Genomic DNA, 288,358 nt, shown 5'->3' on the forward strand with positions numbered 1-288,358 from the left:
AAACAAAATTTAATAATTAAGAGGTAGGGTGATGAAATTTGAACTGAAAACTTGTAAACAGTCATGTGATGCGATCAAGCAAAATCAGTCGGAACTCGGAAATATTGATTTTGAGATATAGCCAAACTAAGGAAATATTCCCGTTTGTTTCCTTTTTTTTTGGAAACCCTTTAATTGCTCATATCTTTGGAACTGGTTGTTCAATTTCAATGGGGTTTTCTGCAAATTGCAGCTTTGTAAATACTTTTTACGGAAACTGAAATTTAATATTTCCGAGTTCCGACTGATTTTGCTTGATCGCACCACATATGTATCGCTTGTCCCTGCATGTGTTAAATAGGAGTGGGTATAGTAAATTGTTATTGGGCTATTCCAGATGTATTCCGCACCCACCCTATGGAAGACACTTAAAAAAAATACAATTCCAGCTGGAATTGAGATGTGTCTAGAATTCCAGCAGTCATTTTTAGCAAAGATTCCGGCTGGAGGGTATGGAAGACATTGAGATTAGGTGAAACTCCGGCTGCTAAAATAAAGCGAAAAAAACAAGAGTGGGGATTGTGAAAGGCCATGATGTGCCTATGGAAGACATTCACATTTCTTAATATTCCGGCTGGAAAATGGTCAAAAATGCTCCAATTCCAACAGAATCTTCACTTATGATCACCATCTCGATTAACCTATGAATGACATTTACTTGAATTCTGGCTGGAAACAAAAAATGTTCCAATTCCAGCTGGAACCCTATGGAATTAAGACATTTACGTGAATTCCGGCTGGCCATATTAAACATATTACCACAATTTCGGCAGTGTCTTCCATGGGGTTTTCCTGACATGTGAATTCCGGCTGTCAATTTAGCCCCGAATTCCGGAAGTGTCTTCCATAGGGAGGGGGGGGGTGCGGAATACATCGGGAATAGCCCATTGGGTGCTTGTCATGCTAATATGGATAGCTCTCTATTTGGTAGAAACTGCCTGGTCTGCAGTACAATGTATGTGCGTCAAAATTATATTTTATCTTATATTCTATTACAGAATTGTAGTTCTTGCCATTTTGTGTACCCTATTTTTGATACCTTTGTAGTAGATTGGTTTATGTTCACGGTTTGGTTTGTGTTCACGGTTCTCTTATTTTGAAAATATTATATACATGTATATGTTTATTTTAAGTTTATAGTTATAGGTTTAACATTAAGTTTTTCCTTATTTTGAAAATAGTATACCGTAAAAATTCACCTGATGGTGCATATGTGACACGATCAAGGGAAATGAGTCGGATGTCGCTAATATTGATTTTGAGATATTGCCAAAGAAAGCGTTAAAATTCTTTTGTTTTATATTGTTTTCAGCGATTGATAAATTGACGTAACTTCACAAAGAAAAGTCGTATCAACATGGGGTTTTCAGTTTCTGAAAGCTCTAAATGTCCTCTTTAGAAACCTGTGTAAAACTCATTTTCGACCAGGGCCGACATGTGACTCATTCCCCTTGATCATGTCACATATGTGACCGTTCCGACAAAACCAGGAACACTCAGTCCCAAGGTCAAATACCATGAAAAAAAGAATTCCAAAATTTGATTTTTTAATTTTTTATGGGAATGTCATCTTTAAAGGCCTATAACTCAAAAACATGCCTGGGGTCTTGTTCCGGGTTTTGCTGGAGCTGGTCACATATGGGCTCCATTGACATAACTGATATATTAAACTGGCAGTTATGTTCATATCAGTTTAATAGTTTGAAATTTGAAATTATTAAGTATGTTCAGAGTTTTGAGCACCAAATAAAGTAGGGTTTTTCTTTTTAGGATGTGTTTATGAAAATGTGTGAGCGAAGACAATCATTTGCCAAAAGATATGATTGTTGAAGTCTGTCCATTGAAAGAAATGGATAAAGATTGGACAGAAATACAGAGGATATAAGACCAAGAAATTAACATACTAAAAAAAGGGGGTAACTTTGGCATCTTTTGCTGCAGGGGTGTGAGAGTTCAGATTAAAATCTGAATTCAGATTTTTTGATCTTGATTTTTATCTATTTTCTGCACTTCCTCTGTACAAAAGTATAGGAGCTTTCCAAATTTCAGACTTTTTCAGATTTTTTCAGATTTTTTTATCTGTGGTCACTCACACCCCTGTTGCTGGTCACTTTTTAATGGTCTGTATACAACAAAACTTGGGTATATCTACTGTCTTCTTAAGGGAGTGAAGATCATATCTGGAATAGCCCAATGTTTCATGTAGGGCTATTCCATTTAAAATCTACACTCCCCCTGATTTTGGAAATATCTGCCACCACAGGGGGAGTATGAATTTCAAATGGAATTAACATATTAGCAGTTCCAGTTGAAACTCACCCTCCCTCAGGGGAAGATTTGGGTTGAATGTTTCACAGAGGGTGTATGAAATTCAAATGGAGCTGCCTAATGTGCTCATTCAATTGAAATCCATACTCCCCTGTGGAAGATTTTGGAAATATCTTCCACAGGGGGGGTATGTTTTTTTAAATGGAATAGCCCAAATTTGGTTTCATTTCAATCATGTACTTGAAACTTAATTACAATATTTTAGAAAGTGTGTACTTTGACAACCTTGTTATGAATAGGTATTGATGCTCAGGCAACCAAAACTGTGCAAAACTGTGTGTAACTTTAATATTAGGCCAAAAAAAAAAAGGGTTCGTCTCAAAGCTTGCGCGCGCGTTTGTAAAATCCCACGATTTGACAAAAAACAAATGCAGAATTTTTTTTTATTTCAAAAAAATTTTTTTATAGTTTTTTCCAGAAAAAAATCGGCAAAATACCATGAAAAAAGTCGGGAATAAAAAAAAAAAAAATTGCATTTCGCATTTGTTTTTAAATTTCTCGTGAGCTTTGAGACAAACCAGTATGCAAATTCAAATTTCTCAGGTCATTGTGTTGCATTATTTAGGCATACAGGGTGTTTCGGAGGAAATATACAGCGATTTCCCAAAAATTCATGATACTGGTGTTTGTAATACTTGCATGATACTGATTAATTGTTATTTTCTTGACAACTTGGTATATTCTGTTTGCATGATCACATACACAAATAGCCCTTAATGGTAAAAGACGATATTCTCTTCCCTGGTAGTTGACAAAAATATATACATAAACATTAATAGAGTAATGATTTTTTATTCAACTGCAGGCAGCATAATATATTAATGAAATGTATACATGTGAAAACATAGTGTTAATAAATATGGTATCGTCTTCCAATATGTGATTGTTTTAAGTTTCATTATTTAGCGTTTGGTAACAGTGAATTTGAAATAATTAGGTTTTAGTATACAGCTAATCAAGGATTTCACCAGTTGGTATGTCCCTCCATAACAAAAAGGTCACCTTTCTTGGGAAAATGTCGTAAAAAATGTTTCAAAGTAGGTCCAAATAAAATTAAAAATTAAGAAAGGGGCCATTAAGGGATCGATCTGGAATGAGCGTTTTAACCGTTTCGACAGTATGTTTTGTGGGACATGAGAGCACATCTGACATATCGAATTGCATTCTGAATACGCAGAATGTCTTTCTGATATAAATTAAGTTTCATTTTTTTGAAATTCACGATATAATACAAATTTTATGACAAATTATTAAAATTTGATATTTTTCACATTTTTGATAACAGTCCTCGAAGTAAATTTTATAAATCTAATGATATATTCTTAAGGTGTAGGCTATGTAGCTGGGAGGAAAAGCCGGCGATCAATTGAAAATTTCGACCTTTCATATTGAAGATATGGATTTTTTTCCCAAAAGACCTAATTTATTTTCGTGTTTTGGGGAAAAAATCCATATCTTCAATACGAAAGGTCAAAATTTTCAATTGATCGTCGGCTTTTCATCCTACATACACTTCAAGTATAAATCATCAGATTTATAAAGTACTGTTAAATATCAAAAATATCATTTTTTAATGATTTGCCATTAAATGTGTATTACATTGCGAATTTCAAAAAATCACAAAATTGTTTGATATCAGAAGGACATTCTTCGTATTCAGAATGCAATTCGATATGTCTGATGTGCTCTAATGTCCCAAAATAAATACTGTCCAAACGTTCATACCCAATCCCTTAAGCAGTTCAAATTGGCCCGAAAACATCGATTTTTAAGGGGTTAAGTCTGTACCCTGTAGGCCTATTATGTTACAAGGTTTAGGCCTACTTTTTGTATTTATTATTTTATTGAGATAGTGGGTACCCAACAAAAACACGAATGTTTTGAAAACATTTTGTAAGCGTATTTTAGACACGTTTTTGTTTTATTCAACATGTTTTAATAATATTTAAATATCGGGTTATATAAAGGTCCATGAAACGTTTTATATGAAAAAAAGCGCTACTGAATAATGTCAAAATGTTATTGTATAATATTTTTGGCAAACATTTTTGTAAAACTATTTTGTAAAATGTTTTTGGAACGTTCTTAGAACGTTTTACAAAATGTATACCCTTTAAATAACCCGACAGTAAAACGTTTTTCATAAAACGTTTTGTGTCTGAGGCATCAGTCTAGTAAGAAGAAAGAAACACCATAAGTAATAGCACCCACACATTGATTACATTTGTACATGATTATGCAGTTTATTCATTAAAGACAAATATGTATAACATTATATACAAATATCATTTTTTGATAATTAATGACTTCAAACAAAGAGGCATTAAAGACGTGAAAATACGATGATGCAAGCACTTATATTAAACATTACGTGTGGCAATGTCGTAAAAACTTCAAAGCAGAAAGACACATGAAAAAAATTACTGGTCAATCTTTCACCTGTTTTATCCAATCAATAGGTGAAAGATTAGGATCACGTATAAAGCCCTATATACAACCAGTGATTTTGTGTTTTTCACGGGCCTTTTCTGCCGCGATTTTTAAGGCACTGTCCACGGAATGAACTCATTGTCCGTTGTTCTCAACAATTTCCTTGGTTTTTCTTGTACGTCCTATCCAAATCGTGGGAACATGTCCATTGCAATTCATCCTAATTGTCAACATGAGACGGATAAGATAGCCAGGCAAAAATGAGACACGAGTCAAGCCAAAATGAGAGAGTCCGGCATTTGGTTGCAACCTCGTCAAATACACACTTAAAACTACGGGGTCAAAAAATGACCCAAACGGGGTCATTTTTGACCCCAGCATAGTTATCAACTAAACACCATACCACTAACGGGGTCATTTTGACCCCATTGGTCGGGGACATTGCAATGACTACGTATTTGGGTCAAATAGTAACCCCATTGGGGTCAAAATATTACCACATTTCGGGGTCAAATGAAATGACCCTTCAAAAGGTTGCCTTATTGGGTTACTTAATGACCTCATTTCGGGGTCAAATGAAATGACCCATTTGAAAGGGTTGTTTTATAGGGTTACTCAATAACCACATTTAGGGGTTGTTTAGTAGGCCTATGGTCATGCTGGTCCCACCAGGACATAAGTGTGTTTCTGCACAGAGAAAGCATTACATAAACAGCAAACTGCAAAATGCATCTGTGTATCACACTCACACACAGTCAGTCATCGCCTATGACAGTTCACGTATTATAAGCTTACATGATATAAGCTTAACAACTGCAGCCAAGACACCAGCCACGACAGCATGAAATTGGAATGAATCTGCGTGCATAGACAAGGGTCTATGCATCCTTACAGTCTCACTTTTCAACTAACTTTTCATATTCCATCATGCAGACAAGCACACACGACAATCCGCTGAGCTGCACAATCAGAACAAATATGGCGCTGATGTGACCACGTGAGCCGATGCACACCGTGTGTGCAAATAGTTCGAAATGCAAGTCATTATAAAGTTGACAAATTGGGTAACTTCGGTCAAAAAATGAGTTTTATTTATTAATCAACAAACATTAATTGCAGCTCATGTTTAAACTCATTTATGAATTGAGATTTTCAAAGCGGAAGATTGAAACTGATATCAATGCGCGACGGTATCGGCAAAATGACCACTAAGTTTTTGACCACGTTCGTCGTGGCTAAAATGACCTCGTGAATGTGGTCAAATTAAAACAGTACAACCGCCTTGACGGGTCAAAACAACCCCAAACGTGGTCAATTCAAAATGACCACGGAAAATATAACCCCGTAGTTTTTAGTGTGTAGGGGAAAGTGGGGTAATGCCGGACTGTGGGGAATCCCGGACACGTCGATTGCAGCTAAACGGAGAAGGGTGGCACTATTATACTACCTTAGGGTATTAGCTACCTCAAGGTGTACCTCACGTGTACTACTACCAGCGCTTTGGGTCTCGTCTTTCTTTGTGAAAATTACGAAAAAACAGAAATTGTCATTTTTTTTTTTTTTTCTGAACAGTGATTTATTAGCTGGGTGACAGTTAAAGCGACAAGGGACACAGATTAAGTATGGCTGAAAATTATGTTTGATACTTGATTGTTAGCTGGATGTATGAGTTCTGGTATCTTAAAAATGGATTAGTAGAACAAGCACTGAAAAAATAAATCGAGACCGTGAGGGGTAATCCCGGACACACATGCGTCTCTATACAGATGGGGTAGGCCTAATGCCGGACACTTGTTATTTCGAAAATATAGACGACAACAACAACAGCCCCCATAGTTGCATGCTTGAGGTAACAGAAGTACCTAATAGGCCTACATTCAGGGGATTATCATCCTACTCCACTTTCCCTCTTAGCAACAATCATGTGTCCGGGATTACCCCGTGTCCGGCATTACCCCGTCATTTTTTTTCATTCTGTTTTTTAATTATAACTTATTAACTATAGATGTTGAGTTATTAAAAACTGGTTACTAGTTAGAACATTACTCCTACTTTGCATTGATATGATTTTCACTGATGAACTTTATTTAATCTTGCACCTGTGTAGCCTTAACGAAAGGTGCCCGGGATTACCCCACTTTCCCCTAGTCCCAGTCTGAGACAAAAATCGTCTCAGGTCCCAGTACACAAATGGCTAGGTAAGGGCCTTTTTTTGCATTCACTCTGCCAGATAACTGCTAAATCAGTGACCGCTCACCCCGAGAAAATATTTGGGGCTATCGTATGAGGCCCCCAGTAGGCCTACCAGGAATTGCTCTCGAGGTAACAGAAATATACAATCCTAGTACAACCGGGAAATTTCGGTCTTTGCCCCCGAAATTTATTTTAACTTGCTTTTGAATTTAACAGTAGAAATAATAGAAAAAATGATATATTTAATGATAAAACAAAAACGGGATATTCAATTTCAAATCTGCCATACCCCTGTTGAAGGGCAATTCCGTTTGAAATCCACACTCCCCCTGTGGAAGATTTAAGAAATGTCTTCCAAAGAGGGAGTGTGTACGTGTTTCAAACATATTGGTCAGTAAACTTCAATTTGAAATACTCCCTCCTGTTGTGAAGGCATTATACAGGGGGACCAGTATGGGATTCAATATAATTAACCCTAGCCAATTCCATTTGAAAAAACATACTCCCTCTGTGGAAGTCTTTACTTAAATCTTTCACAATGACAGGGGTAGCGTGGATTTCAAATGGAATTGCCCTTCAACAGGGAGTTGTATTGGCAACCTTCTTCAAATATCACCAAAATATCAAATTTCGGAAAAATGCCCCAAAATTTAATACAAACATGAACCTTCCAAAATAAACGCACATTTGCACTTGGTGACCCGGTCATTACCTGGCGCTGTGATTTGGGATTCCTCGTCGCTTTCTCTCTCTCTAGTTACCAGTACTTTGCCCTTACCCCAGCCCTTAAATTAGAGTCCGAAGTTTATCGTTTTCTAAAATACATTTTCCGTGTTGTGATCCGTGTTTGTAAATCCATGTTTTATGAATAAAGCTTAAAATGTATAAACAATGATTATGAATGATATTAATGTTACAATAAAGTGTTCAATATCGCGATCAATATGCTCTGATTGCAATATTCTCACGATAATAAGCCGACTGTTACAATGTTTGGCTGGATAGGGGGTTCATGCCTTGGTAATATACCTTTATTTCGAAATTATTAAACAGATTTTTATAATAAAATTGACACACACAAACAACTCAAGATTGTTTATAACATTCATTTCTCTTATCTTTTAACTATTTTTGTCACGTCATACAAAAATGTCAGTTTCCGTGTTGTACTTCCGATTCCGTGATTTTTTCCGTTTTCCGTAAAACGGCAAAAATTATCGTTAAGAATCATAATCAGTGTCAAGAATATCCATGCTGCACCGTATAAAAATGAAATTAAATCGTTGTAATCGAATTGCCTGGTCAAAACAGGAAATCAAACTATTCATGAGAATAGCAGCCAATCTATGATCAGTTATTGACAGCACCTACGTCAGCTACCAACAGGAAGCAGCCGACGTCAAAGGTCAAAGCTGGTCATTCAATTTGAGAAAGTGCTGTGTTACAGCACGAAACGTCATGAGGTATGTTAACATCACCTTTATTTGGATTTGTTTGAGAACATTTTAATATAAAGCAGCCAATCTTACTTTACCCGTAATTAATAAACGACATGACATGATAAGTTTTGATAACTGCTCACGAGTATAAAAAGAGCATCCGGAAAAACATGAAACAATAACATACCGTAAAAACTCGATAGCATAATGTGCTTACTATCGAGCGCTTTTGAAAACATGAAATTGTACCAAAGTCCGGCGCTTTTTTTCCAACTGAGCTAATGGGGTTGAGACAGACATGTGCAGGTTTACTTCTCGAATATAGCTATGTGCCAATGGTGTAGGCCTATTGATGAATTGCTCAAAACCCTTTACACTTTTGTGGATGGGGCTCTTTATGTTTGCATATTTTAAAAGCGCTCGATAGTAAGCACATATGCTAACTATCGAGTTTTTACGGTAATTGCAGATAGCTAGGGCTTTACTGTATTTTGATATGGAAAGTACTGACAGTTAATTAGTCAGTTCCCAATTGCAGTATTAACGATTCAGTAGCTTGAGACCTAATAGAAGGTATAGTTTCGGAATCGGTCGGAACCTACACTCTTAGAAAAAGTTCCAATTAGAACCAAAACCGGTTCTATAGCTGTCCTTTTTGTAGAACCTTAAATAGTTCTATAAATAACCAAATAGGTTCTGCCATGTTCAGATAGGTATGAAAAAGGTTCGGTAAAGGCCAGAAAGAACTATTTTGGGGTTCTTTCAGTTTCTTAGAACCCACTGAACATGCTGAACCGGAGCGAACCCCAACGTTCCGGCATATAGAACCCCTAAAATCTTGTTTCTACAACTTGTATAAAGTAAATTTTCCGGGATCAAACTGCTGGTAGCCTAATTAACCAAAAATCGTATTGTGCTAACTACTTTAAAATAAAACAGGACAGAAATATATTATTCTGGAAAAATGAAAGTACAGTTCCCTGATATAATTATAGTTCTTTAAAAGCGCAATCAGTTCGTGAATAACACTTTTTAGCGTTTTGGTACCGTACACATTTGGGGTGACATTATTAGTATGATTAATTATAAAAACATACCGAAAAAAGTCTATATAAGGCCAAAAAAAAAACAAGTTTGTTTCCTGTAGCGCGAATTTCGTTTTTGATGGCTTATTTTGCGCATTTGAATTTTCACCTATACAAAGAAAATAAACCCCCCAAAAACCGGGAAAATAGCAACAACAAAAAATAATAATAAAATAATATAAAACACTACTGGAGTAAACATTTACACATTACACAACAAACGAACATAGTAAAAACTACTGCAGGTGCTAATGAAGAAATATGATTTTTTTTTGTGTCGGAGAGACCCGCTGTAAATTTCCATTCCAATTTGCAGTGAAAAGTGTATTTTTTATCCATTTCAAGACATGGATAAAAAAACAACACGTATTTCGCATTTGACTTTTTAGACCAGCTACAGGAAACAAACATTTTTGTTGGCCTAATCACGCCATTTTCTACAGGAATTTATGTATATATTTCCAAATAGGCTATAATATACCTTTGGTAAAGATACCACACCATCAAAATAGGCAAAATATAAAGCTCTGATATACAGCAATAACATATCAACTAAACCCAATTAACGTTACTGGTCCCTGAATTAATTTGCAAATATCTAACTCATCATTATTTATGGGGAATTCACTTTTGGACAAAAAATCTCGCGTTCGTTTTATCGCCATTTTGCTCTAAAAATGTCGCGTTTCCCTTTTCCGTCAAATTTCAACAGGAATTTAAAATTTTGTTTTCCCCTTTTTTCTACAAACACATTCGGGCCACAGTTTTTCGAAAAAAAAGGTGCTCCTCCTAAATTCCCCTGCTGTATAATATTGACCGATCCCTTATGCCTACTTGGAATATATACTGTGATTGACGGGTTACAATTATTGTATAGGGATAAAGAAGATTTTTACTTTACAGATGATGATAATGTATCACATAGAGAATGAACGAATTAGAAAATAAACAATTATTTACAGGAAAATATACAATTACGTAGAATTTCTTAGCACTTACAGTTACTTAATTTTACATAAATAAATAAAATATATATTTTTCAACGTACATACAAATTACAAACGGCAATTATATCTACATTTATTACAAATAGCATTGTTCAAAATAGTAAACATATTTCAAAATCATTTGCGATAATCCTAAATAACAAAGAGTCAAGGATATAATAGGCTAAGTTTGCATTGACCATGGAATTAAGTAGCGCGCCTGCTGAATTTATAGTCGATCGCTTTTGCAGAAAAACAATCGCGCGCATGCTCAGTATATGCAAAAGTAAAGTTGTGTGCGAGTCGCTTTTCTGCAAACCTATCGACAATAGATTCTTTTAGCTGGACAAGTCTTGTTGGTCTTCTGAACAAACAAAATCAATGTATTATATCAATGATTATTTCCCCCCGCTATAATTGATCAAGAATGGTATCCATTAAATCTGAGAGGCGAAAACTAAAGAGGCGTATTCAGCATTTGCCCAATTATTCGGAAAATTTGTAAAAATCATCCCAAGTAAGTTTTTGCACCTTTGACAGTAGCAATATAACATAGCTGTTTACTAAGTCGAAAGCTATGTATTAAAGACAAAATAAGACTTGAAATTGTAATATCTCTACTTGAAGTAGAGAAATTAGCTACAGGTATTTGAATGGGCCTTCAATTTTGTCAATTGCTGTTTTTGCCAAATTTGTAATAAATGACATGTTATTTTAATGACTTATCCTTTACTTTTAAGCAACTTGTAATTTTTTGTACACTTTCGTTGGGATCACCGAATCAGTCCGAATGGGCTTTTTAAAGCTTTGTGATATCGAAAATAAAATTGGATGGGTTAATTTACTACTACTGTGGATTTTGATAATTAAAATTTACTCGTACTTGAGATTTCTGGCAGTGTTAAATAGAAGCTAATAGAAATCTGACAATTGTTTCAAAGGCAGGCAATTTGATTTAAGTGAAGCAATGGGTGTCTTTACTTTTTAAAATAATAATAATAACAGGCCGGTAGCCGAGGAATTGCATTGGCTGCGACCCCCCCCCCCCTTAAAAAGAAATGGGCATGTTTTTCTATGGACTGTGTTGAAATTACAAAGAAATAATTGCCCAGAAAAGTTCCATTTTAAGGGGGGTTAAGTCCACTTTATGCCTATAGCAAATTATTTTGGAAAAAGTCCACAATTCGGAAATTTTGTACTCCACCAAATATCTATAAAAATAAAAAAAAAAAAAAAAAAGAGAAGAAAAAATCAATAAATAAAATCAAATAAAAATTAACATTAAAAAAAAATTAATAAATTAAAAAGTAAAAAAAAATAATAAAAAATAAAAAAAAATAGATAAATAAATAAATAAATAAATAAATAAATAAATAAATAAATAAATAAATAAATAAATAAATAAATAAATTGATTAACTAATAAATTAAATCAATAAAGAAAGTGCTCAACGACACCCCTTGCTCCACCTCTGACGTATTATGTTGGCATATAATGCCGTATAGAAATAAACAATATACGTGTTTCCTCTTTGGCATATAGAAGAAATGAATCATACAAAACATGTCAAAACTGTATAAAATAATATAATAAACATTTGATACGTGTATATTAATATCGTGTAAGCATAATATATTTATGAATGGGCAAAATTCTCAATATGGCTAGTAGGCCCTATATATATATATACAATAAGAAAGTTCACGATTAGTTGGTCCTGCAACGTCACATTGTGACATCTAAATTATGAGCACCCTGAACTCGGTAAAACTACATTACCATGATTACTTGCTCAATTGCACATCTTGTGTAGGCCTACCCGTTCCATTTCGTTATATTTTTATTTGAATAAATATGACCTTAATTTCCCCCACAGGAGTGGTGTAGATTTCTTTATGACATTGGAGGGATGGGGTTGGAATTTTTTTAAAAAGTTTATTGAAGTCAGCACCTTTTGACGACAGAATAAGTTACTGGTAGGCCTACCAATGTTCGCGAAGCGCGGGAAAATTTTGCGATATTGAAGTAAAAGTGGTGAAATATGCGTGCGAAGCGCGCTAAAATGCACTTTTTAAGCTAAAATGACCAAATGGAGGGAGGGTAGATGATTGTATGGACCATCCCCCTATCAAAATATTGGGGGGATTTATCCCCCATCGTCCGGGATCTACGCCTATGACAGGGGGTGCATATTTCAAATGGAGTCACCTATTTTGGTATCCCCTATTTGAAATTCACACTTCCCTGTGCATGTCTTCCATAGGTTGCGTTTATTATGCATACCGCAATCCTACTTAGTAAAATAAATACTGATTACGTCATTTAGCGTCATTCAGCAGTTGGAATTACAAAAAATGTATCATGCTTGTATCCCAAAAATATTTTTGAAATTGTACCATAATGGTATTTTCCCCAAAATGTGAATTCCCATTTAAATTCTAGCCTGGGAATTTCCAAATTTTAAGGTAAGCAATGACGTGTCTTCTTTAGCGGGTGCAGTTAATTTCCTGAATAGCCCATTCATGAATGTGCCAGAATATTGAGATATTCCACGACACTTACGGTCAAGTTTTTCACAAAAATTGATGAAGTCAAATCATTGATTTGACTTCATCGATTTTGTAATGTTTGTTCAAGTGTAGATTAATAAAATACTTAGTTTTGCTAATACTATTAATCACTGGTGATTAGTTATATCACTCTTATTTGTTTTAGCACCACCCTTAAGCCAACCACTTTGTACGCCAAGTTGAGAATATTGCCCTTTTCAAATAAATAAAAAGCACACTTTATACGGCCCCAGGTACCGGTGGTTTTTGCTTCTCGCTATTGAAACTGCTGCTAAAACAACACCTGTTCTTTCTCCTGCCAGGCGCGAATTTAATATCATCGGCTACCAGGTCTATCGTGCTGGTATACACGTTGCTCACTGTATCGTCTTCTTTCTTCTGTAACTCCCTGAATAATAGAGAAAAAAAAATGTGACGTGTCATGTCAAAAACAGACACTTTTGGGCACGTTGTCAAGTTTGAGGTTTTACATATCTTAAATATAGAGATATACTGCTCCACAACGCCGTTTTCCCCAATGACATCGGACATTCCTAAGCAAAGATATTGAGTTCATAAGTTATGGTATTATAAAATTGGAAATTGAGATATCGGCCTTTATAATATTATTGACAATGTTGCGAGTAGGAATTACCTTGAAAAATGTCTCAAAAAATACAAGATGCCAGTTATATTCCGGTCTGAAACTATCAGACAATATTTTAAACATTAATAACATCACAAATTCGCAACAAACCCAAATTTGTCCCAAAATAACCCCCGGGCAGATTTATTGCTATTTCGCTATTTACGATCCTGCCCAAAAGTGTCTCCTTTCGACATGACACGTCACAAATGTTGATAAAAAATATCACTATAAGATCTATATCTTTGTAGTTATCGCATAGTGGCGAATATCGTCCAGCTATAAACCGTACGCGTCACTTTGTATTATTCCAACTACAGAGGGAGACATAATCAGACATTGCCGATTTATTACAGTGAAAAAACATTTTTTTGCGAGTAGGAATTACCTTGAAAAATGTCTCAAAAATACAAGATGCCAGTTATATTCCGGTCTGAAACTATCAGACAGTATTTTAAACATTAATAACATCACAAATTCGCAACAAACCCAAATTTGTCCCAAAATAACCCCCGGGCAGATTTATTGCTATTTCTCTATTTACGATCCTGCCCAAAAGTGTCTCCTTTCGACATGACACGTGACATGATATAAAAAATATCACTATAAGATCTATATCTTTGTAGTTATCGCATAGTGGCGAATATCGTCCAGCTATAAACCGTACGCGTCACTTTGTATTATTCCAACTACAGAGGGAGACATAATCAGACATTGCCGATTTATTACAGTGAAAAAACATTTTTTTTGCATTGGTCTCGCTCAGCGAATCACGTAAAGCGCTTCACGTGTTAGCTAGTATAGGGAGTCGAAGGTTTACGGTAGGTTGTTAATCGGCTTTATGTTGAAACCACAAATACGACTTTTTTTTTATTGCCGCTATTTTATCTATAGACCACTGCGGAGTGCTGGAACACCAGACAAAGTTAACGGCTATCATTGAAAAAAACAAAACAAACACAAGATAATATAATATAGCAACGTAGTGATTAAAAAGGAATGGCGCCCCCTTTATTTCTATTTCATGCACTTCGTACACGGCATGTAAACTTTCATCAACATAAAAGACTTTCTAAGAACGTATAGATTTACGTAATAATAGTTTTACTCTGTTAACACAATGTTTATAGCAATTCAACGTTTTTGAAAAATAAAACATTGGTACGTAAACAAGTTCATCAGGATTGTCAATAGAATTCATTTTGTAAAATTTCGTGTGAACAAATCCAATCGACTATAAAGTAAAATTGTGTTAAACATACCTACAATATTCGTTTCGTGCTACATCATTTTATCCAATAATCAATTGGATTTGTTCGCACATTTTACAAATGATAAAACATGGGTATTTTATTTAATGTTAATAAGGCCGTATAAAATTAATGTTTTGGTTCTCGTCTAGAGGATTTTCATGAATTGATGAGGGAGGGAGGTGTTTTTTTTGTTTTTGTTTTTTTTAATGTAAAATTAGCATTGTCAGTAGTTTTCGGTCTTCTCCAACAGTGCTCGAGGAGGAAACGATGAGGCCTTTTTTTTTTTTCAAATGTGAGATTCTGAGGATAAACCCCTAGAGTACCACAAAAAGACTTGGAAGTGATGCTTGTTCTCTAATAAACTTATTTATATGTATGAAGATTTCATAAATCATTCCAAAGTCTAAAAAATTGAAAAATCTATAAAAAAAAAAAAAAATCTGACAAATCCCAGAAATTGAGGAGGGAGGGGACGAGAACCAAAATATTAATTTTACACGGCCTAAGTAACACTCTTTTACCTCGCCAATTTCCCAAAGGCCTCGAAGATATTTGATCCACTTTTAGCACTAGCTTCGATGAATAACGCATAATGCTCCTAAAATATGAGAAAAATTTGAAATAAATGATTCAAATTATTACAATACACCATTTTGGAATTAATTCCTCAGAGCCTTTGCAAATGAAATCGAGAATACGTCGATGCGCACACCGTTACTGCAATTTAAGGGTGGTCTTAACCCTGGAATTATGGACACTTACGGGCTTCATAACTGCTAAATTATTAGTCTAAAGAATATAAAAGTATACATTTTTAGACTGGAAATGACTTGCTGAATTCATCTGTGAGGTCCAATTTGGGCCAAAATGCTCATTTTGGAGAAAATCCCAAAAACGGGTTTTTGGCCCAAATTTTTCGTGCAACGTAACAAAAAAATTGTTAATTATTAATTTTTAAAAACTAGATAAAAATATCTAGGACCGTTTTTTCATTTTTTTAAATTTTGACCAACTTCACCAAAAATATTTGAAATTTTTTTTTATTAATTATTAAAAACTAGATAAAAGTATCTAAGGACCGTTTTTTTATTTTTTTCAATTTTGACCAACTTTGAGAAATTTGCACCAAAAATGGTCAAAAAATGCAAAATTGTCAAAAAAATCATAAAAAAGCCTGATTTTCGCCCAAATTTCAAATATTTTTGGTGAAGTTGGTCAAAATTTAAAAAATGAAAAAACGGTCCTAGATATTTTTATCTAGTTTTTAAAAATTAATAAAAATTAATAAAAAATTTTGGCCTAAATTGGACCTCACAGATGAATTCATCAAGTCATTTCCATTCTAAAAATGTATACTTTTATATTCTTTAAACTAATAATTTAGCAGTTATGAGGCCCGAAAGTTTTCATAATTCCAGGGTTAAGACCAACCTTAAAGTGCGAAGTAACGATGTGCGCATTGACGAAGACGTACTTTGCAAAGAATTCTGGGTATTACCGCAAGTGAATTAGAATTGACCTTTTCGGTAAATCCCATTTAGACCCAAGATGTCGTCATTTGGCGTCAATGCGCAGTAACAATGTCCGCTAAACGATGTGCGCATCGGCGAATTTTGAGCATATATCAAATTGACAATAACTGTTAATTTTGTTTCACCCTATAGGCATTACATTACTACGTTATAGACCCATTTTAATACATTTTAACCAATTAGTCGTAACATCTCTGGTCCTCAAAGAAATTCTTATCTGTCCATGAGATAATCCCTTTAGGCATAATCCCTTTAGGCCTAAATCAGATGACCTTGTAGTCCTACGCACTGAACAAGAGTACAGTGCGTAGGAGACCCTGACAGACCCTTACCAGCCCCCTCCTGGACGCGAGAAACTGGAACCAGTTCCAGTCCAGCTTTCCAGAAACTGACCTTCCTCTGAGGTAATTAGTTGTCAAATACTGACAGTTCATAAGAGGTTTCATACTAACGAGTTAAATGGTTGAACTAATTATTACCACGCCCTTCAGCTAACACGTTGGTGAAATATGATAAAATGTTTAAGGAGTCTGTTAGCGTAATAGAATTGCAAAGATATTTGCCATGGTTACCTGTGCAAGCCTGAGTGCTGACTGTCGTGGTACCTGCCTGTCACTGATCAAATCATCTTTGTTACCCACCAACATGATTGTAGATTGGTCGTCTACCTCCTAAGAAGAAATCAAACAACAATACTGTGCTTAACAAAGCCCCCAAATTAAGCTGGATATTCTGTCATCTGGGGTACAACTTATCATGCTGTTAATTCCATATAAGATCCTCTCACACTATATGATTCTAAACAGGGATCAGAGTCAGAGTCGTTGCCCTGAGTTGAACATTTTCCTCAAAGTATATATCTCCAAAATACTATATTAATTTCTGTCTCTTTTGTTTGTGCCCTATTCCACATTCGCCCTCTCTGTTTTTCTCTCTCCCATTTTTCTTCATATTATATATCGTTTTCTTATTTAACATACCAGAAACCTATTACTTTAGGGAATTCTATGAAAATCATAGGATTTTTCTTTGTTCTTCTTTCTGGACGGGCCACCAGGGGGCTATTCCAGTTGAAATCCATGCAACCTCTATGGGACACATGACCATAATCTTCTACACAGGGGGTGTAGATTTCAAATGGAGTCACCCATTTAGCTGTGTAGAAGATTAAGGGACTGTATGGTTTTCAACTGGATTGTTTGATCATTTATTAAATTATTTATAATGTTCAACTATAGACGAATCCAACGAGCCAAGTCATGGTCAGGATTTGGTCGGCCATCTTTGGGTAGCCGCTAGCACCAACCTGGTATTTTGAGCGCCCCATTGTGCAAATAAAAGCCGCCTAACACCTAGAGAAGATGCAAGGACGAGGAGGGTTAATAGAATAATATATACAATAGAGATAATTCCGCAGGTAATCCCGTCGCATCTATTCATACATAGTCCTTTTGTTCGCAAGTTCATCCATTTGTAGCGTTTGATATGGTGTAGTTAATCCGATTATTATGTCACTTCAACAGCGAATAGACCATGTAGAAGCTGTGTGTGTTTTGCCGAAGGGAATTATAGGGCCTATTGTGCTGTAAACTTTAATCATTCTTTTGTCTACCTGTGTTTTCGCGGAAGGTGTAAAACGGGTAATGGAATGCAGTTTAAAATTTCCGCCAAGGCCGAATCATTTCACATTTTGGGTGCATTGTAGCCGACGGCTACCCAACTAAAGGCTGCTAGTCAGGTGTAGGAATGCGTGGATTTGGATTCGTCTATAGATCTGGACAATACGAACAACTATCATACTAATACATGTATTTTTAGTTATTTGTAAGATAGATTTTAGTTTCTTTATCAACTTATTCATCTTTTTCTGCTTTTTTTATGGTAATTTTTATTCCAGAAACTGTTGAGGCGCTATTTACATTTATTTTAGCCAAATGTTATTCCTTACATTTCATGATAAAAAGTATTTTGAAAATTTCCTTGCTATTTGTTACTATTGTTCTGATGTTATAATGTCATCATAACAGTGTCTACCCCTTTGTAATGATGAAAACGCAATTTAAGATAAATAGCGCCACCATTGTTCACCTGTTCTTAAAAATGACGTGATTTTACACGCCATCAAACAATGGAGTAACCCGATGTTACGAAATCTTCATAAAGCCTGTGCATGTTTGTGGGAATGACTTACCCTTATGCTAGCAATCCATTCTTTGACGCTAAGGAATGACTTCTCACATGACAAATCATATAATAAGAGAACACCGTCGGCTTTCCTGAAGTAAGCGTGTGGAATGCTACGAAACCTGAATGAACACAATCATTTTGGACATAAAAATAGACGTTTAGACAAAACATTATAAATTGTGTAGAAAAGATTTTGAACATCAAATGAGATTTGAGACAAACTTTCAAATTAAAGGACACTCCAAACTTTTTATTGGATGTAGATTATTCGATGAACAAATCTACGTTGTTTAACCTATTCCCATTGTTTAAGTTCTAACGAATGATTAATGACGTAAAATCGATAATATATTTCTACCAGATATTCTACGTAACATATTTTACGTAGAATACTCGAGTTTTGGGGTTGGGCCTAAGCCCCAAGAAGGAAGAAATTACCCGCAGAAATTACAACCTCGTATCTTTTTGTATAAGAATAGAAGTTATAACACTTCAATAGACACACCATTATAACTACGTCGAAAAGATTTTGAATATGAGAGATCAGATTTGAGACAAACTATTAAATTAACGGACCCTGCAGACTATTGGATGTAGATTATTTCATGTAACATATCTACGTTATTTTTTATCTATTCCTATTCTATTTCCAGTAATGTTTAAGTTCTAACGAATGTTTAATGACGTAAATCGAATTATATTTCTACCAGATATTCTACATAACATGCATAACATAACATACGTCGAATACTCGGGAGTCTGTGGCGGCGTATAAGCACTATAGGGTTAGGCCTAAGCACAAAGACGGAAGAAATTACAATCTCGTATATTACTACACTGTTAAAATGCTGTTTAAAAGTTAAAACAAAAATTTAGACTGGTGAACTGAACAACCTGTTGCCTACAATATTTAAAAAGGTTTGTAAGATGAAAGTAATTTAAATTAAACTTCAACACTACTTTTTTTTTATCGCTTACCGGGAGCGCTTTCGAGGAACTTCCTCGTCGTCAGCCGATGTTGTTTAAGAGTTTAAGTTTAATTATTGTTAAACAACTCCTGTTTGGTTCACAGGGTTGTTTAAGCTTTTAAACAGCGTTTAAACAGTGTATGTACGTTTTATATGTATGTCGCATATATTCACATATTTAGACTTGTGTCATTATCACACCGACACGTACCTTTCTTGACCGGCTGTATCCCAGATCTGAAGCGACACCACGTTGTTATCGATCACTAATGATTTCATATGAAATCCGATTTCTGAAAAAAGGGGAAAACATGAAATGAAATAATCATGTGCACCAAGTGGGTCTGATTCGTTATGTACCCTGATACTACGAAATGAGTATAAAGTCGCAAGTTTGTAGTTTCGAGACGCCCTGGCTACTGCATTGGTGTTTGTTTCACACGCACCTGTTCAAGCCAGTAGCATGTCTATTATGTCCTTTGTGAATGGCACAGTGGGCCATTCACGAAGGACATACTGCTGGCGTGTACATGTGCGCGGCAAACAAAGAACATCAATTCGGTATGTCTTGAAACTACCAACCTGCGACTTTACGCTCATTTCGTGGTATTATATTTTGCTATACACCAGTGAAATAATCCGGAGTTGTGCTACATGTATGAGTGACAAACAACATTAATGTTACTCTTTGTTGTACCTCTGGTCGAACGAATTCGGTAAGCTAAAAGGAGGTAATTAAAATGCATTTACGGGAGTCGATGCGTTAATTTATTTTGTATCTCACAACATTTATCACATTTTCTTGATTTGTTTTAAATCAAAATGACCTTACCTAATAGGGGATTAGGAATACTAGTTCTTATTTTTAAACTCCTCCTAATATAATATTTAAATTAACAAATTTATATTATACAAAAAAAAGTTGTATAAAGTTTAAACAAAATTAAAAGTTTCAAATTTTCCTGAATTTCAGCCTTATACTAAGTTTCAAAGTTGTGGCGTTTTCTGTTAGATTATAGGAATATTGAGTTTATTGACATCGCTCGCGATCAGGTCCACGACCCTTAATGCTCTGCGTGCTAGCCATAGGCTTTAACATAAAAAGTCCCAAGTTTTGAGATATTTTCTCAAAATATCAAGAGCTATCTAAAGAACCACTGAACCAATACTAAGCTTGTTTGTACTCATTTTAATGCATTTTTCATGCTGATTCCAAATATGGTAATGAAAAATTACAATTCTGAAATTTTTGAAATTTTGATTTTTTTTTTTTTTTTAAATTTTTTTTTTTAATTTGTCGTCTGCAGTCGACACCCGCGTAGAGAGAGTTAAATCAGTCCTGACACGTATCAAGCTTCAATTCAGAAAGTCAATTCTAAACTTAATTATTTTCGCCCTTGGTTCTTTTCTCGTGCCTTATTCACCGGCCGTCATTTGGTTTCCAATATCCCCGAGGTAGTGAGCTTACCGATTGTAACCTGTGTGTTGAATGTAAAGGTATTATGACAAAATCTTTGGATGAAACTTGTTTTGCCGACTCCTGAATCACCACACATTACGATCTTAAAGCACCTGTCTGGCGTTCGAAGCTGTAAAAACTGAAAAATAAAAAGATAGCAATAATTATTAGATGGTTTAGCAACGTTAATTGTAATGTTATTACGTATAACTTATACATCACCTGATGCAGAATGCATGTTTGTTTGTTTTTTGTTTGTTGTTTTGTCATGCAGCTGAAATTATCGGGGGAGATAACGCTGACGAACCTTTAAACAGGTCAAAGTGACCTGTAGGTCGCCATAGATAGCGAGTCGGGACAATTTTACAGAATAGTCAAGTGCTGCCTACATTATGACGTTACCAGAATTGCCATAATCATGCTAATCGGAACCGACTGTTACGAGGTCTTTATCCTAATGACATCTGCTCCGTATTTTCCAGATGACCCACGGGAAGAGCGGATTTGATTTGATATTCTTTTATCCTGTGGAGATTTTGAACCAGGGACCTCTTGCCCCAAAGGCAAAGACCTTACACAGTGTGCTGCCACTAGCTAGTTCTTTATACAACTTATTTATAAAAAGAATATTATAATTTTGGATGCACATCAGAACTGCGAGGATAGGTTTACCAAAAATCCAATCACTACCACATGCTTGAGGCTACATGTTTCACAGTTGCAACTTTGGTTCATCCAATTCACAGATTGGTCTGTCTTATTGTCCAGGTGTCTTGTCTTATACACGGCAAAAATAGCAAACACTTAATAAACACTTTAACACGTTAATGGCTAAAGCTTGCACAGTGAAGGCCGCGGAAGTGTTAATTTATTAACACTAAAACGCGTGAAAAATATAAAGATGTTATTATCGTAATTCTTATTGTCACATTAAATACACCCGTCCCCTGTTGCACATTTGATCTAGCCTAGTTATTCTACCCATTTATCAAATTTCCTGAACCTGGATATCGATGAAGCTATATCCCATGTATAACTGGCGTGTGTCATTGTATTTATGCGCCAGAATAGTCTGCAACAGGCCCCTAGGCTTAATAGTCTGACTTGTAAGTAATGATGTAATTCAGTAGTCAGAACGTGGCAGTATATGGCACACTTTAAATCAATATAAAATGACAGGTCTCCTTACCAGTTGCTACATGCTCCGGCATCGACCGCTTGTTATTTGTAATTTTAACATGATATTTTCTTATTTATGAATTATGTATTGAAATATTTATTTTGATCTTCTTTGTGATATTTGACTAGAGCTTTATCGTATTTAACGCCATTTAAGAAATTTACACTGAATATTGTAATGTAGGGCCTATAGGCTACTAAATTACATTATACAAATATATACTGCCATGAGAGGTTCTGGTTAAAACTATGGGCCCGAGGTGAGATCAATAGTACTACACTCTTGTTCCGGCAGTTAACAGTCGCCAAGTATAAGAAGAAAAGTTTAAGATTTTTAAACAATTAATGTTCAAAGGCGTGATTTTGCGCTTAATCTGCAAAGTTTAACGTATGTTAAAAGAGCGTATAAAGGTGGTTATTTTTTGTTACGTTAAAAGGCGTTAAACTGTGTAATGTTTAGTGGAATTGTACTTTACCTGTTTAACGATACATCTCGCGCCACGGAATTTTAACCAATTATTGTTTAAAATGACAAAAGCAAATGGCGGCCACGAGTGAATGCTGGTCGTGCTGCTTATGGTATCCTGAAACTTCGTTCAAATAGGTAGGTTTGAGTCAATCAGGTTGCACCAAACTCGAGATTCGTTTGATAAGTTATGCATAGACATCATTGAGGATGGATATTGATGCGTTCATTTGCTAGATTTAACAACGTCATTGGGATTGACATTCTAGCGTACTGTACTGTACTGTTCTACGTGCACGGTACATGTATATCACCAATGTGTGTACCGCGATGTTCAGTTTTGGGCATACGCACAATAGCTTACAATGTAGACGAGATGCATTGAAGTATCGGTATGCTGGATACCGTATCGAGTGTGTGAATTTATTAGCGTTGATGTATTGTATTTTAGCATTGTATCGTAATGCATGCGAGAGAGAAAGGCTATAGATTTTAATTTTTTACTCGGATACATTGCCCGGATACATAGCGGGTTGAACTGATAAAAAATCAATACTTTATGCATGAAATTGTATTTTGAACGAATCTCACAGTTGACCAAGATCTGATGACTTCAAATCTATCATGAATTATGTTTCAGTATAAAATTAAAAAAAAAAGAAAGAAAGAAAGTCCCAATCATAATTAAATCCAATACAACCATTGATTAAGCAGTTGTATTTCTTAAACAATCCTTAGATAAAATAGAACATATAAATCATTATCTGTTTAGAGTTATTAAGCAAATATTGATTAAAAGACCTTAAACAACCTAGTTGGTTAAGCACTTAAACTTGAAGCTGGTTAAAGTGCTATATGCATTTATTGGTTAAAAGTTTTAACCAACTATTGATTTGAGCCTTAAACAACAAGAAAATTAAGGGCCCTTAACCAATATTTCGACGAGAGGACCACGTAACTAACACGAGTTTAAGATTGATTAAGATTGTTTAAGACTTTTTTAATTGGCGAAATAAGAGTGTATTTTCCTGAGGGGCGCAGCCCCGAAGGAAAATAGTATTAATTGATCTCAACGAGGGACCATAGTTTTAACCAGAACTTCGAATAAAGGCAGTATATATTTGTTTTATATACTTCATTAATATGTTCTTTGTTCATTGATTTGTTAAAAGAAAATTATTTGACGTTTTGACTCTCCCGCTTCTATCCTGAGTGAACAGCACGGCTAATTTAAGCACAACCTACCCTTCAAAAAATCGAATAGCCTAAAATCGGGCTAACCAATTACAGCAGCGCGAAATGACGCTATGGCAGTTTCGCGTGCGTGAACTGTTCCGTCGCATCGAATGCGCGCACGCGGAAGGCATGGTCAAAGTACTATTTACGGCTTGGAGGTACTATTTACGGCTCATCCGGGACATTGAAAATACTATTTACGGCTTAGAGGTACTATTTACGGATAGGAGTACTGATGGTAGAACTATTTTTGGTCATGTGATCCACTTTTAACCAATCAATGAACAAGAATATATTAATGAAGTATATAATACCTTATGTTGATAGCATTATTTTATACTGAGTGAGACTTTTAGGAAATCAACGCAACACATTTCAATCATTTTGCTTTCAATATTACCAGGTAATATAACACAATAATGAAGCTAACAAAATAGTTTACTATTTCCCTGCACCTGATTCCTTGTTGCCAAAGCAAATGCGCTAGCAATGTAGATTTACCGCAGCCCGGATCTACATGCAGAGTAACCTTTTATGGATGACCAAAAACAAACCTGATCTTATCCAAGGTAAAAATCTAAATATCTGTTTATAGCTTTCAATTTTTACACTTTACAATACTTTCATTTCGGGAAATTAGTTTCTTGTGTTTGTTTTCCACATTTTCAAAGTGATATTTAACTTTTTTTTAAATCCCAGTCTGCAATTTACCTATAGGTATCAGCCCATTTATGCTAAAACGTGTTTTCGCATCATTAAATCATGTAAGCAAAACATTATGATGTGGCTGGCCAATGATTTGACCAAAATTGCACATATGAGGCCCACTTGTTACATGTGAGGTTTTTACATTTGACCTTTGGAATTACATAAAAGTTTTTCCCGCCCAGCATAACAAAAAGTGGAAATTTCCGTAATTTTGGGTTTTTACTGGAGGGAAACAGGGGGGACAAGAGTTCTGACTGGGGGTCATTCCCCCCCCCCCCCGGTGCCGCCACTGACTAGCACATACATACCTGCATCTGTTGATCACATTCGCAATCACTATAACTACTGACTCGACTCATCTGCATAACACCGACCCTGCGAGATTCCACCGGGTAGTTGTCCTCCACCATAGATTCGTATTTTTCTCTGTGGATAATACAAGGAAACCAGATTTAGAAATTATCTTTGGATTTTCTAATTATTTGTACCAATTAATATTTAAATTAAATATAGCTTTATATGACAATATAAGGGTTGAGTACTTTACTGTTGTGACGATAATTCATTTGCATAATTGAATATGGATCATTGTGTCTTAAGCCATGAAACCCGGATTCTCCACCACGTATTATGAAGCTAAATTGGGGAATTAGTCCAAGGGAAAAGCAGAGCAAGGTACTGGATTTGGAGTCCCATCAATGAGCGGGAAAGGGATTGAATAACACGAAATGAACCAAATGACATAGAAATACGTTTAAAGCGCCAGGTAAAAATCTGGAAAATATCACGCCGTTAAGGCACAACGATACATATTCAATTATGCAAATGTATTATTCTGTCGGTCCGTGCCACGTCACTTCCGGTTGATGATGCGACTCACGGTCGAGTGAAAACAAGTCCCTGATTCGATTTTTGTTGATGATTTCTGTCATTGGTGTTATGTAAATTTCGATCGCAAATTGTCAGTGGAATCAAACAACCGTTTCTTAGTCTTCAGAGTGGAAGAAAATTACTTGATTTACCGTTTATATACTGACAAACTTAAAATTAAATTCCATGGTCGAGTGTTGTTTTTTCCGAAATTGAATGTCACTCCAACAACATCGCTATGTAGCCTCCTTCACAGCCGGTTTCTGTTGTTCATAACAAACCGTGAGCCACATGCAGTTTGGGCCCAAGACTAGAGATAGCCCGGATGTTGGACCGACAGAATTGTCACAAGTTTATATAGGCTACTGACTGTTTCTCTGTTATTCTTCTGTGATTTGTCTACCACCTTGATCACCGACTTTTACAAAACTGGTATTGTTGTCACGATTCAAGTGAAAAAAAATTGTCAGCTTCGGTAAAATGGTTTAACTTTTTGATATCACTTCTGGGGGATTTGGAATCTGTGGCTCTCGAACATCTGTGCCTACATTTGTGTTAGTGGTTTACTAGTTTGCTTACGTCAAGTTGGTATACCTTGCTTATTCTTTTCAGTTATACATGCACAACTTTTTAATATTACCAATAATACTTCAAAGTTTGGATTACAAACTTTATGGTATTCTTCAATTCTCTTTATCCAAAGAATTGAAACAAATATGTTCACTTCCCCGGGGGGGTACTCAGTACAAATGACCATACGGGGACGTGCCGCAAACATGGGTAGCATTTTCAGCCTTCTGGTATATCAATGACCCCTTTTTCAAAGCCTATTTTGGTAAAAATAGCCCAATTTTTCCATAATCTAGCCAAAATTTTCCCAAAATTTTGGGAAAATTAGTAAAAACTAAGACAATTTTGGGTAAATTCGGCCGAAAATTTTGACTTTTGGTATATCAATGGGTTCAAATTTCTTGAAAAATTGGTATATTTATGGGTCTACTTCCAAAATCTCAGCGGCACGTCCCTACCAAAACCAAACTTGAGTACCCCCCGGGTTCACTTCATTGTTTTGAAGGCACCTTTGATGGTCACTGGCGACACAAAAGAAGACAATTTGATAATTACCTGAGTTTTTCTAGTTGTAATTCTAAGCTGTGACGATCCTTTGTTTTGCGTTCCTGTTCTCGCATAACCTCTGCATACTCTCTGTACAAGTGCGTTGAGAATTGAGCAACATAGTAAAACAATATAACGCTAGCTCCAGAGCAATTCTTAAAGCGACATTCAGAGATATTTTGAACAAAATTATTTTTACATGACATAGGTCAAACAATTCTTTCTGGAAGTGTCTAGTGACCTATCATAGCGCCATTTGCGAACTTCGACTTCTTTGCTTGCACACGCAGAGTCAGTCCGTGTACTCCCTGGGGACTAATGAAATCCCCAATAAACTGACGAGTGTGCGTTCGGCAATGCCATATCTCTGAATATCGCTTTAATATATTAGCTGAGCTTATTTTTATTTATATAATATTTTTAGAATATAATATATTCCTATTTTCAGTCAATGTCCACTTTATTGGTCTTTCTGAGTGACAGAAAACGGTTAAATTGTAATTAAAGCTATATCATATAAAAGCTATTTCCAAATTAACTACTGCATTTTAAAAACAATTTGGAAAGTTTATTTAATCGTATAGTAAAATGCTCAATAATCGTGGTTGTTTCAGTCATGTTTTACTACTTAAGCTGCAAGTTCCTGTATATGGTCATCTCTTTTATTTTCGTCACTCTAGCGATATTATTCAGTTCTTGCAGTTCAAGAGCACATTTGACTTAACAATAGAACTGTTCAAAATTTTATGTAAAACAAAAAAAAAAAACCTTTTGATTAATGCTGCATTCTGAATTCTGATACGTTTTTAAAAATTTTAATGTCAAAAATAAGCACAAGTAAGACGACAATCACAATATTGCAAAATAATTACATAATTGAACTGAAAAATTACGCCTTAGAGCTGAGTGGACCTTTGCGGGTGTTGCATCCATGATCTGAGAAATGGTGCAAATGGCATACAATGTAGTAAAATAAACCTAATGATTAAATGGTACTTAAATTAATAATGGAATAAAGAATATATCGGCCGGGAGAATAGAGAATAGAAGAAAAGATGGGAAATAGTTGGTAGAAAGAAGAAAGCAACATAAAGCAAGCACAAGGGCAAAGCGTACATGCATATGAAAGCTATTGTAATCTAAAAATGTTTGTTTAAACTCTACTGCTTAAGAACATGCTGTTCCCGTGAAGCTTCAGTCGTGACTACACTCTTAAAAAATACGGGGTCAAATATGCACAGACTAAAAATAAATTGACCCCGTTTCATTGCAAACAACCACTTTTTAAAGTCAAATTTGACCCCGCACGAGGCCGAAAAAACCCTCCAAAGGTGGTTGTTTACAATAAAACCGGATCAATTTATTTTTTAGCACAACCCTAGAACCACCGCACGTGTCAAATTGTTTAGAGTTTGGACAGTGCGTGGTAAGTTTCTTATTAATGTCCCAATTAATGTATTCTAAAATAATATGTTCTGATTTTCATTAATTCTGATAGAGGAAAATGTAGACAACTTTGCAATCAATGTAGTTTTACCGGATTCTGGATTTACGCGCAGATTCAGTTTTACCACTCAAAATGCTCAATAAAGCCAATATAGGGGTTATAGTATTGCATACATTCGATATACTGGATATTCTGTAATCTGGAGTACAACGTTATGTTGACTATTGAGATATTCTGATTATAACGCCAACGCTAACGTCTACGCGTACGCCAATTGAATCAATTAAAAATCGCTCTACTTTTACTGATTATCAAATGAATCAGTTCAAAGTCACTTCAGTTTATTTTCAGTTTATTTTAACCATAAAATTATTTTTGAAATCAACACAAAGTAGAACGATTTTGAATTGTTTCAATTAGCGTACACATTTAAGTTAGCGTTGGCGTAGAAATCGAAATCTCTCCAATATTTTCCGGTATACGGACGGATATTCTAAAGTAGGGCTGTCTACAAAATCACATGTTTATTTACATGTTCTGCTTTACACATTGGCGACGATGTATAAATTTAAACAACTTTGCAACCAATGCAGTTTTACCGGAACCCGGGTTCACCTGCACTTTCACAAGTGCTTGAGTGTGGCGGCCTCGAAGCTGCGTTTGCTATTTCCTTTGTTTGTTTGTTTGTTTGTTTGTTTGTGCTTTTGTTTGTTTAGCTGCTTGCTATAGCTTGCGGATTATTGATTCTTTCAAGCCATAGATTGTAACCAAAGTATTCGCCGTAGAAGTGACGTAAAAGCGGTATTGTATTAATCTATGATTGCAGACATAGGCCTACACAGGTGATGAGTGCAACCTGCTTGTAGTGCAGGGCGATATATTCAAAAATTGTTTTAACCTATTGCTATGGTAGTTAATCCTGTTATATCATCACTTCTACGGCGAATACTATTTATATTATAAAAACTTTTAATGTCAGCAGCAAAACATGCGGCGAACATAAATGCATCAGCTAAAACATGCAAACGGCGTTCGTACTAAGAGTTATAGTTGCATGCATGCACTTGCAATAAGGTATACTTTCTCGATAAATACCTATATTTTTTATGTTTTTATACTATTCTATTAAACTAATAAATCTAAAGAATAGCATTATATTCATGCGTTATATCGCAACTATCTATCAAAAGCACATTTTTCTAATGAACAGCTTAAGGATATGATATATTTTTTTAAATGTGTGTACCGTTCAAATTGTTTAATGATTAACTCACAAAATATACATCCTGCTTTTTAAAATCTATCCTTCATACAAAACATTTCAAACGTTACTTTTTGGTTCTTTCCTATGCTTTAAATTTCTTTTTTTGTTCTATTTTGTTCATTTTATAATATGACTTAATACGAGCTTTGAGACATATGATGCATTATTTGGCCAACTTCCATTTGCTAATCATGCAACAACCATTAACCATTCAACAGGTGCGCCGTCGGATCAAATGGTTGTCGAGCTTTCGTTATGTGTGATAGTTAGAGAATAAAGGTATTGGATTTAGCCCCTGGAGTGCATCTATCGTCTCATATAACACGGGCGACATCATTATTTTAAGTAAAACAACGAGGCAAAGCCGAGTTGTTTTACGCCAAAAATAATGATGTCGCCCGTGTTATATGAGACGATAGATGCACGACAGCGGCTAAAAACAATACCTTTATTCTCATTCTTAAACACTTCAATTCAAATAGAAATATCATAAGTATATTACAAATTTTAATCAAATTAAATCCTACATTTTATAAGGAACTACCTAGGGCTTAAAATCGATCAGTCCCGTTGTTGCTATGCGACTCCCGATTGGTTCAAATAGCGAGCACGCGTATCGCGTTGATGCACACCCGCTGACCCGTGTGATATCGTGTCATATCACACGGGTAAGAACCAATGGGATTGCAGGAACGTTCTCAAGTGTTTAAGAATGTGACTCTGACTTCATTAGGACTGAGTCACACCTGTTGAAAGCTCGACATCTTTTTAATCCGAAGGCGGACATGTGAAACCTTGATGGTTTACGGAGTCTCTACTGATCAACATTAGCTCCGTCTTTGGATACCAGCGTGGATCCATTTTAGTCATTTTAGTGATTTATCTTAGTGATATATGCCCTATATGGTGTGAAATTGTAAACTATAGTATATATGACTAATTGGGCTTAAACCTGGCTTCGAGAAATTGGCCCTTAGAGACAAATAAGGACAAAAATGCATTATTATGGACAAAACTGTTCATATACTTTTCAACTACATTTATACCCGCATGCGAAGCATGGACGGGTATATTGTTATCCTGTGGTTATACCCGCATGCGAAGCATGGACGGGTATATTGTTATCCTGTGGTTTCTTCTCCTTCTTCTTCTCCTCCATCAAACACATCATTCTGTCAAGGCTAGCGCTAAAACTACAAAGGCCCTGGGGCCCATGTGTGGTACACTTATGGGCCCTACCCCGTAAAAGTGCCTTTTGCCCATCTTGGCCCCAGAGGTCAAAGGTCACGGGCCCCAGGGGCCCAAATGTGAAAATACAAAGCACGCCGTTTCTCATCAAATGAAGCAGCCTCAGGGCCCTGAGTTGGTACACTGATAGCCCTTGGGGCACTCTATATTTACAAATATACAAGAGCCCCATATGTTATATATTATGGGCCCCAGGGGCCCAAATGTTACAATATGGTGCAACAGATTGACAAGCCTAGCTCTAAAAGTACAAGATCACTAGGGCTCATACATGGCATATGTATGGGCCCTAAGTTGTAGATGTGCCTTTTGCCCGTTTTGGCCCCAGATGTACAAGGCTAGGGGCACCAGGGGCCAAAATGTTAAAACAAAGGGCCGGCCGTTTCTCTGCAAATAAAGTAGCTACATATGGTTCAGATTTGGTACACAGATAGGTCTTTAGTATTATATTGTCAAATGTATGTATAACCCCCATATGTCACATAATATGGGCCCCAGGGCCCTAAACACTAAAACATAGGGCCGGCCGTTACTTAGTGAATAAAGCAGCTACAGTGCCCAGCTTGAGTCTACTGAGAGCTCCTGAGAATTATACTTCAATATAATTATGTTCATGAGCCTCATAAGTCAAATACTATGGGCGTCAGGGCTCCAAATGTTAAAGGGCCGGTCGTTTCTCATCAATTATTATACCCGCATGCAGCGCATGCAGGGTATCTTCCCATTTTGTGGTTTCTTCTCCATCTCCTTCTCCTTATACCCGCATGCGAAGCATGGACGGGTATATTCCCATTCTGTGGTTTCTTCTCCATCTCCTTCTCCTCCTTATACCCGCATGCAATAGCATGCAGGGTATCTTCCCATCCTGTGGTTTCTTCTCCATCTCCTCCTTCTCCTCCTCCTTCTCCTCCCATCAAACACATCATTCTGTCAAGGCTAGCGCTAAAACTACAAGGGCCCCAGGACCCATATGTGGTACACTTATGGGCCCTACCCCGTAGATGTGCCTTTTGCCCATCTTGGCCCCAGAGGTCAAAGGTCACGGGCCCCAGGGGCCCAAATGTAAAAACACAAACCATGCCGTTTCTCATCAGATGAAGCAGCCTCAGGGCCGTGAGTTGGTACACTGATAGCCCCAGGGGTACTCTATAAATACAAGTATACATGAGCCCCATATGTTATATATTATGGGCCCCAGGGCCCCAAATGTTAAAAATATGGGGCAACAGATTGACAAGCCTAGCTCTAAAGCTACAAGGGCACTAGGGCTCATCTGTTGCACATGTATAAGCCCTAAATTGTAGATGTGCCTTTTGCCCATTTTGGCCCCAGATGTACAAGGCTAGAGGCCCCAGGGGCCCAAATGTTAAAACAAAGGGCCGGCCGTTTCTCAGCAAATAAAGTAGCTACAGGGCTCAGATTTGGTACACAGATAGGTTTTCAGTATTATATTGTCATATGTACATATGTACCCCATATGTCACATAATATGGGCCCCTGGGCCCCAAACGCTAAAACATAAGGCCGGTCGTTACTCTGTAAATAAAGCAGCTTTAGGGCTCAGAGTTAGTACACAGATTGCACATGAAATCACATTGCTATATGTACATGTGAGCCTCATATATTACATTATATGGGCCCCAGGGCCCCAAACGCTAAAACATAGGGCCGGCCGTTACTCTGTAAATAAAGCAGCTTTAGGGCTCAGAGTTAGTACACAGATTGCACCTGAAAATCACATTGTTATATGTACATGTGAGCCCCATATATTACATTATATGGGCCCCAGGGCCCAAAACGCTAAAACATAGGGCCGGCCGTTACTCAGTAAATAAAGCAGCTACAGTGCCCAGCTTGAGCCTACTGATAGCACTAGAGAATTAAACTTCAACATATGTCCATGGGCCTCATAAGTCAAATATTATGGGCCCCATGGCCCCAAATGTTAAAACAAAGGGCCGGCCGTTTCTCATCAAATAAAGCAGAATTTGTACACAGTAGCACCTGAGAATTATATTGTTATTAACACGCACATACCCCCACCCTACACACGTAGGACTAAACAGACATATCCGTATTATAATTATTAATATAATAATTGGAAATACCAGCGTGAAGCCTTAAGGCTGTTCCAGTTAAATTACATACCCATTGGCTGTTCCATTTAATTTACATACTCCCTCTGAAATGGTCCCAAAATAGGCTGTTCCGTTTAATTTACATACTCCCTCTGAAATGGCTGTTCCATTTAATTTACATACTCCCTCTGGAATAGTTTTCCCTAATCATATTGTATAGCCTCACTGTGAATAAGAGAGACTGACAACGGCAATCTATGGAGAGACAACGCCCCTGGGAGGGGACTTTTTACAAGTTCTTTATTTGCACGAGGGTGCAGCAAATAAGGACTGTAAGTTTGGGTACACCGATAACATGCGGGTATAGCCGTATTTGTGTACAAATATATAGCCTTCTAGTTCTCCTTCTCCTCCTATCAAACACATCATTCTGTCAAGCATAGCGCTAAAACTACAAGGGCCCCAGAGCCCGTATGTGACACACTTATGGACCCTACCCAGTAGATGTGCCTTTTGCCCATCTCGGCCCCAGAGGTCAAAGGTCACGGGCCCCAGGGGCCCAAATGTAAAAACACAAACCATGCCGTTTCTCATCAGATGAAGCAGCCTCAGGGCCGTGAGTTGGTACACTGATAGCCCCAGGGGTACTCTATAAATACAAGTATACATGAGCCCCATATGTTATATATTATGGGCCCCAGGGGCCCAAATGTTAAAATATGGTGCAACAGATTGACAAGCCTATCTCTAAAAGTACAAGATCACTAGGGCTCATATGTGGCATATGTATGGGCCCTAAGTTGTAGATGTGCCTTTTGCCCATTTTGGCCCCAAATATACAAGGCTGGGGGCCCCAGGGATCCAAACGTTAAAAGAAAGGGCCGGCCGTTTCTCAACAAATAAAGTAGCTACAGGGTTCAGATTTGGTACACAGATAGGTCTTTAGTATTATATTGTCATATGTATATATAATCCCCATATGTCACATAATATGGGCCCCAGGGCCCCAAACGCTAAAACATAGGGCCGGTCGTTACTCAGTAAATAAAGCAGCTACAATGCCCAGCTTGAGTCTACTGATAGCACTTGAGAATCATACTTCAACATATGTACATGAGCCCCATAAGTCATATATATTGGGCCCCAGGGCCCCAAATGTTAAAACAAAGGGCCGGCCGTTTCTCATCATATAAAGCAGCTTTATGGCTCAGAGTTGGTACACAGTTTGCACCTGAGAACTATATTGTTATATGTACATATGAGCCCCATATATCACATAATATTGGCCCCAGGGCCCCAAACGCTCAAACATAGGGCCGGCCGTTACTCAGTAAATAAAGTAGCTACAGTGGCCAGCTTGAGTCTACTGATAGCACTATGAAATTATACTTCAACATAATTATGTACATGTGCCTCATAAGTCAAATATTATGGGCCCCAGGGCCCCAAATGTTAAAACAAAGGGCCGACCGTTTCTCATCAAAGAAAGCAGCTTCCGGGCTCAGAATTTGTACACAGATAGCACCTGAGAATTATATTGTTACTAACACCCACACACCCATCCACCCCACACACGGAGGACTAAACAGACAGATCGTATTATATCATAATTGGAAATACCATCGTGATGCGTTAAGGCTGTTCCAGTTAAATTACATACCCATTGGCTGTTCCATTTAATTTACATACTCCCTCTGAAATGGCTGTTCCATTTAATTTACATACTCCCTCTGAAATGGCCCCCAAAAAGGCTGTTCCGTTTAATTTACATACTCCCTCTGAAATTGCCGTTCTATTTAATTTACATACTCCATCTGGAATAGTTTCCCCTGAATCATATTGCATAGCCTCACTGTGAGTAAGAGAGACTGACAACAGTATCCTATGGAGAATAAGAGAGACGACTCCCCTGGGAGGGAACTTTTTACAATTTATTTATTTTAAGTGCTACGACAGTGCAACCTGCATTCAATTAAAGCTTGTGACTTGTACTTTCACTTTTTACACATTTTCTGCCCAATTGGACGACTTTTTACAATTTGCTTATTTTAAGTCCTCAGCAAATAAGGACTGTAAGTTTGGGTACACCGATAACATGCGGGTATAGCCGTATTTGTGTACAAATATATAGCCTTCTAGTTATACCCGCATGCGAAGCATGAACGGGTATATTGTTATCCTTTGGTTTCTTCTCCTTCTTCTTCTCCTCCTCCTTCTCCATCAAACACATCATTCTGTCAAGGCTAGCGCTAAAACTACAAAGGCCCTGTGGCCCATATGTGGTACACTTATGGGCCCTACCCTGTAGAAGTGCCTTTTGCCCATCTTAGCCCCAGAGGTCCAAGGTCACGGGCCCCAGGGGCCCAAATGTGAAAATACAAAGCACACCGTTTCTCATCAAATGAAGCAGCCTCAGGGCCCTCAGTTGGTACACTGATAGCCCTAGGGGCACTCTATATTTACAAATATACAAGAGCCCCATATGTTATATATTATGGGCCCCAGGGGCCCAAATGTTACAATATGGTGCAACAGATTGTCAAGCCTAGCTCTAAAAGTACAAGATCACTAGGGCTCATACATGGCATATGTATGGGCCCTAAGTTGTAGATGTGCCTTTTGCCAATTTTGGTCCCAGATGTACAAGGCTGGGGGCCCCAGGGGCCCACATGTTAAAACAAAGGGCCGGCCGTTTCTCAGCAAATAAAGTAGCTACAGGGTTCAGATTTGGTACACAGGTAGGTCTTTAGTATTATATTGTCGTATGTGTGTATAACCCCCATACGTCACATAATATGGGCCCCAAGGCCCCAAACGCTAAAACATATGGCCGGCCGTTACTCAGTAAATAAAGCAGCTACAATGCTCAGCTTGAGTTTACTGATAGCACTTGAGAATTATACTTCAACATTATGTACATGAGCCTCATAAGTAAAAAAATATGGGCCCCAGGGCCCCACATGTATTAAAACAAAGGGCCGGCCGTTTCTCATCAATTAAAGCAGCTTTAGGGCTCAGAGTTTGTACACAGATTGCACCTGAGAATTACATTGTTATATGTACATATGAGCCCCATATACCACATAATATGGGCCCCAGGGCCCCAAATGCTAAAACATAGGGCCAGCCATTACTCAGTAAATAAAGCAGCTACATGGTTCAGATTTGGTACACAGATAGGTCTTTAGTATTATAACGTTATATGTACATATAATCCCCATATGTCACATAATATGGGCCCCAGGGCCCCAAACGCTAAAACATAGGGCCGGCCGTTACTCAGTAAATAAAGCAGCTACAATACCCAGCTTGAGTCTACTGATAGCACTTGAGAATCATACTTTAACATATGTACATGAGCCACATAAGTCATATATATTGGGCCCCAGGGCCCCAAATGTTAAAACAAAAGGCCGGCCGTTTCTCATCAAAGAAAGCAGCTTCCGTACTCAGAATATGTACACAGATAGCACCTGAGAAGTATATTGTTACTAACACCCACACACCCATCCACCTCACACACGTAGGACTAAACAGACAGATCGTATTATCATAATTGGAAATACCAGCGTGAAGCGTTAAGGCTGTTCCAGTTAAATTACATACCCATTGGCTGTTCCATTTAATTTACATACTCCCTCTGAAATGGCCCCCAAAAGGCTGTTCCGTATAATTTACATACTCCCTCTGAAATGGCTGTTCCATTTAATTTACATACTCCCTCTGGAATAGTTTCCCCTGAATCAAATTGCATAGCCTCACTGTGAGTAAGAGAGACTATTACCAATTGGCTGTTCCATTTAATTTACATACTCCCTCTGAAATGTCCCCAAAAAAGGCTGTTCCGTTTAATTTACATACTCCCTCTGAAATGGCTGTTCCATCTAATTTACATACTCCCTCTGGAAAAGGGGCCTTTTTACAAGTTCTTTAGGTTAAGTGCTACGATAGTGCAACCTACATTCAATTAAAGCTTGTGACTTGGACTTTCACTTTTTACACATTTTCTGCCCAATTGGGCGACTTTTTACAATTTCTTTATTTTAAGTCCTCAGCAAATAAGGACTGTAAGTTTGGGTAGACCGATAACATGCGGGTATAGCCGTATTTGTGTACAAATATATAGCCTTCTAGTTTCTTCTCCTCCTTCTCCTCCTCCTTCTCCTTCTCCATCAAACACATCATTCTGTCAAGGCTAGCGCTAAAACTACAAAGGCCCTGGGGCCCATATGTGGTACAATTATGGGCCCTCCCCCGTAGAAGTGCCTTTTGCCCATCTTGGCCCCAGAGGTCAAAGGTCACGGGCCCCAGGGGCCCAAATGTGAAAATACAAAGCACGCCGTTTCTCATCAAATGAAGCAGCCTCAGGGCCATGAGTTGGTACACTGATAGCCCTAGGGGCACTCTATATTTACAAATATACAAGAGCCCCATATGTTATATATTATGGGCCCCAGGGGCCCAAATGTTACAATATGGTGCAACATATTGACAAGCCTAGCTCTAAAAGTACAAGATCACTAGGGCTCATACATGGCATATGTAATGGCCCTAAGTTGTAGATGTGCCTTTTGCCCGTTTTAGCCCCAGATGTACAAGGCTAGGGGCCCCAGGGGCCAAAATGTTAAAACAAAGGGCCGGCCGTTTCTCAGCAAATAAAGTAGCTACAGGGTTCAGATTTGGTACACAGATAGGTCTTTAGTATTATATTGTCATATGTATATATAATCCCCATATGTCACATAATATGGGCCCCAGGGCCCCAAACGCTAAAACATAGGGCCGGTCGTTACTCAGTAAATAAAGCAGCTACAATGCCCAGCTTGAGTCTACTGATAGCACTTGAGAATCATACTTCAACATATGTACATGAGCCCCATAAGTCATATATATTGGGCCCCAGGGCCCCAAATGTTAAAACAAAGGGCCGGCCGTTTCTCATTATATAAAGCAGCTTTATGGCTCAGAGTTGGTACACAGTTTGCACCTGAGAACTACATTGTTATATGTACATATGAGCCCCATATATCACATAATATTGGCCCCAGGGCCCCAAACGCTAAAACATAGGGCCGGCCGTTACTCAGTAAATAAAGTAGCTACAGTGGCCAGCTTGAGTCTACTGATAGCACTAGGAAATTATACTTCAACATAATTATGTACATGGGCCTCATAAGTCAAATATTATGGGCCCCAGGGCCCCAAATGTTAAAACAAAGGGCGGGCCGTTTCTCATCAAATAAGGCAGCTTCCGGGCTCAGAATTTATACACAGATAGCACCTGAGAATTATATTGTTACTAACACCCACACACCCATCCACCCCACACACGGTGGACTAAACAGACAGATCGTATGATATCATAATTGGAAATACCAGCGTGATGCGTTAAGGCTGTTCAGTTAAATTACATACCCATTGGCTGTTCCATTTAATTTACATACTCCCTCTGAAATGGCCCCAAAAAGGCTGTTCCGTTTAATTTACATACTCCCTCTGAAATGGCTGTTCCATTTAATTTACATACTCCCTCTGGAATAGTTTCCCCTGAATCATACTGCATAGCCTCACTGTGAGTAAGAGAGACTGACAACAGCACCCTATGGAGAATAAGAGAGACGACTCCCCTGGGATTGGGAACTTTTTACAATATATTTATTTTAAGTGCTGCGACAGTGCAACCTACATTCAATTAAAGCTTGTGACTTGGACTTTCACTTTTTACACATACAATTTCTTTATTTTAAGGCCTCAGCAAATAAGGACTGTAAGTTTGGGTACACCGATAACATGCGGGTATAGCCGTATTTGTGTACAAATATATAGCCTTCTAGTTTCAAATTGAAATCATTTATCCTTTGTGCTGCTCATAAAATAGTGCTATTGTTTTAATGCTAACCTACTAATGATTAGTCTCTATACTAACAATTATTAGTCATTTGCCCTAGGCCTGCTGCAATGGGCTATTCCAGTTGAAATCCATACACCCCTTTAGGGAAGACATGACCTTAATCTCCCACACAAGGGGGTGTAGATTTCAAATGGAGTCACCCATTCAGGTAACCCCAATTTGAAATTCACACTCCCTGTATGGAAGATCAAGGTCGTGTCTTCCATAGGGGGTGTGTGTTTTTCAACTGGAACAGCCCTATAGAAGAGGAAGATAAGATAAGATATGTTTGGCCGATACCTTCTCTTCACATACCTCTCGATGAATTCTCGTTCTCGTTCGGTCTCTTCTTGTAATGAAAGGCATAATTGCTGTGTCTCGTTGAGGCCGGCTAATGACTGGTCCAGACGAAGCCGTAATTGGGAGTTTTCCTTTGAGGATAAGGAGATAAAACGAAATTAAATTAGACATCAGCATCATTCGAATATATCATGACAGAGTTCTGTTACATCAATATATTTGTGCATTTATTGAATGACATTTGAATATCCTGGGTATGAGGACGCATATGGGACATATACTTTACAAATTGAGGTCAACTTTTGAGTGGGAGGACATGTGGGAGGTCACAAGAGCAATTTATTCACCCACGGTTGTTTGATGCATGGGATCATTTGTTAATGTTTCTAACAAAGCATCTCACTCTAGACCTTTACAATTCTAACAGCTATCGTACTAATACACACATAAACATAGCCACTTGAAAGTTAGATTTTCCTTTTTTTTAATCAAAGTTTTTATCTTTTCTGCCTTTTTTTTGGAAATTATTATTCTATAAACTGTATATTTGTGTGAAAATTGAGGGCGCTATTTACATATATTTTAAATTTAATTTAGCTCAATAATATGAGTTATTTCTTTCATTTCATGATAAATATTAGTTTGAAAATGCATGTTCTTGCTATATGTTACTCATTTTATGATGTTTTAATGCCACTATACAAGTGTCTACCTCTTGTAACGATGCAAACAAGATTTAAGATAAATACCGTCATCAGTATTCAACTTTGCTTAAATTAATAGGCCTACAGTTCTACATGCCATCAAAGAACCGCGCCTGGTATGTTTTCGCCACACCTTTATTTGAAAAACAAAAATCACTCGTTAATGGGAAAACATAGCGGTAACTGTGGCTGTTCTTTTTGGGTTTCAGCCCTAACAACTGAAGGAATATGGTCTGCATATAGCCCCCTAAGTTGAATTTATTTTGACGATATAGCTTTATAAATGATTTTGGTTTTGGTAAAGTAATGCAATCCCCAAATTATCCTTATACGTGTCTCCATTAAAATGGGGATTTATGTACCATTTTATTTCTATGACCCTGAAGCCTTAGGCCTCAGCCCTGCCGAGCTTGCGGCCTTGATGTTTTTTTTCTTAATACTGGGCACCCCAACTATCAGGGCTTAAAAACTTCAGGACCGCAAGCCCGGCGGGGCTGACATATCAAAAGGTTTGGCTGACACAGCGATTCTCTTATAAACGCATCTATGCACAGTTTCCACCTCGAGTACACCTGAGCACACAAATTTGTCCAAGCACAGTTAGCCTATGTCTTGTCTATACACATTCTGTCTTTACACTACACGGTTGAGTGCATAGCATCATAAGAGCTGTGTGAACTTCTAGCTGGTGACAAGTGCAAAATACGGCATCTGTGATTGTTTTTCTTTCAAAACCCCAAAAAAACTATTTTCGCCTGTTTTTTCATACGGTTGTAAAGTCAATGAACAATGTCTTTGCTTAGAAATCTTTCCATAGCGAGGACTTGCGGAGTTCTAACGGAGTTACAATATATAATAGCCCCGCAGGGCAAGAAAGCAAGGAGAATGCGTAACTTTAACGTTATAGACAGCCCGAAACCTATTACATACTTAGAGACAGCCCGTCATTTTATTTTTACGTTCTGATCCAAGCAAATACAAAAACGTTTTTAAAACGTTTTAAACAAGTTATATTTTGGCTTTTGGTTTAGATAAAAACGTTTTAATAACATTAATGTCGGGTTATATAAAGGTTATAAAATGTTTTAAAACATTTTTTATGAAAACACATTACAACAATATTTTTAAAATGTTTTCAAAATGTTATTGTAAACTATTTTTGCAAATATTTTTTGCCAAATATTTTGTCAATACTTAAATAACATCCATTGTTAAAATAATTTGCAGTAGGTTATCAAAAATGTTTTTAATGGTATGAAAACCCCGAGATGAAAACGTTTTATGCCCTTTATCATACCATTTATATAACCCGACATTTAAACATTTTCTGACAACCTTTTATAACCTTTTACGAATGATGTCGAAAACGTTTTGTGTTTGTTGGGATTTCTAGTGTGTCAGAACACAGGACATATACTTAAGTATATGTAACAAGACTCGCTTAAGGTGTGGGAGCTCGGGCTATATAATTATTCCCAAGTAGCCTGTACTATCACGGTTCAATTATAATGGACTTACCTTGGCCAAGCCTTCGTTTTCAGTAACTATGTTTGCTTCATGTCTGCTTAACTCCAAAACCATCTGTTCTAACTGTAATAACAATAATAATAATAATAATAATAATAATAATAATAATAATAATAATAATAATAATAATAATAATAACACTAAAAATAATAATAATAATAACACTATTAATAATAATAAATAAATAATAACTAATGATTAAACTTAATTATGCGTTCAATTAACGTTGACAAAATGTTTTATGGCAAAATGTATTGTTCCTTTAAAAGTCAGGAAAGACAAAAACATTGTATACATTCAAATCTACTAACATGATTTACAACTAAAATCGCATAATTCTTTGCGATTGGATGTCATCTGACGTCATGCCGATGCATGTGCATATTTGACCGCCTTGAAGTGCGCAGTAACGATTTGCGCATCGGTGTGACGACATCTCGGGTAACCTGGGTTCGAACTCCAAAAATTACGGGATTTACCGAAAAAAGCAACATTTCTAAAGAAACAACTAATTTTACAAAGTAATTTTTATTCAATTTCACAAACATTGGCTGTCCATAAACAGGTTCAGCGATCTATTTCAAACAACCGGTTCCTGATATATTGGGAAGCTTATTTTAAAAATTAACCAAACTATCAAATATCATAATTATTATTCCAATTTAAAATTATAAAGCCAAAAAAACTGAGACGTCAGGCCATAATATTATGACGTTTTCAAAAAACTCTGTGTTTAAGCTGAGACGAATATAACTAAAGAGATAGTCGTAGCAATGCACTTTTACCATTGTCCACTGTGAACCATGTCTTACGTGGCATCATTATACAAATACATCAATCAATTTCTTAAAATAAATTGTCACACTTTACATATTATATTGTGCAAGCACTAAAAGAACATGTCATGCACAAGCATTCAATTCTTAATTTGAAAAAAAAAATCACGCATGTACATGACTGTACTGAGCATGTTCTTTGAGTGAGCATGGTGATTGCACAAAAGAAAGTGCGACAATTTAATTTAAGAAATTGATTGATGTATTTGTATAATGATGCCACGTAAGACATGATTCACAGTGGTCAATAGTAAAACTGCATTGCTTCCTATCTCTTTAGTTATAGACGAATCCAACGAGCCAAGTCATGGTCAGGATTTGGTCGGCCATCACGGGTCCCCGTATGCACCACACTGGTGTAGTGACTGCCCAATTGGGCGGATTAAAGCCGCTTAAAAATCGATGTTAGATTCTTTTGTGTTGTAAACTGTCATCATACTTTTGTCTACGTGTAACACGAGTGATAGAATGCAGTTTAAAATACCCTCCAAGGCCGCATTATTTCACATTTTATGTGAGATTAAGCCGACGGGGACCCAACTTTGGCAGCCATTAAGGTATAGGAATGCGTGAATTTGGATTCATCTATATTCGTCTCAGGTTTAAGATGCCTGCGCCCATAATAGTACGAAATTAATTTCTTTCCGAACTTAGTACAAAATAAAAGCAACTGACGTGAAGGAGGTGGGCTGAAGGTCAACAACGCCTTTAAGGTTAAGTATTTCCGCTGTTTCTTATACTTTTCTTCTTCTATAATCATGATAATTATACCTATAGTAACAATTCTTTATATATATCGGACTAAAAAAGTACTCATTTACGTTTAAAATAGGCACAACCTTGTGGAATATTCGCTACTAATAACCAATTTGTCATTTTGATATACGTATAATATATAATTACCACTTTCAATGACCGTTCTAGGATAAATCAGTAATAAATTGACATTTTCTTGGTCACGTACTCGTCCCGCAGAGGATGATTTAAAGTAGCCCCATCATGCACTGCAAACGTGTTATCACTATCGTGTTTCAACTGCCACTTTACTTTTCAAATCCCATTGAATTCTGTGCAAAAGATGTTGTTTAAGAATTGTGCGTGTGTCATTATTACTTGGTCGATTTCAGGACAAAAGTGATGTATGCATAAAGGATAATTCACACCTTCTGTAGGTAACATAAAATGTGAAATCGACTAGCATTTTGAATGCGTTTTTATTGTAAATATATCAGTCCAAATTCAAATTTAACCATGCCCGTCAATGCAATGTGCGAGCAGTGGTGTCATGTTCACTCACACAGCTGTGCTAACCGCAAGTCAACACAGTGGCGTGGTGGGAAGTGCTTTTAAGCACTTCCCACCACGATTTAAAAATCATCCTCTGCTCGTCCCGATATGAAAACAATTTTGATTACCAAAACTTTAATCTTTGAGTTATTTCGTAGAAATGCTATACCTTATAAGCTAATGGATTATTTATAGCAAGAGCTGTTGTTGTTGTTGTTGAAAGAGTATTGCCCTTTTGGAATGAAATTGGATCCTAATTTCAAGTCTTCAATGCATGGTCAACAACGGATAATATACGCTGTTTGATTCGAGTCAAAATAATTTCCTTGATTTCTGCATGGGAAAACAATTTTATTTACCAGCGTTTGTTGGTAACTGTCAAAAGTAGACACTCGTGGGCAGAATAAGAAACGAGATGTTTCAAAAAGTGTTAAACGACATCATGGGTTTTACAATCACCGTTTCATTTGGGAAATACAACTTTCCCAAGCTCTGTGACTGAATCTTGAATCTGGGTTGCCTAAAACTGGATAATGGCCTTTTGAATTTCTCAATGCATCCATATAAATGCACTGCGTGCTGGAAGTAGGTTTGAACATAAACAGTCCCAAGTTTTGAGATAATTTATCAAAATATTAAGACGTATCGTACGAACCACTGAACCAATACTAGGCTTGTTTGTACTCATTTTAATGCATTTTCATGCTGATACCAAATGATCATGAAAAGTTACAATTCTGAATTTTTTAAATTTCGTTTTGAGAGTTATATATTTTTGCATTCTCTCTCTCTCTCTCTCTCTGTCAGGTGGCGCTGTGTAGCGCTGCTGTGGTCTTCACAAGAGTACGCCATCTCACTCGATCCGATGCCAAGTGTGTTGCACCTTGCATTCCCTGGTTAGAAACCAGCTTCACGTCATTAGTCCAAGATGTTGGTGGACGTCCTCTTCCTCGTTTGCCTTCCATGGCCCCTTGCAAAATCTGTTTTTCTACACCTCCATGTTTCCTGACAATATGGCCAAAGTACTTCAGCTTTCTCTCCATTATGCCGCTTCTGATGGTTAGACTTGTACCAATCTTGTCAAGGATCCAGGAATTTGTTCTCCTGTCTTTCCATGTCACTCGTAGAAGCCTCCTGTAACACCACATCTCAAAAGCATCTACTCTTTTCCTATCATTCTTGGTCATAGCCCAAGACTCGCATCCATAAGTGGCAATGGAAAACACAGTTGCACGAAGTAGGCGTACCTTGAGGTCAATGGATAGGCCTCTGCTTTTCCATATGCTTGACATGCCCTGCACAGTTGTCCTTGCAATAGCCAGTCTTCTCTTAATTTCAGTTGTGCTGTCACCACTATTGTTAATCATTGAACCCAGATATTCAAATTGCTTCACCTCCTCAATCTGCTGTCCATCTATCACAAACTCATCACTTTTTCTCTCTCTGTCTACAACCATTATTTTTGTCTTCTTTGTGTTCAGGAGAAGGTGTTTTTCTTCACTGGCCTCTTTGAATGCGCTTCAAAAGATCAATCAGCTCTACTCTGCTGCTACAAATAAGAGTGGTATCATCGGCGTACCTCAGGTTAGTAATTCTTGTACCGCCAAACTTCACTCCACCTTCAAACCCCTCCAAAGCTGTTCTCATTATGTCTTCAGAGTAGATGTTAAATAGGTTTGGTGATATCACACAGCCCTGTCGTAAGCCTCTTCCAATCTTGAACCAATCTGTGTCTCCGCTTCTTGTTCTGACTGCCGATTCTTGGTCTTCATATAAGCAGCTGATCAGATCCACAAGATGACTTGGAAACCCCATCTTTTTCATAGTTTTCCACATCTGAGGGTGGCTAACACAGTCAAAAGCTTTACTGTAATCTATGAAGCACATGTAAAGAGGAGGTCTATGCTCTCTGCATTTCTCAATCACATTCCTGATATTGACAATTTGGTCCCTAGTACCCATTCCTTCACGAAATCCTGCCTGCTCATCAGATATGTCCTGCTCCATTTTGTTCTTCATTCTCTTGATGATGATCTTCAGAAGCACTTTACTTGCATGACAAATCAGGCTGATGGTCCGGTGATTGGCACACTCTTTCAAATTTCCTTCTTTGGCAGTGGAATAAATACTGCCCTGCACCAGTCTCTCGGCCATTTCTTCTTTTTCCAGATGATACCACATAGACGCCACATTAGGTCTATCCTTCTTTCCCAGTTGCCTTCCACAACTCAGAAGCTACATTATCAATGCCAGGTGACTTAGCATTTTTCATTTGTTCCATGGCAAGCTCAACTTGCATTCAAATTTAGCAAAATCGAAAATGAAACGCGTGATATTTCAACCATCCAAACATTACGTTACATGTCCATCCCTTTATACCATTTCAGTTTTATACGGACTATAACCGTCACGATTTGACAGCTGTAGTTGCCCAACGAATATTCATGTGTGATTATCAGTTTAGCGTACCAGTTGCTCATAATTACAGCCATGGGAAATATGACTCAATGGTGAATCCGTTAATTAGGCTATAGATGATGATTTTCAGTCCAGCTTTCCAGTAAGTGACCTTCGCCTGAGGGAAAGCTTAAATGTTGATAGTTCGTGACAAGTGTCATGCTGGAAGCATTGCGATATTGGTGAAATATACCAAATTGTTTAAGGGTCGGTAACGTATGGAACAGATGTATTTAGTTGATCTGGCTCGTACCTTTCATGCTTGACAATAGTAGAAATTAGAATACCAAAATATAAGCCACGACCCGCTTTAGAAAATCTAACTAATCTAAAGTGGCCGGCATATAATGTTATTTAATCCGTCAAAGCATCATACTCGCTTTTATTAAGAAAGAGTTCGACAAACAAAAATTAAACAAAAACATGTGTAAGCTCAATAGAAACATAGTGCTCTTGGGAATTGAAAGTGACAACAAATTTTGATCAAAATAATCAATTTACCTTTATCATTTAATCAATCACATAATACTTAATTAGCATATGAAACGGTTCGACTATAACACGATTCTCTTATAAATGCATCTACACACAGTTTCCACCTCGATGCACCCGAGTACACAGAAATTTCCAGCACAGCGACTCTAGTCTCCACGCAGTCTGTGCTATACTACACGGTTGAGTGCATGGCATCATAAGAGCTGTGTGAGATACAGTGGAAAATAGACATCTGTGATTGGTTTTTGCCAAAACCGCAAGTGTTCCCTTTATCCAATCAGAACATTTTTCATATCGAACGAAAGCTAACACTTCCCCTAAAACCACTTTTTTACATTAGGTCAACAGATAACGCAATTCAATATTATAGCAAGGCGAATGTAGTAAATCTTTTGAAAACTACCTATCCAAGCACAACTTTTGACCAAAATGTAGGTTTTAAAAGTCAAAACCTCAAGTATCCCTTTAAATATTTTTTCAACATTTATGTCATTAAATGAAAGAGCACATGTATATTGGTCACATACTAGCTACATTAGGATGAGCAATGGCCAATTCTCTTTAAATTGCAAATCTTTCGCCTGTTTTGTCATACGGTTATAAATTCAATGAACTATGACTTTGCTAAAGAGCGTTTACCAATTGATATGCTACATGTTTTTGCCCTGTCGTCAACAACTTTTGATAATATAAAATGTCACTCATCAATGTCTATCATAATATAAAATTAGACGTTTCAAAGGTTAGCGATTTACCTAATCCTATATGGAAATCTTATTTAATTCCTCTTCTTTAAAAGAGGAAAGTAAAAATCACACCTACACACACATGTTATACAAAACCCTAGCTTTTTACACTATTTTGATTTTAAACAATTAAGGTAGATATATAACAACTATTATGTGGGGAGGACAGTGGAGAGACATGCAATGATTAAAACAGGAAAGCAACGTCACGCCCTGAGGAGGTTTTACACCCAGAAAGGTGAAAATAATAACCTTGTCATTTCCGTAATAATAAAAGAAGAGAAACTTGTTATTTTTCACGGTTTAAAGCCGTAATCTATGATTTCGATTACACAATGTTTATTTGCTGACAAATATTATGAAATCATATAAGTAACAACTGTCAGGAAATGATATTTTCTACAAAAGCAACGAATTTGGCTGATTACAATATCAGATGTCTAAACATTACAAATATATGTTCCATATGTATGTATTGTTTGAAAACAATTTAATAACCAAATTCAGTTTCTACCAATATTATTTTCATACAAAACTTAGGGGGAACTTGCGAGCCCTGTACACTGAGAAAACAGTGCTTTACAATACTTTTCTAAACACTTTGCCTTCTCTTTTCTAAACACGTTTAGCGGCTAAACATTATTTGTCAAATTTCTGAACATTGGTCAGTGATGGTATTCAATTTCTGAACATCTGTTATCCATATTCTAAACTTAAGGGCTGGGGTATGAACGTTTGGACAGTATTTATTGTGGGACATTAGAGCACATCAGACATATCGAATTGCATTCTGAATACGAAGAATGTCATTCTGATATCAAATAATTTTGATTTTTGAAATTCGCAATTTAATACACATTTTATGGCAAATCATTAAAATTGATATTTTTGATATTTAACAGTACTTGAAGTAAACTTTATAAATCTGATGATTTATACTTAAAGTGTATGTAGGTGGGATGAAAAGCCGACGATCAATTGAAATTTTGACCTTTCGTATTGAAGATATGGATTTTTTTCCCAAAACACCAAAAAAATTAGGTCTTTTGGGGAAAAAATCCATATCTTCAATATGAAAGGTCAAAATTTTCAATTGACCGTCGGCTTTTCCTCCTGCTACATACACTTTAAGAATATGTCATTAGATTCATATAATTTACTTCGAGGACTGTTATATATCAAAAATTTGAAAAATATCAAAGTTTTATAATTTGTCATAAAATTTGTATTATATTGTAATTTTCAAAAAATGAAAATTATTTGATATCAGAAAGACATGCTTCGTATTCAGAATGCAATTCGATAGGTCTGAGGTGCTCTCATGTCCCACAAAAAATACTGTCGAAAAGCAATAAACGCTCATTTTAGATCCCTTAACGTTTCTAAACACATTCTTGCCTTCATTGTCTAAACAGTGTTTTTGCAGTGTATCGGTTCTCTAGAAGACCAGTTGTATAGTGGTGTGACTTTTATCACTTAAAGAGGGATCCCTGCCAAAGCAGTTCTTCTGTCTTCTGGGGTGAACCAAACCTGCCTGGTGATCAAATAAATCCGATGACAAGGTTAACTCTGAATTATTTGTCAGGTGCTAATTAATGCAATTACATTAAAACATCAATTAGCACCTGTCAAATTAAGAGATAACTTTGTCGCAGATTAATTTGATAACCCAGAAGAACTGCTCTGCTCTGGCGTGGCTTTCTCTATATATGAATTATTCGATTTGAAGTCCACAATTCCCCAATGAAAGATTTTGCAGATTCCACAGAGGGAGTATCTCTTTCATATAGAATAGACAATTGGGCAACTTCTATTTGAAATACTCACCCCAGTTGTGGAAGATTCCATATACAGGGGGAGTAATGAATTTCAAAACAATTAACCATAGCCAATTCCATTTGAAAAACATAATCCCTCTGTGGAAGACCTTTCTTTAATATTTCACAGGGGGATAACAGATTTCAAATACAATAGCCAATGGACACCCACCTGTTGATTTTGCACTGTTTTCTCGTAGGCTTTTTTGTCCAGGTTTTCCACAGATCGCTCCAACTGAAAATGAATAAAATAAGCTAGGATGAGTTCACATGTTTTTGCAAGTATGCAACTCTACAGGGTGTCCCTGAAAGAACTGTATCGTCGGAACTTACTTGTTTGGGTATTAATTAAATAAGGTGTGGTTGGGGAACCCGGTTGGGGAATAAATCAGATATCACATACTTTTGACATTTTGACAATGAACCACACCAGTCTTGAAATGTAAGATTTTTACGAAACTCCCTCATTTTCAAACCTTTCCACGGATTCAAATATCAATCGATGATCTGTATTTGGAGTGCTAATCACTGCGCATCATTAGCGCATGAGGTGTCTATTGTCATAGATAGATATTTGACTCCGTGGAAACGATTGAAAATGAGGTAATAACATTCTTGTTTTACCAAAATAGAGCGGTCAATTGTCAAAATTTAAAAAGTATGTGATAGCTGATATATTCCTAGCCCCATCGGTTATTTATTTATGTTTGGTTTATTCGTTAAAGTGAAAAAAAAAAATGTCAGTTTCCGACGATACAGTTCTTTCAAGGACACCCTGTAGCAATATATACATTCACCTATGGAACTAATATCAATATACGATATGCGACTTATGCAATATTCTTAAAAATTATGTAAACCATTCACTGGAAAATAGAATTTGACAGACGTTATTACATTTAAACATGATATAAACTATTAAGGTTTTATGCTATAGGCAGTTTTATTCACTGATATTTATTTTGTTCTATCAACCATTGCTTTCATTCGGTTATTTAGAATTATATTAGTTCTGACGGCTTGATAATTATGTGATTGTGTATTTTTCTTCCGGGTACGTTTTGTTTGACACAACTTCTTTTTATAATGAAATAATAATTATGTTCTTATTTATTTATTACCTTTTATAAACTTTTCATAATTTCACTGATGTCTTTTAATTTCAACATCAATTAAATAAATTTATATTATCATGATTATTGATATGTCTTGATATGGTTGATCGATTGATGGATCGATCGATCGTATATTCATTGTTTTATTTTGTGGTAATACAATTAACACACGCTACATATAATTTTACAATAATCATGTAGTACATTTGTTTGATCGATTAAAAATAGACAAAATAAATGAAAAGGAAACTCATATAATTTTCCATTATTTTAATTCAAAATTATTGTCAATTTCGCTAATTCTGGAAAATGTTCGCAAATTTGCCAAAATTAACACATGAAAGAATATTAACTTTCTCCTGATTTTTGGAAAAAAACGTGGAAAAAACATTACATCTTTAAATAAGTTTTCTGTAAATTGCAACACAAAGCTATACAAATAAGTCTAAGCATGCGCCCAAAGCTAGCAGGTCATACATCCATTTCTACTAACAACCCCACCCCGATTTATTCTCACCTCTCTCTTTTTATGAGCCAACTCTTTGATTTCCACGTCTTTCATTTCTAACCAACGATCAAGTTCTTCCTGCATCTCAGCCTCGTACTAGAACAAAAAATACAATAATAAATTAAATGACTAATTAAATGACTATAATTCTTTATTAAAAATCTGATTTTCGATAAATAATTAGTCATTTAATTAGTCATTCAATTAGTAATCAATTAGTTATGCACGTATATGACTAATTAAATCTCGATAAATCGTGAAGTCATAAATTCGCCTTTAGTCATGCAATTTCTTATTCTTTACATTGATTGAATATTATAAGTCATGAAAATATGTTGAAATGATGCAAATTAATGTGAAATGATATTACTGTTCTTTTAGAATTATAAATACACAATTTCAGCATTATTTTCTTTGAATTAAAAAAAATATTGTATGACTAATTTTAGTTAGTCGAAAATAAAAACGAATTAGACCCTTTTTTTGACTAACTTAAGTTTAACAGTGTTCCTTTACAGGGATTTGGACGTATTGTAAAGAACAGGGTATTCCTGGAAGGTCCTACTGTTTTCTGAAATGTAAGGCCATAATATTTTCATAAAACATGGAACATAGGGCGACTAAAATATGCCTACCCACCCTCTCTTGCGGAAGGCACTAGACGTGTCATGGCAAACACACACCACCAATAAAGAACTGTATGGGAAACTGTTGCCAATCTTAGAGAAACTCAGGATTAGAAGGTTAAAGTTTGAGGGTCACTGTGCAAGGAGCCAGGGGCAAGAAGCGAAGTAAAAGCAGCTTCAAGTGTTCTCATATGACAGCTCAAATACGGAAAGCGAGCAAGAGGCCCACCTAAGAAGGATTACATCAAGAAGATACAAGACTAACAGAACTAGACATCAAAAACTGTATGCTAGATAAAGCAGTTTGGAGAGCCATTACGGGAGTCCAACTAGAAGAATTGACCTATGCAATCAAGCAAGCCAATAAACAACCCACCCTTCTTTTGAGTCGTTCTCTTTCTTGTGTTAACAGGTTTTCCATTTCTTCGTATAGTTTTCGGATCTCGTCTGTGTGGATGCCATTTTTCCTGTGTCATCAGAATAAAAAAAATTAAAAATTAATGTTACTACAAGAAACGTATAAAAAAACGTATAATAGACGCACAAATTTGTTCTCTAAATCCAATGAAAAGTTTGATGCTTTGTAGTATTGACAAGTCCTTTTAGGTCCTTTTTAAAGCTCTATACCCAGGTGCTAAGTGTATTTCAGAACATTAGCGTATTAGTTAGTAACACGAGACGCAGCTTTTAATTTTCTCGTCTATAGGATGACCAGCAGAGTATAAATTCTGTCTTCACAAGTAAAAAAACAGCAACTGCTTTGATAATTACCAGCCTATAATGTGTTTTACTTTAAGGGTATACTTTACAACAGTATATCTATGGAGTGCTTTGGCTTCAGGTCAGTAACTCAATTATTTTCAACTGTTGCGATTTGGTAGTTCACAGCATCCTGCGAATGTTAGTGAGCTTTGGCAAAAATTGCATTGATCATTTCATAGCGAGCATGAAGAAGGATGAAAATATCACATAGGATACTTTTGTAGGTCCTGTGGTTCTTGAGTTATGTTGTAAAGAGTGCTAATACAACAACACTTTTGTAAAACGTACATGACTCATTAACAACAATAATTCAAACAAGTTGACTTCTGCAAAACATCTGGGTGTTATTTTTCAATAAAATATTGATTTAGACAATGAATATCGATCTTTTCGGCTGGCTTGACCGACAATACTTTCAACCCTTAAAGGAAATCTGTACCATAAACTAATCAATGGCTAATATAGTTATATACCCCTAAATTAAACATACCAGACGGTCTATATGAATTTCGGAATATTCCTAACAAAGAAAAAACACTTTTAATCCTTCGTTTCTGCGATTCATGGAAGCCGCCATGATAGCTGCTTGCGAATCCTTTCTGCCACAAGCGGTAGTGTAACCTTTCACACAGACCCGCTGCGAGCGTGTGTTGCTATGGCATTCGCGACCCCACAGCGAATTTTGGTTTTTAGTGCTGTTTTTACTTTTCGTTCTCAAAAGACATTGTTGATCATAAATATTACTTAAAATACATTTTTTATGTTCTTCTGTAGTTTTATGGGTAAAAATTGTCACGTTTTCTTTTGAACGAATGTTGAATCTGAACTTTGGTAGTATTCGCTTCGTGTCACCAAAGTTCACGAGAGACGAGGCTGGTGGCACGGATTTCGCTGGTTTCAAAATCGGGGTACCGTTACAGCGTAATAAAATACATCGGGTATCAATATGGCCGCCACCATGGATTACAAACTGATCGCTGATTGTCGTAAGGAATTAAGTATTTCTCCTTTATTTGGACGTATATAAGCTTGGGACTTTTACTGTTTGTCGTTTTTATTATTACTGCAACTATATAGCCATTGATTAGTTTATGGTACAGATTTCCTTTAAGCAACGCGGATCTCAAGCAGAAACTTGGGGAAATTCTTATCTTGAGGATCCCAATCCTATATATAACTTTGTCCCTAAATTTATCCCCAATAAATTGGATTTTGCGATTTTCCGAGTGACCCCCGAGTGGTCCCCGTGTGCTACTGCCGTGTGAACAAGCCATTTTGCGAAGCTCGAGTGTTCGTCTTAAACTATAACCATATAGGTTGTACATTATATGCGTCCCAAGTCAAAATGCTGTAAATACTATGTGATTTCTTTACAGATAATACATGTCCACTTGGGAGGGTAAGTGCATGGTGTTAATGAATATAGCCAAGAGAAATAGAGGCCAGATAAAAGCCTCTAACTTACGGCAGTACGATAAGAAAAGGCTTGGTGTCGTTTTGCCTTAAAGGGGGGTAACCCTATCGGTTTAGGATATGGATTCTCTTCAAACTTACATACAATGTCAAATATTGTCCCCTTTATCAATCTATGTGAGAAAACGGGAACAATTTCAGCATAAATGTGAATAATTAGCATATTAGCAAGCCAATACACTGGTACGCGTGAATTGCATTCTGGTCAGGCATCCCGAAACAACGGCCGAGCGCATGTCCCGGTGGAAACAGGAAGTGTTCGCCTTGGCACTGCAAACCGGCTCGCCCCTGTACACTTTTATACCCTCTATTCATACTGATTAATCTTAAAAAACATTACATATCACTGCGCTCATTATCATTCTTGACAAGATAGCCCATGCTGTATTTACTTCGCTTAATTATTTCTTTATTTTTAGCTATATGATGCACATTTTAACATATTTATGATTTTTCTTTGTTTTATTTTTTAACTAATTTTTTTAATGGGGGGGAGGTGCTCTCATAATTTTTTTCATATTCCTCGTATCATGCTTGACAATATAGGTCATGTTTCCTTATTTATTTCGCCTCTTATGTATTTCTTTATTTTTGTTTTTTGTTTTATATCATTATAGCGCCATCTATAGTTTGACATTAGGGGGCCTATTTGTGATGTATTTTTGCGGACGAATTGGTACTGGGGTGAAGTCTTCCGAATCTATTCCGATTTCATTCTATGACTACCCAAAACTCCCGTGTCGTGTAAAATGCGAACAACTGGTAACCTGTAAAAACCGCTGTGTTTCATGATTTCTCCGGAAATACATCGACTTGGAGCGTCAAATTTCAGGATAGTAATGAGAAAAATAGTATATATTATGTGATACCAAAACCTCATCAACAATGAAAAAAATCGGGGGGATGATGCTGTCGATCGGGTTACGGACCTTTAATTGAGTTTGAAAATGATTTTCAAGGAAAGAGAAGTGGGTCATCGGCATTGGGCTATTCTAGTTGAAATCCATACGCCCTCTATGGAAGACATACACGTGCCTCAATCTCCTTCACAGGGAGTGAGAATTTCAAATGGAGTTACCTGAATGGGTGACTCCATTTGAAATCTACACTCACTGGGTGCTAAGATTTTGGTATAAAATGGTATAAAATTCTATAGCCATGCATAAAAAAGGTGCAATTTTTGTTGTATGCAAATTATAATTTTTTCTCTACCTCGTTTTTTCTCCTTTTATTGTTATGTTGTTGGGGAGGTAGGCTACATGTACTTTTAGAGATAATGTTCCAATTTTGTCCAGGTATACCCATTGTTTTTGTATACATCTACCAGACTATTAGTATTAAAGGTTCATGTGCTGCATTGCGTTATTGCACTATGAATAGGTAATGTCATCGCACTTTTTGTAAAGTGGACAATATCCACGGAGATGTAATTTGGCGCCAGATCTTCCGGATCTAATGATACTGTTTTGAGAATTCGCAAAACAAAGCAATAAAAGATAGAGCAATTAACATCACATTTACGTCACGTAATAATATTCTTCCTTGTGGCGCCATACTGGACACTTGAAGGTAAGCACTAGAGGCTAGCGAGATGGTCATTTAGGTATGGACTTAAGGTGGTACTATACCCCTTGATAAATTTTTGATTATTTTAGCATTTTTCTCAAAAAATAATAACACACTGGTAACAAAAGCTCTGTATATAGTATAGGGGCAAGGAATCCAGTTACTACACTGGAATGTCAGTGACTCAAGACAAGCGGTACGTTATATATGATAAGAAAAGAGGTACCGCTAGAATGTACCTCATTTCTTTACATAATGAACCACTTGACTTGAAGCACTGAAATTTCAGTGAAGTAATTGGATTCCTTGCCCCTATAATATACACAATATACATAACTTTTGTTACCAGTGTGTAGTTATCTTTTGAGAAAAATGCAAAATCAGTCACAAGATTTATCAGGGGTGTAGTACCACCTTAAATTGTTAAAAATTGGTACTTTTTTCCATGATGGTATTGAATGCTCGTGTTTAGAGAGGAAACTTGAGACTGAATACGTAAAAGGATGAGGGGAGATATTCCCGTCAGATATTCCCAAAGGGTCTGCTTATATCCTTCAGTTAATTTGGTCACGATGCGACCCACGTGAATTGATTTCAAGTCCTGTCAAACTCAAACTGCAATTATAGACGTGCGAGAATGCCACAAAATTTAATACTTTTGATTAGTTTTTTCGCTTTCTTGATTAGTCAAAATGTCAAGCAATAAAACTATAATGGGTTTTATTTGCAAATGAAAGTCATTTATTTAGTTGGGATCTACTTGTGGTCAACATAACGCGCTGACACCAAAGACGATTACATTAAGAATGAATTAGATACAGAGATCTGTAAAGAGAGAGATACTCACAAAACACAAAACGTTAGACAGAAAACGTTAAATTGTCAGGTTGTAAAAAGGGTATGAAAAAAACGTTTTAAGTAAAAAACACTTGATGCAAAACATTGTAAACAGAATATTAATTAATATGACAATATATTTTGCAAAAAAATTTGTCCAAAATATTTAAAAATAACGTTTTAAAAACGTTTTCATGACCTTAATATAAACCGTCATTTAAATGTTACTAAAACGTTTTGGAAAAACGTTTTAAGAATATTTTTGTGTTTGCTGGGTAGACGCTGAGACCTACGCTCTTGTCTCTGTTCAATACGTTCCAATGTAAAACAAATACCACCATTAACAATGTTTAAAACGACAACAAACAAACAAATAATAACAATAAGGGAAAGAAGAAGTAGAAAAGGAAGAAGAGGAAGATGAAGAACGAGAAGAAGAAGAGGAGGGGAGGAAGAAGTGGAAGCGGAGGAAAGAAGAGAAATAAGTAGAAGAAGAAGAAGGAGAAGAAGAAGAAGAAAATGCAATGTTGTCGGAGAAAATTCTGAAGAAATTCTGAAATAATTTGCTGGGATCATTTCTCTATTATATAATCACGAAAATGAAACTGTATTTTAATATAAGAGACTAGAGGAATTAATTATAGGATACCCGAAAGGCTGCACACGTTGACACCTTTCAAATATTATTTAATTATATATTATGTCTTGTTCAAATGAGATTGATGCTCTGGAGATCGAGACGACCGCCTCCACAGCCTCTCTTAATCCCTGAAGACAAGCTGCGGACTCTGTAAAGTGTCTGAACCAAAAGTTTGATTATTTGCTTAATATATTCTAAGGCAATTGTAATATACGTGCATTCTGCCGCTTACTTTCCAACTGTATGAATTTTTCATCCTAATTATAAACTTGGCTCAAAAAGAATAATTTTTCACAAGGTCATATCTTAAAATCCTGTCCATAAAAATGATGCAAAATTGCACACAATATTACTTCAATACTCTACTCAAAACACTGGCCAGTAACCAAACAAAGTGAATTTCAGGGGGTCAGAGTCGACAAATTTGGCGCAAAATGTCCGCAAAAAGTGGAAATGTACTTAAAAATTGGGGTTTTGCCTCAAAAGTGGATTTGGGAAACCGGGGGGGCGGAATGCCCTTGTCTCCTTAGCGCCGCCACTGCGCTTGCGGCGCAACCCGAATGAGCATTGATTTCACAACCAAACTTGAAGCGAACTAATGTCTTTTACGTTATATTCAATTACCCTTCAGGTGTACAATGATGCATTACGTATTTACCCTTTAATTGATTGATTGATTGATTGACTGATTGACTGATTGACTGACTGACCGACTGACTGACTGACTGACTGACTGACTGACTGACTGACTGATTGATTGATTGATTGATTGATTGATTGATGGTTGACTATCCTATACATCTTTTATATTTCTTCATTTACTTATCAAGTACTTACGTTTTGACTACTGAATCGCATTTGTTGCTTTGATGTTCAATCTCAAGGACGGCTTTCGATAAGAAATTCTGGAATGTGATGAGAAGTTCTGGTTCATCATGTCTTAGCTTCTGCCATAGTACATGTAACTCGTCCTGCCTGTGGTTGAAACATACAAAGAACAATATACACTGTAATGAGATCATCATAATCAAAAGCTTTTTTCAAAGCAAGTACAAATTAAAAAAATGGCTTCATATAATAATAATATGTGACACACAAATTATGATTTTTGGTGTTTCCATCTTAAAAACCAAAATGTTGATATGACTTGACAGTTTCGTAGGACATACGTCTTAAGTAATTGGTCTTCTCTGCAATATTATAATACAGCTCCATCCCGTGTTCCCAGTATTGTGTTACCAAACAGAGACGATAATGGGATACCAATCACTATGAAGACGACAATGACTTACAAAACTGTCGGGTTTGTGTCAATATTGTGATTTTGTTGTAAGATAAAAGCTTCAAATATGATTCTCTACCAACCTGATGAATCTCTTCACGAATACAAACTATGATTCGCGCTTTTGTTGAGCTCAGTACAAATCATGATTGACTAGTAGTAGCACATACAATGGAAAGAAAGAGCGCTTGTCAAATACAATGCAAAACATACGACAAGATGTTTATGTGCATGACTTATAAGTTTAGAATTAGTTAAGCAAAATACATCAAAGTCAAAAATTATACTTATTTGCGTTTTCCTAGTTGCATTTCTGGTCATAATGTACATACAATATTGACACTAGAGTGTTTTCCCGGTTGTGGTTAAAGATGTTGGCATAATACCGGCAAATAAAGATGTTGTTATAATACGAGTAAATAAAGATGTTGATATAATACGAGCAAATATTCATTCAAGACACGAGATTCAAACCATCCACAGGATACGAAGCAAAATATTATTTAACTTGTGGCCACTAAATATGTACTTATAATCTTCCATCAACATGTGGGTGGGGGTGATTCACATCTCATGTGAATGGTAACTGGCAAGGACTAAATCCAGGGGAGATATATGCTATATAACATTAAGGGGTACTACACCTGTGGTAAATTGCGACTATTTTTGCATTTTTCTCAAAAAATAATAACACACTGGAAACAAAAGTTATGTATATTATTGGGGCAAGGAATCCAATTACTACACTGAAATATCAGTGACTCAAGACAAGTGATTTTTATTATTTATTATCTTTACCCAGGGTATGCCCGAATCAGTGTAATATGATAGGAATTGAGGTACATCATAGCGGTACCTTATTTCTTATCATAATTAGCGAACCGCATGTCTTGGGTCACTGAAATTCCAGTGTAGTAATTGGATTCCATGCCCCTATAATATACATAATTTTTATTACCACTGTGTTATTAGTTTTTGAGAAAATGCAAAAATAGACACAAATTTATCGAGGGATGTAGTACCCCCTTAAGGTTTAGCAACTATTTTAAACTCTTGCGATTTGGTAGTTCACAGCAAACTAAGAGATACTGAAGGGATGCTGCAGCCATACAAAATTGTTTCGCTTGCCCAAGATCGCATTAGTTGGAGAAAGCTTGTAGTCGCCTGCTCCGCAGCCGACTGATGATGATGATGATGATGATGAGTTCACAGCATCTTGCGAAGGGTAGTAAGCTTTGACAAAAATTGCAATTATCATTGCATTACGAGTGTATAGAAGAATTCAAATATCACAGATATACATTTGTAGGTTCTGTGGTTCTTGAGTTATGTTGTTAAGATGGTTGAAACAACAACGCATTTGTAAAACGTACATAACTCATTCACAACAATAAATCAAACACGTTTTCAAAGTATATGGTTTGTAAAATGAACTTTTGCAAAACATCAATGTGTTCTTTTGCAATAATATATTGATTTAGATAATGAAAATCGATTTTTTGCTGCTTCGACCAACAATACTTCGTCTATCCTTAAATAGGTTGTATCCCAGCAAACACACAAACGTTTTAAAAACGTTTTAAATAAGTTATATTTTGGCTTTTGGTTTAGGTAAAAACGTTTTAATAACATTAAAATGTCAGGTTATATAAAGATCAATCTAACGTTTTAAAACGTTTTGTATGAAAACACACTACAACAATATTTTGAAATGTTTTCAAAAAATATTATTGTAAACTATTTTTGCAAACATTTTTGCCAAATATTGTGTCAATACTAAATAACATTATGTTGAAATATTTGAACCCAGCAAACACAGAAATGTTCTTAGAATGTTTTTGTCAAAACCTTTTAATAACATTTAAATGTCGGGTTATATAAAGGTTATGAAAACGTTTTTAAAACGTTATTGAAAATATTTTGGGCAAACATTTTTCGCAAAACATTTTTTCAACCCCAAAATAACATTCTGTTTAGAAAGTTTTTCATCAAGTTTTCAATAATGTTTTTGGAATGTTATTAAAATGTTTTTATACCATTTATATAACCCGACATTTAAACGTTTTCTGTAAAACATTTTTGTTTGCTGAGCAGTAGATTATCAAAAAATGTTTTTAAGGTTATAAAAACGTTTTATACTCTAAATATACCCTTTATATAACCCGACATTTAAACGTTTTCTGACAACCTTTTATATTCTTTTGCGAATGATGTCGAAAACGTTTTGTGTTTGCTGGGATGTTATCAAAGGGCTTGTAGATGTATATAGTGTGTATTTCAAGTTATATGAAACTGATACACCTTTGATAAAATGTCAAATGCATCCTATGATGCGACAATGACTGCAACATTTCACGTTGTCTATTTTACACAAAAACTTTTGAATGATCGGTGACATTCAACACAAGATTCTGAATTGGGTTGAAATCCAAACAAACCCTATGAAAGACATGACCTTAATCTCCCACACAGGGAGTGTGAATTTCAAATGGGGGTTATCTTAATGGGTGACTCAATTTGAAATCTACACCCACTTTGTGGGAGATTAAGGTTATGTCTTCCTTAGGGAGTGTGTGGATTTTAACTGGTATATCACATTTCTAGTGTCCTTTAGTATCTCTGTGAAAATGTTAGGTTCGTAACGCCAAATATCACAGGTGACATACAACTCGTAAACAGAGTAAAGGTACATAGAAAACGGAAATAATTGAAACCATTCGTATCCTAGTTTACGAGATAAGCATTTGACCAAAAATCGTTCATTCTCGATAAATCAATCAAAATTGGATCCGTCGTCGCTAGCAATTTTAAAGCATAGAGAAGCACCAGCAGTCATCGCATCACACATTTGGGTGACGGGAAACCTCATAATACGAAAGGAAGCTGACTAAAATATTGGTTTAGAAAAACGAAAGCCGGTTGGCACTCAATTTTAGAAGTGACGGTATACAGGGTGTATCCAAATGAATGGTACCCGTCAATTTTGATGTTTATTGAAAAGTCTGCCTCTTCCAAATGCAACATTGGATACTTTTGAAATGTTCAGAATGTATAGATTATGACTTGTTATACAATTAATCTACTAATTATTTGCATCTTATGTTGAATTATGATGTGCCAGACTCATCAATTATCAATGAAAACTGATGGGTACCAATCATTTTGATACAGCTTGTATGTGCTTGTCATTAGGAACCATTTTTCGAAGTCGAATATACCCGATGGTGATCCCCGGTTGTTTTATACTATCGGCTACCCAACGACCCTTTTTTTCGGACGTCGGTAGGGACATACCCGTCACTTCTACAGTTGAGTGCCCCCTCCCCGGGACGTGAGTAGTAAACCATTGCACTTTATCTATTGTTTTAGAAAGCTGGGAAAAATTTCTAGCTACCTTCCTAGTGGCACACATCAAACACTTCGTCTGTTCACATACTCTACGTACAAAGAATAATTCTGACAATTCTGTGCTACTCTATCAGAGACTGATGTTAATTTCCTATAGACTTCGACACGTTGTCAGCTTTCAGACGAATATGAAAAGTCATGCGCAAGTATTCACAGTTGTCAGTTAAGTGACAGAAATGTACTCCAATTTACAATCAAAAACATCGCCAGGTACTCTTATCAACAAGAATGTCCATAGAATGAAATGACAAGCTATCTAGAGATTAAGATGTTTTTTATATACTTCAAAATGCGAGAACATGTGGCACGCAATTTGCCGGAGATGTTGTGATGTAACAGGATAATTACCATAGCTATGGGTTTACACTGCTTTTGAATGTATTGGCCTACACTATATCTAAGCCGCACTGTGTATGTGTACAATCATTGATTGAATACAATACCGCTCTTTTCAAAGACACTAGCCTTACAGGTGCGAGTGAAACATACAAAGGACTCAGCATAATGTGAAATTTCTATAGAATTATGATCCCGGTCTTTTATCCCTGTTCTTTGACAGCGTAACGACTAGTGCAGGGCAATACATTAAACAAGAATGTAAGCCCTTGCTATGGTAATTGATCCTGTTACACCGCTACTTCTACGGTGAATATGATTCACATCATCCCACTGTACGTCCATCACATCCCCTGAATACACTACAGTGATATTTAGTCCGCACAATACAATTGTGCGATAATAATTGTGCCTTGTGCACACACAATAAGAATAGGATTTAGCATATCAAAAGAGCAAGCTCCGAAATCAAGCGTAAAAGTTCTGGGGCGTGAAACTATCGGATTTACATAACAAGGCACATTTGTTTGAGCGCCAAAGCCCTTGTTTAGTATTCGTCTGGCTTCTCGGATATGATGACGAAGACTGCCTCACAAATCCCAAGTAAATACACAGTATATGTGATCAGCTGCAACAAACCCGGAACAAATCCTTATAATCAGTAATTGACAGTTAAACTATGATAATCCTGATTGAATACTGTGTAAAGCAGGAAACTAATTAGCCCATTAGTTAGATTAAAAGTTCGGCAAAAATGTCAAGGTATCATTTACAAAATTATCCATATCTTGAAAAGTATTGATGCTATGTATATAATTTTGGTATCATTTTGAAGCTTATTGTCCCGTGCTTACATTTTCATTCAAATAATGAAATGTCAAAAATGTGACTTGTTCCTGGTTTTGTTAGAACGGGTCACATATGCGTAAATAATTCAGCCCTTTGACTCGAGAGGGTGCTTGACAAGTGTGCTACTAAATTACTTCAAATCTGCTACTAACTAAAATTATCATAAATTCTAGTAACTTTTATTATCCTTATTTTCCAATATTGCTTATTGTATGTAAAACATTTGGTAAAAATCAAAATCATTTTCCTGTGTGAAATATGTGAATAACATTTGAATTGAATTGAATACTCTGTAGATTCATTGAATTTGTTTATTCTGAATCATGATTTCTTTGACCATTGAATTTGGTTGAATTGAGTTGATATTTTACTTCATGATTCAGACACACTTTCTTGTAAAATAAAGCAAAATAGATTTTGCTATATTGCTTACATTACATTGAATCTAATCAAGTCTTACTCTTATGCTCTGTAAAGCATGGTCTGTAAATTGCCGCATTGCTATCTTGAGTATCTGTATTTGGCCGGCTCAGAATGTTACTGCATTTCAGAATCAATATTCAATAATACTACTCTTTTAAAGGTCATTTTTAAAAAGATCGTTTTCATTTATACTAACGGCTACATTTAACATTCTCCAATAAGCATGGTGTACAGAAATGCTCTAATATGTCTGATAATCTCATGCCCGGCAGAAAATTGTATATTCTGTGCACATTTTAATAGTAAATCTGTAATAAAGTTGTATTATTTTGGAACAAAGATATACTATTGCAAAATTTCGGTAATAAAAAGAAGCCACATTTGTGAGTTGGTCAAATTTTAAGGAAGCTTTGATTAAATATTTGCCAAAATATTAGTCTATTTGTTTTACCAAATAATGGCCAAAGATTTCTTGGGTGTTTTTACCAATTTTTCCCATAAATTATAACAATCAAATCACTTCTTAAAGAACACTGTACTCATGACCGTACTCATGAATTTGAGATTATATTTGACATCTTAACCCGGATATGTAAAAAAAGCGCAGTGATTTGCACGACGCACAGACACAACGCCTAGACGTTGATCCACAAGCCTCAGCACACTTTACAGGTTGCCCCTGACCACTACGCCCCCACATCATTCCATAAACCATTTAACATCAATTCAGGGACTTTGCTGCTACAAGAGCGCACGCCCTAGACATTCCACAAATAACCTTCGCAACCCGAGTTTCGTACGGGTTACAACGAGACAATTAGCAATAAGTTGTCAGGGGAATTTCAAGGTAACTCAATTTTTCCACGAGTGCGTACTAGGCACCGACAGGGTTCGAACCTGCAACCTCTCGCACCATAGTCGAACACCTTATCGATCGAGCTAACTTAACTGTATCATAAGGCCGGCTGAATTTTTGGCGGCAAAAATTAGTTGACCTGTGAAGCGGATGTAATTGTTGTGTCACAGGTCACATTTGAGTTAAGCCTCTTTTTAAACGCTGAACCGCCAAGTTACTCAGTTATTTCGCCGCCAGAAATTCAGTCGGCCTGATGATACATCCGGGATAGGGTGTTAAATATTGCCACTCATAAAAAGTAAGTCCAGTAGATCAGATTATAAACTCCTAGTTATTACTACCGGGATGAATGATAATCTTCACAATTGAATACCTGAATACAAAAGCCACCTAAGTCCATGCGAAGTTATTTTGAGAGAAAAACCCGTGTATCATTTTAATTCCTTCAGTTAGATTTACCTGGTCAATATGGTAAGTTTTACGTGCAAATGAGTGGATTAACCTGTATTAGGTATGACGATTAGCATTTCAGGGACTTCGTGGGGTTAATTTTGGTTTTTGAATCATATACAAAGACAACAATGTTAGAATGAGATTACCACTAGTAAGATAATACAAAATAAAGCACACAGGTATGTAAAATGTTGATAAGCATTCTGCCATGTAATATAAACCACACACTTTCCTTTATTAAACCCATTTTTGTTCAAAAGTCATTCTCTAGCAATGAATGTGTTACAAGTGGATTTTTATACATACTGGATTTCAATCAATGTGTTACAAGACTCAAATCATGGAATTGGGTGATTCTTTCATACATGCTATTTTTCACATGCCCAATAGACACAGAGAATGAATTTGAGTTGTTCTTTCATGCATATGACAGGCCCTATGTATAGCAACAATTTCCCATGCTTAACTCAATTTGGCCAAAGTATGGACTTAGGTGGCTTTTGTATTCATATATTCAATTGAATACCTGATTACAAAACCCACCAAGTCCATACTTTGGCCAACTTCAGTTAAGGGGGTACTACACCCATTGCTTTTTTGCGTTTTATTTTTGCATTATGTGAAGCAATGAGAAAAAAAAATCACCGATGTACCACTTTTTGGCTTCTACCTTTAAAAGCATGTAAGCTACAATGATACCGATGCCACCAATAGAACGAGAAGATTTGCCCCTTCATTGTGCATACCACTTTGTCCATTTGTTTCTCATTTCTTCACAAAATGCAAAATGCAAAAAAAAAACCCTTAAGCATGGGAAATTGTTGCTTATACACAGGCCTATCATATGTATAAAAGAACAACATCAATCCACCCTCTATGTGCATATATCTCCAAAAATCACCCAAGTCCCGGATAAAGGTGGTTTTTGCACACATATTATAGTGGCTTCGCAAACAGGTTAAGATTACTAACCTGCTAAATTGAGATGATAGCAACAGTGATGACGAAATACGTGGTAAAAAACTCACAAATGAAGCTGAATGGACACGGAACAGAAAAAAAGACCGAGAGCAAAGAGTGAAGAATACACTAACTATGTGATTAAAAAACTACCCAAGTCCGGCATACAAAACTGAGACCCCTCACGAAGTCCCCGAAATAATAATCGTCATACCTAATGCAGTTTAACCCACTTATTTGCATGTAAACATTGCCCTATTTACCAGGTAAATCTAACTGAAGTAATTAAAATGATACACAGTTTTTTTTTCAGTTTTCTCAAAATCACTTTTTATGGGCTTGGGTGGGTTTTGTATTCATGTATTCAATTGTATTGCTACACTGTGCCCTTACATAGTATTGATACGTTCCAAAACTCTAGTAGCTAGCAAAAAAACCAAACAAATAATAATATTCTCACTCTATATAACAGACACATGGTACTATTTGCATCACAATCTATATACATTATAACGACAGACAGGTAATTTATCGAAGTCGATTTCCTCAGGGGTTTTACTATCATACATAATGGACAACATCTGATCTGTTTTAACATCCTCTATACACGGTCTTACTCAGCCCAATCAAGGCACCAACCTCCCACATGATTTAAGATGTTAACATAATGGGCCGTATTTTATCGGGGCGGTTTATATCGGTTTTTGTTTTAATAGTATCTGTGTCATACCCTATTTTTTCTCATCCATGCAATAACATGACATAAGGCTATGTAACCCACAGAAGCTTGCTAGGTATGGTTGTGCATAAAAGAGAATAAATTTATATAGAGCTGTGTGCTATTTTAGAGTATTACTCAAAATGCCTTAGAGACTTAGAGAGGTGTTATGTATACATGTCTTTGTGAGTTATATGCTAATTGCAACATGAACAAAACATACAAGACACTCTTCCTTCGCGAGCGAATGCAGATTAATTATAGGTTAATAAATGCGTATCACTTGTTGGGAGTGCAATTGTAAAAAGTAAATGCACGCGTACTAAGATGTTGATGTGTCTAATGCACGAGCCCCGAAGAGGTGAGTGTATTAGACGCATCAACATCAAGATCTCATATTGTACAATTTCTCGAGAAACAAGTGATGCGAATTTATTAACCTATTAATACACGACCAACAAAATCCAGTGATTTTTGCTAATTGATAACAAAAGTGTCACTAAAAATGTTGGAAAATGTAAGCAAATACCATCCACCCACAAGGAAAATGACCGCGTCCGAAAGTACTGCGCGTACTACGCGGATTTGGCGCCAAAGCAATATCATTTACTAACGCTTGCTCTGAATGGCTCTCACTATCTAAGAGTGTATGAAAAAAGAATAAAAAGATACAACTTCTATGCTTCCTCAAAAAGTTTCATTACATTGCCACTGCCTTAATAAAGGTTTCATTTTCACTTCAGTTCTCCTATGGTTTTCTATCTGTCACTTAAATAGGTGACCACATGATAGCCAGATGTAGTGCATGGCCTAGATGGTGCATGGTTTAATGAGTTAAGTTGCCTACTAAGAAGAGAACCTTTCAATCACGAAGTACATAGGATGTGCCCTTCACCTGTGACATTTGGTTTTCAACAGGCGGCATAGGAAGCGCAACACGTGATGTACGAGGCTGGCGAAGATACAGGGCTGACAGCCCCATTCAAAATACAGAGTAAGATAATTTTGCTTTGACACCACATAACAAATTTAGAATTGTTTATGAAGATTTCATGATTATGTGTTAATCCAATGGCGACCTCAAAATTGGCGATATCGCTTCCATCACCGCTTGGTTTTCAATGGGCTATATCCTGACACCCCCTATGAAAGGCATGAGCTTAATCTCCCACTGACACAGTGAGTATGAAGATACCTGAATTGATGACACCATTTCAAATCTACACTCCCCATGTGGGAGATTAAGATAATTTCTTCTACAGGGAGTGCATGGATTTCAACTGGAATAGACCAATGCTGACAGTCTTATGGGGGCCACATTGTGGTATGCAGGCTCTGTTTGAATAAATGAGTCATTGCAATTGAATTGGCTGAAAAACGTGGTGAATTATTACACATTCTTTATATTGCCACCAGGGCCGGATGTACCTTTTTGGGGCCCTGGGCCAGCTCAAATTTTAGAGCCCATCTGGCCCAATGGTAAATGCGGTCCTGGTTGCCACGTGTAACCTAATAATGTCAAGAACACAATCTTGGCAGGCGTGCAGACTAAGCGCGCCATACACGAATTTGATAAGGTAGGCCTACACTAAATAAGGAGGTTTTTCTGTGATTCTTACATGTTAACCATGGTAAAAATACTATTATACATGTAATTAATGTGTCCCACATTTTCATAATGTGACCCCTTTAGAACCTCAAAATCAAGATATACAACATTGGTTAGATGCAACAAAAGTGACACTTAAGCCTTACAAAGCGTATGATCTGGTCAGTGTAATAAATGTGCCTCACTATGACTGCAAGCTACTTCTCTTAACGTTAACTAGTACAAAGTGCTCTTACTAATAGACCGATCACTCAACCTTTGTCAAATTCGATAGAGCTGTGTCCTACTTTAGAGAATTGCTGTGTCGAATATAGCAATATGCGGGTACTATATGTAATAAAGTATCTGTATGAGTTATGTGGCAATGCAACCAATCATGTACAAGGCAAGGGAATCTACCCTTTTTACAATTTGATTACGATGCATAGGATTTAGAAATGTTGCATTTCGCAAAATAAGATAAGAAAGATTATTACAAAAGTATTTATTAAAAAGTACTTTTCTGGAATAACATACAATCACAATGCAATCCTCAAAAACATTGATATGCTCGAATTGCAACATATAAGAGCAAACAGGCAAGTAAAATACTGCATTGTTATAAAATAACAACCACTATGTACTGTGCTTTTTATAGGGCAGATATGCAGTGACTCGACATTGGAGGAGTGATTCACATTAAGGGATCTGGAATGAGCGTTTTGAGCGTTTCGACAGTATTTTTGTGGGACATAAGAGCACATCAGACATATCGAATTGCATTCTGAATACGAAGAATGTCTTTCTGATTTCAAGTAATTTTAGTTTTTGAAATTCACGATATAATACAAATTTTATGACAAATTATTAAAATTCGATATTTTTCACATTTTTGAAATATAACAGTCCTCGAAGTAAATTTTATAAATCTAATGACATAGTCTTAAAGTGTATGTAGCTGGGAGGAAAACCCGGCGATCAATTGAAAATTTTTATCTTTCATATTGAAGATATGGATTTTTTCCCAAAAAGACCTAATTTTTTGTTGTTGGTATTTTGGGAAAAAAAATCCATATCTTCAATATGAAAGGTCAAAATTTTCAATTGATCGTCGGCTTTTCATCCCTACACACACTTTAAGTATAATCATCAGATTTATAAATTTTACTTCGAGTACTGTTAAATATCAAAAATATCAATTTTTAATCATTTGCGAATTATTTCATTGCGAATTTCAAAAAAGCAAAATTATTTCATATCAGAAGGACATTCTTCGTATTCAGAATGCAATTCGATATGTCTGATGTGGTCTAATGTCCCACATTAAATACTGTCCAAACGTTCATTACCCCACCACTTAAATCAATAAATCAACGTGATCTCCTTTTGTGCGTGCAGATGGCATCGCATTATGAGCGCCATCCATGCACATGGTATTGTGCCATGATCACCCTACACGCACACGCACTGTATGCCTAACGTACTTACGAGAAACGCGCTCACTACTCAATCATTTCCCGGATGCGGATTCGAGTGCCGTGTCTACAGACACTTTCTATTATGGATGCGCAGCCCAGGGACACCGCATTGAAACGTTTAATGCAGATCCAGCTCTCATATGAAGTAACCCATATGTGACCGTACAGCACGAATGAGCCGTAAATGTCCTCGATTGTATTCTCAGTTACAGTGTAAAATGGGCATGAAGGTCATATTCATAGAGTATTTCAATTTGGTGCTACGTGTATCTCATTAAATGAGGTACACGTAGCACCAAATTGAGGTACCTATGAATACGACCTTCATGCCCATTTTACACTGTAACTCAGAATACAATTGAGGACATTTACGGCTCATTCGTGCTGTACGGTCACATATAGCATGCCTGACGTGTGAATTTGTATGGTCTTTGAGGGCAATAACTGCAAAATGCCATGATAATTTGAGGCAAGAAGTAGGTTATAATCGAAAGGCATGGTTAAATTGAGTTATAACATGACATGAGCCTCAGGGTATGTCTGCATGAGCATTTATACTAGAAAAGCAAAATATTCTGTCTTGAATTATATATAGAATAAAAATACTGCAGACATTATAAGCACGAAACCATCATTGGGACTTGAAATGAACCCTTGGGATTAGCGGCTCAGTGGTGTAATGACGTTGGGGCATCCAATGATCTTTTAGAGGGCAGGCTTACACATAGACTGGCATACTGCAGTTACTGTCCGTTTTCCTATACACAATACACAGTGCTCTCACCATTGACGCGTGACCCCTACAAATGATGTACGTTGCAAGAATGGGCACTTGCCTAGTTAACATCACTGTGTGAAAAATAACCAGCCAATATGTTAGGTATTCTCCAAACTTCTAGCAAATATATTTCTCTAACATGACCTAAAATTACAGCTAGGTTAGATGTTCAGAAATAGTCGCACTTTTGTAAAATATGAGTGAGGGCAAGGCATAGCTAGCCAACTCCCCGTGTTAATTGAATGGAGATTTGACCGAAAATATTGGTATCGGACTGCTCACTTCTGAAGGATGCCACAAAAAAACGGTACAAGCTACATCTTAACTATTCTCTGGCAATCATCATGATGAGTGTCTTATATAGTATGCTGAAATTGGGTACTGTAGGTGATTGACAAAGGGTCGCACTTTTCTGATAAATAAGTGACAGTGAACATGAAATATCAGCGCCCATAAACCCAAGTTAGTAGCTAGTTAGTGGAGGCCGTCACGGGACTGATTATTGATTATTGAAGTGCCTTATTAATAGATACGCACGATTTAGGGCAAGAAAAAACAAACCGGGACACTTTTGGAGACATCATCATCATCATCATCATCATCATCATCATCATCATCATCATCATCATCATCGACATCATCATCATCATCACTTTCTACATTTTTCTAAACAACATAGGGCCTACCGTTTTAATAAGATTTTTTCTTGAAATGCATGTAACTATAATTATTGTTTAGAGCGTGATGAAATAAAACATCACGATTTTCATCACAAAACAAATAAAAAGAACAAAAAATGTTTGTTTTAGAGCGTGATGATGAAATAAAACATCACGATTTTCATCCCGAAACAAAGTAATACATAAGAAATCAATTTTTCGTGAGTGATGAAATAAAACATCAAAATTGTCATCACGAAACAAAGTAATACATGAGAAATCGTTTGTTTTAAAGCGTGATGAAATAAAACATCACGATTTTCATCACAAAACAAAGTAATAGACCTACAAAAGAAATACATTTTTCGAGAGTGATTAAATAAAACATCACGATTTTCATCACGGAACAAAGTAATACGTAAGACATCGTTTGTTTGATTGCAATCAACCGCGACAGTTCGTCTCACACACATAACAATGCACTGCGATCAAATAGGTTGATGACAACATTTGATTGAATGGACTGCACTGCGCCATGATTACGTGCACCGGTTCAAATCAGTTGTTTGGAGCCAATCAATAATTTCACGTACAGCCTCTATGCAAATTAGAGTTTACACACGCTGCAGCTGGGGTAATCGACCGAAGCTGGTTGCCGTTAGTGATCGAATGCATGAGCTTATTTGCTTTACTGAATCGATTTACTGGATTAATTTCCTGTTAACTGGGTTTAATGCCACAAAGGTCGAATCGCCTTTGCCATGGACCATGACTGCATCATGGCGTATGTTTTGTACTTTGTTAAATATCATAAACAGGCGGAACTTTATTTTGAGCTTGCCAGGACCCCAGAAATGGTGAGGTAAGTAGGGTCAAGATTCCCCTGACCCGTACGGGGGCACATCATAGATTGTAAATCCCTCGGAATTTTGAGGTGGTGAGTCTTTGGGAGGTGACCGCGTACCGGTAAAAGGAGGTCTTTTGGAGCTGCGAACAGGTAAAAGGTGGTCTTTTAGAGCTGAGAACAGTCAAAATCACCTGAAAATCACCTGAAAAAATAGAGGAATGAGCAATTTAAGGGTCTTTTAGAGCTGAAGTTACCCGAATCAAGGGTCTTTCTGAGCTCTGTTTCGGTCTTTCGCAGCTGTGCGGTCCAAAAATAAGAGTATTTCCGGGGGAGCATACCCGTATGGTAATTTGGGATGAGTGCCCCACCGGGACCCGGACCGGCATGAATGGGACCTGAGAGCACAAGCACAAGTGAAGTGTTCCAATATTAACCACCTTCAAAACGAATTTGTCGCATCCTCACTTGTTTTGACTGAGCAAAGGTGTTATCTGGTCATCAGAGACATATAGTTAAAGCAATGCCGTCCCAAGTAACAAAATAAGTATCTATTTATAAATAAAATACAAGGCCGATACCAAGGTTGTTTGATAGCATGTAAATCTACAGAATTTTTAAGAAAATGTGAACACTGGTGGCGCTATTTATCTTAAATCGTGTTTTCATCTTTACATGGGCTAGACACTGGTATAATAACATTAAAACATCCGAAAAAGAGTAACAAATAGCAACAAAAAGTTTTGACAAACATTTAATCATTAAATGTTCGGAATAACCTATATTAGTTGGCTGAATTAAATTTAAATTACATGTTAATAGCGCCCTCAATTTCCACACAAATATACAGTTTATAGGATAAAAAAATCACAAAAAAACAGAAAAAGATGAATAAGTTGGAAAAGAAACGAAAATCTAATGTAAAAAGAGCTGGAAATATAATGTACATATAGTGTGATAGTTATTGGTATTGTCCAGGTATAATTGAACATTATATGGGTTGTAAGAAAATTTAATAAATGATTGCATCAAACAACCGTGTACAGAAAGTTTATTTCGGAGACAGTTAAACTCTAATTTCGTACTATTTTTTTAGAAAAGAATCCCTACTCATTTATTTTGGATCCCGTAAATATTCGTTTTGATGAGAAATACTGTTCATTTTGATTATGTATATTTATTACTTTGAACCGACAATCTTATCAAAATGAATAGTTTCTGTTTTATTTTAACAAGCAACTTTTCAAATTGACAAGATATCCAACTCATTATTTGTAAAGATTACCCATTTAATTTTGACAAGATTATGTTATATCCCCCTCTGACAAGATATTATGTTTTGGTCATTTTTGACAACACAAACTACTCAAATTTGATAAGTTGGGTCATTGTTGATAAGAACCTATTCATTTTGTTCAAAACGAAAAAGTAATCTGAATCAATTTGATGAGAATAGCTGATTCAATTTAAAGAGAAGTTATGTGTCCATCTGAATAAATGTCCTTGTCAATTTGGATAAGCATCTATTCAAAAATGAGTAGATCGTTTAAAGAGTGTATTTTTTAATCAATCTGCTTTGAAAGTCGAAACGCAAGCAATATATATCCAAGAAAACAACAAAACAGACACACTCTTGATTCTTGATGTGGGAGGCAGATAGTTTGAATGTGTTTGCGCAATCTGCTCCCTAAGGTAGCCGGAGTAGCTGTCTGTAATTAAAACTGGTCAGTCAGTGTCTTGGCATCATATAAAATATGTCTTGGCAATAGACTAGTCGTCAACAATAGACATCATAGAGAATAGAAACAATGAAATCACAATGACAATGACATGTCCTCCAACAAGTCGTATCTCAAAACTAGCTTCAAAGACACGTCTTGCGAGACTGCAGTGTCCTGCATGGACAAATGGCTTATATAGGAATTTCCCGCATAGACACGTGACATTTTAACATGACTTCACTTGACTTTGTGTTTAACTCCGGGGTTTAACTAGACACGTGTCTCAAAACTGATGTCACATGTTGTGTCTTACTGCAAGACGCCGATTTTATATAGTGAAGATATTGTGTTTTACTTGGGAGGACTTGGTTCGGGACATGCATCTATAACGCTGCCTTTTCCATTTGGCAGGTCATATGCGGCCCCGGTATGCGGCCCCTCCAGACTTGTAGTATTGGGACCCGTCATGAGTACGGGTATGGGTACGGGTCCCAAGCCATGGGTACGGGTACGGGTACGGATCCCAGACCATGGGTACGGGTACGGGTACGGGTCCCAGGCCATGGGTACGGGTACGGGTCCCAAGCCATGAGTACGGGTACGGGTACGAACCCAAAATAGGGTGCGAGTACGGGTACGGGTACGGAGCCATGAGTACGGGTACGGGTACGGAAATTGGGACTCGAGTACGGGTACGGGTCCCAGTATGGGTACAGGTACGGGTTATGGGTACGGGTACTTGTATGGGTCCTATTATGGGTATTGGTATAAACAAAGATATTGTTATTGGTGTAAACATTAATTTATTAGCAATACCTTGCTGTATATACACTCTTTGATGTCATTTATGCCACAACAAATGAATAAAACTATATTCCGCACCAAAAAAATTAGAGAAATTTATTACGTCATAATCATACAACATACATTTTAAGTTGCTATGTGTGCCTTGAGTTGCTGAGACATTTTTATTTGCTAAGAAGTACTCTCATTTACAGAAAGTTGCAGATCTGGTTTTTAGGAATTAATCAAGTACAAAAAGAGATGTAATATTGATGGTCTTAGTGAATCTAGCTTAAAGGTGGCATATTTTGGGATGCAAAATTCATGCTAATGAAAAAAAACTATGTCTTTGTATGGACACACATACTGCGCAATACTACTTTCAACATACATTTAGCAGTGATATAGCTTTCAAGTTATTATTTATCTCAAAACATCAATTGGATCTCAAATTTGATCCAAAATTAGTAGACTTTTAATTAATTGTCAACTTTCCAAAGCTTTTCATGCACATCCACACATCCCTGGCACACACCAGATTATCCAATTAGCTTAAAATAATGATTATCATTAATTATGTACATCAGGATAATTATATCCAAGATTTATTAATACTTTGCCTATAAGCTCCTATAAATCATAAATTTCTCAGTGTTTACAGGTAAAGGAACTCTCTAGTCATGTGACCATGGATGTGACTCAGATGCACTATTCCAACACAGATGTGATCTCAAGTACATGACAGAAAGTGTTCACTGCTCACACCACTCCAGTCACATTATCATGTAGTTTTTCATGTGTGTACTTGTGCATTGTGTATGGTACCCGTACCCATGGGTACGGGTACGGGTCCCGGGCCATGAGTACGGGTACGGGTACGGGTCCCAGTCCATGAGTACGGGTACGGGTACGGGTCCGAAGCCACGGGTACGGGTACGGGTCCGAAGCCAAAAGAAGGTGTGAGTACGGGTACGGGTACGGAGCCATGGGTACGGGTACGGGTACGGGTACGGAGCCATGGGTACGTACGGGTACGGAAATTGGGACTCGAGTACGGGTACGGGTACGGGTACTACAAGTCTGGGCCCCTCTGAGCAGCTTTCTTCGACTATATTTATAAATACGTATTTATAAATACGCACATGACTCAGCGAGACCAAATCCTCATGCCACTGAAAAGGATAGGATCTCTTTAGATAAATTTAAGTATTAATTGAATAGCGAAATTATTACACATGGGGGGACTCCGAATTTGTAATATGTTATCAAAAACAACATTTTGAAAGTATTGGCTGACGGAAAAATATTTTCAGTAAACAACTTTGCCGCCTTAACATTCAAATGTACAGGAAGACTACCCGCTATGTAGACGGTCACTTCGAGACTTACTGTCTACAAGCTGTAATGGCAACGCGGAGGTGGTCACGTGCGTATTTATAAATACGTACTTAAATAAAGTCGAAACATACTGCTGAGGCATGCAGGACTCAGACATGATTTCCGCACAATATATCTCGTATAATACAATATTTACATGTTCAGAGAAGTACCTTTTATGTGAAAAAGAAATGTATAGATTTTGAAATGTTATGTCTGGACAGTGGACACTGTAATTATATTGCTCTTTGCTTTGTCACGAACACTATGGACTGACTGACGTAAGTAAATCATCAGATTGATCTATTTAAAGCATACGATATCTTCGATATAGAATGATATTTTTTCATACACTCTTAGATAGCGAGAACCAAACAATTCAAACTTTAGAAAAATGTGTATTAATTATGTTTATACAACTCATACAAAGATACTTATCATTTGATTGCTTATTTTTGCTAATTTTAGAAAATGACTATTGCACTCCGCGCGAGTGCAATAGTACATTTTCAATTGCACTCACGCGATATGCTATCTTGGCAACGCCGACAAATGCGAGCGTTTAGCGCGCACGGAGACTACCTGGACTCGCCAATTATAGGGGTGGTGTCGCTTCTAAAATAAATACACTTGGAACACACAATGGAACAGTCCATATTTCACTTCATGAAAATATTCACGGGCGCACACTCCGTATTATACTACCCGCAGTGCTTTCGGACGCATTCGCGTCGGGTAAGGGTGGTTCATTGCAGGTTGATTTATATTTCCTCGCATTTTCGACATTTGTAGTGACAATAAAAAGAACAGATACCACAGGATTTTGTTCCCTGTAGGAAATAATAATAATTGTCAAAATTACTTCAAGTAATCTAACTTCTATCACTAGTATATTATAATTAAAGTGCGATTAAATAAATGCAATTTTTATTAAACTCCCACGCCTGAAAAGAAAGGCGATATCACTTATACACTCAAATAATAATGACAATGAACGAGCCTAACAAGAAGTCCTGTAAACGCAAGCGTGGCCACTTATTAAATTAACATTCAGATTACATTTTTAAAATGTCAGTTGCAGTACCGCAGATTATTATTTCTTTTTCGTTTTTCAAAAACGTGTCCGCAGTGACGAAAAACGTTCCACAAAAATATTATTAATTTAAAATGCCTGGAGCAGTTATTGTCTGATAGATACCCAGACCAGACTTAATTCTCGTAAACATCTTCCCACAATGCAATGCAGTTTGTTTGGACATGGGCATACTTATTTGATAGAGCTACAATTCCAGATTAAAATTGAGTAGAAAAAGAATTTATTTCAGTTTAAATCGGCACAGTCACAGATCTGTCTAGAATGGATGCTATCGGTTCAATACAACTACTTATCTATCACAGTTTTCAGTGGAAAAATGTAATTTCAAGCACGATTTTCTCATACATGGAACTCTCACAGCAAAAATACATTAGAGTTAGAAGGATTAGAGTAGAAGGTTAAATCCCCAAATGACCAAAATTTCACCATATGAAGACCTGAGCGCAAGAAGACCGTAAGTCCACTTGGCCCCTAAAAATGTATAAACTAAAGTTGCGTATGGTTTCGTACAGTTTGGTAATGTTTTATACATGTTCAGGGGCCAAAACAAATCTTTCATAACCTTTCATGTTTTCACCTTGGAACATGTATTAAACATTATAAAACCCTAAGAAACTATACGTAACTTTAGTGTATACATGTTGAGGGGCCAAGTGGACTTACGGTCTTCTTGCGCTCAGGTCTTCATATGAAGACCTGAGACATTTTTTGTTTTAAACCACTGACGTGTAAATATAATTTTACAGTGCGCACTCCTCTTTTGAGGACAATATAGGAGCTTATTGGCTACAAATCGATATATGCAGCGGATGAATTTAGGGGAACATTTCATCGCAATTTTAAAATAACGGTAGAAAACAGGTCATTTCTGCATATGCATGTTGCTCGGAAAGTTACACATTTTTGGCTATACAGCGTTGTATTTTCAGTGATTTTTAAGCAGTGCCCTTTTCAGAAGCCATGCAAGAAAGTAGTCCCTCATTTTTTTAAAGCAATGCGCAGCTGTAATTAGTGATAACCTATTATTATTGTCCACCTGTATCTATCGTGAGCTATACCTGTTTATAGTTTTCATTACCTGCTTACATATGCTTATTTTATTTTATTCAAATTAAGCTGCACTCTTACGTTTTAAACGATTTGTCATTCTTTCAAAGCTCTCTCTCTCTCTCTCTATCTCTCTAGGTGCCATATCCTAAGACGTTGGCGATCATGTCATGCCACAATTCTCTGTTATAAGCAATCTCCAGAAGCTCTGTTGCTTTATGTTCAGCTCCCCTTTCTTTTAGCCAGTCTTTCAGATTTGATAACCACATCACTCTCTTCCTGCCTCTGCTCCTTGTTCCTTCTATTCTTCCTCTCAATACTAGGTTCTCGAAACCATCCTTTCTGAGGATATGACCAAGGAATTTGAGCTGCTTAATTCTGATTTCACGTATCAGCTTCCTGTTCACATTTGCTCTACTTAGGACATCGTCATTAGACACTTTATCAGTCCACGTCAAAGCTAATTGATGATAATACAAATTCAGCCATTATAACAAATACCAAGTTATAATCGTAGTAAATGTACATTTTACTATTGCCAGTTCGTCATGTTCGACGCGTCGCCAATTAAGGTACCTGACTGTACACCGTCGCGACGGTGTAACTGTGCAGGTAATAAGACAGTTACACTCCGGGGTTACACCGTTGCGACGGTGTAACTGTGCAGGTAATAAGAATCTTGTAGTGTATGTCTGATCACCATAACCAACATGTGCGATGGTTTTTTTTAGTGTGGACGCGAGTTATCTACCTTACGGAAACCAAATTGTGCACATGTAAGATCTTGGCCGGCGTCTTGACCATCACCGCAGGCATTCATATCCTGGCCGGACTACTCTATGTCCATTGCTACTTCCGACATTACCGTGTGTTCTTTCTATAGGAGTTCTAGTTTATATTTCTAGTGGGATTGATTCGGATTATTACATAGAGTTAGACAGTGGTGATATGCATATCGATATGTAATTGAAGATGTAACCGCTTGAATATGAATAGCAAAATAAACCAAAAAATGTACTGCAAGAAACACGTACGTCGAAGTTCACATTTCAATGTGCGTACTGTAATTTGATAATAGAAACAACTGGTAAGCAAATCTACTAAATTGTCTCAAAAGGACAAGAAGCGGACAAAAATGCTATGTTCATCATGTTTCGTATTGACAAAGTGAAAAGCTCTATTAAATGACGTCACTATGTAAACAACGGACGGGTATTAATAATTAATTATGTAATACCAAATATGGAGGTATCCAAAAGTATTCTAATTAGAAAGTTTAAAGAATCAGACTACGATCCTGGTATCCAAAATAATGTGTTTGAGTTGAAGGAGGTCACGTGAACATGTACGGCAGTTCGCTTCTAGTTTTCTATTAAGTGTTCGAATTATATGTGGATTTTTCTCAGTAGGATAACAACTTAAAAATGATGGTATAAATGTGCGGCCGAAATCCGGCTGGATTATGGGAAACCTTGGTTTATTCCTAAGGTAATAAAAACAGTTAAAATACCCATGAGTGAATTAAGGGCGATAAATGTAATCAGATTGCACACGAATTCATTTTCAACATTACTTCTTTTTAATGAAATGTGTTATGATAAGAGAAGCGTGTGAAAAATCATATAACATCACTCAAAATATCATGGGAATTATTTCATACTCCGCTTTAATGCTCTGTGTGCTAGCCAAAAGCTTCAACCCAACAAGTACAAGTTTTGAGATATTTCCTCAAACTATCAAGAGCTATATCTTAAGAACCACTAAACCAATACTAGGCTTGTTTGTACTCATGTTTGAATTTCTTAAAAGATGTTTAAACTTGTCGTCTGCAGTTGACACCCGCGTGGAGAGAGTTGGTATGATAAGAGGGGAGTGGCATTCTTCTTCTAGGCAACGGATTCCAAATGGCAATTTAATACACATCCATGCACCTCTGTGTAGAGAGACCACTTGGGCAATAATTCTCACTGTTTTTGCACCAAGATGACGCGATGACGATTCCTGACGTACGTTTGGGATGTTCTATGTATTTCAATACGAGTCAAAGTCCTTTCCGATGCAATAAAATGTCATAACCAACGAAATCAAAACTACTCAATAACACTCAGTATTGATTAAATATTCTCTGGCAATACATTACCGGTTTTTCCCGTATAATATTGAAAACATTTCCCTGTATACAAATAAACGTGCACTGCACATCCAGCGCTTTGTTCACGGTTCCACGTACACTCTGATTGTTTTGTTAAGGGCACTAGCAATCCTGTTTTACTAAATATATTTTAAGAATTAGAAACCAATCATGCATTATGTAAAGAAAAATAGTTTCCACAGCTTCAGTGTAACTCGAACCAGCGAGCTGGTACTTCCATCCTCATAACTCCGACGCCTTACTGACTTATTAAATTATAATAAGTATATAAATATATGTTAAGTAGAACAAAATAGATTTTTGCTGCACAATAGCCTCGTGTTGTTTACCGGCTTTGAATTCAAATGTACAGGAAGACCACCCGCAATGTAAAAGGTCGCACTTCGAGGATTACTGTCTAAAAGCTGTTATGGCAGCACGGAGGTGGTCACGTGCGTATTTATAAATACGTATTGATAAATATAGTCGAAGTATACTGCACAACTTGTCAAAATAACCTTCTATTATCAATGGGAAAACAACGAATCTGATCCCTTTTTACTCTAATCTTAAAAAGTTGATGGGGTGGGGAGGATTCCAAAGAAATTGTCATCACTGTGTCTATAAGATAGAAAAAAAAACACTTTTGTAAGTTTGTTTATGACCTTCCCTCCCGTATTATTTGACACTACATATTACACGAGGAACAAACATCATTACTTTACAATTGAATACAAGTTGGTTGCTACAAGGCAGGTTTTTTACCCATCAACGCATTTTTCTCTCCAGTTATCGTCACACGTGTATTTTCATAACAATTTTCCTTCCGAAATTAACCTCGAGCAAAATGTGATTTGTGTTACACACCTGAAAAGGAGGTCTTCGATTGGGAAAATTTAATGACTGTAACTATTGCCAAACAAGGAGTTGCCTAAAGCTTTGTTACCACGATGTCCTTTTTAAATTTCGAACATTTTGATGCGTTTGTCGTCTGCACACAAGAATTTCATAATTTTTTGCACAAAAGTAAAAAATTTATAATTTTATGACAATACCTGAAAAAAGATACTTTCATGTGCACTTACTGCCTTTGTATCGGGATTAGATTACCATATAAATGGAATTTAATATAGATATTTAACCATCTTTTCAATTTTCAATTTTACTAAAGAATTTTTGGCTTATAAAAATTAAAATAAATACTCTACCTTCTAAACTATATTAATTGGGTATCACGATTAATCGTTATGTATACAGTTAATATTTATATATTCCTTATGTACATCGGTTGCTACAGCTTCTACATCAAAATATTTTGATTGAAATGCCCTACTCGCTATTTCGAAAATATAATTAGACATTCCTACCCTGTGCATTATAGAGTTATTTTATTTTATTCTAAAAATATTTTAGAAACTTGTCATTATGGCGTTTACTGCTGTGAATCAGCAATATTTAGCTATCCTGGTATTTCCGCCGGGTATTTTTGTGATGCTAGACGTGTTTGAAAACACGCCTTGCTACATCCCGTTTGAGTATAGAAAGATAGAAATAGTTGAAAGGGTTTCCTATATTTAACTGAAGAATAAGATAAAATCAAAGAAGGTAGATTTTTGCACGTACTATTCATTCCGGAGTGTGAAGGGAACTCCATTTGTGGCATAGTGTATGCTTGGAATGCAAAATGAATCAAGGTAAACTCGTGTAAGAAAAACAAAGGAAAATATATATACAGGGGAAAGAAGAATTACGCATCGCACACTAGCACAATTAAACATGAAATTACAAATGGAAACATAACATGCATAGGCAGATATACCAGAGTAAAAACTCCGGACATACCTGCCTGTGCGGCCTGTGAGGTCCCCGCACAGGCAGGTATGTCCGGAGTTTTTACTCTGGTATATCTGCCTATGCATGTTATGTTTCCATTTGTAATTTCATGTTTAATTGTGCTAGTGTGCGATGCGTAATCTTTCTTTTCCCTGTATATTGATATATTAAGAATACGATTAAGCATCATTAATTTGATCTCGTGCGCTAGTTTGTAATGTTTGAATGTTTCCATGTTCCAGTGTATGATGCGTAGGCCTCTTCCCTTGTTCGAAAATATATAGTTATTGTAAGGGCGAACGAAGAACATACACAGCTTAATGTAGTGATTTAGCATGTTTAGAAGCGGTTTCGACTTTCGTACTTTTATATTCGTTCCATTAAACAAGAGATGTTGGCATCCATTGTAAGGGAGTTTCATACCAATAATCTATTAAATCGCTTTTTGTATGACAGCCAATGCAAAATGTAAGCTTAATAAGACTAGACTGGGAAGGGCACATAATTCTTGACATTTTGATCTAACAGATTTGCTCTCAACCCGTATAGCTGCTGACGAAACTTTTATGAAGAAAGTCCTAATAGCATAATAAGTTTCATACGTCTGAAATGATGCTCCCGTCAAATTTTAGGCATTAAATATTGACCAAGCTCTTTCTAGTACATTTGCCGAATATTGCATTAAAAAGTCTACAATAGGAAATGGAATTTAAACATGCATTGCCTTCTTATATTTGCATCATGTAGTAAAAAGTAGTTTTATGTTGAAGTTTCTATGGTTTTTTACTCAGGCTGGGAATCGGCTTACGAATTGCTATCATCAGTTCTCTATCGATAACATGAATTTAATTTCACGCCTGTGTTTGGCAGTCGTTTTTTTCTCCTTGTAACACATTTTGACATGCGCAAAGCGAGGGCTGTTTGTCGCAAAGGTGAACGTTTTATCAGTTTATGGTAAGATTTTAAATTAGATAAAATGCCCTGATATAATTTTGCCTTAAGAAGTAGGACTGTAGTTGAACTAAGTACTTGAACATACCAAGCTGTTAACATGGTTGAAATGCACACAACCTGTGTACAGGTACCAAAACGCAGGATAAATCCAAGTTGTCATGTCACATTACTTATATGTTATTAAACTGTAAAACAATTACAGGCCTAAACCCTAGTATTATAAGAAAGAAAGAAAGAAAGAAAGAAAGAAAAAGAAAGAAAGAAAGAAAGAAAGAAAAGAAAGAAAGAAAGAAAGAAAGAAAGAAAGAAAGAAAGAAAGAAAGAAAGAAAGAAAGAAAGAAAGAAAGAAAGAAAAGAAAGAAAGAAAGAAAGAAAGAAAGAAAGAAAGAATGAATGAAGCAAGCAAAGAATAAAAGAATGAATGAATGAATTAATTTAATTAATGAAGGAACAAATGAAGAAAAGAAATAAGAAATTTGCTTGGTACACTTACCGACTTAATGACACCGGATAAATATTTTCTTAATAAAAATATCTTCTGATTTGTTCACAAGTGCAAACAACCTGTATTAAATTTAAAATATTCTTTGCATCTTTGTCACAAATCGTACACTTGCGTCATAACCTTTTCTTTCTATTGAATACAGTGGAATGTATTAGGATCACGTATAACATCTTCTCTAATGACTGATGCCTACAGGTAGTTGTAGCACCTTCTTACTTGTGTAATATAACATATTCTACGCAACAGGTAGCCTCCAGATTCAATGCATTTAAAATGAATACTTTCCATTTAAAGAATTTTACATATACATATTCTTAGACTTCACGGTAAAATAATTCAAATTGGAATTTATAATAAACTGAGAACAAACAAAATTAAAGATTTATAGAGAGAAACATGAAGACTAAAAATCATGTAGATAAGTAACATATTAATTCCTTTCCTATCTGATCGTTAGATAACTATGTTGATATTGAAGAAAAGAAAGAAAGAAAAAGTTGAACGAGACCTCAACATGAAGACCTGAGCGCAAGAAGACCGTAAGTCCACTTGGCCCCACAACATGTATACACTAAAGTTACGTATAGTTTCTTAGGGTTTTATAATGTTTAATACATGTTCCAGGGTGAAAACGTCATGAAAGGTTGTGTGAAAGGTTTGTTTTCGCCCCTGAACATGTATAAAACATTACCAAACTATTCGAAACTATACGCAACTTTAGTGTATACATGTTGAGGGGCCAAGTGGACTTACGGTCTTCTTGCGCTCATGTCTTCACATGTAAGTCTCAAAGTAAAGTAGAATTTAATTTATAGACTGCTATAATTATATAGTATTACGTTTAAAAGCACTATGTAGCCTATATATAGTAGTTCATTGTACTCAGGAAGAAATTAAAGTGACAGCCTTATAATAGATGTCAAAATACATTTGACCTAATTTGAAAGATTTCAAAAATGATATCCATAATCATATTCAAATCAAAATTGCCCAAAGCAGTCGTGACATTTGCGCAAAGCATTTTCTTCCGTATCCAATTTAGTATACATGCTATTGTTTTTATGGCGTTCGTTTAATTCCGCCATTAGCGAATCAATTCGAGGTCAGTGCACTAATATTTTGCGCTTATAACAAGGGTTTGTTTTTGGTAATGGCAAAGTAATATAAACACTGGTTTGTTTTTTGCTTTCTCAGTACATTATCGAACCTTATTAAGGCCATGTCGCAATAATTGAGTTCATTATATTTCAGTTCATAGTGGCGTATCAAATTGTATAAAAACATACGGCTATAATTGGGTGCATTTTATAGTCAATTTGGTAATCTGAAAAATGATATGTGATCTTAAATTGGGCAATTCCAGTTGAAATCCACACACCCCTGTGGAAGACATGACCTTAATCTTCCACACATGGAGCATGAATTTCAAACGGGGCTACTTAAATGGGTGAATCTATTTGAAATATGCACCCCTGCGTAATTGATTAAGGACACGTCTTCCAGAGGGTGTATGGATTTCAATTGCAAAAGCCCATTGAAGAGTAAACAAAAATGCCGTTGGAAAATTTGACTTTCTCTTATGTTTTCTGAATGTGATATCATGACGGCAAGACTGAATCGTGACTTTTATGTCGTTCAAGATTTCAGAGAGCGTGTAACATTATATTGAACAGCCAGGGTTTAGGATAACAATCGAACGTTTCTGTAATTGTGAAAGTACTCAAATTTCTTTTTCAACATAATCAAAAATACTTTGCATTCTAGTGTATATTTGAACTTAAAAGTATATCATGTGTAAAACATTGCGGCAATTTACTTTGATCATTTATTACCTTTGTGTTAAAGTGCTGTTACCTCCATCACCTTTTTGTTTTGTGGTCAATGCTATGACTTTTAGTCAAATAATTTCCACTTAAGGCGCAGTGAAGTAATTGCTGTATTTGTGACATTCCACTTATGTTTCAAGATGTGTGAAAGTGACAAGAATTGATCATCTTACCATGCTTACTAGAAACATACACCGAAAATAAATTGCAAAATTTTGTTAGATTTTGAATAATTGATAAAATTCAAGATTTAATACATGACAATATTTCTTCTATACGCATTTCTAGATCAGATTCCGAGCATAAGCCGATACATTGTCATATATGAAATATGGCCATTTGTATTGAAAGTATTGAAACTTAACAATTGCGTATTTTGATATGTCTGCAATATAAACGCACAAACCTAGCTCAATACATCAATTAATCATTAAACGATATGCATGTTTACAATATGTACTCAAAGGTACACTCGAATTCATCGGCTAAATTTTATCGCTCTTCGGAAGCGATGTTACATTGAATTTTCTTTAGGTTTACGGTCATTGCATTATGTCACCTGCACCATATGTCATTACATAATTAAGGGCATGTGCGTCATTTTTGTTGATGATCATTATCATGATGATTGTCAACAATGTCAGTTATTAAAGTTCAGTTTGTTTATGTCATGCTGGTTTGACATTATATTACCCAATTTGATTTGTTTGCGTTTGTCATGTTTGTCCATTGTATTCCTTGCTAATTATTCCGCCATTATTCCATCCACCTAGTATGTCCTGCCATGCATATCCCATATCTCTCCTATTTGAATTATATTAAAATATAATAAAAGCAAATACAATAATAAAACGCATAAACAGTAATTACAATTTGAACCCTTCATAGATAAAACACACTTAGATATTTATAATAACAAGTATGCCAAATGTTCAAATGAGGTCACAGTGCGTCACGTGCATGATGTGTTAGAAGCCACAAAGATATGCCGCATTTTGTATCTAGTTCATCGTACTTAAGAAGAATTTAAAGTGACAGCCTTATAGATGTCAAATAAATTTTAACCTAATTTGATAGATTTCAAAATTGAAATCCATAATCATATTCGAATCGAAATTGCCCAAAGCAGTCGTGACATTTGCGCAGAACATTTTCTTCCGTATCCAATTTAGTAAATACATGCTATTGTTTTTATGGCAATCAATTCGAGGTCAGTGCACTAATATTTTCTGCTTATAACAAGGGTTTGTTTTTGGTAATGGCAAAGTAATATAAACACTGGTTCAATACTAATTTGCTTGTATAATAACATACGTCTATAATTGGGTGCATTTTACAGTCAATTTGGTAATCTGAAAAACGATATGTGATCTTAAATTGGGTTATTCCATTTGAAATCCATTCAACCCCTATGGAAGTAATGACTTCGATCTTCCACACAGGGAGTGTGAATTTCAAATGGGATTACGGTTAACTAAATGGGCGACTCCATTTCAAACCTACACCCCTGTGTGGGAGATTAACATGATTAGGGCATGTTTTCCTTAGAGGGTATATCGATTTCAATTGCAATAGCCCATTGAAGAGCAAACATAAATGCCGTAGGAAGATTTAGTTCTCTTATGTTTTCTGAAAGTGATATCGCGATGACAACATTGAATCATGTTTTTCAACATAATCAAAAATACTTTGCATTCTAGTGTATATTTGAACTTAAAAGTATATCATGTGTAAAACATTGCGGCACTTTACTTTGATCAATTATTATCTTGTAATTATGTGTAATAGTGCTGTTACCTCCATCACCTATTTGTTTTGTGGTCAATGCTATGACTTTTAGTCAAATAATTGCCATTTTAGGCGTAGTGAAGTAATTGATGTATTTTTGACATTCCACTTATGTTTCATGATATGTGACAAGAATTGACCATGTTTCTAGAAACAAACACCGAAAATAAACGGCAGAATTTTGTTGAGTTTTGAATACCTTTAATTGACAAAATTCATAATTTAATACATAACAATGTTTCTTCTATACGCATTTCTAGATCAGTTTCCACGCAGATGCCGACAAACCGTTGAAATATGACCATTGGTATTGAAATTATTGAAACTTGACAATTGCGTATTTTATATCTGCAATATAGGCCTACGTAAATACTCAAACATAGCTAAATACATAAACATGAATCATCAAACGAGATAAATTTTAACAATAAAAATATGCTGATAATAAACTTCAATCCGATAATAAACATAAATTCAGTGGCCAAAATATCATCGCTCTACTGTAGCGAATTTACATTGAATTCAGATTTCTCCTTTGGGTTTACGGTTATTGCCTTATATCACTAGAACAAAATGATGTTATATAATTAAGGGCGTGTAAGTCATTTTGTTGACGATTATGATTGTCAATAATGTCCATTATTAAAGGTCAGTTTGTTTATGTTATGTTGGTTGGACATAATAATATCCAAGTCGATTGTTTGCGTTTGTTATGTTTGTTCATCGATGATGAGTATCATTTGTATAAAATGCAAACACTAATGTAAACTGTTCACAAAAAGCGCAGTGATTTATAACATCGGTTACTAAAGGTCAGTTTGTTCATGTCATGTTGTTTTGAGTTGTTTGTGTTGGTCAAGTTTATCCATTGTATTCCTATCACAGATAATAAAAAAAGTGTACTTTCTCCCTGCCAACTATTCCGCCATTATTCCATCCACCTTTCCTTACACATCCATTTCACCTGGGGACCAGGGGAGAACAGTGCCAGTGCATTGATTGGTCACCCCAGGTTAAATAAGAATAAAAAATAATAATAACAAAACAAAAAAGCATAAATAAATAAATAAATAAATAAAAAAATAAAAATAAATAAATAAATAATTAAATAAATAAATAACAAGTTTACTTTACAAGTGACTAACTTTGGAATTTAGAGTGCTCAAACCCAAATAAATAAATAAATAAATAAATAAATAAATAAATAAATAAATAAATAAATAAATAAATAACAAGTTAACTTTACAAGTGACTAACTTTGGAATTTAGAGTGCTCAAACCCAAACAAATAAATAAATAAATAAATAAATAAATAAATAAATAAATAAATAAATAAATAAATAAATAAATAAATCCCATATCTCTCCTATTAATACAATAAATCAAATATAATAATAAAACGGATAAACAGTAATAACAATTTGAAACCTTCATAGATAAAACCACTCAGATACGCTCGTAGTTATAATAACAATATGCAATTTCAAATGAGGTCATGCTTCACGTTCATGATGTGTTGGAAGCCACAAAGATATGCCGCATTTTGAACAAAATATAATGAAAGACAGAGATAAAAAAAACCCATTTCGCGTCTGAAATTCTGACAACTAGACAGAAAATACCATACTGCGCAGGTCGGCAACCAATCACGGCGCGCCTTTGCCCTGACGTCAGACGCGAATTAGTCTTTTTATCTCTGTTTTTCATAATAGCAAAATGAGATTACACCCTGGGGATTTAATGATGTGTATTACATGTCGGAAGACTGTGTAAGTCAATTATTAATAATACTGTTTCTAGTTTGCTGCTAATACTTGGGAGTGATGGATTATAATTTAATTTTATATAGTAGTGAGACATGTTATTACGTCAATTTCGAGGGTGATTAGGTATTGGAGATATAAAATAATAATAATATAACCCCATTAAGTGATTTTTATTGACAATAGTAATTTTATTACATTACAACGAAATGAAACGAATATATTTTAATCTGATATGGCATGCAGTTCAAATCAAATACAAATCTCCCATCAATCTAAACATTAAGACATATATTTGAACACCAAACTCAAATAATAAATGAAACCCCTAAGCGCTATCAATATACGTTACGTGACATATAATGTCAAAACTCTCACTGCTGTAAGCGATTTAGGGGATATAGAATTTAATTACTTGGCACACTTTTCCTCATAATGAACCAATAACCTGAACAGTGTGTTCTGTGTGTCTGCCAACTGGCTATTCCAGTTAAAATTCATACACCCCCTATGGAAGATATCGCGGAAGACATGACCTTTAACATTACACAGAGGGTGTATAGATTTCAAATACAGTACAGTCACCCATTCAGATAATCCATTTGCAATTTACACTCCCTGTGTGAATGATTAAGGACATGTTGTTCACATGGGTATATTGATTTCAACAGGAATAGCCCAATAAAAGATATTGGTTGATAAAGTGCGAGTGACCTCAGAGGTCAACGGCCATTTGAAAATTTGATTATGAGTAATGATTGAAAAGACTGATAATTGTCAAAATGTTTACAGGGAAATTTACATAATAATATATTTCTACATTTTTGTTTTCTCTCGCAATTCACTCCAATGCCGCTACTTCATATGCTACCAGTTGGCCCCATAGAACATACCGGCAGTATACACAGAAACATCAAAACACCTAATTGTTTTATTGCACTGCGTATCAACAAATCCATCAAGCCTTGTTTTTTAGCAAAGAAACTTACTGATAGCAAACGTAATTTTGTATATCATGAAACACATTCTAATCGGTGAAAACTATCAAGCAGACAAAAGTAATAGGAATATCGTATCACTAAATAAAAAAAAATACTTCCTTATTTTATGAGTTTTAAGTAAAGAAAAACATAAAATCTAAAACTTTCGTAACAGTTGTTGTCATTCATATTAAACGCAGCACACAGAGATATCAAACTAAAACAAATTGCGTAACATGTAACTTTTGCCACGATGATTAATATTTCACTTGTACTTCTACCCCCTCCTAACCATGGTAACATAACTATGTTCATATTCCATTGCATATCATCAATCGTGACATTTTCCCTTCTTGTGTTTCCTTATAAATCCTTCGATTGAGGGAATGAACTTTATACCTTTCCATGATATAAGATGACTATGCGATGTGATATAAGAAAACAGTAGATAAGTACTTTAAACAATAAAGTACTCATACAAGATCGAGCTCAGATAGCAGATTCTAGAATACGGGTATGTAAAATACAGCAACGTCAACATTGGTCAAGCTTCAGCTTTTGAGAATCAGTTTTAAATGTTTTTGAGCCACTCTGCCCCAATAGCACAAGGCGAAGGAGGTATGGGGCTTTAATTGATAGCGCATTTGGTTCAAAAGACATGCCATCGAGATAACGGCCGTGGCGTAGCCAAGGGATGGGGCAGTTGCCCTTGTGAGAAATCATGTCCCCTCTTGCCACCACCACCACCGAGATATTCCTAGTATTTCAGATATTTAGTACTTTTATGCCTTTTAGCCATTTTTTTTCACATATTCCATGCTTGCCCCCTGAAAAGCGTCTGGCTACGCCACTGGATAGCGGTATATAGTGTTTTTTTGTCATGTACCATGACACCATAAGCATGATGCGCTTCTGCCGGTTGCATTTGAATATCACCCAGACAGCGTATATATATAATAAATGATCCTATAAGAGACCGCCATATTGACTCCTCCCGATGCTTTTCTTGATCCATATGGACTCTTCCTCAAATCAGTGTGAAAATGTAAACCTAGCAAGTGCGTAAACACAAGGACATAAGGCCAGCTACTGTGCCCAATTAGAAAATCGTCTGAAACTACGTAGAGCTCCATCGAAATATTGACACCGATAGGCTTTTATTTGATTTCATGTATATACATTATCAAAATGGACAATCACGTAATTGACCAATAAGAGGCAATGTTAGATCGGCAGGTAGTGCTCAGGGGATTAATATATACACCTCCGTGTTATTGTCAATACGTCTCACCTTTATTCACAAGGTAAGTGTTCAAATGAAGCTGACATTTACTGATATCTGCATTGCTATTTACACAGTAATTGTGAACGAAGTACCTTTAATTAAACAATCTTATTTTCCATCTACGCTACCCGCAATCTCGGTCAAAAGTATAGTTGGAACACTTCTGTTCCTTTGTATTTGACATTCTAAAATTCCGTTTTCTTTGGTGTGAAGTCTGAGCCCTTTCCTACTAGTACAACCCTCCCCTTTTCCTTTTTGTTGTTTTAGTGTGCATTCTCGTGTAACATTATTATAATGACATTTAAACCCACACAGATGTATATACCTGTATTGTATTCGTATTTCGCGGGCTTTGGGTGTCGACTTTTTCCCATGATGCACTGCGTATTTTGGCCTCGACCCAGCGACCACTGGAGGCGCATTGTATTGTGAAACGCGAGAATTAATGTTGGGTGTCTTTAGGGGGCATGACCAAATCAACAGGTCGCAACATTGCACGGGGGACGGGGTGAGCACATTTGGTACACCTATGTCAAAGTGCTTCAAAAATTGTGTCCGGGATTTAATACAGGTCTTCTGTTTTTCCCCAGTATAACTATACAGTTACATTTATCAGGTGGTGAATGACGTGCATTCTCTAAATTCAGTAAATTTCCATCGTCAACCATGTAATTGAGTGGGATTATTTTGAAATATTAAAACGCTTGAAATATCACAAACAAATAGGCCTATGTTAATAAATAATATAAATACAAGCTAAAACCGTTGGGGTTCGATTATGAACCCCACAAAACTAACCGAGTATATGTAAATACCACACGGCCGGGCGGTTTCTTACACAAGTTGCCGGCCCTATCATGACACTCGCCGCCTGACAATTATGTCGTAAATATCTCATAAATCATGGAATGATACAAGATTCGTTTTGCCTTTATCTAATAAAACAAACTTGAGACAAATAATTGTGCTATTCCATTTGAAATTCATACACATCATTGGAAGACATGACCTTAATCTCCCACACAGGAGGTGTAGATTTCAAACGGAGTCACCCATTCAGGTAACTCCATTTGTCTTCCATAAAGGGGTGTGTGGATTTCATCGGTAGTATCCCATTGAACCGCTTAATGTAATAATAAGTAACATTAATATGCAAGCGATAGAATCGCATGAAAGATTTATTTTCTTTTTTCTGTAAAATATAACGCTACGGCACGAAACTGCATACTTCAACGCATCATAGGAATAAAATTTGCATAACATATCACTCTCTGGTATTTTTGTGTTTTGTTTTAGAAACAAGCACTGTATCAATCTGTCAAATATCATACATTATATTCAAAATTATGTTCATTCCATTTGAAATTCATACTCCCCCTTTGGAAGATATTTCCAAACCTTCCACAGGGGGAGTGTGGATATTAAATGGAATAGTCCGATGCTCTATGACCCGTTGTGATATACATTTTTGCTTCTAATATCAAAATCCGGTCCGACTGCCTGATCAGGAAGTACTGCCGAATCAGGCAGCATGTTGCCGAGTCAGGCAGCATGGTATCCCACAATGCAATGCTCTATTTCAAATAGAGCATCTTTTAATATACCGTTATTTCTTGGTTTAGAGCAAAGAAGTAGGTAAAATATATAAAATTATCAATGGATGTACAATTAGTAGTATTTTTTCATCAATTTTAGTTAAAATAAAGTTAATTTGAATATTTAAATCAAATTTTTTAAAACCGTTAGAAACTGTTTTGTTATTTAAATTATTTTCCTCCCGGTGGAATTTTTTTTCGCCCGGTGAAAAATTGTCAACTTACATGTAGCTCATGTGTGTCAAAGTAAAATTTCCCCCGATCTTTTATAAAATCACCATGAACAATTTAGTCCTTAGTCTGTCAAATTCGGAAGGGTTATCAAAGCCTGTGTTGGCTGACTCGGCAACATGCTGCCTGATTCGGCAGTACTTCCTGATCAAGCAGTCGAACCGGACTGGCTAATGTAATTTAACTCAAAACTTAGGAATCAGATAATTTTGTTACATGCCCCAATGTGAGGTACAAAACACAATATGAAAAAAAAAATCTGACCATATTCCATTAAGTATTCGACCATGTCCCTTTAAGTTATATTAATCTTTATATCGTCAAAGATAAGCAAATGAGGCTTGGAGCTCCAGACAAAAACTAATCTTATTGCTTCTTTTATTGCATTACAATAGATTAACTGCATAACCGTAAAGTTTGCCATAACACTGCAAGGCTGTTATGAAATACTCGTCAGGCACCCTGAGGTAAATCGTAATTTTTGTGATAACATCCTGGATAAAGCGTTTTGTCTTCTCTCAAATTAAATTATGTTGTGAGGATTACAAAATCCTCAGGGAAGGCGTTACCTTAGTTAAGTACGCACATTTAACATATTAACAGGTGTTTTGGTATTTTATCAACAATGAAAATTCTGCTTCGCGTGAATGCGGAGATGATAACACGAAATTCCATCCAAGACAACTATTGAAAAGAATTGCACAACCAGTGAGCTATTCCAGTTGAAATCCCTACACCCCTATGGAAGACATGTCCTTAATCTTCCACACAGGGGGTGTAAATGTCAATTAAGGTCATTAAGGTCATGTCTTCCATAGGGGGTGTATGGATTTCAACTGGGGTAGCCCAATTCGACGTTCAATCAGTTTCACTCATGTATGTTTTCTTTACACCAAAGGCAAACGCAAACTACAATAATAAAAGCAAACCGATCGGGATTGTTTTGCAGAAATGCAATGCAATACTTCTGGCAGACATTACCTTGCCGGTTTTGATAGCTTTGATATTGCACAATTTGGATAACCTGCCGGTAGCTTGTTTTGTTTTATGGCAACCTTAACCAACTTATTCTATGCTTTCCTACCGGATTGGGATATTTCTTAAACGTAACAATGGCATATTGAATAAAAATCATGCTTCCTCTAAGTGGCTGTACTAAATGACAGAAGCCTGACCCCAAGGCATTATTTTCGTCCGTTGAATGTCAGCCGATGGATTGGCGCAATTCTGTGGCTTTATATTGAAACCAGCAGCTTATTTGTTTAAATGGTAACGTCAATTGGCTAGGTGTTTGTTTTTTACATCATTGTCTTATTTTTGAAGCGTAACAGAGTATAGTCCCTATGCCTTCCTGAAGGCAGTAAAGTGAAATCAAATTTTGTGATTTTCTCAAAAAATGCAAATTTCTGCAGGACCGGTTATTCCAGTCAGTTGGATTACTTGCATCATTTGCTTTCTGAAAAAGTATCTTTTTTTATAAACTTATCATCGTGAGGTTTAGAGATTCATAAAGCGCAGTGACTTATAGTGCGCCACGCACACGCACCAAACCTAGACGTTGATTCACAAGCCTCAGCACACTTTACAGGTAATCGCTGACAATTACGGCCCACATCATCCCATAAGCCATTGAACAACAGCACGGGACTTGCAGCTAAGAAGCGCACACTAGACCTCCGCAGGCAGCATCAGCTCCCCGAGTTTCGTACCGGTTACAACGAGACAATTAACAGTAAGTACTTGTCCAGAGGAATTTCAAGCTAATTTCATTTTTTATACGAGAGTGTATAACCACCGCCGGCGTTTGAACCCGCAACCTCTCGCATCATAGTCGAACACCTTATCGATTGCGCTAACTTGACTGCTCTCAATATTTAAATTACTGACTCCATGAAGGCATACGGACTGTATATAGTATGGTTGGATTTGCAAAATACTTAAAAACCAACTATCTGAACCTGTTATATTCCTGGGTTTACCGGGCGCCTCAAAATGATAAGTGAACACAATACATATGCCAATGCTTAAACGTCTTTTTGCCATCAGTATCATGATTTGACAGTATAATTTATGCCTAACAACGCTTCCATCTTTTGCTATGAACTCCAAAATCCATTCCAGAACCTCAACATTGAACACAAATGTCATAAAACGGTAATAGTGCAATGCCCCTGACAATACTCAAGCTACACAATGTTCCACAGAGATCTGAGAGAACTCTACAATATCGTAATTTGCATGTTTTAACATGCTCGGAATATATTTGTGTCTTCATCAATTTCATTGAATTCTACAGAAGTCTCCCATTCTCTCAAGATTTCTAATCATTCACTTCCTGTAACGTAGTTCAATATAATAGACCTACACTCGGTTTCAGAGAAGAACGGCAGTCACTTGCTCAGATTGACGCGAGCGCCTGTTTACGAACACCATACGCGGAGCTTTATTTGCGCCGACCAACGTTTTGACGAGTAATCATCCAATTAGATTACAGCGTCGGTTGTTATGATTATCAGGAGATTGAATGAGCCAATCAGAACCACACTTCTGTCTTTACGCTGTGCACGCTCTCAAAATATAAACAACTGCCGTTCTTCTCTGGCAGAAACTGTAGTATCATCACAACATTTTAGTGTGATTATAGAAGACAGTAATCAATTCTTTTCATCAAATAAACGGATGTGTAGTAGTGAAATAATAAACAAACTTGACTTACCTATAATAGCATTTGTTGGATTCCATATTAGAGAGATGACAATACATGAAATAAAAAACAGAAAACAAAAACAAATTCATTAAAAGATTTTGTTTAATCTGATAGGGAAGTACAAAATAATGATAAAGTATTTTTTGAATTAAGTGAATTTAGTAAATCAAACAGATACTTCAAGAGTTGAATAAATGATAAATATATGTCTTTAATCAAACAAGAAACATTATTATTAAATAAATAAGTTCTGGTATATCGAAAAAATGATATAGTAGTCACTTAATCTATTTCACTTCCTATCAGGAACCTTGTTCTCTATGCAATGACCGTAGTGCTTCTACATGTCGGCAGTCTTTGGTGGCTGTGATGACATTGCCACTATAGGTTGCCTATTGAAATGATTTGTATGCCCCATGTCCTTGTTTCATATGACTATTTTTCCATGTTCATTCTTATTTTTAGGACTATTCCAAGGAATGCTGACATCTTGAAATACTACAGTCATTGCAGAGTGAACAAAGTTCTGGATAGGAAGTGAAATATATTGAGTGAGTACTATATTCTTTTGGATCTGTTACCAGGACCCATTGACGTTTTGAGCAATCCTGATAAATCTCATCAACAAAAGAAACAGACTGATTAAAGAAACTATACTTTTCAAATTAACCTTCGTTTCCTTGCTCTTTATCTTCAAATCTTATTATGTCTATAACTCTTTCCATGTAAGTCAGAATGCTTATCATGCTTATAGGCCCCGGCGTTATAGGCTTTTTAGCCTGGCTTGAGCATTTTGTTTGAGCCTGGTGCAATCAGGACCTAAGTGTGTCTCCGCACGGAGAGACCGTTAAAACAAGAAGCATTTACTTTCAGATAGAGAGTTTCAGATACTTCCCATGTAAAGACCAAGTATCTCCTCTGTTATTTATTCACAGATACTGAACGTAAAACGTAAAGTAATTATGCATGCTAGCGAATATCATTAGTAGGACATACGGAAAGTGTCACTTATGGATGGCAATAAATTAAACGAGTAGTTCCTGTACGTTCACAGAGGAAGCAATCTCCATCCTTAATAAATTCTGCTGCTTTAACTAATGCGTCGCTAACATAATCGTTCCTGAATCTACGCTACCATGTCTTCTGTTTTCCCCCCAATACCAAATATTTAGTTTCAAATCACCGAAAATATATAATTATACAATCTTGGAGTAGTAACATTTTGTGTTATAGTCTTATCTAAACACACTTTGCAAAAGTTAAAATATAACAGGTGGCACGAGATATCATACTTCAACGCATTATAGGAATAACATATGCACAACATGTCACTATCTGATACTTTCGTGCTTTGTTCAAGAAACAAACTGTATTCAATCTGTCAATACCAGCCATTATAATCACAAATCCATCAAAACGCTCGGAAATATTTTTTATGTATTATAGACATTTAGAAGATAATATAAGTTTTAATACAAAGTCATACAGTTATTTCATTTGGGTGAAAAGTTAAATATGCTGTAAGAAGCATTTTAAGAAAGACACTAGAGGAAGATGTTAGTAGATTCGGTATTATGAATCATAATATCGGAAAAGCTAAGCAAATGAGGCTTGGAGCTTCAGACAAAAACCAATCTATTGTTGTTTTATTACATTACAAGAGATTAAAGACACAACCGTAAAGTGTAGCCATAACAATGTAATACTGTTACGAAATACTTGTCAGACACCCTGAGGTACATCGTAATGTATCAAAACAACCAGGGTAAACCGTCTTCTTTTAAATCAAATTATGATGTTAGGATTAGAAATGCTTCCGTAAGGTGTGTAACCAGTGGCGTAACTTTGGTTCAGGGTGCCCGGGGGCGAAAGTAGATCGGGTGCCCCTAACCAATGGTGTGCATGGTGCAAAGCCCACCCCCCACCCGGACAAAAAAAAATGAAAGAGAAAAGTGCTCTTCCGACAAAAATTGAAAGAGAAAATCAGGAACGCAAAGGAAAAGAAAAGGGACAAGAAGCCCGTTTTCCACCAAAATTCATCCCGATCATGGGCCAAAATAGTGCAAAATACAAAAGATTTGCTCGCTGCTCGCGCGCACAATGTCCCTATTATACTTTGATCAGCTCGTAATAGGCGGGACTTGTTAGGCTTTTACCACTACGCCAAAAGTAGACCCACGTTAAGGGCTGGGGTATGAACGTTTGGACAGTATTTATTTTGGGACATTAGAGCACATCAGACATATCGAATTGCATTCTGAATACGAAGTATGTCATTCTGATATCAAATAATTTTGATTTTTGAAATTCGCAATTTAATACACATTTTATGGCAAATCATTAAAATTGATATTTTTGATATTTAACAGTACTTGAAGTAAACTTTATAAATCTGATGATTTATACTTAAAGTGTATGTAGGTGGGATGAAAAGCCGACGATCAATTGAAAATTGTGACCTTTCGTATTGAAGATATGGATTTTTTTCCCAAAACACCAAAAAAATTAGGTCTTTTGGGAAAAAATCCATATCTTCAATATGAAAGGTCAAAATTTTCAATTGACCGTCTATTTTTCCTCCCTGCTACATACACTTTAAGAATATATCATTAGATTTATATAGTTTACTTCGAGGACTGTTATATATCAAAATTTTGAAAAATATCAAATTTTTATAATTTGTCATAAAATTTGTATTATATTGTGATTTTCAAAAAATGAAAATTATTTGATATCAGAAAGACATGCTTCGTATTCAGAATGCAATTCGATAGGTCTAAGGTGCTCTCATGTCCCACAAAAAATACTGTCGAAACGCAATAAACGCTCATTTTAGATCCCTTAAGAGAGCCATTATTTGACCTGTCCGGCCTATATTTTGTGTGTTAAAGAAAGTAGACAAAGTATATAGGACTTGCATTAGTAATTTGTGATGCATCTGGAGAGGTGTGACAAAACAATTCTCAAAGTAAAATATTTTGATATTAATCCGCGATGTTATAAGGCCCGCCGACTAGGAGCTGATCAAAGTATAAGCCCTTTCCACCCAGATCATGGGCCCAAATAGCGTAAAATACAAACATTTTGCTCGCTACGCCCGCACATTGTCTCAATAAAGCCTTTTTGGGAAGATCAAAGACTTAAATGTACATACTCTCTCTAAGAAAACCGGTATATGTATAATTCCCTCTGAAAATACCGGATCAAAATTATGCAAGCGCAAAATTGCTTTCGTTTTTGCCCTCAAATATTATCCCCCCCCCCCGACCAAGAAAGCTTGCTATGCCCTTGATTGAAAGCCATATATAGGCCACGGCTGTTTGATGTATATAGAATTGGCTCCATTATTAACTAAATGCAAACTATAGATGGCGCTATTTATCATAAATCATATTTCTTTATTTGCAAGGGTTGGTGATTAATACTGCCATTAAAACAGCTGAAATAGGTGAAACAAGCAACAAGGAAATTTTATAAAAATATTTTATCAAACAATAAAAGGAATTATATGTATTAAAAGCTTGAAAGAGTAATTTCCAGTAACTAAATAGCGCCACCAATTTTGTCATTAATAGATACATTCTATATCCGAAAGCTTTAAAATTACTATAAAAGTGAATAATTTTGTAAAAGAGTGGAAATTAAAGTTGAGAACGACTAAAAATCATTTGTTGACATTAGCATGATATCACTTTTAGCTGTTTAAGCCTAAAATTTGGTTGTACATGATGTTTTGTTTGAAAAACTAATAAATGATCCCATCAAACAACCGTGAGGCCTACCTACCGAATAACTTTAAAAAAAATAGTGTTTCCGATCAAATTAATTTCATCTTTCAATGAACGTCATGTTAAAAAAAATGTTTTCATCTTCTCCAATGGCTTTACTTTTCAAGATTTATCACTAGCTGCAGTGACGTAGCTAGAGGTTGTGGCGCCCGGGAGCAAGAGTACAAAATACCCCTTTCTTCCTAAAACAATTGCGCGCGGGCGCGCGAAATGTCAGGCTTAAATACCACTAATTTGGTATAATCAAGTTGAATTTCGGTCTTTCAAATGACAAGTTAAGGTGCACTGCGCGCGAAGCGCGCGAAAATTTTGTGTTGAGGGGGGCACCCAAATCACAGTGAAGATTAATTCTCTCCATGGTAGGTAAAGGTGTCCACTTCGTTCCTATAACAAAGTATTATCGTGTCGAAATGCATGTGTATCCAGGCCTGGCCAGGGTGCCCCTTAGCCCGGGTGCCCGGGGGCGCGGCCCCCCAGAGCCCATAGGAGTTACGCCACTGTGTGTAACCTTGGTAAAGTACTATACGTATAACACAATACATTACAAACAATTACCAGGTGTTCCTGGTTAGAGGTTAATAACTGCGCATCGGTATACGCCCCGCGGAATATTCCGAGGTCCAAAGCAAAATGTTTAGATTTTTCACAATGCCCGACATATTACCGATGCAAAGTTATTAACCTCATTCATAACCGTCACTTTAATCTCTTCACCTTACAAAATAACACAAAATTTTGCTCAAAAGTTTATAAAAATAGATGATTTTTACATCTTTCCTTTCCAAAAATCGATCAGGCTAAAACAGGACGACCAATAACAAAAGTGCGTATCACAATCTGTGCAAATATGGTAGCGCGCAATCCAAATACGGCAGCCAGCGCGCGCGCAGTTTGTTCGACGCACAACAACACGCAAACGCCGGTCAATTGTGTGCGCCATTGGAACAATTACGCATTTTGCGGTCAATTGTGAGATATTAATGACCTCGATTTGCGTTCGCGTTGTCACAAATAACTAAATGTAATTGGATCGCACGCATCGCGTTTATTAATGAGGTTATGAATATTCTATAAACGATGAAAATTCTGCCTGAGCTTGCGTGTATGGAAATGATAATAACACACAATTCCAGCTGAAAAAACTATTTCAATTGACATTACCCACATTCCGCCATTTCATCCATTGAAAAGAATGGCTTACTTTCGACTTTCAATCAGTTTAACTCATGTATGTTTTCTTTACACCAAAGGCAAACGCAAACTACAACAATAAAAGCAAACCGATCGGGATTGTTTTACGGTAATGCAATAAACGATGGAACCACAAACCCAAAGGCATGATTGGAAAGGTCGTCTCAGGTAATAGTATTAAGTATTTGTCCACTTCTGGCAGATATTACCTTGCCGGTTTTGATAGCTTTGATATTCTACCAATTTGGTTAGCCGGTAGGTTGTTTTGTTTGTTGTGCTTTCTACCATCATTGGGACATCTTTGAAACGTAACGATGGTATTGAATAAAAATCGAGCTTCCTTTAAGTGGATGTACTAAATAACAGAAGCCTGACCCCAAGGCATTTTGTTCGTCCATGAATGTCAGCCGATAGATTGGCGCAATTTTATGGCTTTATATTTGAACAACCTTGGTTGGTAGCCAGCAGCTTATTTGTTTAAATGGTAACGTTGATTGGCTAGTAGGTGCTGCTGGTGCACCATCGCCTTATCTTTGAAACTAAAGAGGACCAGGGGCGGATCCAGGAATTTTCAATGGGGGGTGGCGCCGAGTATATTATAGTCCGGATGCCTTCCTCAAGGGAGTAAATGGAAATCAAATTTTGTGATTTTCTCAAAAAAAAATTGTGTGAATCTGTTATACAAATTTCAAATATTACAAAAGATAGCTATTGTACAATAACATACACCTACATGCCGATTGATTAATAAGTACAGTGTCTTAATTAGGAGAGCAGAGCATATGTATTTCCATCTTGTATGTACCACTTTACCATATTCGCTATAGTACTGATGCAAATTTCTCCCTAACGAATATCATCAGTAGAACATACGGCAAATGTCACTTGTGGATGGAAATAAATTAAATGTGCAATTCCTGTACTCTCGCAGAGGAAGCAATCTCCGTCCTCAATCAATTCCACTGCTATTACTTAATGCGTCGCTAACATATAACACCATTCCCTAATACTCTATGTGTAGCTGCCCGACTCTCCTGTTTTTTCGAGACAATTGTGACGTTTAAGGGATCTGGAATGATCATATATAGCAGTCCTCGAAGTAAATTTTATAAATCTAATGATATATTCTTAAAGTGTATGTAGCTGGGAGGGAAAGCCGACGAACAATTGAAAATTTTGACCTTTTATATTGAAGCTATGGATTTTTTCCCAAAAAGACCTCATTCTTTTGGTGTTTTGGGAAAAAATATCCATATCTTCAATATAAAAGGTCAAAATTTTCAATTGATCGTCGGCTTTTCATCCCACTTACATACACTTTAAGTATAAATCATCAGATTTATAAAGTTTACTTCGAGTACGGTTAAATATCAGAAGGACATTCTTCGTATTCAGAATGCAATTCGATATGTCTGATGTGCTCTAATGTCCCACAATAAATACTGTCCAAACGTTCATACCCCATCCCTTAAGTCCACAGAAGCAAATTATCCTTCAAATTGTTGCAAGAACTTGATTAGGGAGTGAAGTCGACAAAATTTAAAGCTTGCATAATAGGTTTAATAAACTGGGCCAGATGGTCATATATCAACAGGAAACTTCTAGCTTACTTTTCTGAATAAGTTAAACATGTATTGTTTTTGACACATTTTGCATTAAAGCCATATTATAACATTTGCTGAGGAGGAGGCCCGCAATATTGTTCAAAATATTTTTACACGATTATATTGTACTTTATTAAACCAACATACCCTGCAAAAATCAAGACTGTAGGTGCTGAGATTTGGAATAAAACGCAGGAACCGACGTTTTATTATTACGATGGAATAATATTAGTCGAACGCATACACGATGTTCATAACACATATAACTTTGCTTTGCCTTAGTTGTTCAGCTCAAAAATAACGACGACCGAAGGAGTGATACGTATTGGCGACATCGGCGCTGGTAGTAAATTCCAATTTTCTTTGCTTTGCCTCAGTTGTTCGGCTTAAAAATAAAAGGGGATATATCTGACATTCTATTACCCCCATGACCCATTATTCAAAATCGCGCACTGTGATTTGTTGAAACGCGTCACGTGAAAGACCATTAATTAGCAATAAAGTGGCCAGGGCAACGAACTTTATGTTCTTATCGCATCACAGCGCACAGCAAAGCGCGATGCAGTATATTAGCGTCGTTACGCATTGTACGCAAAGCATTACGCTTGGTTACGCGTTCTGCAATAATCGCTATCACTTACGCTTTGGCTACGCGTAGGCGCTCCACCTTGAGGTAAACAACTTGAAATATTTGGGCAAAAATGTGATTTTCTCTTTAAATCGCACTATTTTGTGATAATAGAATAGAAATAAAGGGTGCAGCATTATCCTTTATACGCAAATAATGTGTCCTCGGCAGTAAACACGTTTAAATAATGGGGTCGGCTGCGCCTCACCCATTATTTACGTTTTTACTGCCTCGGACACATTATTTTCGTGTAAAGGATAATGCATTACTCTTTATTTCTTAGGTAAAAGCTAACATTTTATGGCAAAGAAATGCTAATCTACTTTGTATGAAAATGTTATAATATGGCATGCATTAACTTAAACAATTATCTTTTCAATTCGTGTTCTACTGTACATAAATATGTGTAACAAATTAAGGCATTATGGTCAAGGTGACATTTTGAAAGATTGAGTATCACATCAGATATAAAGGAAAGTTCCAGGATTGCTCCTCTGCCATATCTACATGCTCTACGAAACTGTGTCACAGTGTCACGGTAATACGATTTAATCTTATAGCTTCTTTCCGCCTTCTTTAATATCTTATAGCTAAACACGGGAACTGCGGCAGACTTCCGTGGACTTCGTACATCGCATTTAATTTGATGCTTGGTTTATTTATTTTAAATCAATCACGTCAGGAATAATGATACGCTAATACGATGATACTCGGATAAACAATTCGACACACTTATTTAAAGGTTATTACAATTATGGTGTTATTAGATGGATGCAATTTGGACGTTCCTGATTTGACAACAAGACAAATTGTGTGCTAAATTAGACCACTCACTTTTTCTTGATTGATTCAATTAGTTGGATTTTCCAGCGATTAAAAACGAAACAATTCACCTTTTCGGGATATCCCATAATTCCCTGCGGTTACACCCCAGATGTCATTATTTGACGTCACGCCAATGTGCGCATTGTTTTGCGAACATCGCTACTGCGAATTGCAAGTCAGCGTGACGTCAAATAACGACATCTGGGGTCCAACGCAAGGTATTATGGAATTTTAGAGAAAATGTAAATCATATTTATACATCAGGTGTTTATATACTGCTCCAAGTATCCTTACACTTGGAAAAATAATCACAATTTCAAATTGAACTATATTGGGGTAACTTTGTTTTTTTAATAGATGCACTATCTAATCCGACACATTTTGACACTTCATTGAATCCAATGTGACTTCAAGAAGCAAAGTTACAAGCATTTGATTAGACGAAGTGACACACTGGCCTATTCAAAACTCCACGGACTAGACATCTGGTTTGAGAGTGGTAAATGGCTAATTTGTGTGTGCCTTTAATTTAAAACAAAAGAAACTGAAACAAACGAGCTGACAAATAAAATGTAAGTACAGAGAAGTAAAAACTGAATTGAATAAGGCTTCATTGAAGAAACTGTGTAGTCTCTTTGTTGCGCTTGTTGCAATCTTTTTGCGCCTTGCATAGGCCAATTTGTCACTTTTAAAACTGGACCTTCGTCTATTCAATTGCTTGTAACTTTACTTCTTGAGCAGGATTAGATAGTACATCTATTAAAAAAGCAAATTTACCCCAATATGGTTCAGCTTTGAAAGTGTGATTATTTTTCCAAGTGTAAGGATACTTTCTTGGCGCAGTATATTTTAACTCTATTACATCGTCTATTTAGTTTATTGGAAGGACTGTTAATTTGCAAATGTGTGATCACTTTAACCAGTCCTCTTTGCGGTCTAGGCTGCCATACATCAAGTGCCAGACAACCATTGATTTTTACAGAATATCAAGGTTGTTCTGTATCCCAGGAGACTACTTATATAAATGTGTGTAAGTTACCCGCCCAGTTGCTTTGCTGAAATACTGAAATAATGCATCTTTATATTTAAATCAATTACAGGTACAATGTCTTTTAAGACATTGTTAAAACAAATCCCCAGATACTATGGTAGGTACTCCCTTTGATTCATTTCCTATGTAATTTTTGAAATAAAAACATTTCATATCTGGAAATGAAACAATGTAGTTTTGGGGGAAATTCTGATCCCCGTGTCCGTATTCGGAGTGTTATATTCATGATTTTTATCGCTCGATGCTATTTCTCAGTTATTATTGATGGAAGCTACACGGGTTTACTTGCGGTTATTTTATACTTGAGAAATGATTACGTACACTATAATAGCTTCATGCCTCAGACGAAAACACAAAGCTTGGATGTCAGGGCAATTCATACGGTAAGAGAGCGCATTACACACATATTCTGACGACCGGCGTTCCGATGTCTTTTTAAAAGCATCCAAACATTAAGTTATTCTGTCATCCAGACAAGTTAGGTTTCCATTTCACGTATACTCAAGATTACGAAGGAAAAACAAAATTCACTGGACTCGTTCGTTTCGTCTTATATTACCATGGTTATGCACTCAAATGGGTAAGTTATATTGAATACCAAAGTCAAGGTTACAGAAAATGGTCATTCAAAATCGTAAGGGACATAAAATGTCTTGATCAATATCAAAACATCGACACAATCTGTAGGGTCATTAAATGTGATTCCAGCTGTCCAGGCTCGTACATTGTATTTATTTGGGGAACGGAGGGGGGGGGGGGGGCCTTACACAAAGTAAATATCGATTGAAAAGCGCTTAAGTGGTCTTAAATCCCCTAAAAATTTAGACCTTTTAGACCTTTTTAAGGATTTTTTGAAAAGTGGACTTTTTTGTCATTTTCCCACATTTAGTCCTTTTTGAAAAATAACAAGGAGTGGACATTTTTTTTAATGAGGTGGATGGTCTGGATTGGATTTTTTTTAAACAATTTTTGTTTTGTTAATAAGTACGTTTGAAATCAGCGTAAAAAATGCATTCAAATGAGAACAGAAATGGCAGTTATGCTGGTTTCATACTACCCTGCCGCTTGCCGCTGAGCGGCGTGGCGCACGCGCATTGCAGACAAACGGACACAATAAAGGCTTGTCATTGGTTGAAACGCCCTGCCGCTTGAAAGTATGCTGGAGGCTTTATTGCTTCGAGCAGGTGTTGCCTCAACATCAGGATCTGGCGACTTTTGTAACAGTTGATATTATACTGCGTTGAATGATTTATCTGATACAGGTGAAAACTAATGGTGTTCATTTCCCATCTTAGATAATAGATTAATGTCAGATTAAAAGGACATGTGGTCCGGTAAGACCTCGTATTAGACTTTAAGTCTGTTTTAATACTTAATAGGGTTGAATGTTAATGGTCACTTTATCATTTTCATTTCGTACACCCCATTCGGTTTATCCTGACCTGGAAGTCCCAAGGTATTCTCATGAGTGATTGCATGATTATGAGATTGAGTCTAATATTTTACTTCACAGAATACCCACGCCCCAGAAATTTAAATATAGCAATAAATAAAAGTCCTTCACAGAATCGTGAATAATGCAGAATGCAAATCATAACTGGATGGCACGTGAAAAATACCCAGAAATATTATCATGTGAAGCCTATTCAGAAAACAGCCTGGCACATCATCCAAAGAATTAAAAAACAAACAAAACAACAACAAAAAACAAAAAAAAAACAAAAACAAAACAAAACACCCTTCATACAAGCATGGTTAAAGCAAGTATTTCTTTATGTCTAGTCTACAATTTTAGACAGATTATCAATTTAAAAACTTGCAGACGATATCTGAACACTTTAACCCCCGGGGCTTTAACCTATCCTCTTTATTGTCTAGATAGACTGCTGTACATCAGACATCATCGTCAATTGATATTTGCAGCAAATGTCAAGGTTGTCCTGCAGGGGACGCCTCATTGTTGGAACTGTCCATTGCTTTGGTTTAATGCTGACATGTTGTGTTTTTATTGGACTATTCCAATTGAAATACGTACACCCCCTATGAAAGACATGACCTTAATCTTTCACACAGGGAGTGTGACTTTAAAATGGGATTACCTGAATGGATGACTCCTTTTGAATTCTACACTCCTGTGTGGGAGATTAAGGTCATGTCTTTTATAGAGGGTGTATGGATTTCAACTGGAATAGCCCATTATCAAATTTCACTTCATTGGGCAGGAAAAACCTCCTATGTGATTGTGGCCCCTGAACATGTTCAAACAAAATTGCCAAAATTGATAGGAGGTTTTGCTTTAAACATGTTCAGGGGCCAATGACACATAGGAGGTTTTTCCTGGTCTACGACATTAGATACCCATAATTAACAAAACCATTGAACAGAATACTAGCATTTTGGTTCTTATTTGATTCTTTCCATATGTCATTTTTGAATTTGACATTTCGTATCTCTGACAATTTTGAAGAAGATACAATATTTCATTTGAAATTCTGATCTCTGTGTCCGTATCGGATTGTTATCGCTCGATATCATTCTTGAGTTGATATTGAAGGATCAGGGTTTACTTGCGGTTATTTGATACGTAAGAAAAATAATTACGTACAATATAATAGCTTCGTGCTTTGTACGAAAATACAGAGCTTGGATGTCAGCGCATTTTATATAGTAATAGTGTGCATTACACACATTCTGACGACCGTACTTACACTATGGACCACAATGGCCTCATCCCAATTGCATAGTTCAATAACCCCAATTAAACAACCATACTGCAAAATTTGACCTCAAGTTGCAGAGTATGAGTTTTCATACCCAAATGTTCAAAGGTCATGCAATAAATGTATAAATGTATTGGGGTTAAAGAATTGTGCCCCTGATAGATGAGCATGTTGTGGATTCTAGTGTTATATACCCGACGTTCCGATGCCACTTAAAAGCATTCAGGCATACATACATTGAGTCATCCAGACAAGTTAGGTTTACATTTCATGTATACTCAAGATTACGACGGAAAACAACATGGATTGTATTCCGATTTTATGTAACATTTTATTATACAACTTCACTGGACTCGTTTCACCTGATATTACGCACTCAAATGGGAATGTTGTTCAATTCTAATAAATATAATGTTAAGGTTACAACAAATGATAGATTAAAATTATAAGTGGACATACGTGGTCTTCATATAAATCAAAACACTTGATAAATTCTGGGCATTAACATTCGATATCTAATTATTAGTATGAAATGTGCATGAACAATAGGTTATTCCAGTTGAACAATGTCCCATAGGGGTATGTTTTTCAAATGTAATTGGTCAGGTTTAATCATTTTGAAACTCATACCCCCCTGTATTATGGCTTTACCTTTAGCGTCCACAACTAGACTGAGTATTTCAAATGTAAGCTACACATTTGTCTTCTCTATTGGAAACTCTTAAATTCTTCCACAGGGGTAGTGTGGATTTAAAATGTAATGTCCCAATGCGTTCAAGAACACAAATGCCAAGTAATTCGCCGTAGAAGTAGTATATAACAGGATTAATTACCATAGCAATAGATGAATACAATTTATGATTGTTTTGCTCTGCACTACAAGTAGGCTGCACATGTCATGCCTGTTTTGTGTGCACTCATATTAAATACAATACCGCTCTTCTCAAACACACTTATCGTACAGGTGTGACCATGTGAGTGATGTCAGCATAATTTGAAATTTCAATATTCCTTTTTTAGCCAAAAATCATAGAAACTTTTAATTTTTTTTTATAGAAAACCTTAAAATATCTTTTTTTAAATTGGTCGAAAATGGCTAGGACTTCAAACCCCCCTATCCACGATTTCGGACGGCTTAACCGAAGGTAGTAAGGTAGTAAGTCTGTAATAGGTCAAAGGGTTAATTAGTTTCGCTCAAATGAGCGCACATCTAGAGGATGGTCGGACAATACGTGGAGCCGTTTGGTGGTTTACACTAGGATCTATAAGGGGCACAGTTCTTTAACCCCAATACATTTGTATATTCATTGAATGACCTTTGAAGATTTGGGTACAAAAACTCATACTCTGCAACTTGAGGTCACATTTTGCACTATAATTATGTAATTGAGGTTATTGAACTATGGGATGAGGCTATTGTGGTCCATAGTGTTACGGGGACAGGAACATAAGCGGAGGGTGGGGAGTCGGTTTGCATCTACCCCGGCAAATTGTATATTAATGGTATCATTTGAACGTATATTGAATTTAATATGCAGATGAAAAATCACCAGTGATAATTTGTCATCTTAGATAACGGATTAATACAAGATTACAAGGACAATACTACACAGGTGTTCATTGAATACCTGGCCTTGAACTTAATATCATAAAGTGATCACTTTATCCTTTTCCTAGAATAGTGGATTGTCAAAGTGAAAAGACCACCATGCAAACAAACAAACAAACAAACAAAAATCAACAACAGCAAAACAAAAACAAAACAAAAACAAAACAACATCAACAACAAACAACATTCTCATAGGTTTTTTTTTTATCAGCAAAGACGTCTTTAAAATTTTCATGACCTATATAATGGGTCACCTTGTTTGGATGTTCAATTGTGTCTACAAAAGGATTTTGAAGGTTTTGTTTCCTCTAATATTAATATGAAGGATTTGAATATCCGAAATAAAACGATGACCTGACCTGACCGGGGACCTGAACTTCCTTGCAAAACTGTCGTGCCGTATACCCATCTACCACTATTTTTTCGAATATAGGATTTTGCAAGTGTGGCCGCCGAGCTTCGTTCCTTGGTCATGTTGATATTCTTTTCAGCTGTCTTTTCTCGTAACTGGTACCTGACAAAGACTGTATTATCTTTTCATTATCTTATTTGATTATAAGCACATGTGATAGGAATATTATCCTGTCGCAGAAGTGTGAAAAGCTTGTAATTTATGGACAATACAAAACTTAACTGACATAGGAAACTAAAATAATGAAACAATGAAAATGAGTCTATTCCGACATTAGCATACCATCCAAAGTTGATAACCATTCCGACAACCAAACACCAGGAAGTCGGCACGAATCTCTTTATCTTCACCTGAGGTATTAGGGACACATTGTTAATGTACCACACAGGATATCCAACAGGCGAGGATTATCATAATAACATTTGTAATGACTTCTAGCTGTATAATTCCATGTCCTTATTAAGCTTCCTGCTATCGTATTCATGACCACCATGCTTCTTGTATTATCTATTTCAGAGGCTCATGTCATTTGAATTTCAATTTCCAACAAGGGAGAAGATAGTGTCAGATGCAAGAACGAGTGTTAATATGGGTTGGAATAGGGTAGGAGCTCATACATTATTCATTATGCAAATTTCAGACCAGACACACAGGTGCAAAGAAAATCAGACAAGGAGACAGGTCCTGTGTCATCAGTGTTCAACTAGCTTTCATGATCGTTGATCTTTGCTAATTTATTGTGAATTATTTACAGGAAAGTGGCTCTATGCAGTTCATTGCTTTTCTTGACTGTAAGATTAGTATCTTTGAAAAGAGTGGTATTGTATTCAATATATGATTGCAGACAAACACAGGTGATAAGTGCAACCTGCTTGTAGTGCAGGGCGATATATTCAAATATTGTATTCATCTATTGATATGGTAGTTAATCCGATTATTACTTCACTTCTACGGCGAATTGCCCTCAATTAGCAGGGTGGACTCATCACTACCATCCTTTACTCTTTACGTTTGGTGTTGTTGTTGTGTTTGTGTTCGCATTTAAAACAGTTGAAAAATAGTTTCAGGGGAAACAGGTGTACAAATCAGTGTTAATGCCATTCAAAAAGTATCAGTGTAATGATACAAACCAGTAATTATGGACAGTCATCTCATGTATCGTTATCTTAATTAAGTTCATGTCAAGGCATTAATGGTCAAGTATTCAGCCCGAACACAATAATGTGTTTGTGGCAAAACTCACCAGAGACAAAAACTGTCTTTAAGGGTGGACTAGGTATTGTTGGTCGAAGCAGCCACCGATTTTCATTATCTAAATCAATATGTTATTGAAAAATAACACCTTGATGTTTTGCAAAAGTTCATTCCACAAATCATATACTTTGATACCTTGCTCGGTTTATTGTTTTTAATGAGTTATATGCGTTTTACAAAAGTGTTGTTGCTTCGGCCCTCTTTACAACATAACTCAAGAACTACAGGACCTACAAAAGTATATCTGTGATATTTGAATTCTTCTACACGCTCGCTATGAAATGATCAATGCAATTTTTGCAAAAGCTCACTACCATTCGCAAGATGCTGTGAACTACCAAATAGAAACAGTTTAAAATAGTTGCTAACCTTAACATATCAATTTAAAAGCAGGTTGAATAATAACTCATATAAATATTTGTAAATAATCTTTTTACCTTATTTTCATTTTGGGTATTTTTATATCATAGTTTTTAAACAATCTATCCATTTCCAAGAATCATTGTGGGTATGTATTTATTACAGTCAGGATTGACGTATATATACTGCGCCAATAAAGTATCCTTACATTTGGAAAAAATAATCACAATTTCCAAACTGAACGATATTGGGGTAAATTTGCACATTATGACACCACATTGAATCCAATGTGACTTCAAGAAGCAAAGTTACAAGCATTTGATTAGACGAAGGTCCGGTTTTAAAATTGACAAACTGGCCTATTCAAAACTCCACAGATTATGGTTTGAGAGTGGTGAATGACTAATTTATTCGTTTGGCTTTAATTTAAAACAAAAGGAACAAACTGAAAACTGAAACAAAAGAACTGACAAATAAAATGAAAGTTATGAAAAGTACAGAGAATTAAAAATTGAAATAAAAACTGCTTTAAATAACGCTTCATTGAAGAAACTGTGTTGTCTCTTTGTTGGAATCTTTTTGCGCCTTGTATAGGCCAGTTTGTCACTTTTAAAACTGGACCTTCGTCTATTCAATTGCTTATAACTTTACTTCTTGATGTCACTTTGGATTCAATGTGGTGTCATAATGTGCAGGATTAGATAGTGCATCTATTAAAAAAATCTAATTTACCCTAATATGGTTCACTTTTGAAATTGTGATTATTTATCCAAGTGTAAGGATACTTTATTGGCGCAGTATATATCTCTGATTGGCTAACAAAATGTCAAGTTGCATCAACAATAATAACTACCAAGATTTTTATTTCTGATGCGTTAAGACAACTCACTATTCCTCGCCAGAGATAGTTGACATGTGCTGATGGAATTGCCTGTCAACATAGCATTAGAACCAATCCATATTGACTATAAAAAATAAATAAAACGCTATAAATAGATAAATTATCAAAATACCTTGACAACCTTTCATCATTGCAGCTTTGTTTGGTACTTGCAATAAAAGTACAACAGATGATGGTGGATGCGATATCGCCAATTTTGAGCTCGCCATTGGATTAACACATAATCATGAAATCTTCACAAACAATTCTAAATTTGTTATGTGGTGTTAAGGGGTACTACACCCCTCGATAAATTTGTGTCTATTTTTGCATTTTTCTCAAAAACTAATAACACAGTGGTAACAAAAGTTATGTATATTATAGGGGCAAGGAATCCAATTACTACACTGGAATTTCAGTGACCCAAGATAAGCGGTTTGTTAGTTATGATAAGAAATAAGGTACCGCTAGGATGTACCTTATTTCCTATCATATATTCTGAACCGCTTGTCTTGAGTCACTGAAATTACAGTGTAGTAATTGGAGTCCCCAATAATATACATAACTTTTGTTACCAGTGTGTTATTATTTTTTGAGAAAAATGCAAAAATAGTCTAAATTTACCACAGGGTGTAGTACCCCTTAAAGCAAAATTATCTTACTCTAAAACCGATGGGGTACGACAATGTACCACACTGTAAGTATGTTGTTTTTCAATTTATAACTGCTAACCGTATATTTTGAATGGGGCTGTCAGCCTTGTATTTTCGCCAGCCTCGAACGTCACGTGATGCGTGTCCTATGCCGCCTGAAGTACAACAAAATATGCAGAATATACAATATGCTATTCCATTTAAAATCCACACTCCAACTGTGGATGATTTAGTTAAAATCTTACACAGAGGGAGTATGCGTTTTGAATAGAATAGACAATTGGGTAACTTCCATTTGAAATACTCACTCCAGCTGTGGAAGATATTGGTTAAGCTATAATACAGGGGGAGTATGGGTTTCAAAATGAATAACCCTGACCAGTTACATTTGAAAAAGGTTGAACAAAATAGACAATTTTGTTGCATAGTAGTCTCATATTGTTCCGCCTTTGCATTCAAATGTATAGGAAGACGACTCGCTATGTAGAAGGTAACTTCGAGACTTACTGTCTACAAGCTGCAATATGGCAGCACAGTGTGTATTTATAAAAACGTATTTATAAATATAGTCGAAACATACTGACAACTATATCGTCCAATTCGTATTTTCCACCTGTCAAGAGCCAGAAATTACAACACAGTTGCCTATATTAGGCGATGTATGTAATTGCGTAAATCGCAAATTCTATGTCCGAATCAACTGATATTGTGGAAATAAGCTTTCTTCGAGGATATCTATTGAACCACACCCTTTAAAGAGGCTAAAATCAGGAAATGCTCTACAATGTATTCAGAAAAAGGAGAATGGTTTAAAGAAATGGTAAAAAGTAACCCGTTGTTGGCGTGAAAATACTCAAATACTTTAAAAGCACAATGAAAACAGACATACGCAATTAAAACGTCGCATCAGGAAAACTCAAGGTCACAGTCAGCTACAACCAGACATACTATGTTGTCTCAATACTCTAGACAGGCAATGTTCATTCTAATCTATCTAATACCCTCTGATGTTGCATTTTACGTTCACTTCCTTCGACATTTCGCTCCCTGAGGATATAATTGGTCTGACTACATTTTGCTGCCCAATGTCGAAATGGGCCATTTATTTCTTGATGTGTTTGTTTCCTAACTATATAAAACAGATTTGCATTTGCTCAAACTGAAAAATAAGCGCAATGGTTTATAGTGCGCTATCCACAAGCCTCAGCACACTTTACAGGTTCTCACTGGCCACTACGGCCCTAAATCATTCTATAAACTATTAAATAACAATACAGGGACTTGCAGCTAAAGAAGCGCACACCCTAGACATTCCACAATTAACTTACGCAGCCAGATCAGCTCCCCGAGTTTTGCACGGGTTACAACGAGAAAATTAGCAGTAATTTCCTTGTCCAGGGGAATTTCAAGCAAACGCAATTTTATATAGAGTACACAAAACACAATCATTCTTGTTTTCAGATAATAAACTAGTTCTATACATTTAGTCTTTGTATTTAATTCTTTAGACATCAATTTTGAGTCAAGGCAGCTATCACCAGTAAGAGCAACTGTGATTTTCCAACGGATACGTATGGTAAGTAAACATTGTGAATGTGCTGCTTAACGTCAAGAATTGTGAGTTAATTGCGATGCAATCCAACAACATGAACGTGACTTTCTATGATAACAAAAATGTTTTAACTCCATGAGAACTACCTACCGATTGGCCAAAAAGAAGTTTTCATTATCGATTGGACCAATCAGCAACATTGTTAGAATAATTTCACAACGCAAACAAATTGAGATGAATTATTTGCAAAGCTCCATTCTGATTGGTGATTAAAGTGAAGATATCACGTAATTGACCAATCAGAGGCAATGTTAGATCGGCAGGTAGTGCTCAGGGAGTTAACGTGATGTATCAAGCACGTGTTTACCTTGATGTTACATTAGTTTCGCATGTTTTTTTAAAGAGCTTAAGGGATAGATATCCTAATATCAAAAAAGCTTCTTAAAGTATTGTTAAACATGTCAAATGCTCTATACATATTTTTTGGGCTATTCAAGTTGATATCTATACACTCTCTGTGGATGACATGACCTTGTATCTCCAACAGAGGTGGTGTAGATTTTAAATGGAGCCACCCATTCAGATAACCCTATTCGAAATTCACACAACCTGTAGGATTAAGGTCATGTCTTCCATAGGGGGTGTATGAATTTCAACTGGAATAGTCCAATGTGAAGCATCAAATGTGACCATCCAGCACAACTGAGCCCGGAAGTCGCCAATCACTATTTTTGAGATATTCAACCTAAATATTCTGCTTGAAATTAGTTTTAAAATGATGTATATCATGTCTATAGTACTTGACATTTAAGTAGTGAAAAATCAATAAAACAGTCAATAAATCCTTTGTTTTCTATTGTTTATTGTTAAGTTCAATGGAGCATATCTCAATAGTGGCACTGCAGACATCCGGGCTCAGTTGTGATGGATGGTCACAAATAGTTTAACCATTTTGGATATGCCTCATGTACTTATTATTTTAAAGCAAGTGGTAAGAAATTCCGGAGGGGGGGGGCCTCAACTTTGGTTTGGGAGAAGATTCGAAAAACTACCAGACTTAAACCAAATTTGACGAAAAACAGACCCGAAATTATAACAATTTTCAGATAATTTTCGCTCAAAAATGATGAAAATTAAACACCCTTTGGTAAATCACATTTTCAATAAATTTAAGGCCATCAATAAACCACAATGGCTGAAACTGCACCCGAGTCTAAACTAAATGGCTGAAAATGCACCCCTAATCTGTCGCACATCCACGTATCCTCATTTCTACCCCCCTCCCCACTCTCCCCGAAGGAAAGTACGTTAACATCACAAACATAAAGCTTAAATAATTTAGTAAATGTGTTGATTGATTCGGTGACCTATTTTTATGCATTCCTTTTATGTAAATAACAACACGCAACAATTGCATCACTCTACGTCAACTCGTAATTGGAATGATAAATTTGATGGTACTCTGCTCTTTACTTCAATTGAACAATTGAGGCTCTTTCCATCTTGATTGGGCAATTCCAGTTGAAATCCATACACCCCCTATGCAAGACATGACACTAATAATAGCCCACAGAGGGGGTATAGATTTCAAATGGAGTCAACCATTCAGGTAACCCATTTGAAGTTCACACTCCTGTGTGGGGTCATGTCTTCCATAGGGGTTTATGGATTTCAGCTGGAATAATACATTGGTGGGCGTTTAAATGTTTCTCAATTAATTATAAAATTATGATTAAAAACCTTATTTTATTTTAGCCAAGTAGAGAGATTAATCTACAAAAGTTATGAAAAGATTTTTTCATCCTTGCTTTTTTACAAGACAAAATAACAACAATGTGATTCAGAAAACAAATTAGGAAATCCTGCAGATATCGAAGACATTACCCGGGACACATTATTTATTGAGTGTTGTAGAATTATTACCAATTTAATAATTATAATAAAACGGCATTTATCCACGCTTTCTGAATACTCAGATTCCTCAAAGCGCACCACGGGTCGATATGCTGCCAAGCCCCAAAGGGCAGCGCAAGTTGACCTCAATGCTGAGTGTGACAGACAACAGGCCCGAGCTGACCCCCTGCTCTTTACGAAAAGGCCTGCAACTTTTACATGTCCAGATATTGCTCTTCTGGTACATGGGACCACCGTTTTACGTGACTCTCCGAACCACGGCATACTGTGCACCCACTGTGGCAGTGTGGTGCCTGCACGTTTAGGACCACAATGAGTGGGATAGAGGATAAATGAGAAAGCTTATGATCTTACAACCTTCCGACCGATAGCCTAGCACACCAAACTACATGACCACCCTCTACCTCTAGGCTAATACTGTAGCCTTCTACAGGGTAAACACGGAACACCGAAAATAGGAAATTTAGGAACACGGTAAATAATTATTGTACTGTTCAAAAAGAGTCGGTTTGGAATTTTCGTTTCCGAAATGCAATAAATGTACTTACACTGGGTAGTATAATACTGGTTAGATGTATATTCCATCTGTATATAACAAAAAGCAGGCTGTGGTTAAGGGAAGGGGTATGAACGTTTGGACAGTATTTATTGCATTCTGAATACGAAGAATGGCCTTCTGATATCAAATAATTTTGATTTTTGAAATTCGCAATGTAATACACATTTTATGGCAAATCATTAAAATTGATATTTTTGATATTTAACAGTACTCGAAGTAAACTTTATAAATCTGATGATTTATACTTAAAGTGTATGTAGGTGGAATGAAAAGCCGAAGATCAATTGAAAATTTTGACCTTTCGTATTGAAGATATGGATTTTTTTCTTTTTGGGAAAAAATCCATATCTTCAATACGAAAGGTCAAAGTTTTCAATTGATCGTCGGCTTTCCTCCCATCTACATACACTTTAAGACTATATCATTAAATTTATAAAATTTACTTCGAGGACTGTTATATCTCAAAATGTGAAAAATATCACATTTTAATAATTTGTCATAAAATTTGTATTATATCGTGAATTTCATAAAATGAAAATTATTTTATATCAGAAAGACATTCTTCGTATTCAGAATGCAATTCGATAGGTCTGATGTGCTCTCATGTCCCACAAAAAATGCTGTCGAAACGCTCAAAACGCTCATTCCAGTTCCCTTAAGTGAAATCTCTCTCTATATAATTATATTTTTCAACACCTGCAGCCAGGGCATTGCTTTGTTCAATAAATCCAATGTATTCCCAATGGCATCTTGACCTTTTAAAACACACTTTATAATTTGGTTGCAGGATTACCTGAGTAAAGATATACTGCGACTATTCAACAATTTAACGGGTCGTCGTTAATACGGTACGACTGTCACTATGAGCCACATCCCAATGGCATAGTTCAATAACCTCAATTAAACAATCATAGTGCTAAATTTGACCTCAAGCTGCAGCGTATGAGTTTTTCTACTCAATTTTTTAAAGGTTATTCAAAGAATGTGCATATGTATTGGGGTTAAATAACTGTGCCCTGATAGATGAGCATGTTGTGGATCCTAGTGTGTACATGCATATTTATGGGGTATCCCATTTGAAATACTTACCCCCTATAGAAGACATGTCTTCAATCTTTCACACAGGGGTTGTGAATTTCAAATGGTTACCTGATGGGTGACTCCATTTCATATTTACACCCCCTGTGTGGGAGATTAAGGTGATGTCTAACATAGTGGGTGTATGGATTTCATCTTGAATATATAGCCCAGTGTTTTACATGTAGATTTTTTTTTAATGTTAAGGTAATGAAAGTAAAGGACTTATTATTTATTATGATCCACAGCTAGAGGGCAAGTCGCCATAGATTAAAAAAAGACGGGAAGAGAATAAAATAAAAACTGTACAAAAAACAAACAAAAAACAAATAAAAAAACAAGTAAGCCTCTTTACAATCCTCCGCAAAGAAAGCGATTTACTCTTCTACGAATACGGTTATCATGTTATAGCGGTTATCCGTGTTGCGGTTTAATATTTAAACGTCCAAATCAAATGTGTTTCCATTTACTTTTTTCATTGTATTTTCCATTTTGCAGATCGTTCGTATTGCTTGTATCTTGGTTTCTGCGAGAGAAGTTTTTGCTAGTTACGTTTAAGTTCTTATATTGTGCAAACCATTCTGATAAGTTGTCAAACTGTCGACACAGATACAAACATTTGCACAAATTTAATTATAAGAAATGCTCAGGGTAAGATCCAAATTAATCAAAAGGTGGTAGAAAAACTTGTTTGTTAACTTGCCTTAAGCTTTACCTGACCTCTTTGCTGCTGATGTATTTATTTAATTTACTCTAGATTTTGAACTGGAGGGGGAGGGTTTTATTAACTTTGAGCAACATGTGATATTTAGGATAGGAAGCATACATGTACTAATTATACAATTTTTAACGAAGAAAGTTTCAGTGTGAAAAACAGTCAGGTTTCCAATTTCATTTTGCTTTTCTAATTTTGCAGATAATAAGAGAAAATGAATAAGTACCTGTTTTGAGATACCGCAGTACGTAGCCGTAAAGGTTGCAGAAACATGTTTTATTTTCCTATGTTTAGATTTGTGCAAGAAAGAAAAGAACAAACATTCATAGCTAAAAGGTATTTGTACAGATGGCTTTTAATATATCTACGAATTCTAATTAAACCTGTCGGAACACATACGGATATTGATTCTGATGAGTATTGTTTCCATTGCCAGATACGCCTCATACCATGCGATCGCTTATTGTCTTTCACTAGTATTGAATACATACTTGTAGGGTGTGTGTGGGATTGTGGAGGTAGGGGTGTGGGGGTGCGTTTGTAAATGCCTCCAAACGAGGACCTACATATGGATACACACATGACAAACGAGGACACACCTCCAACTGTTGACGTCCTCGGTCTGCTGGATATAACCAGGACATCGCAAATAACGTACAATTGCATTTAAAACGGGTCCACCTATAGGGGTAAAGGACGGGCCACGGTCGAATAATAAGTGATCTGGTGTGTGTCCAGAGGTCTACGGTTAGTCGATTAAGAACAGGCGTGTGCGAATCCTCGGTTAGATAGTATTAAATCATATGCAGAATGAGGTCCTCGTTTGGAGGTATTTACAAGTAGGGATAGGGGTGTGTGTTGGGGTGGTGGTGGTTTAGAGGTGTATGTGGAGGGTGTTGATGGGATGGGGTGTCATCTCAGTTATTTGGTTAACATGGGGGGAATGTGCCCTTTCCGTTCCCAGCTGCGCCTTGTACCGTTACACACAATCTTGCCTTTTGTGTTTCCTTTAAATGCCGTAAAAGTCGATGACAGTTACAAAATAACACAGTACCCTTCCTACATACCTGCTCATGTAAATATTCTAAATCAGAAAGACACTCAATGTTTCTGTCAAGTTCAAGTCGAACTCATTAATGTCGTTAGTATGGAATTGCAGACATGTGGTGACGTGTCAGCCCAATTCTAAAAGAAAGCTGTAGACTTTTTTTTAAATCGAAAATGCATAGAGAAGTTAAATATTGATCATGCTAGTAATGGCCTCTTAGATTTTTAATAAGACACTAATCGACGCTTCTGCTCAATATTCGTTATCACGCTGCCTGCTCTCTTAAATTGGCCGATTGAATATTCAATCAAAAGGATTTAATTTTCAATCGTTTGCCGTCCCGAATTAGGATAAATCGTTTTCAACTGTATATTCATTCGAGCGATTTGAATTTTCAAACCTTTTTTTTTTAATCAAAAGGAGTGATTCTCCATTTTTTAACGATTAAAGTTAGGAGCAAATCTAGGATAGATTATCATTTTTTTTTCAATCTTTTGAAGACTGGAATAAGGAACAAATTCTTTCAAATTCTTTTCAAACATATGCAACACATACAATTTGTCAGTACATTAGGTGTAATAGGCCTAAACGATTGGATAGTGAAATCAGGCTACAAAAAGAGTTAAGAGTCAAACCAAAAAGAAAATATTTCAATCTATTTTTCGTTCTATTTAGATTGCTATCATCAATTATTGAAATATCTCAATCGGCCAATTTATCTCTGGTTTTTGAATAGAAACTAGTCAAAAATAGCTTCAAATATTAATTTCTATTAAACACTTTAAGATCTTTAATCACCTATTGTCTTTAATTACGTTATTTGATGCCAGATGTTCTACTTAACAACTTGATATTTACAATGTCTGAAACCAGTGACGCACAAAGACTGCTAAATGATTAACCACATGGACAGACAAAAACACATCACGTATTATTATTTCCTTACCTATCGATTATTATGACCTATTAAGATGACTCTAACCCGGAGTGATCCCGACTATTTCAACCATTTGTGACATGCTACAACAAGTATAAAGTCGCAAGTTGGTAGTTTCGAGACATCCTGGCTGACTGCGTTGATGTTCATTGTTTGCCGCGCACATGCACAAGCCAGTAGTATATCCTTCGTGAATGGCCCATTGTGCCCACAAAGGATATTAAGCAGACATACTTCTGGCTTGAACAGGTGCATGTGAAACAAAGAACGCCAACACAGTAGCCAGGGCGTTTCGAAACTACCAACTTACGCCTTTACGCTCATTTCGTGGGTCAAGTCACATTTGTGAAAAATAACATTACATTGCAATGATGTCTTGGAAGTTAGCAAAAGAGTGACGAATTCTAAATCTTCACCAACATGGTTTATCTCATCAGGCATGAAATTTTATTTTAAAAAGATCTCTAGATGTACTTAACATTTAAGATTAATGCAGCATGTAGACGAGATTTTACGGTATACGGTTTATCTTCAAATATAGGGACCTAATGTGTGATGACAAAAATCTAACGGTCTTTAAGAATAAAAAATTAATAGAATTGGAAATCATACATGCAATCAAGTCCTCGCAGACTGATCAAAAACACTAAATAATCCGGGTAAAATATTTATACGATATCTGCTATGTGTATAGTTTTGCGTTGTTATAGAGATATTACATTTTTACTATTGTAGTACAATAATTCAAGGGCACCTGTCGCCCTAAGTCAAAACAATGTATCTGATATGCTTTGTATTTACAGATACTGTCCTGTTACATGGGAGAATGGGGGATTTCAACTGGAATTTGCATATTGGATTGGTTATCGTCTACTTCACTGGTAATATAAACCATTAGGCTATTCCAGTTGAAATCCTTACACCCCCTATGAAAGACATGACCTTAATCGCCCACACAGGGGTGATGATTTCAAATGAGTCACCCATTCAGAAATTCACACTCCCTGTGTGGAAGGTTTAAAGTCATGTCCTCCATAGGGGGTGTATGAATTTCAAACGGAATTGCCTAATGGTTTATATTACCAGTGAAGTAGACGATAACCAATCCAATATGCAATAACACATTCAAATTGTTCGTATCGCATTGTTTAAACACTCATTTAAACGTCGACATTGTAATCCATCACACCGCTTGACATTAATGTGTTTGTTTCATAGTCATGATAGTGAAACGTACGTACGTTCAATAAAGCCTCATGCTTATAATACTTGAAAGTGTGTATTACTACATATTTTGATTGAATATGTATTGTCATTTCTCTCATAAATTGTGCAGCTTTCAGGAGCGTCATTGGGATGGAGCTTGATTTAAAATATAGTCTATATTTTTTACAATGTAAAATTGGCATTGTTTTGGTCTTTTTTTTCAAATGTGAGATCCTGAGGAGGAAGCCCCTGGGGTATCATAAAAGGACTTAAAAGTGATCATTGTTTCCTAATAAACTTATTTATCTGTTTCTTAAGTCTTAATCTTTTTGAAAAATTAAAAAAAAACACACCAAAAAACAAAATACAAACAAACAAATAAACAAAACAAAACAAACAAACCTGACGAATCCCATATGTTGATGTGGGAGGGGATGAAAACCAAAATATTAATTTTATTCGGCCTTATATTATTCATTGATACGTATTTAGCTATCGCAGACAAGCTTACGATCTGCGTTATAACAAACTAGGATTTCTTTTACCTGTGGAAGAAGCGATTTTACCTATAACGTACCTGAAACACTTGACTTTTATTATCTAAACAATCGTTTACATGATGGCATGTAATTCTAGAGATATTCGATAAAAATGTTCAATATTTATATTCCAATCACAACATATGAGTTTGTCGGATTACAAAAATGAATGAATATTTCGGCACAATATTATTTCAGTTTCATGTAAATAGTTATGTTGATATTATTTGAATCACTTTAAATAACGTCATGAAAATATCTTCGATTCCCGTTGGACATAAAATTATTTTGTTGTGCTACGTGCGAACACGTAAATTCAACTTCTTCCCTGAAAATCTATTATTACCACACCCCATACTAAAACACGTGTTATATCTTATTCGAGTAAATTACGTGTGTTCGGAAAGGCATAATAGATGATGTTTGACAATATAACTTAGATAGGCGACTGGTGAACTAGTTAAGCGCTAAGGACAACGTCACTCCAATTCCAAGTAGTTGTCTTACAATAAACTACAGCGCATTTTCCGTGACAACGCTGCCATTTATTGTAATGACGTTATTTGGAACCATGTGTGCAATGAATGCGATGTACTTGCTCTTGGGAATTAAGATAATACTGAAAAATTGCCTAACAATGAATGTTGCACACTCGTGCTACAAGTTACAAGCAAACAAAATCATAATTATAACTACCCTGTCAGGTCCAATACTTGACGATGATTATGCACAATGCAGTTATTATCAGATTTGATTTGGAACTCAAAAAGTTTCATGTTTTTCACCATTCATTCTTGCATTAATCATCCTTATCTGGTATTATTATATCTACTTCCCATTTCCCCATACATGACAAATACATGTCATACATGTACATTCGGTAGGTCACCGAACTGGGCCCAACAAGACAAACTAACGGTCTTCTATCGCACCAGCGCCATGTTTTACTTTCCTTACTTGTTACACTGAACTGCGCTTCAAAATTCCAAAGCGTGCAGTGGCGTAACTTTGGTTCAGGGTGCCCGGGGGCGAAAGTAGATCGGGTGCCCCTAACCAATGGTGTGCATGGTGCAAAGCCCACCCCCCCCCGGACAAAAAAAATGAAAGAGAAAAGTGCTCTTCCGACAAAAATTGAAAGAGAAAATCAGGAACGCAAAGGAAAAGAAAAGGGACAAGAAGCCCGTTTTCCACCAAAATTCATCCCGATCATGGGCCAAAATAGTGCAAAATACAAAAGATTTGCTCGCTGCTCGCGCGCACAATGTCCCTATTATACTTTGATCAGCTCGTAATAGGCGGGACTTGTTAGGCTTTTACCACTACGCCAAAAGTAGACCCACGTTAAGGGCTGGGGTATGAACGTTTGGACAGTATTTATTTTGGGACATTAGAGCACATCAGACATATCGAATTGCATTCTGAATACGAAGTATGTCATTCTGATATCAAATAATTTTGATTTTTGAAATTCGCAATTTAATACACATTTTATGGCAAATCATTAAAATTGATATTTTTGATATTTAACAGTACTTGAAGTAAACTTTATAAATCTGATGATTTATACTTAAAGTGTATGTAGGTGGGATGAAAAGCCGACGATCAATTGAAAATTGTGACCTTTCGTATTGAAGATATGGATTTTTTCCCAAAACACCAAAAAAATTAGGTCTTTTGGGAAAAAATCCATATCTTCAATATGAAAGGTCAAAATTTTCAATTGACCGTCGGCTTTTCCTCCTGCTACATACACTTTAAGAATATATCATTAGATTTATATAGTTTACTTCGAGGACTGTTATATATCAAAATTTTGAAAAATATCAAATTTTTATAATTTGTCATAAAATTTGTATTATATTGTGATTTTCAAAAAATGAAAATTATTTGATATCAGAAAGACATGCTTCGTATTCAGAATGCAATTCGATAGGTCTAAGGTGCTCTCATGTCCCACAAAAAATACTGTCGAAACGCAATAAACGCTCATTTTAGATCCCTTAAGAGAGCCATTATTTGACCTGTCCGGCCTATATTTTGTGTGTTAAAGAAAGTAGACAAAGTATATAGGACTTGCATTAGTAATTTGTGATGCATCTGGAGAGGTGTGACAAAACAATTCTCAAAGTAAAATATTTTGATATTAATCCGCGATGTTATAAGGCCCGCCGACTAGGAGCTGATCAAAGTATAAGCCCTTTCCACCCAGATCATGGGCCCAAATAGCGTAAAATACAAACATTTTGCTCGCTACGCCCGCACATTGTCTCAATAAAGCCTTTTTGGGAAGATCAAAGACTTAAATGTACATACTCTCTCTAAGAAAACCGGTATATGTATAATTCCCTCTGAAAATACCGGATCAAAATTATGCAAGCGCAAAATTGCTTTCGTTTTTGCCCTCAAATATTATCCCCCCGACCAAGAAAGCTTGCTATGCCCTTGATTGAAAGCCATATATAGGCCACGGCTGTTTGATGTATATAGAATTGGCTCCATTATTAACTAAATGCAAACTATAGATGGCGCTATTTATCATAAATCATATTTCTTTATTTGCAAGGGTTGGTGATTAATACTGCCATTAAAACAGCTGAAATAGGTGAAACAAGCAACAAGGAAATTTTATAAAAATATTTTATCAAACAATAAAAGGAATTATATGTATTAAAAGCTTGAAAGAGTAATTTCCAGTAACTAAATAGCGCCACCAATTTTGTCATTAATAGATACATTCTATATCCGAAAGCTTTAAAAATTACTATAAAAGTGAATAATTTTGTAAAAGAGTGGAAATTAAAGTTGAGAACGACTAAAAATCATTTGTTGACATTAGCATGATATCACTTTTAGCTGTTTAAGCCTAAAATTTGGTTGTACATGATGTTTTGTTTGAAAAACTAATAAATGATCCCATCAAACAACCGTGAGGCCTACCTACCGAATAACTTAAAAAAAAATAGTGTTTCCGATCAAATTAATTTCATCTTTCAATGAACGTCATGTAAAAAAAAATGTTTTCATCTTCTCCAATGGCTTTACTTTTCAAGATTTATCACTAGCTTCAGTGACGTATCTAGAGGTTGTGGCGCCCCGGAGCAAGAGTACAAAATACCCCTTTCTTCCTAAAACAATTGCGCGCGGGCGCGCGAAATGTCAGGCTTAAATACCACTAATTTGGTATAATCAAGTTGAATTTCGGTCTTTCAAATGACAAGTTAAGGTGCACTGCGCGCGAAGCGCGAAAATTTTGTGTTGAGGGGGGGGCACCCAAATCACAGTGAAGATTAATTCTCTCCATGGTAGGTAAAGGTGTCCACTTCGTTCCTATAACAAAGTATTATCGTGTCGAAATGCATGTGTATCCAGGCCTGGCCAGGGTGCCCCTTAGCCCGGGTGCCCGGGGGCGCGGCCCCCCAGAGCCCATAGGAGTTACGCCACTGAAAGCGTGTAAAAATGAACCACGGTTCTTCTCTGTATTCATGGCATTTTGACGACTAAATATACCGCTCCAGGATCTCAGCAGCTTGTGAATCCATTATTATTATTATTATTTTATTCCCTATCAATCATTCTTATTCTAATAGGCACCGATTATACATGTGTTGCATGTTCAATGATGTACAATAGGCCTACCCCGGATCATACCCTACTACACTACCGTAAAAATTCGATAGTTAGCATTGTGCTTTTGAAAACATGAAACTGTACCAAAGTCCGGCGTTTTACCAATCGAGCTAATGGGTTGAGACACAAATTTGCAGGTTTACTTGTTCGTATATAACTATGTGTATCGATGGTTTGCGCAAAATCCTTTACACTTTTGTGGATGGAGCTCTTTTCATGTTTTGAAAACGCTCGATAGTAAACTAACTATCGATGTTTTTACGGTAGATGATGCTAATTGTCAGGATATTATTGGTAATGCAGGTCATTGAGCGCGATTATTTTAGACTTCGATTGTATCTCGTATATTTTCTCTGCAACGAGTGACATCAATGCAAATCTCACAGCTGTGTTTATACTAAAGTCGCACGCGACAGGCAATTTGTTATTACCCAATAAGGTCATTCCTTTTTTCTTGAGCACACACGTACAATCTACACCAGGATGTCTGTGTTTAGTGGCTCAGGGGTAGAGACTTACAACGTTAACGGGCAAAGGCCAACAACCAACCTAGTATAAAATTGACATTCGGAAAACGGTTTAGTGTGGGATGTATTTATATCGTCTGAATTCTCAAACGACGTGTAAATACAGTTGTTTTATTTGATAACTCAAGTTCTTTCACGCAAACACGCAATTGTATCTTTAGATGTTCAACTCTCCATGCGGGTGTCGACTGCAGGCGACAAGATAAGAAAAAAAAATTGAAATTGAAAAATTTCAGAATTGTACATTGTCATGACCATATTTAGAATCAGCATGAAAAATGCATTAAAATGAGTACAAACAAGCCTAGTATTGGTTCAGTGGTTCTTAAGATAGCTCTTGAAATTTTGAGAAAATATCTCAAAACTTGGACTTTTTATGTTGAAGTCTTTCATGACTAGCACGTAGAGCTTGTACAATAGTACAGTATATCTTATATTTAATATTGTCTGCGTATTTGGCTAGACACTTTCAAGAATATTGGAACAGTTGAATTAACTTTTTGCAATATTTTTGTATTCAAGTAATTTAATCAAAATTATTTTTGATCGTATGTCAAATGATTGTAACTAATATCGACAGAAACAGTTTATATTAGTTTCTGAAGCAAAAAAAGAATTAACCCTTTCAGGAATGCAATTGTTTATACCTTTATACCTTTCTCAAAATATCAAGAGCTATTTTAAGAACCACTGCACCAATACTAGGCTTGTTTGTACTCATTTCAATTCATTTTTCATGCCGATTCCGAATATGGTCACGAAAATTTACAATTCTGAAATTTTTTAATTTGTCAAAAAACAATTGAAACTTGTCGTCTGCAGTCGACACCCGCGAAGAGAGTTATCCTACGCCTTGATACTTGAAAGTAAATTCCTTTGCCCCAGATTTATAGAATACAACAATAGATAGCAAACCATGTCCCTGAAGCCCTATTCTAAATGTCATCATTCACTTGTGGCTTGTAGACAACGCAGTTAATTACTTTAGTATATTACAATAATGTATTTCGCTTTGAACTCGGGTAGGGAAGGAACTTGGCAGACTGGTTAACCCACGCACATGATATCTTAAAAACCTCTCTTTAGATTTCTTTGCCCTGCAAGAAGTAATAGAACGGTATCCAAATAAAGATTCAGTAAAGAGAAAGGGCAATTCATGTCACGCTGCTCTACTTACAATAATTGTGTCATTCTTTATGTGATAATAGATGCACGAACACACATGGAAAGGTTTCTATACAAAAACAATTCTCTTATAAACAATATACGCACAGTTTCTACCTCGATACACTTGAGCACGCATTTTCGTCCAAGAGCTCTCAAGCAAGCAGTGAATTGTCTCCGCACAGTCTTTGATTACACTATACGGTTTGGGGCATAGCATCGTAAGAGCTGTGGAGCGTATATCTGGAAATTGTTCCTGTGTGATTGGTTTTTGTCGAAACCTCAAGTGTTTCCTTCATCCAATCAGAATTTTTTTAATATCAAACGAAAGCTAACACTTCCCCCTAAAAACGCTTTTCGTCATTAGGTCAACAGATAACGCAATTCAATGTTATAGCAACGCGAATGTGGTGAATCTGTTGAAAACTACCTATCCAAGCACATTTTTTGACTAAAATGTAGGTTTTAAAAGTCAAAACATCAGGTGTTCATTAGAATATTTTTCAATTTTTATGTCATTAAATGAAAAAGCACAGTATATTGTCCATAGACTAGCGTCGTTAGAATGAGCAATGGCCAATTCTCTTGAAATTGTAAATCTTATGCAAAAAGTTACTATTTTCGCCTGTTTTATCATACGGTTGTAAATTCAACGAATTACGACTTTCCTAAAGAGCGCTTACAAATTGATATGCACCTAGACATGTCTGTATTCTATCAAATTTAGTAGCATTAGTTTTGTGGTTGAACCCGGGTTACTGTAAAACTACGATGCCCTCAGCTTTGCTTACAACGTTTGGTTACTATTAATTTTGCCTGCAGAGATGAACCGGGTTAGAGTAAAACTACGCTGCTATTAACTTTGCTTACAATGATAATCCGGGAATCCGGGTTATTGTAAAACTACGCTGCTATCAACTTTGAATACAATTGTAATCCGTTAATCCGGGTTATTGTCAAACTGCGTTGCTATAAACTTAGACTATAATGGTAATCCGGGTTACTGTAAAACTACGCTACTATTAACTTTGATTACAATGGTAATCCGGGTTATTGTAAAACTACGCTGCTATTAACTTTGCTTACAATGGCGAACCGGGTTATTGTAAAACTACGCTGCTACGAACTTTGACTACAATGGCAATCCGGGTTATTGTAAACTACGTTGCTATCAACTTTACTTACAATGATGAACCGGGTTATTGTAAAACTACGCTGCTATTAACTTTGCTTACAATGATAATCCGGGAATCCGAGTTATTGTAAAACTACGCTGCTATCAACTTCACCTACAATGGCCACCGAGTTATTGTAAAACTACGCTGCTATCAACTTCACCTACAATGGCCAACCGAGTTATTGTAAAACTACGCTGCTATCAACTTCACCTACAATGGCCAACCGAGTTATTGTAAAACTATGCTGCTATCAAATTTGCCTACAATGGAGAACCGGGTTATTGTAAAACTACGCCTACTTTGCCTACAATGCTAATCTGGGTTATTGTAAAACTATTCTACTATTAACTTTGTTTAAAATGGTAATCCGGGTTATTGTAAAACTACGTTGCTATTAACTTTGCCTACAATGGTAATCCGGGTTACTGTAAAACTACGTTGCTATTAACTTTGCCATATACAATGGTAATCCTGGAATCCGAGTTATTGTAAAACAACGCTGCTATCAACTTCACCTACAATGGCCAACCGGGTTATTGTAAAACTATGCTGCTATCAAATTTGCCTAAAATGGAGAACCAGGTTACTGTAAAACTACGCCTACTTTGCCTACAATGGTAATCTGGGTTATTGTAAAACTATTCTACTATTAACTTTGTTTAAAATGGTAATCCGGGTTATTGTAAAACTACGTTGCTATTAACTTTGCCTACAATGGTAATCCGGGTTACTGTAAAACTACGTTGCTATTAACTTTGCCTATACAATAGTAATCCGGGTTACTGTAAAACTACGTTGCTATTAACTTTGCCTACAATAGTAATCCGGGTTACTGTAAAACTACGTTGCTATTAACTTTGCCTACAATAGTAATCCGGGTTACTGTAAAACTACGTTGCTATTAACTTTGCCATATACAATGGTAATCCTGGAATCCGAGTTATTGTAAAACAACGCTGCTATCAACTTCACCTACAATGGCCAACCGGGTTATTGTAAAACTATGCTGCTATCAAATTTGCCTAAAATGGAGAACCAGGTTACTGTAAAACTACGCCTACTTTGCCTACAATGGTAATCTGAGTTATTGTAAAACTATTCTACTATTAACTTTGTTTAAAATGGTAATCCGGGTTATTGTAAAACTACGTTGCTATTAACTTTGCCTACAATGGTAATCCGGGTTACTGTAAAACTACGTTGCTATTAACTTTGCCTATACAATAGTAATCCGGGTTACTGTAAAACTACGTTGCTATTAACTTTTCCTATACAATAGTAATCCGGGTTACTGTAAAACTACGCTGATATTAACTTTGACTACAATGGTAATCCGGGTTATTGTAAAACTACGTTGCTATTAACTTTGCCTATAATGGTAATCCGGGTTACTGTAAAACTACACTAATATCAACTTTGCTTACAACGACAATATCTCCTCTTTTTGTAAAAATCACCCAATTACATACAATTCGTATATTATCTGATGCAAACAGGTTTGAACATGATATCAAGTACTTGAAGATATATATTTCCACCAGTTCTCCAATAAACCTCTTCTGCTATTGTCACTATTTTGATGCTTCATCAGTGTCAGGAGTTGTTATTTTGTGTCGGGCACGAAATAGGTCATTCAATTATAGATCGATGCATAAAAGTCAACAAGCACACTAACATGTTAAGCTCTTTTCTATTGACGCGTAAAGATATTCATGATTTGTTTTATAACCTTTCATATTCTGTACAGTCAAACTAAATTAACCTTAGAGGGAGGATTAGATATTTACATACAAGATACCGTATCTAACTGCACTACAAATATATCATAACAACACGATATGTTGTTAAATAAGTCATTTAAAGGAGGATTTCGTGATCCTGGCATCCTCTTTTTATGACATTTTCAATAAATATCCACGAAAAAAGCTTATTCCCAAAATTTTAGTTGATTCTGATTTTGCTTTTGCGAGTTATGCATGATTAATGTGTATTACACTGCTCCATAGGCCACTGTTGTAATTTCATTCTGGTACACCAGAACGAAATTCAAATTTGGCGATATTTTTGCTAAACGAATTAATCTGCAAGAAATATTTGGTACATAAACATTATGTAGCCAGAGGTATCCAGTGGTATACAAATCTCCACTTTTTTTGAGAAAAGTGGGGAGGGGGCATGAGGCTGTGGATCACGAAATGCATTTTTAAGGCATTGTCAATTCAATTTCCGGGCGTTTTTAACTGAACGAAATTTCCGAATTCGACTGATACGTGCAAGTTTGACATATCTTCGACAGTGATTTGCTAGTACAACGATTATTACACAGAAGTTTATATAAACATCTCAAAAAAAGTAACTAACCTCCCCCCCTTAAAAATGGCCAATATTCAAAAAGGTACTATTGTATTACACATCTGTAAAATGCGTTGGAAGCAGAATTTATCTCTGCGCATTTTGACACCTCATTTGATACGATAGCCCGGAAAACAATAAAACACCGGTCAATTGAATGTAGTGAGGTCAAGATTTGAAAGTTGCACTTACATCCAATACAAAAACACTCAGATATCATTACACAGATTTCCTTCCATTTATATACCGAATACAAAATCAATACAATTTACTGCAACTTTCAAATCTTGGGTTACGTTGATTTAAATGTACTCTGTGATGTCAATATTTAGTCAATTGCTACAAATGAGGTATCAAAATGTGCGGAAATACATTCTGCTTCCAACGCATTTTACAGATTTGTAATACAATCGCCCGCTTTTGAATAATGGTCATTATTCAAGGGGGGTTAATTACTTTTTTTGAGATGTTTATTAGCCGAACTCGCTCCCCATTTCAGGCTAATTTATTGCAGAGAAGATTTAATGAATGACTAAGCATTTAAGTGTTAGTCAGCAGTGCCAAACCACAAAATTTTGTCTAACATTTACATTAAAAATTAACCAAGCTATTTAAGACAACAGACTACATTTATAATCGCGTTGTATCTGTTTAAATTTTGACTTGCTAATGGTGTTGTCTGCATGCACACATATTATAGTAACAATCTGCAAGGAAATGTGACACGGACGTGAGACGCTACGACTCCGTTTTTAGAGCTTTCAGGTGTCAGGTCCACAGCTAATTATCGGTGTGTATAATAATGGTACTCGTAAACTAGATCTACGATGTCACAGCAACACCTGCCCAACCCTATAGTTTATATGCGTTTATTGTATATGTGATTAATGCTTTGTGCACTAGCCATAGACTTCATACTATGAGAAGTCCCTGTTTTGAGATATTTTCTCAAAATATCAAAAGCTATCTCAAGAACAACTGAACCAATACTGGGCTTGTTTGTACTCATTTTAATGCATTTTTCATGCTGATTCCAAATATGGTCACTTAAATGTAAAATTCTTATTTTTTTTTATTTCTAAATAAAACTTGTCGTCTGCAGTTTACACCCGCGTGGAGATGGTGGGTTAGTGTATTGAGAGGAGAATTGATCGAGTAGTAAACTCTCACCCAATGTCATGCTATTATGGTCACATTATGTCGAATTCATTGCTCTGTAGTATCTACTATTTTATCTACCCTTCTAAAAAAATCCCAATTTCAGAGAATTGTTTACGTCTTGACGTATTCTATAAATATATGCATCGAACTTGTGCTACCTTTGAAAGCTTGTGCATGATAGATGACGTTCGTGGGCAAAGGGTTTGCAATGCCTATTTATTATTATTATAAAATGTTCATACATAATTGTTTTATGTTTTATGGTGTAATTAACTAACCAGATTTTGTAACATTAAACATAAGATTGACATTATACGGATGTCAAGCACTGGAGTGGTTTGAAATTTTGTGAAAATTGCAATAAAGATTGTAGCACCAAAATGGATGCTGCGAGTATTATATCGTACCGATTTCATTAGAGTACACGATTCCCGTATATAATGGACTGGTACAAATTATTCTCTGCTATTTCATTATAGCGTTTTAGAGTAGTAATGGTCGTTCCACCCCCCCCCCCAAGCAAAACAAAACAAACAAAAAAACCCGAAAGTTCCATTGTCTATTGGTATTAATGAAAAGTTACACCTTGAAGATTTGAATGGGTACCAGATGCAAAACATGGCTTAATGTACGGTCGTATTGTGGTTCTTGAGATAATGTATCTTTTATGAAGATGTTTCGTTTCAACACTCTTTACGTCAAACCTCAGGAACCACAAGATCTACAAAAGTGTAACTGTAATATTTGAATTCTTCGTCAAGCCCGCTTCAAAAATAAATGCAAATATTTTCGCCAGAGGTCATTACTATTTACTGGATACCATTGATCAATTCATAACAACTGACTACATTAACTGACCTTAAATGGATAGCAACAGCAACAAAATATATTCCATTAGCTATTAATTACAATTGTCGTCCAGTAATGATACTGTGCCAGCATTATTCTAACCGTTTAATTGCTAATCGATTGTACAAACAGGTCTGGTAAATTTTATAGATCGATTGATTTATATGAATGCTGAGGCTGAATTATTGATTATCTTTAATTACCCATAATACAAAGCACTAAAAGCACTTGCCTTGTCTTCAATATATTCTATAAATACATAAAACAGGGACTTTCTCGCTCTCTCTCGCACAGTGTCATCGCCCCGATATCTTCATGGCAGAAATCGCCATGGTAGGTTGAATCCACTGCCACGCATGGTCATTTTGTATCGACCTGTTTAATAGTTTTGAGTCGCATAATGGCCGAAGGACATCTGACTAAAGCTACTGACAATAGCCCCGATTAGCTCGGTGACTGACCTCGCTGTGTGTCAGTCGAGCATGGTACGCCATAGGTCATATGCTTTTAGATTACCTCCACGATTGGCCTATACAATGCGCTATATAATTCGGCACATATAAATCAGAATTATTGTCAGTTTTTGACTCAAGACGCAAGCTACTCTCTCAAGACGCAAGCTAACGACTATCATATCTGTTCAAAATTAATATTCAAGTGCAACGAACCACATCTGGTTTCTTTATACGAAATAATTTACGGGAGATATTCATCATTTTCTACCCCGGTATCCAAAGATTTTCTTCTCATATCAAACTCGTGCATAGCAAATTCACGTGTATCGATCCCGGGTATTTATTTTAGTATCTCTGCTGACAAAGTAATTATTAGCCAGGCGATGTCGGTGTGTCTCGTTCTCGTTAAATGTTAACGGTCTTCACATACAGGGATTGCCTCTGTTAAAATGTACTCGTCTTTTTATTTTCCACGTGCTCTAAGTATGATGTAAAACATCGACGCTCAAATATTTCGTGTCTTTTGCACAGCAGCTCTTTCTTACTCAGAAATTTCATTTATACATGTTTAACAACTATCGTTATGATGGCATGTCAAAAAAGCAAATACAGAAAATATGCAATAACAATTTTCTGCGCCCGTTCTGACAGAGAATGACTCTAGTCAACAAAATGGCCGCCGCCAGCCCCAAGCAAGGACACCCGTGATTGGCCCTCCTGACACCAAACGAGGCACCCAATTGGCTCCCCCATGAAAACATTTCATGGGGCAATCCCATTTCATGGGCGATCCCATTTCAGCCGCAGGGATAATTTTTTGTTTCATTTGACAAGCAAACTAAACTGCATTCTAAATGTCAATAGAGATTTGAAAATAAAGATATTTTATTGCATTATACCAAATGGAACATGTCGGTGATACTTTGATGGCAGTCAATTATTCATATGTCATGACAATTCGTTTATATATAATTTTATTATACATTTTCTGGGTGAAAGACAATTATAGTGTTACAATTCTGAATACAAAATAACATGATAAAAAAAGTCTGCTTGAGCAATTGTCCATTTTTACATCAGAACGTAATATCTATAGGATAGTTAAAATCATATTAATGGTAGCCTAGTTCACATCTTCAACATCAATACTTTATTATTTGCATTTCGTTTCAACAAAACATTAGTACATAAAGAACCAAACTGTTATGAAAGAAATAACAATAACGAACAGAGAAGACAATTATTGCGTTGTGTGCATATAGGCTTCAACATGAGAAGTTTTGAGATACTCTCTCAATACAAATCAGAAATGTTTGAATTTTTAAAGACAATTCGAAACTTGTCGTTTGCAGTCTACCGCGTAGAGATCAGGAACAGTGCATGAAAAAATAAAAGGTTAAAAGTATTAAGATATAATTTTCCGTTTAAATTGACTGCGGAAGTGTTTCATTGCAGTTGAGGTGTTTTTTCTTGTATTTTATTCATTTCCATGCATCTGCTTTCCTTCGCGAAAATGCTAAGATGCTGTCTTGCGTGAACATATCTCCCTTAAGTGCATTATAAAAATAAAATAAAAAGCAAACCTCATGAGCCTCAACTTGAGTAGACCTGCGGCTGTTTGTGCCGTGGCTGTTTTTAACATTCTAAGCAAATGCAATATGCAGACATTCATTGATAGTGTCGAGAGGAAATAATAAAGACTTTCGAAATATCAGGCGACTACCGTTATTAAGTTGAATTCTTTTGCTTGACACTTTACAATAAGTATTTTAAGACTGGTCAATGAAGAGAATTAGGTCAAAAATTATGCAATAATAATTATGCAAAAAAAAATAATTGAAAATTAATATCATTATTGCATTTGGTGCGCGAAATTCACAATTTTAGGACACTAAGATAATGGTATAATGACTACCCTTTGCAACCAGTTCAGAGAAAACAGATTCATGTTACGACAGGTTAAAATTACCATCCACAAAATTGATCGAATTGTTCAAATCTTTTGGCTTCGTTTCAGAGACGGTATTCAAAGATTCTGTTAGCTTAAGACCTAACAACGAAGTTCACTACACCCTTTCTATGCTGTTCAGACATTTATTTGCTGTAGAGAACGTGTGTTTTTGAGACCATGCTTTGAGTTTGAGACCTTTTCTACTTTTGAGACCCTTTTTTCCCAATTTTTGAGATCTTTGTCTGTTTCTCTGTGTCGAGACCCTGTTAACAAGTACGGATGCCCATGTATTAGGATGAAGCATAGATGTTATGAACAAAATCCATTAGCCGATTTATTTAAACAGTCGCTCCGTGTAGAAACAAACTTGGGTCCTGATGGGACCAAGCTCCAACAAAATGCTGAAGCCAGGCTAAAAAGCCTAAGCATACTGGCCTGTATGGACAGAGAAGTGAGAAACAAATTTGAAGATAGAGAACACGGAAAAGAAGGCCACTCCCATGCAACAATCAAGTGAACAATTTTGCTGTCAGCCTTAGGGTCAAGAGAGAAGATTAATTTAATCCAATCTCAACTGCCGCTGAGACTGTAGCTTGCGAATGTTTATCTTAAAATATTTCACTTCATGTAATCGAAGTGTGCTAGTAATAGGTAAACTGAAATTATGACATTTTATTCCCGGATTTTACATGTTTGATCCTTTTCTGTTTTCATTTCAAGGTTTATGCGGACACATATCCATTGCTGACGTCACCACTACCCATGGCGATTGCGTCAGCCATGTTATTATATGGATTGCGTCTCTTTGTGATCGCCTGTAGCATAATCGTCACAAAATCAAAGGCTCGCTGCATATTAATTATGCCAACTTATCCAATAGGTGCTAAGGTACTGCAGGTCAAATGAGTAATAAAGACCTTTTTCCATCGGTTTGGCAGTTTCGATGTTCTTTTCGATCTTTTGTGCGTAATTATAGAGGGCCAGGGGATTCACTCTATCATTAAAAAAATTATTTGAAGAAGTCAAAGTGCCCTATGAATAAAAACTGTAGTGTAATTCACGCCAGACACAATTTCTTTATACGACAAAATTAATTTTTGTAATCGATCAAAAACAAACGTTTTATATCAATTTTAAATTTAGCCTGAATCCGTAAATATGGTACATCTCGCCCTTTTTTAGGTCAAGGCTATTTTTACCATTATGCAGCAAACCATTGTTGACGCTATTTCACATACATGTACAAAACATTCTAGAGTGAAGAATGAGGTCATATACTGTTGAAATATCTTTTGTTGATTTCGAATGATAATGTCATGAAGTCGTAAATTTTAAGGTCAAATTCCTAAAACCAAAACAAAACATTGCGACGCAGATAATTCCCGACTTACGCAATTTCATCATCACATCAGTGTCTTTATTATTTGTTTGAAACCTGCTATTTATGCATAAAACGGCTAATCTATCTTTACAAAACACGTCTTTTTTTAGTAAACAAAAGGCTAAAAATGGCATTATGAGATTTATCTTTTATCATTACACTCATCCGCTCAACTGCCACCGTGGCCGAGCGGTAAAGCGCTAGACGCGTAATCGAAGGAAGTTTAGAATTTTCATGATTCATGATCGCATTCCGAAATGAGTCACTTGTCGGTAAATCATGTATCGTATCCTTAAAATACTTGATCATCATTAAGATATTGTTTTTTGTACATTGCATTGCATACATACTATTTTTGTAATATCTTATCTTATCTTATCTATCTTATCTTATCTTATCTTATCTTGCAAAATAATTGAAATAAGCCCAAATGAAAAAAACTTAAATAAAAGCCAAATCATTTGTAATCGATATTTTCAGCAGTGAATATCCACACGTTAAATCGATTTATTCTATCGTTATATTTTTAAATTCTTAACGTTAAAACACGCCCAAGAAAATGACCTGACAATTTCACAAGGTATTATTTTAAGAATCAAAAGAGAATGAAGCAACTTTAATGGAATATACGGTAAGTGGTCTGACAGTTTACATTTCACTGTCTCAAGTGTATGTGTGTGGGTGAAAACAGCATGTTTTTCAATGATTTACATGCACTTTATCGAACGATGTGGGTGATTTTCTGTGATTTATTGTAGTCAGGAAGAAAACAGATATAACTTTTGTTTTCTCTTACAGGGCTTATAGATATAGGCTAATATACAAAGTACATAGTCCAGACGAATAGGTGGGTATGTATGCCTGGATGAAATGATGTATCGAAAATATGATATGATATGTGTTTTCATGTCCTTTTCTTTATTCCCAAACACAGTTTTATTTCATAAAAATTAAAATTATACCACAAAGAGGTTTTGATCATTATTTGTAAATACCCGAAGTACGTAATTACAATTATGTTTATAAATTATTTTGCCGTTGTTTCTATCTTTGGACTGAATAAATATCATCATACAAATTTGATGGGTGTTAAAAACCTCTTCAAATGGCGCCGCCACTGAAACAGAGTTGTTTGTCTTTATAGTTGGACTCGGTACCATCCACGCATGTATAATATTTAAGTAAGGACACATGCATTACGTTCTGAACCAAAAACGAGAAAAAAATGACTCTGTACTATTGTCTTGACGTCTGTGTTAAACAATGTAAATTAAACCAATAAGATTAATTGTTCTTTCTTGCTTCAAGCGCATTGGTTCGTTTTAGTTGCTCCGTGCCAGCGACCCTAGACTGAATAACCATTTTATATTTACCCCTGGATCCAATGATGCTATAAGTGAGTCTGACACTTTTGTTCCATTCAATTTTGATGATCTAGCGGGATTGTATCTGCCAATTGTGTGCCTCAAATCCCATGGCTCATGTCATATTTACTTCTATTCAATTTCGATTGCACTGTACAAGTCTAGGTTAAAGCCACGCAAACAGTTTGAGAAATAATGGCTGGTTGCAGATGGTTTTCGTCAATCACCAAATAGATGAAGTATTTTCTGACAAAAGAGACTTTACTGTAACCACCATGCGGAAATGGAATATACTCCGCCCATCACTCGGTATAGTCCGCAGAGCGTATAATCTATGCTTAACACTTCAGTATTGAATGGTATTGACAACATAGGTAACATCATCTATTAGAGGCCTTGCATGTGACGTATCATCCCGTAAATATGGCGGACTACTCAAATGCATTCAACAAAAGCATGATTGCAATCTACCGTGACAGTTCGTCCCACACACATAACCCTGTACTACGATCAAATAGGTTGATGACAACATTTGATTGAATGAACTGCACTCCACCATAACTACGGTGAAGGACACCGGTACAAATCCTTTGTTTGGAGCCAATCGATAATTTCATGCAGGGCCTCTATTCTAAATAGCAAAGCTTTGAAGCTAATTTTGGTATTTTCATCTGTTTATACACTAGCAGATTCCTATTGCTGCCAGGTCCTATTATATACATACTCTAGAATACACACATCGGAATCGCACATATAATAGTAAAAAAACTGTAATGCGTCCATTACTCTGTATCTTATCACAGACGTGAAACTAAATGGTCACATATCGCCAATCTGCTATGATCTCCTAAATCATGTAAATGGTTGAAACGCTTTACTATGTAACACTCTATATACTGACAGAAGTGTTGTATATGTAAGACCCTGCTAGTCGTGGTATTTAAAGTCTGTACAAAAAGAAACTCAGCTGTTATAAACACGCCTATAGCTTCAGAACTAATAATCGTTTTCACAATATTTCAACATAGTGGGAAGGATGAATTATTTACTCACATTTTGAAACCCCATTTGTCAAATGTTGTTCAATATTAACAACACAGTAGTGTTTTTAAAGAAAAATATCCGAATTTAAAATTGGCAGTTTACAGCGATCAATGGTTATTATGCCAGCAAGGTAGCACGTAAAGTCCGTCATTATCTTCACGCTTAGTTCAAATCAATACAAATAGCTGCAACTTTTAAATTCGGCTATTTTTCTTTCAAAACACTGCTGTATTGTTAATATTGAACACGATTGGACAAATTGGGTATCAAAATGCGCGTAAATAATTCATCCTTCCCTCTATGTTGAAATATTGTTATATTGCTATAGGCGTGTTTATAACAGCTGAGTTTCTTTTTGTGCATACTTTATTTTAACACTTGTTCATGTATCATGGATTCATATATGACGTTTTTATATATCTCACTGAACAAGCAACACTACCTTTCATTCCGGCTATCGGATTCAATGTTAATACATGATACGTATCTTGCAGTGGGTATAAGGTTTGCCTTACTCCCACACAACATATTAAACCTAGGCTATATTGCTTTATATTGTGTTGTTTGTTATATTTTATTCATCACGCTGGCTAATACTAACTAGTACTAACAAGCAATATACAAGCTATATCAAAATGATTGGTACCCATCAGATTTTATTGATACTGGATGAGCCTGACACATCAAAACTCAACATAGGATCCAAGTATTTTTTAGATTAATTGTTAAACAAGTCATAAACTATACTGGACATTTCAAGACTATCCACTGTTGTATTTGGAAGAGGCAGACTTTTCAATAAACATCAACATTGATGGGTACCAATCATTTTGATACACCCTGTATTGTTGCTATAATTTCTATAAAAATAGATCCATATGCCAAAATAATGTGTATGGTCAAATACATGACAGAAAACATCGACATAGTTTAGTGTTTCCTGGGGTCCATTTAACTTTAACTTTACGAAGTTTCGTAATTCTCCAAATCAATCGTAACTTACGAAGCATCGTAAAATCCATTTCAATTAAATGACTTACGATCGGTACCCTTCGTAAGTAATAGAGATTAATTCAGTGACCTTCGTAATGTGACGTCTAGTAAAAGGGTATTCGTAACTTACGAACGTTAAAAAGTTTTTATTGAAATACTAACTCTTGTTTGGCAACTTTCACTGTTGTCTTTAATTTGTTGTCATTTTGGGTTTGGTTTGCGATTATTTCACATCATCCCTTTGAGGTTAAACAGACTTTATAGACATTGTGATAATATGTGACCGTACAGCACGAATGAGCCGTAAATTCCCTAAATTGTATTCTGAGTTACAGCGTAAAATGTGTACGAATGTCGTATTCAATGTCGTTGAAGGAGCAAAGTTTAACAAACTATAACCCCGCTTCTGGGTATCGTTTGAAGTCAAATGATATACCATTATAAAGCTTATGATGTATATTTGTTAAACATGAAATAAAACAAAATTGACCGGGGGAGGAATTTACGGCTCATTCGCCTTGAACGGTCACATATTGCCATGTATGGTCGTTACACGCTGCTGAACCTGTCTTGTGGTTGATGCTTTGGCCCATTTCGGTAGGTGTCTGTTATGCTGTCATTTATAACTTCATTCTATGCTAACATAAACGGAGACAGAGAGAAAGGTTATCCGATTCTGCATGAGTATGGATTGTAATGTGTCACATTATAGACGGTATAAGATCATCTTGTCATGTTGTGGTCTCATCATGGCATTGTATAACTTCATGAAATACTTTATCATAGATGTCAACGAGCTGCTCTAACCTCCTCCGAGTTCTTACCCATGTCAAAATTATGGCTTTCTCTGTCATAGGATTACCGATCGATCTTTGTATTACTTGTAGTATGCCTTTACTACATGCCTGAAACTGGAAATATATTGGTCTGTACAGTATACTTCGACTATATTTATAAATACGTATTTATAAATACGCATGTGACACATGGGCACGATATATCAAGACCAGTAAGTATTGAAAACGAAAAAAAAAACATTTATCGACGGAAGCGTTTACAATATAATCACAAAGTTTAACAAAGTAAATCATTTTGCTGCACAGTAGTCTCGTGTTGTTTACCGCCTCGCGCCTTAGTATTACAATGTACATGAAGACCACCCGTTATGTAGAAGGTCACTTCGAGATTTATCGTCTCCAAGCTGTTATGGCAGCGCGGAGGTGGTCACGTGCGTATTTATAAACACGTATTTATAAATATAGTCGAAGCATACTGCTGTAACGAAGAGTTGTATTAACGCCCCCAAGGTTTTCATCCGGCAAACTACAACGCTTGTGCGTACACCCAAATGACTTAAGATAATCGTAGATCCATCCTTCTAGTGACACAAATATTAACTCCAAGGTTGTAAGATCATGAGCTTTCTCATTTATCCTCTATCCCACTCATTGTGGCCCTAAACATGCAGACACCACAGTGGGTACATATCATGCCGTGATTCGGAAAGTCACATAAAATGATGGTCCCATGTACCAGAAGATCAATATCTGGACATGTAAAAGTTGCCGGCCTTTTCGTAAAGAGCAGGGGATCAGCCAGCCCGGGTCTGTTGTCTGTCACACTCAGCATTGAGGTCAACTTGCGCTGCCCTTTGGGGCTTGGCAGCATATCGACCCGTGGCGCGCTTTGAGGAATCTGAGTATTCAGAAAGCGTGGATAAATGCCGTTTCAACAACTCTTCCTATACCTTTGTACAGGAGGCAACCGTTGTTAATCCGTGATGAATCCACAGTTCAGTAGCGTATACGCGAACGCAAGGTTACGCGTACGTGTTACGCATGAGCGCGTAAAATTCGTCATGCCTGGAACATTATGCGTACATATGAACTCTTTTATGTTGGTGGTAGCAGCTAAATATTACTGCTTTATTCTTTAGTTTTATTGCTATATCAACAGAGAAATATCGCGATCTTTTTGTAAGATTGAGTGGCAATGACAGACGGACATTCCGAATGGAAGAATCATGTGAATTAGACATATTTAGCTTGTTTCGTTGTTGAAAGGCGCGTCTGCGTGGTTTACTTTGCTCGAAGTAAACCACGCAGACGACGCGGACGCATCGTTGTTAATCGGTGATGAACAACGGTGAAACATGATTGAATCCCTAATTTATTATTATTATCTTTCCCAGGGTAAGGCCGACCACTAAATTGACCATAGTGGTTGGTTGGTTGGGACATGAGACCCTCCACATGTTTCTACAGTAAATTCCATAATCTGTATTTTGCTCCTCTGAAATTTTCCAATGGATGAAAAATGTCATGTTCTTAACAACTGAACCAAAGCTATGAATGTTAGTACTCATTTAAAGAATTTTACATGCAGATTTAAAAACCTCATAAATTTGTTTTGAAATTTTGTGAAAATTCCAAATAACATTTTTGTACTTGTTATTGATTCCATTTCATATGCATAGTGTAGCATAATATTATGTATCTCTATTTCTGTCTCCGGTAATCAATCTAACCGAAATACACTGGCCTACTAAAGTCTTCATATTTCCTGTCTTTTTATAAAAATTTCTGACCTTTTGTGAGGAGATGGAAAGGCTCAAATGCTCTAGACAAATACACCCACATGTTATTATAGTAGTTTCCTTTCACGGTTAATATTTACCTTATTTTTATTATATTTTAGAGAAAATTTGACCTAAATAAAAAAAGAGGACAAAAACATACATTATCGCAGCATCTTTGAATACCGTATTGTTTGTAATAAACGCTCCCCCTCTAATAAACGCCCCCTCCAATTTTTCTGTGAAAAATTGACAAAAATGCAAACATTTCCATGCTATATAAGCTTAAAACCGGCATCAGTCAGTCAGTCTTGTCATGGACGATCGGTAATTTGCATGGACAAAACCTATTATAACTCGCACTTCCATCCACTCCATTGCCTAATTGTGGTAAAATTTCACCAGATTCTTGCTTGATGATGCGCGTATGGGTGTAATTTTGATGTATTTACCACGAAAATGATATTTTCCATGGGCGTCGCCATTAGTGTAGCCATAAATCCCTCCTTCCTACAGGAGCACCATCGGGAAATTTAACCCGATTTTTAAACTTTTTTTCACTGACAATTCACCTTCAATAAACGCCCCCTTTTGGAAAATGCAACGCCCCCGGGGCGTTTATTACAAACAATACGGTAGGTCCATATCGTCACTGTTCGGTACTTGTTTTATGTGACACACAGGTTATGTAGGTGAACCACTATTTTATTTTCCCTGTATTTTATCGATCTTTGCACTATCTCAGTACTTTATCTGCATTGGGTATTGTTATTTTTTTTAATCATGAGGTAGGGTTTCTTATTCTTATCTGCCAGATATTGTGTTTCAGCCAAAACTGAAGTATTGTTTTCTGGAAGGTCCTCAGCTTTGCATTCTTGCTCCAATAGAGGACATAGCAATAGGGGCAATTATAGATGCTCCATGTTTTGTGATTCAGTGCCACATACGCAGGTAACATTTTCGGTGTTTCGATATCCACACTTCTTAGGAGTCACTTTGCATCGGCCATGAGTACCAGGTCTGTTGAGGCATTTCCATTCAGCCCAGTTTGAGTCGGCACCAGGGGGGAAGTTCTTCTTTGGCACTAATGGACATGGATGTTGTTGGTGGCAGATTAGCAAGCCTCTCTTCCCATAAAGCAGCTCTGGTACCTTCAGCTTGTGCATTTGGTTTAACTTGGTTGAGGAAGCTTTTCTTAATCTACCCTGAGATTTCTCTTGAACTACATCTCTCGCTAAAACTCACGGATCATTTGAGCCCTGCTTAGGTTTGAACCCACTACATCGATCAAGAGCACTAAAAACTCTTAATCTCGACCATTGGCAGGAATTTCCTCAAACGTCACTCAATAGCATGTTAGGTTCCAATCGTTTCATATTCATAATTGTGTTCATTTGTGATGCGATCAAACAAAATCGGTCGGAACTCGGAAATATTAATTTTGAGACATAGCAAGCCAAACAAAGGTACTATTTCCTTTTGTTTCCTGTTGTTTTGGAAACTCTTTGATTGCACATACTGGTTGTTCAATTTCAATGGGGTTTTCTGCCAAATCCAGCTTTGTAAATGCTTTTTATAAGAAACTGAATTTAATATTTCCAGAGTTTCGACTGATTTTGCTTGATCGCATCACATTTTTGTTTCATCTATTAACGTGTTTGTTTATTAATCATGACAGTTGGTGAATATATTTGTGGAATGAAAATGGTTATACGTACTAAAAACTGAAAACTGAGTATCAAATATTGGAATTATGTTTGTTATTATTTTTCTCAAGTTGAAGCCAAAGGCGCCAAAATTAAAAGCATGTTAAAAGCATGTTGACATGTATGCCAAACCCCATGCCTTGCTGAATAAAAACTTAAAGTGTAATATTTCAGTTGCTACAATAAGATCCCAGACGAAAGAAATATTTTACAATGACACCGTACATTTTGAAAGTGATCCTGAATATTAATCAAGATTGACGTCACCCTTAACGACCCTTGTAGCGCCTCAGGTTTCCTTTTTCGAACACATTTTCTGTTAGAAAAAAATTTTGTCAAACAATTGAATTTAAGGTCAACCTCCAAATTGATTACTATCGATCAGTATCGATAGAAGTAATTTAAACCAAACAAAACCACCTGCTACGTAGGAAACACGGCATACTTGTAATTGTTGGATTTAATAAAGAAAATAAAAACGTTGCTACAAACTACATGACGCAATTTGTTTTGATGTATATACACTACGCAAAAAAAGTTTCTTTATGGTTAGGAAATTTACCCACTATTAAAATCTAGTATAACTTCAGGGATAGACCCTGTATGCGCCTTTCTATCATGCAGTATCTTTACCCGCAGACATGTGCCCGTGTCATGTGCCAATATTGCGTAACGTTAAAGGTTAATATATTTCTTTGACATTGAATAGACTGTGTGATTCTATGGCCGAGCGGTCTAAGGCGTTGTGGTTTCTTAGTTGCTGTTCTGAGCGTCGCTTGTTCGAAACCGTGCGTCTACGTCTGTCACTTTTTTTATGCTGCTTTATTTTTCCAGCGTAGGGCCTAGAAACTAATTTATAATTTCTTTTTGTATTATTTATTTATTTATTTATTTATTTATTTATTTATTTATTTATTTATTTATTTATTTATTTTATTTAATGACGTTTTGGGGCTTGAGCGAACGGACACATTTATTTATTTATTTATTTATTTTTCGATTGATTATTTGATGATTGAGTGAGCAGATTTATCGATTTCTACTTTAGTTGTGGGACTTCTATTTGATTTTGATTGACATCGTACATTAGTATTGATTTTTCCGTTAAGCATTATCAAGAATTAATATCACAGGTTTTAGTGCAGATAGGAAGTTGGCTTAGTGATACTATCCGTTGATTCAGAAACGGAAGGTGCCGGGTTCGAGTCCCACCTATGCCTATTTTTTAAAGACTTGGAAAATTACTGCAGTAAGTTTATTTGGCGCGCGATCTCAGTTATTCATTTTCTGATGGCTGTGCCTCTTACAGACACCCTCCCTCTGGAATCCAAACCACGGTTCGCTCATTACACCTCCCTTAAGAAGTGGAACAAGGGTTGTAAAAATATTAAATAATGACCTTCGGGTAACTCGTACTGGTAATTAAAAAAAGCCTCAGCACACTTTACAGGTTGTCGCTGACCACTACGGCCACACATCATTAAATAAACCAATTTTTAATTCCTTCATAGATTATCTGTTAGTCATTTCTAATATATACAAAAATCTTGACTTCTCATAATTAATATGGGTCAAGCAGCTGTCCAAACACAGCAACTTCTTAAGCATCAGTTGAATGTATACATAACTGATCAGTGTTGCTAAGTCTAAATCGGCAGAAGAGTTTATTAAACCAACAAAATGATGATACATATGTGTTAGCGATACATAATTATCCATTGCTTTTAGGGTTTTGTTTTTATCATGTGTCACCATTGATAATTGAACACCGAACCAAAATATAATAATGAATATACTAAAATATTTTAAGAAGACCTTTTCAATCATGACTCACATCTAGTAATTGTAATTCAAAAACTCTCCTTAGCGTTTATCATTTTTATGATTTTGTTAATCATTTGCATGCTAGTAATATGCTTCAACATAAATAGTCCCATGTTTTGAGACGTGTTCTCCAAGTATCAAGATCTATCTTAAGAACCACTGAACCAATACTAGGCTTGTTTGTACTCATTTTAACGCATTTTTCATGCTGATCCCAAATATGGACATGAAAATATAGAATTCTGAAATTTATGATTTTTTTTAAACAATTGGAACTTGTCGTCTATAGTCAACACCAGGGTGGAGAGAATTAAATATGATCAGGTATGCACTGTGAAAATGTTATCATAACCGATTTAATGGTCCCTTCAGACATTTTAATTGGAAAATAGGTCAACGAAATAATGTCTATACGTACGTGCTATTTGTTAAACTATGGTCTTTTGCTTCCAATTTCATTCACTACACCACAATACATCAATGTTATCCTTCATCAAGCGATACTTATCTGCTGAATGTACTTTCGCAAAATCACAAATTTAATAAAAGAAAATCCTGAAAATTCCAATTTTCAGATGAGTAAAAACATTGCTAGTGCGTATTCAGTGGTTTTTAATATAGATATGGTGTTTTGGAACAAAAGTCGGATTTTAGGTTCATTAGACGAATGGTAGATCGATGTTAAAGCACTTTACTTCTAAAGAACTACTCCGTTGTATAAACACTGCAGTTTAAAAGCGTATCCTGCGTCAAAGAGGTAATACGTCATTCTAGAATATATCACACTGTTTCGGTACCGTTTTGGGATTAGAATTCTTTGAATTATTGACATAATTGGATCATGCTTTTTGCAGGAATGAAAGGAAATATTCGATTCTCAAATCAAGATGATAATGCAATGATTAGTAAAAGTTGAATTCAATTTGTGAAAAACTTTTGCAGAAATTAATGAAATTCATCAATAGACAGACTATATTGTACATAATTTTTATCGCAAGAGAGTTACATGATATTTCACAAATGAGGTAGCGCGCTTTTCCCAAAGCAACAAAAAGCTAGAAACCAATTAATCGCTTGTCGCTCAGCGATGGAGTATAAATCCAGCTAAAGAGTGCATCTTCAAGTATAAAACAATACAGATACTACATTTTCGCATGGGAGGCACCTATTTATTATTCAGTCTTCTTCCAATGTAAAACACAGTATCTTCTTTGTGATTTATATGCAGATAATAGAGCGAAACAGAAGTATAAAGATAGTATTCCCATTCCCAATGGTACTCGATCCCCAATGCAATTACCTGCTCCATTGTCCTTAACCCTCTCACGCGGGTGTCGACAGAAGACGAAACGATCCAAATTTTTTTTGAAAATTAAACAAATTCAGATTTGGAATCAACATGAAAAATGCTTTAAAATGAGTACAAACAAGCCCAACATTGGTTCAGTGGTTCTTGAGATAGCTCTTGATTATAAGAAAAATATCTCAAAAGTTTGACTTTTAAAATTGAAGCCTATAAGCAGTGCGCTGAGCTTTAATTACAGTGCTTTGTAATTATAGTGAAATTAATTTCAAATCCCATGGATATATTCTTTAATAACATCAACAGGTAAAAATGAAATTGCCTGATGATACAGAATATTTTAATTATGTTTTAATGATTTACTTTTAATTGGCATTCATGCCTCTGAGGTAAGCACGGCGAAAACGAAAGCGTCTACATAATTTCTTCATGGTAAATACGTTTCGCTTCTTGGTTTTTCAGGTCTGCATTAACGCCTTTTGCAGATATATACGCATTCAGGATCCGTGAAATTTATGTCGTAATTGTCGTGGGCTTTATAGGCGTTTACTCTTTACTCCCATATGGCTATGGTTGAAACTGTCTTGCAGACTGATTATGCATCTAACACTGTATCCTTGGTAATTCAGGTTCTTGATAGGATAGAACTACATAATTAGCACAATAACCTCATTCACATCAAGCATGGGCTTTTCCATTTAAAATTCTCACTTCTGCTGTGGAAGATTTTGGAAATATCTTCAATAGGATATTCAAATTGATTGAATACATTTATTAGTTCCGTTTGAATATCATACACCCTCTGAAGAAGATTCAACCTGAAACTTCCACCATGTCCACAGACGGAGAGTGAGTGTCAAATAGGATTTGTTAATGTGCTATAATTCCATTTGAAATTCATACTCCATGTAGAAGATATTTCCAAAATCTTCCAGGGGGTGGGCTTTAAATGGAATAGTCCATTGTTCAGTAGCCTCTATAACAGATAGCGAACCCAGCAAACACAAAAATATTCTTAAAACGTTATAAACGTTTTTTGGTTTCATTCAAAACGTTTTAATAACATTTAAATGTCGGGTTAAGGTTATATAAACATTTGTTATAAAACACCACAATAACATTTTATTGTAAACATTTTTGGCAAATATTTTGATGAAAAATATTTTGTCAACTCTTAAATAACGTTTATGTCAGAATGTTTTGCATCAGGTTTTCAAAAATGTTGTCGGAACGTTATTAAAACGTTTTATACCCTTTATGTAACCTGACAATAAAGCGTTTTGCGTTTGCTGGGGATGGCAATATAAGTATTACTTTAAGCTTATTTTAGACAGACAGATCATTAGTTTGACAGATTATTGTCCAAATAGCACAATATAGGTTTGCCTAAGGGCAGCAGCATCACTATCATCGTTATTTTATGATGCATTCAGTTTGCAACTACATGTACTATGATATTTTGGGCTCGTTAACTTCATCCACAAGACAAATACCACTTGTATATTTTAGAATGTGTTTTCCAATATGTATATGGCCAATTCCAATAAAGATTACCACTCAATTCAATATTATTTTCAAAATAACACATTTGAATAGTGCTTACCCGTCGTTTACTTCAATCAGTCACACTGCATTCTTAGTCAGTGGGAGTGGTCTATTAGTAGACACATAATCTGATTGGACAATCGCATGATTTTGGGTGTCGTCTATCAGGCGGTAGACGACCCCACGTCATCATGAGTGTTGATAACGCGTAACACGCTCATAGAGGTGCGCGCATGTATCGCGTTGTATGCGTAGACGCAGTGCGGAATACTCGCACGCGCTAGCAGAACGCGCAACAAAAGATGTGAAGTTGTAAACAAGTTTCGTTCATTTTAGAAAAGGGGGAGTTTTTATGACGGCAACTTAATTTTTCCTTTAAAAAATATTTTACAGTTATTAAAATAATATTTAGCTGACTAAGAATGAGAATAAACGATAGGAATTTTTATTTTGCCTAGCCTCTACCTATGATAGACGACAGGCAGGTCCAATATTTTTATCGTAGTCAAAATATTGGACAAATTCCTATCGTTTATTCTCTAAATCTATGCATAGACATTCATTGTGATTTTCATTCATGGCCATATTGTCAAAACATCTTTAAATGAGTAAGACTATGCATCGCAAAATGTTTAATGGCTTTGAGATACCATTTAGACATTATTGCTATGCGCAGTGGGCCATTGGCCAACAGGCTTAAACAGGCTTCAGGCTTCAACATAATTATTAGTAAGTTTTAAGATAATTTTAGAAAATATCAAGAGTTATCTTAAGAACCATTGATCCAATACTGGGCTTATTTGTACTCATTTTTATGCATTTTTCATGCTGATTCCAAATATGTTCATGTAAATATACAATTCTGAACATTTTGAGTTTCTAAAGAAAATTTGTAACTTGTCGTTTGCGGCTGATACCCGCGTAGATAGGGTTTAACCAATAAATAAATGACTTAATGTTTAGAGTTTTGTTTGCTATTTCTTGATAGAGTCAATTCAATATGACGTCATTTATAACGGTATTAATTATTCATTATTAATTATCTATCCTCTGATTCATCCTCATTTGAATAAAATTTAGCTTGCAGTTTGTCCGTCAGTGGGAATTTCCCATTGATATTTGCGAAGCCAGGGAGAAGGGGATGCTCAAAAGAACTTTTCTGGGCTAAAATGGAGACGGCGAAGAGTTAAAGTGTCATTAAAATATAATTTGAACACACAAGACGAAAATATTGGCGAATAGGGACGGAAAATTGGCTTGAATCATTCAACTAAAATGCTGCTGCAATATAGGAACACTACTATTTTGTATAACTGTGGAACCGATCCACAGACCTATCCCTGTAACATCTTTAAACTATGGTCAAAAGTGTCAATAATGGCGCAACCGCCTACTGAGTACACTTCAAGTATATTGCAAGGGAATTGTGTGTCTGCAACGGAAGACGCCGGGCATCACATCTGTCTAAAGAGCTTCCTGCTCAATCAAGAAGTTGTTTGTATTTAGCAAAGCGGAAGGGCCATCTTAAAAAACAAGTCTGACAATTTTCTTCCATACGATGTTTTATAAACACATTGAAAATTTGATTTATACCCGGGCTTTATATTTATCTAACACTTTTGTTGTGTTTTAAAAGCAAGTTTATGAACTATTTATTCTTCATGTTACCAACACTTGTTGCTTACAGTTAATATGTTATTTCTTCCGTGATCGGAGCTGTGCGTATCGCGTACACGAGCGTAAATACACAGGCGATAAACAATCACGCCGATCAGCTGATCAACAGTCTTGACAACAAGACGCTTTACTCATTGGTCATCGGCGCGTATGGGGAGGGGACCTCGCCACTTCTATGCGATCGCCGATCACCAGCGCGTACCTCGACCACGGAGGAAATATAAAATTAACTTTACAGCCAAATGACTTAAGCTAATCTTAGATCCGCCATTTTTTTAGTGATACAAATGTTAACCCACCACTTTAGGGGCCAGGGGTAACGCACCATCATCAACATCGACAATTAGGGGTTTTATAATCGCAGACTGAATAAAAAAACGATTTGTTTACTATTTTTCGTGATGAATGAAATTTCTGCATGAACACAGTGTTAAAACAGCGTACCCTATGGTTACTTTTGCACATTAAAGCTGTAAAACTAGTACAATCCGTCTAAAAAGTTGTGGCTTAGTAATTGGCAACTTTCTTTTCTGAAGGCACCATGTCAACAATGCCTAGAAAAGGTAGCTTTTGCCTTGGAAAAGTACCATTATTTTTTCGTCATTTTATACGATTCCTTTTCTCCGATGAAGGCACCAGAATCACCCTTCCTTTTACGAGAATGCTAAGTAATCACGGACAGTGGGGAGTTGATCTTCAGACGCAAACTAGTCTTTTTTAATTCAGTCTCCAATTATAATGTACTATTATTTTATGTCCTTGGAAGTCTGCAATGAGATCGAGGAAGAAAGTTATATTTTTCAATGACATTGTAAATTTTGAAAGCGATCATGAATATTGACCAAGATTGACGTCACCTATAACGACCTTTGTAGCGCATCCTGTTTCCTTTTTTGTAACAAATTTGCAACTAAGAAAAAGATTTGGTCAAATAATTTGATTTTAGGTTAACCTCCAAATTGATTACTATCGATCTGTATCGATAGAATAATTGTAAAAAACACCTACTGATTACGTACACACGGCACACTTGTAATGTCTGCATTAAACAAATAAAATGACATCGCTGCTACAAATCACACATGACGCAATTGGTCTTGATCTTGATGAACGTCTTAACAATATCTAGGCGATTCATGCAGATGAGCAACAACATTGCTAGTGCCGGTTCAGTGGTTTTTGATATATATATAGTGTTTTGGAACAAAGTTGGATTTTAGGTTCATTAGACGAATGGTAAATCGATGTTAAAGCACTTTACTTCTAAAGAACTACTCCGTTGTATAAACACTGCCGTTTAAAACCGTATCCTGCGTCAGAGAAGGTAATACGTCATTCTCGAATATCTTAGACTGTTTTAGTACTGTTTTGGGCTTAGAATTCTTTGAACTGTTGATATAAAAGGAAAGGATTATTTATTTTACAGTAATGAGAGAAAACATTCGATTCTCCAATCTTTTGACTCTGTGATCAAGATAATAATACACATGAAAATTAAATTTGTGAAGCATCTTTGCAGATAATATTGCAATTTAAGTTTGGATGGGGGTGTGTGGGTGTGTGTGACGTGTTGGGTGTGTGGTTGTGTGGTTGTGAGGTGAGGAAAGTCAATCTCTTTGCATATATTGTTTGTTGTACTAATTTTGGTAGTTGTAGGTCAATTATTTATTGGTGATATTTGGTGAGTGTGATGGGTGTAAGTGGGTGTGAATGTGTGTTGCAGTTGTGTAAATGTGAGTGGCAGCTTGTATGAGCGAGCAAGGAAGGTTATTTGCATTTGAAGTGTCTTTGTTTAAAAATATTGTCAATTTATATTTATATGCCATTTATTATTTAGCTTATGTATTTTTATATGTGCAATGTATGTAATTCAGCCTTTGGCTGCGAAGTGCATTTTTTCTAATAAACCTTGAATAAAATTTATCAATAGAACATTGAATATAATTTTATCGCAAGAGAGTTTAATGTCATGAATGTAGTCGGTATTATCATGTTATCAACTTTACTGAGCTTTAGAAATGTTCAATGTCTCGCCGTGTCATTTGAATGTGTAAAAGATAATGTCAGTAATTTTCTTATTCATTTTATGAAAAGACATTATCCCAGCTTAACGGCGATGTCCAAACCTTATCGTAAATCTGCAGTAATAATCTAACTAACTTGAGGTCAGCCTTTTGTATCGAATTATTCTTACTTTTATGTCATGTATGATGAGGCACACATATAATAAGCATAACGCATGATAAAGTAGCGCTCAAAGAGTGACTTACGTAAGCCAGATTCATCGTGTTCATGAGATCGGACTTTGTACCAATCAGTTCAGAAGCATATGTCAATTGAACCTTATATCAGACAATTGACTACTGAATATACACTGTTCATGTATATATAGAATTTAAGATAAGTTTATAACCTATAGTCCTTTAAGCTATCAGCAAAATAACATATTCGTGTGTCTGTAACGGCAGACGACGGCCATCACATCTGTCTAAAGAGTTTCCTGCTCAGTCAAAAGGATGTTTGTATTGTGCAAAACGGACGGGTCGTCTTATAAACATGTTGGTTATTTTTAGAATTTGAAAGGCTAACAAATTTTTTAACACTTTGCTGCATTTAAAAGCAATTTTACCACAGTTTTAGTCCTTGAAATTGTCAACAAAGTAACATATTCGTTTCAGATGTTGCTTTCTTTTAAGCTAAATTTATACTCAATTGCTGAGCGGTGAGCAATTATATAGTATTAATTTGACCAATGAGATCTTCCTGATGCAATAACAAGCACTCTACCTCATTTGCTAAAAAGCAGTCGCTATCGCTCAGCGATGAAATATAAATTCAACTTTACTCTTGTCCTACGACGGGGGGTTCCTAAGGGTTTTCATCCGTCAAATAACACGCTTATGTTTACATCCAAATAGCTCGAGATAATTGTAGACGCATATCCTTCTGAGCTCATTTTCGACCATAAGGGGGTTGGTGTAATCCATCATAACACCATACCGTGGTAAGACCGACCATCAAGGTCGACCATTAGGGGCTTGGTGTAGCCCATCATATGTTTCTATGGTTTTTAATTTTGCTCTTGTGAAATTATTGTAAGAGATATGGACTTAGTAGATTTTTTCGTGGTATTTTAGCCGAAAATCGATTTTACCTATACTTTTTAGAGTATGTCAAATAATTTTAATTGTTGTAAGTGTTTCAGGAATTAAAGTGTGTGTGAACTTACATTGCATGTATTGTTATTATTTTGTTAAAGCAGCTTTAAAGGGGAATATTGGAATATCATCTTTCCCAGGGAAAGATCAGACAGCAGGCCAAAGCATGGCCAGGCGGTAACACTAGTAGATTTATTTCATCTTGAAGGCATGGATAGTCTTGCAAATACGGGCTAACTTTCCCCCAGGCCATCCATCTAATATACCATGAATTATAGGGCTACAACTGGTTAGTTTATACTCTTATTTTCACATCTGTTATTTTTCATGTGCGGCTTTAAAGACGGCCAGTTTACCTTTAGAAGCATACATGGCAATTATACACGAGTTAAAATTCAATACAATTTGTATTTACATAGCCTTCAGCGAAAGTTTGCCTGCACATTAGGAAGCACTTAACTGATGATGTGAATTCGTCGCTTGTACTTTAAGAAGTCGTCAGGAAAATATCGATATAATGGAAAGAAACCGCGCATAAAATAAGTACATTAATGTGCTATGTGCTAGCCATATGATACGCGTCAATATAAAAAGTCCACGCTTTGAGATATTTTCTTAAAATATCAAGAGCTATCTTAAGAACCACTGGTTCAATACTAGGCTTGTTTGAACTCATTTTAATGCATTTTTATGCTTATTCCAAATATGGTCATGAAAATTTAAAATTATGAAATTTTTGAATTTCAAGAAAATAATTGAAAATTGTCGTCTGCAGTCGTGGAGAGAAATAATGTGATCTGTTTGCTTGTTACGTGTTGTGTATTTAACGGAAAGACGTGTTGACGAGAAGAAAACATCCAACATGTGCTGTACGTAAAAAAAAAACACCGGATTTGGTACGGAATACATTGGTTTATGAGAGAATATCATCAAGAATAGTGTCAGAATAAATAACATCACGCGGGATACTGTATCTCAGAGTACAGAATAACCACACATCCGTATTTATTGACATTACCATGCAATACTACCTATGCAAACAAATAGCGAAAGAAGTTGTGAAACATCAAAGAATTACTGGTCCCTGAGCAGGGTAACATGATTGACGCCCTGGTTCTTCGGTTCAAAGTGTTACATCCCCACCACTATGATCTAAGTTTTTTTCCGAGTATTCTTATTCCAAGTTGGTTTTACGTATCCTCACAATGCCTTTATCGGTTATCGCACTGCAAAAACAAGTGTTTATATTTAAACACCATATTGTGTTTATCAGAGCAACACTTAATAAACACATAATTCATGTTAATGGTCTAACACTAATGTTAATGGTTCTAACACTAATGTTCATAAATTAACACTTGGTGTTATATTACAAACATTAGTGTGTGTAATATAACACCAAGTGTTAATTTATGAACATTAGTGTTAGACCATTAATATGAATTATGTGTTTATTAAGTGTTGCTCTGATAAACACAATATGGTGTTTAAATATAAACAATTGTTTTTGCAGTGCGGGATAAATGCAAGCAAGTTCAATGCTAAAATGGGGAAACAATTAGGGCAATATTGTAGCCTAAAACCGGGGTAAATTAGGAAGAGTCACATTACATCTTATTTCAACTTCATCTATACTTCTTCTTCTATTCATAATTTTTGTTTATTAATATTTTTCCCCACACTCCCCCCCCCCCTAGATCGCTCTGGGCCTGGGCCCACCAGGCCCTGTGGTAAATCCGGAGCTGAGTACTACAATTATCACTGCAAGACAAGATACAGAAATGAAACATATAAACGTTTCAAGGCCATTATTGAAAGTATCATGTGAGACATTCCAACATTACCATTGAATATTCAAAGTGGTCTTTACCGAAATGGAGACAATGAAATCCACCAGAATATATGAATGCTTATGAATATTAAGTTGGTGTTTCATTGCTTGATCTGCAAAATAAATATATATATAAAAATTATCTAGAGTAGATCATAAATCATCCTCTGCAAGTTATATGCCTTCGCTGCATTTGTATTGTGCAATTTTGTGATGTGATCAAGCAAAAACAGTCGGAAGACGGAAATATTAATTTTTTAAATATAGCAAAACAAAGGAAGTATTTCCTTTTGTTTCCTATTGTTTCGGAAACTCTTTAACTGCTCATATTTTTTGAACTGGTTGTCCAAATTCAACGGGGCTTTCTACAAAATGTAGCTTTGAAAATGTTGTTTACAATCCTGTAAAAAACTGAAAATTACATGTGTCCGACTTCAGACTGATTTTGCTTGATCACACCACAATTTTGTCTTGGAATTCCACCATTCATAGCATTCTTTATATTTTGTTCAACTTTCATTTAATATCAACATTAGATTGTTTTTGTTTCGGTCATCCCTCATACAAGTTACAAGTCCACGAAGAAAGAATAATTGAAAACACTGAAATATAATTATTTGATTGCTGTTTTTTTTCTTTCTTTTTTACCATTCCTGAAAAACCTCAAATAAATTCCCTTGTGAACATATTGTGTTCAGACACACACATTTAGCCAAAATTATAAAGAATATACCTTAATTGTTCAGCAAATATCAAAGCAAAAACACGCCAATACTGACACCTTGCCTAGAGTATTTAGAAAGAAATCTAAGCCATTGAACGTGATGTATCGAAGGTATCAGCGCGCAAACTAATCACGGAGCATGTCCTCGCTGGTTGGTGTTCGACTGTTCGTCCATCATTATATCCAGCAAAAAGACTTGTACTAGTAGCTGCTGTTTTCAGTTATTCACATGAGCAACTGTTAACCTACGACTACAACGGCACCACATCCACACTATGAGTATGATACAATGCCAAGCAAATTCTCGCCGAAATATGTCCGCGAGAAAATGCCCTAACACACCTTAGATTATACGTACCAAATGGTTATCTTTAAAAGCTACGGCTTTATAAGTGACCATCTACTAATCCATGTGGGCACCAAGGCACATTAAAACTGTTATTCTTGTTACCGCAAATGGCTATTATCGTGTGATTCTATTTTTATACCCCTCAAAATGAGTCTCAATTATTTATCCAAATTCCGAACATTAGTATTATAGCCACTCCGTTTTACCACATACAATTAGAGGGGTATTTTAAAGAAGCTGTGAGAAGTCTCAGCTCACGATTCCTCTACGGAATGCACAATGAAAAGGTCCCGTGAAAAGATGACATTCTCTGATCACTAGATTTAATAGAAATGGGCTGTTCCAGTTGAAATCCCCATACCCCATGAAAAACATGACCTTGATTTCCCACACAGGATATATTTCAAATAAAGGGCCAGAATCATCTATGTCCAAAAGTATGTGTTACTCATTCCGGAAACAAATGGATGGTTGCCCGTCATAATAAATGCAAGTGACTTTCGAGTACATGCATGATTATTTGCGTCTAGCTAACTGTTTAAAGGTCCACAAACGTTGGCCTGGTCATCTGGCCAGTTGGTAGACGACCTTGTCCTTATAGATCACACTCCTGTATACTTGTATACTTGTCTGGACTTAGGTGGTGTCTGGACTGACATGCCCTGGGCCACATAACTCAATTATGTAGTTCATTATTCCAGATGTGCTGGTGGACCTTTAAGCAACTATGTATTTATTATGGAGGGCAGAATTAACCGTCAATTTGTTGCCAAAATGAGCAACAATGTAATTTTGGACATAAATGGTTCTGGTTTTAAGCCCTGAAATAGAGTCACTCTTCAGGTAACCCCAGATTAAATTCAGACTACCTGTGTAGGAAAATAAGATCATGTCTGCCATAGAGAGTGTATGAATTTTAACTGGAATAGCCCGATGCGCTCCATATACAGAATGAGGATAACTAATACGGAGGCGGCAGCTATTTGATGCATGACTCATCTTTGGCATACATGTCGAATTGGTGATGATGATGATGAAATAGGTCCAATGTCTCTTATCAGATGACGTGATGGTAATATTACTGCGAATTGAACACTTTGTACTTTGTTTAATATCAGAACTATTTAATGGTCAATTGCAGGTTATTTGGCGTATCTGGCACGAGTTTTGTGTTATGTTTTGCTACATGACAGTAACCCAATACATTTCAATCAGCCTATATTATAAATATCTTGATATGAAATTTTATTTTATCAATGCGCAATATGTTTTACACAAAAACGGTGAAGTAAAAAAAAAGAAGTTCTTTTATTTTACCTTTTGTTCACCAGTGTAAAACATGACACATTCATGTTATATTTTGTATACGCAAATCAAATACGACTTTATTAAATCAAATCAATGAATAAAAATCCTTCTTTCTAAAATAGTCTTCAGTAAAATTTTGCTAAAGGCAAAATCAAATATTGATTATATGAATATAGTCTTCAGTAAAATCAACGAATACTTTAGATATTCGTTAGAAATGGAAGATTTTATAAATGGCTCAAATTTCTGTTTTTCAACCGAATAACCTAAATTTTAGCTCACAGTGGCTTTTTGAATCTATCTTCTCAGTCATAATATTTATGTAGCTGTGACTTGACGTCATATTACCCCAAGACCTCTCATTTTTGACAACGTTTGATGGAAATGTCACAGTGTGCAAAAATCTAAAAACATTGTTACATTACCAGCAAACCTGCATCAACGGCATGCCAGTATTTGCAAATGTCAAATACACTACAAAAAGTGGTTTATAACATTTCCACTAAAATATAGTGAATTTAATAAAAATTTACCTAAAAGGTATTGAAAAGGTTAAGTTTGTACCGCATCTCTACATATATTTCTCTATATTTTTGGTTCCTTAACGTTGAGATACAAACTTTCTTGCAGATTCTGTCGTTTGACAAAAATATCGTCCATTTTAAAAATACATTTTGGGTTCTCGACAGCTCTGATTTTCAACCCAGTATGAGCCATGGGCCGCTGTGATCAGTAAGCTTCGACTATATTTATAAATATGTTGTTATAAATACGCACGTGACCCATGGGCACGACATACCAAGACCAGTAAGCGTGACCAAATCCTCATGCATTGACCACTATACAGAATAGGATAAGAACTCTGTAGATAAATATCATCAAATTAAAGTATTGATTGAATAGCAAAATTATTACACATTTTGCAATTCCGAATTTGTTATATGTTATCGAAAACAACATTTTGAAAGTATTTGACGACGACGGAAAACAGTATTCAATGACGGAAATGTTTACAATATAATCAGAAAGTTGAACAAAATAGATAATTTTGCTGTACAGTAGTCTCATGTTGTTCCGCCTTTGCATTCAAATGTATAGAAAGAACACACGCTATGTAGAAGGTCACTTCGAAACTTACTGTCTACAAGCTGTTATGGCAGCGCGGAGGTGGTCACGTGTGTATTAAAAACGTATTTATAAATATAGTCGAAGCACACTGGTTATACATGCAATTATGTGTAACTCGCATATTCAACGTCCAAATCAACTGAAATTGTAGAAATAAGCTTTTTTCGAGGATATCCATTGAACCATGCCTTACTACGATATGCTAAAATCACGAAATACGGCTTTCAGCTATTGTGTAAATTCAAAACCAACATGACAACATTGCTATTCTTAAATACGATTCCGGTTAAGTTAGGTCGATCCAGTAATTATTTATGAAATATAGAGAAGGTAACGTGAATCATTAATCATGTCATATTTTATACTTGGTAATACGTGAATTGGAGCATGACGTATTTCCTATCCGTGCACGTATAAGTCGACTTGGCATGGCAGAGGAGAAAATAGTGTTTTGTTTTATTTGGTTGGAAAATGTAAGATGGATGACCTGATCGACAGTCTCATCCCCTCCTATCAAAATGAAGATTTTGGCATCATCAGAAAGCTCATATTTTCTCATAATCCTAGTGAAATCTTAGGAGTAAAATACATTCCGTTTATGAACAAAAAAGTGATAGCCTCATCCCCAAATCATCATGCAGTTATTGTTAACTACATGTATGCACATAACACAGGGGCACTCACAATAGGCAATTGAACTGTATCGTAGCTATTGGGTATGAACTAGTTAGTATCATATATCAAAAAGTATAAAAGCTATGATTTTAGTACTTTCTCTCTGTTTCAATTACTTATTCTTTTCCAAATATCTGAATCTTCAACCCGGTACAAGCTTTAATAACGGGGGAACATACATTTTATTAAAAAGAAATCCTACCATCTATCCAAACTCGCCGTGTTATTCCAATGCACATTTTACTTCACCGGGCAGCCATTTTGATCGTTTTTTGAAGATTGGCGTCATAAAACCGTCATAGGTACAAATTTAGTACTTTCTGTCAATCAATTATGGCTTATTCTCTACATGTCAATCTTTAAATAATTGGCATAGTCCTTATAATAACGGTACTCCGCCTTGATGAGTAAATGACAGCAAACAGCTGCAAATCAGTGAAAAATATCCCAAAACTCGGTCAGTGGGGCTCCGTGCGTACATGTCAATAGAGTCATTATCGATTGGATTAGTCGTCCGTAGCGGACAATTCGGTCGCTCATTGGATCAATATTATCAGGTGGTAATAAATTTGCATTGGACAATAGATTACTATATAATGGTTTAGTACTGCATATATCGGTTTAATCTTCAATAAGCGGGTTTATGGCTGGAAAGGTCACGGTGAATTCGCCGTGGACGTAAGTGCACTATGTGTGGTATATGAAACCACAGACCCTAGGGTCTGTGATGAAACACGCTTTATTTCTAATATCAAAACGGCTAGTTTACCTCAAAAATTGACAATTGGATTATTTTGGTACAGGCCTCAATGTGAGGTACAAAACACAATATGAAAAAATCTGACAACCTATACCTTTAATTCTCAACTAACCATATTTTGTGTAATTCTGGTTATTTCTTACAGAGGAATGTGCAATAACACAAACTAAGCAGTAAAGACTATCTAACCCTCAAATTCTCATATTTTTTATCTTCTCCGGGAAACAAACAATTTGTTTTGTCAAGCCTAGTATAGAATCACATGGGAATATATCATGATATAGGTAGCAAGTTATTTACATACGGAGTATACGTAGGGTTTGATGATTCATAGCTAGCTCATAAGGCCTACCCTGGAGAATATTACTTCTCATTAATATATTCATCAAAAACCTGTATGTCTGGCCAGGGAAGCAAGCCTGGCTTACTATTGCGCCAAAAAGATGATAGTAAATATAAACATCACTAGATATTTAGGGCAATTTTCATATTTACCTTTTTAGTAAGCTTTTGCGCACGGGCCTCTGATGTCACCATTTGACGTGAAGTCGGTGAGCACATCATTAATGCGCATTTTAAAGACTTGAAGTGCGATGACATCAGGGGACTACCCGCAAAGGCTTATGGGATTGACCAAAACGGTAACCTCATTCCATAACATCCTCACTTTCAAAATATCTTCTTACGTATTATTAAGATGTACTGAATTTTACTATGGATGTTGTTGTACAGGCTTGGCGGCTTGATTATTTATATCAAAAAAATCTATCCCACATACAGTAGATCAATTTCCATTAGTACATCGGGTATTTATTAAAACAATGTACAGTAGTTCTAAATATAATCAGCCCTCCGAAGTAACAAGGTGGTATCTACACTGCAAGATTCCTATTGGGGCCGCCTGCACATGTGTACCATCGCGAAGGTACATGATAGCCTCGGTTCGAGGCTTCTGGGCTCTGGGATGGTGTCTTTTTTTAGGTACATGACTGCATGGTACACACAGAGTATACCTACACAGTACCACTCCTGCTACTGCACATGATTCACCAGCTGTGGTACTGCACTTGTACAACACGGGTACTCCCCTGGTACTGCACAGCATCAGCCAATTACCTTGGCAATTAAAGGTGTACCTTTGCAAGCGACCCAATAGGAATCTTCTTGTAGTTTACTTTATTACATACGACAGATATTGCATTTCATGATTTGGCATTGTGAGCGGACTGAGTCAAAACACTATAGAGCTGCCCAAGATTGCCCAACAGTATATGCTATGTTATTTACTTGTAGATACTACATTTTCACTTTGAGAGCAGACTTACTGAAAACACCTGTTCTTATCTCTTAGCCAACAGTTAAGACATCTTACCCTTCCCAGAACCCTTTGCAACATGACGCATTACCTCACTGCATCAAATGACACTGCTATTACTTTGTACAGGTTCCCCCTGTTTTCATGTTGAGAATAGACTGGCTAATCATCGTTGATAGTCAAGAAATAACAGATTTTTACAAGATCTGGATGTTCATTGAGGTATGTTACTATCGATCTATGTATCTAATTTGGCACTATAGCAAATCAGTACAGAAAGTGGAAATGGAAGTAATGCATTGTGGGAATGTAAGATATCTTAATTCTCTGCTCAACCAAGCTCTGGCAAAAAACAGTATCAATATCTAATACGCAGAGATATACTACGTTTTTACTTGTGAGAATTATAGTAATGGGCAGGGTTGTATGGATTTCAACTGCAATAGCCCAATATTCCGGGTTTTCTTACATTGTATTGGTATTGTTCAATATGCTCGTAGTGACAGAATGCACAATGTGTTTTGTATATTTAGTATGATCTTACCAATACGAAGCACGCGTACATATCATACTCACGTGTAACGTGTTTTTTATGTGCGCCAAAATGTGTAAGGCATCTATGCATTATAATACTACTGTGAACGTGAGGTGATGTTGTTTTCGTAGTAAGTATATGTATTGCTTGCATTAATGCTCTGCGTGCTAGTCATGCGCTTCATCAACGGAAAAAGTTCAAGTTTTGAAATATTTTCTCAAAATATCAAAAGCTATCTTAAGAACTACTGAACCAATACTAGGCTTGTTTGTACTCATTTTAATGCAATTTTCATGCTGATTCCAAATATGGTTATGAAAATCTACATTTCTGAAATTTTTTAATTTTGATTTAAAAAAAAAAAAATATGTCGTCTGCAGTCGACACCCGCGTGAAGAGAGTTAATAATGTACGGTGGTAATAATATAGACATTCGCCCGTCTTTCTACATTTAACATTTTTAGAAATCCATTTTATGTCCCCAACCCCGTAACTGCATGAAGTCAAGTTAATTTGAAATGCCAAGTTTGCTCTATATAGTTTCAAATTCACATTTTCAGACATCGACCTGATTGGCTGGGGTGATACGGTGTAAATATGTTAGGGTTTCAAATGTCATAATCATCTAAAATAAATATTTGAGCAACAGACTGGCATTATGTCTTCTTATCCGTAATTTATAGCAAGATGGATTCTACATTTATCGCATTTTTACTGTTTTTCACATTAACAAGCTTTTCCATAGTTCCTTATAATTGCTGTACAATTCTATTGATATATTAATGATACCATAAAATGCATTAACGGTTGCATTTAGGATGCTAATAATTATCCGCCGAGTTTGTATTGCTGATATAAGTACAGCTTATACAAGCTGGGTATTGGCCTCGGTTATAAGCGCTACCTTTTTACGTCAAACGCTTTATAGCTGGTTACAGTTACCCTTACACATATTTACATTGAGTTTATATTACAGGTGTTGTTTGTCGTCATGTGTGTGTAAGAAAACCGTATGTGCAATAGCTGTCTTTTGTCATTTAAAATATGAAAACTACCTGCCGATTGGCCAAAATGAATATTGTGTCCAATTTTGAACCAATCAAGGAGGGTATTAATAAGATCATCTGCAAATGTAAGTTTGACCATAATTAGTTTAAAGCCTAGCCATAATTGGCAATTGAAATAAGCATTTCAAGTTACCAACCAATCAGAATTGCTGTTAGATGACTAGTAGTGTCCAGGGGGTTAAGGTGTCAACTCTGGAGTCAGTGGGACTTGAGATGCTCCCAGGTCCAACGTTGATCACGTGATGAGCAATCTCAAACTCAATGCCGTCATGAGATTAACATTTTAGTCAGGTCGTCATTTGTGTGTAAGAAAGCCGCAAGTCCAATAGCTGCATTTTGCCGTTTAAAATATGTAGCTTAATCACTGTTGTTTGATGTGATCATTCATTAAATTTTCTAACAAAACATTATAATTTTAATGTTCAATTCTAGACCAGGACAATATCAACAACAGACTATCACACTAATATGTATATTTCCAGCTCTTTTAAAGATAGATTTTAGGTGTTTTTTTGCTTATTTGTGGGATTTTGTATTCTATAAACTGTAAATTTGTGTGTAAATTGAAGGCGCTATTTACATATATTTTTAATCTAATTTAGCCAAATAATATAAGTTATTCTTAACATTAATTTTATTGACAAAAAGTTTTTTGAAAACTTTGTTCCAATTTATTATTCTTTTTCTAATTATACCAGTGTCTACTTTTGTAAAGACGGATGAAAACACGATTTAAGATAAATAGCGCCATCAGTGTTTATCTTTGCTTATTATACATGCTATCAAACAACCGCGCATGTTCAGGTGTCAACTCTGGAGGTAGTGCTTCCGGGTCCGACTTTGATCATGTAATTAGCAATCTCAAACTCAATGCAGTAATGATATTTTAATATCAAAAATGTTAAAGCACTGAAACGTTTTTGACAAGTTTTTGGACTTCCCTGCAGATGTAATTTCAAAATCTATATACATGAGGCAGCCTTTTGCACATGACTTTATTGCACTTATACGACGAATTCTTCGTCTTTCAGCAAAAGTAATGCTATAGCGAGATTTAAAAGGAAAAATCCACTACTCTCTTGTGTTTTAATTCTTACTTGTTGTTTTAAATACTTAGGCTGATGCGACTCAATGTGTATACAGCTTATAGAATTTACTGCTTGATATTATTTATGACATTCATTATTCTTAAACGAATACTTAGAATCATTTGCCTTTCCTATTTGTTTAAATGTTAATGGTATGTGTCTTATTGATTATACGCGGCTGAAAAGATAATAAAAGTATCATCTTAACAGATTGTCAAAGATTTTGAAGCTACTGCAAAATGTATATGGATGTATTTTAGATTTGATTATACATTTTAGTTGTTTTTATATAGATATCTTGAATTTCGTGAAAGGAAATATCGTAAACTTGTGTTTGTAATCATGCACTGCAGAAAGCAGCAGCTTAATGGCTATACCAGTTGAAATCCACATGACCTTAATCTCCAAAGCAGAGGATGTAGATTTTAAATGGAGTCACCCATTCACCCCCTGGAAGACATGACCTCAATCTCCCACACATGGGATGTATAGATTTTAAATGTCGTTATTATTCAGGTAAATCCCATTTTCACCCTCCCAAGTGTAAGAGATTAAGATCATATTTTCCATAGGGGGTGTGTGGATTTCGACTGGAATAGCCCAATGTAGCGGCTCGCTCCACGTTGCTGTATTCTTGCAATGTGACAAAAATGCAAGTAGTGCACGCTTGCCAATTCCGGCGCGTCCTTGCACGACAACACTTCACTATGTCGTGTCTTTATATTTATCAGTGGCGTACCGTGGCCGCCCCAACCCCGGGGGCTGAAGAAAATTCAATTTTGCCGCCCCTTCCTCAACAGCCCGAAAAGGTTTACCCAATTTTTTTCTCGGTCGTTTGAAAAAGTGAAGAGCAAAAAAAAAAAAAAAATTCTGCTTTATCAAATTTTCCGCCCTTTTTAATTTACTAATTCTTTTTGCCGCCCCTTCGTTTTTGCCGCCCCTGTTTTTGCCGCCCTTCTTCTTCCGCCGCCCCTTCATTTTGGCCGCCCCTGCTTTTACCCCCCCAAAAAAAATACGCGCATGTTTATGATCAAATAACTGCTCATAAGCATGATAAGTTAAAAGCAATATGTTTGAAAACATTATATGATAATATCGTATCTATCCCCGGGTCTCTAGGCCTATCATATTGTACAATATGTATAGCCTAATTGTCTCCAAACAAAGGCTGCATTATGAAAAGAAAGACAATTCAACGCTTCATTATCATGATTTAAATAATAATTCCATAAAAGAAATTAATGTAATTATTTACATTTGGTTTATTTATAAACTAGAGTGTGAACAGATCAAGTTCAATGACTAATAAAGGGATGTATGTACGCTGCATCACCGGGCTAAATATAGCAACAACATGATATGTATAAATACATTTACGACTGTCTGTATTTTTAACGACAACAAATCTTATAATTTCTAAAATCTGGTAACTTGTAAAGCACTATTTGCCAGGTTAAACTCAAAGTAATGGGACAGTCTTGCTATAAATGTTCAAGTACAACGTAACATTAGGAATGAAGCATATACATGTTGCAAAAAGAAATCAAGTAGCCGTTGCTTTGAGACAGCGAATCAATCACCTTAAAAACACAAGCATATTGCGAGCTAAATTTTGTAAACAAACAAACAATTAGAATATGAACTTTGCATGTTAGTACTTACCCAGCTAATAAAGCCGTGCCACCAATCTCCTTGAGTAAATCATTCCATTTTAAATGCACTCCTTGCTTAGCTAATTCCTCCATACTTGGGGAATGTTCAAAAACTCCGTAGTCTATAGTCTCTGACATTTCCACTGCTCTCTTGTCTTAAAGATATATAGATATATATATATATTCCGAAAGCACGTCACTGTGCAAAGTGACGTTAGCTTGCTATCCCGGCTATATGTTCGTCAACTTCTTCACCCAAAATGTACCTCAACCAAAGAAGGTCTTCTCTTTATATAGAGACGTGAGTTGGGTATTAAAGATGTAGTATTCAATACATGTGAAACGTATGATTTTCACTTATTGTACCTTAGATTCCGAGTGGTTTATATGGTGATAATTTAAAGCCTGGAGGAGGGAAACAAACAAGCACAAAACAAAATATTAATATCCTTAATAACAGTTCTTAAAATACCATATTCTGTATGCGTGACTTGAAATGATATGGGGTGGAAAGTAAGATGATTGTGCAGAAAACGGGACGAAAATTGGGCTATTCCATTTAAAACCCACACTACCTCTGTGGACGATTTTAGAAATATCTTCCACAGGCATGACAGGGGGAGTATGAATAATAATTTCAAATGGAATTAACACATATGCAGCGCAATTTGAATTTTATGCATCCTGTGAGAAATGAATTTTCCAGAGGAGGGAGTGTAAGTTTCAAGCAGAGTTGGTTAATGTGCTATATTTCCGTTTGGAATGCATACTCCCCCTGTAGATGATATTATGACAATCTTACACAGGGGGAGTGTAGACTTTTTAGCCTGTTTGGCATGTTTGTCATCGCGTTAAACATGATCGCTTAGCTCTTACTCAATTTGAAGTATTAATATCCATATTTAGATTCTACATGCGAGCCTTTTCATGCGACGATATATGAGATGTGCATTATTGGACTGTTCCAGTTGAAATAAATACACCCCCTCTGGAAGACAATACTTTAATCTCCCATACGTTGGGTGTAGATTTCAAACGGAGTCACCCATTTAGCAACACACCCCCCTGGAAGACATATGACCTTAGTCTCCCACACAGGGGGTGTACATTTCAAATGGAGTCACCCGTACAGGTAAGCATTTGAAATTCAAAATCTTTTTGTGGAACGGATTCAGGTCGTATATTCCATGGGGGTACAATGTGCATGGATTATAATTGGAATAGCGCATTTTTATAAGTGAAACCCGGGAGGTGAGACATATCATGAAAAGGCGCAAAAAGTGGACGTCGTGTCATGATCGGCTGATAGTCTGCCACTTCCGTATTCAGGCCGCGGGGTAACTCAGCGAATGAATCTCGTCAGTATTTCGCTAACTAGATTTGCATGTAACGTAATCCAATGACTATCAGTTGGTAACCACCGCTTCCTGCCGCAGACTTGGTCTTAGTTGTCAAAAATAGAGTTTGTTTACTTTAAAGATGTCCTTATTACTTAGAATAGAATAGATGAGGGAGAAATTTAAGCTTGGGTTTTGTTTGTGGTATAAACAGATGCGAATCTGCTAAACGTTGTCAGAAACGTTATCACCATTCTACCCAGCAAACACAAAAGTGTTCTTAAATCGTTTATTCAAAATGTTTTAACAACATTTAAATATCTGGGTTATAAAATCATAAATACGTTTTTAAAACGTTATTGTAAAATATTTTGGGCAAATATTTTTGCAAAATATTTTGTCAACATTTCAATAACATTATGAAAGAATGATTTACATCACGTTCTTAAAAATGTTTTATTCATGTTATTGAAACGTTTTTATACCATTTATATAACCCGGCATCTCACATTTCTCTGTAGGACGTTGTGTGTTCGCTGGGTGTGCAACCCTCACACTTAAACCACACATCCCCTAACACACCCCCACCTAACCCACTAACCTACCCCCACAATTCCCCACACACGAACAACTAGAAAATTGCACGTGACTTTCCTATGTCTTATTCACACAATGTTGATCAAAGTGTAGTTTTTCCACCTCCTGCTACACCACGCATTAAAAACCTTGAATTATAATTTCAACGCTTACCATGCAAAGTTTATGACTTTATCCTTCATTTGAGCAAAAATCAGCAATGTCATTAATTCGATTAATTATCTGCGCTTTATATTGACTCCTAAGATAATATCAATGAAAAGCTATACCTGGAGATCATTCGTTCATTATACTCCTACGTAGAATATGCATATTGCTTTCTCTCTGAATTGACTTTCATAATGTTTTCTCATACTTAAAAAAATAATAATCAGCGTAAAGGTTTCGAGATATTTTATACAAATATCATATGATATCATAAGACATCAGGCATTGCTTGGGAAATATATCATTAATTATTATTCATACACTATACATAATTATATGGCACATTTTCGTGACACCGTTTCCATAATGGAAAATAATGCAACTAATCATGCTTAACATAGATTAGTTTAATATGAACGATGCATCTGATTCTGTTGAAAATATAGAACCTTCTTAATTAGCGACAATGTATTTTTCACTCACATTGTTAATATGATTAATTATACTAGATATTAAATCAAAACATATGACTGATTGACTCACTCAAAAGAATGAATGAATGAATAGTTGAATGAATGAATGAATGAATGAATGAATGACAAACGAACGTATGAACGAACGATTGAGTAAATAAATAAATGCACGCATGAAGGAAAGCAGGAATAATGCATTAATGGATAAATAAATGAATAATGAAATGAACAAATAAAAAAGGGAAATAAATAAAGATAAATAAATAAATTAAATAAATAAATAAATAAATAAATAAATAAATGAATAAATAAATAAATAAATAAATAAATAAATAAATAAATAAATAATACAAATAATACAAATATAATCACACAAAATACTAACAATATCCTTCATGAGTACAGAGAAAATGCATCCTGTAAACATTACATACATTACTATCACGTTTCGATACAGGCTATGCTTTAATAAATGCACACTTAAAAAACGAGAAGATGCTTCAATATTATTCATTAAAAATTAAGCGTTGCGTGGAGATAAATGCATATCGCTTCCTCTGATTAATAAACTATTTCTAAACGATCATGCTGATAAATAACATTAATAGTATGCATATATTCTTACTTAAATGGAAAAACACAAGGCTTTTACTATAAGCTGTTTATCATCTAGAAGCACTTATCTAAAACACAAAGTGTCAAAACATACCATACCTTAAAGGCCCCATTACTCAGCGGAAATTAAAATGTAGTACGGAGCGAGGACTCGTGTCTTGAGTATGTATCCAACGTGTAGTGGTCAATGTAATGCAATGTAATAAATAAGTAAATACAAGTACTGTCTCAAAATTTCCACAACAAACCGACGTCACAAACTCCCGCGCTTTTCTACCATATGTCAAACTGTAGTCTGCTTGCAAAATATCCACATATGGCGATGTATTAGTCCAAAAATCGTCTGCAAAACTACGTTAAGAATTCCAATTTCCAAATATCGAATATTTACAACTATAAACACCTTTGTTTGATTAAAATGTGATAATTTGTTGAAAAAAGCGTAATGTATTATAGATTAACTATGCATAGTGCGAAATAAGCATATATAAAAGCAGGTTGTTAACGCGCTGCTTTAATCATTAGACTCTTAATGGTGGCCTTCCTGTGCCACTGATCAGATGAAGATGAGGCAATCGGCCTCGATTCACTTCAACGAGGATACCTTTGCGGGTTGAAATCATAAACTAGTGGCTCAATATCCGATCTTTTCTCGTCCTTATATTACACTGGCACTGACCGATTGAACGCAGATTTTCCCTCCTGTTGTCGTCTGCGTCTTCTGGCAAAGATTGATCAATATTTAGAATGATGTGTGTGGAATATTCCCGCCAATTTATACACGCGGAGAAGAAATAAGCTGAGGTTGTGTGTGATAAACACGTAGGTGGATTGACTTACGTTCAGTTTGAATCGAGCATGCGTATTTGGATGAAAATATTATCAATGAGACATTTTCGAGTTTAATATTCATCGTAAGGTGGTAGTAGTCACGATAGAATGCATATCATTTATCGGTTAGCATTGAAAATCTTTTCTTTACATGTTCCTAGTAGAATAAAGTAAGAAATAATTTTCAAACGTTATCAAGTGGAATTGCTAATGTATCCGTTGATTGTTTATTTTTATTGTGCATTTTTTTTTCGGCAACAATTTTCATCTGTTAGTTCATTAGTTAATAAGATCGTAATTGAATTGAAAATCTGTTATTTAACATAAAAAGCCAAAGTTTTGAGATATTTTCTCAAAATATCAAGAGCAATTCTTAAGCACCACTGATACTAGACTTTTCATGCTGATGCCAAATATGGTTATGCAAATGTACAATTTTAAATTTCTGACAAATCCAAGCATGGATTAAACATTCATAAGGCCCCTAACAGTCAATTTTGAGTTTCCCGTCACATAATTTCTGAAAACAAGTGAGGTAACTTTTTCATTATTCATTATTCATTTTTTTTCTGCCTTTCATTATATGACCAACACGCATGTAAAATGTGTTTAAGTGCCGCTCACTCACTTGAAGATGGATGTTTAGCCCAAATGAGATACAAAAGTATATTAAAAAGAGTCTGCAAGGTTGACAGCAAAATGTATGTTTTGATTTTGATTTTTCCACAAAAAATAAATGGATATTCATCATTTTTTTGCAAATATAACCAGTTTTTATCGATATTTTTTGGAAAATCACAATAATGAATTCAAGTGAGGATCAGAAAATGAAGTGAGGGCGGGTGACGGGAAACTCAAAATCGACTTTCATCGGCCTAAACTGATAGATTAAAATTGAACTAATCGGAATTAGATTATTATTTTTCAATCTTATAGATTAAAACTCAAATCCATAAGATTAATTTTTAGCATGGATTAATCTTGGATTAAAATAGACACTATCCAATACTAACCAAATTAAGATTAAAAATTTCAATCGAATGGTAATCTAGTTCAGATTAGCTCTATTTCAATCTATTAGATTAAGAATTTTTAATCTAAGCTTGGATTTGTCCCTCATCGCAATCCAATAAATTAACGTTTTAATCGTAAGAATTAAGAACACGAACCACACCTCTAAACAACGCTATGATCCACTGATGTATAGCTAGAGAAAGAGTGAAAGGGGTGGTTTTAAATCGAGCTGTTTCTTTATAAAAATAAGACCTACCGCTACTAACGTAGACTTTCCTTACTTCGGATTAGGCCGTGTAAAATTAATATTTTGGTTCTCGTCCCTCCCTCCTCAATTTCTGGGATTTGTCAGATTTTTTTTTTTTTTTTAGATTTTTCAATTTTTTAGACTTTGGAATGATTTATGAAATCTTCATACATATGAATAAGTTTATTAGAGAACAAGCATCACTTCCAAGTCTTTTTGTGGTACTCTAGGGGTTTATCCTCAGAATCTCACATTTGAAAAAAAAAAAGGGCCTCATCGTTTCCTCGAGCACTGTTGGAGAAGCCCGAAAACTACTGACAATGCTAATTTTACATTGAAAAAAAAACACCTCCCTCCCTCATCAATTCATGAAAATCCTCTGGACGAGAACCAAAACATTAATTTTATACGGCCTTACCTTGCAAAAATATTTTGTATGAATCAATTTTCGTAAATAAGACAGAATACAGCACGCAAATAGACACACGGCGCGCGTAAACACACCCCATACACCCCACCCCACCCCTACATGTACCACAAGTGTATAGCGAGAGAAGAATGAAAGAGAGTCGAGTAAGCAATTCTAAAAAAAAATTTTTATTAATGTAATGCTGCTATTACCGTAGACTTTCTTTATTTCAGATTACCTTGCAAAACATTATTTCGTATGAATCAAGTTTTGCAAATGAGAAAGAATGCAGCTCGCGAATAGACACACCCCACCCTCACACAAACCACACCCATACAAGCGGATATCTCAATAATACTCCACGTACCACTAACATGACTATTAATGCATCATGGTACAGTATAGCGAGAGAAAGAGAAGGCAAAAGTTAGTTTCCTTACACAATATGCTGCTGCTACTAACGTAGACTTTCCTTACTTCGGACTACCTTGCAAAAAGTATGCTGGCCTATAAACCCGGGCCTATAAATCAATTTTTGGAATAAGAGAGGGGTAGAGAGGGAGAGAGAGAGAGGAGAGAGGAGGGGAGGGGGGAATACAAAAATGACGACGTGTACACGTGCAGTGCTAGACCCGGTGCTACTCCCCATAATTGTATATTATACTGTTTTGCCAAATGAAACATAGCTAAATCCTAATCCTTTAGTTAATCCTAACTGGCAATGAAAGAAAAATAATAATTTTTGGTCAATTTTTGGAAATAAGGGCCAAAAACATGCATTTTTAGGGCGTTTTTCGACCTTTTTCGTATTCTCTGACAATCAATCCCAAAGACTTCAACAAAGGCTAATTTCAAGTTATGCATTCTAATTTTTGGAAGACACGTTTTCCAATCTTTTTCATAACCAATTAGCAAAAAAAGCATATAATATTAAATTTATGAGCTAACTCTTACCTATACTCAAGATTTTGAATGCTTAGACTTGTGCCAAGTCTTACAATTTTATGATTACAATTGCAGAAAAATATGCAAAATTGCATGTTTTTGGACCATTTTCCCTAAAATTGCAAAAATATTAAAATTAACTTTTATTGCCAGTAAGGACTAACTAAAGGATAAGGATTTAGCTATGTTTCATTTGGCAAAACAGGATAATATGTTTAAAAAAAATAGTGATGTATTTTTCTGGAATGGGGAGTAGACATGGAATTTGAGCAAGTAGATTTGTTTAGATTTCATCGACACAGTCTAACAATCTTCTGATTGGATCCTAATCCAATTAAAACCCGATTAAAGCTGCATTAAACTCTTGTTAAGCTAGTTTATTTCACTTTCCCTGCGGTAAAATCAACTTCCTCTCGGCTATATGTCTAAATCCCATTGAAATGACTATAAAGGGTTTAAATATTTCACAATGGCTGCAAATGAATAGGGGAATTCAATTAAAATTCAACGAAGATGGTATAGTTTGGTATTTAGTATTCGTAACACCGAAGGGGTATTTGGCTATTTCTTTTTGCGGAGTGTGCCTGAATGAAATAGTATAAGACAATGAACTAAGATGAGTGAAATATATTAGAGATTAAGGGTGGTTATCCCTAGAACTACGACGGGGGCTTGTACTACCCCTTTTTATCCGTCATACAAACGCGCGTGTTTACGCCCAAACAACCTTAGCTAATTGTAGATCTATAGGGGCCTACCCTTGCGCTCATCATTTTAGTGATATTTTTACCCCACTGGCACCTTCCGGGGGAAGGACACGCCATCAAAATTCAAAGATGACCGGGGGGGGGGTCGTGAGGCCCACCATTAGTTTCTACAGTCAAATCTATGATTTTATTTCGTTCTTGTAGGAGAAAAGTCGTTGAAAATCGCATTAATAGCCGAAAATCAATTTTGCCTATACTTTTGCAGGCGGCGAGTGGCATGATCGAGCCGGCAACATGTGAAACCGCCCGGCCGTATGGCATTTTCCATATACTACTCGGGTTAATAGTTTTGTGGGGTTCATTATCGAACCCCAACGGTTTTAGCTTGTATTTATATTATTTACTAACATAGGCCTATTTGTTTGTGATATTTCAAGCGTTTTAAAATTTCAAAATAATCCCATTCAATTACACGGTTGACGATAGAAATTTACTGAATTTAGAGAATGCACGGCGACCACCACCTGACTTTTGTACATAGCCACCAACTATGCCCTCACTTTTAATGTAGCCTACAGAGACGCGCTGGGCGGTGGCTGCTGAGACTAGAAGAGGGCGCAATATAAGGATTATATATTAATGGAAGTCAGAGATCTTGTGGCTTGGTTTTTCGTTAGGAAGTGTATATCAATACCGAAAGACATCATACATCACTGTCGAAGTTTTGCAATAAAATTATGAAGATATCTTTTTTTTTTCCATAGGAGACCTCCTTACATTGACGGCAGCTACAAAAAAATTCGCGTCCGTTCAAAATTTTCGGATTTCCCCGTGTTTTCTCCATTTAAAACTTTATAATCCGCTTATAGTTTAAGTAAAAACCCATATTCCCCTCTCAATAATAATGTTTTAATAATTGAATATCAAGGAGAACTCCTTTGCAAAAATATCAGAATGCATAGACTGGAATATTTTTTGTACAAGTTTTCGGGAACGCCAAAAATTTATTGAGAAGGGATTGTGACTTTTATTCTGTCAGGTCGAACTATATATAATTGCGGGGATTGAGTAAACCGTCCCTCGGCGCCCGTGGTTAACGACTGGTACTGGTAGACTATGGCATTATTAATCAACCCAACACGGGTGTGGTCAGGGTTGCCAAACCCGCGATTTGGTAGCCCAATTGGGCGACTTGTGAAGATTTTCCCCGCGACTTTTGGCAATTTCCTGTCCCATAGAAACCAATGGTTAAGAAAAAATTTGGGCGACTTTTCAACTTTGGCTTCCGCGACTTCCGATAGTTTCCTGCCCCATAGAAACCAATGGTAAAGAGAAAAATTAGGCGACAAAAAAAAAAAAAAAAAAAAAAAAAAAAAAATTAGGCGACTTTTCGATTTTTTAACCCGCGATTCGGGCTGAAATCTTTTGGCAACCCTGGGTGTGGTTTTAACATTTTCGCGTTCAATAAAACGAGTGGATTAATTGAGGTATCGTCCAGGCAAAAAAAAAAAAAAAAAAAACTGGTATTTTACACTAATTTGGCCCATGATTGATCGGGGTGAATTTTGCATGATTGATCGGGTGAATTTTGTTGGGAAACGGGCTCCTTTGCCCTTTTATTTGCATTTCCCATTTTTCTTTCATTATTGTCAGAGGGTCATCTTTTTCTTTACTTTTTTGTCAGGGGGCACTCTGCCCCTAATCCACCACCACCCCGCTACACTACTGAGCTGGGGAGTGGTAAAATTTCCAAACAGCATGCCCAAAAATTGCTTTCCCCCATCCCCTCTTGGCCAGTCAAAATTGATTAGCTCTCTCTCAGCTTGCCAAAAAACCCTCCCGAGCAAAACAGTAAGATTCCTATTCTTCCAAGATTTGGGATAATGAATATAAAGCAACACCAAATTAAACTCAAGATTTTCTAGATAGTCCGCTTTTCACAGTAGGAAAATGCAAACCTGTTAAAAACATGAGCCAATACAACTTGTGTACTCACAGTAGGAAAATGCAAACCTGTTAAAAACATGAGCCAATACAACTTGTGTACAAATACATCTTTATTTTGCCTCTTAAGTGTACCTACATTGTGAGCCAGTACAACTTGTGTACAAATACATCTTTATTATGTCTCTTAAGAGTACCTACATTTTGTGCAGGTATCAATAATTAAGCAGTACCTGTGTGCAACATTGCTGGTACTGTACTGGGCTATTCTAGTTGAAATCCATACACTCTCTATGGAAGACATGACATTAATCTCCCACACAGGGGTTCTAGATTTCAATTAGAATACCCCACAATTTGTTACATTCACAGTGTATGTGTATGGGTCGTTCATAAGAGACATTGAAAATCTACGGTGGTAGGGTATTCCAAAAGAAAATAAATCCCATTCAGGTAATCCCATTCACACTGTATGGGAGATTGAAGTCACATTTTCTATAAGGGGGTGTATGAATTCCAACTGGAACAGCCTACTGTAAAAGTAGAAATTTTCGTGAGGTTTTTATTTTCGCGAATTTCGCGAACATTAGTGGACATAGTGGACATAAAATTGCGAAAATAAAAACTCGAGAAAATAACCTTTTGCATTAGGTTTCTATTGTATCAATATCAAAACCGCGAAATTTAATTCTCGCGCAATTGACAAAATCTTCAAAATCGCGAAAATATCGACTTTTACAGTATATATGGCCACCTTTAAATGCCAAAACATTCCAGAAAGCATTCCCTGGATTCCCACTGGTATCATACCTAGATTATTTGAAGGTGGGTGGTCCAATTGTAACACATGGCGTTTTCTACTTCATATTCAGGCTCATGACTCAAACATTCTTATTCAAGTTTTGAGTATACACCAATCCGAGAAGCGTTTACTGTATATTTGGCCCTCTAATGACGGCAACACAGATGTACCAGTGCTGGAGATTTAATTCGTATTTCAATACTCATGATTGTGTGTTGAATATCAGTGTTGTGTACAATTCCCGGGTACAATGCTGTATAGCACACAATAAATAATGGATGGAACCCTCGGCCTTGGGACACCAGAGTTTTTCATCGGGGTCACCGCAGTAATGGCAAAGTCGGACAGGTGTATTGCTCAAGCGGTTTGAATTCTAGAAGCACAAAATGGGCTATTCCATTTAAAATCCACACTACCCTTGTGGAAGATTTTTAAAATATGTTCCACAGTGGGAGTATGAATTGCAAATGGAATTAACACATTAGACAGCTCCAATTTCATATACCCTCTGAGAAAGATTCAACCTGAATCTTCTACTGACGGAGGGTGAACTTCAAATGGAGCTACTAATGTGTTCTTTCCATTTGAATTCATACTCCCCCTGTGGAAGATATTTCCAAAATCTTCCACAGGAGTAGTGTGGATTTTAAATGGAATAGCACAATGTGTATTCCTATGGCCCATTGAATAGTACGACTTCTGGGTGGTATACCACCAAACTACCATGTTTTTGTTATACCACCTAAAATGAAACATATTTGAAATTTGAATTTCAAGGAGTTATGAGAATCACCCAAAACACCTATCTGCATTTTGATGAGGTAAAGTATGAATAAGTAGTGTGTGCGTGTGTGTTGGGATGAGGCTCAATGCGGTCACACACATTTAAATAAACATCTCAAAAAAGTAACTAACCCCCCTTAAATAATGACCATTATTCAAAAACGGGTAATTGAATTACAAATCTGAAAAATGCGGTGGAAGCAGAATTTATTTTTGCACATTTTGACACCTCATTTGTAGCAATTGGCTAAATATTGTCATCACAGCGTACATTGAAATCAATGTAACCCAAGATTTGAAAGTTGCAGTAAATTGTATTGATTTTGTATTCAGTGTAATGGAAGGAAATCTGTGTAATGATATCTGAGTGTTTTTGTATTGTAAAAATTTGTACATGTATGTAAGCGCAACTTTCAAATCTGGACCTCACTAAATTAAATTGACCGGTGTTTTATTGTTTTCTGGGCTATCGTATCAAATGAGGTGTCAAAATGCGCAGAAATAAATTCTGCTTCCAACGCATTTTACAGAGTTGTAATACAATAGCCCCTTTTTGAATAATGGCCATTATTTAAGGGGGGAGGGAGTTAGTTACTTTTTTGAGATGTTTAGTATTGTTACATAAAACAAACAAACATGCAGTTTCCTTTTTAAATACTAGTACATGATTCAAATTATTCTTTCCCTCAAATTGGTCAAGGAGTTAATAATAAAATCATTATTATAATGTACTACCGGCCCAGCATTATCTCATATAGAATCTTGCTTCTCGACAGTAACCAAGACATATTTTAAAATAAATTCTAGTAAATTGAGGGAAAGAATACTTTATTATCACAACAATCAATTTACAAACAGAGAACAATACTGCTTATCACCTAGAGATACGTAGTGACATCAAAATGCTTCTGACAGATTGTGCTGCATTATGTGGTGATTCTGAGAATGGCACATGCATATCAAGGAATCTGTAGTCACCGGCAGAGATAAACTCAGAATGTTGTCTGCCATCACCTGTCACTCAACGTGTCTTTATGATTGACGGCTATACATTATTGGATCTTGGTCATGATACACACAGCATCCTTTGATGCCATCCTTGTGAGTGTGGCTAGTTTCTTCACTCAGATGCAGCATTCCAAGTTTATCTCTACTGCCCATGACTATTACCCTAAATCAGTAACCACTGCTCTGAAGATAACAGATCAAAACATGTACACACAATAGGGGTATTCCAGTTGAAATCCATACACCACCATGGAAGACATGACCTTAAGGCCCTTCGCACTTGATTATTAGTTTCCTGTTAAAGATTTTGAAAAAGGGACGAGGTGACTTTTAATTATTAATTATCTTTATTTTCTTTATTTAGTTTGAACTATTACAAGCAACTATTGACTCGTTTTGACTAGAGCGGGCATTTAATTATTTCACAACAATATTTGATTTTATAAATAAGTGAAGGTTGAGTTGTACTCTTTGTTCATTCATCATTATTGTTGATATTATTAAAGTCAGAAAATGGCAAGTAGAAGTAGTTGAAAGTTATTTTAAAGGAGAAAATTAGAAATAAAAATAAAATAATTAATTATTTTGAGATTTTCAATTTTGGACGCGGGCGGTAAACAGGAAAGTAATAATCAAGTGCGAAGGGCCTAATCTTCCACACATTGAGTGTGAATTTCAAATGAAGTTATCTGAATGGGTGACTCCGTTTGAAATTTACACCCCCTGTGTGGAAGATTAAGGTCATGTCTTCCAATTATAGCCCAATTAAACATGGATTGTGCACATTAATTGACATATATTAAATACTCTTTCTGTGTACTAAAACAATGGCACAACACATGTAAGAATGTTTTTCCTCTAAAGACTTCTAAATGGTTACATTATACATTGTTTACTATTGGCCTGCAAACAAAATTAATGTTTATTGTTTATAACAATGCTCCCTTTTGTATTAGAATAAACAAATCTAGTATAAACTTAAAGTTGTGAGTCTTTCAAGCTCTAGTGTAAATTACAGCACTAATGTGCAATCACTGTTGCCTCAACCATCCCAATATTATGTATGCTGCAACCCCAAGATTTGGTACTGTTACAACAAATGAGGTGTCATAATATGCAGAAATAAATTATTTGTTGCATTCATAAACACACATGTACCGCAGGGCTGTCAACTCTCACGCATTGGCCGTGAGTCTCACGCATTGGGTCACTTTCTCACGGTCTCACGCCAAGGTAGTATAATCTCACGCCTAGGTAGTAAATCTCACGCAAAAAGCTGGAACCTGACTAAAATCTCACACATCGTCATGAATAATTTGTTGCTCCTACCCCCCCCGCTTTTCACATTCTCGAGCGCCGTCGCTCAAATAATCATGGTACAAAATGAACATTGGAGTCGGAAAATCCTGGTACGCCTCTGTCTCACGCCAAGCAATTCAAAAAAGGTTGACAGCCCTGATGTACCGGTATATAAAAAAAATAACTACCCAATTTAATTCATGTACATTATTCCAGAACAATTGAGAGCCTAACATATTTCCTTCAATGGGTATTGAATTAGAGAATAAAGGTATTGTTTTTAGCCGCTGGAGTGCATCTATCATCTCATATAACACGGGCGACATCATTATTTTAAGTAAAACAACAAGGCGAAGCAGAGTTGTTTTACGCCAAAAATAATGATGTCGCGTGTTATATGAGACGATACGACAGCTGCTAAAACAATACCTTTATTCTCATTCTTAAACACTTCAATTCAAATAAAAATATCATACAAATTTTAATCAAATTAAATCCTACATTTTGCAAGGAATTACCTAGGGCTTAAAATCGATCAGTCCCATTGTTGCTGTGCGCCTCCGATTGGTCCAAATAGCGAGTATGCGTATTGCGTTGACACACACGCGCTGTCCCGTGTGATATCGTGTCATATCACATGGGTAAAGCTGGGTAAGAACTAATAAGATTGCAGGAACGTTCTCAAGTGTTTAAGAATACAATATAATGGGACTTACAGTCAAATTTCAAATCTTTGGTTACCGTCATTAAAATAGATGCTGCAACGTCAATACTAGAACCATTACAACAAATGAGGTGTCATAATACGCATAAATAAATTCTGCTTCCCATGCATTTCCTTTATTATTGGCATACAATAAACTGTTTTGTTTTGGAATAATGGGAATTCATTAAGGGGGGGGGTAGTTACTGTTTTGATGTGTTAATATTAATGGCAACATTTAAGACAAAGATTATTTATTATAAACATTTAACAGCTTCAACCCACACAAGAAACTTTACAGAATCAATGTGAATATACCTTGTCTAAATTCTTGCCAATAAGGTTAAAATTTAAAAAAAATTGTCTCTGAAGACCGCAGGCTTAGCTTGTAAACATCATGATGTTACGTTTTGTTATCTAAAATTTAAGATTTTTGAATGACAAAAAAGAAGCCAAAATGCCACAAAACAGAAATTCATTGTAGTCTTTAAATGAAGATGATAAACAAAAACAGAAGAGTGTATACTACACAGGGCCTTTTTCATTTCTTCATAGACAAACGCTTTTTAAAGGAAGTCTCGGGCAATAACAAATTTTGCCTTATGATAGAAAAAAATTATCAAGCACAAATCACATGATTTTATTTTAAACAAACTCATATTGGGTATAAAAATATATAAAAACAGCTGTCTCTCAACACGCGATATTCCAAATTCCCGGGTAGTGAAATTGTCTAGTGCAATGACGTCTCAGTATAATCATTACAATGAAGGCCGACAACAATTGAGATTTCTAAAAGGCGCACTAATACACGCAAATGCGGCCTCTAAGCGCCAGAATACAATAAAATATTGAGCATAAATAACCATTATGTCATTGCACTAGAAAAAATTGGCACAAATTTTGAATATTGCGTGTTGAGAGCCGGAAGTTTTAATCCTTTTTTATGGTCAATATGAGTTTGTTTTAAATAAAACCACATGATTTGTGTTTAATAATCGTTTTTATAAGGCATAATGTTATGATTGCCGGACGCTTAGTTATCCTAACAGCACTAGAAGGTAGGTAATATAACCCCCTATGCAAATGTACAAAGTCAGCATCTTGGTAAAAGTTGCAATAGGCCTTTCAGGGGGACATTTATGAAAAACATCACAAACATCATGACATATTCAACTGATAAATTTCAGGCAATTTGGTACAGTGGACAATGCATTCATACCCAGTGTCAAGCAAGAGCGACATGGTACATGCCATATACACACTAAAATGCTCATCAAACATGTTGTTGCCAGTGTGTGATTGGTTGTGCTGTTTTTGTACTGCCATTGGGCAGGAAAAACCTCATATGTGACATGATCTGGTCCATGGGGGCCAAAGGAGGCATTTTTGAAAATTGAGTTACTGTAATTATTACATTATACATATAATAGGCTATCATTTACTGAAAACGCCAAAGGCCTAGCATACTTGGTTCTAAAGTTATGCAGTTTTTTGATGTCTATTTTCTTATGTATTTTATTGTTTTTGAACTCCATATTTTTACCTTTATCTCAGTTTCAAATTTGCTGCCTTTAGCCCCCATGGACCAGATCGTGTCACATATGTGCTTTTGGCCCCTGAACATGTTTAAAAACAAAACTGCCAACAGGTTACATAGGAGGTTTTACTTTAAACATGTTCAGGGGCCAATGACACAGGAGGTTTTTCCTGCCCAACAACAAATTACATATTTCTGAACTAATTTCCCATCAGCTGCTGAAGAGGCCTCTTGGGCTATTCTATTTAAAATAAATACACCTCCTGTGGAAGACAGGACCTTAATCTCCCACACGAGGGGGGAGAGGTGTAGATTTCAAATGGAGTTACTCATTTAGGTAGTCTCATTTAAAATTCACACTCCCCACATGGACAATTTAGGTCATGGATGTACAGCAGTTGTATGTATTTCAACTGGAATAGCCCATTGGTATCATCTTAATAAACCTGCAGACTGTCACAGAGATCTTATACTATGAGATGAGACACTCTTTACAAACTGCCTATACCATGCTATACCGCAGTTGAAGACAGGCAATTCACAAGCGTCGTCGCCGGCCAAGTCTTACTACGATCGTGTAATGTGAAGATACCATGGAGTCCTACATAGAGGTCTGAGGAAGAGCCGGTCCGAATTCTAATTTATTAATTTATCAGGGAATCACATTTTTTGTACCGCTCACAAAACAAAGAGTATAAGTCCGCCCACCGCTGTCAATCATTAATAAAACAAGCTCTGGCAATGACGTAATCTTAATTATAAATGCGGAAATCACAATTGTACGTGTACTGTCTGCTGTACTCTGTCTTCCAACAAGTGCCGGAGTGTCGCGGTCCAGACTGTCATCTCCTTTTGAAGCCCTCTACTGTCCTTGATTCTTGCACAATCACAGCCAAATCCTGGTCCAGACATATCTTCAACTGCTGTATGTGACACATATCTATTAGTTCTGACCAAGCCTTACATTATGCAATTCATGAAGCATGCTAACTGAAGATAGAAGGTTAAGGTTCCTGTAAGAAATTAATTCACTTGAATTTTGTGACTGTTGCATAACGTCACTGGGCGGAAAAAACCTCATGTACTTTTGTCCCTTGAACAAGGATAAAGCCTTATAGATGTAGACTTCATATTGAAGAGGTTACTTCATCCATGTTCAAGGGCCAAAAGTACATGCAGGAAACCTGTAAGAAATTAATTCACTTGAATTTTGTGACTGTTACATAACGTCACTGGGCGGGAAAAACCTCATGTACTTTTGTCCCTTGAACAAGGATAAAGCCTTGTAGATGTAGACGTCATATTGAAGAGGTTACTTCATCCATGTTCAAGGGCCAAAAGTACATGCAGGAAACACCTCATATTTACTTTTTGCCCTTGAAAATTGATAAAGTCTTGTAGGTGCAAGACAAGACAAGTTTGCTTTATCCATGTTCAAGGGCAAAAAGTACATATGAGGTTTTTCCCGCCCAGTGACGATAAGTGTATTTGATCCATACGTGTATTTACACCATAAATACTTAAAAATTAAAATCTATATGTAATAGATGTACATCCAGAATGCCAAAACTCTCATAATGTAGGTAAATACTTCCTGGGGCATGCTTTTAAGCCTCCAGGGGCATGCTTTTATATTAAAATATAAGGCTTAGTTTTTACATTGGTCCAATTGTGTCCCACTTTCAATGTGTACACACTAAAGTTGCATAACACAGCTCACCCACATGTCACCTATATGACTGGGTTGGACATCAAATACCAGTTTCTGAACGTTTGCTTAAAATGATAGTCAGTCTGTTTTCTGGCTTGTTGTCATGACCAGAATAAAATGCTCACTGCCATGGCAACGCAACATAAGGCAACATATTGGCTTTTCCTTTCCCCGATGCGAGCACACTTCCAGAAGATGCCTAATAACCTGAAATAGAAGAAGGGAACAAAAAGAAGCAGAGCGATAAATTTAATGTACATAATAGAGCTCCCTCTTCTGAAAATACCGACAAGAATTAAGGGTATGTACCCTTATTGGCCAAGATTTTCACGGGAGGGAACTTTTTAGTTTGTTCCATTAGGCGAATCTTTTAACTCATTACTTGCTCCATTTTAGTTTAGGTGACAAAAAAGTTCTACAGGCCTGACCGATCCAGATTCTGTGCTTTGGTGACTGTTTGTTGTTGTTGTATAAATCAGCAGTTTTGCAAAAGTGAACTGATTTGAATAAACATTTCGTGAATCAAGTATGTTTTCTTCCTATAGGCCTTTACAGAAATATACAAATTCACTAAAAATTTATGTCGCCACAACATGGGTTCCCTAAAACACAAAATATGAATGCCGTGAAAATGTAATGCTTCACAGTATCTTTTTTTTATCTACAAGGAACATATCCAGGGGCCTAAAATTTGACTGGCATAGAAAATAGAGCTGGTTAATACATGTACGCACGGCATGTATGCTTAAATTTCTGTATGTCAAAGCTGGGCAAATATACACGGTTCTGGTTCCAGTTTCCTGCCCAGTTTGACAAAAATCATTTTCTCAGGTTCTTATCAGAACTTACCCTGTTACATGTATAAAATAACCATTCAAAAAGAGCTTGGCCATCCATACAGTAGGCCTAGTCTAGGTGCTAACGATCTGACATACAGAAATTTAAGCACATTATATTTTACCAGCTCTAAAATGTGCTATTCCAGTTGAAATCCATACATTCCCTATGGAAGACCTGCTTAATCTCCCACCCATTTAGGTAATCCCATTTGAAAATCACACCCCCCTGTGTGGAAGATTAGGTCGCATCTTCCATAGGGTCATTGATTTCAACTGGAACAGCCCAATTTCAGGAAACCAGAACCAGAATTATGTTTGCCCGGCTTTTGACAAAAAGCCGGGCAAACACAATTCTCAGGTTCTTTTCAGAACTTACCCTTCTTTATTCTTATCCAGTAGTCTAGGCGCCAATGATCTGACATATGCACAGGTGCATATCAACAGTAGTACTACAGTCAGCAAGCTTTGGAAGTTAAATAATGCAGACTGAAAGGAGAAAAAGTAACAAATAAATAATTAATCCTAACTTCACAAGAGGCTTTTTGGCAAGGGTGAAATTAAGCGGGAGACGGGAGCCGTTTGGCCCCCAGAAACTCTGCAATGGCCCCTGGTTCCATCTCATTTGTAGTTGACCAGGGACACTTTCTCACAAAACTGGCCCCCTGGATAGTGAACCAAAAAGTATCAAATTCAAAGCAACTAGTGCTTATTTAACCCATCCAGCATATATTTATTTTTATTGGCCCCTTGGTAAATGGAAGTGGCCCTTGGTTTCTTCAAATCTTGGTGAACCAGGGCCAGGGGCCACTTTTTTTTGCCGAAGTGGCTCCTGGTTCAAGCTCTCTTATTTTCACCCTTGCTTTTTGGTGGAGGGATGGAATGAAGAAGATGAAGAGAATTTTCATTTTCTGGGGTGCAGTTTTGAACCCCTTGGGTGCTAGACACACAGACGGCCATACCTTGCAACAGGGAAATTATCTTGGCTGGCCAAGCTTTTCGTGCCACATGCTTTCGCATGATGGTGCTATCGCATCACATGGGATACTTGCACTCGCAGTGGATTGCTGCTCCAGCTTTTTGTGTCTTTTGGGTAAGTTAGGGCAGGACAGTGAGAGTTCCTGAGCAATGCCGGTTCAGTGGGTTAAAACAATGCTGGACCTAGGCTACATCATTTTTAACGCATGCATGTTCGTCAACACAGTTAAATAAATTTCTGTACTGCGCCAATAAAGTATCCTTACACTTGGAAAAATAATCACAATTTCCAAACTGAACAATATTGGGGTAAATTAGTTTTTTTAATAGATGCACTATCTAATCCTGCACATTTTGACACCACATTGAATCCAATGTGACTTCAACAAGCAAAGTTACAAGCATTTGATTAGACGAAGGTCCAGTTTTAAAAGTGACAAACTGGCCTATTCAAAACTCCACAGGCTAGACATCTGGTTTGAGAGTGGTGAATGGCTAATTTACATGTATGCGTTTGGCTTTAATTTAAAACAAAAGGAACAAAAGAAAACTGAAACAAAAGAACTGACAAATAAAATGAAAGTTATGAAAAGTACAGAGAAGTAAAAACTGAAATAAAAACTGCTTTAAATAACGCTTCATTGAAGAAACTGTGTTGTCTCTTTGTTTTGCTTGTTGGAATCATTTTGCGCCTTGTATAGGCCAGTTTGTCACTTTTAAAACGGGACCTTCTTCTATTCAATTGCTTGTAACTTTACTTCTTGAGGTCACATTGGATCCCGGTGTTATCACTTAACATTGACTATGTGTACGCATGATCGTTCCCAATTTCGAGAAAAAAGAGGTTATGTTTAAACTATGTTCGCTAACATTTTATGTTCGCGATATTTAAAAAATAGGGTTGTTTTTGACGACGGTGTACTCGAAATTAAAAAATAGGGTATGGTATATTTTGTGAATCCTGATGTTGAAATCATTATACCATTTCTTGCTCAATTTACTCCCGGATTTCACTGTTGTGAAACTTTTGTGCATTCCTAGTAATATTCAGGAACTCACTTCCCAGTTTGGCCGCTGTGTTCTTTGGAATGTGTTCTAGAAATGTTGAAAAAAAGGGTGCTTTTGTAAAAGTGTACTTGAAATGCAAAAAATAGGGGTAATTTTTAAGGCTAATTTGTACCCGTGTTTGTAACAAATGCTGAAAATGTTCTTGAAACCGCGCAAAATAGGGGGGTATTTTTGACTTTGGGAACGATCATGCGTTACGCCTTTGAATAGGAAGTGACAACACCGGGCATTGGATTTAATGTGGTGTCATAATGTGCAGGATTAGATAGTGCATCTATTAAAAAAACAAATTTACCTCAATATTGTTCAGTTTTGAAATTGTGATTATTTTTCCAAGTGCAAGGATACTTTATTGGCGCAGTATATTAGCCTAGGCAGTCTTTCGATCAATAAACGCTACACATCAATGGAGGGTGCTATGAATCTCCCAGCTTGACCAATTCGGCACCACTACATGTAGCACACCTAATGCTGTGATGTTCATTTGTTCACTCTTCCTTCCTTCTATATATACATTCAGGGTTTACTTAAACGCACAAAACACGCGTATTTACGCGTTCAGGTACTTTGCGGACCCCTTCAAATCCAAAGTCCCAAAGTCCAACGCGTACAAAATCTCGAAAACGTACGGGTTCAAATATTGCAATATTTGAATACAGAAACACCCGATATTGTGCATTTATTCTCGGCTTTTAGCATTTAGGACCTACTCCCGATATGCAGGGCCGATCACATTTTGTCACCATCGATCCATGCATGTTTTTGTGATTGCGAGTCTCAAGACTTATAATTGATAGTGTTACTTTGAAATTTTGCAAATTGAGTTCGGATCCTAATGATGCACCTAATGGCTTCAATTGGACTTTAATTTTGCAAAATTTTCCCTCTCAGGGGGGAACCTCAGACACCCCATGCGTATAGGCCTAGTGAATAAAAAAATGATCATTTTCGCTTCTGCTTTCGACATTTGCCAATTTAGGCTATTATGTTTAACACAATTTATAGGCCTACAATTATAGGAAAAACGTGACAACAAAAGGCTTCATGGACCGTCATTTCACAAATTTTCGGCTTTTTCAACTCATCAAACTATAGTGCCAAAATGATCCACCAAATCGCTTCAATTAGGTCTTCGTTTTGCAAAATTTCTAAGTTCTGAGGGGGAACATCCCCGTAGTTGATTTAACAAACGACCACTTTCACTTCTGCTCTCGACATTTGCCAATTTATGTTTAACACAATTTATAGGCCTACCATAATAGGGAAAACTTGCCGTCCACAAATGGCTCCATGGACTGCTCATTTCACAAATTTTTCGGCTTTTTCAAACTTTTTACACTAAAATTAATACACATTAATAGTGCCAAAATGGTCCACCAAATCGCTACAATAAGGTCTTCATTTTGCGATTTCAAGTTTCCTACTTCTCAGGGCATTTTTTACATTTTATTATTTTCTTCTAAAATTGCCCCCCTAGATCCGCCAGTGCTCCAAAAACATGCACATTGTTAAAAATGTCTTCAAAAATAAAATTATAAAAATACCCCTTGGGCAATGTTTTTGACCCCTTCAGAGGAAAAATTCACAATTGAAAGAGTCCAAAAAATTTGAAAATACCCCTTCAGTAAAATGCTTAAAGAAAACCCTGTATACATTACGTGCTCAACTGCAGGATCCTGGAATCTATTATGTGATTGATTACAGATCAGGACCGGGGATGTTCCCCCTTCTGTTTTCAAATAGCTCTGACACTGAATTTTTATTCAACAACTCTTCCAGTTCCAGTAGCGTGACGCGAACGCAACAGAAGCGCGCATACGTGTTACGCTTCTTTGAACGCGTAATATTCGTCATGCCTGGAAATTGGTTTACATGTTGAATCAGTTGGAGAAAGTGGCTAAAGATTGCCATTTTAATTTATTTTGTAGTTTTATTGACACTGATATCAACAGAAAAATCACCTATCTTCTTGTAAGGTTGTGTAGCAATGTAATATTTTATGTGAATTAGACAATATTTAGCTTGTTTTTGTTGTTGAAAGGGATTCAATTACGTTTCACCGTTGTTCATCACCGTTTAACAACTCACGTCCGGTTTGTCTGCGTGGTTTACTTCCACCCAGATGGCACGGACGCATCGTTGTTAAACGGCGGTGATGAACAATCCCTAAATTAACCATTTCACCGAGATTATAATCGCTGGTGCCTGTGATCAAGACCCGCGTGATCAGAATGGTGAATTTGGATGCTAGTAATGCTTGTTTTCCAGAGCAAAATGGCAAAAGTGAAAAGACATCAAAGTTCAAACAAATTTAATTTTTTAAACACAAAAATTACCGTACCGTACACATTTTTGGGAGAACTTTTCCTTATTTCGGACACTGATAGTGGTTAATCTCCTTTAATATATATATGTGCATACAATAATAATAATATAATATTTAATAATTTCAATAATTCATTCATCATGCATGCATGTCTTACTCAAGAACTCTAGCTTTGAATTTGCACACGATAGTTACGCATTCGATGCTAGAGTACTTTGTTATGGTTTTTCGGTCGGACAGCAGTGCAATTCTTTGCACCGGATGTTATTTATTTTGTTAATGTTGAAATTTGGATGAAAGTTATTTCGATATAAGTCAACTGTATCTTTTGAGCAAGGTTTACCAAATCTGGACAGTCTAAAATTTTGCTGAAGTGTAATTTTAGCAACATTTTTTGCACCGGAGGTTATTTATTCTGGTAATGTTGAAATTTGGATGAAAATTATTTCGATGAGTCAACTGTATCTTTTGAGGAAGATTTGCCTATTTTGGGCAGTCTATAACGCCTTCTCTTGATCGGCTGTGTTTACTTCTGAACTTCCATTGCTTTACACGGTGTCATGATTCAGCGAATCTGACTAGATTTTGAATGCAACGGTCTCTAGCCTAGAATTCTTGGCTAGACTTCTCGAGCAAGTCATGTCATGCATGTTGAATGTTCATTCATCATTCCATTGACTGTCATTGAGTTGACATTTGTTTGAAAATTCTAACTTTAGTATGAACAACTGATACGAAAGTTAGAAGGTGCAAGTATTTGTGCTCATGTCACGTACCTTGTTTGGCACATGTACACGGTTGCCATACAGGGCCCCAATGTCATGCATATGAATAAAAACTTCTTCCTCAAGTTATTTAATAATTGCTCGAGAAGTCTAGGCAAGAATTTGCTCACCGATAGCTTCACATTCTAGGCTAGAGACCATTGCATTCAAAATCTAGTCGGATTCGCTGAAGCATGACACAGTGTAAAGCAATGGAAGTTCAGAAGTAAACACAGCCGATCACGACAGGCGATTGCAGCAATAATGTTGCTAAAATAAAATTACACTTCAGCAAAATTTTAGACTATCCAAAATAGGCAAATCTTGCTCAAAAGATACAGTTGACTCATCGAAATAAATTTCATCCAATTCTCAAAATTAAGGGGGTACTACACCCCTACCCAATTTTGTGCCTATTTTTGCAGTTTTCTCCAAAATTATAGCGCATTGGGGACAAGCAAGATATGTATATTATAGGGGCAAGGACTACAACTACTGCACTGGAAATTTTATTTCAGCACAGACAACAGTTGTGGAGTGAGGGAAAACCAATATTTGATCAATAAATCAAATAATAATTTTTGTAGAAAAATGCAAAAATAGGCACAAAATTTGCCAGGGGTTTAGTACCCCCTTAACAGAATAAATAACCTCCGATGCAAAAAAATTGCACCGCTGTCCAACCGAAAAATGATACCAACGCACTCTAGCATCGAATGGGTAACTATCGTGTGCAAATTCGAAGCTAGAGTTCTCGAGTAAGTTAATAATTGTCTCAAAAATATGAGGATATTGTTCTTGACATATTAGTGACACATGTGCTATAGAGTCATTCCATATCAAATCAACCAATTTGCTGAAAATCTTGGCAGGTCACCCCCTCAGATTTTGCTGAAAATCATTTCTAGCATACCTCTATGGCAATAATGAACACATGGAAAAAATTCTAGAGCGCTCAACTCCAAGCGGTTTCGGAGATACGGCTTGTCAAAATTTCACCCAGACCCCCCCCCTTTTTGCTCTCGCGAGTCGTGTCGTTGAATTTGTCGCGTTTTGGAACACTCATATTTTGACTTTAGGAAAAAGATATTAAGCTGAAAATTGCTACCTAGAGTGACTTTCACCCAAATAAGCAGAATCTGGCCTTAAAAAAGTTATGGGTCTCCCAAAACCCCTTTTCGTTTTGTCATATTTCACTGTGTTCAGTTTCCAGACCCCACTCGTACTCTTAAATAGATATCAGAGAATGTTCAAACTTCATAAAAATCCTTAATAGGCCAATATCTTTCCCCTGAAACAACAACAGACCACTGATACCTTTAATTAAATTGTGGCTTGGACCCAAAGTTTGCTCCGCAGAATGAAATCCTGAAAACACCGCCCCACCAGTTGACCTTTGACCCTGCAGATGAATTCCGACAAACTTCAAACTTACACCATGAATGCTTAAACACTTATTCTACATCTGTACCAAATCTTAGCTTTGTAACTCCACTTTTCAAAATTCACAAATTTCACACTTTTTTGACAGAGATTAGCCAGCATCCTATCAATGTGTGTAAAATTTGGCAAAATACCCAAATTTCATAATCCACTCTAACCAAGAAGGGGTGGAGTTACATAGTTAAGATTTGGTATAGGTAGATATCAAATGTATAAGTATGTGTTGTGTAAGTTTCAAGTGTGTCGGATTTCATCTGCGGGGTCAAATTTATTTTATTATTTTGAATGTTGGTTTTTGCAAACTATACTGATTTTAAGTGAAGAAAATTGATCTTAAATGTCGCGTTAATTGCTGTGGCAGAATCGGTGTGCGAATTGCCAATCTGTTTTTCATCGCCTCTGCGCATGTGCGGCACTACATTTTAATATTCATGTCGTGTCATCGGCAAAATGGCCGATTTCCAAATCCTCATGACAACTTTTTCCATGATATTTATCCATTTGCATCCGAGTGATGAGGCCAAAAATTAATTAATTTACATGCATTGCAACCTTTACACCTTTGACCCCACATTTTTCCAAGATGGAGCCTGAAAATTACGATATATAGCAGACAAACAAAATGGTTTTCGCCACCAAACCAAAATCATTAATCCCAAGTTTTGCACTTGAAAATCATCATTTTTTCCATCATGCACCATAAAAACGCAACGATAAATATTTTTTTGCATCGATGAAATTTAAAAATATTTACTAAGGTACAATTTAATCAAGGACAAAAGTGTGTTGTATAAAAAGCCTTTGTGTGGTCTCAGTTGGAAGCGTGATGCGCCGTACTATCGGTGTATTCACCGACATGGTATCGTTGTATCCACCGATATCGCTAGCCCTAGAACTCTGGCCATAGTATCCGTTTTTACTTCCACTAGGGGCAGAGGCACTTACATTGAAATTTATACTCAATCGCTTTTGCAGAAATCTGAATCGCACGCATGATCAGTGTACTAAATCGCCGTCGTATTTGCCTGCTGAGCATGCGCATGAATCGCTGTTTTTCAAAAGCGACACGTAGGCCTATAATATAGGTATCACAGGGAAACCTCAGTTAACACATTTGCAGTGTTCGATTTTCATCTATTTTTTTGTGTAGCAAAAATTGCTACTCACTCTCAGATTTGAGTAGCATTCCAAAATTTTGAGTAGCATTTTTTTTTCACCATTTTTTATCATTTTTTTTGTATTTTCTTGTCTTCTCACAGATTACTCTATGCTTTAAAAAATAGACAAAAATCAAACACTGGATACCATCTTAGGCTCTCCGCTCTTATCTATATTGGAAAAGAGAAAGGTCTCACCTTCTTGGAAAATCCACTTAAAGGCCCTTTCAGTGATTTCACAGGAACAATAAAAAAAAATGGAAATTTGTCAGAGTTGCTTAGAAATAAAGAATAAGTCTACAGAATTTCATTAAACCACTTTTCCCCTGAATACATCGACAAAAAAAAAAAAAAACAGAAGTTTTAGAAAGGTTTTCTACTTCAACTCAGATCGACTCGAGAAAATCGAGATTTTCGTACAGTGCGCCACCAATCGACTGGAAAAACTTCCTAGTCCAGTGTTTCTAACACGGGGAAGTAGAGTCTAAATTGATTTAAAACAGACGCTTAATTTTGTAGTAGAAAACAAAATAAGCAATTAAACATGTTAAAGGTCACCGAGGCAAACTAACGGTCAATTCAAATATGAAAAACAGTTAAAATTGTGTATTTTGTTTAAAATAGTAGCTACTGATGTAATAAGTAGTAGAAACAATACATAAGCGTGTTGGTACGTGGAGAGTGAGCTTCTTTCGATCTCGAGTCGGACTTTTTGTACTGTCAGTATCAAAAGTCCAGAATCATGCAAATGCTTTATTTTGTCTAAAATACACGGCTTTCGACCGAACCACTAGCAGGCTATGTTAGCACATCTATGCCAATTACAAAGGTACCAAAATCTGAATTTTGATGATTTTTACGATCGTCCGGATGAGCAAATCACTGAATGGGCCTTTAAGAATAACAATACAATTGGCAGTTAGTCACAATGGGTGGCAAACAGAATTAACAGATGACACATTTACTGGGACCTTCATTCTTTAATCTTTATTTCTTTCCATATATATATAATTTGGACATAAATTCACATGGCTAATCAAGTATTTTGCGTCCATGTCACATGCATTTGGACGCAGACAAAACTTCGAAATTTTATCCTTAATTGATGATAAAAATAAGGAATTTTTATTCTTTTATATTTTTAAGATAATAAAAGCCCCACAATTTTGACCCACCTGCTGAGAATTGAAGTAAATTCTGCAATATTTGTAAATGCAACGTCAGGAAATCGTGCACTTTTTGCATTTTTTCCGAACGATCGCTGTACAGCTGTTTGATCACATGGCCTGGGGAAGTCCCGATTGATTTGTTTACAACGACGACGTGCCGCTAATGTGCGGTGTTTATTTAATTATTTATCACAACCTGACAATATTCAATTTTTAATATTTTAAGTTTATTTTCTCATAAATAATCTAGGTTTCCTTTATTAGTATTATTGTTACGATGAATAAAAGCAATTTTAAAGACAAAATCCAAATGATAACCCTTTTTCGTATTATTTGTGGCAGCGCGTGTTTTAGTTTTTGTAGCATCAACAGCACGTTAATTTAAAAATAGAAACGCGGAAGTGAAAGTATGAACGAAAATTGCTCAAGATTGACAGACTTTGCTCATGTTTTTGCACCTGTTTTTGACCACGTTTCGGACCAAAACTGACACAGAAATGAGAAAAATTATCATAGCGAATGGAGATGGAATATCACGCGAAAATGCACTTTTTTTTTTTTTTTTTAAACAATCGACATTTGATGAGGTGTAGACCCGGGGTACGTGTGTATCGTCATATCGTGAATGGTATATCAACGTGAATCACGGTCGCGAGTAGGCATTTTCCCCCGATATTTTTGGATCGCATTTTTTTGCTACAGGTCTGTGTAGTTGAGTAGCAGCTTGTAAAAAATGACTCGCATTTTGCGATGCGAATCCAGGTAAATCGAACGCTGCACATTTGTTAGTCAGTCAAAATGGCCTAAACCGGCAATACAAATTTACATTGAAATTAAAAAGAAGCTTTTTAAGAAGGAAACCTTCATAAATATGTTGTCTATACTTCACTTGACCCAAATATATGATTTTTTTTGGTAATGAGAGACTCGCACATGGAATTTCAGAGAGATTTTGAAAGCAGTTCCATTAAAAGTGCTATCGTCATGAGACTAAGATCTAGAAACACCCCCGTAATGCTGTTTTGGGGAATTTTGCTAGCAGAATCTTTTTGATGAAAGTCAATCTTTGAGAAGATGTAACTTTGCTACGGAAAGTGCTATGACAAAAAGGTTTTCAGTGTTGGCTTTCTTTACTCAAGGGCTTTAATTTGATATATAAAATGATGCAGTTTGATGGCAAATTTGAATTCACCTGGGATACCTATATAATATTGACACCCTTTGTCGGTCAACGTTCTCTAGAATTGCACACATAACTTGTGCAGTTAACGACAATGATTCAGTCTGATGATGAGTAACCTATGGGTATAAACACAGCTTTACACAAAGACTAATTTACAGAGGCACAAAAGACCGTGTTCATGTACCGTTGGCGTTACTCAGCCAAACTCGGCAGGTCCCGGATGTTCGCGGTACATGTTCCTATCTCGTCAACGTTATACCTTTCCAACAAGGAAAGAGATACGAAAAGCGAACGTCTAGATATCGCTGAATAGACCGACCTCGTTGAATTCACCGTTATGCCTGTAGAATTGTAGCCAAATTGGACAATCTAAAAAAATTTTTTGATGCGTTTTAAAACTGAAGACGATATATTGACTGGGACGTGTTATACTAGCACCCTCTATCTTCTATCCACACAGTAACTATCGTGTCGTTGTGGATAGTAGATAGATTTCTCGATCAAGTTCATCATCATGTTCGTGAATCATGAGTTGACATTCACATTCAACATTATCATGAACTGTCATGTCATGATTGTCATGATTGTAGGCCGCAGCAGTGCCAGTAGGCGGAATACTCTTAAAACATGATACACAATTTACATTTCATATTCTGAACCTGTACATGATTATGATGATACTCCTCAATACACATACCATTTTTTAATCTAGGATTTTTTGCCAAAAGTGGAAAAATCCAGCACAAGAAACTTCTTCATTTGCCGAATCATGCAAATGTACACGTAGAAAATCATCAATTTGCTACTAATTGCAGCCCGTATCTGGCTATGAGATGATGGGCGTCTATCTTACGGCGCATGTTATTGGCTGTATTCCAATCAGTGTGGATTTTCTGACCAGTCAAAATGGAGTTGAAGTAAATGCTCTGGTAGCTTTTCATACAGGCTTTATCTTACTGCTCACTGATTGGTCAACTCGAGATAGTGTTATTAAATCGGATATGTTAAAAATCACTTGTGGTCAAGGGGGTGGGGGGGGGGGTCACGTATCCGTATGTAGGTATACGGGGATGTGCCGCAAGAAAACCCTACTGGATCCCGATTTGAGAAAAAAATCCCTAAACATGGACGGTCCCGATTTGAAAAAAAAAAAAAATGGGTGGTGGGGGGGGAGGAGTCACTGCAATATACTGCAGGGGTCATACAATTATTTAAGAGCTATAGACTCAAAATTTCCGCCCACTACCCGCGCATTCTTTTAACATACAATGAAGATGTATGCACAATCTTTAGTTTAATGCAAAAGTTTTGCGCGCTCCCGCCCCGGGGCTCCCGCGTTCTGTAGGCCTAGGCCTACTGTTATCAAAATTGCAGCGGTGAAAGAGTTATGTTTTATTTTGTATTTGTAATAATATGTAGGAGTAGGGGTTCCTGAAAATACCAGTAATTTAAAAAATGTGGATACTAACTATATTTCAGTTGTTAATAAACACGTCCTTGTGTTTAAAAAGTGTAACAGAAACGTAACCTAAGGGACCGATCGTTATTTACGGCGGGGGAATGGGTGTTTTGGAAAAATATCGACAACAAATTTCGCGTAGGCCTACCCCCCTCGCGTCCGCTCAAAATTTTCGCGTTCCCCCTTGTTTTCCCAATTTTCTCCATTTACAATTTGCAATCCCACCTCCTGGTTCAACTAAAAATTTCAGGTTCCCCCCTATAAAGACCCAACAAAAATTTCGTGTTTCCCCCCTAAATTTTCCCATTCACCCCTCTGTCATAAATAACGATCGCTCCCTAAACATTTATATTTATATTTGTATCCAAATTGCGAAAGTTTAGGCCAATGAAAGTCAATTCATAGTTTCCCGTTACACAATTTTTCATGACTGTGTAGGTGACCATTTCATTTTTCATTATTCATTATTTTACACCATTTCATTATTGCATCTGTTATAGGTGTAAACCAATAGCTACCCATGTATACATGTGATAAATCACAGTTTGTAGTTTACAGATGTAGTTTACAACCACATGAAGGTGATTGTACAACTATTATCAAAAGTTTCACAATATTTTTTACGGGATGAGAAAAGAACAGATTAAAAAGTGCGGGACAGAGAATTGAGTAGGTATTCATAAGTAATTCATTATTAACCATATACCATGCTCCTACTGCAAAGAAAATCCCTGAAAATCAACAGAAAGAGATTTAAGATATATTTAAAACCACAATTATTTATTGGTATGTTAAAGTTTATTAGAAATCAACATTTTATTCAAAATAATGAAATATTTGGCCAGCAATTGGTTTTGAGCGGAGTAGGGTAACGGGAAACAAGGAATCGACTTTCATTAGCCTTATCACTGCACTTTACAGTATATAGGCGTGTAATTCTTAGATATTCTTCCTGCCTTTTCATAGGGCCGTAATGACATGTGGAATGAAGCGTGCCGAAGGCTTAAGTTCTTTCTGCAACCAATATGCCCTGTATCCATAGGCTGTTCCCTTGTGGCGTGTGCCCTTGTTCCGTGTTCACTTGTTCCCATGTGACCTGCCACATATCAGACAACGAACCTTTGTTTTGCTTAGCGGCCACTAAGCAAAACAAAGGTTCGTTGTCTGTGTGGCAGGTCACATATGGGAACAAGTGAACACGGAACAAGGGCACACGGCACAAGGGAAACGCCTATGGATACAGGGCCTTATGGGCCGCAATATATCAATAACCGCATAGTCCGAGGCAAGGTTCATTATTATGATTTTGATTTAAACTTTTGATCCAAACACAAAGAAATATAATTCCTACCTCGGAATTTTCAGATGGTAATTCCGAGGTAGGAATTATTTCTTTGTGTTTAGATCAAAAGTTTAAATCAAAATCATGATTTATACCAACACAGATGAACTTTCATGAAGGTTCGTTATTGTTAGGGTCTTAGGGTTAGGGTTTAGGGTTAAGGTCTTAGGGTTATTAGTACTATACCGTAGAATTCCGTCTAGAAGCATATATGCCTCTAAACGAGGGTTTTTTTAACGAAAGTTATGAAAGGCCAATACCCTTCTCAAAAACATTGCAATAGATTGGTCTTACAAATATACATGTTTGTACAGCCGCCTTTATCAGTAATATAGTTGTTCAAACTCCAAATAACGTTTTTGTTGAGAGTGTCTGCCTCTTGTCTCTTGTGTCAAAAAAACCTCGTTTAGAGGCATATATATGCATGTAGACGGAATTTTACGGTATACTAGTAATAATATATTGTGTTTATACACTTTCGTAATCAATAAGTATGATAAACAAACACCTTTCTGACCCAACGACTTACAGCACAGTGGTGTTAGCATTGGACTTAGTTTGAATCCATAGAGTGTGGGTTCGAACCCCAGGTAAACCGCTGTAGAATTTTAATTCTAGTAAATTACTTTTTATTTTATTATAAGAGGAAATAATAATGGTAATAAACTCGTGTTATATCTAGCCTCATACTTATATGTATGTGCTATGTGTTATCGTTTTGCGGCCATTATGGTTGCAGAAAGAAATTACGCGTGCCGGGGCTTCAAGGTACACCAGGCAAAAAAAGAAACTCGTGAGTTATATTCATCCTTGCTGTTCAATAACTTGATAATTTTGGATTATTCTGAAATATACATTTTCTTAATTGGACTTTGGTTTCTCATTTGACACCCTGTTCGTGAAAAACGAACAAGAATTGACCAAGATATGCGCCTCCAAAGCCTCAAACCCCAAAATCAAAAGTTGCATTTTCAACGATTTTCAATGGGAACGCATATCGTTGTATTGCACACAAGCACCACGGGCCAATCAATAAAGCACACAGTGTAACAGGCACAATTGAATCGTTAAAATTGCAAATTTTCATTTTGGGGTTTGAGAGTTTGGAGGCGCATATCTTGGTCAATTCTTGCTCAATGTTCACGAACAGGGTGTCAAATGAGAAAGTAAAGTCCAATTAACAAAATGTATATTTCAGAATAATCCAAAATTATCAAGTTATTGAACAGCAAGGATGATTATATAACTGACTGAGTTTCTTGTTGTGCCTGATGTAGATCTGATTAATAGACCGTAAAAAAGTACAACACTTATTACATCATGGGGTGAGCCAAAGGAAATGGTATACTACAAATCAGCAAACGTGATATTTAGCTATTCCAGTTGAAATCCATACAGCCTCTGCAGGGAGTGGTTACCTAAATGGGTGACTCCATTTGAAATCTACACCCCCACTGTGTGGAAGATTAAGGTCATGTCTTCCATAGAAGGTGTGCGGATTTCATCTGGAATAGACCATTTCTTGGATCCTATACAAAGTTTTTATTCGAAATACGACTGGTCCATAAGCAAAAAAATATATATTTTTTGCTTGTCCTCCACCGACCGACCCAAAATTGGCCAAAATCAGGGTCGACCCTTTAATTTTTTTTTTAAAGTTTTTAGTTTATAATTTTAATGTTTTTTTATTACTTTTTTCTGTGTCTAAGTTTCATTTCAAAGCTAAATTTGGCCAACAACATTATTCTTATGACAGTTATGAAGAAAACCATTACTGTTAACTCATTACATCGGGTATAGAATTAACTATAATAAATGCAGATAAAAATTCCCTTTAAAAGGGAAAGCCAGCCTCAATGTAGAAGAGGTCTTGTAATTAGTTTTGGTCAATGTGAAAGGCATTTTTAGGATCACGGCTTACTACATCCATGTTACATGACAGTCCACCAAACCATCAACGGTGAGAAGATGTACACTGAAACTGCAGAAAACATTAACTCCTAATCTCCTGTCAACTCTTTAATTCATTATTGTTCATTATTATTAATTCATTATTGTTCTCTAAATTGTTCTGTTCTGGTTTTATTTGTCTTTTCAGCTTTTTACCCACGATATTTCAATTTCCAATTTTTAATACCATAACTTACGAACTCAATTTCTTCGCTTAGGAATGTCCGATTTTATTGGGGAAAACGGCGTTGTGGAGCAAAATAGCTCTTTATGTGAAAGCCTCCAAATTTATAAGCTGTCCAAAAGATGTCTGTTTTTGACATGATACGCCACATTTCTTAAAGACCCATTCAGTGATCCCAGTGCAAGAGTAAAAAAATTAAAATTGTTTATAAATTGCTTAAAAGAGAAGGATAGGCCTAAGTCATTCAAATTGTCATTTGGTATTTTTGAAATGCCAAATTTGGCAAAAAATGAAGAAAACAGCAGTACTGACGAAGTTCAAGCCCCGCCATTCAAATACTTGTAGCTAATTTTAGATACTGTCAGTATCTAAAAATACAGATTCGTGTAAAATGTCTTATTTTGTCTTAAATAGGCCTACACGGTTTTTGGCTTAACCATTCGCAGACTTAGCACATCTATGTAATAACAAAGGTACGGTACCAAAATTTTGATGATTTTTACGATCGTCCGGATGAGCAAATCACTGAATGGGCCTTTAATATTAATAATAGATAAGCTGCCTTTAAAAATATTATTGACAATGTTGAGAGTAGGAATTACCTTGAAAAATGTCTCAAAAATACAACGTGCCAGTTATATTCCGGTCTGAAACGATCAGACAATATTTTAAACATTAATAACATCATAAACCCAAATCGTGAAAAAATCACCCCGGGTAGATTTTTGGCTATTTCTCCATTTACGATCCTGCCCAAAAGTGTCTGCTTTCGATATACCACGTCACAAATACTACACTGCACTGACTGCAGGTTTTAGTTAAAAGGGCATTTCGTGATCCACAGCATCATCCCTAACTTTTCTCAAAAAAGTTGACATTTTTATATCACTGGAAACCTCTGGCTACATAATGTTTATGTACAAAATATTTCTTGCAGATTAATTCGTTAGCAAAGTAATCGTGAAATTTGAATTTCGTTCTGGTATACCAGAACAAAATTGCAACACACTGTGTACACATAACCATGCATAACTCGTAAAGGCAAAATCGGAATCAACTGAATTTTTTTAGAATAAGCTTTTTTTTGTGGATATCTACTGAAAAATGTCATAAAAAGAGGATGCTAGGATCACGAAATACTCCTTAAATTCGCCATATAACATAATATAAACTCACCTTACATGTACATTTTTTATTTTAAAATAATTTGATATTAATTTGCAATGTATAGTTTACTATATGATAGATGGTGGCAAGAACATTTATAAAGGACTGATTACTCACTGCAATCTTCACTCTTGTGTGTTTTGACTGTAAGTTTATGAATCAAATAAAAAGATAGAAAGTAGCTTCACTTACGTTATGTGTCATTTTATTTATAACATAGAAGTTATTAAATTAATAAAGTAAGACAATTTATTTATCTATAAGTGCATGTCAAATGGGTACATTGTTCAATACTATAGGCCTACATGCATAAATTATGCCCATATTATAGCTAGGCCCTAAAAACTTTATTTTGCATCGGATTTTTCCGTTGAAAAGGCAAAACTGATGTTCATGATAGCAACTATTTCATCAATAGCATTTTGAGTCATTTTTATCCATAAAACGACACAGGATAGGATAGATAATTACTTTGACATCAATATGGTCCATATGATGAAGATTTTGATTCTTAGATCTGTTATCAACATGATATCACGCTGTTCAGTGGTCAAGGACCCCGGGTCAAAGACACTGAAATGACATACTTTTCTTCTGCTGACCATATGATGCTGTATATTAACTATTATTGTTACATTTTAGGCCTATACCTAAAACTTTTAAAGTCATATTAATTCAAACATAACTCACTCATACTCACTCGTTTTCATTCGTTGAAACGGCAAAACATACTTACTTTTCCTTACACATCGAATTAAAATATTTTAATTAAAAATGTATTTTAATTAAAAAATGTTTCCCAGAAACAGGTACCAGCCCGATGGGCTGGCGAAAACGTCCATATTTTCGGAATTGACCTTAAAAATCTTAAAATAAAATAAAATGGTGATGCTGTGTTGATATCTTGTCTATAATCATATGACGTCATCAGTGAGAGATATCCCGATTATAGACAAGATATCAACACAGCATCACCATCTGCTGAAGATGCTAGTCGGACTAGTGAAAACGTTCCAGGTGAGCGAAAATAAATAGTATAGTTTTGAAGTTCAAACTTTAATTCAACTTTTATATAGGCCTATACCGGTACTTATTATATAGCTATTACCATTATACAGTACTACAGCCTGTCTCAAAAAAAATTGTGCAAGTGAAAAGCGCTCTCTCTAGCAATTAGAAAATACCGCTGTGACATGATGCTTACATCAACGTCAAGGGCGTAGTCTTAGCTCTCACATGCCGTTTGTTCTGTTCCATTTGCTTGTTTCAATCTCGAGATATGTTTAGTTAAAGACGAAAGGGTAAAATCACAATTGTGCCACTTTTACTATGGAAGAGGGCTTTACATGTAACAGTGATAGCATCAAGTTTAAAAAGAATTCCTTCTTGAAATCAAAAGAATGCATCAATTACACAATACAAACATTTTCTGACTGTTTTTACTGTTTTATCATGATGCAGGAATGATCGATTCTCTTTTTCCACTTTAAAGTGATTAAAAGATAAATAAATCTTTCACATTCTGCTGTAAAAATTAAATACATGTGCATGATGTCAATGATTTTATCATGGTAAATACTGTTCTCTTAGTCACTTCGGACATGTTAAAAGACAAACAAATATTGCGCACTTATACATGTTGTGGGTTAATGAACGCGTATTACTTGTTGGGAGAGATATTAGACAAAATAATGCACGCGCGTTGATGTTGATGTGTCTAATGCATGCGCCCCGAACGGGGAGTGCATTAGACGCATCAACATCAGCTATCATTGATTTACACGTACAGCCCTATTCCCTAGTAAAAGTGGCACAATTGTGATTTTACCCTTTCGTTGTTAAATAAACATATCTCGAAATTGGAACAAGCAAATTTAACAGAACAAACGGCAATTGAGAGCTAAGACTGCGCCCGTGACGTTGGTGTAAGCATCATGTCACAACGGTATTTTCTAATTGCCAAAGAGGGCGCTTTTCACTTGCACAATTTTTTTTGAGACAGGCTGTATAGACATGCGGACATGGCAGCCTTAATTGCAATTCCGCGTAAAAAACACATGTGCCTGCTAACGGTCAAAACAATTGTATTGCATGAGGTGAAAGGGCTTTGGTTGTAGGTTACAAAAAGTCACATCAAAAATTCCTCCGGAGCTTGTTGCCATAGCAACGGCAGATTTTATGATTTTGGCGATTTTTGCTGATTTTGGGGTGAAAATAAGGGAAAATATGTACTTTTCAGAATTGTTCCTGACTTTAAATTTGAGGTCACATTAAAAAAGCAACCTTACCACCATAAAGTATTATCTTTGTGCTTTCTCCAGATGCAAAAAATATTTCAATAATATTTCCCTATGTGCAAGTTTAGGGCTGGGCAACATTGCCAATTTAGCACTTTTGAAAAAATGCAATTTTTACCCTATCTTTGAAGCCTAAAAACTAATTTTGCTTGAGCACCCAAAATTATTTCCTCTTTGTTGGTACTTGAGCAGACATTGCCCCTTCCAAATTTGGTAAAAAATCTCTGGGGCTATTTGACCTGTAAAGCCAGTGTTGCCAGAAAGTTTGATAATTTTCAAAAAATGCATTTTTCGAAGTAGGCCTAATGCATTTTCTACATATTTACTCGGGTAACCTATAATACCACCAACTTAAATGAAATATTTGCACACTTTGCACACATGATTAGACACACACTGCAACGGAAGCAACACTTTGATGCTGGGGACAAGTCCTGTCCTGCAAAAACCGGTATTGCCAGAAAATCTTATTTTATTAATCCAAATTTCCAATTTGTGCGTTTTACAATTATTTACTCGGTTAAGGGCTGGGGTATGAACGTTTGGACAGTATTTATTTTGGGACATTAGAGCATATCAGACATATCGAATTGCATTCTGAATACGAAGAATGTCATTCTGATATCAAATAATTTTGAATTTTGAAATTCGCAATTTAATACACATTTTATGGCAAATCATTAAAATTGATATTTTTGATATTTAACAGTACTTGAAGTAAACTTTATAAATCTGATGATTTATACTTAAAGTGTATGTAGGTGGGTTGAAAAGCCGACGATCAATTGAAAATTTTGACCTTTCGTATTGAAGATATGGATTTTTTTCCCCAAAACACCAACAAAAATTAGGTCTTTTTTGGAAAAAAGCCATATCTTCAATATGAAAGGTCAAAATTTTCAATTGACCGTCGGCTTTTCCTCCTGCTACATACACTTTAAGAATATGTCATTAGATTTATATAATTTACTTCGAGGACAGTTATATATCAAAAATTCGAAAAATATCAAATTTTTATAATTTGTCATAAAATTTGTATTATATTGTGATTTTCAAAAATGAAAATTATTTGATATCAGAAAGACATGCTTCGTATTCAGAATACAATTCGATAGGTCTGAGGTGCTCTCATGTGCCACAAAAAATACTGTCGAAACGCAATAAATGCTCATTTTAGATCCCTTAAGTTTGTACTATCAATGTTAGTTGAATATAACGTGCATTTAAACATCATCTGATACAATACAGGTTCGGACACATGGGCAAGTTTTTCGACAGGTGGCTTAGTAAGCCTTAGGCTTAGGCGACCTTGAGGATAATAAGCTTAGTTTTGACCAAAAATAGTAATTTTTTTGAAAAATGACATATGCACCTTGGAAAGTGTATCAGCTTATTAAGATGGATGTTTAGATCAAAAAGTAAAGCACGCCATTTCTGTGACCTATGGTGTTTGACCTATGACCTCTTGGAATTCATAAATAGGCCTAAAATGCAGGTTTTTAATGATTTTGGTCATTTTGGGTAAAAATTGACCCTTTTTACCATTTTTAGCAATTTTTTGCATTACAAAAGTTCAAATTACACTTAACTTTATTGTTAAATAGGGCTTCTTTAATTTTAGGCTATTGAGAGAATTCAACGAGTATGCAGTATCCATGGCAACGGCCATTAATGCTCATTTTTAAGCAAACATCTGTAAAATAGAGCTAATTTCCCAGAAAAATTAACAAAAAATGGGTGTAAATGGCCGTTTCCATGGAAACTGCAATCTCTTTGAATTCTCCTAATAGCTTAAAATGTTATGCCAATCAAACAATTTCTTTATGCTTATGATAATCCTGGTAATGAGAATACAGCCAAGTGAACTCATATCAAGGTATAACAGTTTTAAGTGTATTCGCTGATTTAAACCATTGCTTTATACTAACAATAGGCCTATCAATACTCTCTAAAACTGTGGATTCTTGCATAGAAACGTGTCAAGGGTTCATTCATACAAAATAATCAACAGTAATGAATAGACGCCATAGCAATGGTTCAGTTAAGTACATTTTCCAGACCTGATTTGTGTGATCTAGCCTGTATGTAAATATATCAGATATTTGTGTAAGCTGTATACAAATAACAATAGAACAACAACAAGTTTGATCTATTGTTTCTCCATCTTTAATAGCTCCATGGGGAGCATGGTCCGTCTACCCTTTTTCTTGTAAGGGGCGCACCATTAGATTTCCAGGGGGGCATGGGAGTTTTTGAAAAAAAAAACTTTGCCCACTAGAGAAAAAAAAAAAAAAAACTTTGCCCACTAGTGAAAAAAAAAAAAAAATTTTGCCTCACTGATGAGTAAAAAAAAAAATTCCCCCACCCAACTTTGTATAAAAATATACATTAAAATTGAAAAAAAATAACTTCGCCGCCGAAGGCGGCGAAAAAAAAACATTTTGTGCTCTTGGAGGCGAACAAAAAAAAATTCCGCCGCCTTTGGCGGCGAAAAAAAAATTCTGCCTGACCCAAACTCCCATGCCCCCCCTGAGAATCTAATGGTGCGTCCCTAAGACGGTCTGGATTTTTGTAATGTGGCGTGATCATATCGGATATCGAGGGTTGAGACCCAGAAAGCCTCAACTCACAATCACCTGCTCACACAAAATGAGCACAAAGTCGCCAGGGCAATAGAGAAGATACAGTCCATTAGGGTCGGTTCATAGTGCATATTCGAAGGCGAATATTCGGCTTCGAATACGTTTTGGGCGTCAAAATATATGCGGCTTCGAATATAAAACTATGAACCGGAGAAAGATATATTTCTACAATTTACAGCGTTGCCCGACTGTTAACAAGTATTGCCCGTTGATCAAGGTAAGCAAAATTTAGAGAATTTCTTTAACGAAGTTAATAAAATCATAATAGGTAAACTCCATTGAACTACCGTAAAACCCCGTCTACAAGCATATAGTGTGCTTCTGATGAAAGCTACTTTAATCCAGTCGCCATTATGGAGTTTGAGCAAATAAATTACGGATCCAAGCATATACAAACAAGTATTATTTTAAGACCGATCTATTGTATTGGTATATTAACGCTTGCTTCGAATTAATTAAGCTTTTATAAAAAATACTATATATGCTTGTAGACGGGGTTTTACGGTATTGTCATGATTTAATGTCTGTATAAATGGGTCTAAATAGGAGCAGTGGCGTAACCAGTGGGGGCCGGGGGTGCAAGCTGTCCCCCGGACACAACAAACCTGGAAGGAGGGTCAAAAATTGGGAAGGGGAAAATGGGGAAAGGGATAAAAATAGGGAAGAAAAAAGAGGGAAGAGAAAGGGAAAGAAGAGAAAAAGGGGAAGGGAGAAGAGAAAAAAGGGAAAGAAAGAGGGAAGAAAAAGGGAAAAGAAGAAAAGAAAAAAGAGGGAAGAAAAGGGGAAGGGAGAAGAGGAAAGGGGAAGGGACTCAAGGGAGAAGAGAAAAGGGAAAGAAAGAGAAAAGATCTATAACAGGCCTACTACTTTCATTGTGAAATTTGTACTCTGAAACACTGATATTTCGGGACCGACTCCACCCGTTTAACGCTTCGTGGCAAGCAAGCTTTCTCTCGAACATAAATACTAAAACTTTTGATCAGAAATTGGGAAATATTTCAATCTTGCCCCCCCCCCGGAAGGTCAGGTCTGGTTACGCCCCTGACCTGAATAGGAGTCAAAAGATTTGCTTTTGGGGCATTTACGACCTGCCTGTAACAGGCGCGGAGGTTGACCCATACCTTCGTGTAGTTGTAGGTTTCAACTGCAAAGCAAATCAAGAAATGAATGAGTCAAATCTAAATAAGTGAATAAATAAAAAATAAATAAATAAGTCAATAAATAAGTCAATAAATTCATAAATAATTAAATAAATTAATTAATTAATAATTAATTAATAATTAATTAATTAATTAATTAATTAATTAATTAATTAATTGATTGATTGATTGATTGATTGATTGATTGATTGATTGATAAATAAATAAATAAATAAATAAATAAATAAATAAATAAATAAATATATAAATATCATAAGATATGATTGAAGCGACGACAAATATGACAGCCCTCACAAGTGTTATATATGAGACCACCACGGTGACCCACCAAATATATATCTGTCGAGTTCAACAAAATTCAACTCCCACAAATATATTTCCGGTGAACACTTTTTTCATTGGCTGATATCCACTTGAGATCGGTATCATCAAAGTAGTACTTACTGCTCTCATTTCACGATTCATTGAGCAATCAATTTTGGCATTTGACCGAAATACGCGTCAAAAGATAAAAAGTCTCGTTCCGAACTTGTGTAGGCCTACATTGCTAGGGCCTAAGTGTGTTTTAATGCCTGATTCACAAATTATAGAAATAAACAAGAATTTATTTTAAAAGAACACGCAATGATAGGATACCAACGCTCGTGGTTTTGGTTGTTCTGCATAGTTTATGAAGATATTCATTGCAAAGCGCTATATATCCATTCCAACATATTACTTATTTTGCCCTCTTAATTATTAATTATAATTATGAATTTGACTGATAACAACGCATTACATCTTTATTCCGCCCAACATAACATCGTTTATTGGGGCCAAAACGTCAAGAATTCCGCTAGTGCGGAAAAGATGACAAAAACCCGGGGACAAAATGGGTGAAACTCCATGGCAAACGCATTTTATATCAATAACCAATGATTTACCCCCCGACCCTCACATATCCTCTGCCAGGGGTAGATGCATATGGGGACCTAGAACTGGGGCCAAACATTATTTATGTAAAACCGGGTTGGAGGCATAAATCTGAATTTGGGCTTTTTTTCTGCATCAGTCGATTTAAATAGAGCTACGTTAATATGGAACATTCACTTGTACATTTAGGTTATGTTTGTAAGCCTAAATATCATATTATTTGCATAAAACATTACTTACCATCACTACAGCATTGGAATGCTATTGCCTGCCAGGCATTTTCCTTTTCCTGGACGTCTTAATAGTCCCTTACTTTCATATCATATAAATATGGGTACGCTTGTACCGCACTAATAAGGGGACACACCACTAAATCAATGCGCCATTTGTGTAACCCTAATGAGTTCCGGTAAAATACAGAAACTATTTGAGGTATTTTGGGCTGGTCTTTAGCTTTATTAATCAGAAAGAATGGCGAATTATAGCTTAAATAAAAGTGGAAAGCCTATACATAAATTTGAGTCACCAAAAATGTCGCATTTTTATAATTATTTCGTATTAATTATTTAATTAATTAATTAATTAATTATTTCGTATTGAAGATATGGATTTTTTCCCCAAAACACCAAAAAAAAGGTCTTTTTGGGAAAAAAATCCATATCTTCAATATGAAAGGTCAAAATTGTCAATTGATTGTCGGCTTTTCATCCCACCTACATACACTATAAGTATAATGCGGACCTATTTTCTCAAATGCGACATTTTTGGTCGTCGGCTTTTCCTCCCAGCTACATACACTTTAAGAAAATATCATTAGATTTATAATATTTACTTCGAGGACTGTTATATCACTGTGTGAAAAATATCAAATTTTAATAATTTGTCATAAAATTTGTATTATATCGTAAATTTCAAAAAATGAAAATTATTTGATATCAGAAAGACATTCTTCGTATTCATAATGTAAATCGATATGTCTGATGTGCTCTCATGTCCCACAAAAATACTGTCGAAACGCTCAAAACGCTCATTCCAGATCCCTTGATTTTCATTGGGGATTTTTGAAATCATCGTTCGTCGAACGATATTCAGGTGACCTCGAGCCTTTCATATAAATCAATAGTATCTCGCTATCAGTTGCGCGATATTTAATCCGATTCAACTCGGCGTGTCATCATATTTTATTCGTTGCCGTATATATTTTGACGTCACAAAAAGTATTCGAAGCCGAATATTCGCCTTCGAATATGCACTTTGAACCAGCCTTAATCGTGACAAAATTCAATAGGAAACAAAAGACATTGTGGAGGAAATATTGATTTTTGAAGACTGAACGTATGCTCATTTTGGGAGAGCTGGTCATAGGCTAATGAGTTATGGCTTTCTGGTTCTGAACCCTCGATATTATGCGGTTTACAGTTGTGTCCGGACCCCGGGGACCGGATAAAAAGAATGATAACAACGTCAGTATCTTTCTCAACAGTTCACAACTTTCCTCTTTGTATCAGGAGGCTGGAAGTGCATAGGAACAATGCCGGAAACTACGTCACGCATGCGTGTTCGTCAATACAGCTTTAGTCTCCTCCACCTTCGCAACACGGTACGTGGAGTGACTGGAATCAACGCGCTGCAGGGTCTCTTGTTCTATTGTTTCCGATTAGAGCGCTGACATATTGGAAAATGTTGCCAATCAATATTCATGAGAGTGTACATTCAAGTTAACGTCCAGTTTTCGAAATTGGGCGACTTGTGTTTGGCAGGTGTGAAATACATCTGACTGGGTGTTTTAATTACGTAACGCATAGGGCCTAAAGGTTTTGGCATCATTGAATGGCTGCCTAGTGCTGTTATATGTGACGTGTCATGTCAAAAGGAGACACTTTTGGGCAGGTTATCAATTTTGAGGTTTTTACATATCTTAAATATAGAGATATTTTGCTCCACAACGCTGTTTTCCCCAATGAAATCGGACATTCCTAAGCGAAGATATTGAGTTCGCAAGTTATGGTATTATAAACTTGGAAATTGAGATATCGGCCTTTAAAAATATTATTGACAATGTTGAGTGTAGGAATTACCTTGTAAAATGTCTCAAAAATACAAGATGCCAGTTATATTCCGGTCTGAAACTATCAGACAATATTTTAAACATTAATAACATCACAAATTTGCAACAAACCCAAATTGTGAAAAAATTATCCCTGGGCAGATTTTTGGCTATATCTCCGTTTACGACTCTGCCCAAAAGTGTCTCCTTTTGACATGACACGTCACATATGCTTAATTTCCATAATAATAATTATTTTCTTTATTCAGCACTTTCTTTTCCTTTCTCTGCACTTATTCTTTCTTATTCCTACACTTTAGCAGTGGCGCGCGAAAAATGTTACCACAGGCCTATTGAAACTAAACTGTTGAAATATGGGACAAAAGTGGAATAAATTCGCGCGAAGCACTAAAAAATTGGCATTTTGTGGCTAACATGGCCAAATATGAGGTTGATTTCGACAGAAACCCACACACAGGCGTCAACATGGGGTGGGGTGGGGGTGATTGTATGGACAATCCCCCTGGAAAAATATTCGGGGGATTTATCCCCCCGATCTATACGCCATCGCTCTCCGTCTCCCTCTCTTTCCTTCTCCCCATCTTCCTTTCTTTTTCTTTTTTTTTGCCTCCCCTCCCTACAATCACGATCACACATCCGCTTCTCCACTTTTCACCCCTCGACACCTCCTTCACTACCTCAATTGCCTCTACTGGCCTTTAAAATGGATATTCGTGATATTAAGGGTAGAGACTATAGAAATTTTTACCAAAGGAACATATTCTTGTTTATACCATGATATTGTTGTATCTCAATACTATCACAACTTCAGCTGTGTAACTTACCTAAAAAGTGGTTCTTTTAATTAAAAATGCAATAAATAAAGTCACTCTGCGCTTTTAGTACTGACCAGACTATAGTAATATTTTTAAATCACTCTGCGATTTTAGTACTGACCAGACTATAGTAATAATATTATGCAATACTAGCAGCTATTAATCATGCTTCAGTGGGCAAGTACTTCTAACTTTAAATGGTATTGAAATTTGTCTTGTCCGGGGGGACTTCCATATAGCTCAGTGGCGTTATTTTCTAGGGTCTATGGTGAATATGACTGATGCGTAGTAGGCCTACATGTATGTAGGGCTGTAAAAAGCCTGTTCAGTGATTTCATCCGGAGAATGTAGAAATCCATGAATCGGCAAAATTTAGATTTTAGCACCTTGTCCAGTATCTTTGTTAGTTTCGATGTGCAAACCTTAAGCCCTGTATTAAAGACAAAGTAAGTTATTTTACATGAATATGTAATTTCTCTACTTAGTAGAGAAATCAGCTATTATTATTATTTAATATCGGTATTTTATTTTACACATATCGTGGCCAAACGGCCAAATTACATGTAAAATTACAATTTGAACATACATATAAATATTAAACTTTAATGAACCCATCCCTTAAGAAACCCATTTGACTTCATTGAACAGGCCTATAACCATGATAACAACATAATATAGGCCTATACTGCGAAGGAGTTAATTATAGATAGTGACACAGATAGACCTACGAGTCGTATATACATAGCAGCTATGGCACGTTGTTACGGTAATCGATCAATAACTCTATTGAATTGATTTAAATGAGGTGCCTATAATAAAGATGGGTCGTAAATAATTGTACTTCGACGGTATAGTGTGATTTTGTGGGCTGGCGAACACTCAGTCACACCCTTGGGTTTAATCAGGACAATAGGTACCTCTCAGTCAAGTGGGCGCTTTCACATGACATTCTTTTGATCACTTATTGACAGTAGCCTGCCTGGTAAAGCGTTAATACGCTGTCAGGTTAGTTACCGATTTAATGGCGGAACTCTTTTGTCTTGAACAAAAGGTACCTCTCGATGAATAGCTTGGCGGATTTTCAAATCGGCACAAAGTTACAATGCGTTATGTAATCCATTGCGCCTCCACGAATATGATACCTCCGTGAATGACGGTGGAGCTGCGGAGGAGAATACTAGCTGGTCAGAGAGTTTAATTCTATCAAGCATAATACCTGAACAATCAACGTCATTTCATCGATTTACTACAAAATATATTATATACTCAAAATATAATTTTAAAATTGTAAACCTGTTAACTTATATATTTGTGTACTAAAGTATATTGACACGTAAATAAAATCATGTTGAAGACAAAATGGCCGCTAATCCGCCTATTGTCTAGACCTAGGCTACATCTTCCGGTTTGGTTATGTAACCTAGGATGCTTATCCCTTTGTATCCCTGCTTTCCTGTTCAGAATTCAGTTTGTGTAATCAACACAGTGATATGGGCGTTTCTATGTGAAGCAGCGGAACCAGCGTAGGCCTATACAGAGCTGCATCCAGAGGTTAATCAGTTTGTTCATTGACTACTGAAAACTTGTAACATTTGAGCCTTCTACTTCTACAACTGCTGACTATCGCATCACAAACTTGTACAAGCTTACGGACACAGAATTAGACGACTTCATTTACAGAAACAAAGGATTGTGGTTTAGAGTTATACTCTCAGAGCAGGTATGTGATGGTTCAGTGAAATTTTTTTATTTTACCCCGGGATTATTACATGGATTTCAATTTGCTAAATGATATAAAGGAAAACTAGAGCGGTTATTTCAGCTTAAAATGCTACCCTTTCCACAAATTTCATGGCTTTAGTTAGGACTTGCACACATGCATTGACCTTCGATGGTACACAAAATTTGCTCTCCGATTTGGGATCAAAGGTCATTTAGGGGTCACTTCCAGTCATTTATGAAATACCTTCAAAATGCTACTTCTCGCACACAGAGTTGGTACTTACACACATGCATTGACCTTTCAGGTACACAAACGTTTAGGGGTCAAAGGTCAAATGTTAAAATTGGTCTGATCGAGCTTAAATTCAACAGGAATGATCCTTACAACATTCTAAGCATGTTAAAAATATTTATGACCCTAAAGGCCAAAGTTTAGAGGTCATTTCGTCAAAGGTCATTTACGGGTCATTGCTGCTTAACGGCTACGGCTAGGTTTAGATCTATGCCTAGATCTAGTTATTATTATAATTATGTAGTACTTTTTAAAGTGCGTACCGCGAGGCAAAAATATATATGGCAAAAATGCTACCAAGATGGTTTAAAAGCACTCTGTATTAGTACAGATATTTTATAATTTGAGGCCATGAGGTGATGAACATTTTTTATGTACTTCATACATTTGCAAGAAAAAAAGAAGAGTGGTATTGATGGAAATCATGATATTTCGTAACCTTAAGGGGTGGGTATGAATGTTTGGACAGTATTTATTATGGGGCATTAGAGCACATCACACATATCGAATTGCATTCTGAATACGAAGAATGTCCTTCTGATATCAAATAATTTTGATTTTTTGAAATTCGCAATGTAATATACATTTTATGACAAATGATTAAAAATTGATCATTTTGATATTTAACAGTACTCGAAGTACGTAAACTGAAAGTGTATGTAGGTGGGATGAAAAGCCGACGATCAATTGAAAAATTTGACCTTTCTTATTGAAGTTATGGATTTTTTCCCAAAACACCCAAAAAAAAAATAGGTCTTTTTGGAAAAAATCCATATCTTCAATATGAAAGGTCAAAATTTTCAATTGATCGTCGGCTTTTCCTCCCAGCTACATACACTTTAAGAATAATGTCATTAGATTAATAAAATTTACTTCGAGGACCTGGTATATATAAAAAAATGTGAAAAATATCAAATTTTAATAATTTGTCATCAAATTTGTATTATATCGTAAAAAAAATAAATGAAATTATTTGATATCAGAAAGACATTCTTCGTATTCAGAATGCAATTCGATATGTCTTGTGTACTCTCATGTCCCACAAAAATACTGTCGAAACGCTCATTCTAGATCCCTTAACAATGGAAATAAACTCTGTACCATCAACAGGGAGGTTGCCTTTTGAAAACATCCAGAATCTGTTAGTTGACCCTCATCCCCTTGACCGGGCTTGAAGTCGATGGAGTCATTAAACACTTACTGCAAGAAATGTTTACGTTTTCAAAGCGTCCGACTTTGGACCAAGTTGATCACATTCAGCCTTGTTAAATTAAAATTCTCTTAAAAGGGAAGGCTCCCATCATCTGCTGATAGGTGTTTTGGAAGCTGAATTTGTTGTCAGAATTTTTTTTGAGATCGTCCGAAGGAAAATACCTTATGACATCACGAGTCATGTGTCGGTCCGACCTTATGACATCACGAGTCATGTGTCCGTCCTCATTTTTTTTGTAGAATTAATAATAGAATAATGATTCAGCTTAGTTTTAGTGTTCTAGACATTTTTTAAAAATCTGGGAGCACTATAAAATTCGCTTTAGATGAAACAGTGTATAATCATTTAATCAGACCTACAAACATGTTATCGAAATTATTATTTTGAGATGAGTTAAGGGCTCGGTCACCCACCTTTGCAAAGTATTTTTGTGAGACCTGAGAGCACATCAGATACACCAGGTTGCATTTTGAATATACGATGAATGTCCATCTGATATCAAATAATTTTGATTTATTGAAATTCGCGATATAATTCAAATTTTATGGCAAATTATTAAAATTAACATTTTGTTTTGATACCGTAGTCTTCGAAGTAAACTAGGTAAACACTTATAAATCTAATGCTACGTATTTAAAGTGTTAGCAGCTGGGATGAAAAGCCGACCATCATATGAGAAATTTGACCTTTTATATTTAGAGAATAAAGGTATTGTTTTTAGCCCCTGGAGTGCATCTATCGTCTCAAATAATGATGTCGCTCGTGTTATATGAGACGATAGATGCACGACAGCGGCTAAAAACAATACCTTTATTCTCATTCTTAAACACTTCAATAAAAATAAAAATATCATACAAATTTTGACCCCCCCATAATGGGATCCCTCTGCAGAAGGTTGCTAATTAGTTGGCTACCCGGAAGTTAATTGCCTATGACCCATATAGAAAATACCTATATAGGCCAACTTGTTTCAAACTCATTTTAATAGCATTATTGATATACATGTAAAAACTTTTTTTGCCAATGCCGTGAAGTGTAAATTGAAAATATAGCCATTTTTTGGTCCCCTGCTATTTTTACAAAATTCTCCATTATTATTGTTTCATATTCCTTCCATGCTTTGTTGCTGTAGTGCAGTATGGCCTCAGAAGCGCTTGAAGTTATTGAAGAAGCTGAAGAAGCACTTGAAGAAGAAGGCTCAGAAGTGGAAGATATGTCTGAAGAAGAAAAAGCCGAATTCGAAGAAGAAGTTGCAGATGCCAAAAAAAATGTTGGAGAATTATCCAAGGATGCAAGTGAATTCAAAAAGTTTTCACTCACGGAGGCGACAAAGCAATTTGGAATTTTTGTTACTAAAAATGTTGCAATTGGTGCAATACTTTATGGCGTGAATCTTGGCTTGTCAAAGCTGACCAAAGGTGGTGGTAGTGACGCAGAAAAGGAAGCCAACAAAAAGAAGGCGGCCGTAGTGAAAGCGATTACTACACTCATACAAACGGAAACAGATGATAGTAAAAAGCTCCTGGATTGGATGGACGCGCACAAAGATGAGACTGTCACTTTAGATGGTATTGAAGTGCCACTAGAGTCGATTTTCCATAAATATCTGGGACCAATTTCAGACGTAAGTTTAATTAGATATAATGCTTGTATCAACTATAGTGTATCAACGTCATAGGCGTAGATCCCGGGGGATGGGGGGGGGGGGTCCCAAATATTTTGCCAGGGGGATGGTCCATACAATCATCCCCCCCCCCCAATGTTGACGCCTGAATATGGGTTTCTGACCAAATTAACCACATATTTGCCCATTTTAGCCCATCAGTTTCAATCTTTCATCTTAGCTTCAATCAAAATAACAACATTTTACGCGGGCTTCACGCACTTGTACCATAGACTTATTCTGTCGCCAAAAGGTGCTGGATTTACTATACTTCAAGAATTTATTCCCCCCAATGTCAAAAAGAAATCTACGCCACTGGTCAACGTATTATTCTCCTCCGACGCCGGGTAGATGCCGCTCACTCCAGGCGGCGGATGACATGATCGAGCCGGCAACTCGTGAAACCGCCCGGCCGTATGGCATTTTCCATATACTCGGTTAGTTTTGTGGGGCTAGCCGGCTCATTATCGAACCCCAACGGTTTTAGCTTGTATTTATATTATTTATCAACATAGGCCTATTTGTTTGTGATATTTCAAGCGTTTTAAAATTTCAAAATAATCCCATTCAATTACACGGTTGACGATGAAAAATTACTGAATTTAGGGACTGCACGTCATACACCACCTGGCTCACTCCACACAAAACATCTGCTACAGTCTTTGATCTGCCAAGTGCCAATCTTAACGTATTACGTTGTTACTATCTATCCCAGTCATGATCTATTCCAGTCATACATTATAAACATCTACCAAAAAGTAATTACCCCCTTGAAATAATGGTCATTAGGCCTAAAATAAAAATTGTTTCAATTGGCGTAACATAAAAAAATTAGGGTAGGTCGGTCGGCAAATTTTTTACACACATTTAAAGCTGTAAACTGCATATCCCAAATTTGGCATAAAATCAACCGTTTATGGGAATAATTGTCATTATTTAAAGGGGCTAATTACTTTTTGGTAGATGAAGCTCCAGGTACATCCGGGAGTTTGATACTAAAATGACATGAATAAGATAACGCGACTATGGTAGTCCATACAGGACCAACGCAATATTTAGCACTATAATCAACGCCGTCAGCCACGCCTGACGCGTGACTATCGTACTAAATGGAGCGTGGTCCTCCTTGAAGGACTACGACTATGGTCATGATTCATGAGTATTTTAATATTCATAAGTCATTGGCCAATTAAAAGCTTTTGTCTCGTATGCTTGATGACGTCATGGGAAAGAGTGAAACCAATTGGCAGACAGTTTGTGTGTAGTGGGCGGAATCAAACCTGCGGCGGAGGAAAAAAATATTAACATACAGAGGTCGTCCATGTTTTTTGACATTTTAAGCTTCATGCAAGGCCTAGACCCGTGGAGATTTTTCACAAATGATATTAAACTTAAGCTGAATGGGAATTTTGACCAGGGAAACCTCGTACATCTGATTGTTGACTGTTGTTAAACAGTGGCGTGGCCAGCACTCTTTCTGAGGGTGGGCAAAGGGGGCAAGACAAATGTTAAGGGGGGGCACCCATTGACGAAAATTGTCAAAAATGGGCTAAAAAGTACAAAAAGGTCTACAAATCATAAATATCAGGGCGGCCACTGTCGGGGGGGGGCAGCTTCCTCCTTTACCCCTGGCTACGGTACTGTGTTTATACCCACAGGATTGCAAATCTCCACACACGCAGCAAACACAAAACGTTTTCACATTATTTGCAAAAGGTTGACAGAAAACGTGTAAATGTTATAATATCTAAATGGTATATGAAAGGTATAAAATGTTTTTATAATATTCAGAAACGTTTTTGAAAACTTGTTTCCAAATATTCTATCATAATGTTATTTAAATGTTGACAAGATATTTTTCAAAATATGTTGCAAAAATATTTCCCAAAATATTTGACAATAACATTTTGACAACATTTAAAATTTAAATGCAAAACGTTTTAACGTTTTCAAGACCTTTATATAACCCGGTATTTTAATAATAAGAAAACATTTTCACCAAAACCAAAATAAAACCCGTTTAAAACGTTACTAAAACGTTTTGTGTTTGTTGGGCAGTCATTTTGCAATATTACACACATGTTTTATTGGGATGATGTACACGAGAAACCAAAAAAGAAACCGCCGGGAATTAAACATTTTCAAATACGTTTTTGTATGGAAAATTTGAGAACTCTATCATCCTCATATACACTAAGCCAACAAATTGCACATAGGATTACTCCAATACTCTACTCTAAACACAGGTCAGTAACCAAACAGTTGTCCAACTAACACAACAGCAAAATGCACTGACATGCAACACCTTCCTGGACCACATTCACAGCGCAACATATTTCTTTGGCTGGGTTCCAATTATTCGCCTGTACATGAACAAAAATTACACACAGGATTACTTCAATACTCTACTCTAAACACATGTCAGTAACCAAGCAGTTGTCCAACTGACACAACAGTAAAATGCACTGACACAGAACAGCTTCCAGGATCACATTCACAGGCGAATAATTGGAACCCAGCCAAAGAAATCTGTTGCGCTGTGAATGTGGTCCAGGAAGGTGTTGCATGTCAGTGCATTTTGCTGTTGTGTCAGTTGGACAACTGCATAGTTAGTGACATGTGTTTAGAGTAGAGTATTGAGGCAATCCTGTGTGTAATTTTGGTTAATTTTGATAGACAGGATTCTAAGATATGACCTTGTGAAAAATTATAAGTTTCTTTTTTGGCTTAGTGTATTATACTGCGCCCAGAAAGTATCCTTACACTTGGAACAAAATTCATAATTTTAAAACTAAACAAGTTTGGGTAAATTTATTTTTTTCAATAGATGCACTATTTATTCATGCACATAATGACACCCATTAAATCCAATGTGACCTCAGAAGTAAAGTTACAAGCATTTGATTAGACGAAGTCCAGTTTTAAAAGTGCAAACTGCCCTATACACGCCAGATCGGAGCATGCGACTACAATGTACAGCCATTACGGACAATAACGGTGGCCACACAAGATATTGATGGGATCAAAAGAACTTAAACAAAAGGAACTACAGAGAACTGAAACAAAAGAACTGAAAAATGAAATAAAAGTTGTGAAAAGTACAGAGAAGAAATAAATAAAAACATACCGCTTCAATAGGGCAGTTTGTCACTTTTAGAACTGGATCTTCGTCCAAATAAATACTTGTAACTTTTTTCTACAGGTCACATTGGATTCAATGTGGTGTCATAATGTGCAATGCTGCTATAAAAAAAATTAATTAAGTTTTAAAATTAGGAATTTTTTACCAAGTGTAAGGATACTTTCTGGGCGCAGTATATTTTATTTCTAGTAAATATAATGATTACTCAATTATTTGAAAACCTTGGGCATAGTAACCGGTAAGTATAGGAGACTGTCCAGAGTTCGCCTGGACGGCTCTTTTAAAAGCCACCACATATTCAGTAGAAGAGGAGTACCTACAATTAACGACTATTTTCAGAGCCACATCTCTTCAGTGGATAAAGGGCAGCTCACTTTAACGGCTCTTTTCAGAGGCACGAAATATTTAGTAGGAAAAGGGGACTCGTTTAGAGCCACAACTCTCAGTGGACAAGGGGCAGCTCACTTTAACGGCTCTTTTCAGAGCCACCAACAATTCAGTACGAAATAACGATTCGTCTATATTTCATACAATTTTAGTACCGTTTGTTTGTTATTGTTAACCTAAGTCCTACCTCAATAAACCATTTTATTTTGCAGGCTGTGGACCAAGCCTTCAATGCAGCTAAACCCTTGCAGAAGAAGGTTGAGAGCAAGTATACTTGGGACGTCCCGACTGCCGACGATATTGCAAAATTACTGGATGCTTCTACAGCCTTCCTAACGGCATTTGACAACTTCCGAAAGTTTGCAGATGAGCATTCATCTGAATTTCCCACCCTGAAGAGCCTGCCGTTGACACAAGCAGACATAGATGATTTAACCAGCCAACTAGACGCCGTTAAAAAAATGCCCTTTTATTAAGAACAATAATAACATCGATAATGGATTGCTAACACGTTTTCTAAAACATTTAATATACTCCGAAAAATATTAATTATAGGGACATTTCGTGATCCACAGTATCATCTCCACCACTTTTGACAAAAAAGTTGAGATTTTTATACCACTGGAAATCTCTGGTTACATAATGTAAAATTACAACACATAATCCGTCGGCTGTATCCACAGTGGCGTTAAGTGATTGGCCTTTTTTGAAAATTGGCACATATATTTTTAATGATGTTCTCTTTCATTTTTCTAAGGCTCATCTGTCAAAATTAGCTAATTAATTAGTAATTAATTAATTAATTAAATGTGGCGTATAGTTACAAAGTGAAATTTTATGTTTTCCATAGTGGCGTAACGACTATACGACTCTTTTTATACACATTTTATAATGTCGGCAAAAATGAAAAACATTGTATGTCATAGTGGCGTACACCTCGCTACATGTCATAGTGACGTATCTCAATTATTTCTTCAATTTCGAGGAAATTGGACATAAGAGACGATTATTTCTTCCAAATATATTTCTTAACAAATTGACACAAAAAATGACTAAAAGCAATATGCTGTTTGGAAATATGGCCGTTTAAAAAAAAAAACGAACAAAGCTACCCCGCTGACCGAAGTTACCCCATTTGACGGTAGTCATTCAAGAAATAGTCTATTGTTGCAAATAATTTATTTGCAATATAGAACAAAACAATTACTTTCCACCAGAATTATGTTATTGTCTGATACATATTCCACTCGGAATTACAAATTAGTAAAATGAAAATTATTTGATATCCGAAAGACATTCTTCGTATTCAGAATGCAATTCGATATGTCTGATGTGCTCTCATGTCCCACAAAAAAAACCCTCGAAACGCTCATTCCAGATCCCTTAACAATCCAAAACATCTCACATAAATTGTAGACAGGTATCGTTTCCTCCACAATTACGGTCCGATGCCACAAAAATATATCGCCGACCTCTACTTCACCACGGCCACTGCTCTTAAACTATATAAAATGTTTGGAATTTTGTTGACAAATATATTTTTACATCATGTCAATAAACGAGCCATGGGTCATAGTAAACATTAACTCACTCCCACGCGGGTGTAGATTGCAGACAAGTTTCAAACTTTCTTTAAAAATCCAAAAATGATGACCTTATTTAGAATTAAAATGAGTACAAGCAAGCGTGATATTGGTTCAGTGTTTCTTAACATGCTTAAGATAGCTCTTTAATTATTTTTTGATCAAATATCTTTTTATGTTGAAGCATATGGCTAGCACGCAGAGCTTTAAAGGTCATATATTTTGCTCGGACAACATGATATCATTGGCAAGCTAATATTATGAAGACAGTAAAAATGACTCCTTTTTTGAGAAAATAAGACGTTTAAAATTGAGATTCCGCAAAAACCATCTTAAGCGGTGAGTTCCTTCGAACGAGACAAGATTTGACCTAGAAAAAAGTTGACGTCATGAAATGAGATGTGCCTGCTTTGAGAGAAGGGACTGTAACCGCTCTCAATGCACAGAACGTATACTGTTGTTGTCCTTAGAAAAAAAAGTCTAATCAAGTGTTACAAATTTAATGGTTTTTAAACATATGGATAAAATCAGACGCTTCTTTTTGATATATAATAGTAAATTGTGATATTACTATTCATATGTATATCAAGTTTTTGAGAAATATTTGGACTAAACAATAAAAAATATTTAAAACCAATTTTACCGTGCAATTTTAGAATTTGAGCGTGATGTATACCGATATTGTATTTATTATGCAAATTTCAATGGCCTTTTGTTCGAACCTTCCCGATTTCTCGTTGAACAAGGTCGCATATTATACACATGACTGAATGTCAAAAGAGCTCATATTCAGGGCTCATGTGTATATAACATGACTCTTCATTTACTGTGACGTCACCAGTCTCCTGCCATGGAAATCAATTTTGCTTCGAGCGGGGGAAGGACCGTATATTGGTGTACGAGGCATAATTGACAAACACAATTTCCCTTTTTTCAGGAGAAATAAAAATTGCAACGAGTGTCAACTTGTAATGCAATAATTATTCTCTTCGAATGGAGTTAAACTTGTTTTTGCAATACAGGGTGTCTCAATAAAAATAGGCCCTGTGGATTGGAGGACTTAACTTAAAAATGTCGGCAGTAAAATTAAAATTTTGTTGAAGATTCAAAAACCATAACGTTTCTTCTATTAAATGATGCACAAATCATCAAAATCCGTACACGTGTCACTGAGATAATTGGGATTTTACAAATAGACCAATTTTTGGGCCGTTCCAATGGGGCAATACACATCAAACACTAAAGTCGTATACAGACTCCGAGTATTGTACGTACAATATTGTATGTACAATATGTACGTTATTTAATCTATTGCCATTCTATTTCCAGTAATGTTTAAGTTCTAACGAATGTTTGATGACGAAAAATCGATAATATGTTACATACAATATCTAGCAGAAATATATTATCGATTTTACGTCATCAAACATTCGTTAGAACTTAAACATTACTGAAATAGAATGGCAATAGATTAAATAACGTACATATTGTACATACAATATTGTACGTACAATAAAAAGTCTGTATACTGCTTAATGTGCTGCATGGACAAAAAGAAATGAAGTAAACTCTCAGTCTTGCTGGGTACGAGTTAAAAAATTTAAACCAATCAATCAATCTCACAAAGAATGTTTTTCACACCTTTCTGATACGTGAAAATAATTATATCTTCTAAAATATTGTTCAAATATTTCTGAAGCAACAATCGGGCCAAGGGGTCACTTAAGTTTCCCAGTATACACATGCGTAACCAGAAAAACACGAAAAAGGTTTCTTTTCCAAGAATATATTTCACGAATGGCGTTTAGGGGGGTCAACAACGCTAGTTGATGCGCGACTAGTGATTTTCAAAACACAGCCAAAACAGGATTTACCCTTTTGAGCAAAAACACCAATACATGAAGTTAGCACATTTTTAACATGACATAAGCAGGATTTTTATTTGAAAGGAAGCTCCAATACAGGATTTAAAAAGAATACAACCTTTATATGTTTTTTTAATCATTTTCAAATATTTATAATGTTTGAGTGATGGTCATGATGCAAATCAGTGGAGGAAACACGCTTTAAGAATTCTCGCTATTCACAATAAGGGCGCCGCCAGCTTAGATTTTGCGATGTAATCGTGATGTATCATGGGAAAAGGTCGACATCAAGTCCGCGCAATACGAATATTACCATGCTATTACATAGGAACACGTGACAATATTTTTTAGTTTGTCAAAATAAAGGTGTTACACGCGAATCGATACTCAATAATACTTAATAATGTGATTTGAAATGTGCACAATTAATTTTTTCTATCGATTTGTGTAATACCGTTATATTGACAAACTAAAAAATATTGTCACGTGTTCTATGTAATAGCATGGTAATATTCGTATTGCGCGGACTTGGATGTCGACCTTTTCCCATGATACATCACGATTAATCGCAAAATCTGTTGGCGGCGCCTTTATTGTGAATAGAAAGAATTATAGCGGGATCAATAAAATGAGGTAACAACTATAGCGTTGTTGATCCCGCATGCCACCCGATTATATATTTTTGAAAACGATTATTTTCCCTTTTTCAAAAATGTCTTGATAAAATATTGGAAATTTAGAGAATATCTATCAACATTTCTTTAAAAATCTGTCATTTTATAAAGAATTTACCAAACATGTCTTGACAAATGTGTAATTTTAATGTATTTTGATGTCAGAAAGGTAGCCAATTGGCTGCCTTTTGTCTTGCTTCTAAAAAGGCAGCCAATTGGCTGTCTTTTTCATGTCTGAAAGGTAGCCAATTGGCTGTCTTTTTTCTTACATCTGAAAAGGTAGCCAATTGGCTACATTTTTGATATTTGAAAGTAACTAATTGTCTGTCCAATTGGCTACTTTTTGGGAGCAAGGCATAATGTAGCCAATTGGCTACCTTTCAGATACCAAAATACGTTGGAATGCCATAATGTCAAGATATTTTTTATAAACTTTTCTATAAACTGATAATTTTATCAAGACATTTTTGAAAAAGGATAAATAATCGTTTTCAAAAATATATAATCACGGACACTATGAACCTTAACTGGTCCCCATGGCTCTTTTGTTGCTTGAGAAAATGTATGAACTATATTTTAGAAAGTATATTTTTCAGTGTTGGAATTAATCATACGGGCTGTATCGAAATAATTGGCACCCATCAGTTTTTATGATTATTGAAAAGCCAGCTACTGCCAAATGCAATCTTGGATCTTCTTGAAATGACCATGGTGGCTAGTTATATTGCTGTTTATGACATTAATCAACAAATTATTTGGATCCTATGTTGTATTTTGATGTGGCAGTCATGTCCATATCACTGGAAACTGATGGGTACCAATCATTTTTAAACAGACCGTATTTTTATGCGCAGCAAAATTTGCTTTGATTACTTTTCTCTTGGTACATTCACATACTTCAGTGTGTAAGTCTATGGCATAAAAATGCTCCTCAACTCCAAAATTGTGTAGCAAATTGATACAATTGTGTAGCATTTTGCTACGTGATACCAGCTATTTCCAATGCTGAATATTATTATTAACCCAAAGAGAAAGGTGTGGAAAAACATTCTTTGAGAGATTGATTGATCGGTTGGTTGATGTTTTCAACTCGTACCCGGCAAGACTGAGAATTTTCTTCATTTCTTTCTTCCATTCTAAACTACAATGCAGCACATTATGTGTATTGCCCCATTGGAATGGTCCCAAAATGGGTCTATTTGTACAATCCCAATTATCTCAGTGATGCGTGAACAGATTTTGATGAATTGTGTACCATTTTAAAGAAGAAACGTCATGTTTTTTGAATCTACAATTTTTTTTTTGATTTTACTGCCAACATTTTAAGTTACGTGCCCTAATCCACAGGGCCTATTTTTATTGAGACACCCTGTAGATATGCCCTTTAAGGAAATCAGATTGATCGTCCAACCTTGTTCTCACGAACGGAACAAAACAAAAAGGATGTCCTTTTAAATACATTACATTATATTGAGCAGATGGTTTCTTTTCTTACCAGTTAATAGTAGGCATATTTAAGATTTACATGACCACGAGAGTATAAGAAGGATTGACGGTCAATATCGACTCTTTGAGATAATGAGCATGTTTCACGCAGTCAAGTTAGCTCAATCGATAAGGCGTTCGACTATGGTGCGAGAGATTGCGGGTTCGAACCCTGGCGGTGCCTAGTACGCTCTCGTGGAAAATTGAGTTAGCTTGAGATTCCCCTGAACAAGGAACTTACTGCCAATTTGTCTCGTTGTAACCCGTACGAAACTCGGGGAGCTGATCCTGGTTGTGAAGGTTATTTGTGGAATGCCTAGGGTGTGCGCTCTTTAAGCAGCAAAGTCCCTGAAATGTTGTTTAATGGTTTGTGGAATGATGTGGGCCGTAGTGGTAAGCGACAACCTGTAAAGTGTGCTTAGGCTTGTGGATCAACGTCTAGGCGTTGTGCCCGTGCGTAGCGCACTATAAATCACTGCGCTTTTTTTTCGACCCCTGTAGTATGGATTTTCACCCATTCCCCCTCCTTGAGTTAGCCGGCACTTTTGGGAGGGGCACGAGTTCATTTTATTCTAATTAGCTGAAAGAGCCGATATCAGCCCTAAATCCGTCCTCTGCTGTCGTGGTCACTACAAAGTTCTTTTTGTATTGTTGGTTTATTCTGTTTTTCTCAGCAACACATAAATTTACGATACTTGTGCTAGTGTAACTACTTGTGCCAGTGTTAGGTGTAGTTTTTATTTTAATTATTGTGCATGGGAACCAAGGGAGAACAGTGCCAGTGCATTGATTGGTCACCCCAGGTTAAATAATAAATAAATAAATAAATAGATAAATTCTTCGTAGCGTAGTATATTATATAATAATATGTTTTTAGTGCTTTTGTATTCATGTGAGTCGATATTAACGCTTCATAAAACGTCGCCTGGCTCCGCCTAAACTTATTTGCGGAACGACTCTTTCCACAACTTGCGCGCTTTATCACTGAAGCCGAACGAGAAGAAAATATGTACGCCTTGCAGAGAAGAAATGATAATAGCAATCCACCAGACTACCTCCACGTCTGCAGCACTTGCAATAAACATCAGGATCCAACAAAGACCAAGAACAGATGACACCTATAAGAGGAGTGATATAAAGCAAATAAAGACGCAGGCTTAAGTCTCAAATTCCTAGTAAAATGGTAAAATAATACTTTGGCAAGGATTGCCATCAGTATAATATGGCAAATAAATTACTTGGAAGTGAGTAAGCCTTTATGGAATAATATACGACTTCGGTCACATTTTAACAATTATGAAACAAAATTTCTAAAAATTGCAACTGTAATGAAGGTTTTCTGGTCATCTTAAGGGATGGGGTATGCACGTTTGGACAGTATTTATTGTGGGACATGAGAGCACATCAGACATATCGAATTGCATTCTGAATACGAAGAATGTCCTTCTGATATCAAATAATTTTGATTTTTTGAAATTCGCAATGTAGTACACATTTTATGGCAAATCATTAAAGTTGATATTTTGATATTTAACAGTACTCGAAGTAAACTTTATAAATCTGATGATTTATACTTAAAGTGTATGTAGGTGGGATGAAAAGCCGACGATCAATTGAAAATTTTGACCTTTCGTATTGAAGATATGGATTTTTTCCCAAAACGCCAAAAAAATTAGGTCTTTTGGGAAAAAATCCATATCTTCAATATGAAAGGTCAAAATTTTCATTTGATCGTCGGCTTTTCCTGCCAGCTACATACACTTTAAGAATATATCATTAGATTTATAAAATTTACTTCGAGGACTGTAATATATCAAAAATGTGAAAAATAACAAATTTTAATAATTTGTCATAAAATTTGTATTATATCGTGAATTTCAAAAACTGAAAATTATTTGATATCAGAAAGACATTCTTCGTATTCAGAATGCAATTCGATATGTCTGATGTGTTCTCATATCCCACACAAAATACTGTCGAAACGCTCAAAACGCTCATTCCAGTTCCCTTAAGCCGAAATAATGAACTAAATTGAACGAAACCCTACTTTCCATTTTGGCTGCAGGGCAACCGCTAGAGGGTGGTAAGGGGCCGAGACACTCCTATACACTTACTGATGTTGAATCATCAGGTGTCAAATACTTTGTTGCAAAGTTATGAACCTTTTGTATGTCCATTTCCTTGTGTTTTCTATTGTTTTGTTCTCACTTTTGCATATATCTCAGTTTCATTATTATCGACTTTATAATTAAAGACGAATTAAAAAGACTAGTTTGCGTCCGACGTCCGTGCAATGGCGTGGCGTGATTGGTTACTGACCTGCGCAGAACGGCATTATTCGTTTGGTTGACAGGACGTCATACGCAAACTAGTCGTTTTAATTCTGTCTTCATTTATAGATCTGGTTACATGTTAAATTTGATGCCAAGTATAAACCTGATGGCAATCATAGGTTATTTCTTCATGTAATTTTACACGAAATTCGGGATAGGGTAATGGGTAGTTTAGTGTTAGGTAGAGTATTTTACACTTTAAACAGAAGCCATGTACATAAACACGCAAATTTATGAACACAGCGCAGTGATGGTTAATCTGCCACCCTGATCCCGTTACCTAAGTCGTTGAAATGAGGAAATACAACATGTGTCACTTTCAAACTCTACATTTTGTTAATCAAATGGGTATGACCAGAGAAGCGTCGTGCCGAATGAGGTATCAAAATAAGCAGCACAAACTCTTCTTTTTTTTTTTTTTTCACTTTTGTAAAAGATACTGTTGTATTCAGTATAATTTTAATTAATTATTCACAGAACTTTTTGCTTGAAATATTTGTCGGTTGGCAAACACCTACCTTTGTAAATAACACAGTCTCTCTCCAGGTGTCCCTCTCGACCACTTTATTCTGAAGCCTATTGGACGTTTGACTGGCTTTACGAAGCTGAATCATGGTTATGACAACCAGTGTGGTATTCAAGACTATAGATAAAGCAACAGGCAATCCAAAGGCAAGCACGTTAGTAAGCTGTGCTATTATCCAACAATCTTCCCCGCCATATACTTTGCCGTCGTTTGAAGACGCGAGAAGGAAATGCAATGACACAACTGAGCCCGAAACAAGTAATGGTAAACCCCATCCAATCACCTGTAGAATTCCTGATACTTTGCTGCTTTCGGGAATGATTTGTAACTTTTTCCATCCAAACTGGTAGAATAGAATGAAAGCAATTATGGATGTCCATGTAAACGTTGCGAGCCAGAAGTAATGTTTCATCACGCCAAATGTAACGCAAACAGGGTCAGACACGCTAAAAGTACCAGGCAAGAGTGTGAAGAGTTGAGCTAAGAATAACGCAAAAGATAAACTCATAATTCCATAACCATAAATATTTCGAAGTTGTTTGAATCTGACGTAAGTTGTCAAAGTTCCTAACTCTCCAAACATGGACATTGTAGTCGTAATAAAGCTGACAATATCAAGAGGTGTTATTGAAAGCTGTCCGACAACATCAAGGCGCAAATCTGAATACGAGTTGTAGCAAACCTGGGCGTCTTGGTTAGGCAAAATGATGAAGTCACTGCTTTGAAATTCCTTGTCCGAGTAAACTAAAAGTGTTTCATTGTTTTTTAACAAATATTCTGAGGAATTCAACGTCACGAAAGCACAACCAAGAGCAGTGAAATTAATCGTTTTGCCACATACAAGAAACATTCCCATGCCTTGAAAATCTTGAATTTCAGGCTCTCCAAAATTGAATAGTTCATAGTAAATAATATATATTGGTGTAATGTAGGCGTATGTAGGGATGAAAAGAAGTGAGCTCAAGTCCGAGTCGTTATCAAAAAACAAAAACTCAGATGGAGACCCTGTATACCAGTCTCCCTTGCAATTGTACCGTAATGTTTCATTAGGACGTTTATCACATGCAATGAACACCTCCATTTTCACAACTCCACAAAATAATTCTTGACGCGTACTGTTCCCGTAAGTTACACTAGAATTTATTTCACGTTCAAGTTTGGTCTTCAGAAACTGAAGTATCTCAAAACCGTTTTCCCGATTGTCCATTTCAAATGCTCGCCATTCCATGTTATCAAAAGTTTCCAAACTATATTCTTGGATGATTAGTTGTTTGTATCTAAAGAGATAATCCTTTAAACATTGAACAACGTCAAATACTTGTTTTGGTGTCTTAAAGAAAAGCTGAAAGTGCTGCTCCGAGCATTTCCAGTTCTTGATGATCATGAAGCTTTTGTTATTGTTCAGAACACATTCAGTGGACGGGGGTGACAGTGAATACCCAGGTCTGCATGATATCTTCTTGCACGATTGCGTAATCGGATCATGAGCTTCATTTTCAAGGCATGTTTGTACTTTTGTAGGCTCTACAGACTTGTGCGCACGAAATTTCCACATGGTCTGGATTCCACCTGTCCCACGTTGACAGAACGTTTCAATGCTTCCGTGTTCGCAGAGGTAACAATAAAGATTTTTATATTCTTTAAAACAAGTTGAACCATGGCGGAAAACTAGAGATTCGCATTTTTTTAAAATTGCTGGTTCGGTAGAGGTCGGGCAGCGAGGATTACGGTAACAAAGACGCAACTGATTACCGATTACAAATTCCTGGCTTTCTTCGTTTTCAAAATTCAAAAATGTACCTCCGATTTGTAAAAACATTTGTAAGCAATCACGAGAATTAAAAGAAAGCATATTCCAAGGATATAATTCATTTGCTTTACGATAGTTACACACCGCGCAAAACATGTTTCGAAAGTTATAGCCATACTTGTCAAACATGATCATACCATCGATTTGACTTGTGCAAAGTGTTTTCACATTTATGTCTTTCCAAGAAGGCGGACATTGATTAACCAATAGTACGCTGTGTACTACGAAATCATAACAGCCGTAAAGCTTGGGATCTATCAAGGTATTTGATTGGATGGGCGATGAGGTGTTACATATGACGTCATAATCAAAACAACAGTCTCCAAATGCAGCACAATCAGGGTCACATCTGCAAGAGTCTACACGGTTATGATGACATCGACCTTCACAGCTATTGACATCGTCGATGAAAAGAGAAATGCCTAAAATGTCGTCCCACAATTCTAGATATAAGATACAAAGAGTGCAAAAGCATACTACATCTATACCAATATTATGCTGTTGAAAAAAAGAAAAATGTAGCACATGAACGCACAATTATGACTCATTAGAGACTTGTTATAAAGCACTTGTCTTCCGGCAAAAAATTGTTAACCCAAATTTATGCACTAGTATACAGCTAATAATGTTCTGACATGTTTACCTCTTCGACAAAAGTGACGAGTCTCAGATAATCCATACATAGAGCAATTTCTTCTACAATCGACAAATAATCCAATCTGTCATATTTAACTATTCCTACATGGCTAGAATTTAGCTGTGATGCATTGTCTTCGGAGTCGTAAGCATTCCTCTCACAGTCTAATGCCCGATAGGTACGCAATGTGGGCGTCCCGCAAACAGGGTGCCATCCGTTATGATCACGTACTTGAAGACGGTAATAGTTTATCGAATTATTATGTACGGGTATCAAACGCAAATCATCTTTGATGTCTACAAGATATGTGCGAGCATATTGAGTAGTGGCACCTATATATTTAAATTAAAACATCGGAATAGGTCATCATCGGTAGTAGTATGATAATTATATAAACACAGCCAAAAAAGAAAATCTCCAGTAGTTCCATCCCCATTTAATCAGATATAATAATTTTCTATACACTTTCCTTCGAAGATTGATACCAAATTTGATATCAAATGTTTAATCATCATGAGCAAAGGAACCGTTGTTTGGGAATTCGTGCAATTTGAAAATGACAAATTACGAATTGACCACGCAAAAGTCAATGCATGGTATCAGCGTATTATGTGGCCCGAAGCAACCCGTACAGGAATCATTGTACACTTGCCATGCTTTCCTGCGCACAATTAAAAGAGCGGGGTATTTGATTTGCATTTTGACATGCATGGGTAAACCTTTAATGACAATGAATTTAGACCTCTCAGATGCGTGTAGATGTGTAGATGTAAAAATACTTTTTTATAATGTCGTAAAAGAAGCCATTGCAGATAATGTTGTGTGAATGCTGATAATTTTATATTTTATGTTGATGATGCATACAAGAAAACGTATTGAAAAAAATTTGTCTCATTACTTATTTTGAAGTCTGCGCAAACTGTTTAGAACTTCAATAAATCTCCCGGTAAAGAACTTTACAACAACGCCGAAATGTGTGTAACAGCTACACATACAACCCGACATGTTATACCCCATTTGAAATTCCCGCAGTCACAAACAGTCACGCTTTACCGATTAACCTGCCGGCCTATTCAGGCGACGTAATTCTTGGCACACACGCTAGCTCCGCCGCGTGATACAACTCCCTATGTCATTTTTAAAATTGCACGAATTTCCAAAGAAAGGTTCCCATGCTCACGATGATTAAACTTTTGATATCAAATTTGGTATCAATCTTCGAAGGAGAGTATATAGAAAATTATTATATACATTATTTTGCCATAAACTCATCAGAATCTGATTAAATGGGGATGGAACTACAGGAGACTTTCTTTTTTGGCTGTGTTTACTATTAAGTAAAGGACTTAGTTGGGTAAGGGAAGTGTCCTCGGGATCTCTTTTTTGAAGAAGCAGTTACTTATGTTACAAATTGTGGTAAATGTTTTACTTTTGAAAGGACTTTCGAGCCACTATAATTAGAAATATACATTTTTACAACCTAACAAACTTACATTTTACGCCGGCATGGTAGCGTTGACATTCACAGCTTTGAGTTACAGAATCCTTACAATTGATCAGATGTAAATCATGACAATATTGAAACGGTAAAGGATTTAAATACACTTCAATTTGAGAATCTGTTGCACCTTCAGTAGGAATGGAAAGAGCTGCTAGTGCGCCACTGTAACCTGATTGTTGACAAATCTCTTCTGCATGTTCAATTGTCCAAGAGTTTATACAGATCCTACCCCAAGACAGCCCGTTTGAGACTTCTACAATTGCTTTGTCAATTGGGTTTCCAATTAATCTAGTAGATATCGTATTGTCTAAAAACATATATATATAATATATATATATAAATATATAATATATATAATAAAAAACAAATCACGAACATGACATTTCGAACAATTAAAATATTACAGAGTTTGCGAAATAATGTTCAAAAGCACAAACTTCAACGTATTGAGGATTCAGAACCATTCTGTCATGATAGCCTCTAGGTTCCGAACTCTCAAAGCTTAGCTAGTGATCAGGCTTGTGGTCAAGGAAGAGCGTGGCCTAATTGTTAGGGTACTTGCCTTTATTGCATGAGGTCCCGGGTTCAATTCCCGGGGGTGGAGATTTGCTGGGATACTGACTTCGGAAAAAATCTCATAAATTAACTGGCAGCCTCTGTAGATTAAATTCACACTTCTGCTCTCCCCATGGTCCATTTAGAATTAGGTAAATGAATCATGAAAGTACTCCGTCCTTCGGAGGGGACGATAAGCTGTCGGTCCCATGTACAGAGAGTCATACATGTACCTGCATCAGCCAGTTTCTGAAAGAGTAGAGTGTTAACCCCTACCTGTTCCCATCCCGTATCGGTGTTCAAATGGATCCCAGTGGAAATAAGCTTTAATAGACTGAGGCTTTCTTGTATTATCCAGGGTTGTCAGAACCCGAACAAATCAAAGCAAATCAAAAATCTTGCTAAGCCAACAGGCTATCCCTACCAATGTGGATCCATTTTATTGATTTATGTTTCTAGATGATGTACGATGTGAAATTGTAAGCACCGGTTATAGGAATCAGACTGATGGCTAAAGAAGCCTGACCACTAGCCATGCTTCGAGAAACCGGACTTAGGAGTCAAAGTGAGCGTGTAAATCGATTGTAGCAGTATGTTATGAACGAAAAAGAATTTAACATTCGCGCCGACAACAATGCTACCAATCACAGAACCGCGACGGCATCGCGTAGGCGTGTGCGTTGCCATAACGCTTAGCTTATACGCGCGCGCAGAAGTCATAGCGCGTCAGGAGTCATTGTGAGTTATTTTAATGACCTCGCAATTAGTGCGCGGTCAGGCAATCAATTTCTTTTGATTGGATCACAGGATTCGCGTATATTAATGAGGTTATGAATGTTCTTTCAAACTCTTATATATCTATCTCGTCTTAACTCAACCCAGGAAGACGGTTAGTTACCTACGGGTTTGTTCACTGGGAAAATATCTACGATCTGGCTCCGTATTCCATGAAGCCGAAGGCTGAATCGAATACTGCACCAGGCCGTAGATATCTTCCCGGGTTTTTTTCGAGAACAAACAGGGGGTAACGATTTCATCCGTTAGTGAACATGAATTCTATTATCTTGCGACTTGTTCGTAAACTTTGCTGAAGGAATTTAGTTTGACAATCTTACTGAAAAGTAGGCCAGTTTCTTAATTCCTTGCTTTTTAGCAGTGTAGCCGTGCCGTGCGTAAAGTATATGCGAGCGAGTCTAAGGATGTCGTGCGAGTTAATGTTCCACATTCTCGCTGGTGTTAGGATTACGCAAGTAATTCACATAAAAAAACATTCCCCACATAAAAAAAGCACTTTGGATAATATAAGATCGATATTGCACACAGGTTAATAATACATTGTTCAGATGATATATAAAAGAAAATATATTAATTATTATTTAACATGTTGACCATGTAAGGAATAGCGCTGTCACGATATTTATTTGTGCGCCACCTAGGAAGAGCAAATTTGTGTCCATTTCTTAGCTCACGGCCATGTATTTCACCCTTTCTTCAGGAAGTCATTCACAGAAAGAATCGGAGTCCATGATTTTTTTTAGCAAAATTCTAGACAAATTTGGTAAGCATGTGGTAAATGCCATGTGCATTGTGAGCTCAAATTAAGTCACTGGGGGTGAGTGCAAGAAGACCGTAAGTCCACTTGGCCCCTCAACATGCATACACTAAAGTTACGTATAGTTTCTTAGGGTTTTATAATGTTTAATATATGTTCCAGGGTGAAAAACATCATGAAAGGTTGTGAAAGATTTGTATTGGCCCCTGAACATGCATAAAACATTACCAAACTATACGAAACTATACGCAACTTTACTGTATACATGTTGAGGGTCAAGTGGACTTACGGTCTTCTTGCGATCAGGACTTCATTAATTTATTTATTTTCATCAGATTTGGCAAAACTTGTTCAAATCCGGTAATTTCCCCCGGATTGTTTAAGTAACAGTATCACCTGATGGATGCTATATAAGATAACACTTTCATAACAGAAGCTTAAACGATATATATTTTTTCTAAATCTTACTAAGTGTGCACATCAGCCCAATGTCTTCAGTATGATCATCATTAGGTGACATTACAAACGTTGCATCTCCTATTTGGTAAAGAGGTCCATTACCAGCGCCAAATTTGCTCCATAGGTAGTATGTTAGATATGTTGCAAATCCAAGATGTTGACAAATATCTTCCAACACAAACAAATATCTCGAACCTATTCCTGCTATAGATCTCCATTGCTCGTCTTCTTTAAATTTGAATTCCACTCGTCCTTCATGGCCATGTAAACCACTTGCTAAACGAAATGCGCCAACATCTTTTGAAAGCACTGTTCACAAATTAAAGGTAACATAAAATTTACTATGCAGTCAGACTGGTCCATCTGCAAAAGCAGATCTAAATGTTTCCCCGTTTATGGAAAAAAAATACTGCATGTTCCTCAAAATTATACCAATCATTTGAAACCAAATGTATTTCTGCAGCTAGGCAAGGCTTTATTTGGAATTGAAATTGTGTAAGAAAATAATGGGACAAATTCACTTTTCTTGAATATCTTGTCGGGCTTCCGTCTGTGCCATTGGTCAATAACTATGACCTGACCCAAACACAATATTCAATGCCCCCCCCCCCCTTGTCTAAATAGATTTACTGTAAAATACAAGCAATATACGCTATTATACCTTGATTTTGGCTAAAATAATATAAAATTTAACATTTTCTCGCGCTCCGAGCGCATTTCACCAAATTCACCTTCAAATTTAAATTCAAATCCACCGTGATTGGGGGCTAAAATAGTATGATAAGTTGTATGTGAACAATACACGCGTGTCCCCGTAAACTTGACCGGTATAAAGCATTTGTTTATATTATCTTAAACTTGGTATCATAGCGACCATGGCGACAGAAAGGAAAAAGAGGGCTATCCGGAGACCGTGGAAAAAGACAGATGTAGAAAGTAGAGGGGGAGAGGGGGGCTCAAGAGTGGAGTGGAATAATAGGGAAGAGTCGATATCGAGTGTGGGGAGGGGGAGGGAGGAGGATATATATAGGTGGCGGAGGGAACATAGGTAAGAGGTATGGGTTGTGCTTTCCGGGGAATAATCTAATTCATAATCAAATCATCTACATCATCGTTTATATTTCAGACAAATAAACAAAACACCCCCCACCCCTCAATATATGCACATGATTTCTACGTGTAGGTCTAGGCCTCGTATATATCCATCCTTTATGTCTCAACGATGTCTATGCATAACTTATCAAACGAATCTCGGAACTCGGGTGCAATTTTATGGTGTCATGGAAGTGTGCCACCTACGGCAGAGAGCATCAAAAGTCGCCGGCGTTGATAGATATCGATAATGAAAATGCACAATAGGCTATTATATACGTATGGTTATAGGCCATTATACTTTTGATTATATATACCCTCTTGTGTCCTCCCAGCACAATAGTGTTATGATTGCATACCAGTTCATCTCCACATTTTAATCCCTTGATTTTCGGTTTCTCAACAATAGAGAAACCAAAACTATATATTTGAAATGAGGGAGTGCTTAGAAGAGAAGATAATAATACATGATACATCGTAGTAAATTACGTACCAATATCACACGATATATGGAGTACGCGCTTCTTCGGGCATTTCACGTTTCCCCAACTGCTCGTTATTTGTGGATTGTTTTGTGGGTCTCGTAAACCTGGTGGTATCGGGCGATCCCATACAATAGGCTCCGAACTAGGACTTTCCCAGGCAGTTATTGGTACTGGTCGTTCAGTTGTATAAGGCATATTAAACCCCAGATAATTTCTACACATCTGATATTTAATGTGATTGTTATTGATAGGTCCATGTAAACAGACTGAGCCCCATTGTCCACGATGTCGCCGTACTTCAAGTCTCCCACGTCGTGTAATATTAGGGTTTAAGTCGTTAACAAGTCGCCAGTGAAAAGTGTCTTGTTCTGTAAGCAAGTAATTAGTTATAATTCAATGAGCTATTTAATTCAACGTTAACTGTTAGTTGCGTTTGTAAATAGCATATTTTATTTCCTATTCGCCGTAAAAGTGATGATGTAACAGGATTTACTACCATAGTACAGCAGTGGCCGCGATTCACCAAGGCTGCTAGAATAAGACAAATTTGAATGCTCATTTATTGCACATGCTGAGGAAGCCTGCTTACCTTTTTAAAATAGCCGAGTTGGAAGGTTTTCAATGAAATATTTTTTGTGTAAAAACTGAAGCATTATATGTATAACAGAATAATTCTACAGTTTATGTGGTTTAGGAGACAAACATTTTTATTTTAATTTTATATACGCCAAAATATTTTCTGAATTCAGTAAAAATAAATGTCTAAAAGATGATGAAAAATCTATATAAAAATTACATAGGTCTCCACCAGTGTTGTAGGTCTTTGCAGGTCTCGGTCTCGGATTACAAGGTCTCGGACTCGGGACTTCAAAAGTCTCGATCTCGAACCTCAAAAGTATCAGTCTCGAACGTTTTTATAGTTTGAGACCTGTCGAGACCTGAAGAAAAAGATATGTTTTTCTGTTGTTATTCATTACTTATTCCTTACCCTAAATTTCAATGAATGTTGAAGAAATTGTTAAGAATAAAGAAACAGAAATCATATTTATGATACTGACATGTATGAGTTTAGGGACTTTACAATAAATGGAAATATGAATGAATCATAAGTGAGCATGTTCGGATGTGAGCTTCCAATTTCAGTTCATGATTTAACATAGGTAGGCAGGTGGCTTGGGATATGATCCCACTAAACCTTTGCAAAGGAACAGCCAAATAAGCATAATAGAATTGAGAACAAATAAAGCAATAGTTGCCCTGTGCAGTCTGCATCTTCTTTTCAGCACGAAAAACACTGTGTTTTGGACCCAAATACGGCAAAATTACTCTATTTTGCGCGCTTTGCGCACTGGCCCATCATGTGAAAAATATACTCTCATATGGGTTAAAATAAGTCAAAAATTGCTTCGTGTGCGCAAAAACGTTCCAGTAAAACCGAAAGAAATATCCCGTCCCAACCCCTCCCCTCAATTCTAATGCTTCCGCCGCCACTCTGATTAAGCCCCCTGTACTCATTACAAATGGCCATAGGGATGTGCAGCAAATTATGGGTAGCATTTTCAGCCTTTTCGGTATATCAATGACCCCTTTTACAAGACCAACTTTGGAATGTGACTGGGTCCTTTATTTTTGACATTTTTGAAATTTTACCAAAATTTGGAAGAAAAAATTGTAAAAATTAAGACAAATTGTGTTAAATGTGGGTTCAAATTTCTTTAAAAATTGATACATTGATGGGTCCCTTGCAAAGTCTCAGCAGCGCACCCCTACCCAAAGAAAATATGAATATTAACTGCACATCATACATAACGATTCGTGACACCCAATTGTAGCACATTTGATGTCGTTTAAGAGGCAGAGAATTTTATTTCAATTTTATATACGCCAAAATATTCTTTTAATTTAGCAAGAATAAGGATAGAAAAAACGTTGAAAATTCTAGGTGAATATTACATTAGACCCAACCAAAGATGTTTCGTTTTTATGGTAATCTAATCTTTTATTTCCTGAAAAAAACATTAAGGGCTAATGTCGATTATTCACATACTTGATCAAAACATCGAACGTTTATACAAGAAAAATGGTAGGTTCCTCTATAGTATTTTACTGACCATGGAAATGTACTGACACACGAGCACGTGTCAAAATCGATATAATGTATTGTCCATATAGACGCACATTTATCATGTTTATTGTTGGATTTTTTTGTATAAAACACGCAGTTAACAATAATTGAGCGCTAATAATACACATAAATGTTTTTAGGCAAATAAAATTCCAAAATATGGTACGTTGTCTGCCTTTGCTTGTCACGTGGTAGGCCTATGTTGAAGTTGCGATTATATCTTCAAGTTCAAATAAGTTTCAAATGGATTGCAACAAGACAAGTGGCCGAGTGGTCTAAGGCGCTGGGTTCATAGTGTGTCCAAAGTAGTGCGCCGTGAGTTCGAACCCCGCCTCCTCCAAACTTTAATGAAGTAAAATTAAAATTAAAATTTTACTTTAAAAAAAATTCATATTGGGGAAATGTGACTGGCAGAACTTATGTATGGCGTGGAGTGGTGTGTGGCGCAGTGCAGTCCATTCAATCATATGTTGTCATCAACCTATTTGATCGCAGTGCATTGTTATGTGTGTGAGACGAACTGTCGCGGTTGATTGCAATGAAACAAACGATGTCGTACGTATTACTTTGTTCCGTGACGAAAATCGTGATGTTTTATTTAATCACTCTCTAAAATTGTATTTCTTTTGTAGGCCTATTACTTTGTTTTGTGATGAAAACCGTGATGTTTTATTTCATCACGTTCTAAAACAAACGATGTCGTATGTATTACTTTGTTCCGTGATGAAAATCGTGATGTTTTATTTAATCACTCTCGAAAAATGTATTTCTTTTGTAGGCCTATTACTTTGTTTTGTGATGAAAATCGTGATGTTTTATTTCATCACGCTCTAAAACAAACGATTTCTTATGTATTACTTTGTTTCGTGATGAAAATCGTGATGTTTCATTTAATCACTCTCGAAAAATGTATTTCTTTTGTAGGCCTATTACTTTGTTTTGTGATGAAAATCGTGATGTTTTATTTCACCACGCTCTAAAACAAACGATTTCTTATGTATTACTTTGTTTCGTGATGAAAATCGTGATGTTTTATTTAATCACTCTCGTAAAATCTATTTCTTTTGTAGGGCTATTACTTTGTTTTGTGATGAAAATATTTCTTTCTTTCTTTTTCTTTCTTTCTTTCTTTCTTTCTTTCTTTCTTTCTTTCTTTCTTTCTTTCTTTCTTTCTTTCTTTCTTTCTTTCTTTCTTTTTCTTTCTTTCTTTCTTTCTTTCTTTCTTTCTTTCTTTCTTTCTTTCTTTCTTTCTTTCTTTTCTTGCAATAAACTTCTCCTCCTCAAAATGCTTCTCCTCCTACATGTTACACCCTACAGTTACCTAACTTGCACATACGAGGTCATTCAAAAGTTCTACCTGCATCGTCATATCTCTGTTATCTTAAGTGTCAGGAAGTTGAAATTTCTAATGGTTATACTCTTAAATCTTAGCTACAAAATAAAAGTTATTTCATGAAAATGTTAATCATTACAGATTTGTGGGATAGGCTTTTATGACGGGAATTCATAAAAATAGGTGGGTTTTTAGCGGGTTCGCCGTCGGACAAGTTTAGAACTGTCAAGCTTTCGTCAGGAGTAGCTCTGACTTCTTCAGGACAAAGTACCTAAGAATAAGACATGTAGACCGCCCCTTGTCTACTGATGACTCTGAAAAGAGTCATTCACTTGTCAACAGAGAACAAGCAGATCTCGCCTATCTGCTAATATAAAGGTTTTGGTGGCTCTGAAAAGAGCCGTTCACTGAAGACTGCCCCTTGTCTACAGAGAACTAGCAGATCTCGCCTATCTGCTATTATAAAGGTTTTGGTGGCTCTGAAAAGAGCCGTTTGCTGAAGATTGTCCCTTGTCTACAGAAACAAGCAGATCTCGCCTATCTGCTGAAACAACAAAACTGGCACAAGTTTCTCACTTGGGGATGAGGTTGACCCGTGAAGCGTTGGAAATCAGAGAAATAGAAATGACGGAAAAGATATCAGTCGTATGTGGCGCTCTCTATTTTCAAACAACCAATCACAGAGCCGCTAATCTTTATCACATCGTATGTGGCGCTCTCTATTTTCAAACAACCAATCACAGAGCCGCTAACCTGTACCACGTCCGCAATTAAGTGATATAAACGCTCATCGTGCATACAGTATATGTATAATCATGGGTAATTTCAATATCCTGACACATAAGATAACAGAGATGTGATGATGGAGGTAGAACTTTTTGAATGACCTTCGTATGTATCGGCTATTTCCCGTCTACATATGGTGTAAACAGAATTGGGGTCAAAGGTCATTGAGGGAGCATTACCGGTATAAACCAAATACCTTCTGAGTGAATTATTCTACCACAAATTACATAGCACAATGATGTCAATTGCACATAAGCATTGACTATACCCAGTGCCCATAACTCGTAAACAGAATTGGGGTCAAATGCCATTAAAAGGGCATTTCTGGTATTTAACCAAATACCTTCAAAATGCTTCTTCCACCACACATTACAAAGCACAATGATGTCATTGCACATATGCATCGGCTTTACCCAGTGCCTACAACTTGTACACATAATTGGGATTAAAGGTCATTTAGGGGTAAAATCTTACATATTCATTATTTGGACATTTGTAAGGGGTATGGGGCTCAAACTCAGTGACCAGGGGAACATTTTTCCAGGGGTCAGGTCAAAGGTCATGCAGAGGTCAAATTTTAGAAATGCATTATCTGGACATCTGATAGTGGTACGGAGCTCAAACTCGGTGATAACAAACTTAATGACCATGGGAATATGTTGGAACACAGGTCAAAGGTTATCAGGGGTAAAATCTTACAATTGCATTATCTGGACATCTATAAGGGGCATGGGGCTCAAAATCAGTGACAATAAATCTCTTGACCAGGGAAGCATCTTGCAGGGGTCAGGTCAAAGGTCATGCAGAGGTCAAATTTGAGAAAATAATGCATTTTCTGGACATCGGATAGGGGTACGGAGCTCAAACTCGGTGACAACAAACCTCATGACCAGGGGAACATTTTGACCCAAATGATCACTGGGCTAGGCCAAACCTTCCGTCTGACTTTGATCTCGCTGTGACCTTTGACCTTGACCTTATTGCCCAAAATGTTGATTTCACAAAAAATTGCTACCCCTTCCACAAATTACATGCGATGATGACATGGTTAGGTCACGTGACTCAACTTTAGTCAGTGTTTAAGGTGTGCACAGATAAGGGGTCAAATGTCATTAAGGGGTCATTCCGGTCAAAGTCTAGAATTAAAAAAAATCATATCTGCTATTATGTGAAATAGCTAGTGATGTCTCTTGCACACATGCATGGCAATTGACTGATGTTTACTGCTGGGTCACATATTTAGGGTCAAAGGTCATCTAAGGTAATTTCTGGCACTCGATAAAATGCTTAAATTTGAGCCAAATTGGCTATATCTCAACATATTACTGCAGTAATGCAACATTAGTGGCCGGGGAGGTCTATGATAGACTCGACCCCATAGGTCAATGTTCAAGGTCAAAGGTTAAATTTTTCAAACAAGCTCTGATTAAGCTGAAATTCACCAGCAGTAATCCTTGTGACATCCTAAACACAAAATTAATACTGTTGATTCCATCCGTGACCCAGGGGTCACGTTATAGAGGTCAAAGGTTAAATCACCGACATGCATGCTTGGATTGGGCTCAAATTCGATAGTAATAACCATAGTGACACTCTAAACACGAGAAAAATGCATTTAACGACATTTGTGCCCGAGGGATCAAGTTATAGGGGTCATTACGACATTCATAACATGTTACAAATATTTATGACCCCTAAATTCAAAGGTCAAAATTTAGGGGTCAGATGTCAAATTTCAAAATTGGTCAAAATTGACCCATTAACGTTCATTCATGACCAGCGGCTTGTACTCAGATTCTATTGACTCTAGTTATCTTTAATATCTTCGAGAAAGGTAAGGTAGGCCCAGGTAGGTGTATGTCCTCCTGTGGAAGCAGACAACCTCACACCCACCTTAGCACCTAAAACCAACCCGCTGCACACGTGTAAATATAAATAAACAAATCAAAGAAAAGTAGAACGTATATTAACCCTGCGCAAAAATTCATTGGTATTAAGTTGTTACTTCAGTCAAGTTAGCTCAATCGATAAGACATTCGACTCTGGTGCGAGAGGTTGCGGATTCGATCCCCGGCGGTGCCAGTACGCTGACGTGGAAAAATTGAGTTAGCTTGAAATTCCCCTGGACTAGGAACTCACTGCTAATTTGTCTCGTTGTAACCCGTACGAAATTTGGTGAGTTGGTCCTGGTTGCGATGGTTATTTGTGGAATGTCTAGGGTGTGCGCTCTTGAAGCAGCAAAGTCTCTGTATTATTGTTTAATGGTTTGTGGAATGATGAGGGGCCCTAGTGGTCAGCGACAACCTGTAAAGTGTGCTGAGGCTTGTGGATCAACGTCTAGGCGTTGTGCTTGTGCGTAGCCCACTATAAATCACTGCGCTTTTTTAAAGCTAAAGTAAAACAAAATAGAAAAGAATACATTCCGTACCTGAAAGACAAGTCAGAAACACGTTGTTAGTGGATGTACATGTTGGTACAGACCAATTGCTAACACCAAAATCAAACACTGATAACACATCATCGCTTTCTCGTCGTTTATAATAATCTAAGGATAAATGTACGTTAGAGGTGTTTTCGGTAGATTCGAAGTCGTTACTAAAACCAAGCAGGCCTTTGTACCCGAGTAATTTACAGACGTCGTCCAAGTCATTTTGAAACCCTTCTTCATTGTATACACTGCAATATGTAGCGCAACATAACGTTCCCCATTCACCGTCATGTTGACGTATCTCTAATCTACTGTAGTTGTAGGTGTGATTCGAAACTACCAGTCGCAACTCACTGTATGCTGCAAATATTACAGATAAAGTAAAATCATATCTGAACGGATATATGAAAATGAAAACCTGTTTTCTGCCTACTGTGCCACGTTACTTTATGTACCGTAAAATGGGAGGGGGGGGGGGAAACTTTGGTCAATTTGCAGAGTTTTTAAACCACAGCCTCCAAACAAAACCATTTTATTTCTAATTAACTATTATTTAGGGTTCCCTTTACACCTTGAAGTTGAAAATGTGTTTTAAAATTTTTAGGGTACCCTAGGGGTTAAAAATAACCTGACCAAAGTTACCTCGCATTTGGGATCTTCACCGTATATGGGCAAGTTGTTGTTTTTTGTGACATTTTACAGACCGAAATTACCTCGCTGACCAAAGTTACCCCATCTTACGGTACATGTATATGGCTAGATATAAATTGAAGACCTGAGCGCAAGAAGACCATAAGTCCACTTGGCCCCTCAACATGTATACACTAAAGTTACGTATTGTTTCTTAGGGTTTTATAATGTTTAATACATGTTCCAGGGTGAAAACATCTTGAAAGGTTGTGAAAGATTTGTTTTGGCCCCTGAACATGTATAAAACATTACCAAACTATACGAAACTATACGCAACATTAGTGTATACATGTTGAGGGGCCAAGTGGACTTACGGTCTTCTTGCGCTCAGGTCTTCAATTTCAAAATCCTTAGTTTTGTATGGTTCCTTGGTCTTTGTGTGGTTTTTGCTGAAATAATTGAAGAAGCAAAATAGTCCGTGTGACACTTTCTATGTACATATCTAATTGATTAATTCGAATTAATTCATCAGCTGGACTTGTGCGCTATTATTAGATATATAATGTTATTGCCAAGTCACAGGTGATGGACAAGTCACACACAAATAAAAAGGCATTGTTTGGGAAATTTTCATGAAAGTTACTCAAAACTTACCAAGCTAGTTTATTATACAACAGAAATCACTGAATTTTTAATATGTTATGCAAAAGCTTTATTTAAATAATATTTACCGACTGCAATAAAAGTCCAGTTTAGTCTAAAAATTAATCAAGCCTACTGCTTCAAAAGTGCAGGAAGACCAATCGCAGCGTATTATGCAAGTCACTTTTAAAGGCTTTCTGTCCAGGCGGCGGATGACATGATCGAGCCGGCAACTTGTGAAACCGCCCGGCCGATGGCATTTTCCAATATACTCGGTTAGTTTTGTGGGGTTCATTATTGAACCCCAACGGTTTTAGCTTGTATTTATATTATTTATCAACATAGGCCTATTTGTTTGTGATATTTCAAGCGTTTTAAAATTTCAAAATAATCCCATTCAATTACACGGTTGACGATGAAAATTTACTGAATTTAGAGAATGCAATGCGGCCACCACCTGTTTCTGTCTACAAGCAGTAATGGATGCCACCAGTGCAGGCATCAACGAATTGAGTAAAACGAATTAATAAATTCGGAATTATTGTCTGTTTCATCAATGGGTACAACTAATTTAAATAGCAGTTATAGAAAAGCCAAATTAAAGTTAAACAAAAGCAAAATAATATTACATACAAACCAACAAAAATAAATACAGCTGTAGCGTTAAAAACCGTGTCGATACATAAAATTAACAATTATTACTAAAATTTATTTTCTCGGCCAAATGAAAAACATTACATTTCTCTTTTTTTCGGTCATGTCAGATATAACCGTAATGCTTGCATTTTTTTCAAATCCTTGTGTGAAACTTATTGCTGTGAAATTTGGTCTGCAAGTGTAAGATTTTTGATTTGAGGTCAACTTATTAGCATAAACTCATTAAGGCACATGATACGGGCGGGCATATATCGTAGTTTTTCAGAATTTGTTGTTTAATTTCACCATTTTTTCACTTCCGACTGTCAAAATATCAAACTCAGTACTTTATTTTGAATACAACCAGCAGAATTAATCTTTCATTAGCGAACTATATTATTACTTTGAAAAGCTAAAACGTTAACCTCAACAAATGTTCAAGGTCCAAGCTCAGGCCTGTCAAAATCAAAAAATCCTACACTAAAGAAGACTAAATTTCACGCCCAGGTTTAACGCTGAATTCGATTGGTTTATGCGCCTAATTTATCGACTGGGTGATAAAAATATAAATCTCTTTGCAATATTGTAATAGATATCACTTACCGTTTAAAATATTTTGTGTACAATCTGCTCCTAGAATCGAACATAAAAGTAGCAAATTTGAAGCAAATTTCCAAACAAGAAGTGCCATCTTTGGAAGTGAATAATATCATCCCTTGTACGTGAAATTCTTTGAAATAGGGAGATGAATAATAAGTGAAATTCCTATCATCTAGTTGGGCATTGTTATTGCACACGCAGTTGAAAAGATCTCAAGTGTTATTTACCTGCCTGTCACATACTTGACTTATATATACTAATGCCATCAGAACGCTAGTGAGGGCTATACGAGGCTCACTCAGTCTTTAATGAGGCAATACAAACTATCGAATTTAGTGTTGAAATGAGCAAAATTTTGGGTTATATCTTTTCACTGTAAAATAAATTTTCTCGGCCAAATGAAAAGCACAATTTCATTTATTCAGTAAATGTCAGGAAGAAACAATATTGTTTAGTACTGTATATTTTTTCAAACCCTGGTGTATAAAATTTAGGTTGCTAGTAGAAGATTTTCGATTAACATGGGCGTTTTTGCTTTTCAAAGTAACATAATTCGCTAATGAAAGATATTTCCCAACTTTCTAAAGCACATCATAATAGGGCTGTATATCATAGTTTTGTCAACATTTCGGTTTTGATTGCACCATTTTCAATTCTAACTACCAATTTGATCAAAAACAGCTCGCGAATGTACCAATGGATGGATGGGTTTGCAAACCACAATAGAAATATCGATTATTTCTGCTGGTTATATTAGAAATTAAGTACTGAGTTGAACATTTTGGCAGTCACAAGTGAAAAAAAAAAGATGAAAGAAAAACGTAGTTTCCCGACAAAACTATAATAGACCGATAATTATGATGTGCCTTTATAGAGGTGGGGAAATCTTCCATTTTTTTAGAGACAAAAAGCTCACGGCTGAGGTTGAGGCCTATACAATTACAAATCTTTCACTAAAAGACACAATATTATGCCCAATTTTAACATCAGGATTTTCATAAAAAGGTATATTCAAGTGCCATTTTTTTTTATCCGACATTACTGAAGAAATAATAAAGTTATTACTTTTTATTTAACCAAGAAAATAAATTTCAAATCAAAAAGGTTTTCTGAATTTATGCTGATTGCAACAATTATTATCGATCGACTTTTAGCACGACTATGCATAACCATAGAGAATGGTCACTGACGTACTGAGTTAATATAGGAATAACTATCAAATATAAAGTGTTCAAAGGGTGTTGAATTCTAAAGTAGTATTAGTCAATCAATGTCATATCAAAATAACAACACTACTTCATCACTTAAAAAACAATACTGATTCATCACTAAAAACAAAGCTACTTCATTGCTAAAAGCAAAACCCTCAAAAAAGATTCAGAAACCCGCATGGTCAATAACCTGTTCCATGATGATTTGATCGTCACCAAAGACTCTGGCAAGTTCGTGGCATATCAACATCTGCGCAAAGCTCTGGGTAACTGTGATTACCAGGACTGAGCCATAAACAAGACCGTGAACAAGGATAAGGCTAAACTAAAGCCAAGAATTTTCTGCTTTACAAATGCTAAATTCCGCTTTTCTCCGCTTTGTAATTTTAGCACATTTCGTCGGCTGTATTCCATAGTGGCGTATAGTGATTTTTGGTCATTTTTTTGAAAATCAATCAATCAATCAATCAATCAATCAATCAATTTTATTTTATCCATTCATCAAGCAACAAGCAACAATATTCATCAAGCTACAATAAACAATGAATTGTACAATTATGAAAATTATAAATATAAATATATACACAGTGTACATTGAAAAGGTAAATATCAATGAAAAACTTACATGGGCAAGATGATGGATGAGGACACTGCTAAACGCAGAGCGTGAGGTGCAGTGCCCTCGACCTAAAGTTACAACTGGAAACAAAGAACTACAAATAATAATAAATTATACAAGGTAAAAATTCAGAGTGGTACAAACTTCATGCACTCAGCATAATAATGTACAAAATAGTGAAAAGCAAAAGTTAAAGCCAAAATGCTGCTCAATGGAAATGTAGAAATAGTGGGCCTATAATAGGCCCTATACTGAATAATACCAAAAAATGAGGGTGCCGACAACAAAATTTGCTTACATGATAGCAAAATACGATAGAGACCCAAATGAATAGTAGTAAATTGTGAAACATGATGGGAAATTACGAATCACTTGGCATATATTTTCCAAGAAGATATTTTTTCATGTGCTGCTTGAAAACAGCAACCGAGGGTGCATTTTTCAGAGTTGATGGTAAATTATTCCAAAGTAATGCACCTTGGATTCTAATGGTGTTATATGCAAGGCACGTGTTGGTTTGATCAATATGGATATCGCCTGCATGACGAGTGTTGTAATTATGCACATCACTGTTAACAATAAAGTAATTATGATCAAGTAGGTCGTTGGGAAGGAGACCATGATAAAACTGATACATAAAAATCACAAGTTGGAGAATGTACAAATCATGTATTTTTAATGTTTTCAGAGATGAAAAAAGTGGGTCAGAATGTGCTAACCAGAGCGAGTTAGTGCAGGTTCTGACAAGCTTCTTTTGCAACAGGAGAACAGAGTCACGGTGTGAATTGTTCTTATTAGCCCAGATAATTGCACAATAGTTTAGGTAAGGATAAACCAAAGAGTTATACAGGGTTGGTAATGACTCAATTGGGAGAAATTGCCTAACTTTTCTGATGATGCCATTATATTTAGAGATGATGTTACAAACGTGAGTGGTGTGGGACTTCCAACTTAAATTATCATCAATTAGGATCCCCAAGAATTTAGTAGTGTTTACTTGACCTAATTGTTTGTTATCAATATTAACTTTGATCTCAATGTTTGGATTTGGATTATATTTATTTTTAAATATCATGTAATTAGTTTTACTTACATTTAGTGACAGCTTGTTTAATTTAAACCAATTGGAAATTATTTCAAGATCTTTATTTAGTAAAGTTTCAAGGCTAATAGGATCTTTATTGGTACAAATTATATTAGTATCGTCTGCAAAAAGTATAAATTTAAGTGTAGAAGAGCAGTTGGGCAGATCATTTATGTAAAGGAGGAAAAGTAAAGGACCCAGGATCGAACCCTGAGGAACTCCACAATGGATGGTATTAGTGGGGGATTTTTTCCCATTGAAGACAACAAATTGTTGTCTGTCCTTTAAATAGTTTTTAATCCACAAATTGGAAGTTCCTCTAATGCCACAGTGGTAAAGTTTTTGAAGGAGAATGGAATGGTCAAGGGTGTCGAAAGCCTTGCTTAAATCAAGGAAGATACCAACTGTGCATAGTTTCTTGTCAATTGCAGTGGTTATAGTGTCATACAGGTTATTTATGGCCATGTAGGTGGAATGGTTTTTGCGAAAGCCAAATTGGTTTGGACTGAGAATTGTGTGCTTAGTAATAAAGTCAAGGATCCGGTTATAAATGATCTTTTCAAGCAATTTTGAAATAGATGGCAAGATAGAAATAGGACGATAATTGGTAAACGTATGTTTGTCACCAGATTTAAAAACCGGATTCACTTTGGCCGTTTTCAATTTTGATGGAACAATACCTGTTGACAAGGAGCTATTAAAAATATGTGTGATGACATCAAGAATTTCGGGGATGATCTGCTTAAGAAGGTTTGAGCTGACGCCATCAATACCGCAACTGGTGCTGGTCTTAAGGGAATGCGTAATTTCTAGAACAAGGTGATAGAAAAAGGGAGTTTAACGGGGACTTAGAAGTTTTAATTTGGTCCAAAATGGAGATATTAGGAGGAGAGATGTTACTTGCAAGAGATGGACCTATATTAGTAAAGAAATCGTTAAATTTCATAGCAATTTTATTGGGATCTTTAATTACATTGCCATCATCATCAGTAAAGTGGCTAGGAGGTTTAGTGGTTTTATTCCTGCCTAGAATATTATTGAGAGTTTGCCACGTCTTCTTCATGTTATTCTTATGAAGATTAAGCTGAAAACTAAAGTGGTTTTTCTTAGATGTGCGTAATGGCAAGGGAATGGGAGAATGCAACATTGGACACCAAACGGTTAAAACGAATGCTGAAGACTCCGAGGAGTAGCTGGCGAGGCGAGCATAAGAACAAGAGAACCAGTTTGGTGAACAATGTAACAAAAGTGATTCCACAGAATGACAACGCTTTGGTCATCTGTGCTTTTATTTTACTGGGAAACTTGGGATGTAAAAACAAGAGGGTGACATGGTGAAAATGAAAATAATAAAGTACTGCTTAAGCCCAGATAAAGTTTGGCAGTTGCATGAAATACATGAATAGTGAACACACAAATTATGGCAAACTTAAAGAAAATATCAAAATAGTCAAATGAGGAAACTGCAACAGTGTACAACAAAATCCATAGGCCAGAGGAACGAGAGGCCAGATGATGAGGCGAGCAAAAGAACCACAAATAACCATTTTGGTGTACACTGAGGCAATTAAGTTCCATAGAATGACATGCTTTATAGTCAACCCATGCTTTTATTTTGACTAAACAGGGAAATAAGAAATAACAAATCTAGAATTACCAGTATAGCAACAAAGTAAATATCAGTAACAATGTGAAAAATAGAGCACTCCAGGATCCACAATAAATAAATAATACTTGATGAGTAAACAATAACTAATCAATACAGTCCCAACCAACATAGATACAGTTAAACCACAACAACAAAAAATGATATAGTGAGGGCACTAGTTAAATAAAACATAATATAATGGCTAGGGAATGGGAGAATGCAACATTGGACACCAAACGGTTAAAAAGCTGGCGAGGTGAGCATAAGAACAAGAGAACCAGTTTGGTGAACAATGTAGCAAAGTGATTCCACAGAATGACAACGTTTCGGTCATCTGTGCTTTTATTTTACTCGGAAACATGGGATACAAATACAATTGGGTGAACTGGGGAAAATGCAAAATATTAAAAAGTAATGCAAACACCCAGATAAATATGGTTTGGCAATAGCATGAAAATCATGAATAGTATACGGTAATATAAGAGACAAAACAAATGAATATTCCACCAGATTAATAATGAAAAAACTATATAGCATTTTCATATGTAAAAAAGCATGTCTTGGAAAAATGATGGTAAATAGGTTCCATCGAACCAGTCAGACAAGGTCAGTTGGGTGCTCAATGAGGTGAACCATGAGCACAACAACGAGCGATCGACAAACGGTCCATGAGAATCAGACCGTGTCTGATAGGTCGAAGAACACAGATGAAACAAGCAAACAAGTAAAGCATTAAAAAAAGCAAGTAACAAAGCAAAATGAAGATCGATTAGTGTGTCAACTCAAGTCAACAAGATACATTACTATCAACAAAATGAATTGAGGAACACGGGATATAAATCAAATTTAAAAGACTTATATAAACAGGGAAAACCAAAATCATTGACCAAGGCAGACCATGTCAAATGAATGCTCAGTATAGATGGGGACTAACATGAGCAAGGCAGAGAAAGAACATACTAACCAAGGGCAAGGGAGGCAAGCATGAAAAGACAAGTGTGCCAAGTAGGCCTACATGTAGACCATGGTCTGCTAGGTCAATGAAACTTGAGTAACCATGCATAATTAAATGAGATGTCGAGTACATGAAAACCAATAACATAATAAACTAATCAGGTATGACAAAAAAAAGCGTTCAATATTAAATGACAAACAAACTAATAATATGAAAACTAACCGCAGTATTAAACAGTAGTGAACAATGACGAACATGCTATCGGCAAAAAATTACATTTTATCTAGTTCAGCCAGGCTACTGACGGTTACCTTTCGGTCCATGTTGGTAAGCACCGTTATTCTGCCGTCTTGAGTCCAGGTACTGGATATGCGTTCATCTTTTACCATTCGCTGAGCTTCCGGTAAATGTTCATACGTGTTGCCGTTAAGTTCTCTGTGATAAGCATTCCCGATCGCTTAAGTTTGCTTTTCTCTTTGTAGACTTCTGCTCTGTCTGAGTATGATATAAATTTCATGATTATCGGACGTGGTCTTGGTTTCGCGGATGTGTTTTGGTCTGCTTTCTTCGGTTTTCCCAACCGGTGGGTACGATCGAAATCATAGAATTCAAAGTTAATGGCCAGTTTGTCTTTGATGATTCCCATGGCGACAGCTGTGGTATCTTCCTCTGGTTTTTCGGGGACACCGTGTAGCAGAAGACAGTTGCGTCTACTATACTGTTCAGCCTCTTCAACTCGGTTTTCTAGTTGAGTTTTCTCCTTTCTCACCTTGTTCAGTTCTTGTCGGAGTGTAGCCACTTCTTTCTTCGTGTCTTGGATATCCATGGACACAGATTCATAGATACTCTGTTCAATTTCAGGCTTTAGCTTTTCAGTGATCTTTACAGTCAAAGCCTTGGTTACTGCATCCACAAGAGGGTTGAAAATCTCCGGCGATAATAGCACAACAGATACAACAGATGAAATAAGTGGCTGAAGTAGATTAGTATCCGAGAGAACTTGTTTGACTGTATCTCTCATCTCGCCGGTGATTTCAGGCTCACACACGCCATCTGATCCAGCAGCTGTGTTTCCCGGGCTGGTATTGATTGGTAGAGGTGCAGAATTTGCCTCCTCGGTAGAATCAAGCATATTTTGCTTAGATTTCTTCCTTGATTGCTGGGATCTGGTCGTCATAGTTGATCCAGATGCTTCCTGGTGGCTTCGATGTAAAGATTATTGGGTTGAAGATGGTATAATGGATATGAAAAGATGAATTTAGATGTGGTTTTCGGAGCTCAAATCAAGTCGATCACATCTCTTGATCAGTGTTACATATTGGTACATATGTTTTTAATGTCAGTCATAACTAGCTAATTAATTAGTAATTAATTAATTAAATGTGGCGTATAGTTACAAAGTGACATTTTTGTATTCCATAGTGGCGTATCGACCATACGCCACTTTTTATACACATTTTATAATTATGAAATATCGGCAAAAATGAAAAACATCGTATGTCATAGTGGCGTACGCGTATCGGACCTATACGCCACTATGGAATACGAACGACGAAAAGTAACGCCATAGGGATTACACGGCGACCGAGGTGGCGTACGGTTAACGTAAGGTTAGGGTATTGCGTTTTGTTCGTTTTCCATAGTGACGTATAGTTTTATTGTCAGTTTGCCAACAATAGTATGTATTTATTTCTTTTGAAAAATATATAACAATAAAATCTATTTAGTTTACTACAGAAATTTCACATCATTTACAAAATATAATGAATGTCTGATTTACACAACTCGATTTTAAATTGGCATTTCTTCAAACCCGATTTTCTCGAAAAGTTGTTTATTCGCGGCGCCCCACTATACGCCACTATGGAATACGGACGACGATTTCTGACATAATACAATTTCACAAGAATCATTGCGATGTTGGGATGGGTGATTGGGTATCATGGCTGCAATGAGAGGTAGGACAGGCGTTGTACGGTAAATCTATGACGGATTTTACTTTATTTTGATGAATTTTGAAGACCCATTTCATTTAGTATTTTATTTATTTCTTTTCAATTGCATTTTATTTCTTTTTCTATTTCATTTTTGCTTATTTTTTTATTTTTTTCTCAGAAATGCGTTTTCCGCTTTACCTCCGAATTCCGCGATTTTCGCGGAATTTCCGCAACGCGAAGAATTCTTGGCTTTAGGCTAAACCCACTGCCACGAGCACGAATCAGACGGCGAGAACCGCACATCACTATCCCATACCCATACCACGGTGACTTATCTGAGAAACTCAAAAGAATTCATCGCGACCACGGGATCACCACTCATTTTAAACCAGGAGGGTGAAAGTGCATAGGAACAATGCAGGAAACTACGTCACGCTATTGTTCGACCTAGGCTACATATTTTTTAACGCATGCGTGTTCGTCAATACAACTTTAGTCTCCTCCACCTTCGCAACACGGTACGTGGAGTGTCTGGAATCACACTGACGGCGGAGGAAAATACTAGCTGGTCAGACAGTTTAATTTTATCAAGCATATAATACCTGAACAATCACCGTCATTTGATCGATTTACTACAGAATATATTGTATATTCAAAATATAATTTTAATATTGTAAACCTGTTAACTTATATATTTGTGTACTAAAGTATAAGGACACGTAAATAAAATCATGTCGAAGACAAAATGGCCGCTAATCCGCCTATTGTCTAGACCTAGGATACATATTCCGAATGAGGGCAGCAGTCTAGGATGCTTATCCCTTCGTGTAGATCCCTGTTTAAACCCACAAATACATTCCGTATGTCCTTGGTACATCCCAAGGACAAAAAGCTCGAAGGAGAGATCAGTGGAGTGGTCTACGGGGTACGCTGTTTGGGTGAGCAAGACTCCTACATAGGAAAAAAACACCCAACATCTTCATAATCGCATACAGTCGGCCGCATCACATAGTGAAAAAATTGACATTTTTAACATTTTTGAGAAAATCGGAATATTTGTTTATTATGGTCTACTCTATATATTCACCAAAAATCATGCCTCAAAGTGGCTTAATTAGTAAAATATTAATTTATTTGATTATGTCGTAATTTGCAAAACCTTGAAATATGTGTATCACATAACGACATATCTGCAATTTGAAGAATTTTGCGCGTATTGCGCGACTTTGTCATTGGACGTTCAAATTACTGTTTTGTGCTTTTCACATACTGACCTATTTTTGCAACTGTTTCACATAGTGACGTATTTGCACGATATTTTAAATTCTTGTTTGCAGAGTAAGTTATGCTCTGATCGTGATAATTGAATTACATCGAAAATGTGGTTTATTTGCATTTCTTTTAACCAGGTTTTAATCTACAATAACGTGTAAATCATGCAGCAAATGAAAATCGCTGAATCGCTGAAATGCGTATTTTGCTAATACGTCAGTATATGATGCGGCCGACGATATGCTACAATATCGCAGAGCCAGCTCTATTGAAAACGACCCAGCGGTTTTCCTTCATCACTTTGACACCAAGGATGTCTGTATTTTAGACCGTGAGCAGCATTGGTTTGAGCGTGGTGTGAAGAGGTTATCTGGGTGAGGGCGGAGCAACCTGAATTATTGAAATTTTGTTTAATCTACTGGTGGATCCCCATTACATGACGAAATATGTTAATTTTCATATTTCGGAATATTTCTCGGACAGTACGTGATTACATTGAAATTTTTTTATGAAATCATTAAATAACTAAGGTATATGTATGGTAAAACTGTTGATATTACAAATCCTTAAACAGTGTAGAATACACAAAATGCCAAAACTGAAACGGTGACCATCAAAGTCTACATTGTTTCAATATTCTTTATTAAGCATTAACTACTTGCTTAATAGCGGAAAGGAAAACGAATCGATTTTCAATCAGCTCATGAAGATAGTAGCGTCATGATCATTATCTGCAGCCTGCAGTGTGTGTATTTTAACTCCCTGCAAAATGCATCGTATTGGTCAGGTAATTCAAATCATGTAAGTTCAAATATACACACTTGTCTATGCTAAGATCAAAAAATAATTATTAGCAAAATATACCGATTCCAATAATGGATGATCATGATAATTGGTAAATCATGGAAATTGCATTCCTCGCATATTGAAGCTCTTTTAATTAGAAAGTTTTAAGTTAATAAAAACAAAACAAATAAAAAACAAATATTATATTCCCATATCAACTGCCAGGTGTCCATATATATTTGCGTAAGAGTGCAATAACAGCTATAGTCCATTGTTTGTGGCTGATCACGTGTGCATGAAAAGTCCCCAAAGTTACTATTTACAGTCATGTCCTACCATGAGACACGACAACCCATGCAAAAATATATCATGCGTGTTCCAAAAATTCGCTACTGGTTGCTATGCAAGTCATGCCATGAACATGGCATGTTCATGCCATGAACATGGCAAGACATTCCGATTCTTTTGTTTTGTATGTGGCATGAACAATCCTCTATCAAGGATTTATGGGCATGAAATTAGGGGGTCAATTTTGAACACATTAAAAATGTAATATAATAATTCTGTAACTAATTACCCTAACCCATACAAAGTATACATTTTCTGAAAGGAATATTGCACACGAGGAACTCAATGGCATGAAAGTAGAGAGAATTTATGCCACGAGCTACCCATGAATAAGGAATTTATGGGCATGGAAGTAGAGAGAATTTGACATTGACCGCGATTCATGCCCATGAGTTACCCATGAATATGTCTAGAGTCTGACCAAACGCATGACACCAAAAAACGTGCAAAGGCATATAAATACATGTGTGAGCATGAGCAACCCATCAAAATTCCCTAATCCACGAAAATTCATGCCTGTTGCTGGCGAAAATAGGGCATGTTTTTGGCATGGGTTATGCCTAAATTTTTGCCTAGGAAACAATCAAGGGTAGACTTTCGGTACACTGACAATGCATTCTCTGAATCCTTATGATTAGAGGAATACGTTGGTATCAGTTTAAACACAATTTTAGCAAATTTGAAATTAGACCTATCTGTAAAAATGCAATGACCTCTAGCAGAGATGCCAGGGTACTACCGAAAGTCTACCCTCACTTTTTTGTCATGTCTCATGGTCTAGTACATGACTGGCAATGAAGCCACTGGTCATATTTATATTTCCACGTGTCACATTTATATTTCCATGCGTATTGCAGTGATTGAGATATTGAGACAATAATAGGCAAACAAGTTTTCGCTATACACCATCCCTTAGAGGAAAAAGAATGCACACGGGGGGGGGGGGACTACAATGAGCCTTTAGATCGCATGTATCAAGAAAGTACCATTCCCTGTGAGTATTGGCTTAATTTTTCTCCTTATTTGAGCTCAAACACCCCTAGCTCAGGGACCGCTTCGACTCGCGTTAAATGGTTAACCATGGAATACTTATAGATCTTTTCTTTCCATTGATACCACAATAAGTACCAACCTGTCGCGGTCTCGTATGACGTCCCAATGATGCCATAATTTCCGTCAACTTTCAAATTAGCTGATTTTCAATTATGTATAGTGTAAATAAGCCAAGCATCGAACTTTCGACCAAATAATTTTCCAACATCAGATTGCCATAGGAGTTATGGCTTAAAATAGAAGGACATGACATAAATAGAAAGTTTGTTTAACGGCCTATTTAGTGATATCATTATTGGTCATCCGGAGGATCGTAAAAATCTTTGTTAATGTCATAGATGTACTGACATAACCTGTTATAGTCCGTATGCCTTCCTCCAGGCAGTGCCGACTTAGACATTGTTTTTCAACGTATCTGTAATTGATATTAATATTAAAGCACTTTGTAAAACCTGCACTGTAAATTGGCCAGAACACATGGAACGCGTTCATTAATGTAACGGTTTTTTAACACATGACACGTGTTCAAACATTGATTTTCAGAATGCTGGTGTTCAACCTTTATTTATACATTTTCAAAATCTCATTACTCGACAATAAACAAATGCATGGTAGTATAAATAAGATAATGGCGGTGTTCCGAAGAATTCCGATGAAATCAGAGAGTTTTCACCTAAGGCAAGCCCAAGGCTAGAACCCTCGCCGATCGTATCTCCCGGCTGACAGCGCAACGCATTTTAATGCGATTATATTCGCTCGGCCATAGTCACCCTCTCCTATGCTTGTTCATCGTTGTCAACAGATTATACGGGCTCCGAGTCGCTCCCAAAGTTGCCCTGAATTTCATTCTTCTCTAAATCCTTCGAATTTACTCTCACTATCATCCCATTTGTCTTGGAAAAGACAGTTTGTTATAGCGTTTCCCGGAAGCGTTTCCACGTTGCATCGCCATTGTTGTTGTTGTTGTTACTTATATCTCTCCTTCAAAGGAGCACCGTGTATTTCTCGCTGACACGTCGCAGCTCTGCAACGCCTCTATCTGCTCATGCGTTCCATTTTTGAACACCAGTATTCAATATAATCATTCAGAACACTTGTGACACGTCTGATCAATACTATGTGTTCTACATTATACTAAAAGAACACTAATGTGCAAGGCTTATCATATTTTCAAATACACTAGTGTTCTAAAGAGACAATTATGAACACCTCGGACGCGTCTGAGAGGCGTCACGTGTTCGGGATCATTTGCAGTGTGAGTAGCAACCACCCCTTTACTCTTCGACTTTAATAGCATAACTTTCCCGCGGCTATAGTATAAGGTTGTTAATTTATTATCGTTAACATAAGTGCAAGGGATAGTCATACAATTACATTAATTGGACGCTTTCTTTAGCGTTTTAGTGTAACAGCTAGTGGGCGAACCGTTAATATGGGGAGTGGTTACCCCTTAGTAGGACGAAAACCGCTAAACTCAGAATGTATCATTAGTATGGAATGCGAAAACGTATGTTAGCGTTCCAAATTACTTTTTATTTTATGCTTGCAACTTAACTTTTTATACTTTTCCCGTTGCATCTTCAAAAATTAATCTATTATCCAGGTGCCGGATGCATCAGGTACTAATTTGCAAAAGCAATTTTGATTAAAACGTAATTCTAATTAAAAATTACAAATTTGTTTATGAATTTTTCTATAATTAAAAATTTTTAACTTTGTGAAATTTGCTTTCAATTTGTGGTCATGCGCTGTCTCAAAAGCAATTTCCAGAAGCATAAGTTCATCAACCATCTAGCAATGAGAATCGCTAGATTTTATAAATGGCAAGGGACGGTAATTGAACTGCGTATCTAGCACGATGCATTTAAAAAGAGTTAAATACAACAGAACACAGCGGACAGATCACAAGGTTTGATTACCATTGCACCAAGCCAAGCTGAAGATAAGGTCTGGTCCAGTATTCAACGAGAGGTTATCATTCTGAGACGGACACCATGAAGACAGTCGTTATCGCCATGACTCTGCTGGCATTGTGCCTGCTCTACACTGCTTCAGCAGCTCCTGCTGGTTCGTAATTTTCTTCTATTTGTTCATAATCATCTCATTCTGCCCCATTACGGTCATTTCATCCTGTCAATACAGTGCATTTTTTTGATGTCTCTACGGCATAAATTAGTTTTCTATAAAAACCCTGATGTAGGGTTAAGTAGTCTTGGCGGGAAAAGTCAGAATTATTTTAGAATTGACAATCGTCGTAAAACACTTGCATTATGACAATGCATTTAGACCCCGTCGCGTAGAGTACACATTTTTTCACGTTTTACGCCTTTGAGCTTCAAATTATAATAACTCTGTAACTAATTACTCTAACCCATACAAAGTAAACATTGCACACGAGGAATCCAAATATGCAATTTAAAAACAAGTAGGGGTAATGTGAAGTTTCCCAAACTTAAAATGTTAGCTAAACATTGTTCATACAAAGATTAAGGCGTGGGGTAGGGGCGAACTTGAAGTACTGGTATCTGGAGAAGGGAAACAATGAGTTACCCCAAATCACAGTGACAGGTAGTGACTGGGCCGCCGAGTGCTAATATATATATATTTATTTTGGAAGGTTCGTGTTTGTTTTAAATTTTGGGGCGTTTTTCCACAATTTGATATTTTTGATGATATTTAAAAAAAGCGACATGCCAAAGACACATACTTTGTTATTGCTAATACAACTCTTTTTTGCATACCTACGTTACAATTCGTGTTGGTGATTTAGTAATATGATAAATTTTGTGACTGTTGGCGTTTTCGATGCGATTTTAGGCTTACCATGATTTAACGTTGATATCTGGTCTTGCTCCTTTTATAATTTTACTTTGATCGTCGGCTTTTGTAAAAAACAGAATGTAGATTGGCTCTGAATAATTATCGTAGTCCTCTCGGTGGGTTTTTTCATGATATAATTAGTTTGTATTTGCATGTAATAACCCAAAATCTACCTCTGAATTCTGGGTTCAAGGCTGTTTTCGGAATAGCCGTGGACTCAAACAAGTGCACGAGTGGCGAATATGGTTTTATACTTCCCGCATTGATGATTGCGTCTACGCCTAATAATATAATACTTTGTATATGTTGACTGTAGCTGGTATACAAAGAATTGGTTACATGTCAATGACCATTTGGTTAGTATTACTTCAGGGATAGACCCTTTGTGCGCCTTTCTATTATGCAGAATCTTTACCCGCAGGCATGTGCCCGTGTCATGTGCCAATATTGCGTAACGTTAAAGGTTAATATATTTCTTAGACATTGAGTAGGCTGTGTGATTCTGTGGCCGAGTGGTCTAAGGCGTTGTGATTCCTTAATTGCTATTCTGAGCGTCGCTTGTTCGAAACCGTGCGTCTATCACTTTTCTTATGCTGCTTTATTTTTCCAGCGTAGGGCCTAGAAAAACTAATTTATAACTTCTTTTTGTATTATTTATTTATTTATTTATTTATTTATTTATGTATTTATTTATTTATTTATTTATGTATTTAATTAATTAATTATTTATTTATTTATTTATTTATTTATTTATTTATTTATTTATTTATCTATTTATTTATTTCTTTAGTTATTTATTTATTTATTTATTTATTTTTTTATAAATTAATTAATAATTGATTAATTCATTATTTAATTTATTTATTTATTTATTTATTTATTTATTTATTTATTTTATTTATTTAATGACGTTTTGAGGCTCGAGAGAACGGACACATTAATTAATTAATTAATTAATTAATTAATTAATTAATTAATTAATTAATTAATTAATTAATTAATTAATTAATTAATTAATTAATTAATTAATTAATTAATTAATTAATTAATTAATTAATTAATTAATTAATTAATTTATTTATTTATTTATTTATTTATTTTCCGATTGATTTTTTGATGATTGAGTGAGCAAATTTATCGATTGCTACTGTGAGACTTCTATTTGATTTTCAATTACATATCGTACAGTAGTATTGATTTTTTCGGTTAAGCATTATCAAGAATTAATATCACAGGTTTTAGTGCAGATAAGAAGTTGGCTTAGTGGTACTATCCGTTGATTCAGAACCGAATTTTTTTTAAAGACTTGGGAAAATTACTGCAGTAAGTTTATTTGGCGCGCGATCTCAGTTATTCATTTTCTGATGGCTGTGCCTCTTACAGACACCCTCCCTCTGGAATCCAAACCACGGTTTGCTCTTTACACCTTCCTTAATGTCATGTATATTCCTTCGTGATTGTGCAAAGTAAATTGAGGTGCTTCAAATCCTGGCTTCAAATACTCTTTTTGTTGCTCCTTTTATTGTACTTCAGATCTCCTTCTTGGCCAATTTGGTAGAATTTGAAAATGTTGGGACAAATTTGAAATGAACTGTACAATAATGGCGCTATTTATCTAAAATCTTGTTTGCATCTTTACAAGAGGTATACACTTGTAAAATGGTATTAGAACATCAGCAAACAGACTAACAAATGACAGGCGAATTTTCAAAAAACTTTTCATTTCATCATGAAATGTAAGGTAGAACTCATATTATTAGGATAATTTAAATATAAAAAAAACCATGTAAATAGTGCCCTCAATTTGATGCACAGTTTATAGAATTAAAATTACCATAAAAAAGCAGAAAAGATGAATCATAATATAGAAGCGAAAATCTATGTTAAAAATTGCTACAAAATATAATGTATAATACAGTTTAATAGTGTGATAGCTGTTGGTATTATTCAGGTCTAGGTTTTGTTAGAAATATTGATAAATGATCACATCAAACAACCGGGCGCAAAATTCATGGCGTTAAACAGCAAATATGCATCTTTTCAACTAGAATATTGACTCCAACTGCATGCACAAGTTTCCTTGTTAATTCTTCTATTTGTGCTTTTCATTCTCATTCCTTTTTTTTATATATATATAAAAGGATATCCAGGAGAGCTGGAAACTACAGATTTCGAGAAAATCGATGGCACGGATGACAAAAATAAGAATAAGCGTAAATTAATCTTATATTTTTGATGTTGTCAAGAGATGATAAATCATGATATGATTATTTTTTATTGTACCAGCGACTACACTGCGGTTGTATTTTTTTCCATTTTTTCTCTTTTTATAAAATGATATCCAGGAGTGGCGATCAAGTCAAATTACAAGGAAATGGATGGCATGGGTGGCAAAGATGACTTCCTTAAGAATAAGAGTAAGTATATCTACTATTTATATTGTGGTACGATCCCCCAATCTAGACAATGAATATTCATTCTTGGAGTTGAACGGGCGTTACAACTCCGACATGCCTTAAAGATTTACGGAACTTGGTTTATGGTACTTGGTTCATTTATTTATTTATTTATTTATTTATTTATTTATTTATTTATTTATTTATTTATTTATTTATTTATTTTATTTATTTAATGACGTTTTGAGGCTCGAGAGAACGGACACATTAATTATTAATTAATTAACTAATTAATTAATTAATTATTAATTAATTAATTAATTAATTAAATTAATTAATTAATTAATTAATTAATTAATTAATTAATTAATTAATTAATTAATTAATTAATTAATTAATTTATTTATTTATTTATTTATTTATTGATTTTCCGATTGATTTTTTGATGATTGAGTGAGCAAATTTATCGATTGCTACTGTGAGACTTCTATTTGATTTTCAATTACATATCGTACAGTAGTATTGATTTTTTCGGTTAAGCATTATCAAGAATTAATATCACAGGTTTTAGTGCAGATAAGAAGTTGGCTTAGTGGTACTATCCGTTGATTCAGAACCGAAAGGTGCCGGGTTCGATTCCTATGCCTAATTTTTTTAAAGACTTGGGAAAATTACTGCAGTAAGTTTATTTGGCGCGCGATCTCAGTTATTCATTTTCTGATGGCTGTGCCTCTTACAGACACCCTCCCTCTGGAATCCAAACCACGGTTTGCTCTTTACACCTTCCTTAATGTCATGTATATTCCTTCGTGATTGTGCAAAGTAAATTGAGGTGCTTCAAATCCTGGCTTCAAATACTCTTTTTGTTGCTCCTTTTATTGTGCTTCAGATCTCCTTCTTGGCCAATTTGGTAGAATTTGAAAATGTTGTGACAAATTTGAAATGAACTGTACAATGATGGCGCTATTTATCTAAAATCTTGTTTGCATCTTTACAAGAGGTATACACTTGTAAAATGGTATTAGAACATCAGCAAACAGACTAACAAATGACAGGCGAATTTTCGAAAAACTTTTCATTTCATCATGAAATATAAGGTAGAACTCATATTATTAGGATAATTTAAATAAAAAAAAACACATGTAAATAGTGACCACAATTTGATGCACAGTTTATAGAATTAAAATTACCATAAAAAAGCAGAAAAGATGAATAATTTGATATAGAAGCGAAAATCTATGTTAAAAATTGCTACAAAATATAATGTATAATACAGTTTAATAGTGTGATAGCTGTTGGTATTATTCAGGTCTAGGTTTTGTTAGAAATATTGATAAATGATCACATCAAACAACCGGGCGCAAAATTCATGGCGTTAAACAGCAAATATGCATCTTTTCAACTAGAATATTGACTCCAACTGCAAAAAATCGAGAAAATAGATGGCAAGGATAGCATATAGCAAATATAAGAATAAGTGTAAATTAATCTTGTATTTTTGATGTTGTCAAGAGATGATAAATCATGATATGATTACTTTTCCATTGTACCAGCGACTACACTGCGGTTGTATTTTGTTCCCATTTTTTCTCTTTTTATAAAATGATATCCAGGAGTGGCGATCAAATCAAATTACAAGGATATTGATGGCATGGGTGGCAAAGATGACTTCCTTAAGAATAAGAGTAAGTATATCTACTATTTATATTGTGGTACGATCCCCCAATCTAGACAATGAATATTCATTCTTGGAGTTGAACGGGCGTTACAACTCCGACATGCCTTAAAGATTTACGGTACTTGGTTATGGTACTTGGTTTAAGGGAAGGGGTATGAACGTTTGGACAGTGTTTATTGTGGGACATTAGAGCACATCAGACATATCGAATTGCATTCTGAATACGAAGAATGTCCTTCTGATATCAAATAATTTTGATTTTTTAAAATTCGCAATGTAATACACATTTTATGGCAAATCATTAAAAATTTATATTTTTGATATTTAGCAGTACTTGAAGTAAACTTTATAAATCTGATGATTTATACTTAAAGTGTATGTAGGTGGGATGAAAAGCCGACGATCAATTGAAAATTTTGACCTTTCGTATTGAAGATATGGATTTTTTTCCCAAAACACCAAAAAAAAAAAAGGTCTTTTTGGGAAAAAAATCCATATCTTCAATATAAAAGGTCAAAATTTTCAATTGATCGTCGGCTTTTCCTCCTAGCTACATACACTTTAAGAATATATCATCCCAGCAAACACAAAAACGTTTTAAAAACGTTTTTAAAAAGTTATATTTTGGCTTTTGGTTTAGGTAAAAACGTTTTAATAACATTAAAATGTCGGGTTATATAAAGGTCATGATAACGTTTTAAAACGTTTTGTATGAAAACACACTTCAACAACATTTTTAAATGTTTTCAAAAAATGTTATTGTAAACTATTTTTGCAAACATTTTGCCAAATATTGTGTCAATACTTAAATAACATTATGTTAAAATATTTGAACCCAGCAAACACAGAAATGTTCTTAAAATGTTTTTTCAAAACCTTTTAATAACATTTAAATGTCGGGTTATATAAAGGTCATGAAAACGTTTTTAAAACGTTATTGAAAATATTTTAGGCAAACATTTTTCGCAAAATACTTTTTCAACCCCAAAATAACATTCTGTTTAGAATGTTTTGTATCAAGTTTTCAAGAATGTTTTTGGAATGTTATTAAAACGTTTTTATACCCTTTATATAACCCGATATTTAAAGTTTTCTGTAAAACATTTTTGTTTGCTGAGCAGTAGATTATCAAAAATTGTTTTTTTAAGGTTATGAAAACGTTTTATACTCTTAATATACCCATTATATAACCCGACATTTAAACGTTTTCTGACAACCTTTTATAACCATTTGCGAATGATGTCGAAAACGTTTTGTGTTTGCTGGGATTAGATTTATAAAATTTATTTCGAGGACTGTTATAAATATATCAAAAATTTGAAAAATATCAAATTTTAATAATTTGTCATAAAATTTGTATTATATCGTGAATTTAAAAAAAAATGACAATTATTTGATATCAGAAAGACATACTTCGTATTCAGAATGCAATTCGATACGTCTGAGGTGCTCTCATGTCCCACAAAAAATACTGTCGAAACGCCATAAACGCTAATTCTAGATCCCTTAAGACTTCCTTTACATCTCGAATTTGTCACTGCTGAAAACGCCGCGGATACACTGACGCTGCGCACATCGTGCACACTGGTCTAGGAAATCGTAATACGCCTTATATATTATTTCACGCGTTTGTGTCTCAGTTCATCGCAATGATAATCATTTCTGAGGTTTGATATTTTGGTTCTCGATTACGATTTGCCGCTTAATTGATTACCTTTCTTCAGGGTTTGGTTCTCCAATATCGACGTTTTTCGCTGAGGACAATTTTTGCAGCGGCGGAAAACTCCCAGAGAGTTTGCCGCTGCGCGCGTGGTTGCAACTGAAACAAATGCGTGAATGAAGAACATTGAGCTATGTCTAACCAGAGAAGATGTAAGAAAGAGGAGCTTGATCCACCTATCCTCAAATAAAAAGAGTGAATGATGAATCACCCTATTTTATCCGCTTACGAGATATTGTTGGTCGAAGCAGCCAAAAAATCGATTTTCATTATCTCAATCAATATATTATTGAATAATAACACTTTGGTGTTTTGCAAAAGTTCATTCTATAAATCATATACTTTGAAAACTTGCTTAATTGTTGTTAATGAGTTATGTACGTTTTACAAAAGTGTTGTTGTTTCAGCCCTCTTTACAACATAACTCAAGAACCACAGGACCTACAAAAGTATATCTGTGATATTTGAATTCTTCTACACGCTCGCTATGAATTGAGCAATGCAATTTTTGCTAAAGCTCACTACCATTCGCAAGATGCTGTGAACTTTTTTTTTTGCTGCTTCGACCATCAATACATCGTATACACTTAACAATAGAATACCACAATGGGGTATGAACCCTTGACGTGTGTTATACACAAGTTACATATAACTATATATACTTTTAGGGATAGGTCAGTGCTTGTCAAAGAATGCACATCATGTAACTAACAAATGACATCGCTCACACATACATTGGGTTTCCATATAATTATCATAAAATATAGCTATTGAAATCAGCTTGTGCTATTTGAAAGTGATATCTTATTATGGCATTTACAAGTTATTCAGTTACAACTCATATCCCAAAATCCGAAAACGAAATTGAACAAATTTAAATTTAATTAAAACTGTGTAAAGTGGTCCTGTAAACAATTGATTGCCACATATCAGAAATAATACCACGATGATAGCAGGAATTAATTAGATCATTGTTTTTTGTAGTTAATTCTCTGAACAGTTCTGGACTTGCTATGAGTGTTAAATGGCAAGCTGTGATTGTAACAATAGCACTAGTGTTAGGTCACAGGCTTTTGTTACGAACGGAAAGATGGACATTTGCTGATATTTTTGTGTTTCCTTGTTATTCCTTTTATTTGTATTTTTCATTCTTGTTCCCTTTTCATAAAATTATATCCAGGAATGACGAAAACTAAAAATTACAAGGACCTGGATGGCGGTATGGTTGTCGATGATGACTTTCTTATTGATAAGAGTAAGTAAATCTGCTATTTTTGATGTTGTTAAGAGACGATATCATGTCCTTGCCTTTGTACAAGCGACTACACTGTAAATCATGTGTGTGTTGGGGGGGGCGTGTGGGGAGGGGGTGTGGTGGGGTGTGGAGGGAGGTGTAGGGTGGGGGTGTGTATGTGTGTGATTGTTTGTTAATTTGTAGAATTAGTGTTTTGTATTCACGCGTCTGTGTCCCAGTTACCGCACTGATTATCGGTTCTCGTGAAGAAATAGTTCATACCTAAGGGGTGTTAAGAGGGCAGGAACGTGGTTTGGATTCCAGAGGGAGGGTGGTTGTAAGAGACACTGCATTCAGAAAAGAAATAGCTTAGATAGCGCGCCAAATAAGTTAGCAGTTCAGAAATTGCAATTCTTTTCCAGGCTTGAAAAAAATAGGCGCAAATTGGGAATCAAGCCGGGAACTCCTGGATTTATTTCTGCGTATTTTGACACCTCATTTGTTGCGATAGCCTAGAAATCAATAAAACACCGGTCAATTTAATGTAGTGAGGTCCAGATTTGAAAGTTGCACTTACATACAACACAAAAACACCCAGAAAGAGTACACAGATTTCCTTCCATTATACTGAATACAAAATCAATACAATTTATTGCAACTTTGAAATCTTGAGTTACATTGATTTAAATGTACGCTATGACGTCAATATAAAGTCAATTGCTACAAATGAGGTATCACAATATGCAGAAATAAATTCTGCTTCCAACGCATTTTACAGATTTGTAATACAATTGCTCGTTTTTTAATAATGGTCATTATTTAAGGGGGTTAGTTACTTTTTTTTTGAGATGTTTATATATTAGCTGTGAGAATTATGATAGTAATCCTCGATATTGCTTAATAGTAGGGATGACCAGCACAACAGCTAACTCATTTGGACATCTTTTGTGTTTAACATGCAGCACTGGACACACACACACACACAATTCAATCTCACTGCATTGACCAATGGATCTAGGCTTGAGTGCACACACAAATGCATCAGTAGTATATATTATCAGGCTGTTTGTCAGATAGGCAAAAACATGTTTTGAAAAAGTCCCAATATGCACCCCTAAATATCAATTAATATAATTATCTATAACTTGGCCAATCAGCTGACAGGGAGTCCCCCTCTGGTAATGCTGAGCTTATGCTTTCAACTACCCATAATTTTTCGGCCACAGCTAGCTAAAGTGAAATCGACAGGTTATTTGTATAAAAGAGTGATTTTACTGTAAATTTTCTCCAAATTCCAAGATATATTAGGTGAGTAAACTTGTTGTATACTATACTATATATATTTATCTAATATCGTGTGCAATTTCATAAAATTCCATTACTATTTAGGGGTGCATATTGGATGATGAAATTTAGACCCTCTTTTTAATCAGATTTTGCAGCACCATAGGCCTACATGCACAATGTACTCTGCAATGACCATGGTAATATCTTAACATTGCACATGAAATTGGTTGAATATTATTATTATAATATACAAAACTTGACTCATCCAATATAACTTGGAATTTAGAGAAAATTTGCAGTAAACTCAAATTTTTTAATGCAGATATATTGTATATTTAACTTCAGCTAGCGTAGTTCATATGTCTAATACCCCATGAGAAACTTAGCACATGGACGAGTCTCATGTGTAAAAAATGTATCACCACATTTTGACAACTTGTTATTTGAGTAGAAAAACATATAAATTAAGTTGATCTGTAGTGACGAATCTTTATGCAAGGTTTCCGAAATTTGCACTTATTTGGACTTTTGGGCCTTGGATGCAAAATTCGGAAACCTCGCACAAAAATTCGTCACTACAAATCAACTTTATTACATGTTTTGTGACTTAAATAACAAGTTGTCAAAATTTGGTGATACATTTTTTGGTCAAATTTGTTCATAATTTTTGTTCTATGACTGCCATCTTGGATTTGTACAAAGAAATATAGAACAAAAATGCAATTTCACAAGACCAGATCTCCAAATGCATTTACGTAAACCCGTATTTATAAATGATTTCTTCTTGTGAGTATTTGTATAAATCATGTAATCCATTTTCAAGGGTTGCTGAAAAGGTGTTTTTTGAAAATACTGAATTTGAAACGGAAAATATTAAATTGTGTGCCATTTCCTTGGTGTCCATAATCTGACCAAACTGCCTATTCAAAATACGCATATAACATTGGTCATAACTGCAGAACCATTTGTCCTATTTAGGTCATTTAAAGACTGAAATGCTCCATTTAATGAGCTCTTTAATATAAGGTATGATTCTACAATACAGGAGAAACTTCAAATTTTCATGGTCATCCCTATTAATATAATAAATCAATATTGTCGATGCATCTTATGTACGTTGCTATTCAAATACGGTTCCATAAAAACTAGTAATATATGAAATGACCGTAAATAGATCAATCAATCGATTGATCCAGTTGCAACTCAAATTCCAAACTCCAAAAACGAAATTGAGCAAATTTAAATTTAATTTACAATGTGTAAAGAAAGTCTTCCTGTAAAGAATTGATTGCCACATATCAGAAACGATACAATTTTGTTTGCAGTAATTTAATAAGATCATTGTATTCTGAGTTAAGGTTAAATGCAATTGATTTTCAAGGCTTGATTCCAGAGGGGCGGAAGTTAATAATGGAAACAGCCATGCAGAAAAGAATGAACTCACGCGTACAATAGTGTATCAATCTGAACTAGAACACGGACAAACCGCGGCTCGTGAGTCATCCTATATGTTGCAGGGATAGGGAAGGGGTGACCATGATAGGACCATATGGGCTGATATGGGGGGGGGGGGGGGTGATTGTGGGCAGCCGTTTTCGGCAATTTTCCTTTGGATTTTCTAAATTTTCAATTTTTAAAATTATCCTGGATAATTATGCAATTTATAGGCCTACAACAATAACTACAACAACAGTAACAAAACCAACAACCAATATTTTGTTAATCTAATTTGTAAAAATATATTCATAGGCCGCGCCTAGACTAGTAGCCTATAGCCTAAAAATTCCTGAATTATATAATGAAAAAAAAAAACGGGCAAAAACAATCAATCGCTGCAGTCAGAAAAAAGAAACGAACAAAAAAAAAGAAAAAAGTGAGAGAAAAATAAAATAAAATAGATGGAATGGACCACATAGGGACTCGAACACGTACCAAAGTTTTCCAGCTCAAAACTATAGCATTATATAGTCGAGCGTGAGCCCCAGCGCGCTAACCGATTGAGCTACAGAGTGATCTGTGAAATCGATTGATCTCAAACTGACTATTATGGAATAGTGCATACCAGGCTCTTATGATAAACAATCTCATCACCGCTGTAAATGTCGGAGGTATCGATGGCGAAAAACCTCGATTTTTGCAAAAGTAGCGAAATTCAAATGGGAAAGGAATCGACATACTTTTGAGAAATAATGTAGGCAGTTAGAAATCAAAATTAATGTTCCACAATCCAGATATCGATAATGTAACATAACAGTGTTGTGTGGTACAAGATTCTCGAAAATTGTTCCCAAAAACGGGCTAATAAAATTTAATCGGTACTGTTTTTTGTTCTTCCCCATGGCAACATTATTTCTTTGGTCGATTTGTAGTTCATTACAAAAAAGGAGAAAACAATCACTCGGCGTAGTTTTATACGGAGCGAATATTTGAAAAAAACTGCATGGAACGTGTTTTTGATCTTGTGAACACGGTGCGTAAAAATGATTTAAACGAAGGATTTTCAAACGGATTCTAAAAATTTGTATAAAGACACAAAAATAATGTTAAGATACGTCCATGCACCAACATTTGACTCACTGCGATATTTGATTGCTGAGAAAACGCGGTTTTAGAGAACAACTTTATACGTCTTTTATACGTTTTTTATACGTTTCTTCGTGTAACCTTAACATGGTTAAAGTGTAAAATGTATGTGAAGGTCGTATTCATAAGTGTATCAATTCGTTGCGACAAGTATCTTATCAAACACTGTTTAAATCAATCAATAATACTACTGCTGAAGAGGATAATAAGGATTCTACCTATTTCTATAGAATAATTCTTGTCTTTGTTTGCTTTGGCTAAATCCTGTTCAAGTGGTAGATAACAAAGCATTGTATTTTGTTTAGGTATGTATAATCAACAATGAACAATGAGAGGATATTTCTGAACCTCGTTGATTTGGGGATGATTTGAAATGACCGCCAATTATGACTGTTGGATATTTATTACCAGAAATGTAGAAAAAGAGACACATGTAGAACCGATAAAAATAAAATTTTGTCGAAGGAACAGAGTTCTACAAATCATAACCCCGCTTTTGGATATCGTTTGAAGTCAACTGATATACCATTTTAAAGCTTATGGTATATATTTTCTAAACACGAAATAAAACAAAACAAAACAGGGCCGACTTTACGGCTGATTCGCCGCGTCCAGTCACATTTAATAAGATCTGAACTTTTATTATGAGTGTTAAATGGAAAACTGTGATTGATACAATAGCACTAGTGTTACGTCATAGGCTTTTTTCATTACCAGTGTGCGAAATATAATGAAAAATAAATCATTACTGTCGATGTATCTAATGTACGATGCTATTCAAATAGAAGTTCCATAGAAACTTGTAATATGTGTAATTGCTATCAATCAATCAAGTGTTCAAGTTATGTAAATCAATAATAAACCGATGAATCGGATGAATAGGAAACTGTGTGGGCATTTGCCCATCTAGTAGTTTCAACTTACCCATTGCCCAAGAATGTCTACCCAACCAATTAATGACATTGCACACAAAACATTTATAATAATCATAAAATAGGCCTATAGCTATTGAAATCTGCTGTTGCTGTTTGAAAATGATGTCTTTTCATAACATTTGCTAGTTATTAAGTTGCAACTCAATTTAAAAATACAAAATAAATAGAGCAGTTTAAAAATGTAAGCTGGTCCTGTCATTAAAGAATTGCTTCCCACATATCAGAAACGTTACATTCTTATGTTTTCATTATTTTTCCTCTCTTTTTATAAAATGATATCCAGGAGTGGCGATCAATTCAAATTACAAGGATATGGATGGCATGGGTGGCAAAGATGACTTCCTTAAGAATAAGAGTAAGTATATCTATTATTTTTGATACTCTCAAGAGATGATATGATATCCTTTTTTTTGTTGTTGTTAATTTATAGATTTTAGGGTTTTGTTTTTCACGCGTTTGTGTCACAGTTCACCGCAATAATAATTCTTAGCTGCGATATTTGGTTCTCGATAAATGATTACCTTTCTTCAGGGTTTGGTGCTCCTATATCGACATATTTCGTTGATGAAAAATTTTGGCAGCGGCGGAGAACTCCCAGAAAGTTTGCCGCTGTCGTTGCAACTAAAAAACGAATGCAAAACATTGAGTGATGTTTAACCCTTAAACCGCCAAGCAGGGAGGTGAGAAATAGGAAACTGTGTGGGCATTTGCCCATCTAGTAATTTCAATTTGCCCATTGCCCAAGAATGCCCACACATTAATGACATTGCACACAACACATATATAATTATCATAAAATAGGCCTATTGGAACCAGCTGTTGCTATTTGAAAGTGATGTCTTTTCGTAACATTTGCAAGTTATTAAGTTGCAACTCAAATTACAAATTCTAAATGACAAAACGGAGCAAATTTAAATTTAATTTAAAAAGTGTAAGCTGGTCCTATAATTAAAGAATTGCTTGCCACATGTAAGAAATGTTACAATTAAATTAGCCAATTTTGTTGATAATTCCCTGAAGTTTCTTTATTTGTTTATTAATTTTGAGAACAGAGAACAGTTCTCAACTTTCTTTAATCACACTAGTGTTACAATGATGTTAGTGAACCAAATCAAATGAGAAATCAACACATGGTAGAAAAATACACGACCTCATCACTTGATGTAAGCAAAATATGTAATTTAAAAAAATAATTTTGAGAATTGTGGTACAATCCCCTAATATAGACAGTGGAAATTCTTTGTCGGAGTTGAACGAGCATTACAACTCCGACATGCCTTAAAGAATGCAGGACTTCCTTTACATCTCGAATGTGTCGCTGCGATAAAAAGCCGCGGATATATTGCCGCCGCACGCATTGTGAACACTAGTCTAGCAGTCCGGTCCAACTGCCTGATAAGGAAATACTGCTGAGTCAGGCAGCATGTTGCTGAGTCAGGCAGCATGGTACCCACAATGCAATGCTCTATTTCAAATAGAGCATCTTTTAATATACGCTTATTTCTTGATTTAGAGTAAACAAGTAGGTAAAATATATAAAATTATCAATGGATGTACAATCAGTATATCAATTTTAGTTAAAATGAAGGTACTTTGCATATTTAAATCACATTTTTTTAAAAACGTTAGAAATTGTTTTGTTATTTAAATTATTTTCCTCCCGGTGGAACTTTTTTTCACCCGGTGAAAAATTTTCAACTTACTCATGTGTATCAAAGTAAAATTTCAACCGATCTTTTATAAAATCACCATGAACAATTTAAACCTTCGTCTGTCAAATTCGGAAGGGTTATCAAAGCTTGTGTTGCCTGCGCAGGCAATATGCTGCCTGACTCGACAGTATTTCCTGATCAGGCAGTCGGACCGGACTGTCTATTATAATAGTAAGACGTACTGTGGCTCAGTTGGCTTACTTTGGTCATTGATAAAATCGTATTCGTCATTTGTATGTTTGGTCTATAATGATTTTGTTACGCCCGTTGATTACAGTTGGAGCCACTTTTGTTCTAGGTAGATAAGATGCACATTTGTTAATATTTATGCATTTCCTTATTACGCCTTTTATTTGAATTTTTCAATCTTTTTCTCTTTTTATAACAGGAAGTCCAGGAGAGGAGGATACTACATATTTCAAGGAAATAGATGGCAAGGGTGGCAAATATAAGAATAAGCGTAAGTAGATATACTATTTGTGATGTTGTCAATAGATGATAATCATTGTATGATTACTTTCCCTTTGTATATACAAGCGACTACATTGTAAATCATGTTTTTTGTTCTCCCTTTTTATAAAATGATATTCAGGAGTGGCGATCAATTCAAATTACAAGGATATGGATGGCATGGGTGGCAAAGATGACTTCCTTAAGAATAAGAGTAAGTATAATCTGGATTTATAGGTCATTGATAAAATCTTGTTGATGATTTGTATGTTTGGTCTATAATGATTTTGTTAAGGCCGCTGCTGCTGGAGCCAACTATATTCTAGTGGAAAAGATACACATTTGCTGATATGTATGCATTTCCTTATTACGCCTTTTATTTGAACGTTTCAATCTTTTTCTCTTTTTATAACAGGAAATCCAGGAGAGGAGGATACTACATATTTCAAGGAAATAGATGGCAAGGGTGGCAAATATAAGAATAAGCGTAAGTAGATATACTATTTGTGATGTTGTCAATAGATGATAATCATTATATGATTACTTTCCTTTTTATATACAAGCGACTACACTGTAAATCATGTTTGTTTGTTTTTGGTTTGTTTTTTCATTCATTTTCTCTTTTTATAAAATGATATTCAGGAGTGGCGATCAATTCAAATTACAAGGACATGGATGGCATGGGTGGCAAAGATGACTTCCTTAAGAATAAGAGTAAGTATATCTGGATTAATAGGTCATTGATAAAATCTTGTTCGTGATTTGTATGTTTGGTCCATAATGATTTTGTTAAGGCCGCTGATTACAGCTGGAGCCAACTATATTCTAGTGGAAAAGATACACATTTGCTGATATGTATGCATTTCCTTGTTACTAATTTTATTTACGTTTTTCATTCTTTTTCTCTTTTTATAACAGGGTATCCAGGAGAGGAGGATACTACATATTTATACAAGGAAATAGATGGCAAGGGTGGCAAATATAAGAATAAGCGTAAGTAAATCTTCTATTTTTGATGTGGTTAAGGGAAGGGGTATGAACGTTTGGACAGTATTTATTGTGGGACATTAGAGCACATCAGATATATCGAATTGCATTCTGAATACGAAGAATGTCATTCTGATATCCAATAATTTTGATTTTTTGAAATTCGCAATGTAATACACATTTTATGGCAAATCATTAAAAATTGATATTTTTGATATTTAACAGTACACGAAGTAAACTTTATAAATCTGATGATTTATACTTAACGTGTATGTAGGTGGGATGAAAAGCCGACGATCAATTGAAACTTTTGACCTTTCGTATTGAAGATATGGATTTTTTCCCCAAAACACCAAAAAATATTAGGTCTTTTTGGGAAAAAAATCCATATCTTCAATATGAAAGGTCAAAATTTTCAATTGATCGTCGGCTTTTCCTCCCAGCTACATACACTTTAAGAATATATCATTAAATTTATAAAATTTACTATATATATATCAAAAATTTGAAAAATATCAAATTTTTATAATTTGTCATAAAATTTGTATTATATTGTGATTTTCAAAAAATGAAAATTATTTTATATCAGAAAGACATGCTTCGTATTCAGAATGCAATTCGATACGTCTGAGGTGCTCTCATGTTCCATAAAAAATACTGTCGAAATGCTCAAAACGCTCATTCCAGATCCCTTAAGAGATGATCAATCATGATATGATTACTTTCCTTTTGTACAAACGACTACACTGTAAATCATGCGTTTTTTGTTTTTCATTCTCTTTCTTTTTCCAAAATGTTATCCAGGAGTGGCGATAAATTCAAATTACAAGGACATGGGTGGCTTGGGTGGCAAAGATGACTTCCTTAAGAATAAGCGTGAGTAAAATATATTATTTTTTTGATGCTCTTAAGAGATGATAATTATGGTGTCCTTCCTTTTGTGATTAATTTGTAGATTTAGGGTTTTTTTCACGCGTTTTGTCCCAGTTCATCGCAATGATAATCATTTCTTAGCTGCGATATTTTGGTTCTCGATTCCGATTTGCCGCTTAAATGATTACATTTCTTCAGGGTTTGGTTCTCCAATATAGACGTTTGTCGCTGTAGAAAATTTGGTTCAGGACCTCCTTTATATCTCGAATGTGTCGCTGCGATAAAAGCCGCGGATATATTGATGCCGCACGCGTTATTTCTTTCTGCAACCATAATGGGCCGCAATGCGATAACACATAGTACATACATGTAATTATAGGCCTGTGCGGCTAGATATAACACGAGTTTATTACCATTATTATTTCCTCTTACTTAATAAAATAAAAAGCAATCGATAGAATTAAAATTCTACAACGGTTTACCTGGGGGTTCGAACCCACAATCTATGTATCCATAGTCTAATGCCTACACGACTGTGCTATGATTCGTTGTGCCAGAAAGGTGTTTGTTTGTGATACTTATTGATTACGGAATAAAGTGCATACCCACAATATACTATTACTAGTATATTAGTACTAATAAATACGTATATAATCCTAACCCTAACACTAATCCCTAACCCTAACCCTAACCCTAACCCTTACCCTAACCCTAACCCCTAACCCTAACCCTAACCCTAAACCCTAACCCTAACCCTAACCCTAACCCTAAACCCTAACCCTAAACCCTAACCCTAACCCCAACCCTAACCCTAAACCCTAACCCCTAACCCCTAACCCCTACCCTAACCCTAACCATAAGACCCTAACCCTGACAATAATGAACCTTGCCTCGGACTATGCGGTTAGTGATATATTGCGGCCCATTATGGTTGCAGAAAGAAATTAAGCCTGCCGCACGCATCGTGAGCACTAGTCTAGCAGTCCTGTCCGACTGCTTGATCAGGAAATACTGCTGAGTCAGGCAGCATGTTGCCGAGACAGACAACATAGTATCCCACAATGCAATGCTCTATTTCATATAGAGCATCTCTTAATATACCGTTATTTCTTGGTTTAGAAAGGAAAAGAGGTAGGTAAAATATATAAAATTATCTATGGATGTACAATCAGTATATCAATTTTAGTTAAAATAAAGGTAATTTGCATATTTAAATCACATAAAATGCTATCCAGGAGTGGCGATCAATTCAAATTACAAGGACATGGATGGCATGGATGGCAAAGATGACTTCCTTAAGAATAAGAGTAAGTATATCTGGATTAATAGGTCATTGATAAAATCTTGTTCGTGATTTGTGTGTTTGGTCTATAATGATTTTGTTAAGGCCGCTGAGTACAGCTGGAGCCAATTATATTCTGGTGGAAAAATACACATTATGTATGCATTTCCTTGTTACTAATTTTATTTACGTTTTTCATTCCTTTTCTCTTTTTATAACAGGGTATCCAGGAGAGGAGGATACTACATATTTATACAAGGAAATAGATGGCAAGGGTGGCAAATATAAGAATAAGCGTAAGTAAATCTTCTATTTTTGATGTGGTTAAGAGATGATAAATCATGATATGATTACTTTCCTTTTGTATAAGTGACTACACTGTAAATCATGCGTTCTCTTTTTCCAAAATGTTATCCAGGAGTGGCGATAAATTCAAATTACAAGGAAATGGGTGGTTTGGGTGGCAAAGATGACTTCCTTAAGAATAAGCGTGAGTAAAATAAATTATTTTTTTGATGCTCTCAAGAGATGATAATTATGGTGTCCTTCCTTTTATGATTAATTTGTAGATTTAGGGGTTTTTTCACGCGTTTCGTCCCAGTTCATCGTAATGATAATCATTTCTTAGCTGCGATATTTTGGTTCTCGATTCCGAATTGCCGCTTAATTGATTACTTTACTTAAGGTTATTAATTATTTTAAACTGTTGTGATTTGGTAGTTCACAGCATCTTACTAATGGTAGTGAGCTTTGGCAAAAACTGCATTGCTCAATTTATAGCGAGTGTGTAGAAGAATTAAAATGCGGTTTTTGAGTTACGTTGTAAAAAGGGCAGAAACAACAACACTTTTGTAAAACGTACATAACTCATTAACAACAATAAAATTAAGGAAGTTTGCAAAATATACGATTTGTAGAATGAACTTTTGCAGAACATCAAGGTGTTATTTTTCAATAATATATTGATCTATATAGATGATGAAAATCGATTTTTAGGTTGCTTCGACCAACAATACCTCGTCTACCCTTAAGGGTTTGCATGGTTCTCCTATATCGACGTTTGTCGCTTTGGAAAATTTTTGCAGCGGCAGAAAACTCCCACAAAGTTTGACGCTGTGCGCGTCGGAGCAACTGAAAAAATGCACGAATGAAGAACATTGAGCTAGATCTAAGGCTAGAAAAAGGTTACGTCTCAAAGCCCATGGCAGTTTCAAAAACGAATGAGTTTTTTTTTTAAGGTTTTATTTTTTTAAAGATTAAAAAAAAAAAAATGAACTAAGATGTCATTTTTGAGTGTTCAAAAGTACACAGTATGAAATTGTGAGCTATTGTGGTTGATTTACACAATAGAAGTGCAATTAAACATCAATTGTTTTATACCTAAACAATGAGCGTATCGAATCAAGTAACTTTTCTTCCAAATTTGTCTCAAAATTTCGTGATTTTACGGCAAAAAACTATAAAAAAAACTTTTTGAAAAAATAAAAAATAATATGCCGTTTCAGCTGACATGGACGCGCTAAGAATAACGAACGCGCGCGTGGGCTTTGAGACATAACTTTTTTTTAGCCTAACCCTTAAACCGCAAAGTAGGACGGTGAATAACAGGACACTGTGTGGGCATTTACCCACCCAGTAAACACAAGTTACCCATTGCCAAAGAATGGACACCATGTAACTAATAAATGACATCACTCACACAAACATTGGGTCCCATATAACTATCATAAAATGAAGAGTTTGTTTCAAAAGACATTAAGTCAAATAGCTGCCCCGTGTCACATTTTTCTGCAATATTCTGCTCTAATGTCATAAGATTGGCATGGTTACTGCTACTCTTAGGAATATCTTGAAATACAAAATTCCACAAAGCAGCCTTTGGACTTAATGCCTTTTGGAACCAAACTCTTCAAATGTAGCTATTGAAATCAGCTGTTACTATTTGATATCATATCATGACATTTGCAAGTTACTTTTAGTATTCAGTTCCAACACCAAAAACAAAATTGAGCAAATCTAAATTTATTTTTAAAATGTGTAATTTGGTCCTGTAAAGAATTGGTTGCCACATCAGAAATGATACCATTTTTGATAGCAGTAATTTAAAAGGGCATTTTGTGATCCACAGCCTCATCCCCCACTTTTTTCAACACAAATTATTATTTGTATACACTGGAAACCTCTGGCTACATGTTTATGTACCAAAAATTTCTTGCAGATTAATTCGTTTAGCAAAAATATCGTCAAATTTGAATTTTGTTCTGGTATAGCAGAACGTAATTACAACAATGGCCTGTGGAGCAGTGTAATAATCATGCAGAACTTGCAAACGCAACATCGGAATCAGCTGAAATTTTGGGAATAAGCTTTTAATACACATATTAAACGGGCATAACTCGCTAACGCAAAATCGCAATCAACTGACATTTTGAGAATAAGCTTTTTTCATGGATATCTACTGAAATATGTCATAAAAAGAGGATGCTAATCACGAAATCTTCCTTTAATTAGATCATTATTTTTTTATGGGAACAGTTCTGAACTTTTATTATTCTTGCTATAAGTGTTAAATGGCAAGCTGTGATTGGAACACTAGCACAAGTGTAACGTCATAGGCTTTTGTTACGACCGAAAAGATGCACATTTGCTGATATTTATGTGTTTCCTTGTTATTCCTTATACAGCGTGTCCCAAAAGTAACTTAACATTGTGAATTTGCCATATCTCAAATATGTCCTACTTCATACCAAAATGGAGAACATATTCACATAGATTGATCTTTTAGAATTATTCTGATACCAAAAACAGCATTATTGATGACTCCTTGACCTTACTGTGCGACTATCAAACCCACAAAAGCAAGCTCATATGATCTTTGTTCAAGCACATGAATGATGTGCTTCCCTGAACAATAAAGTTGGTTCACTCACTGCACACGCTACATTTATGTAAGAACATTCATGGATTACATGGCCTAGCGTAAGCATGACTGCTGTTTTAGATTATAATTAGGATGTATTGACAATATTAAACTTTACTTTAAAACAGTTGAAGTGAAGATGAATTTCCTATAGATCAAAGGATTCAGATCGTATGGTTCTTTGCCGAGACAAAGTCGGACAAACTCACTCAAGCAAAGTTTAAGGAACATTTTAATGTAAATTATGCACCCAGTCGAAATACAATCCAGCAACTATTGCAGAAATTCCTATCAGCTTGATCTGTTCATGGTCTATTTCGGGCATGACGTGGAAGAACAGGAAGATCGGCTACAAACATCGATGTCATACGAAGAGCGGTGGCGAAAAGCCCAAGACGATCAATACGTCGACTTTCAATGGAGAACGTACCGCGTACAACTGTTCATCGAATCCTCAGAAAAGATCTTTAAAAGCAGTTTCCATATAAAATCCAGATAAAAAGAAAATGAAGATTACGGATTGAAAACAAACAATCAAACAAACAGAGCAAAATTAAACAAAACAGATTTTAAAACGATAACACGTTATATCGTGTTATCACGTCTCAAACACTGTCAAATGACGAGACTTATTTTGCGTTTATAAAAGTAGGTTTTACGATACGGTAGATATCCGTTAATTTTATGCCAAAGGGTCATGACCACATAGGCATGTTTGGTATCATACCATTTCTAAAAGAATTATCTACATACTGTGCAATTTTTGTAATAACACTATTAACCCAATGCAAGTTATGGCAAATTCACAATGTTAAGTTACTTTTGGGACACCCGGTATTTGTATTTTTCATTCTTGTTCCCTTTTCATAAAATTATATCCAGGAATGACGAAAACTAAAAATTACAAGGACATGGATGGCGGCAAGGTCGTTGAAGATGCCGACTTTCTTATTGTTAAGAGTAAGTCAATCTACTATTTTTGATGTTGTCAAGAGACAAAACGATGTCACTGCATTTGTATTATGTACAGCCGACTACACTGTAAATCATGTGGTTGTATGTTTCTGTGGTGGCTGGGGTGGGGGTGTGTGGGTGTGGGTGTGATTGTTTGTTAATTTGTAGAATTATCTACTTTTCTTTTGTTTTTCATTCTTTAACATTATTGTTTTCACTTTTTATAAAAAGGAATCCGAGGGTGCGCAAGGTACAGAATGCAGGGATCTAGGTCTGAGCAAGGGTTATCTTATTAAGGCCAATTAGAGTTGTTAGCTGTTGCAAATTGGTGACATCCTGGTATCCTGTGAATAGTAATCACCTCTGGTGAAAACTGGTGTAGTTATTTTGAAGCGGGCTTGACGAAGAATTCAAACATTACAATTACAGTTCAGTTTTGTGGTTCTTGAGTTATTATGTTAAGAATGTGGAAACGACACATATCTCAAGAACAACTACCGTATATGTTAAGCAGTTTTGGAAAGTGGATGTTTACCATGCCGTACCTATTCAAATCTTTAAGGTGTAACATTTCATTAATCCCCTAATTTAGACAATAAAATTGATTTTTTTGGAGTTGAACAACTATGGCTACTCCGGCACGCCTTAAAGACTTACGGTGTTGGTTTATGGTACTTGGTTCAGGTCTTCAAGTGATTCGTTATGCTGCGATCACATAGAAGTATAGGGTATACGGTATTCGCTATACGAAATACGCTCATTGGATCAGGCTGAGTTCATATAGGAGTATACTATGTGAACTCAGCCTGATCGAAGGAGCGTATTTCGTATAGCGAACAGCGAGTAAAGGTCAGTTTACCAATTTTCTTCGTCATCAAATATGCTTGTAACTTTACTTCTTGAGGTCACATTGCATTCAATGAGGTGTCATAATGTGCAGAATTAGGTTTTAAAATTAGGACGGTACGCGGTATACGCTGCACTAAAATCGAACACGCACGATTCTCACTATACTATACTATACGCAGGTATACGGCCTTTTCGAATAGTGCCCTCTTATGTGACCCGGTACTATGAAATTACCTTGCTCGATTTAAGCTATACACGTGTACCTGCAAAAAGTGCACCGTATACCCGAATAGTATACTTCTATGTTATCGTAGCCTTGTGTGACCCGGTACTATGAAATTACCTTGCTCGATTTAAGCTATACACGTGCACCTGCAAAACGTGCACCGTATACCCGAATAGTTATAGTATACTTCTATGTGATCGCAGTCTACGCTAGTAAGACGTTGAACTATGCCTCATTTAGTTAACTTATGTCATTGATAAAATCTTATTCGTCATTTGTATGTTGGTTTATACTGCTTTTGTTACGACCATTAATAACAGTTCGAGCCAACTATATTCTAGTGGAAAAGATGCACATTTGATGATATTTATGTGTTTCCTTGTTATTCCTTATATTTGTATTTTTCATTCTTGTTCCCTATTCATAAAATTATATCCAGGAATGACGAAAAATACAAATTACAAAGACACGGAGGGCAAGGATGGCATTTATTCCCGGGCTGGTCATAACAGTTGGCGCGTGCACATATAAGAGTAAGTATTTTATTGTTGATGTTGACAAGAGCCCAGGTGTCTCTCAAGGATTTTCTGTGAACTTATGCTAGATCCAGGGTTCTTGAAGGTAGCCCCTACCGATTTGCAGTAACAATAGACCCCTAGCGGAACCAGATTTCTATAAATATACCTCTAATGGGACTTGTTTTTTCTATGAAAACACCCCCCCCCATGAGACTTGTTTTTGCATGAATTTTATTTTCATAAAGTATAACCCTTTGGCAATTTGGGTAAAATAGACTCGGATATAGACCCTAATAAAAGTAGCGGGACTTAGTTTGATACAGGGGTTTTCTAGCGCACGTGTGAATAATATTGAAATGGTTTGCCAAATATGGGCATTATGTCCAATATTTATGATTGCATGGTACCTATGAGGAAAATAGCCGGATTGTGTCCACATTTAGCTATATAGAATATACCTTATGATCAATACTATTGAGTGGAGTGAGTTTGAATTTTTATGAATCAAATATAGTATGAATGGCAGCACGCCATTATCCACATCCACATTCACTTCGAAACAGTAATTTCACCGTACAAGCTTAAAATTTGAGCATGGCATATCAATATTCTATTTATTATGCAAATAACCAATATCTATGACCTGAACTAATCTTTTTTTGTCCCTTCCCCATTTCTCGTGTACACGGTCGCGCATTAGGCACACATCAATAAACATCTTCATGTAGTATACGTCATCAGTCTGCAGCATTGGAAATCATTTTCGCTTCGAACGCCGAAAAGCGCCGTACGAGCCAGCATTTTACTAACACAGTTTGTCTTTTTTCAGGAGAAATACTAATAAAAAAATGAAAAAATAAAAAAATTTGCAACGAGTGTCAACTTGTAATGTAATAATTATTCTATTTGAATGGAGTTAAACTTGTTTTTGCAATATAGATATGCCCTTTAAGTCCAGAAAAATAGACGGTGAGACTTTGATACTCAAGTTAATAATGTTGGGTCAAAGAAGCCATCAGAGACTTCAAATTCTGATTTGCTATTTTAAAGTTATTTGTGGCAAGTTTTGGACGATTTAATATGTTTAATATGCAATTTGACAATTTCAAATATTTATTAAAGAGCTCCCAAAATGTAATACAGCCGTTATAAATACTTAAATAATTAATCATGTGAATCGTTTACAAAAATCGTTTACAAAATATGTTAACACAGAAAGGAGGATGGGTTGTTTACGCGTATTTTGATACCCCGTTCGTCCAATATCGTTCATTATTATGTTTTCAGGGTTATTAGGAGTTAAGAAAACCTAATAATGATAATATTGGATGGCTTATTTCGCATGATACCATAACATATCGGATTCGTCATACAAATATCGAACTCGCCGTTGGCTCGTCCGATATTTTTATGACTCATCCGATATGTTATGGTATCATGCTCAACCATCCAATATTATATCAATATTAACAAAACACAGTATTGTTTTTTAAAGAAAATACCCGAAAATAAAGGTTGCAGGTTATAGCAATCAATCGTTATTACGAAAGCATTGGGACATCTTAAATTCGCCATTATCTTCTCACTGAATTCCAATCAATACAACTTTTTAAATTCGGGTTTTTTTTAATAGAAACACTACTGCATGAGTTGTTAATATTCAACGACATCGGACGTATGTGGTGTCAAAATCGGCGTAAATAAACCACTCTTCTTTCTATTTTATAATATTAGTCCAGTCAATCTAAACAAATTAGTGGTGTCACCCACCACTAATTGCAACAGAATTTTTTTCACTTTTATACATTTTAGAGATGTCCCCTGAACATCATACCAAAAATATACAAATTTCAAAATTGCTCTAATCTTATTAAAAACTATACCAAAGCATTCCTCTACTCTTAAGGATTCAGAAAAAGTATAGTTTGTCATATCTGTGATGTATTATTCTCAAGTTATAAGCAAAAAGGTCAAAGGTCAAATTTTGGGCTCCACGTGGGTCAACTTCGAAAAAATGCTCCGATCTCCTTAAAAATGGTCTCAATGTGTTCGTCATTTAAAAACACTCCAAAATAAGAATAGTTTGCCATATATTGGACGTTTCGTTACCTAGGTAGCAGGGTAAAAGAGGTCATTGACCATTGACCTCTATTGACCCGACCTAGTTTTCGATGTTACGCATTTAATTAAACAACCTAAACAGTGCAAATATTCTTTAAATGAATTATGTTTGCAAGCCGAACAATTTGAGACCATTTTGGTTAAAATCAGACAATTTTTAGTTTTTTGACCTCTGTTGAACCCAACATTTGACCTTTGACCTTCTCGGTTATAATTCAAGAACCGTACATCACAGATATGGCAAACTATACTTTTTCTGAATCCTTATGACTAGAGGAATACTTTGGTATAGTTTTTAAAATGATTGGAGCGATTGTGAAATTTGACCCCTGTATGACCTTTTCCCGCCAAAAACTACCTTTCCACCAAGTATATTTTAGTATACTTTTTGTATGCTGTTCAGGGTACATCTGACATTTATAGCAGTGAAAAAAATTCTGTTGCAATTAGTGGTGAGTCAAAACCCACTTTGACTGGACTATATAGTTGAATACGATTAATAGATATAGGCGTATTTATAACGACCGCGATACTTTTTGAGGGGTATTTATAATACCATTCTGTTTCTGTGTTTTAGCACCATATCATGCAAGATTCTGAGCACTGTTCATTCTTTAAATACATCCTGAAAAATATCTTGCTTTAACGGGCCCTGCCGATCAGGTTGAAAAGAGGTTCACCCCAATATACATAAAATTTCCCTGATATTCTAATACATTTACTAACTTTATTTAATATACATTATACAGATAGAGATGGAGATATTGCGTCTTAGGCAAAGTTCGGCTATGCTGGAACTGCAAGATCCCCGACTTTATCTAATGGTCTTTAACCTTGGAAAAACACGTCTGGAAGACTGGGAGTTAATTAAGGACCCGTTTCTACTAATGTTATTTACCCTTAACATTTCACCTGCTTGTGATTTAAAATTTGGGTTGCTTCATAACGCTATTTGATTTAAATTATTGTCAACCTATTAATATATATAATAAAATATAATAATATAATATAATATATAATAATCTTCTATATAACTTAAAGCATAAAAGAATGAATAAAAAGGTGTTATAGTATGAATGATTTTTTTTGCCTCTTGACTTACGACATTAAATGAGGATTCCTGATTCCAAGATTTTTTTTAGAATTGAAAACAAAAATATTATCTTGTTTTGTCAAATAAAACATAGCTGAATCCTAATCCTTTAGCTAGTTCTAGCTGGCAATGAAAGTAAAATTATAATATTTTTGCAATTTGAGGAAAATGGGTCATTTATTGTAGTCACAAAATTCTATGACTTGGCGCACTGTCCGCTAAATACCAAAAAAACCAGGGATATCATCAAACGAGCGGGAAAGGGACGTATCAGAGAGAGAATCCGTGTGGTAAATTATAAAATCAAGAACTTAAAAGACAAGAAAGATCAGTTCAAAGAAGATGTAAACATGTAAACAACATAATTCCCGCAAAATCGTAGTTGGGACAAAATAATTGAGCGTCACCTAACGACCGTCGTTGAGACTACTTATCAGGATACTCAACGACGTCACCTATAGAAGCTAGAGATTCTGCGTGAGAAAACCGCCGCGAGAAACCAAAAGTCACAGGCTTCAAACATCGTCGGGTTCTCAACGGGTTGTCGGGTTCTTAAGTCAAGAAATGGGTTATCAATCTCTCGAAATACAAATTAAATCCTGCACAAATCAGCGTGTTGTCAAAAGGTCTCAATTGTTCTATTTCACAACCAGAAATATGCACGGAGGAATTTGTGTTAGCAACCGAATTGGCGTGCACCCAGCAAATCCAGCTTCGAAGTAAAATAGCAAGCACGTTGAAATCATCGAAAGTACCGGAACAAAACATCACTTAAGACGAAAAGAAAGCTATTAAAGACATATTGATATTGATTTTTCTGCGCCTTTGGCTGCAACACTCTTGTTTTTGCTCTCCAACTTTACTTGATTTGAGTTGATTCTACTGCCAATTTTGCATATATTTTATATGCTACTGGAGGATAATCACCCAGGGATCAACTCTGTCTAATTAACTTTTCCTGAAATTTGGCTGATTTTTCATAGTTTATGAAAATCATTTTTGGCTGAATTTTTCCTGTCTGAAACTAACTACACTTCAATAGTACAGTACTGTGTTGTTCATCTTCACTGTTTTTCACAAATTTGCTACTAGTATGCACATGGCTGATTTTGTATTTGGAACTAATTTGGTCACCTTCAAATTTTACGAATGAAATTTCTGTGTGACAGACAACAAACTTTGCTAGATATCTCAGTACTCAACAAATTTTCGACAGGAAGTGATCACAGATTGGTTAGATGTATAGCAACCTTCAATATCCGTAAAGAAAGGATGAAACTCATTGCCAAGAAAAAGGTAATTGATTTAAACAAGTTACAGGAGGAGAAATACATCTTTGAAGTGGAACTGAAAAACAGATTTGAAGGATTGGAAGTAGAAGAAAGTGTTGAAAACATGTACGAAGACATTAGTGATGCAGTAGCTACAAAGGCACACGAGGTGGCTGGTTCCAAAAGAAAAGGGAATACAGACAAGCTTAGTCAAGAAACCAAACATCTACTAAGAAGAAGGAGGTACATGGCAGCACAAGAAAAACACAATACACCAGAATATAGAGAACTATGCAAATCAGCAAGAAAGAAGATGAAAACCGACATTCGCAATTTTAATACAGAGCATGTCAGAAGAGAAATAGAAAATAACAGGAGTGTAAAAAAGGCCAAAAGAAGCTTAGTCATAGGGAAAAATCAAATCATTCAAATGAAGGAAGAAGATGGTACCATCATCAATGACAGAGATAGAATAATCAAAAGAGCAGAAGAGTTTTACCAAAACTTATATGACAGCAAAACCCCAGTACCTGATGTAAAATCTGGTCCCAGAACATGAAGAGGAAGATATCCTTGATGTGGGAGCAGATGAGGTGGAAGCAGCTTTGAAGTCAATGAATAATGGAAAATCTCCAGGGCCAGATGATATCGTGGCAGAAATGCTAAAGTGTGGAGGAGACACAGTAATCCAAGCATTGGCAAAACCAACACCATACCATCAAGCTGGAAGAGTGCTAATGTTATTATCCTGCACAAAAAAGGCGATACAAAAGATCTTAAAAACTACCGGCCAATTAGCCTTCTCTTGCACACATATAAACTCTTTACCAAAGTGATCACAAACAGATTGACCACTCAACTGGACGAAAATCAACCTGCAGAACAAGCTGGATTCAGGAGCAATTTCTCCACAATTGACCACTTACAGGCAGTGAATCAACTTGTTGAAAAATCTAGGGAATACCAGCTGCCCTTATGCCTTGCTTTTGTGGATTATGAAAAAGCTTTTGATTCGGTGGAAACAAATGCAGTCATCCAAGCACTCAAAAACCAAGGCATAAACAATCATCGGGGTGGTATTGGGATATTGTACAAATCTGAATTAAGTCTTGGTCAAATTACAAATCACGATTTCCCAGACTTTCATTCATTTGAATATACCATTGTTTCAAATATGTCTCACTCAATTTATATTGTCTTGGTTTATAGAGCTCCCCCATCTGCTGAAAACCAGCTCAGAGTTTCAGCGTTCCTTGATGAATTTGACACCTTCACTGATTATGTGAATCTTCTGCCCGGTAAAGTTCTCCTCTTAGGAGATTTCAATGTTCATGTTAATCGTCCTCAGAAATGTGATGTGAAAAGGTACAATACTAGCATTGAGTCAGTAGGTATGGTTCAGCATGTTTACCAGCCTACCCATAGGTCTGGAAATATTCTTGATCATGTAATCACAAGACCAAATGATTCCCTCATTGACTCGGTTAATGTTGATTCCATCACCTTTACCATTGATCACTACATGATCAACTGTACCCTTAACATGTGTAAACCAAATCCAGCAAAATCCTCCGCAAATACAGGAATATTGACCATCAAGCCTTCTCTGTTGATCTCTCAGCAAAAATGGCTCCCATCATGCAAATGGAGTATACTGATGTTAATCTTCTGCTAAAGGACTTTAACACATTAAGTTTAGAAGTCCTCAACACCCATGCTCCTTCCATTACCAAAACAAGAACTGTCAAGCATCGGCCTGGTTGGTATGGAGAGTCTATTGATATCGCTCGTAGGGAAAGGCGGCGTAGTGAGAGACTGTGGCGTAAGAATGGCTCTCCTGAACATCTTGCTGAATACACTGCAGCCAAGAAAGCGGTGAAAACATCAGTTGCTAGTTCAAAGACTATTATAAAGAAAGACTTGAGAACTGTAGTCCTAAGGATATGTATCATATTGTAAAAGAACTTCTTAACAAAGACAGTAAGCCCATACCAGATGCTGATTGTCCCAAACAGCTTGCCAATCAGTTTGGCGAATTCTTTGTTAATAAGGTTGAAACCATTCGTAATGAGGTTGAAAGTTATAAATAAGTGTCCAAACAAGTCGTGTGCCTAAGATGTGTTACCTACTTGGTTGGTTAAACAACATTCCACTGAGCTACTTCCTGTTCTTGGAAGAATTGTTAACATGTCCCTGTCATCTGGGACCTTTCCATCTGATCTCTGCAATGCCATCATAACACCTGTGTTGAAGAAACCTTCACTCAATAAGAATGAGTTGAAACACTATAGGCCAGTTGCCAACCTGCCTTTCATTTCAAAAATAATTGAAAAGTGTGTTGCTACCCAAGTTCTGGATCATGTGAATCATCACCAGCTAGCTGAGCCTATGCAGTCTGCCTATAAGGCCCAACATAGCACTGAAACTGTGTTGCATGTGTTCATAACAACTTCTTGTGTGCTCTAGATAACCAGAAAGCTGTCTTTCTTATTATGTTAGATCTCAGTGCGGCATTTGATACCGTGGACTCTGAAATATTACTGCACAGATTAGATCAAGAATTTAGCATTGCTGGTTCAATTCAAACTTGGTTCAGAACATACCTTCATAACAGATCTTTCCGTGTATTTGTTTCAGGGGTGTATTCAGACAACATCGCTCTCAAGTACGGCCTACCCCAGGGCTCAGTTATAGGTCCCTTAGGATTTGTTTTCTATACTCATGTTGTCGGTCGTATACAGGTTTATATCACTGTTGACCCATGCATCCCTGGAGATGCAGCTTGTGCCATCTTTAAGCTCTCTCAGTGTGTCAAAGACATCAACAAATGGATGGTGTATAACAAATTGAAACTCAACCCTGACAAGACAGAGTTCTTTGTTATGTCTTCTCCAAATCATGCTAAACGCTTACAAGATCTCAGCCTCAACCTTGATGATATTGTTATATCTGTATCGTCTACTGTGCGCAACCTAGGTGTCATTTTTGATCAAAATATGACCTTGTCTCATCATATCACCAGTTTGAGTCAATCCATTAACTGGCAAATTCGCAATATTTACAGGATTCGCAGATTCATAGATTTTGATACTTGTGCTAATATTGTTAGATCTCTCATCATCTCCCGTCTAGACTACTGTAATCTTCTGTTAAATGGTATCAAACAAAAAGATTTGAATCGTTTGCAGAAGCTCCAAAACAAATGTGCCCGGCTGATTTACCAACAACCAAAATCTTGCCATATCACCCCCTTGCTCACTGACTTGCACTGGCTCCGTATTGAAGACCGCATCAAGTTCAAACTTCTCCTGCGTGTGTATAAGTCACTGAATGGACTCTGTCCCCAGTACATGAAAGACTGTCTGCTTCTTGTCACAACATGAACCTTGAGGCCCCTAAGACACATAAATGTGCTGGCGACAGGGTCTTCTCAGTGGCTGGCCCCAGAGCTTGGAATAATCTCCCAAATCACATTCGCAATTCTCCAACAGTTGAAACCTTCAAATCTGCTCTCAAAACTCATCTGTTTCAGATTTCCTATGTTTAGTTTTTCTTGTTTTTTGCTTCTTTGTTTTTATTTTTTGCGCTTTGCATCCAGCGGTAAAGGCGCTATATAAGTGTTGGTTAATGTAATGTAAAAAAGCGATGGACATGCTTAATAAACTTTAAAAACACTAAAAAAAAAACACACTTAAAAACTTATATACCTGAGATTTACATGAGAAGGACATAAACAGAATTAAAAATTTAAAGTCAACTAGAACATTAAAATGCACTAAATATACACTTAAATATGTTTTCCACTGAACAGTCTGTTAAGAATCATTCTATTACTCTTACGACCCATTATTCAAAATCGCGCACTTTGATTTGTTAAAACACGTCACGTGAGAGCCCATTATTCTGCAATAATTGGTTCAAGCGCCTTAACACATTCTACACACAACATTACGCTTGGTTACGCGTGTAATATTTCCGCGATACGCGCTGTCACCTCGAAGTAAACAAATATTT

General features: G+C 36.0%; 3 protein-coding genes across 4 annotated transcripts in view; 2 read left to right on the forward strand and 1 right to left on the reverse strand.

Moving 5' to 3' along the window:
- Positions 1–11,915: 11,915 nt before the first annotated feature.
- On the reverse strand, positions 11,916–169,319 carry LOC140138747 (uncharacterized). Its single transcript, XM_072160508.1, has 16 exons — positions 168,603–169,319; positions 165,345–165,739; positions 57,130–57,267; positions 51,391–51,481; positions 50,398–50,484; positions 48,938–49,000; positions 41,119–41,190; positions 38,912–39,027; positions 26,679–26,759; positions 24,992–25,109; positions 21,104–21,233; positions 19,847–19,928; positions 18,672–18,786; positions 17,053–17,151; positions 15,470–15,546; positions 11,916–13,458 (listed from the first exon to the last, which is right to left on the reverse strand). Exons 2-16 carry the CDS (start codon positions 165,470–165,472, stop codon positions 13,290–13,292), a joined length of 1,566 nt encoding a protein of 521 aa, XP_072016609.1. The 5' UTR covers positions 165,473–165,739; positions 168,603–169,319; the 3' UTR covers positions 11,916–13,289.
- A 41,530-nt stretch (positions 169,320–210,849) lies between these two features.
- On the forward strand, positions 210,850–218,417 carry LOC140139489 (uncharacterized). 2 transcript variants are annotated; one of them, XM_072161224.1, is made up of 3 exons: positions 210,850–211,086; positions 213,726–214,217; positions 217,998–218,417. In XM_072161224.1, the coding sequence occupies exons 2-3, from the start codon at positions 213,732–213,734 to the stop codon at positions 218,259–218,261; spliced, it is 750 nt and encodes a 249-aa protein (XP_072017325.1). In that variant the 5' UTR covers positions 210,850–211,086; positions 213,726–213,731; the 3' UTR covers positions 218,262–218,417. The 2 variants fall into 2 exon arrangements, with proteins under 2 accessions (XP_072017325.1, XP_072017326.1); XM_072161225.1 differs by having other exon boundaries at positions 213,731–214,217.
- A 67,553-nt stretch (positions 218,418–285,970) lies between these two features.
- The window catches only part of LOC140139194 (uncharacterized), an 893,593-nt gene continuing 891,205 nt past the window's right edge, over positions 285,971–288,358 (forward strand). Inside the window, exons 1-2 of the mRNA XM_072160975.1 lie at positions 285,971–286,219; positions 287,086–287,320. Of these exons, the coding sequence (XP_072017076.1) occupies positions 285,971–286,219; positions 287,086–287,320 (484 nt within the window). The remainder of the gene's footprint in view (positions 286,220–287,085; positions 287,321–288,358) is intronic.

This window comes from Amphiura filiformis, chromosome 18 (assembly GCF_039555335.1).
Source record: "Amphiura filiformis chromosome 18, Afil_fr2py, whole genome shotgun sequence".
In the NCBI taxonomy this organism is placed as follows: Eukaryota; Metazoa; Echinodermata; class Ophiuroidea; order Amphilepidida; family Amphiuridae; genus Amphiura; species Amphiura filiformis.

Bases quoted from the DNA above. Each gene is read 5' to 3' on its own strand.
- LOC140138747 (XM_072160508.1), bottom strand. From the start codon at position 165,472: ATGTCAGAGACTATAGACTACGGAGTTTTTGAACATTCCCCAAGTATG. The intron at 50,485-51,390 runs GTGGGTTGTTTA...TTTTTGTTCTAG, and splicing joins GAGAACGACTCAAAAGAAGG to TACGAGGCTGAGATGCAGGA. The intron at 26,760-38,911 runs GTATGTGAAGAG...GCACTTGTACAG, and splicing joins GAACGAGAATTCATCGAGAG to AGAGTATGCAGAGGTTATGC.
- LOC140139489 (XM_072161224.1), top strand. From the start codon at position 213,732: ATGGCCTCAGAAGCGCTTGAAGTTATTGAAGAAGCTGAAGAAGCACTT. The intron at 214,218-217,997 runs GTAAGTTTAATT...TTTATTTTGCAG, and splicing joins ATCTGGGACCAATTTCAGAC to GCTGTGGACCAAGCCTTCAA.